The 269444-nt window shown below is 39.4% G+C and overlaps 9 protein-coding genes across 31 annotated transcripts; 5 read left to right on the top strand and 4 right to left on the bottom strand.

Annotated features, from left to right (window-relative positions):
* Positions 1-37102: 37102 nt before the first annotated feature.
* On the top strand, positions 37103-126322 carry chrm2a (cholinergic receptor, muscarinic 2a). 6 transcript variants are annotated; one of them, XR_013093711.1, is made up of 4 exons: positions 37103-37267; positions 66687-66812; positions 67101-67190; positions 67656-67962. XR_013093711.1 is itself a non-coding variant. In XM_004548394.3 (4 exons), exon 4 carries the CDS (start codon positions 118478-118480, stop codon positions 119984-119986), a length of 1509 nt encoding a protein of 502 aa, XP_004548451.1. In that variant the 5' UTR covers positions 37113-37267; positions 66687-66812; positions 67101-67190; positions 118437-118477; the 3' UTR covers positions 119987-126322. The 6 variants fall into 6 exon arrangements, 5 of the variants coding, with proteins under 5 accessions (XP_004548451.1, XP_004548450.1, XP_076731714.1 ...); XM_004548394.3 differs by lacking the exon at positions 67656-67962 and adding an exon at positions 118437-126322 and having other exon boundaries at positions 37113-37267; XM_004548393.3 differs by lacking the exons at positions 67101-67190; positions 67656-67962 and adding an exon at positions 118437-126322 and having other exon boundaries at positions 37114-37267.
* A 55-nt stretch (positions 126323-126377) lies between these two features.
* Positions 126378-179473, bottom strand: ptn (pleiotrophin). 2 transcript variants are annotated; one of them, XM_012918406.4, is made up of 6 exons: positions 179323-179450; positions 141974-142036; positions 140506-140597; positions 138951-139124; positions 134386-134547; positions 126378-127169 (listed from the first exon to the last, which is right to left on the bottom strand). In XM_012918406.4, exons 3-6 carry the CDS (start codon positions 140594-140596, stop codon positions 127102-127104), a joined length of 495 nt encoding a protein of 164 aa, XP_012773860.1. In that variant the 5' UTR covers position 140597; positions 141974-142036; positions 179323-179450; the 3' UTR covers positions 126378-127101. The 2 variants fall into 2 exon arrangements, with proteins under 2 accessions (XP_012773860.1, XP_004548452.1); XM_004548395.5 differs by lacking the exon at positions 141974-142036 and having other exon boundaries at positions 179323-179473.
* A 30101-nt stretch (positions 179474-209574) lies between these two features.
* Positions 209575-212370, top strand: LOC101464871 (E3 ubiquitin-protein ligase TRIM35). Its single transcript, XM_004548397.3, has 7 exons — positions 209575-209669; positions 209857-210310; positions 210495-210590; positions 210701-210931; positions 211023-211045; positions 211133-211251; positions 211401-212370. The coding sequence occupies exons 2-7, from the start codon at positions 209888-209890 to the stop codon at positions 211946-211948; spliced, it is 1440 nt and encodes a 479-aa protein (XP_004548454.2). The 5' UTR covers positions 209575-209669; positions 209857-209887; the 3' UTR covers positions 211949-212370.
* Positions 212371-212379: 9 nt separating this feature from the next.
* On the top strand, positions 212380-216881 carry LOC101467178 (protein mono-ADP-ribosyltransferase TIPARP). 3 transcript variants are annotated; one of them, XM_004548409.5, is made up of 6 exons: positions 212380-212463; positions 214182-215021; positions 215148-215313; positions 215424-215611; positions 215741-216010; positions 216359-216881. In XM_004548409.5, exons 2-6 carry the CDS (start codon positions 214192-214194, stop codon positions 216804-216806), a joined length of 1902 nt encoding a protein of 633 aa, XP_004548466.2. In that variant the 5' UTR covers positions 212380-212463; positions 214182-214191; the 3' UTR covers positions 216807-216881. The 3 variants fall into 3 exon arrangements, with proteins under 3 accessions (XP_004548466.2, XP_076731705.1, XP_004548465.2); XM_076875590.1 differs by lacking the exon at positions 212380-212463 and adding an exon at positions 213191-213327 and having other exon boundaries at positions 214186-215021; XM_004548408.5 differs by lacking the exon at positions 212380-212463 and adding an exon at positions 213191-213327.
* A 134-nt stretch (positions 216882-217015) lies between these two features.
* On the bottom strand, positions 217016-241363 carry tulp3 (TUB like protein 3). Of its 9 annotated transcripts, XM_076875593.1 has the most exons (15): positions 241239-241286; positions 237731-237793; positions 235393-235491; positions 235177-235271; positions 231608-231649; positions 228309-228360; positions 224312-224474; positions 223183-223395; positions 220760-220893; positions 220466-220657; positions 220230-220342; positions 219283-219400; positions 219087-219185; positions 218650-218821; positions 217016-218503 (listed from the first exon to the last, which is right to left on the bottom strand). In XM_076875593.1, exons 4-15 carry the CDS (start codon positions 235230-235232, stop codon positions 218370-218372), a joined length of 1488 nt encoding a protein of 495 aa, XP_076731708.1. In that variant the 5' UTR covers positions 235233-235271; positions 235393-235491; positions 237731-237793; positions 241239-241286; the 3' UTR covers positions 217016-218369. The 9 variants fall into 9 exon arrangements, with proteins under 9 accessions (XP_076731708.1, XP_076731706.1, XP_004548455.3 ...); XM_076875591.1 differs by lacking the exon at positions 235393-235491 and having other exon boundaries at positions 241239-241329; XM_004548398.5 differs by lacking the exons at positions 235177-235271; positions 235393-235491 and having other exon boundaries at positions 241239-241363.
* Positions 241364-242256: 893 nt separating this feature from the next.
* On the bottom strand, positions 242257-243994 carry rhno1 (RAD9-HUS1-RAD1 interacting nuclear orphan 1). Its single transcript, XM_004548411.3, has 3 exons — positions 243816-243994; positions 243489-243676; positions 242257-243329 (listed from the first exon to the last, which is right to left on the bottom strand). Exons 2-3 carry the CDS (start codon positions 243651-243653, stop codon positions 242607-242609), a joined length of 888 nt encoding a protein of 295 aa, XP_004548468.1. The 5' UTR covers positions 243654-243676; positions 243816-243994; the 3' UTR covers positions 242257-242606.
* Positions 243995-244122: 128 nt separating this feature from the next.
* On the top strand, positions 244123-249353 carry LOC101468468 (forkhead box protein M1). 3 transcript variants are annotated; one of them, XM_024805728.2, is made up of 9 exons: positions 244123-244279; positions 244631-245079; positions 245200-245348; positions 245584-245775; positions 245867-245995; positions 246255-246314; positions 246762-246810; positions 246934-247106; positions 247317-249353. In XM_024805728.2, the coding sequence occupies exons 2-9, from the start codon at positions 244671-244673 to the stop codon at positions 248136-248138; spliced, it is 1983 nt and encodes a 660-aa protein (XP_024661496.2). In that variant the 5' UTR covers positions 244123-244279; positions 244631-244670; the 3' UTR covers positions 248139-249353. The 3 variants fall into 3 exon arrangements, with proteins under 3 accessions (XP_024661496.2, XP_014263852.3, XP_076731781.1); XM_076875666.1 differs by lacking the exon at positions 244123-244279 and adding an exon at positions 244303-244459; XM_014408366.3 differs by lacking the exon at positions 246255-246314.
* Positions 249354-251004: 1651 nt separating this feature from the next.
* LOC112436273 (forkhead box protein M1) lies at positions 251005-255783 on the top strand. Of its 5 annotated transcripts, none has more exons than XM_076875669.1 (9): positions 251005-251062; positions 251684-252156; positions 252250-252380; positions 252611-252802; positions 252889-253017; positions 253277-253336; positions 253745-253793; positions 253917-254089; positions 254300-255783. In XM_076875669.1, exons 2-9 carry the CDS (start codon positions 251724-251726, stop codon positions 255113-255115), a joined length of 1983 nt encoding a protein of 660 aa, XP_076731784.1. In that variant the 5' UTR covers positions 251005-251062; positions 251684-251723; the 3' UTR covers positions 255116-255783. The 5 variants fall into 5 exon arrangements, with proteins under 5 accessions (XP_076731784.1, XP_024661498.2, XP_024661500.2 ...); XM_024805730.2 differs by lacking the exon at positions 251005-251062 and adding an exon at positions 251255-251435; XM_024805731.2 differs by lacking the exon at positions 251005-251062 and adding an exon at positions 251260-251435 and having other exon boundaries at positions 251684-252126.
* si:ch73-352p4.8 (cystine/glutamate transporter) lies at positions 255216-262250 on the bottom strand. The gene is made up of 12 exons (XM_004548412.4): positions 261953-262250; positions 258512-258638; positions 258319-258434; positions 258100-258225; positions 257929-258028; positions 257703-257747; positions 257480-257603; positions 257274-257377; positions 257095-257191; positions 256620-256769; positions 256354-256531; positions 255216-256126 (listed from the first exon to the last, which is right to left on the bottom strand). The coding sequence occupies exons 1-12, from the start codon at positions 262179-262181 to the stop codon at positions 256062-256064; spliced, it is 1461 nt and encodes a 486-aa protein (XP_004548469.2). The 5' UTR covers positions 262182-262250; the 3' UTR covers positions 255216-256061.
* Between the last annotated feature and the right edge of the window lie 7194 nt (positions 262251-269444).

The raw sequence follows: 269444 nt of genomic DNA, 5'->3' as shown, positions 1-269444 counted from the left end.
AAACTACTCACTCAGAGTCAGTACGGATTCAGATCAAGCAGATCAACATCATTGGCACTATTAGATTCAATAGAATACATCACAAATTCCATAGACAAGTGTCCAAAGTATTACAAATGGTTCTCTTTGCTGACGATACCAACATTTTTTGCTCTGGTGATGATCTGCTGAATTTATTGGAGGATATGACTAATGAAATAAGTAAAGTGAAGTTCTAGCTTGATAAAAACAAATTATCATTAAATTTGAATAAATCTAAACTTATGTTATTTGGAAATAGTAGTTTAAATACAAATGCAAAGTTTCAAATAAATGGTGTTGATATTGAAAGAGTCAGTGAAAATAAATTTCTGGGGGTAATAATAGATGAAAAACTTAACTGGAGAGCTCACGTAAGATATATTCATTCCAAAGTATCAAGTAGCACTGCAGTACTAAACAAGGCAAAACAGGTATTCGACAGAACATCACCTCATATTCTATACTGTTCACTGGTTTCACCATACTTAAGCTATTGTGCAGAGGTCTGGGGCAATAACTATAAAACCACATTACATTCACTTTTTACTCTTCAAAAAAAAAGCAGTTCAAATCATCCACAATGCAGGTTATAGTGAACATACAAACTCACTATTTTTGCAGTCTGAAATATTGAAAATTGACGATCTAGTGAAATTCCAAACAGCACAAATTCTATTCAAAGCAAAAAATAAAGAACTGCCAGGTAATATTCAGAGTATGTTTTTTTTTTTAAATAAGGAAGTTATAATTTAAGGGGTTTTTGTAACTTCAAAACAGGGAAGAAAAGGCTTTTGTGTTTCTGTTCATAGAGTGAAACTATGGAACAGTCTGAATATGGAATTAAAGCAATGTCCGAACCTAAAACTGTTCAAAAAGAGTTATAAAAATATGATCTTCTCGAACTATAAAGAAAGGGAAAATATTGAAATTAAGTGAACGTCTCTATTTAAAAAAATAAAATAAAATTCATGATGTGATATTATAGTCGTATTATAATCTGTTCACTATTTTTATTACAAATTATATCAGTAAGGAAGCTGACTAAATATTAACTGATAATTTATGGCAAAGGGGTGGGATTAAATAAGTGTTCACTTCTTCCCACTCCCTTTCAACATGTAAATTAATCAGAACGGTTTTTTGTATGTATTTTGTATAGTATTTTTCTCTCTCTCTTATTTTCTTTTCTAAATGTACCTGTATATTGTTCACATGTTGAAATAAATTACCAATCAAAACCAGGTATAGAGCATTTCCTCCACTGGAGTGCAAAGTTCACCCAGTGTGCTGCCAGCATCTAAGGCTGATCAATCTGCTTTAAGAAGCACCAAGTTTGCATCGAAAAGAAAGCGATCCAAAGTTGAGGTTGAACTTCATGGCAAAAGAAGCTTCTCCCCATCAAAGAAGCAACGCCGTATCTATGAAGAGAGAGCACTATTAAAAAGATGCTATAGTCACACTGCAATCAGCAGTAAATGTGTATCAGAGATCTGTCGCCCAGAAAACAGAGGAAAAACAAATAGAGATGACAGAGAATTAGCAGTGTCCACAAGCACATCAAGAGGTGCCTCTTCCACTGTCAAGTTAAGACCTCACAATTGTGGCAGAAAATCCAAAACCACACAGAGAAAAACAAAAGAAAGAGCAGAGGGTAATTGAAAGAGTACCTAAGATATGGATCATTGATTCAGGTTGCATAAAGCAAGGAGAATGAGCAATGCGCCAGATGTTTGAAGAAAAGTTTGAGGTTGATGCTAATGTTCACTGGTTTGGAAAAGGCGGGATGCGCCAGATTGGGTGCCTCCTCATTTTTATGCAGAAATTTCCACAGAAATTATGCACAAAGATTAGACACATCCTATCATGATGTATACATGCATGAAAATCTGTCATTACCCATATGGAAAAGAAATAGGAAAAACTTATAAAAGACTTGCATCAGCTTGCTTCATATAGTGAATCATATAAGGCTTATATATGATTTACTCATGAAAGTGGCCACTTTCTCATTACTTTCATATATTGTTTTAGCAAGCATCCAAAACATACAAGTTCCATTTATATAATTTTTCAAGGGATCTTATATCTGTTTTCACTCTTGTATGCTTTTCATACAAGTTTCACACAAGATGGAAATAAACCTTATAAGATATATCAGTGTTGGGAAGGTTACTTTTAAAATGTATTCCATTACAGAATACAGAATATATGCCCCAAAATGTATTCTGTAACGTATTCCGTTACGTTACTCAATGACAGTAACGTATTCTGAATACTTTGGATTACTTAATATATTATCATGCTTTTTACAACAACGTGAATGTACTATTGCTGTATGATTTATTACTATTACTGAAGGTCCGCGACTCCGAACTGTAGTAAAGGGACCTCTGACTAATACGGCGGGGTCGCTGTCGGCTCGTAGCCGAAAACTAGCTTTACTTTGTTGTGTGGGTCAATTTTTCTTGCGAGAGACAGAGAGAGGCGTTGAAAGACTGCTCCAACGGAACTTATTGTTTTCGGAGGAAAACACGAACACGGTGTACAGTCGAGTCTTAATAGCTTGGCTGAAGTGGTTATTATTATATTTACATGCTTCCAGCTCCCGTTTTTCCTCGATGACAACTCGTACCTTTCCACTCCCCTTTTTCTCTCTCCCTCCTCGCGCTCACAGACCCATAACGTGTATGGCAGTCCATTCTCTCTGCAACACGGACTACACTGCCCATGATGCTACATTCTTTAGAGCTATGCTTGTAGCATTCTGCCTGTTAGCTTAGCACAACAACAACAACAACAACAACGAAAAGGCGCTCTCTCACCTAGGAAACACACAGTCACAGAGAGAGAGAGAGAGAGAGCGTCGCCCTGTAACCATGGCAACCGTAGCGCTGCCGCCTGGAACAACAGAACGTAGTTGTCAAACAAAACCCAAACGGTCCTGACCCGCGACAAAATGAAACAGGAAAGTACCGCAGTGTAATCCATTTATTTCAACAAAGTAACTGTATTCTGAATACCACCTTTTTAAACGGTAACTGTAACGGAATACAGTTACTCATATTTTGTATTTTAAATACGTAACGGCGGTACATGTATTCCGTTACTCCCCAACACTGGATATATATACATCTTTTCCATATGGGTAGTTTAACCAACCAGTGAGTTTCCCCTTGAATTATTCAAAATATACTCATTCGATGTTAAAACCTCTCAATCATAGGTGTCTAAAAGATCAGAGCTGATTCCAGTACACGTGTATGACATGAAAGTGAGTTGATCACATTGTGACCAGTTCTGGACAAAATAAAATAAAATTAGGTTTAAAGTGTAAATTAAACACTAAATGTAAAAAAAAGGCTAATTTACACCATGGAGCCCTGCTGTAAAAAATATACACAGATGTAACACTGTCTGTGTAGCTGAATTTAAGTAATAAGTGCTTAACGTCACAGCTTTTTTCATGTCACTTCTGACACACCTTGCCAGATTTACTATCATATTTAATATCATATTTAATATCAGACAGTTTCAAAGATCCCTTGAAATAACAACACAGGCAAACGAGAGCTGTTCCACCCACTGCTTTAGAGATATTGAGGAGTGGGTATTTTTGTATTGCAGATATGAGCTTACAGATCCAGCAATTTTCAAACCTGAGACACTCCATAAGAAATACAAAAAGTGTAGCATATATCTACTTAACTCCTCATTCAGATAAACTTTACTGGGGTGGGGTTTAGAGAGCGTTCTGGGAGCGGCAAACAGCTTTCTGTTTGCCGCTCACCTGCTGTACTGAAGCAACAGTACAGCAGGTGATAAGAGGAAGGACGAAAGATGCTTTATCAGTGTTTTTGAAAGGGAAGTACATACTGTGTTTGGAGATGAACATATAGATACATTTCTAATTGGTCCACCAAAGACACCAGGGTTGTCTGCGGGTAGTGCAGATCTACTCAGTGGGAGCGACACTGAAATGACGGATGCCTAGGCTGGCAGAGATGATAAAAAGCACACAGAAAGATGTAGGTGAGAAAGAGATAGGCAGACTCAGGAGAGGGAAGGCAATGAATGACGCTGCTGGAATCTAAGAGAAGTCAAGGTGCGAATATCAGTAGGAACACATGTAACAGTGAGTAATAACCAGGTTCTCAACACTGCTTTGATTGCAGTGTTTTTTGTACATATTAATTAAAACTTATATAAGAGCTTTTTCACATCAACTTAGTAGTAGAAAAAGCCTGACAATTCAATTCACTTCATTTTTATTTATATAGCACCAAATCACAAAAACAGTCGCCTCAAGGCGCTAAAGCTCGTACAAATAAAAAAGACAAATAATTACTGGCAAAAGTAAAAGCAAGGGCACAGCACAAGCTAAAAAGTAGCACATCATCTCCTTCAAATAATGCACATATGGACCCCTTTGATAAATGCAAAACAAACAGCATCTTCTTTTCAAGGTACATCTAAAGCAGTGAAGCAGTAAGGGGTCTTTTAAAATTAAAATCAGCATTTCACTGAGGCAAATCAAGTTTTCAAAGATTTTTTTTTTATCTTTGTCTCCTGCTTGTTAAAAAAAAGTTTAGGATGTATGTGTGTTTTGTAGAAGTTTTTACTCCTATATTACAACACACTTTTGAAAACTAAGGGTGTGTTGTAATACAATGAAAAAAAGATAAGATGATATTGCAATATTTAGTTGGAAATGTTTCCTGATTCACTAAGTTTCAGGTGTAGGAGGAAAACTATGCCAGTCATTGCCACCTACATTGAAAACGATGGGTAAAAGTCAATTGCTGTTTGAGAGCAAGAAACTCCTCTGTACATGATCTGACGAAGATGATGACGTTATGGCCATGTCCAGTAGAAGTCAAGTTAGTAACTTTTATAAGCCATAAAATATTTATCAAATTATTGCACCCAAAAAGCAAAACAGTCCAGGAAGGAGAGTCCAGGTAAATTCATAGACCTCAAGACAGCTTAGTCGTGATTGTCAACTAATATTCTTTGAATGTTCAAATGTTTGGGGTAAATTTGCTACATAATCAGATCTGGGGTAGATTTTCTTTTAACTCTAACTCAAGAAATTATTTTGATGGCTTCTTAAACATCTCACTGCTGCTGCTCTCTGGCAGCAGCACCATGCTCTCCCGTGTTTTAAATGCACCTTAGAACAACACACAGCAACACTACACATGAGTGAGAGGAGGGAGGTTTGGGGTCTTCACACACCCCTGTTCTCTGCTGGCCATCAGGGCGGGGGGGCTGGGAGGAGGTGTTGGCCGTCCGATTGGGATCTGGGATGCGGGGCCTCCCTGCTGCTGCGGAGCCTGGGGCGGTCTGCTTGCCTCCACTCCGGGGGAAAGGGTAACATCTCCTGGGTCTAGGTGCCGTTTCCCCCTCCAGGGGTGAGGGTACCTGGACCTGGGGTATAGAGTTTTTTTGGGGAGTGTGATTCTGTGTACAGTGTCCATGTATGTCTATCCCTACGTTGGGTGAGTGCTGAGTATTTGTATATGTGTGCATGAGGGTGGGAATGCATGTTTGTGTCTGTGTGTGCCTGTTTGTCTGTGTTTATATGTCAGGTCGGGTCTTACACTCCACCTCTCTGGGAACTCCCAGGCCCTCCAAAGGCCTATCTCCCCTCACCACACTCCCTGCCGGTAACTGATGCCCTCAGGGGTCGGTGCGTTGGTGGTTCTTGGTGTCCGGGGCTGGGCGCTCAGGTATGTACCAGCTCACTCCCGGTGACTACTTGGCGGGGCCTGGTGCCTGTTGCTCGGTCAGGCCTCTTCCAGGGCAAAGGGGGCCCTCGGGCCTCCGGCCTCTGGGCCTGCGGCTCGGTTCACTCTGGCACAGCTGGCTACTGGCAGAGCCGGCGGGCACGCCACTGCAGCCCCCTCTGGCTTCTGTTCCGTGGCTACTGGGTGACCCCTCATCTGGGGCTCTCCTCAGCTCTTCCCAGGAGGGTGGCACGGATGCCCCTCCGGTGGTCCTCCTTGGGCTCTCGCACTCTGGGGCTTCTGGATGTCTGGAGGCTGGATCTCCTCCATGCCTGCTTCATGCCCTGGGGACAGGGCTATGGCTCTCTACATCCTCAAGCAGACCATTACATGGGGAAACCTTTTGAATACAAGCGCGCTGATCCACACAGGTGTGCACACGGGTGTTCACTGTTCATAGACATAAACTACACCTTTATTGGCTGCTATTTCCAATCACATTATGCGCTGTCGGTCCTGCTTGCTACACAACAACATTCAATATTTAGTATTTACTGCTGTTTACACTTAGCTAGATTAACGTGATGGTGTTGTGTTTAGTATGTTGCTCTGTTTTTTTTTTTTTGCTTGTTTTCTCTTCTTTTTCTCTCAACAGGTGATCCAGGAGATTTTTTTTCTCTTTCTCTTTTTAAGTGCCCTTTCTCACTGTCCCTCTTCCCTTCATCTTTCTTTCTCCCTTTCCTATCCCTCAGTCATGTCTGTCCCGTCTGTAACAACTGAAAATAAAATAAAATAAACAATAACAACAAAGGTTGATCAAATGGACCAATACGGCAAGGCTGTGATGATCCATTTGACAAAGTAAATCCATTGGGTCTCCTTGTTGGTCTTCAGACAACAATTCTGACGGCTAAAGAACCAAATGGGACAGGCAAAAAAACCCATCTCACTCCCACCTTCATACAGACATGCATGTGTAATTGTCATTTTACGCCTTGCAAGTCAGTTCTGATATTCAAACAACACTTTCTTGTGCTTTTTATAGATGTGGTAATAGAGAAATTACAGGAAATTAGGAAGCAAAAAGGGAAACATTTAGGCTACGTCCACACATACACGGGTATTTTTGAAAACAGAGATTTTTTTTTTTTTTTTTAAATTCCCATCCACACGTAAACGCAAAAACGAAGGAAAATGCTGCTAGGAACATGCCAAAGCAACAGGTGGCGATATATTCCTAACCGTGTAGAAATGTTGGCCAATCAGAAGTCTAGAAGCCTGGGTGGGAAAGAGTAAACAAAGATGGCGCATAGAAGCAGAACTGAGTCCTATGTGTGGAGGGACAGAAACTGTGTGTCTATATGTAAGCATGTAAACACAGCAGAGAGTAAAATGAACAGTAACAGAATTCTGTCTAAGTCCGCCATTGTAGAAATCCATTTCACCGAAACAATAACGTCCACACGTAAATGCAAAAACGGAGTTTGCGAAAATCTCCACCCTGGCAGGGGTTCTTAAAAATCTGTTTTTAGTGACCGAAAACGACTTTTACGTGTGAACAAAAGGTGCAAACGCATAGAAAAATATGCGTTTTCAAAAATACCCAGGTACGTGTGGACGTAGCCTTAAAGTTTTGATTTCAGCCAAGGGCAGGCCAGCACTGACATTATGAGAATTTTAACTCCCCAATATATGATTTACCAAATAAAAAATAAGCCATTTTACAGGACATAAACAGGAAGCAATCTGTGAGTATTTTTGTAACAGAAATGGGATCACGAGCAGCTGCACACTAGTGAGAGAGGTTGATCTAACCTTGTGTCCCGTAATAAGACAAAAACAAGAAAGCAACCACGCTTTCAGACTAAATCCTCCCAGCATTTTTTGAACAATACGGGAGCAGACGAAAAACTGTGAATGCATGCTCAGAGAATTGGATTGCATTCCTAAAATCCCTTTGAGCCTCTTCGCTTGCCCATACACACAGTTTTAAAAGAAAACAGAATAAAGCCCAGGGCATTACAGAGAAATACTTCTGTATTGACAGCAAGTGGAGATAAAAGAGGCAAGCGAGAGGAAAAAAAACAAAAAGTAAAAAAAACAAGGTATTCTGCCTGTCATTTCGCTTAACTGTTCAACTCAGAAGCCACTGATCTCAGGGACACATGGTGCTCTGGCCAAAGTGTCAATACTGAGTATGCTTATAGTTCATAGACACTGTGGTTCAGAAGTAGCAAGAGTCGCTTTAGCTGACATTGAGCAACAGATGTGTATGGGAGTTTTAAAGACTCCAATGCACCTTTTGTTTTTCAATGAAATTCACAGAAGACAACCTTTGCTGAAATACTGATGTGGAGAAATTTAAGCATTAGCAAGTGGTCCAAAAACAATCAGTCTACTGTCAGCTTTGCCCAATTTGTGCCCAATGAATAGCCTTATGTTCATGCACCTCTCGGCGGTCGTTGTTTTAGCTGTGCACAGTTTATAGTTATAAAGCAGTCAGCTCGACTGGGTGCAGGATTACAGGATCCTTTAGCGTATACTCCCTAGGAAAAAGTAGAGGGTGGGGAAAATTAAAATGTAAGAGACTGTGGATAAAACAGCATATTCAATCAAAGACCCCAAATATTCTAATTCAAAGAGGGAACAGATGGGCTACAAAATAAACCCAATCCAGCGTATCGCCAAATGTTTTTGCATCCCCTTTATAATTTACACTGTGATAAAGAGATAAAAACAGCTCAGTGAGGAAACCAGACTATTATATATGGTGTAAGACAGGTGTGGCACTGAGTGTGACTTGAGAGCCGGCTTACTCCCTTTAAATTCCATCCAATGGGCCTCCTCACCACTGCCCTCTCAATATTAAGTCATGACTGGGGCTTTTATTTATTGTCTATTACTTTCAAATGAGACGAATGGAACCGCAATCAGTGTTGGGAGCTCGAGACAGTTCCATCATACCAGAAGTGTTTTCCCTTTCTTTGCCTTTGCCATGATTTCCCTTAGTGCCAGGTATGCCTCGTGCTTGCGTTGCGTTCATTTGTCACATCTGAGCAGCAGTGTCATCTTTCAAAACTCTCCTTCATTTCCATTGGCTTTATCACTTTACATGACATTATTTGTCATCCCTATCTGGTGCAGACAGACATAAATCCATCGTCATATATCTGTAGTGTGTAAACAAGTCCTCCTGTTTACAACTTTGATTCTACAACGGGGTGTTATCATCCTGGACAAATGAAGCTCTGAGTAGGTTCAAACAGGAAGACACTCCCTTTAGCTGCATCTAGATAACCATTTCAGTTAATGACCGCTGTGCTTTATATGTTTGACACTATTGATCGCATGTTTGTTATAGCAGATTTATTGCTGTTTAACACGTTGTACACTCCATTACCGTCTTAAAGGCCATTTGCTAGAAGGCAGACCAGCTCTCTAACCTGCTTGTGGTCCTGCTACTTTTTCTACTCCCTGTCATTTTCTGTCTCTGGCGTTTTGTCTGAATTTTAAGTTATAAATATTTCCTTTAAGTTTATTGGTTTACATAAACAATCAAGTAATTAAATTATGCCCTATTAAGATCCTGCTTTATTAGCTCTCATGAATATTTTATTGCCGTTTTCCATTAATGAGCACTAGAGAGATCGAAGTAATTTGAAACAGCTGGTTGAGAGAAAAGTTAAGGTGTTTAACACTCACGAGGGTCCCCGGCATCCTGTGTGATTGTTTCTGCGGTAATAACTCAATTAAATTAGAGTGAGGCTGGTGGTCTATTTCCAGGGAGCACAGCTCTTACAACAGGAACAAACTTTGCATATTCTTTGATTATGTCAAAGACACCTAGATTAAAAAACATAACTATAGCAGCAAATCTGAAGCAGCCATTAGCTCGAGTTATTTTGTCAATAAAACAAATGTAGGATATAGTTTGCACAGAAATTAAGTTGTCATTCATATTTCAGTAAAGGTTTATAACATCTCCTTTACAATGAAATGTGTCCATTATCACTGATTCCACTCAGGTGCATGCAAAACAAAACAGGCGCTGCATTTGCTGCCTCAAAGCTTTTTATTAGTGTTTGCAAATCTATCTGAAGTCTACTGCTGCTAGTGCCATCTCAATCCTGGCTGCACTGGAAGCCTGAAAAAATTGTGGCTCCTGCATGTGGAAGCTAAATGAGCAGATTGGCCAGGCGGGTTCCAGACTGCAATGCAACAGGAAACGTTTAAAGAGCATGCAAAGATCAGACCTTATGACCTAAATAAAGAGAATGTGATTGCAGTTATTAAAAATTAGTAGTTCATCCAACATGAGACTTTTAAAGAGAGCTAAGAAAAGATCCTTGTCCTTGCAGTGGCTTCCAGCTGAATCCAAGGGCATCAAAATCAAAAGAATCTGCTAAAACTCACCTTCTATTCCACAGCTCAACTATTATATAATGTATTAAAGTATGCTCAATCCATGTCCACTTAACCCACACGGTTTTCACAGTATTTAATTTTTCCTGCAAAACTGAGCCTTCTTCTTCAAGCCTTTTGTAAGTAACGCAGCACAGCCTGAGTAACAGTCAGTAAGTCCAATTCAATAAGCAAAAGCACATTAAAAATGTGCATTCATTTAAACAAATACAATCCAAATAAATGCAACCTTTTGAATACTCGATTGCACAAGCACATTACAAACAAAGACAATGGTTACTCCTCATCGAAGCCCTCAAGACATTCCCTTCTCAAATGATGTATCAAATAAGTTTCTTTATGCCCATCTTTTTATCACCTTCCTTCCCTCAGTGGTGTAACTGCTTCCATAAACATAAAACACAGCTTACATACCTCATGGTGTGTGACATTAGAACGTCTAGCTGCTTTAATGTGCTATTCAGACTTTTAAATTCTCTGGAAAAACAAACCCACGGGGATATTTGTAGCAGACATACCACAAATTATGTGTGATTCTAGCTTTCACTTCGATTTTGTACTTACTTTATGTGTGGGTGAAAAAACTGATTACTCTTAATCATTGCACTGCAGTGCCTATGCATTTCCTATTCCCCCTAGAGACTAATCACGCATGATTAGCTGATGGTTTCTGGTACTGGCTTCTGAATGAATACCTTTCTAAATTTAACTCCAAAAGCGCAATCTGAAATGCCACTGTACCCTGTGCTTGCATCATTATGGGGCTTTCTTTACTTTTATTATGAGTCGACACTTTGGAAAAACAACAAGGACAATTACTGGAAGTTTTCAGTTCCCACAGCAGTGCAATCTGAGCTAGACACAGTTAAAGGCTAATCAGTGACAGTGCTTTTTAAGATGTCCCTTGAAAATCCTAACAGAGAGGGTGAATAGTTTGGGGGAATGGTGGAAGTTCTACAATTTGAGCAGATATGGAGAATGCCCTGTTCTCGTAACATTTAGTCCTGTCACAAGACGGAAAGAAATCCGCCCAGGACATCTCAAGCTTTGACTGTGCAAAGGACACTGTGACCCTTCTTGAGGTTTTATGAGATATGGTCACATTTTATGGCCTGCAACTATCTGTAATATAATTATTTGAAGGTCATTTTGATTTAAAAGCTCAAAGAAAAAAAACAGTTACATTATAAGAACAGTTAATTCCTCTTGGAAAACAGACTGGGTACTATTTCCGTAAAGAGAAATTGACCCGAATATGAGCTTTTATACATATTATTTCTTAAATGACAGCATTGTACCTACTGCATGTATTCCTGCTCCAGTGTTGGTCCTACTCAAGCGGTACCTGTATAATTTGATCACTTGTAACGCGGTCTGGCGAGGAAGGAGCGGCTAGCAGGTCCAGCATGCATGTGGTGTGGTGGTTAGCCGGACAACTCGGAGGCCAGTCAGTTAAATAGAACAACAGACTTTTATTTGGGGTTAAACGAACAAGACCATACGAGCCAGGTCTCCACGGTTCTACCCTATTCATACATACATGTGCCGGGGTTAGGTAGTCGCCAGCGCCAGCCCGTTACAATGGTAAGGTCTCTCTAAACAGATGCACGGAGAGCAGCATGCTCGGTTGTATTGGCTGCTGCTGTACTCACCCTAGGAGACTCTCCAACTGCTACAATAATAGGATGACACCCACTAGCGGTGCTATACCATAATAAGGGTTCTTACATACTGAGCTCACAAGCCCTATTGAGTGGACACAGCAAAGTAAGTAACCCTGACGGAAAACCTCAGATCAAATAGGCTGCTTCCAGTTCTTGTTGCTTCATAATTTGCCAACCAAGTGATCAAGAGAAGTGATCCAAAACTTTAACACATTTTTAGATCTTTCAAAGCAAAATTCAATATCTAGTCTATGTATATGGCTGTCTTTTATGGGCTGTCCTTACAGTCCTTGCATCCCCACATGGCCACTTCACAGTGACATCACTCTTTTTAATTGAGTTCCAACATTCTGGTTGTTTGTATTGATGTACAGAGAATACAAAAAGGGACATCTGCAGTGGGCTATTAAAGATTGCCCTTTGGTTTAACTCAATGCCATTTAACCATAAATCCATGAATACAGTTACTCTCTCTGTCTCCACATCTCCCACTTTCATACACACATGTTCCCAAAGTGCTAAGTGCACATTTGGGAGCAACACATTCATGACACAAGAGAAAGAAATGCACAGTTTTACAGAGATATACTATTCTATACAAAACCCTTCAAGGCAATGCTTTTAGTTCCCTTCTTTTGGACACTGCTCTTATAAATATTAGTTAAATGATGCCTACTTTTTTGACACCGCAGCAATATATACAGTTTACAAAAGTACATTTATACAGGAAAGCAAATAGCGACCAGAAGCGGTGGTTAAACTTTGGTTGACAGCACACATTAATCATTTGCGGTTGGGCACTTGAGGTGAAATTGAAAGTACAAAGATACAGAAAGAATATCTGTGAGTATGGGATAATGAGACACAACGCTCCTCTGCAAAGACATGTAAAAACCCCACAACCCATCGTTTTATTTTTTTTCTGTGAATGTATCAAATCTTTTTCTCTCTCCTTGTGGTTTATATCTTTTGTCTCTTTGTGGTCATTTTGCTTCTCGTGATGGTCATTATTCATCACTTTGTGGTTCCGTTGTGTCTTCTCATACTCATGCTTTCTGTCTGTAGTCATTTTGGATTTTTTTTATGGTGATTTTTTTATTACATGTCTTCCCGTGAGCCCTGTGCCTGGCAGGCATATATAGAAATGGGTATGAGTACTAATAAAGCCCTTGTGGCCATTATTTGTTTAGACAATCAATATGCCAATGGAAACACATTTGTTATTATTGTACTATTTTTTATGAAGTAAGAATGTGTTAAAAACATGAATGCTTGCCACAGTAACATTTGAATTTACAATTCTTTACTGAAGCTTTACAGAAATCATTTTTAATGTATAACATGATATCGCAAATATCTGTAGCTCTCTGCCATATGTTGCATGTGTATTCCTTTAGAGGAGACATGGCGTCTGTAATTGTAATAGGTTCGCTGCTGCTCTGTTTTCATTATTCTTAAATAACACTATATATATATATATATATATATTTGCAACCAAAGAACAAAAAGGACATCCATTTGATCATGTAAAACTTTGAACTTTAATCACTGCCTCGGCTATATGCCTGTGGCTGACTGTGACTGCTTTTGATAACAGCTGTCACATCAGAACAGTGGGCATGAGTGGATTCCCATCAGGCCTTAGTAGATCCTTGCTGCTGAACAGGAACAACAATCAGTGTCCACGACTTTATTAAAAGAAGACAGACCAAACCCGTGCTTACATTTACTCACTATGTTGTGCAGTTTTCAAAGGAAAACCACTGAAGATAGGAAAAGGAAAAACACTAAAGTAATGTACACAAACTAAGCATGAGGCAAACTACTCTTACAACATTTAATGTAAAAAGTGATATTATTTAGTCTTATATGTGCTGAGGCGGCATTTCACTGTAGACCTCAGAAAAACTGGTAGATGGAAATATGAATTCTAAACACTGACTGGGATCAATGAGAATAAATGTGAGTTAAAGTGCTTAAATTATTCTCTCCTTTAAGGATCGGTCATTCGTGCTTGATATGGACATGCGTTTCCCCTCATTTATCTATTTATTTATATTAAGAACATTATAGCATATACATTAGGTGAATGTGCAGTAGTAGCAGCAAGCAGGTGAATTCTGTACATTAATAGGAATAGACAATCTGACTATTTTACAGAATAGACAATATAAACATGTTTAAAATTAAAGGAATTTGAAATGTACATTGTGCCTGGGTTTTGAGTGTCTGGAAGAGAGTCCTGTCTCAGTCAATTATAGATGATGTGAGAGGGCGGGTGTGTGTGTGTGTGTGTTTAGGGTCCGGATGGCTTGGGGATAGAAGCTCCTCTTGAGTCTCTCTGTCCTTGCCCGGATGATGCGGAACCTTCTGCCTGATTGCAGAAGTTGGATCAGTTTGTTGCCAGGATGGGACGGGTCCTTCAGTATCTGCGCTGCTCTAGTCCAGCATCTCCTGGTGTAGGTGTCCTGAAGCAGGGGGAGAGCAATCCAGCAGCAGCGTTCTGCTGTACGGATCACTCTCTGGAGAGCTTTTTGGTCCTTAACACAGCTGTTCCCAAACCACGATGTGATATTATGCCCTGTTATGCCCTGTTCACAGTGTTTCCTTGTAGATTTATGGTATCACTGCTGTTTTCAGTCTCGTTGTCACAAGTGCATAAAATCAAGCACCTTACTATCCAGTCTGGCTTTACAAACATTTGTGATTAAATGAGTCATCTATAGTAATGCCACCATTATGAAAATCATGAAATGATGTTCATGAAATGTCTTTCCTCCTAGATATTCCACAAGCAACTTTAATGGTGTTATTGCAAAATAGAATTCAGAAACTACAGCATGTAAGCCACAAACTGTCAGACCACATGATGTTACGACATGATGAATGCCACAATAATTAGTGTATATACCAAAGTCACTAACGCTCTGCTGGCTACCTACAGAGTTCAGGACCTTCCAGAATGAACATCAGCAAAAAAAAAACGTATACGTGAAACTTCATGGCATTTGTTTTCATGTCCAGGCAGCTCCTGTATGTGTAAGTGACCCTGTTTCATGTCCATATTCAAAGCAAGAACTTGTTGGTTAGTTGGGATAGGAAGAATATGAATGAATCCTCTGCCTAAGTAGACAGCTATCTTTGCCCATTATGTCTCAGCAAGGAGCTAATCACGAGCAAGCTGGTCTGCCACATCAGTTATGGCGGGGTATCTGCAGATTCCATTTAGCATTCGCACCAAGAGTACATCAGACTTTCAAGTCAGTTGCTCAAGTGACAGAATACAATGGCGTAACAGTGCATTTCATCACAATGCTTGGATAAGTAGTATACATGGACATATAGCGATTGCAGATTTAATATTCAATGCAGAAACTTTTTTCAGTATTTCCAGGAGTCAATTTATGAAAAAAAAGACACATGAGATGAAACTGTTAAATGTTTTTAACTGTCCGCTCAGCTCATCCAATGATGTCTTATTTCCTTATTCACAAATAGGAAAACTACCACAGGTCAGAATAATACATTTTTACTACAGCTACAACCATTACTACTTGATAAAAACGATTAAATACATATATGCAACTGAATTACAAATTCTAATAGTTCATTTACCAGCTGCTGTAACAGTGGACTTTAATTCAGACAATCAGTCCCCGATTTTAAGAGGCTTACTGGAATTCTCAATATGAACTGAAATGAATATGAACGTAAGGAGGCCTTCATTAGGCGGAGAAAAAAAACTGTCAGGAATGTAAGAGATTGTTGGCGACTCATATAAAGAAGAAATGCACTGGCTAGCTCAGCAATATCAAAGGTGTAGGAAAGCAGTTTTTTTTTAAATGGTTGATAAAAATAAATAAATAGATTTAAAAAAAAAAAGCACAACACAGAAAATCTTCACAATGCAAAAGGATCATGACCAATGAAGTCACTGAATGCAAAAGATTTTCATCCAATTATTAAAAACGATCCATAGGTTTAAAGAAAGTTTCCCCAATTGCTTTCGAACCTCTCAGAATGGAGGACTTTATATAAAAATGGCTGTAGTCCCTAAAACTTTTATTAAATCCCTTAAATCAAAACTGAAAATCTGCACTTCAATCACATTTTGATCGATTGATTTTAAATCCACTGTAATGGTGCACAGAGGCAAAATTAGCAAAGAAAGCATGATTTTTCAAAAGGTTATGGACCTAGCTGTATATATCACATAATAATGCTGTATCTTTAATTTTCCTGACAGTCTAAATACCATTCACGACAAGAATTATATATTTCTTTAAAACACATTTGGAAGGTTGCCCCATTTTTGCGTAAGAAAGAGTAATCTGTGGAACGGATGCATTAGAAGTCTGAAAAGTGAGAATCAAAGAAATTTTAATCAGCAGAAAACATGCTGCTGTTTAGCTTTTATGCAACCCAGCAGAGCTATTGATGTAAAAACTAAATCTTCCTTATAATTACACCCTGCGTTCTTATCGCCACAAACTACAAGGGGAATAAGGAAAGCAAAGAACAAGGGAAAAACAGGAACAGATGTGCAAGGCTCAATTCTCTTTTCATTCAGCTAGGAGTAGTAGCATTATATTCAGCTCTGTCTCAAACAGCCTGGGACTGATCAATCAGAAGTACTGACAGTTACTGGCTGTGCCACTTGTTAAGCTGGGAAAACTGTAATACTAAGCTGTACCAGTGTCTCTTAATAGACCGTAATTATCCTTACATTCATCCATTTTCTTCAGCTTTTCCGGGCCAGGTCACGGGGGCAGTAACTTAAGCAAAGAAGGCCAGACCTCCCTCTCCACAGCCACCTCCTCTAGCTTGTTCGGGGCAACACGGGGGTGTTCCCAGACCAACCGGGAGAGATAATCTCTCCAGCGTGTCCTGGGTCTGCCCCGGGCCCTCCTCCTGGTGGAACAGGGCCCACCCAGGTAGCGCCCAAGAGGAATCCTTGTCCAATGCACGAAACACCTCAGCTGGCTCCTTTCAATGTTAAGGTGTAGCAGCTTTACTCTGAGCCCTTCCTAGTTGGCCAAGCTCCTCCCTCTATCTCTAGGGGAGGGGTCAGCCACCCTTCAAAGAAAGCTCATTTTCACAGCTTGTATTCACAATCTCCTTCCTTCATTCACTATCCAGAGCTCATAACCTTCAATGAGGGTAGGGACGTAGATCATCCAGTAAATCTAAATTTTGTTTTTATGCTCAGCTCTCTTTTCACCATAAAGAACCAGTACAGTGTGGAGGGAATTGCAATCAGCACCTCCATGTCTGAGGCCATGGTCCTCAGCTGAAAAAGGGTGGAGTGCCCACTCCAGGTCAGGGAGGTGTTACTGCCCCACGTGAAGGAGTTGGAGTATCTCAGGGACTGTAGTCATATATATATACCGTATATATATATATATATAAAAATTTTAAACTTACTAGAAGTTTGAGTGTGTCCTGTAAATCATGCAAACTCCACAAGCATAAATGTCAGTCTACATTAGAGGTGAGCAACCAAGTGAAAAACTGTACTCGGTTAGAATCATGTCAGAAAAAGTTAATGTGAAGAGTTACTGGATGAGGCAGGCCTCACAACAGTCCGCTATCCTTGATAAAGTGCTGTGATGGGGCAGAGAAAGGTTGGAAGTGGGACATGAGCAGAGATGGGGTAACAGTAAAATTAAATCACATTAATAAGTAACTATTGTGAATCAAATTTACCTGGTCAGAGTCATGTCTACCTTACTTTTTACTAACCATTGCTCAAGTACTCTCCGTAGACTACGATCTACACAGTGACCTCCATTTTTACAGAATCTAGAAGTTTTAAAGTATCATACAATATATGTGTAAATATAATCTTAGATGTAATCCACAATAGTTCAATGTCTAAAAGCTATACTGTGATATACTGACTTCACATCACCTCATGTACAACTGGAGCTCCCTGCTCTCTGCTTTGTGGTCGATTACCTGTTAGCACTTGTTCAATAACAAATGGCAACAATGGGAAAGTAAAATAATCATGCTAAATCTCCCCCTGTAGCACTGAACAGAAGCATGGCTGCATTATGATAATACGGTGTGAACAGACCTGCAATCAGCACACTAATCCTATGATTGTACAGAAATGCCATGAAATAATAATGGTTTCATTGTGATATTCTTCAAATATCTGCTCTACTAAGAGTTGAATATATGTAGCAGTAAACTAAAAAGCTACTTACATGTCACAGAGCAAAAGGAGCTCATTACTGTCAAACTCTGCTCTTCGCTTAATAAAAACTCCTCTCTGGCTTCCTAACTTCCTCTCCTCCGTCGTGTCACTTTTTCTTTGAGCTTCCCTGCAAATTATTATGTTGATTGCAAGAACATTTTGGCCACAAGTGCTTGAAGTTAAACAATGTGGCTTCCTAAACTTTTTTTTCTCATTTTCATCACAAATCTGTCTTGCATTCCCATGGATCCCCCAAAGATGATTAAAAGCAAACCCTCCATCATGCTGGGCTGTGTTCAATGCATCTTTTGTGGCGGACCACCAGGGGACTCCACTCACACCCAGCGAGAAGGGAAGTGAGAGGGGTAATGTTTCTGGGTCGTAGGAGGTGTTTGCCACCTTTTGAGTTCAGTTGTGTGAAGCCGAGATTAAAGTTGGAGTAAAACGCGATGAGCTCTCGCGTCGTCCTTACGTACCTCCACACTTTAACCCAAAGTGACCTAAAGAGGTTTCAGGGTTAGCTTGCTAGGGGTTCTTTTAATTAAGATTTGCAGCTTTGTTTGGTTGAACACTAGGCCAGACCAGTTAAAATGACAAGTTTGCCTCATCTGATGAAATTTCTATTATCTGCTAAATCTTTGGCTGAATGCTTTTTATAAACCAAAAACACTGCTTGGGAATGTCACAGCCCCAGTTTATTCTATCACCAGCAATGTGATGGCCTCACGTTTATGTTGTAAATCCAATATGTGCACTATTTCTTTATGACACTGTTGAAAAGTCAGTGTTGTTTACTTAAAGTGTGGAAAGTCCTTAAAGGTCAAATCGAATGTTGTTTCTTTTAGATTATTAAAACTCAGCCTGTGTAGGAGCTCAGTTTCACAAACTGCTTTGATGGCAGTATGTATGTTTCAGCGAGACTACAATGCATTTTTAATTGCTGTGTAGGTTTCTGCTTTGGGAAGCAAGGTGTGTCTAAGTATAGAGGCGTGTGATTGCAGGTGGGACCGCAGCACTGCCAAAAGGCTCTGCAGAGCAACTAATATCCTCTGTGGATCTCAAAAATGTTCCTTTCTAACTTGTTAAATGAGACCTGAGAGGTATGATGAGTGGGTGTGCAGAAGAAAGCGAGAGTTCCACTCTGAAATTATTAGATAAGAGAATTAGCTCCACAAAGTGACTGCTGCTCTTTAGTTGTGATGGTTTGGAAGGAAAACGAACTAAATAAAGGCACAAAAAATGTAAGCGTGAAGTATAAAAATGGTATTTGGAAACCTTTTGCTGGAAATCAGTATTTATTAACAAAATATGGAATGAGATGAGCTTTCACACCTCACCACCTTCTCTCACATACCCACTGGTTGGACAAAATGTGTTAGATTATCATACAATAGAATTTATCTAACCAAATTTAATGTAAATTGTGATTCTGATCATAATATGTGTCTCTTTTAGGACTTAGGTACAGCTAAGATGATTGAAAAGCAAATGAAAGGCAGATTTTAAATATTCCTACGCTATACATTGAACATCACAAGTGTTTCTCTTTTAAGATGATTAATTTGAGAAGCATGCTACAGAGATGATATTAACACTCAGGTGGAAACAGTCCAGGTTAAATGGACTGAAGTTATTTAAGAGGCTTCCTGAGCTGAATACCAATAAAAGACAGTATTACCCACAACGTGTGAGGATGAAAAAAAAACCCACTCGGCTCAATGAACCAGCTGGAGTGTAAAGTAAGGTGGCAGAGGATCTGTGAATTGATGTGCTGTTTTATAAACCACATAAACTCAATAAATCAGTGACTGTGAATTCTTTCTAACAGTTTTAAACTAAGAGGTAACAGCTGCATATTTCACAATTCTTATTTTCTCAAACAAAAGAGAGGCTATTTTCAAACCTGTCAGTTAAGTTGGCATTTGGTCAACTGTTGAGAAGCTGAGTGGTTTATTTGAAATTGGATGATCTACAGTAAACAAACTTGGACACACAGCATACGCACGCCTAGAGGGACACAGCATGCAAACAGACCCAGCATGCAAACAGACGCAATAATGACCCAGTTGCCCTTTTTTGACACCGTTACAAAAATATTGAGGTGATAGTAGGACAGGTCACAAATGCAAGTTGGTTGAAAACTATTTCAAAGTGCTGAGAAACAAAGAAAACCCAGAGACTATGATGCTTAGTCTCATAAAGTTTCCAGCCAGGAATGTTTATTTATTTCTAACATTAACTCTGACAGGAGATCGTCCTCAGATATGAACTGGGACTTTCTCTTTGTCACTCGTTGTTTTTCAAGTGACTTTGAGACTGGCATGGTTGTTGGTGCCAAATAGCATTTTAGCAATTGCTGATCTCCTGGGATTTTCCCACACAATCATTTCTATGTTTCGCAGTGAACGGTTCAAAAAACAGAAAATGTCCATTGAGCGGGCGAAAATGCCTTGTCGGTGGCAGAGGTCAGAAAAGAATGGTAAGAGTGCTTCAAGCTAGTAACTCAAACAACCACATATGACACCCAAGGTGTGCATAAAAACATCTCTGAATGCACATCACGTCGACCCATGAAGCTGATGGGCTACAGCAGGAGAAGATCCCTTTGTGTGCTACTGCTTCAGCTAAGAACAGCAAAAGAAAAGGCTCATGTAAAAGAAAAAGTGAAAAACATGTGTGGTCTGAACGTTTCTGCTCCCTCCTTTGAATGGGAATGTCAGAATTTGATGCAAATGACATGAAAGGATGGATCCATCCTGACTTATAATAACAGATCAGACTGTTGGTGGTGGTGCAATGATGTAGGGGATTTTTTTGGGACTTTATACCAACAGAGCTTCATTTAAGTACCACAGCCACAAAGTATTGTTGCTGACCATGTCCTTCTCTTTTTGACCACTGTATACAAATCTTCCACTGGCTGCTTTTAGCAGCATAACGCACCCACGTCACAAAACTCCGATCATCTCAAGCTGATTTCTTCAACAGAACCACAATGTTTTGACCATATTGTGTAGACAACTGTTGTTTGGCACAGGCCACTGGAAATGACGTGCTTAGCACAGCAGTGCCATTGTCTCATCCACTCTGAATGACCTATTATTCAGATAAAAATCAATATTTTCAAATTGTATATAGATCACAACAATTAATACTAATAGCAAAATAAAACATTATACTGTAAAAATTGTAAAAAATGTGTTTATATTAGAGCTATATCTTATTTTTGTAACTTTGCAATATATTGTATTATTTAATTTAGTTCAACCTGTTGCTGTTATTATTATTATCGTCTTGGAGCAACTGTAACCACATAATTTTATTAGGAAATAATAAAGTATTCTGATTCTGATCCCAACGTTCTGTAAAATTATAACGAGTTCCTCCCTTATCAAAGCATTTTAGCATCTTTCTTTTATCTTTCTTTTTTAATTGGTTTGATTTCACAACTTTGGTTGATTAAAGTAATTGGTTCTGTTTCCATCCAGCCCAGCAATAAATGTCAGACAGAAAAAAGTTAGCAACAATTTAGTGAACCATTTAGCAGCTAAAGATTCAGATTTTTTCCTCTGGAGTTGATTGGACAAGAGTTCAAGGACAGTTAATGCTGGACTCACATTCAACCAGTGCATTACGGAATCCAAAATGATGGAATGCACCTAGCAAACAGTGCACACCTTTCAGACAATAATGCAACAGTAGAAAACAAGCATTCAAGGTATTATCGACTGGCTCAGAGAAGCACCCAAGCTTGTCCAGTCTTTTGTGGCACCAACCGAACTGTGAACCCGATCAATCTGTGTTATCTGCCTCAGGTATTGGCTCGCTTGATTCTTTTCTGTGAGCAGTTTGCAGTGCAGCCTCAAAGTCGGCGTGTCTCGTTATCTCCCTCGTTGGTCCCAGAACAATCAAAACTCTTGTATAACTTTACAGCCATTTTAAACAGTGATATATGGGAGGCTTCTATTTCCAGCTTTAAGAGACACTACACATCCTCATTAAGAGCCGTTCCTGTTTTTATGACAGAAGAATAGCTACTGTTTCCTGGTATTTAACTGCACTGTGTACTTCAATAGAAACCACACTGATTATAGGCTAGCATAAAGTGAAGAAGAGGGAGAACAGAAAACATGCGTGAAACAAAGAAGAAGAAACAAAAGGGAGATATAAAAAGGCAGGAAAACAAAAGAAAAGGAAAACACTGATAATGGAAAGCAGAAAGTGAGTGTGGAATCATAAGTCCTGGAAATGTACCAAGAGACAACAGGCACTACCAATTAACTTGCTACACGAGTTAGGATTTTCTCTTGAGCTCTCGCATTGGCTTCAACCTTTTGACCGCTCATCTATAACTTAGAAACCATTAAGTGTCTCAAAAAAGTATGCCTCTCATTATAATTGCTTTAAATATTCATAACGTCTTCACAATCAACAGTAACCTTCGCGGAACAGTGAGGCAGATGTGCAGCTGGTGTCAACTAGATACAACTCAGCAACCCGAGTTCCAGAAAGCGGTTTAGTAATATGACAAATGAGCTTGAAAGGTGCCTTTTAAAATATACATGCATGGCAGCAGTTTCTTACAGTATAATATAATGGATTATTGATACTATTATTTTTTTTATAGACTGTACATTAAAGAGGAATGTCAAGTGGAGGTGTCGAAATATTTTAAGCCTGCATTCTTTTTAGAGACCAGCAGGGGGTGACTCCCCTTACTAGAAAAATAACTCACATTACTGAAGCTTAAGGGAAAACAATGCAACCACTTCCTTGATCTAGGACCTGGGCAAAGATTTGGGTTCATGCTTTAACTCAAATGGGCTCATGGAGAGAAAATTTGAAAGTGCTGATAGTTTATGCCTCCAAATGTATAAGAGTGCATTACGTTTCTTAGTTTTGTTCTGATATTCTCTGTTTCCATCTTAACTGTGATAAGCTAATTGGCTAGCGGTTGTGATGGCTTGTGGGTTGGGCCAGTAGACGCTAGCCTATTGTGCAGCTTTCATTCTTGGTCACCAGCCTGCTGCAGCAGCACTTTTTAGATGTTTGATTTATCCTTTTCATTTATTTAATGTTTAATCTTTTACTTACAATAAACAGCTGCGTAACTCATGATATCTAGTTTAAAATCGAACATCTAAGTCCTTTTTTACACTGCCACACTAAACCTTTCTAGATAATACCCGGAAGAGGTGAATGTGATAACCAACATACCCAACACAGTCTGGTCTTGAATCTGACAACTCCCTCAGTACAACTGTGCCCATGTAAGAATTGTGCAAATAAAAGTACAGTGAATTCACAGTGCCCTTCCTCCTGCACGATCTATTGTGGTAGCACCTATTGCCAGTACTGAGAAGACATCACATGAAAACTGTAACTGTAAGAGCATGCAACATACAAGAATGGGCAACTATGGGCATAATCCTGATCTGATTCTTTTAATGTTATCCATAATTCATGTGAAAAATAGTTAAAGGTTGGATTGACTGATGTGCCAAACGGCTCATGTGATGAGGCACACGCTCTTAACGGACAACTCCCACTAGGGCTTAAATACCTGGGACTCTCCAGCGTTTGCTCTTAGAACTGAAGAAGCTTCATGATGAGCTGAAACTTAAAGAAATCTAGTTGCTTTTCTTTCCAAGCTCCTTAGATTGCTATTGCCTGATAGGTGTAAAGTTTCTTTAAAATGCTACAGCTTGTTTTGATCTCCTGACGATCTTATACGGCCATTTTTTTTGTGTGTTTATCAGTATGACATCTTGTTCAGTGAGCATTATGTACTACAACCTGGATGAGATCCTTCACAGACAAAGACATAATTACAGCAATAATGCCTTTAAGGAAGAGTAAAAATTAATTACTTTTCTCTGCATCTTTTATGCATAACAGCTTGCCTCAGTGACATCTCTTTTTTAGCTGATTAACTCCCTTTAGAGCTTTGCAAAAGCACCAGGTATGTTTTCCATCTGCAGTGTCTAATTTATTGATGTGCATTGCCAAAGTGTGGTGACTCACAGCGGATCTACTGTGGATCCCGGATTAGGTCTTGAACAACCAGCACCAGGCTGTAATATAACCTCATATAACTCCTGTATTCGTATTGTTAGGGGGTGCCTCCCTCGTTTATGCAGAGATTGATGTGCACTGTCAGAGGTTTGTGAGACGATGACTTTCCGAGGACAAAACTTTACTATTCTTTTTTATTTCACAGAAAACCCACCAGGACTGTAGAATTGCACCGCTCTATTCAAATGCACATTTTTTTTGTCTGATAAAAAGTACCACAGCGTCACATTTAAATTGTAATAAATATTTATTATTGAGGACATGGTTTAGTCCTGCTGACTTAAGTGGAATAAAGATAATGTCCCAGTTCCACAGAGGCTTAAAAATTAGATGACATTTTAAAGTGATGAATATATTTATTAAAATCATGTCTAAACTCTAAAACCAAAAAACTAAATGTCTACAATCCTAGTGGGAAATGGCTGGAGCTTTATGGGTTTTTTTTTTTTTTTTTGATATTTTGTACATTTTATATTAACACATGAATTAAACATATTCACATCATTACTTCTTCAGAGTTACAGCACTTTTAGCAGCTTGCAGTCATTGACAGAGCCATCCGACTGTTACATCCATCCTGGCTGCCAAAAATACAAGTTGATTTATTTATTTATTAATTTTTCTCCACAACCACAGTTGGTGCTTGGGCTGTTTGCCAGTCAGCACTCCACACTGCTGCCTCCTTTTTTCCTTTCCCAGGAACTTCTGTTAAGCTGTGAAAGCACCTAGATGGACTCCAACAGTCTACTTTTCCGCAACTCAGAGAGCTTGGAATAACTAAAAAAATATTTTAACTTTTTTCTCACACCCAAGGCTAACTGCTTCACTTGCATAACAAATATGTTCCATCCTCTGTGGCCTAATGAGAAATCGGAATCATCCACGTGAGTGAAACTCTCTGTGGGGTGAATTTAAATTTGTCTCACTTTTTATTAATAGAAAAGTACTACTCTTTTCAAGGAAATATACATTGTGTCAAGCTTGTAGTGTGGTGATTTATCTCACTGTAAGCAGTCAGTATTTGCTGTTGTAAAAGAATCCTGTTTCAGTTACTGAATCTTTGCAATTTTGTGTTTTCCTTAATATTTTGTAAACAATTAGTAATCCAGGAAAGAAACCAAGGTTAGCTATTAAACCTCCTGACAGCAATACCCCAGTTACATAGAACTCTTCTGACCTACCTATAAATATACAACACAGAGCTTGACCATCTTCCAGATTCCTAATTAATTGTGCTGCATAATTTCCCTTTAGATTTGGTCACAATAGTTAATGATCCCACTCAAGTATACAACGTAATTACTGTTAAATAAAAGGCATCGTCATCTGTCATTTTTCCTCTGGTGGTTTCTTCTTAGTCTCATCACACCAAGTGCTCGAAAATCAGTGCCAGGCTCCAGTACTTCTCAGCAGCCATTTTTCAGTCACACTGCCACAGACCATATTGCTAAACTTCATTTTGGTCATAAAAACAGAGCGACGTTTCAAGAAGCACACAGTGAGGACAGGGATCCAGTGCTGGGGCTACCACAGTAAAAACTACTGTTTCCGCTGACAATATTAGACGTCAATGTTCTGTTAAATATACTGTGGTAGTGATGTGTGGTTTTCTGGCTCAGCTGTGGGAGGGAGCGGTGGATCAGAGCGATTTAGGAAACGGTGCCAGCTGAGGACAGAGGCACACATGGCATGCTCCTGCTAATCAACCTCTCTCCTTATACAGTAGGTGTGAGACGGAGGAGACACACACACACACACACACACACACACACACTTGGAGCTCGGCAGACAGCTGTGATGATCTCTGAAAACTGTTAAAGCAAGGCAGCAGTGTGAAGCCAGCATTATTAATATGTGTGTGGAATAAGTCGATAAAGAACTGTGAGCACAACCTAGCTGAACTGTTGCGAAAGTCATTGTTGACTTTTTGGTCTATAACGTGTGTGTCCAATCCCAAAAAAAAAGTGTTCAACAGTAACCGAACAAAGAAAGCACATTTTGAAACTCAGCTCTTAAAACTGTGTTTTGTTCGCTGTTGTCGCTGGGTAAGAGTGAAAAAAAAAAAGTGATTTATCTCTGATAATATTTAATGTTATGATCAGTCAGTCACAACGTTAAAATCAGCCAGTGACGTAATGATTACAACTCCCTCTCCAAAAAGCTGTGACACAGTAAAATGCAGATAAAAACCAAACGTGATTCACAGTGAACAACACATCGTGAAGCTTTAACCGGAAGCAAAACCAAGACTGTACAATGCAATCCTATCTGATTTCAGAATCCCCTTTTCTATTTGGAGCAACCACGTCCGAGACCTCAACGAATCCTATAGCTAAAATTTGTTCAGATTACTTTTTATTATTAAACTCTAAAGAAAGTCTTTTGAATCTTTGTGGCATCAAGAACAAGAAAATTATCAAGCAGGTATGCACGGATAAGCACAGCTGTGATTAATGGCAAGCATTCTGCATGGCTGCGCTTGTGCATGACTCATATTTAATTTACATAAGACCACACTCCAAATAAAGTATAGATGGTAACCCATTTCCATGTAGAATCCTTTGGTAGCATACGTGTTGCTGAAACTTCTGAAAACAAGGCCCCGATGAACAAAGCAGAGCTAAATAAAACAGCTGTATGTGGCACAGTTTTGTGCTGGACTATCAAAATAAATGAATCATAAATAATAAATCCCTGATAGCTGGGCTGAAGAATGTTTAAAGACCTTAAGGAGACTGAACCACTACAAAAAAAACCCAAAAAAAAACAAACCAGGTTTTATTGCAAGTGCTCTTTTTATCCAGGCGATCGTTTTACCGCTGTGTATACAAATTAGTTCATTTAGCCCCCAGATGACATTCTGGTTAATCCTCCTGTAAGACAAGCACAGTAACTCTTTGCTTTATTTTTAGCAACCTCTGAAACCACATTCTTTATCTGATCTTTTTCAGGGTGATTTGGGTACTAAGCGCAAGCATTGGGGAGGTTTCAGGATCAAAGATATCAAAGTCTTAAATTTTATAGAGCAACCAGCTACTACAACGACCTCCCTTGATTCTTATGCGGCAGTGTTAATGTAACACCTCTCATGCTGGATTCTGACTACACTGTACACTCACATGTTAATCTGTCAACTGCACATCCATGATGCAAATCTCTTGTTTCACCACATCCCAAATGCGCTCTGCTGGATTAACAATCTGGTGACTTTAGTACAGAGAACTCATTGCCATGCATAAGAAACCCGTTTGAGATCATTTGACCTTTGTGATATCGTCGTGCTGGAGGCAGCCTTCACACCTGACAACTGAGTAAAGACTATTGCAAAAGTTGAGGCAAGATAAAACAAAGGCATGGATAGCTCTCTCCAACTCTCTGAAACAGAAGAGTGGCTTCACCTTTGCAATAAAAATGACCTGAGATAGATGGGGACAAAACAGAGCCAAATGTTTACTTGGCTAACAGTTACACCAGTGCAAATATCACATGTGGAATCAGACCTGATGTGTTAATCTGTGCCAGATGCTCTCTCCAAACACAAGGAATCGTGGACGTACCATACCACAGGGTTTGCAGTGAGTATCTAAAAACAATGCCGACTAAGTACATCCTTTCTCTTCTGAGTTTCTCCTCCATTCACCAGCAATAATTTCCAATTTCCTTTGTACTGTCTTGCTCCACTTGACATAATCAATTTCAATTTCTTATTATTTAGAGACAAAGGGAGCCACGCTTGACTGAGAATGTTTGATCTAGCACCAGTTTACTCCACAGTCCTTCATAATTTGCACCACTAAAGTAGACCACCTTCTCATCCTCCTCCACCCTCCCTCAGTCTCCTCTTCATTTTGTTAGCTCAGCTGATGGAGCTCATTGAGGGTCACATTTGATTACAAGAATGAGACGAACCGTGCCAAGTAAAATCTCCTTTTTTGCAAACACAGCCATACACACACCAGACATTTGACAATATTCTCTCCCAGACCAATTTCCAGCTTGTTGTTGTCCACACAATATAAAAGTACAGTGAAGATGCATTTGCATTTTTATGACTTGCATTATCTGTCTGTCATTTTCCATGAAATCACTCTGAATTTGGCATTGTAACTTAATGATACAACAGAAGCAAACACAAACATTTGTGCTCAGCTGCTCAGACAAAAATACAACTTATTTATTTCCCCTCACAAAATCTGAAAAGTTTCTATAAGATTTAGCCTCGGTTCTAATTTCAGTCCAATGAGGATCAAGCTGCTTGCACACATTTTTCTTCAATACAAACTCTATGCATAAAGTTTTGGAGGAATTTTCCAATCCAGTGGCTTCACAGCATTGTCACACAGTGTTTATTTTTTGCTCTAATCATCTTTAAATGATAATTAGACAAGGCTCTTTTCACCACTGCACGCACAGCTTGTAGTGGGCTCTGATTTTTCTTCAGTACTTTTCAGTTTTCTCGTTGTGAAACAGCAACACTTTATCCGAGCAGAAGACAATTTAAAAGTTAAAGACTTGGAGGGCGGGGGGGCTTGGAAGAACAAAGGACAAAGCTCAAAGAAGAACCACACTAAGATTTAACTTTTAAATTGCATCTGTCTGCTCACAAAGACAGTTTTCATTACTAGAACAACACTTGCCAGAATCAGACAGATTCAAAACATAATCTGAGTGTTTGTCTCTCAGCTCAGAGTAGCAAAAGGCCAAATTGCCTCTTATGTTACATTTTTTTTATATCAAAGCAACTGTCTCAGTGAGTCATTGCAGCACAAAGCTTTTGCTGTTGGTGAGGTATTTAGAGACTACAACAGCCTCTGTGCACAGAAAAGCAGTCTCCTCACATTCACTTCATTGCAGTCACAGGTGGAAGCACCTTTAAAAAGGACTTGAGTATCTTCAACAGGACAGACCTGAAGTACAGCCAAAACAACAGTCTGTTTGGCTAAGACAATTGTTGTTTTTGCTTCTCCCTTTTAATTCCAATGGCAAGATGAAGGTTGGAGAAAGTCCAAGTGAAGGATGACTGACCACATCCATTCATATGGTGCCTTCTTTTGAGCTTAAAGGTTACAAATCAAAGTACCGTAAACTTTGAGGATCATTGCCCATAATTTCATCTCATTTTTATTCTCTTTAAAAAATGCTTACCACTACAGTGCAAGTCATTTATCTTTGCAAGAATAGATACAGTAGTAGGTCACTTTATCCTTTTGGCAAGCAATAGTTTTAATGCCGTTTCACACCACAGACCATTAGAGCAGTTTGTCTGTGCCTTTGAAAAACAATGCACTAATCAGTGGTAATTTCACTGACCAATAATGTTTTAATCAAACATCAAATAAAAGCTAACGGTGAAGCTAATAAAATTATGATGAAATGTACTGACACTTTTGTCAATGAACAAAAAACACGAAGAAAGTCATCCGGACAGTGGAGATCCAATCGGGACTGAGTTGTGTAGAAAGGCGGGAAGGTTTGGAAGTTATCCAATCAGAAGTAATCTCCTGATACAGTAAGATTACATGCACATATAGTAGAAGTATGAACATTTCACATTTGAAGTCGAGGAAAATAACATGCTTGTAAACCACATGATAAAAACTTTAGTCTACTAAATCGACTTTAGATTTAGGCTACTAAAGCACCAGTGTACTGCAGGTTTTAGATATCACCCAGCGTCAACACACCTGAATCAAATGATTAGTTCATTAGTAGGCCTCTGGAGAACTTCAAGACATGTTGAGGAGCTAATTCAGCTGTGTTGGATCAAGGACACATCTAAAGCCTGAAAGAGACCGGTCTGGAGTTGGACACCCCTGATTTAGACTATGACTAAGGCTAAATCAATATTTGCTGTCAAAATTATGACTGGTAACAATAGTTTTGTTGTTTGTAGCCACCCAAATCAACTGAATAGGTCAATATTGAGGTATCAGTTACGATAAAAGATCAATCAAGGTTAAGATTAGAAATAAGAGGAGTGGTAAGCTAACAAAATGCCCCAAACCTTTTCATCTGTGAGGAACAAAAATCAAAAGTCCTCCTGCCAGCCATTGTCACTTAAACTTACATTTTGAATCTAAGGTGACTGAGCTAGCAACCAGCTGCTGAATTCACAGCTGAGTAGGAAAAAATTCTCATTAGAGCCAACCCGTAGAACACACCTTAAAATCAAAATACCGTATTTTCCGCACTATAAGGCGCACTTAAAATCCTGTAAATTTCTCAAAAATGGACAGTGCACTTTATAATCTGATGCGCCTTATGTATGAATTCTGGTTGTGCTTACTGACTTCAAACCGATTTTTTGCGGTATACAGCGCTCAAAAATCTGTCAAAAAATGTTTTAGTACGTCTTCGGTAAGCTACGAAGCTGCACCGCTTGATGGATTGTCGGAACATTACGTCTTCTGTAATCTGGGTAATCTGAAAACTCCGTCCGCTTCAGGTCCCAAAGTCAAACGAACACTGCGGCATCACTGAGAGTTAACAACTGTCTAAATTATTTCAGCTTTAATAAAATGATCAGCATTGCTGCTTTACCAGGTGTAACAATCAAGTTTAACATCCAGGCATCCTTGAAAACAGAATTTATTAAATTTAAAGGAGGTAGAAGTTAGCAGGAAGTTAGCTCGCTAGTTTCCACCTAAACATGACATAGCATGTTCTGACTGAGAGATTTCTGAAAAAATTAAAACGTACAGCTCTGCTGTCACTTCCAACATAAATGAAGACAGAAAACTAAACAGCAGTGACTTTTGTAGGGTTACTGAAGTTGGACTAGATGGTATGATGTGCTATGTGATCGCTAGCATCACAGCTATGTTAGCATAACATAAACACAGTGAAGCTGGAGGAAGAATACTAACTTTTTTTCCATTTGATGAAAGTTAACGTGAGGTTTTCCGATGGTTAGGGACAAATGCAATTGCATGTCAGGATGCTGTAAACGGACCAAACTTCAGCCAGGAGAACAACTGACATCATCCACAATACGAGGTTAGGCATTAATATACTGCAGGAACATGGGAATAGAGCAGCTGCGAGAGAATTCAACATTAATGAATCAATGGTATGGAAGTGGAGGAAGCTAGAAGAATGAGTTGAATAAAACTTGACTTATCTGACTGTTTTGTTTCGCTTAATGCGCCTAAAAATACAGTACAACAAATTCCACCTACAGGGTAGATAGGTTTGGTGGTGATATAGTGGAAAATAGTACATGTCTTTTTTTTTTTTTTTTAAATTACATTTGAGTTTTTATTTTTATTTTTTTAGTTAAAATGTGGTTAGAATCACACATTACACTGAAAAAGATCATAGACTTTAAATTAAGTTAAATTATTTTCACAATCTACATGGTAGAAATGGTTGATCTAACAGCGTTGTCTCACCTAAAGGAAAATGAGTGATGGCAACAGCAAAGGATTTACATATACTTGTTCACAAGCTATGTAAATATCGATTACCATGATCAACCACCTGCAAAGGCCTTTTTGAAAGGGCGGACAGGTCAGTAGGTTAAAGTTGCATATAGAAAACACACGGAGAGACTAAAAATAAATGAGCAAACATCACAAGTCGCATTCAATTTATCACTGATCAGACGAGCACCGGGACGACACTTCTTTTTCTTCTCAACACACATAAACAGACTGGAAAATGAAGGCGTGACACAAAGTGCTAATCCTGCTGGTCTGCACAGTTTCAACACAGCTTTATTGCACATCTGCACTCTGGTGCACCATTCATCCCCCTCCAATTATCCCACTTATCTAAATAACAAAAAATGTTTCAGGCAAATGCACATTGGCCATTCTAAAGCTTTACCACAATTAGAGATTGTGGGGTTTATTCTTGAGTGTCACCATTAATGACATATTCATGTATGCTGCACCCCTAGCAGAGGTTTTGATGCTTTGTCCACCACTCCACTAATGCCATCACTTCACTTAATTACCCTCAATTAAGACACTATAGAAGAATTGCAAAGAATTGCTAATGAACTAATTTGGAGACGTGGAAACATTCAAAAGCAGTTCCTGGATTGAGGGCAATTAACCCCAGGCATTTTAGATAAGCCACTTCACTCCCTTAGCCCTTCTCTTTATACAAAAAGAAAATGTGAGCTTAAAGTGAAAGTCCACCCCCAAAAATGAGACAGTTTAATCAATATTTTGAGATAAATATCTGCTGACCATGAATAGGTACCTGAACTTGAATGCTTGTGCTTCTATGTGTTGCTAAGGGGACTGAGATATCATCTGGAAAAGATCCCATTTACTCATAAAACTCTACTTTATTCTTTCCACCCCATCTGCACTCCTCCACTGATTTTGTCTTGCGTTTAATACAAGTGACATGACTCAGTGTGAGCTGAATATGAGCCATCAGAAGAGTGGTGCTCATGACGACAATACTGAACACAGAAGCAAAGTAATTAAAGCTGAAATATAAGTAAAATAAAGATGTCGTTTTGAGACTGAGACTTAAAAAGACATTTGACAGGGGGCGATACCACGTTCAGTCATTTACTGTTTAGGTCAATTCACTATTGCTAAAGAAAACTATGAGTTGATTTGATGCAACTGCTTTGGATAAAAATAATTTCTTTTACTAGCAATTATTTCTACATCAGCTGACTTAATGGGTGCTTTTCCATACTGTTTGCTTAGATTTAGGAAACAGAAGGCAGCAAAAATGACAGGTTTGGGAAAAGGTTTTGGTTTGGTTTAAAAAGTCCATGTTCACACCATGACACTACAGCAAAATGGCACCCAGTGCAGTTAAAAAACATGCCAAGGAGTCCTGCACAAGCATCGGAAGTGGGCCGTTTTCACCATTGCCATGACCCAGGGCCATGTCCAAGCAATATCTTGCACGCACTTCTTTGATGTCAACAGCTTTGACAAAATTAACAATAATAACAATACATTTTTACATATCTGACTTAATACTGTATGTCTGTTTAAATATGTATGCATATAGATATCCCAGCATATACTTTCAAGCTGTATGATTTGATATACATGCAGAGGAACTTTGTAAATGAGTGCTGGTTAGTTCTATAAAGACCTTGGACAACGGAGAAAGTGGTTCATCTTTTTACATAATCCAGTACAGATGGTCCTTATTTGCTTTAACATGTTTATGCTCAAATTGGGCAGCAAGTTACATTGTGTACTGCCAATCATCACACAGCTTTGGGCTGTTGTTTGGGGCTTAATGCACAGTGCCCACATAAAGTGTTCACACAGGGATGAATCAAATTTGAGAACTATTTTTAAAGAATGCTGGCATTCCTACTTAGTGTTATATATACAAAGTTTAGCGTATGGGAAGAAAGACTAATAGAAAGAAATACGATTTGCTTTTTGAAAATAAAGCCCAATGACATGCAAACTTAAGATAGTTTTGTTTTTTCTATAATGATAGAAAATTAATTAGCAAGCACATTAAATTGTTGTGACAGTTGTTTGGCCTGCTCCTTAAATTACAGGTGAATCCCATTCCCCATCCCATCTATCGAATCATGTGTATTGTATTTCTTCTACTCCCTCCTTTCTCCCTCGCTTCTGTCTTTTGTTCTGCTGGTCCTGGGAGGACTGTGGGAACAGCTTGTCACTGACTTGTTAAACCCGATCAAGACAAAATAGTCCTACTACATACAGCACATTTGCCTGCAATGACAACTCATCCCAACAGAATTGTTAACTGTTGAAAAGTTTCCAACACCAACCTCTGCTTCCCCTTTTGTTTTTTGTTTTTTTAAAGAAGTGATCACAGGATCAGCCTTACTTCATCCACTCAAATTCTCTGCAGCTTGGAGCGTTACAAAATACTTTCTATAGAGAACTATGGTGAGAGACTTGGTTTAAGACACCAAGGGGATTATTTCATCGTTCTGTTTAGCCGAGTGGTACTTCAGGTTTTTCAACAGCAAGTTAAAGTCTCTTGACAGCTGCTCACATTGATGGACAGCCTGCTGATCAATAAGCATTCTCAAGCACACTCAGTGGCTGACTGTAGTATTTAACTACCCTTCAAGTGGTTAAACACGAATAATGGTGACGTTCATGCATTTTTTAGGCATATTGATTTCAGAATACTCACATTAACGTCCTATTTCCAATAAGAAAGCCACCTAATATAAATCAGTGGAAGCGTTTCAAGTGTTGGATCCAGATTTATTGCCTTTACATTAGTGGCTATGTATTACAGCACCATGTAACTTCAGTAGATAAATATATACATATAAGAAACTACATTTTTTTTTTCAACTTTTCTTTGCTGTCTTATTTTATTCTTCAATTTAAAAAATCTCATTTAAGAATATTAAAAGTATTGTTTACATAAATTGTGGTAAGCATACATGAGCAGAAAAATAGTATTAGTATTTTTTTTATACTTTGCAAACACACATTGCCTATCACAAGTGCAAATTTGTTATTCAGATTTGGCCTCATAAACCCAAATAAATGCATGACATCCCCAAAACAGAACAACAAAATGTGATTTGTTCTATCAGTTGCTGGGTTTGAAATGACAGCATTTGGTTTTCTTAATGAGATTGTATTATTTTCAAATGAAAACAATGTGCCTTAATGTCTGAGAGCCGGAAAAACAATTATACAGCTGCTTCCAATGCGCAAGGAAGAGGCATGCCAGCCAGCATCTCTCAATACAGATTAAGCATGTAAGATACTTTAAGAAACTCATGTTTTTAAATGTATCCATCGTGCTTTTCATCATCCTTCTAATGTCTTCCAGAATAGGTTATGCTAAGCATTGTGAAATCCTTCATGGCTTTGCTTTTCTTGGCCGTGTGATTTGACTATATGGGTCCAGATGTTCAGTGGCGTCAGTCAAAATCAGTACATTGGAAATCTTTGTCGAGCAGGTGTACAAAGCTTTGGATCAGAGGTGATGAGAGACAGAGCCGAGACGAAGACAAGATTTCTATATTTCAGTAAAGTTAAAGCACACCACGGCCACACAGCTGCCATAAAAGTACATTACCGCTGAATTTTATATATGCACTTTGATGTGTTTGCTATTTTCCGGATAGTGCATTAGATGACTCTTTGTTCATCGTGTTTCTGTTAATTGGGCAATAGCGAGTCCATTAAAACTGCGATTCTCTATAACTAATTGCAGTGCACTCGAGCCACCCTTTGAGGCTCTCCTGTTCATCAGCATAACACAGGTGTGAATGCAACACGTGACGCATCTGTGGCCATTTAGGTGACTGCTCGCGGCACTAACACACACACGCACTCACATGAGTAATGAGCAGCGTATGTGCATATACTGTGAGTCGTGCATGTCAGAAGCAATGCGAATAGGAATAATTAACGCATGTAGTGGATGTTTTTGTTGTCACCCTACTTGTTTTTGGCACATGCAATCAGATGGGATTTAAGGATTTATCACGTTCCTGGAGCATTTACATGAGTCACTGATGTATTATTCTCTCATAGCCGTGCAAAACCATGTCTGATAGCTGTCACTAGATGACAACAGCCTCTCTTCCGTCTCTTACTTAGTTTTTTCATTTCTCTGCAGAGCCTTCCCCACTTTATATGAAACCTCTCTGCATTTTAGCATTTTTTTTTTCAGTTGCTACATGAGCCACATTGTTAAATAATCCAAATATAGTATGTTTCCCAAACCTAAACTAGTACCACTTGATACATTTTAATTGGCAGGTAGGGTTCAGGGTGGCATCATTCACTCGTGTGTAGTCTCTTTGTCTCTGAATCAGAAAACACTAAAAAATCTTCATGGTGATTCGATCAAATTCAACATAGAGGAAGAAGAAAGAGTTACCTGTGTTACCTGCATGTTGGATGATCTTGGGAAGGGTGCTGGTTGGTTTAGGTCTATGAAACTGACTTCAGCTTTACGGGCAGATGACCTGTTAATAGGCAAACACATAAACACAGAACCAGAGTGACTTTAAAAACTACTTCCCCAGTAGATGTCAGTAAAACATTCTCATCCTCTGTGTGTTTTTCCAAAAATCTTGGCTGTGTGGCAGATTTTTTTTTTTTTTTTGAGAAATACTGAATAACATCAAATCACTCCAAGACTTTAATAGCAGCAGTCCAGTTCAGAAAATGTAATGTTGTAATAAATCAGGCAGAAATTCAGCTTTCAAACAAGTGCTAAGCGGTTAAATCTGATAAGCGCCAGTCAGTTATGATAAAAGGAGTCATTCCGCTGTGAGAGCCGTCTTCAGAGAGAGAAGGGGGGAAACTAAGTCCTTACAATGTATACAACTTGACACAAAGCAGGTCCTGTTGGCCACGTGTTTAGATAATCAACAGGTTTCCTGCAAAGACACGTATGCATAGACAGAAATACATGATACAGGTCTGAGAGCTATTCAGTTCTTCTTTTGTTTGAATTTAGATTTCTTTTCAAAAAGTACTTGAATAATTAAAGATTGTTTCTTAATTAAAAGTACACTAAAATCCACGTCGATGAAAATATTGAATTTTGCAGACGCAAGGTGAGCAAGCTTTGCTTTTTTTAATTTAGCATCGTTTATATTCGCTCTCCTTGGTGCTGAATCTAAAAGTCTACGCGAAGCTCTCACTAAGGCTTTTTTTTTTTTTAAATGGGAAGAACTATATATAAGAGAAAAGCCACGAGCAAAATTCTGTCTTTTCAATCAAAATGACAGTGATTAATACACCCCAGCCAATTAAAATATAATCTGAAGAAAAAATCCAATGTCGTTAAAAATATACTAACGGGCTAAATGAGCTGATTTGCCGCGGAAAATCTGTGGCAAGCGTGTGTGATTCTCCTGGCATGGGGTTTAATTAGTGTACCGACGAACAGCACTCTTTCAAGCTGCGGGTGATTTCTGTTTTAAATCACGTGTTGCTGCACTAAACTCAGGCTGGTTTCCCTGAATCTGAAAGGCAAATAACGACTGTCGTTACCGTCAAAGAGAAGCCAGCCTACTTCTTACGGCTCTCTCTCCCTTTCTCTCGCCGTCTTGCTCACGCACCCCCACCCCCTCTCCACTTTCTCCTGTGCAGCGCGTTTTGTCTCCAAAGCCCGTCTTCAGAAGCATGTCCTCAGACATGCAACAGCGATGCGATGAAGCGGACCAAAAAGAAGCCACCGGCGTGACAACATAAAAGCAGGTAAGCTGCTGACTGAATATTGGCCCCTTTATGATCAATAGTCTGTGATTTCTGAGAGGAACCAAAGGATTCGATATTTTATCTGAAGCTGTCAGACAAGAAGCGCTTGTTCTTTCAGTAAAAGGGGTTTATTAAGCTGTCTTGCTCAAGGACAGTCCGAAAGGAGGAACTAGTTGTGGTCAGGAGTTGAACCTTGGACTTTCTTTCTTTCTTTCTTTTAGTATGGGACTATATCTATATCCGCCAGGTTGCTCACACAGCCACATCAACACCTGCATATACATTCAATATGTGGAAACTCGATTGTCACGGTGCTACTCCGAGTGGGGTTTATTCTGATTTCAAACATTTCAGCGCTGTTTTGGTTTCATGGAGTGGCAAAAGTACATAACTCCTGTTTCACGTAATTCAGCTCAGAGAAAACATCCCGATCCTCGGTGACTATTGAAAAATATTTTTACACCTTATATTCGAACTAGAAAGAGCCCGTCTAATATCTACTGCTTTGGAAGCTATGCGCAATGAACACAAAGACATTTCAACAGCTCCCTGTGCCAACATCGGTGTCTTTGCGCATCTTAGATGGAGCAAAGGGAACTTTGTGGTTCTGATATACTTTTTTTGACAACCCCAGAAGCGGAAACAATTTCAGAGTCATGGACCGCTATACCTTATTAATTTTGTCAGTATTAAACGATCACGCGACCATTGCGCGCATTTTTTTTGATCAAGTATTCAAGACGTTAAAGCCTCATTTCACCGGACATTACTAATTCCAGCAATCTGTTTGTGGATCGTTTCTAAAAGGAAGAGCCAATTGACTTACTGGAACCATAACGTGTGCTTAAAGGACTCCAGTGTGACTTGGATAAAAGCGCTCCGCATCGTTTCTTTCAAGTCTGGATAAAATTGCTGGTCTAATTTCTGCAGTAGGACGCAAATAATTCCCAATGGTGAGAAAACTCGCCTTTTGACAATTCCAACGTGCTGAAAGCTTATGTATACAGATCTGTGAAAGTCTATAATTGTCCAAAAGCGGTTTTCTCTCGTCTCATTAATTCGATAAAACCATTCTTGATTTCAGCAAGCTTTTTCGCCACATGTTCACATTCCCCGTGTTTTCAACAGCCATCGCAATAAAAAAAAATCATATTTTTTTTTCATATTTGCACTGAGATCTACCGCCACCTTTTACAATGAGATTAAGAGACGATTTGGCGTCGAAGCCGCACCAGAGGTGCGTAAAAGCGCAACGCAACAGAACAGATTTGAGACTGCGTGTTTCTGTCGGATTTTATAACCACGGGTCTTATAGTTGAGATGTTTTACTTCTAGATTGGATCTTCCAGTCATGTTTAACGACAGATAGAGAGGCTTTTGCCACTAAATCGAACGGGGGGCTCAAAGGTAAACCTGTTTCTGTTTCAAGTATTTAGATTTTTTTTTATTTGTTTATATCAAACAGCGTTTGGCTACAAAATCTATTGTTTTTTCTAATCTGCACGACAGCAAAATTAACCGCAGTCACAGTCGTGTGACTGGAAAGGAGACCAAAAACCCCAACAAAAACTAACAAACAACAACAACAAAATGCACTCTACTCCTACTGTATCGTTCGGCTAGATTAATCATCGCAGTTGGACGAGCCCTGTGGTTCGCTGTGATGATTGGAGATTAGGTTGTAGTTTAGGGTCATTTAACTTCACTGAAAAGTTACAGCCAGAGAAGAGGGAGAAGAGGTTTTCTTGGAATTGGGGCAGGTGTGTGTGTGTGTGTGGGGGGGGGGGGTCCCTCAGTTGTTACAGTGGGGAGAAAATCAGGTTTCGCCAAGACTGGCGGCTAATTCTGACTAAGAGAAGAGGAAACATATGGTCTCTCTGTGTTCCTCTTACCTTGATTTTAAGGACTTTATAATAAGGCTAAGTACATTTTGCTTGTGCGTATTCGTTTCTTTTTTTCTTAAATATTTAGTCTGATGCAGTTCACCAACATCTGTGCTGATATCTGATATTTTCAGCATTGTGTTGTACAGTTAACTGCTGTGGCTTGACCTTGATTACGTTTTGATTCCTGACTGTAACTGGCTTTGTTTAAAGAGCTGACGAGTAAACAACAAAGACGTGGTGTTGCCTTAGTACCTCCTATCCACGCGGAACGTTAACACGATGCTGGTTTTGTTCTTGTAAAATCATTATTAATTAATGTGACATTTGATTTAGTTTCTTGCCAGAAAAAAAGGATTTCCATTTGGTGTGGAATCCGTTTCGCGCCGTTTTCATCTTTGGAATTGCACTACAGGGGAACTAGCCCAGTTTTCAGTGTGACGAATAGTGTTCATTTGGCAAAAGTCTTAAAACATGATGAAGTCAAAAGGAAACCAATATCAAAAACGTCAACAGGTTTGTGCTTGAGACAAAAACATGATTTTTTTTCCTGAAAATGTTTAATATTGCTGTATGTGAATGTGCAGATAAAGTTGTTGTCTACTTATTATGTTTTTATGGGGAAAAAGCAACTAAAGGCAAAAAATAAATTCCATTAGGTGTAGAAAAATCACTCAACAGATTCACAGGACCTCTAAAAACACAAATGCAAAAGATAATAATCACTGAAAATCAAATCCAAACCTGGATCAGTCATATTTATTACATAATAGCATTATAAAAGGTGATATTTGTGTACACTTGGTAAAGTGTAGCTTAACTGTTGTAGCTGTATAAAGTGCGACTGTTTCACTGTGCTACCCACGTCTTTTTCACAACTCCAACCACTTTTAAGTTCCCAAGGCTTTTATTGTGTCCCTTTGTTCCTTCCGTTCTGTAGCAATGAAAATTTTTTCTCTAAGCAAGTATTCGTTGTGACTTTCAGCAACTAGTTGCTGTCCATTTCCACTTAAGACCATGTCTGATACCATGATGCTGATAGGTGAGATTTACATGAACTGTGAGTTATTCATTTTTGATCTATTAGATTTTTTTTAAGTTATTTATAATTTCATGAAGCTTGCTGAGGTCTACTAAGATCAGATGTGTAGCTTGCCTTAATTTAAACCCTTTTCTTTAACCCTACTGCTATTCCATGAAATATGCAGATGACAGAGTGTCAGCATCTGGTGTCCATGAGCTTGACTGATGTAGTAAATGATGACATGCATTGATTTACATATCACCCTGCAGTTCTGCATGAATATTGGTGTCTTTGTTGTTGATGCAGATGAGAGTAAAGTGACAAATATTTAATAGATTAAGTGTATTTCTGGGATTTAAGAATCATCACCTTTTGCTTTGCTTTTGTGTTTAAAAGTGATCTTTATTCCTGATGTGTACAAAACATGCTAATGAAAGCTCTCATTCTTGTTTGATGTCTTTCACGTTGAAATCATGACGATTTTAACCAAAACCGTGCTTCATAACAGTGAGACATGCATGCACGTACACTCAAATGAAATGGAATGAATCAGTCTTTCTCGGTCACATTCACACGAAGGACGGAGAGCGAAGCGATTGAAGGAGGAGGCTCATGTCAACGCTGCTACCTTCAGTGAAGGCACATTGCACACATATTGCTAAATCTGTGCTTTTGGCAGTGTTGGAAACAGTGTTACAGACAAGGTTGCTTTTGTAAATAGTTAAATTTAGCCAGTGGGGTGCCTCTTTGCATGGACATAAGCTTCTCAGTTGTAGAGAGGCTGCACAGTGCACATTAGTGAATCTGTGTATCTGGCACACACAGAAAGGAATGTCTAATTATCACGCTTTCAGCCGCAGTAGGGTCCTCTATTTGCACTGAGCTCCTGCTCTAATCGCTGTCTTTTTGTTGTCATTACACACTTATTTATTTTATTTTTTATGCAGTTAGAATGTTATTTTTGCTCCATGTGGATGAGCCGGAAAGTCCGTGTGGCATCGGCTTGGTGTTGAAGGAAGCAATTGAGCAGAAGCAAAAGAATGGGCTCAACTGATCTGTGGAATTTTTCTGAAAGAGATGAAAAGAGATGAAGGGGTTTTACATAACAGTGAGCATGTTGTATACAAGTACAGATATATATGCAGGGATATGAGGTTATGCGAATGAAAAGAGTGACGGATGAGGATGTCATTGACTCATACATATATAAACGTCGTTTCACAAGCCTAAATATGCATATATCCTCAGTCAGAGCGTGCAGATTTTCATACGTTGAAGCTGATTCGGCCAGTGGAACAAATGACCAATGTACCATTTAGTTGGACTGCTTCTCAGATGATGAGCGACTGCAGAGCTTTGCAATATGAAGTGGCTCTAAACCACTGCACGAAGTGGCATTGATTGGACAGCATGAGAGGAGGGAGATTCCTCCTTAAGGTCATTATCAAGCAGACAGAGAGAGTTAGACGAAACAAACCAGTGTAATTGCATTTGTAACAAAAGACTTGGAATCAATGGACTAAGCACTACGTACAGCAGTTGGTCATCGTATTTCATCAACATTCAAATGGATCCAGTCTCACTGTAATTGCTTATAAAATCTATGCTACGAAATTAGTTCAGCAGTTCTCTATGATGTAGTCTGTTCTCTTATGTCGCAATTCAGAATGTGTCTGACAAACCAGAAACTTTTTAACACTTTATAACATTTAATGAATTTTGACAGATAATTATTTATACATAATATTGCTACACACATACACATTGACATTTGATGATGTAATAACAGGGACTATTAAGCTTCATGCTCTTCCAGACATCTACATGTACAGTCTAAGTGCACAAAAAACTAAGTACACCCTTACTGCATCGATAGAAATCAAGAGGGGAATTAGCAACCAGGTGTAAGAAAAGTGTAAGACTTCAATTCAATTCAATTCAATTTTATTTATATAGCGCCAAATCACAACAAAAGTCGCCTCAAGGCGCTTCATAGATACAGAGAAAAACCCAACAATCATATGACCCCCTATGAGCAAGCACTTTGGCAACAGTGGGAAGGAAAAACTCCCTTTTAACAGGAAGAAACCTCCGGCAGAACCAGGCTCAGGGAGGGGCGGCCATCTGCTGCGACCGGTTGGGGTGAGAGAAGGAAGACAGGATAAAAGACAAAAGACTTCTTGGACAAACTTCTTTCGACAGATGAGACAAAAGTGGAGATATTTATCCATAACAGACAGTGCATCAGCACAAACACCTCATACTGCCGGGCATGGTGGTGGAGGGGTAATGGTTTTGGCTTGCTTTTTAGCCACAGGACCTGGAAAACTTGCAGCCAATGAGTCAACGATGATCACCTCCGTATATTAAATTACTCTAAGTATTCTAGAGTTGAATGTGAGGCTTTCTGTCCCACATCTAAAGACTGGCTGAAAATGGGTCATGCAACAGGATCATGATCTCAAGCATACCAGAAAATCTATAAAAGAAAGACTGTAAAAGAAAAGAATCAAGGTGCTGTGATGGCTCATTCAAAATCCAGCCTTTTTTGAAATACTGTGGTGGGACCTAAAGAGAGCTGTGCAAGAATGAATGCCTGCAAGCATCAATGAACTGAAACAACACTGTAAATATTGGGACAATTCCAGAGAGACTGCTAAAAGAAAACAAAGGCATTGCTGCTAAAGGTTTTTCTACAATATACTGAATCATTGGGTTTAGTAAGTTTTTCGTAGGACTGCATAGAGTTCTTTTTACATTACTATTGCAATGCTGTCTGGTTTGGTTTATCTAGTTCCTCAGGAAGTTGCAGCTCAAGGCCTGATCAAGATCAAACAGCAATGTCTACAACCTGATTTCTCAAAAGAGCTGGATTATACTTTAGGGTTGTATTTCAAAGGCGTTGCATGGTTTTTCTTTTAGTCTAAAATTGATTTGAAGTTTCTTATTGGCTTGACATGTCAGATATACTTTTTAGATTTTTAAATAATACATCTCACAGATCCTCTGTAGCTGGCATCCAACTTACCAGCTCAATGCCTAGTCTCTGGGAATTTTGTTTTTATGGCCATTTCTTAAGAATACTTAGGACAGATCATTTTAGCTTGGCCTTTAATTTAGCTGACTCATCATTATGTTCTTTTTTTCCCTTTTTGAACTTCAGGTTCTATTTTCTTTTTTTAATAAAGAACTTTTTTCCTTCTAAATTTTATTATATCCACTTTTGTTTTACCATTTTCAAACCCGAAGCCACAGAGCTAAGCTGTGAAAGGTTGAATTGCTTCCTGGACTGGAAAACTTCAAGCGCCTCATGGTTTTGTTAACGAGTGGAGAAACTCCCTGACAAATCGGTGCAGGACGCCACAGCACATATCTGTCGTAAGAAAGGGCTTAAGACTCTCAGCTAACGTGGGAAGACCTCGGTATCCCTCTTAGAAGTGCTTTAGCTGGTGGCTGGTAAGAGGAAAGCATGGACATATCTGTCTAGAATACCTCACCCACTATGAGCCCAACCCTTGTTTTGTAAAGCACATGTTCGTGGACATGGCATGTGAAAACAATTTAGTTCATTCATTAATTTTCATTTATAAAGCGTTATTTTACTCTTCTATTGTTGGACATTTTTTTTTTAACTCTTTCGACTGAAGTTTGTGTACACAACTTTTTTTAAATGAAAATAGCTGCCTGTTTTTACTCTTGGGTAGCAAAACCAAAAAAATGAAAGATGTTCAATTTCATGATAGATTTCAGTAGAGTTCAGTTCTAATATAATTTTCTTTTAGCTTATTTTGTTATGTATTTTACTATGTTATAACTGATACCATGACACATTAACTGGAGCCATATGGAAATAATAAATCACTCTCCTGATGAAATATACTAATATATACAACAAAAAAAACTCTTCAGGTGGACTTTTGACCAAAACAGGTCACCATTGGTAGTACTGAATTTTGGGCAGAAAATAGAAATAAGATACGGCCACACTTTAGAGGACTAAATAGTAAAGTACACTTTTCAAACATTGTAAAATGTCTTTACTCTTTTTTTCAAAAATTAACATTATCAACATCTTATCTTAAATCAAACTGGATGCAAAATGTCCCGGTGGTGCATCTTCATAACTGTCATGAATCGCTGTGCGGCAGGCAGGAGTTGGACCCAAAGTGCAGGACTCACAGACTCAGGGAGGTGAACTCAAAACTCAGCTTTATTTGCTGGCAGGGAAAAAACATACAAACTAATCTAAACTGGGAACTTGGAAAACTCACAGAGAGACACACAGGGAGATCCACACAGCAAGAGGGACGACGCGACACTGACTCAGAGAAACACAGGGTTTAGATACACTGGGAAGTAACGAGGGGAATGAGACACAGAAGGAGGGCACAGCTGGGAGAAATCAGGACTGACGAGACAAGCAAAGCAGGACGCATTCACATGAGACACGGACCATCAAAGTAAAACAGGAAGTATCACACAGAGACGCGAACTTGACACAGTGGAGACAGCAACTAAGAAATACAGAGACATAAACCATAAGGCAGAGGTCTAAGAACCAAAATACACAGGGAAATACTCAGCTGGGAACACAAGAGACTAGACTAGAGAGAGTAACAAAAAACCAACCATGAGAACATAATGCACAATGCAGAGTGACAGAAAACAAGAAACTCAAACATGCAAAGACACACAATTACACAGAACAGAGGGGACACAGAGAGACATGAAGGGCAAGGGATCAAAACTAGAAGCCATAGAATAAATCACACACAAGTACAATAATACAAAAATCACAAAGAACTAAAAACGCTGGGTCAGGAGACCCAGGACCGTGACAATAACGTTAGCCCTTTTACCCTAGCAGCATTGGTCTGTGTTGCATTCCTGAATAACAGAACCTGAACAGCAGTTGAAATGCGACAGCAGCAGTCGTAAGTACTACCCTCTAAACCTCTGGAGATTCCTTTGAATGTGGTGCACTTCCAAAAGCCTCAGGTGTTCTCCAGTCTTGCCACTCACCCAGCAATAATGCAAGGCAGCCATTCTTTGCTCTTAATTACTCTGAGCCTCAGTACCAGATAATTCCAACCAGCTTTATTATCTGGCTCAGCCATTGTCATTTCCTCCATAAAACATTCAGATTTGGTATTCCTGTCTGCTCACATCTGACCTTGGCAGGGAGGCGTTATTGTAATTGCCCACAGGCCAAATTCCTCTATGACTGGAGATTGTAAGACACATTAGACTAAAAAGGTGGAATCTAGCTTTCCCTCTGACCTATAGCATATGCTTTTACACACAATTAGGGCCTATTCACAGAATGGCATTACCAAGAGAGCTCTGTGATGTGGACAAAAACAAAGAAAGAAGGTAGGAGTGAATTTAGATTGCTTTCTTGTTTTTTCTTTTTGCAGTGCAACTTTAGCAGCAGGGGGAACAGCTTCAGCTGGTGTCACAAGTTCTTGTAAATGGCGCCAACATGACAGGGCGCCTTAATATCTCACTGTGCTGCTGCAGATGTTTTTGAAGTAGCCCTGCGTGACTTTTTCTTCTTGTTGGCGAGGAGCACTAACAAGCAATTAGCCAACAGGAGGAGTGCTTGGTATTTCGTGGGACGAAAGCTGAGCTTACAGTCTAAGAAAGCTCTTTGTTTTGCCTTTGAAGGTTTGGTCATAGGAAGGAAAATTCGCAGCAGACATAAATGCAGGTTAAAATCATTTAGGGACATGAGGCAGAGGAGCGATGCTCCTAGTGTTTGAAAGATGTAAAATGACCAAACAGAAGATACAGATGCACATAACCTTCATTATACCATTGGGAGTTTTGTAGATTTATACAGCAGATTATATAACAGTATGTGTGATCCATTAGAAGTAGCTGAGCATTAATTCATGCTAAGTGCGAGTCAATGAGCTGCTGGCGGTTGATTTCTATTTGAATAGGCAATAAAAGTCAAACTGTCTTCCTGGAGGAATTGCTGTCCTAATTACTGGCCTGCCTGAAGCTGATAAACAGGAATGATCATCAGTTGGAGACGCCATGTACTCAACGTCAATAATGAATCACAGTCATTTCTTCCCTGCCATTCTCTTGTTCTTACTACAGACAGATTATGCCATCTGTTAGCTTCTTGACCACTTTGGTGCAAGTTGAATGGTTAGTGGATAGACTGCCATGAAATTGGATAGGTATTCATGTCTAGGTAACCGTTAGAAGACATAATGATGTTTAGCATCGCTGTTTGTCATGATGTTGTGATAGTTTTTGATAAAATTTGCTAATTGGTTTATTATAATGGAAAACAACACAGCAGTTGTTATACCTGTGAACACTGATGTTGTAAGCATGTCTAGCTAGCATTAGCATGCACGACTATAAGCTTCATTTCAGTTTGCAATTCTAAAATATGATCATATATTTTCTTATTGGAGTTTTGAGAATGTTTTGTAACAACACTGCGACTAAAAATTTAGCTAGAAAACTCAAAATGTGGCTTTTGCTACAAATTTGCTTTTTTAGAATCAAATTCAATTTTTTTAAGGTAGGTATTTAAACTCAGAATGGCTCTTTATTGTAATTAAAACAACAAACCTAAAATACTTTAATGGGGTACTTTGAATTGCAATCAGTAATGACACAAAAAGCAATGAGCAGTCTTCTCTTTGAATATTCTTTATTGCATTTTGGATCTACAAACTATCAATAAACTGGGCTTTTTTTAGGAACAGGTCTGTTCATTTTAAATCCCTAACAAAAATAGAAACTACATCCAGCATACATACACGCATAGATCTTATTTCACAATTAAATATAACTGTCTACAATGAAAAAAAATTTACTTCGAAAGCCAGACATATTGCATTCAGAGCTTTGAAAATCACTAATTTTAGAAAGCATTAGTTGAAATAGCTTAAAGGATTTGAAGTGTTACAATTCAGTGTCTATAGAAAAAAAAATAGATTTCGTTTCCAGACAGTTTACAAATTGTCAGAAAGAGTATGAAACAATTACATTCTGTCTTCAAATTCCCTGTGAGAAAAAGACCATGTGTGAAATCAAAGCTGAATTAGAGCTGCCTCTGAGACAGATGACTTCACACGAGACGCAATACTGTGTACACACACAGCAGATGAACATGGCCGTGGCCCTGGATACTGTGGATCAAATCAAAAGGTAAACATTCTTCTCTCCACACTGGAAAAGAGGCTAGCGTAGTGGCTGGCACAGCAAGAAGGGAGCATCGTTTAACCAGGTCAATATTATTAAGTCCAGTCATAAAAGTAGTCTGTTAATGTTATTGCATCCGGTGTCACCTCTTGTTTTATTCCTGTGATTTGGCAAGTGAAGACTTGTTTATTGCCTGAGGTGTAACCTGGTTCTTCCTGTGTTTCTTTTAATGCCCGGAGGCTTTGCAAACTGTAGTTCCCCTTTATGTGGTCAGTCGGTTCAATTTATTGACTCTGTCAACACTGTCTTTTTAAACGAAAACGTGAGATGAAGCCCAGATAATGGTAGTAAATACCACAGAGTTTGATGACATTTGGCAGATGTTGACTTTTTTTCCTCTCAGAAAAGATTTCTGTTTTTGAGGTGCCTCCAGGGAAACTGGAGTATGGACACTTTCACTTTTATTCCAATATACACAAACACGGAAATTAGGGGCATGTGATATTTCCACAGGATAAACATGCTTGGTTTATTTAAAAGACAAAGCACAGGCTAAGATTATATGTACATTTATGAAGTACAGTGTGACTGTCATCCGAGACCTGGATGGTTCACTTCCCCTCAGGCTTGGCTATAAGAAGTCAGTGGACGTTGTACTTTATCCAAAGCTTTGTACAGATTCGTGGTTTAGTTTGACATTCTCAAAGAGGATCCCTGAAGGTCTGTGTAACTTGTTCCAGGTGAACGATTTGACATTTGGAAGAAATGCCAGCGAGGAGGAAAGTGGGCACTTCTTGTGTTTTCCAAGCTCGTGCGTGCTTGTGTGTTGTGGAATTTTGGGGGGTTTCTTGTTTGCATTCATCAGTGGATGTATGGTGAAGTTCAGCACATTTTCCAACCAATTTTTAACCTCTCTGGCATATTATTCAGTGGGCTCACTATGTCAGAGTGAGAAGCCCATCTGAAATGCTGTTATTTGACTTGACAGGAACAGGGCTGCTGACAGAGTCCAGAGACTACGCTGTGTCAGAGGAACACAAACAGACTGTAGGATAGATTCACTGTGTGAGGCACCCGTCGCCCCTATGTTCACACTCTCTGATGGCCCTTTTTGACAGCCCTCTCAAAAACAAACCAGTCATAGCAGAAAAAAAGAAATGCCTCATCATAAAACAACTTAGGGTCACACGAAATGGATTTCCCAAGTTGTTATCTTTCGTTGCCATCCACGCTAATTGTTTGGCTAGCATTGTTAATAATATTATACTATGCAAATTCCTACCTTTTTCTAAAAAGCAGTCATAGTTTTGACCTCTAGCGCTTTTTTTTTTCTTAATTGGCTGCAGTGAAGTAGGTCATGTCAATAAACTTGCCACTCACCAATGGGTGTGGTTTGTTACATAACCGCAGTGAAGTGCAAAATTGAGCCACTGGATGTCTCTAAAAGCATGTTTTTTGGATGACTCATCCTGCATTAGTGGTTCATCCTTTAATTTGTCCAATCATCTGTGAGTCATCATTCATCACTAACATTATTAGCTTGGCCATATTAGGTAGTTGGGAAATGTTTGGGCTTGAAGATGTTATTGGAAATGCAGGTCAGTTAGGGTCCTTTACCTCCACAAATTTCTGTGGCTCTCCAAAGACCTCGTGCCAATTAAGTCTTTGTTTCTTTTTTCGTATTCAAATTCACGTATTTTGCAAAAGTTAAAGATGGTGTTAATGCATTCACTGTGTTAATCACACTGCACAGCTGAACAAATTGAAGGAGAGCATTGCTATGCAGGTACATCTCCGCAGCTGTCTCTACTTTGTCTGTCGATCAGGAGAGAAATACAAGAGACAAGGTCATCCCACTTCTCTACAATTTTACACAGTTTCCTTGTCCGATCAATACTCTCCAACATGGCTAAAAAAGAGAGGTCTCATTCCCCAGTCACCTAATAATTGAAAGCAGTTAGCATAGAAGATGGGACACGAGTAACAGCGGCGTCTGCTTCTTGTTTTTTCATTGAATAAAATCAAGCTTTGTAGTAAAAGCTCAAACTCAATGCTTGGAATGTTTTAGGTAAAAACCTTTTCCACTTCAGTTTGGGACATATTAACTTTTTTATTTTTATAAACAAGGGCAAAATACACAGAGTATCCAAATCCAATAAAGCATGCATTAATAGAAAAGTTTTAATGCAGGAACTTTCATGTTTTTCATTATCTTAGAGAATTTCTTTCAACTTGTATCAGTAAAAGTTGATTGTTTTTAATAAGCTGAAAAATATGGGTTTTAAGTTTTTATTTGACTGGGAATGACGAAAGAAATGTCCCGGGTCTCTTTATCTCTGTACCTGTTAAACGTTTTCTTTTCTGTTCTTTCACATTTCTCATTTGATGTTCAGATTTTATTTGATCAAAAATGTTCCCAGTTTCCAGATCACTCTTAAAACTGCGAGCCTCAATACTCAGAAGTACTTTAAACTTTTTTTCCATACGTCTTTTTTTATGCAAGGCAGCTTTTCAGTCTTTTTTTATTTTGTGGGCCGACACATGTCTCCGGTGATTAGTGCTGACTGTCTGACTTTGCATTGGGGGACTGAGGACTTGTTGCGGTCTTCTAAAAACCTAATGAGATTAGTGGTTTATTGGTGGGGGAAGTACAGGAAAGGTCATCCACTTTGCTAAAAGCACAGATGGCCATAGCATTGATTTGAGGAAAGCACCATTCTCCAGGTGCCTAATTAGAATTATTAACATATAGTCAGTTTTAAATTAGATCTAGGTAATATTGAATCAGGTACAGTATGAATAAAAGGTCAAATAAGTGAGTTACAATAAAGGCCTAAGTGTCTTGATTCTTATCAACATAACAGAAAACATAGGTTGCTTTGGTGATATTTAACATAGCAAGCACATTGACGTCAAGAATGGGAGAACTACTGAGGATTCTTGTGATGGGTCATCCCCTCTGCTTTCATGCTTCCTGTAATGTCCCATTGTTGGCACTTGCATTCAAAGCTGGATATGCACGTTTATGCTTTGATTATTATCATCTACATAATAGATAACTGATCTGACCTTGACATTCTTTCTCAGCACAGCACCTCAGCAGTACTGTTTTATGTTTTCAAACAAACCTCCTTATTGGGAAATACATTTATTTTGGTAGATAAGTGAACACCAAACCTTGTATCAGAGCGATTCTATCTTTAAATTACACTTTTGTGAGAATGTGAGTGCGTGTTCTGCATAATTATGCCCTTAAACAACTTCTGTTCAGAAGTGCAAATGTTGATACTGAGTCTGACTCAATCTTCTTGTCCTTGAAACCACTTAACTTTGTATATTCTAATTCTCAACTGCAAAGACGCACTTTGCACGTGATAAAAACTGCTCACCTGACAAACATTGAAAGTGCTCAGCTTCCAAGGACAGTCCTGTTGTGGTCATACAGGGGTAATTTCAAATGTTTTTAGCCTCTCAGTTGGGGGCCTCTACTCACTGGAGAGCTGTGCCATAATATGAGTTAAATTAGGATAATAATTCCTACTCCCCAAAAGATTCATTATGGCAGCCATTCCTGGAATTATACCAGAAGGAACTAAATCCCTCGGAGTTAATTTCAAACTGTGGTGTCACTTTTCACAGTGATGCAACAGAGGAGTGCAGCTCGTCCAATTACCTGTTGGCTGGTGATTTATTTGGTCACTTCTTTTCTCCTTCCATCCTCATGCTAGCATCCTTCACTCACACTCCGTCATTCCCCTCTCCCTACTTTATAATTCTGCTTATCCTATATCCCGGCTTCTCTCGTCTTTCCATCTCCCCTCTGCTCTCCATGTTTGGCCTCTATATCTCCAGAGCAGTAATGGTGCGGTTCACCATGCCGGGACTCAATAATGAAGCTGTTGCCCCAGAAAAGCCATGTTAATGTTGACTCTGGGATCAGATTCTGCTCCAAGACACACAGCGGTGACAAATGAATGTGCCATATTGAGCCAACCAAGCTCAGTAAACAGCACATATAGATTTGGGGCTTTGACTGAGAACTGGGAGATGAGATATTTTGCCAAGAGATTATGGATATGAGAAAACAGAAATTCAAATTTATCACCAGGGGATATTTGAATGAGCTGTTAACATAACTTTAACTTGCAGTAAATAGCTGAAAACTTGTAGCTTTTTGGGGCATGTCCAACTGGAGTAGTACATTGTGTTAATAAATGGGAAAGTGGAACTGCAGCTCCCTTAAGTATTGGCTCATCCATCTGGTTGTCAGCAGCATTGACGAGCTGTCTGACTGCTCTGGCTTTGCTACTGTGACCTCCCTTGACCCCCTCGATCCGGTCTGACAGGCAGCGATGCGCTCTGTTAGTAGAAAGGTGTGTGCATCTGTCTGTCTTCTTCTGTGCTTAGCTGCATTTACATCTGAGGATTGGTGTGCCAGTGACCCCGGCTGATGTACATAGGCAGGCACAAGGAGTTTCCTATGTTTGCCATTCCCATGTTTCTCCTGTCAGACTCTGTCTGGAGCCTGCAGAGCAGCCATGCATGCCTTTCCTCCATCACCAACAATACTCTGTCTGTTATGCCCACCCATGTTCCTGTAGCCTGATGTATAATCCATTTAAGTACCTTCAAACTATATTAGGCCCATTTCAAAGGTTTGTCCCCAGGGACATCCTAATGTAAAGCCCCACTGTGATGCTTTTAAGTAAAACTAAACCGGGTTTGGCTGCAAGTTACAATACTATTTAGCCAAGCATAATATGTATTGCTGTTAAAGTCAGATTTTTGGATTTTATCCTGTCTACGGTGTATTTTTAAACCAGGGGTTTCTCAAACATCACTGAAATGAATGTTCAATTTGGTTGTAGAACTCGACAAGCAACAAGCAGAGTGACCTTAAGGTGGTTTAAGCAAGTGTGGTGAAGAAATGATAAATTTTGAATGTAAACTTTCTAATTTAGTGGCACATTAGCAGAGCAGCTTCAGTGTTTTGTGTCTACATGAGCACAGTAATGTGATGTTGAGTCAGAGCCCAGCACACAATCACTGCAGATTCACTTAAAACAGAGGTAAAAGGACTTTAGTTATAATAGAAAAGAAAAGAAAAAACGCTACACTGCCTGTGTAAAAATCTGAATTGATCAGTTTTGTCAGACTAACTCAGGGGTGACGGGAAAAAAATGCAGCTGCAACACTTGTTAGATAAATACAGCTTTGCAAGTAAGGAAAACAAATTGCCATTGCTGAGAAAACTGTTATTTCACAACAGCAGTTTCTAAGCGCACTCTACATGCAGCTTGCAAATGTACCCAAATGACAAAGAAAAAAAGATCCTCTCTCACAAATAAATTAAAAAAAAAGTGTCATTTATTTGTGTGACTGTGTGTGTGTGGGTGTATTAAGTCACACTTGGTGTGGGTAAGCACTTCTCCCAACTACTGATTGCTTGAATGTCAGGAATTTAGGGGTGAGAAATTTGGTGGTTGCTGTGCTACACACAATCCCATGTAAATTCTCACTCTGTGGGAAACACTGCAGTGGAAATTGCGCACAATGATAAAAAGAAATGCTCTCACCTCATACGGCTTTGTAAAAGCAGGCACGCTTCCATTAGATTATTTAGCAATGGCTGCAGTGATTTATTTGAGTTCTGCTCCTCGGGGCTCACCTTTGGCATCTTGTGTTTAATACCCTGAACGTGAGGTGTTTAGGGCACATAAACTGTACTGACCTGCATTACATGCTCCCATTGTAAACTGATGGACTTTTTGCATGCAAATCACCCACATTTGGCAGCACATGTAAATTAAAAGCCTGTTTTAAACAGTGGAGTAAAATTTAGAATCCAATCATGAAAAAAAATGGCAGTTTTGTAGTTTGCTGGTGACTATATGTACATTTCCTATTGTTTTATAAACTCAGACTGTATTTTTAATGTGTTTAATAAGCACTAGTATAGTACATTTAAATGCAAGTAGAACATTTAGTGATGTGCAGTCAGAGCAAATCAGAGCATTTCTAAATTGGCAATTTAAACACCCTGGAATCTAATAGTTTATAGGTATGGGGATAATTAGCTTATTTTTGGTCCTCATTTTCTGGTTTACCAGACCCAGTGTCTGCCCACAAAATGACACTGGGTCTGGTAAACCAGAAAATGATAATAACAACACCAAGTATCCATCTTGGAAAAGGAGGAGTTACTTTCAGTTAGTTTTTTTGTTTGTAGCAGTTGCAGGGCAATGGAACTTGAAACCCAGATATGAGACGCTGCTCGTTCTGCAGCACCCACAGCTAGGAAAGCTGCATCCGTCATGCAAAGATCATCCCCACCCTGTCTCTTTGAAGTAATGGCTTGGATCTGTGGAGGCAACATGGTTTCATCCAAACAATTTTTCCCTACAGAGAAACACAAGTATGAAAAGGTTGTGCTGCCACGGAGCTACTTATTGAAAAATGCATCAAACTCACTGTGCATGAAGGATGTGAAATGCTACGAGACCAGGTGTAACACGGCTAACTCGATCAATTTTCAATCAGGCCATGCTCCTCAGTCATTCATAATTCTTTTTAGCATGTAAGTGACTTTTGAATCTTTCCACACTGGGGGTGTGCTTAACTCATACACCCTTTACAAAGAATGTCAACAAGTGCAGCGGTAGTTAATTAAAGGAGGCAACGTGTCATGCGTATAACGCTGATTTTCCCTGTGAAAAATAAAGTTAATTCATTTTGAATTTAATCTCCAATATGTGTTCAAATCAGGGTGTCAGTTCCACTGATATTTGACCGACTCAATTACATTTCTAAAAAACTCCAGAGATTTATAGTGTCCTTTAACCTGACCATATGAATAATTTATTACTTTCAAGCAAAACCCAAGGAACTCTTATTAGTACAAAACTCTCATGTAGATCTGTTTTTAGTCTTCAGTTTTTAAGAAAAAAGCTGGTTTTTATTCTGGGGCCAAAAAACACCTGTCCAGGCTGTCACTTACTAAAGTTATGACATCATAAGGCCCCTCCATTGTTTTGAAGTGAAGGCACATCAGTTTTATGGGCTCCGGTGCCCAGCGGATGATTTGTGAGTGCTATTATCCCCTGAAATCGCTCTGGAAAATGGTTCCAGTGTGAAGATAGGAATTGGTGACAGACGGAGTGGGGGTGGGCGGAGGGGCTTGCTTAGTAGTATAGAAGTAGTCAAGTGGTTGTGTTTGTATCCAGTAAAAGCAAGATCTTGTTCCCTTTTTTTAATAGAGAAAAACTCTACCAACACATTATTTGGGTTAAAAATAGCCTTCTTAAAAAAATAAATGTCATCCAGTAATTAGTAACAAACGATTGGCTGAGAAGTTGAGGAGGAAATGGAAGAAGAGAGACAGGGTGAGTAAGCAAAAGGGGAGGGGGGTGAGTGACCAATAACCTAGTTACAAAATCAGCATGCAAGCATTTCATCTTTTTCTTCACATAGAAGCGGTGCAAACAGGTTTGCCCGCCATCCAGCTGACAGGGGAAGTTTTCATTTCCAAGCTTGACTAATTCATTATAAAGCCATCTGAGTGCCAGAACTCTCTGTTGTTATAACTTGAATCTTAGAAATATAAACTGCTGAGTATTTAAAATATTAATTTCAAACTCCCCCACCTTGGAGGTATGCAAAATGTATCTCTTGAGAAATTCACTTCACTGACCATTTACAACGAGCGGTTCAATTTGTCTGAAGCTTCCTCCGTCCTAGCAACAAAATAAGGAGATCGCTGATAAGAAATGCTCATTAATCAGGTCTGTGCAGCAATTGAAGCTGTGCGCCATCTATTTCCCTTTCAAGAGTTTGCTCTTCTTTTCAAAACTCAAAGTCGTGCGAGAACAAAAAAAAAACGCGAATCTGTTTGGAGGAAAGCATCGCCACAAGCTTTCATAGAACCAGCTGCCTGCACACAATACGTGGTCAAATGTTAAGGTTATCAGCGGAGTCCAGAAGTGAAGGAGCCCCTTCACCACTCTGCTTTCCACACCTGCACTGAGGATTTCAGTTCACTGGCAAAGCCCTCTATGACAGCGCAAAGCCATTCTGCTGGATGGAGATAAAACGTAATACTAAAGAAAGTTAAATAATCAATTCCAAAGAAATCCCTGAGTATTAATCTAGAGCAGACCGCAGGATGGTACCTCCCGGGGGATTGCAAGATGATTTGCAGAGGGATTTAGGAGATGATTCACAGCCTATGAAAAAGTTATATACTAATATTTTCTAAAATACAAACATTTTATCAAGTTTTGATTCATTCTTAAATTTGCACGATGATATGTTCAATTTCTCTCTGCAAAAAGAGGAATTGTTCTTCTCTACAGTGACCCTATTGTCACACTGAGGCACATACTTAAGGCAATATTATCAAAACGTGTAGACTACATTCAAGATAATGTAAAGCTGAACTGTCTGTCATTTTGTCTTTCAGTAAGTTGGATGTGTCACACCTTTCCATTCACTATTTTCTGCACAGCTTAACATTGCACTCACAGATGTGCTCAATTTAGTATAGTTCTTCTGACCAGAGGATTATACTGGGTTCACTGGATGGGAAATAAAATTGCACATCATTACACCACTAACGATGTGCAATTCATTTGCAGATATACACTTAATATAGTGAAAAATTCTAGTTCTGTTATTCTCTTATCTGTTGTTGGCTGAAACTTTAGCGCATTAAATGCATTGACACAGTTTGCACCTTATAGTAAAGTTGCATGTGGGGCACGGATTTGCATGAATCAGTGGGATCAACTACATCTGCCAGAAGTTATATGTTAGTTACACTGTACACTAATGAGCATTGTGCAGTAATAATAATAATATGATTTTATGCTACATTTAACGAACCACCAATCTCACTAGGAAGTATTTTGGTCTTCCAAGATTCTTTTTCAACTTCATCTACTTTATCTTTAAATTTGAACTCATTTCTGTATTTTTTTGTTTTTGCACTCTGAGGTCCTTCCCTCTCCTCTCTTGCCCTAATGCTGTGGGTGTACATGTACCTACATGTAGAAATAATTTAGGAGCACTTTATGGCTCACAATGAATTACTGTGATCTTGCGTTTCACAGGTTACCACTTGAGTAAGATGTCACATGCCTTTTGTCCATGTCCTTCATTCCACGCCGTTCCCCATGAAAGCGGCTCCATGGGGAATAGTGAATTGTGACATTATCACCAAGTGCTGGTAAGGATGGTTAGGGAGGAGTATAGCACAAATGCTGATACCTAGTAATAAGCAGCCTGGAGCCAGCCTCAAGTGGCCCTCAAGAAGAGCATTTGTTTTAAACCACATGCGGGGTGGTTGTTATTCAGTTGATGTTACAGTCCCATTCAATCAAACCGAGTGAAGAATCATATTTTTAGTATGCAAGTATGCATGGCATAAATGCTGGCGGAGAACTACATCAATACTACTTCAGAGTGTGAGAGGTAGGTTATTGGCATTCCCATGTGTTTCTGTTTAGCTTTCACTATAGCCTCGGTTTTGCTCTGTGAGAGATAGTGACCCTTGATGATTCACTGTGTATTAGCAAAAGTTCTATCAGCTGTCATTGAATGCTGATTTGGAAAAGCACGAAAAAAATATCTGCAACACCTAATATAAATGTATGATAAGGGATTTAAAGGCTTGATTTGAAAAGCTGCTGATACCACATGAAGGTAATACTTCTTTAAAATTGTTACTCGTAATCCACCAAAAGGATTATGGTCTTGAAGAGTAGTATAAATGTATCTTTCAGCTTTCTTAAACCAGCAAAAGGATGAAAAAGGACGTCAAATATTTTAAAAAAGCAATGGAATATTTAATCCACATGCACAAGCCATTAACATAATTTCGCAAGATAGCAAATAATTTCTGTCTGCTATATCTGCTTAAACTCGGATTGTTAAAGAAATATTCCCAGATTCTGGACTTCTTTAAAGGGAATATATAATCTAAATGACCCTGCACACGAACATGCACGCCTTTGATCCTGCATCATGTGCTGCAGTCAAATATCTCAGGTGTAGGGATACACGATTAAAACCCCAGTGACACTGTATACAGGGTTTATTCAGTTACCTTGCAGATTATTTTTAAATAAAAGCAAAGTGAAGTTTCGTCTTATCTCTTTGGATGTGATCTCCACCTCCTGTTTATTCAAATCTTATTCTCTCTGTAGTTGGATAACTCTTGCTCCGGTCCCTATGAAAGCTCACCCTGAACTTTTAAGTCCAAATCTTTTTCATCCTTTTGTAAAATTCTGAGCCTGACCAAGGAAGTGGATTCAACTGAAAAGAAGATGAATAAAGGCACAGTTTTCAATTGCAAGGATTTGTAAAAGCTGATAGAATGGATTTCTGTTTATTGCAAACCTTTAGGATTTTTTTTAAATCAAAGGAGCAAAGACTAATTTAGATTTAGATCATTTATGTTGAGTAAATGAAGTTGAATAAACCTAAATATTTAATGTTTCTGTTTTTTAACTGTCATCTTAAATCTCTGTACAATAGTGTTTAAACCATAGGCGGTGTTCACAAACTAATCTCAGGCAGACTTTTCCATCTGCAGATTTTGATCTAATCTTTCCCTTTTGCTCGCAGCCTCAGAGCTAAAACGAGCAAATTGTTGTTATTTGCTACACTTGCTCTTTCTTTTCACTCAGTGAAAACCTAACACAGTGAAAAGTACTTTTTTTGTTTTTGTTTTTTGTTTTTTTAACTCAGACAAGAAGGATAGCACTTGGAAGGAAAGAGAAATCCAACCTCTTATTGGGAGGTTATTGGCAGCAACATCAAAGACTCGTCTCTGTCTGGTCTTTTTAAAATCAGCAGCAGTTCCAAGTGCAGGTAGCTCTTAAACTCCTTAATAGAATATCAGTACCTGCACATGCAGTCGATCATCATCACAATATGAAAAACACTACAATTTGTGCTAAGAATGCATAGAAATGTGATTATTTCTACCAGTTGTCTGAGGTATTTTTTCACCCTTCAGTTAATGTCAGTTTTAAAGTGCCGTGAAAATGTAGTGACACGCTTTTGTCTTGACTTTGAATCACCGTGACAGTTAGATGGAGTTTCTGAGTGGACTCAAAGTGACAAGTTTGTCCAATGATGTGGCGCTCAATGTTTTGATGTCTCAAAATGTGATGGTACCAGTTCAGCCTTTAAGCACAAACCTCAATTCCTATCGGGTTCCAGTGAAGAGTAGTGCAAACACCAAGTGATGGAGACGACACAGTCAGAGATCTAGAGAACCAGAATTTCTTAAGGTTAAACAACACTGGGCAACATGACCAAAGAGATAGCATCAGCAAGAGCTGCAGGTATTACCTTGTAAAGTAGCTAGGAAAGCAAAAAAATATGGATCTAAACTCCAAGAAAAAAGACAAGCTGGAATACCCGATTTGCAACAGTAGAAACCTGTGAAGGCTCCTTGCTTATTTAAGAATTACGACAAAATTTGTACTGTGCAGGACTATACAGTTAACAATTAAACATCAAAACATATGTTTTAACCTCTACAATTTCATTGTATTTTCTGTTACTTATTTGCTACCATATACACAAGTGTCACTACGTCTGCAAAACAGACTGGTGGTTGCACTGGCCCACACATTTAGCTTGTGTAATCATGAGGCAGAGGCATTAAGTGGAAGAGAAAATGGAAATTAAGGTAAAGATGTTATCTTTGCTAGGACAGTTTCTCCTAGACGCACTCAAGCTTGTTTTGACAACAGTTAGGTTTTGAACATGTTCTGATACCTCTGAAATATCGCTCCCATGGAAAAAAAATGGCTTCTTGTCTCACACTGATCCTATTCTGAGCTCTTAAAATGTTCCAGATTGTTTCTCCCACACCTTCATGAAAGAATTCTTTTTTTCCCCTTAAATGTTCTTCCTGTACTTGTGTCAGTGTGCTAAAGTTTATATCATAATTTGTTGAATAGTTTTTATTACTTGGATGTCAGACTAGTTGGGGATGATGCAGAAAGCAGAAGTGAAAGCTGCACATGTATATATATTTTGTGGGTTAAAGGATGCGGTGCCTATTAAGACACCAGCATAGTCATGTATTTATATTTATGTATTTATTCTTTTTATTTTATTTTTGATAGAAACTTTGTTACATCGTAGGAAACACTTCACAATACAGCAATTGACTTGTAATAAACTCCATATTTTACAGTATATCAAACATTTTTGGTCATTTTTTCATGGCTTTACTGGCTTCAGCTAGACAAAAGTGGTTAAATCCCAAGCTCTTCTTGTTCACGTTTCCTTAGGCAAGACACAAGTTACCCAGCAGTGCTCTGTTTCCATAGATTCCATATAAAAATGGAAAAATCCTTGAAGCCCAAAAGTAGTGCTTTAAATCTGAAAAAGGACCTGCACATGTATTGAAGTCTATTGGGGGGCAGTAAAAACATGTCCTGATCAGTTTGTGATTGTTAGTTTCAAGTCTCATTGACCACAACATGACTGTTTGTAAATTGTGGTCCCCACTGAAGACAAAAAAGAAGGATAAAGCAGTGTGTGCTTTACACCTGCCCTGTTGTGTGACTAAGAAGTCACAACGAGTATAAAAGTCAGTTTCTTAGTCAGATCCACCTCTCACTCTTCACACTGGTCTGAAAACACCAAGATGGTAACAATGAAAAACACTTAGAGTGTCACGACGAGTGTGATCATGCGTCTTGAACGCATCACAATTTTTAATAATTCGTTTCTACAACAGTCCCTCATACTTTCAAACCAAATTTAACCTGAGCACATCTTTAATAAAATCCTCTTCATTTCGCTTGCTTCTCCAGTTCTTGAGTTAATTTAATCTTATATCCATTTTAGTTATTACTTCATATTTGAGCTGAGACAAAACATATCTTTAATACGTCTCTATAGACAAAGAACACATTATCGTCATGAGCAGTAGCACAATATTAAGTAAAGTTGCAGTTCTTGACTAAATGCTTGATTAAATTAACTACAGATCACATATATAACTGGGTGATTGGCACACATTACGCCAAAGCAAGACAGGCACTGATTCCAAAATCCCACGTGCAAGTAATGGAAATGAAAAAGAAAAAAAAAAGATCCTTCAGTGGTTTATCTAATTAGTGCCGTTAGCTCCGAGTTGCACTGTCGAGACATATTATAGAGGGAGAGCACACGGCAAGGCAAACGGCAGTGCAAACAGCTAAGCAAACTCCACGGTCTAATACCGTATCCTTCTGCCCCGAGGTTAAACAGATCCACTAATCTTTCTCCTTGTTTGGTCTGGGCTTTGCACTCATCCAGGCAGCACCCACAGCAATTGACGGCAGCACAGTCAATGCTCCACTGTCTTTCAAGCTGAATGATTTGGCTCAACATGTAGGTGCAAAAACATCCACCTACTGATAATATGATTGATGTCTGCATTAGTCAGGATACAGTAAGATCCTTGTTACTCCAATTTCTTAATCAACCAGAGGAAAACATTCACCAGATGGGCATGCCTATCGATCTATAATGTATGCTGGAAGCATATGACTCTCTATTCTAAAGATGAAAAAGCACTGGGAGACTGATGCATTGGCGTGTAAACAAGCTGACAGGCAGCTTTTCAGACAGTTACATAATAAAGACTTTTTATCCAGACACATCGCCCCCCAACTGGGATGTTAGCTGAGAGCAGATAATGAAGAGCCAGAGTAGATGTCCACTGAGATCTATGACCGCGCTTAGACTTATAGAAGCTGCCGCTCATTCCTCTCTAACATAATGCTGATGTTGCAGGAAAGCAAGAGCCCACACTTGAAGGAGGACCCTGGCAGTTTCAGTCAAGGGACACCAAGTACTAGGAAACTGCATTATAGACCTTCCCTTCTGAGTATTTAAAAATGGAAACACTGGGAGGCTTGTTTTATTGCTTATGCTTTCGATGAGATCTCTCCAAAGCACTTCCGACAGTTCGTAGCAGTGTGAACATGTTTTTGTTAGAAAATGCCCTCTTAAGGTGAGTCTTGTGGAGATGCAGATGTCACTGGACATAAAACAGCAATTTCAGGATGGGGTATTCTGAGGTGATGCTGTGATAAGTGAAAATGTGATAAGAAGGGTTTAATCTCTGTGGATATAAAATGTAGCTTGGTATCCACCTGTCCTCATTTCATTTAATGTGCATGCATTTCCTTCTATGTGCATTTCTCTATGTCGGCACATTCTATTATTTTTTGTGACCTGTAGTGAGCTATATTCTTACTAATGCACAACCAGGTCTGTGGTCAACCCTAATCATGGTCAGATCTCTTCCTTGTGATGGTTGCTGTGTTAAAAGATAGAAAACTGTCTAAGTCACAGCCATAATAAGATGTGGCTGAGGTCTGACTGCTGAGAAAAAAAAGGTGCTTGAATGCTTCCTTTCTTATCTCCCTTAGCAGAGAGTACACAGGACTATCCATAAGAAAAGGAAAGGTGATAATGCCACCTCACAATCCAGAGCAATGCAACATCTGACGGTTCACAAACACAAACGATCAACTCGACCTGTCAAAGGATGCAGATCTTCATGTAAATTACTGATGTGTTTCCATCTCCTGGTATAACTTGCTAAGATGCTTATACAACTGAGCTTTTAATAATATCTTTACTTTACAGGTTAACTGTGAGCTTTAAGCTTTAAGTTGTTACTTTTGTCAGACAGCTCTAGAAGTTTTCTATATCTGTATAAAGACTGCTATATCAAAATGATCAAAGTAAAGTTGAGATTATTTTGCGTGTCTACTCTGCATTAGTTAGGTCCTCATTTTAAGCCTTCCTTTATTGCCAGCCTTTAGGATTATCATTAATTAGTTTGACTTCAGTCACAGATACTAAAAGTCTTAATGAATGCAAAAGTTTAATTACATCATCTCTTCACCGAGAAGACACAATATGAGTGGCAAGAATGAAAGCAAACACTCTTATTTCGCCGTTACATTTGGTAACTTCCCTTTTTTTTTGTCTATTTTAACATGTGGCAAAGCATCTAAGATGTGCTTTTTGTAGTCCATCTTCAAAACATGGTTTGTACTACATTTCAAATCCCCATCAACATCTGCCATTATATAATTAAATCCTTAAAATCTTTTCTTGACCTCATGAAGTTTTATACTGCGGTTAAAAAAAAATAAAATAAAATAAAATGTCATCCATACATCTCCATCCAATTCAGGGTCATGGGGGCTGGAGTCCAAGCTGACATGAGGTGAGATGCATTCAAATTCACACCTATGGCCAACTGAGAATCATTAGTTGTACCCTGAGAGAACATGTAGCCTGAGAGAACACAGAAAAGGCCAACAGGTTGAGACCCAGACCCACCTTGCTGTTGAGGTAACAGTAATTACCACTATACTATCAGCTGCCCAGGAAACCACAACCCACAAACACAAAGAACTTTGAAGTGACTCTACTATACTACTCTCTTAGTCTCAGTGTCGTATTTTTTTATTTTATTCATCACATGTTTCTTATTATTGCAATTTTTTGCTTTTCGTGATGCTTAGAAAACCGCATGTACAGAATATTCAGTCGGCATATCCTGAGTGCCATGCCTGTCTTTTACCATGTCAGGACCCAACCTAGCAGTGACCATGGATACCACAGTTTGCCCTGCACCACTGCAACAGTCCATCACTGTAATCTATATGGTAATACTGCAAACAGTATAGCCTGCACCTACTGTATTAATTGAATAAAATAAAATAATAAAATAAAATAATTAAAAACAGCTTCTCTATATGAAATAATGAAATAATGAGAATCACTGCAATTAAAAAAATAATAGCATGAAAAAAAACCTAACAATACGACATTCAAGTTTCCAAGTTTAGTTGTGTTAAGATTGCAAAGAAAGCTACATTTGTTATTTCTTAATTGTCTGACTGATTTCTAAATTAGGTCGCTGACTGATCTGTACAAAAAAATCAGTGCTTGTACCTAAAGGTGTTTCATTTTCAAATGGTTTGATTTATTAAACCAGCAATACAACACTCAAAGATATTCAGTTCAGTGCCTCATAAAACAAAGAAAAGACAAAGCTCAACTGGGATTAGAGGAATTAGGCACATTGTGTTTCAAAATTACTTTATTAATATAATTATTAAAATAATTACTTAGAAAGAAAGAAACAAAATAGACTGGGTAACATCTAATTCACATTCAGAGATGGAAAGGAAATGTTTGTTTGGGTTTTTTTTTCCAGGAGTTTGTGTTCTTGAGCATTTCTTAAGAACATAAACTCCTGGGATATATATATATATAAATTTTTTTTAGATATTTTCTTTTAGGTTTTAAAGGTTAAAGTGCAACAGATTAATGCTGTTATGTTTGGATCCCCAAGAGGTTTGTCAGTCTCAAAGAAAACGGCATCTGCTGCCTGTCACATGCTATTCTACTGACAACTGCTGGCAGCAACACACAAAGAAAGCTAGTGTAAATAATGTACGATGTAAAAATAACAATGTGCTTCAGTAAGTTAATGCTGTGGATATAAAATGCTGCATGAAGAAAAATGGCAAAACTGAGGCAAGCTTCTGTAAGTAGCACTTGGTAGTTGCAGACCCATCTCACTACTGCCAAGGCACTGACACCAAATGAACATCTAATGCATATCTGGCAATAAAATCCTTTCACAATTCCCAAAGGATCCGCTGCAGGTGTCACAGTTGCAGGAAATGACACCCTTGCACAGTCCTGTACAGACTGTAATTGGCCAGGTACTTATGCAATGGGTGGTTTTGATGTGATTGACTGGTGCATTTCAAGAATAGACACCACCATCTGAAATCTTTTGTTGCGTAATCAGATGTAAATGTGATTAGTAGACAGCCTTGCCTTCTTGCCTTACATAAAGACTAAAATTAGATCATCCACACAATGACACAAATAAAATTACGTTTGAAGCTTCCAACCATAAAATGTAGAGTTTGCGATATTCGTGCAGCTACCCGAACATACTCGCTAACCAGACAACAACATTTTTTCCTACATCTTTGCAGGGCTTAGACAAGTGTCAGGATGTTACAGTCCACCCAGTGTAGAAGCAAGTCAGGAAGTGTGCTCTTCACCAAATGTTTAGTTCTCCTCAGTGATGACAGTCTGCTAGACAGGTTGGTCACTCTATTAAATCAGAGTTCCTCCTCCCCAGAGGCTGAAGTAGTTCTTGGGAGATTAAGGTGATAGAGTGTGGATAAAGACAGCTGCCTGGGTCATATGCCAGGGGAGAACCTAGACTGCATTTTTATAACCTTGATGGCCCTTTTTACTGACATATACACTAAGCCCACAACTTGCAGCAGAAAAGAACTTAGGTCATGCCAGACTATCGTGAGCCAGTCTCAGCTATGCATGTTCAGCCTTACAGAGCATTTATTCAGAATTCTCAGATTTGTTGATGAAGGATTAAAATGGCCGCTGGCCAGGAAGATTGCAATCCCCGTCCAAAGCTGCCTATTAGATATTTAAAACCCTTATCATCTGACAATTTTGTGAATAATTTCCATCATGTTATAATGCAGCAGAATTGCTAGGAGCCTTCAAATCATTTTCCTACATGATTAGAGAACACTGAAGCGCACTTAAGTTTATGCAATGTCTGATCAGACTAAAGGCTTTTCCTATTAGCATAATAAATGAATTAGAGCACCAGAGACAAGAATCGCTAGGCAGTTTTTCACCACAGGGAAATAATTTGGCCAATGTATTGTCTAACTGTTTGAGACAACAGTGGTGTGTCACCCAGCCTCAGCATGTTTCACCCTCCAGCGTTCCCGAAATCTTTCCATCCAACGAAAAGCCCTGCTGGTGCCCGGATTCTGCTGAACGTGGGGGTCCTATGATTTCTCTGCCATCTTCTGTTTTGTGATTAGTCAAAACATGACTGACACGGCGCGGACAGTAATGCGTCACTGCGGCGACGTTCCATAAACACAAGTTGTTATCATGACGCTACATCTTTTCAGCAACACAGACTTAGTGTATTAAACACTGTGGCCTCAGGGCTCAGGGTTTATCCTATTATCACCTGCTCGTGTCTTCCCCTCCCCTTGTGTCTTAAACTAAGGTTATTGCTCATCCACAGTTCAAAAGAAGGTATTTTCTTTATCTATTTTTTACATGCTTGCCCTTCATATACTAAAGACACAAGCAGCAGCTGTTATTTCCATGAAGTGTACAAGTCTTTGTTAGAGAGATTTTGAAACTGCCTGGGTTCCTGTGAAGAGTTCTGTGTAAAATTTACACACATGACATGTGCCTGTTAGTGTCCATATGGGTGAGAGTGCTTCAGCACTCTGAGATAATGGTCTCAGAGGGCTGTGGCTGAGGGTGCGAACATATAATTAACTCAGGCCACAGTCATTTACATCAGAAGCAGTCAGAACCATCGTCATTTTCTTTGGTTCTCATGCTGGATGTATACATTATGGATAATGAGGATTATAGGTCTCCTGGGACTGAGTACTGTATAATTTACAAAGTGGTCTATGACACTTTTCTGCCCTTGAAACAGCACCACTGTCTTAGGACAGAGACTCGAAGAAGTGCTGGGTTGTGAGCTAAAGCTTGTTTAAGTCCTAGCAGAAACTTTAGTTTGATTTTTGGATTCATAGTTACAATTAACCAGCTGTACATTACGCCATCACCAGCCTCCACTCCAAAACAATGACAAAATGAAGACAAAGAAATGCCTGCATCAGTCCCATCCCCAAATGTGTGTGCATGTGTTCAGATGAGAGGTAGTGTCCTGCCAAGAAGCAAGCAGAGTGCTTGATTGCACAGACGGGACATTCTCATTAGAATGGCTATTTTAGAAAAGACGGGTGCAGCAATATGATGATTGTGCTCCTGAAAGCATTAAGTCCACTGAAATCGCTGCATTTTTTAGGCACGACTTATCTCCAAGATTCCTTGTGAACATTCACAGGAAAAAATGCACTGCAACACTATATTCGCCCATAATAAAGACCATATCAGAATAGTTGTTGATTTCTGTAGTTCACTTCTTCCTTTGTTAATATTTTTTAACGTTTGCTTATTTTTTTTATTTATTTGTGCTATTAAAATGATAAAATGGTCTTTACAATTATAAACAGGGAGTGACAGTAATTTATTGAAAATAGAGGTTTAATATGATTTAAAAAGAAATGTCAGAAATGGAACTGAGGATGGATTTAGGAATTTATGTGAAGATACTGTACATGCACTTTCACTTTATTTAGGTTTTGTGTTCTATAATAGCTTGAGTTGGGAGGCCTTCTATTGCTCATTCTGTGTCATCTTTCTTTTTGTGCAGTGGCCATGGCTATTAACCATCAAGCTGGAGCCTGATCAACCAAGCTTCTCTGGTGCTACACTAAATGGACACTCAGAATATGTCAACCGAGCACGAGAAAGCCCAACGGACTGCTTAACACTTGCTGTAAGTACGGATGCGCTCTGACTCTGCAGTGATAGAAAGTTCACTTATTAGTCAGACCAAGTCAAACCCCACGAGAGATTAACTCATCCTAAGTTCTGATTTTCAAAACGAATCATTTCCAAATTATGACCTATTGTAGTGAAATATCTCTCCCGCTCTCTAAACTCATGCCTGTTTTTTTTAATAACCTACATTTTTGTGCGCTGAATTTCTGAGCTAGCTTAATGCACAGACTACCCTTGAAGCATTATTAAAGTGTATATGTGACATTTTTCCTTACTTTCCAAGAGTACTACCAGAGTTACATATGAGCACTTGAGCTAAAGAGGAGAGCTCACCCTGTCTGTGTACAGACCCTCAAAATTCAGAGAATCACAGGTAAGTTTTCAATAATGGTTCCACGTACTAAACTGACACTGTTTTTGGTAGTATTTATGAATTTAAAAGCAGTCCAGTTGAGCTAAAGTTTTTTTTGTTTGTTTTTTAAGATACTAGCTCTATATTCTACCATTTATATATATCTGTAATCTAATTAAGGTTTAAACCTGATCAGTTCACTTTTTTGGTTTTATGACATTTGACTTTACTGGTTTTGTTTAGTTTTGTGCTCTTATCAGCTTCATTTCCAGCAGCAAATGATATTTTTTTAGAAATAACATGATAAATCACACATTAACACTGAACAGCTGACAGAAATGTTTAGCAATGGTTAATATAAAGTTCCCTCGAGAGTTTGAAAGAACACTGCTGATTTGTTCATTGTTTGCTCTGTAAACATCTGTTTACTTATAACAACATAAGGCATTACTATGTCTTTTTTGTGTTGTTCCCTTGCCTTTTCAGATAAGTGACTGTTACTTAACGCAGATTCACATGAAGAGCTTTGACACCTCTGGTCGTGTTAAGACTGCTGCTTCATCGCTTCAGCCAGTTTATTTGTTTTACAGCTGCTAAACCGCAAACTTTCAGCTTTGTTGACTTCTCGCAATGCAGTTCACACCTGCTTTTCCTGTGATCAGAGGCCGTAGCTATGGCTTCATCAGTGACACTCATTTAATGCCCTGTGTTTGAAGACCTTTTATAATTGTGTAGCGTGTTTTCCCTGTCAGTCTCCCTTAATAAAATATTTGCATATGTGACTAGACAAGAACATGTTTCCGAGGCTGTGCGTCATGTTCAGAAGTTTCAAAAGCCATCAGATCAGATGTCAGTCTGCCGTGCCAGATGAGCTCTTCAGACAAAAAGGACACCATGTATAGCTATGTGCAAGTACTTGATATCAACAAGCTCACTTCTCATTCGAGGGCCGCGTGCGGACATTATCAGCAGATGTGGCATCGGCACGCACTCACACATACTCACGCCACTGTTTGATGCCGTTCCCCTAACAACACTGTCAAGAGCTCTCCCTCTACATCATAGTGATGCTGTCCAGAAACATATCTCAAATGGAGTTGCGGCTCTTTGAACTGTGATTTTGCGTTGATGTGTGCGTGCACTTGTCTGAGTGACTGCATATCTGTGTCTCTCATTTCCATGAGAGTTTGTCTCTTTGTGCAGGAGCACTTGTAGTTAAGTGTCTGTACAGTCATCCATTTCATTTTTTTGTGTGTATATTTGTTTGCAACAGACACCCAAAGGACTGTCAGGTCAGGTGAGTGTCAAGTGAGCCAAATCCTTGGCACAGATTAACAGAGAAGGGTAGTGCCAGCCTGTGAGGGCAAGAGTAGTGGGAGCAGTCATAGCAATTAGGAACCAGCAGCCAGCCCTGCACTTACCCTGCCCGGCTCAGGATAACAGAAGCGACACACTCACACAGACACATAGGCATGCATGGGGATGTGCTCACTACATGCCCACTTATAAGTTGGTAGCTAATACATATGCAACACTGCGCCAAACACCATCCATTAGGTGCAACGGGGGCTTGAGAGCGCTGCTAGAAGTGTCAAATATGCATGAGAGTGGAGGTCTGTGTCTCATAATCCCCGAGGCAATTAATACAATCGTTTCCAGGGCCAAGCACCTATGTGCACACATCTAACCGCTCTATGGGCTTGTTGAATTTTTTAGGTAGACTAATTTACAGATACGTTGGCCAGAGGCTAGCTTTTATTGATTGGACCCATCTGGAAGCCGACGGCAAGCCATACATTGAGAATTCTCTACAGTGATGTATGAGGCTGTGGGGACAACACATTCACACTGTAAAGCACTGCTGGAAAACTGTGTTTAAAGATAAAAAGCATCCTCTCCACATACTTATGCTGTAGCAGTGATTGAGCTGTGATGCAGTGTTTGATTTGCTAAATTGAGTTGAAGTTAAATAGCAGTTTAATTGTTTAATTATGACAGGCTGTGAAATCGTTTTCCGCTGAGACTTATACCATGTAAAAATCCACACAACACAAACATGACGTTTGTAGACACAACAGCGTTCAGTTGGTGGGGAAGCATTATTGATTGCACTTAAAATGACAAGATGGAGGAGGCCCACTTTGACACATTATCCCTATTGCTGCCAACAGACAAAGTGCGGGCCAGAGGAGCAGTGCCGATTGATTTGTGTGATCATGAACGCCCTGAGACCCATGAATCAGTTGTCCAACCTATGCTGCTTAAAAAGAAGTCAACAATTTTTCATGACAACATTGTAACGTAAAGACTGGCACCCTATTTGATTTAAGAAGGCAAGCAAATACCGGCGTAATGGATGATCTTCATGCACATGAAGGCGAAAAGTCGAAAAGTCGAAAAGGCGAAAAGTCCTCACACCTCTGGCAATAATACCTAGTGTGTAAAGCTGGTTTGAGAAGGCAGGTATTGTGGGCAGCTGGTTCAGGCATCTATGGGATTTTGTTGTGCATAATTCACTGGTGAGGCATGAAGCTGATATAGCCTCTCCCAGTCTTATGATCATCCATCAGGTAAAATTGCTTTCTTCTAACATTAGGCTGTCAACGAGAAATAACAAATGTAGCCATGCAGAGCAACACATGATTACAGGGTAATAATGCCCCGAGGTCAGAGAAGTGTGACCTCATTCAGAGTAGTTTGTTGAAGGAAGCAAGAGAAATACTAGTCAAATTAGATGAAAAGTCACCAGGGAATGGCTCATCTTGCTTTGAGGTAACTGCTGTCAGGAGGCCCACTAGCTTTTTTAAAATTACTGTAACAGCTTGTTTCATATAATTAAAAAAAAAAAAAATCCATTTTTGACTATGTGCTTAAAGAAAGTAGTCGAGCAAATATGAGCTTTGACCACCGCTCCAAAACATCTCTTGCCAGTAGCAGAGGGCTATTTTGAGCCACATCTTTGCTCTGATTGCTATTGTGTAAATCCATCACTATAATCTTCCAGGAAATTGCACAGGCATTTCCAGAGGTCTAATCGAGATATGGGTTCGCTGTCAGATTGAGTAGGAGTAAGAATAAAGAGGAAAATTAAGGAGAGTCAAGACAGATGGAATGAAGGCGTATATATTCAAGTTGCACATTTTTAAAAGTAAAATATAAAGAGATGCTTGGGAGGGTTGTGATGGGTTTGCGGAGAAGGGGAAATTAATAGGTAAAGAAGATATAGCAATTTAAAGGAGGGAAAAAGGGGGGAAAAATGTTTGACACGCTTCAGTGATCGCAGATTCTTCCATCCCAATGTGCCTCTTCCTCTGTGTCGCCTGCAGGTCTCTGGTTTCCATGTACTGCATAACCAATTACCCATGACAATAAGATAAGGATAGCCAGCTGCAAATGATTAACATGCACTAAACAAACACCTCCTGGATTTATAAGACAAAATTTGGATGCATGTAAAAAAAAACAAAAAAAAAAACATGCAAATATAAGAGCCACAATGAACTGCAGGACAAGCATAATGCACGTAATTTTTCTGTACTCACAACACAGTGTAATGACAGGAGGCTCTGCAAAAGCAAACACCATGGCTTTACATCACAGCAAGCACGGTCATGTGTGAGCTTAAACTGTGAGGTCTAAATGGTGTTCTTCTTTGCAGAGAAGAGCTTAAAGGGCATTTTAATGAACTAAGCATATTGCAGTGGCATTCGATGTCACAGCAAAGTGAAGAATATGCTGTGTTCCCTACAAAGAAATTCAATGACATGGAAGTAATGGAAGCGAATCTGTGCACTGATAATATTGTTAACTTGAAACCAAAGTGAGATTTTCCTTGCGCTGGTTTCCAATCAAGTACAACTGTGGTGCAATTCACAGACTTTGCATAAAAAAGTCCTTCACCCTGAAGAACTAGAGTTCAGTTCATGTCCTCTATTACCATAGAAAAACTGAAACAAGTGGCTGAGAGGCACGTTCCTACTTGATAAGTTAGATGTGACAGCAGGCTCTGCTCCGCCCCGGGTAGTTTAGTGTGCGCTTGTGAACAAATACCGCAATGATGTGCAAATGTATTCTTATAACAACTTTACGCTGTTTAAAATTCCACCTTTGATTCATTTTATTTGTTACCTACAGTTTTTTCTCTCATCTGCTAATCAAAACGCAGGGGGGCTTTGGGGAATTTATGTGCATATATACATCTTTAATATTACCAGTATGAATTTCTGTGACATGGTAATATATTTTAATCATCTTAGGATTTTAGTGATTCAAATGAGCAGGTTTTCCAGCTGGGTGGGATTAGCAAATGTGCAGGGTGCTTAAACTGTGTGCAGGATTGTACCATTGTCTGTGCAAGTGCTAGTATACTTTATTTTGTGTGTAAATACTTGTGTGAATAAGCATCTGACCCTGTGTGGTTCATTTCCCCTGCTGGTTTTAATTAGGTTGTAAATGTCAACATATAAACTATTCTCTTCCGCCATGTGAAGCACGTGTGCAGTGCTCGCGGTTTGCTTTGCTGGACGAAGGGCTGCTGTTCATCTTTTGTCACACGTTAACTTGAGCAATTAGAGAATGTGAATGACTCGAAGCTAAGGCCAAGAATAGCTACCTGAGGCGTCTCTCGCTTCCTGACCTCCATTCCTCTCAACGTGCATTACAACAGAAGCGGGGGATACGTGTCCTGGCAACCACCAATTATTAAAGCCACATGTCATTCACATGAGGGTTATTACTTGATCGAGTCCCTGAGAATAATGAGATACAGAAATCAGTAACTATAGCAGCAGAAAAAGAAAAATGATAAGATTCCAATAAGAGTTCCAAGAATTCAGACTATTTTTAAGCAGATTTAATTGAGCTCTTGTAAATGAACCACATCTATGAATAGCTACATTATTGACAATGTGGTCTTGGCCACCTGGGAATTTGATCCCAAGCCCAGTGTGTGGCTTAATGAGCCACGGTGAAAAAAAATAGCTTCAAACGTACCTTTACACATATGAAGGAAATTACATCACAGGTAAAACGCTTGCAGTTAAAATTGTTTTTTTTCAGACACTAAAAACTTTTACAATGTAATTAACTTTTAAAGTGACCTTTGGGAATTTCTTGCACAAAGTGTTATTTTTTTTATTATTTTTATAACGTTTAATTTAATTTGGTAGTCACTGATTAAAGAGGAATGGCTTATTGCAGCAAAGGTTAGATATCAGCTTGCAATAGACTTATGCAGCTTACTGCAACATCTGCATGCGTGTACATTTTTACACTTTGGAGAGAAAAGGCGTGAAATGGACCGGCATGTCTACACAGTTTGCTGTGATATTGTCATGTTAAATGCTGGCAGTGGTGTCAGCCAATTGCATAGGCTGTAGAGCCTACATGGATTCAACACAGAAGTCTAAGCTAATCTTAAATTACGACACTAAATCATGGAAACAGAACTGTGTCTAATCCATGCTGCCAGTATATGGATTTTGTACGTTTGCGGAATCCCACAGTGGTGAAAGACGGTGTGCTTTATTATTTAAGCTCAGTCAACACTTCCTGAATTTCAAGCTGATATCTCACAGTTAGAGTTATTATAAATTTTTGAAAGTGACATTTTTTTAATAAAAAGGAATTGGCTCATAAAATGGGACAGACTGAAATTTCCCCATCAAGTTAAGATCAGCAAAATCCAGAAATCAAATCAAATCAAAATTTATTTATTTAGCACATATTAAAAACAACAGTGTTGACCATAGTGCTTCACAGTCAATAAAAACATGAGACAGTTAAAACAAACAATAGAAGAGGACAACAAACAATAGGTAACAACGCAACAAGCTAAAACAGCCAACTAGACAGAATCAAAAGCCAAAGTAAAAAAATAAGTTTTAAGACGTAATTTAAAAGACTGGATAGACTCGGCAGTGCGAATATGAACGGGGAGGTTATTCCAGAGTCTGGGTGCCACGGATGCAAAGGCCCGGTCGCCTCTCGACTTCATTCGAGTCCTAGGTTGTGCTAGGAGCCTATGGTTGGATGATCTAAGTGCCCTGTTGGGATTGTATGAATGGAGTAAATCAGAAAGATAACTGGGCGCTAAATTATTCAAAATATTAAAAGTGAACAAAAGAATTTTAAAATCTATACGATATTTAACAGGGAGCCAATGTAATTTGGCTAAAATTGGAGTTATGTGTTCATGAATTCTCGTACCTGTTAAAAGACGCGCAGCTGCATTTTGAATTAACTGGAGCCGGCAAAGAGAGGAGTGTTGGAGGCCCGAGTAGAGGGAGTTACAGTAGTCCAATCTGGATGTAATAAATGCGTGGATAAGCTTTTCAAGATCTTTTAAAGGAAGGAACGGCTTTGCTTTGGAAATCTGACGCAACTGGTAAAAGCTGTTTTTTACCACAGTGGACACCTGTTTCTCGAGTTTAAAAGAGCCATCCAGGAACACTCCGAGGTTTCTTACAGTGGACGAAAGATGGCTAGCGAGAGGGCCTAGGGCATCAGCTAACTGGTCTAGCGGAGTGTGACTACCAAAGACTATGATTTCGGTCTTATTCTCGTTCAATGTAAGAAAATTATGTGATAACCAAATTTTAACTTCATGCAAACAGTTGAACAGAGGTTGCAAAGAAGCAGTCACATCGGATTTCAAAGGTAAATAAATCTGGATATCATCGGCATAACAGTGAAAGGAGATGTTATGTTTTCTAAAAATTAATCCCAACGGCAACATGTACAAAGAGAAAAGAGCAGGACCGAGCACGGACCCTTGAGGCACACCACAATAAATAGGGGCAGAAGCCGAGGAGTGTTGCCCCATAGCAACAGAGAATGACCTCTCTGAGAGATAGGATTTAAACCAAGATAAAACCGTACCTTTGAGACCAACAACATGTTCCAATCTTGATAGAAGAATGTTGTGATTAACCGTGTCAAAAGCAGCAGACAAGTCAAGTAAAACTAAGACCACAGAATATCCAGAATCTACAGTTAAAAGAAGATCATTAAAAACTCTAAGTAAGGCTGTCTCTGTGCTGTGGCGAGGTTTAAAACCAGACTGAAACTTTTCATTAATACCATTTGCATCTAAAAAGGCCTGAAGTTGTTTTAGAACTACCTTTTCCAATATTTTGGAAATAAAAGGGAGTTTAGAGATCGGCCTGTAGTTAGTGAGAGCATTAGGGTCAAGATTTTTCTTTTTCATAATAGGTTGCACAACAGCATGCTTAAAGACAGACGGTACACAACCTGATGACAATGATGCATTCAGCAGAGATAAGATACAAGGACCAATAACATGTAAAGCTTCCTTAAAGAAACGAGAAGGAAGAATATCATGCGGGGAACCAGAGATTTTGAGATGATCAATTATATCTTTTAAAGCAGAATAAGACACTGGCTCAAACTGTTGAAAGACAGTCAAGCATTCAGAAGCTGGAACTGGGTCTAAAACTGATGATGGGTGAGATGGATGAGAAGCCCTTAGAGCTGAGATTTTATCAGAGAAATACTTTAAGAATTTATCACAAAGAGCAGGGGAGGCATCCCTATAAGAAATAAGCCTCAGTTTTAGGATAGCTGTTCCAGTGATTTCTGATGAGATGCTGAAATTAGATTATTAGAAATAATGACTTGACCGCCATTTTCATGTCTTATCTTAAATATTACAGTATCATCTATGTGCTCAGTAACTAAAGTGTCGGGGGGCAAAGTCACAGAGAGGAATTTAAGGCCGTGTTATAAAGTTTCAGGTTTCCAGGTGTTGCTGTTCTTGCTTCACAAATTCTTCACAGAAGAAAAAGGGGGAAAAAAAGAAATAAGATGTATGGTTGCCAAAGCTTTACTGCTTGAAATTATATATGTATTATTCATCAGTGATCATAAATCAATTCATGGGGCTTGTTTTGGGAGTATGAATAATGCATTCTATATAGATTTTGTCTTAGTATGCTGAAGATCACATCAGGAGAGATATCAGTATGGACATGAGAATGGCTGATTAGTCGAAGTTATTCCAATCTGGGACACAATCGAAATCTAGGAGCAAGAGGTTAATCGCATAGAAAAGAATTGTATTCTTTGGAATGATCACGGGTTGTATAAGGCAAGTGATGAAAACTATCTGTGCTCTATGCCCCCTGGGTTATGCAAATGGACCTCCTCTTTCAGTAGTAAATTGATGTGTAATGTTGGTCTACTGGACTCAATATGCCGAAAATACAAACTACCTGTGAGTGTATGTCTTTTTGTCACAGCTTCTTCACTGATTTAAGGCCAGTCAATTAGGCACGTAAAATAAATGTGACTATTAAACTGTTTTTTAAAACCTTGGCTTACATTTAGCAATAATTTCTACACGCTGACCATGCATTAAAATTAACATGTTTGAGTCCATCCATCGATGTCTGGGTGTCCTTGACAGGTCACCAGTCTCTCTGAAGGCCAATTATACATCCATGACCAGATATGAATCCCACTACTACAGTCCTTCCTACTTAACTGACTAAATGATGATATGAAATACCATACCATATAGAAGTACTGGAACACTAAGTGGTATTATCTCAAAACTTTGCATATCCCCCATTGACTTTGAATGTAACTGAATGCTATTTTTATTTTATTTTGTTTTCAAATGTGCTTAGCTGTACAGTACATACCTACCGGTCATTTTCATTTCTAAAATGTCCTGGTAATAACTGACACACACCTCAGAAAAAGCTGTGTGAACTTTCAAATATTCACAGAAAAGTAGTCGTGCCGTTGCCAGATAGCAGACAGGGAAAGACATTAGCATTGTGTCAGTCTATGCAGTGTTCTTCTAGTACTTTAATGACAAAAGAAATTATGGTTATACAGCATCTTTCTGCAGGAGCTATCATAAAAGGCGGGTTATAATCTGAACATTAGCAGTGGGAACACATTAGGAGCTGCTTTCTCAGACCATTATCATCCATCATGGCCATTATTAAAACAGATGATCTCATAAAAGACAAAGATGTACCTCTCAGTGCACGTATATTACACTGTATGCTGTATGTATCTTAAAGAATCATACACTATTTTATTTTAAGCCATTTCGAATATGCTCCAAATCAGTGACAGGAATGTTCTGAGGCAGCGGAATTTGCATACATGTTACAGCCACTCAGTGTGAGGGCAACATAAAAAATGCAGTTTTCTGCATGAATTCTCACTCTTCAAGATGTCAGCTGTGCAAAGGAGAGGGTGCATAGCACCTGTAATTGCATTGCTGCTGACATTTCTCATGATTTCAACTCCCAGTGCAAAAGGTTTAAATTTGTTATTGAAAAGGGTCAAACTTCAGTTAAAGAAATACTTCACACTGAACTTTTTCAGTCATCCCTAACGGCCAATAAAACGCCCTTTCACTGTTATAAAATAGAAAAAAATAGCCTCCAAAAGAGCCTGAAAGACAGTGACATTTTATGACTGTGTTAAATGTAAACAAGGGAGGAAAAAAATTAAAAAGGCATTAGGACTGTTGCCTCACAACAACCTTCTGGTTAACTGAGGCATTAAGTATGTGTGGTATTTGTGGCTTTGTCCCACACTCAAAACAGATAACAGTTCGGTAAAGATCATCTAAAGTGACCATAGGTATGGATCGTCTATCTGACTGTGTTAGCCTTGTGATGGAGGGGTGGCTGTAGCTCAGGAGGTAGAGCAGGTCAGCTGCTGATTGGAAGGTTGGTGGTGTGATCCCTGGTTCCAGTTTGCATGCCAAATATCCTTGGGCAACCCCGACTTGCTCTCCGATGCATCCATCGGATTATGAGTGATAGTTAGAAAGCACTCACCGTATAGATAATAGTGCTTGTGTGAATGGGGTGAATGCGGCGTGTTGTATAGAGCGCTTCGAGTACTCCAGGAGAGTAGAAAAGTGCTATATAAGAACCAGTCCATTTACCATGGACTGGTCACCCATCTAGGATATCCAGATGAGATAGACTGCAGGCCCCATGACCTTACTGTTAAGAAGATGGATGGATGAACGTCAAAAAAGCCATAAAACCTTCTTTTAAACACATCTACATTCACTGTAAGACCTCTGGTACCACCAAATGGCAGTCTGTCACAGTAAAAGAGTGTAAAAATGGGAAAACAGAACTTGATAGAAGAATGTGCATACAAGAACTTTGCACAGTGTATTTCAATTATAAGCTATGATAACATGTGAATCATCCAGTGCTACCGTGGTACTACTGACAGATGAAATCCCGTGAACTCATTTCATGTAAAATAAGTTTTAAAAAAGTAAATCTCTTATGTAAAATCCATACACATCTCCTCTTTATAAAATGTTCTGCTCCAATAACAAAATAATAAAAGGGAAGAATGGAGTTCAACCAAGAGCAGCCACAAAACATCCGTTATATTTGATGGCAGAGAGAAAATGAAGGGAATTGTTCCAGGGTCACATCTGGCTCCCTTCTATTTTGTATCCAGATATTCATCCATCTGAAAAATTTAAGTCCTCTAAAGGGTTTTATGATCGACTGCAGGGGTTACTCTCCGAGGTTGAATTAAGGTCTTACATCACTGACAGATTTTTCTTAAAATCTTGCTCTACATATCAGACCTTTGGCTGTCCACGTTAGATCGATGCTTTGACATGAATATAGACTGGAGAGATTGAGCAGCCAGTGTCCAAAATGCTCAATGTATGGCAGCCTTGGCTCCTGTGATAGTTTCGATTCAGTACATCAGTAACACTCAGTAATTTCTAAAACAGAATGAATGAGTGGTCAGTAGGGAGTCTAGCAAGAGTGAAAACGAACTCAGCCACAAGAAGCTCTCTCCCCTTGATCTGCAGCATTGTCTGTGATGAGATTATTCTTGACACAGACACACAGTAAATGTAACTTTCTATCCTCCTCATCTTTGCTCTTTTCAACAGGGCGAGTTCTAAGAGCACTTCAGCGATACATTTAGCACAATAAAACTGTAATGACGATGCTGAAGTACAAGACTTTTAATGTGTTGCTTTTTTGATTTTCATTGCACAGTCGCTGCAATTTTCATATGCCCTTTTAACATGACAGGGCCCTCTAGCAGTCTGATGTTGGCACCCAGCACCGCCTGGATTTAAATCTGCAGCCAGAGAACCCAAGCAGGACAATGACCAGATTTGGGCAGGAAGAAAGGGTGCATGTCTCAGTCCTGAATGTGAGGTGTCAGGATTTGATTAATGTCCAACATCATTGCACATTTCTACTCGGGCAGACTGATAAACTGAGATAAATTGCTGATGGATGGCCACCTTCCTCAAAGATAAGGCTCATTTCTTTCCCTGGGATATAGGAAATGCAGAAAGTATAGGTTCCTATTTTGACATTAAAGACCTTTTTTGTATCACACTGGTGATCTTATTACCCATTGGTCACTGCAGCAGGATGGCCTTTACTCAGTGTACACTTTCAATAAATACTTGATGGCTGGTCGGGTTGGCGTGTTGCTGTTTTGAGAAACAGAATTAGAATTTTTTGGGACATGAGCCAAATGGTGAGTTTTAAAATATTAAAGCACAATAGATAGGTCAGCTAAGTGCCAGCCTAGTTTGCATAAATGCCTCAAACGTGCCACGAGGGCACATAAATGAGTAATTAGTTTGTTTGTGTCATTTAAAACATTCATTTAACATTTAGCTGTTGGAATTCATTCTTCTTCTTTATAACATTGTCAGAGTATAGCCTCCCCTCCCACAAATTTAGCAGCGAGGCAAGGATGTGAATGTGTATCACGGCTCAGTTTGATGACCCAAGATGGAAATCTTTCTCAGGACTGAAAGCTTAGACATATGTCATCTAAATCAGGCATCAACGGCATCATACTCATAACATAATCAGTACTTTAGATGGATGATGATTAGGACAGCCCGATTATATCGACATGTGATCAGTGACATGTGCACAGGGTTCATGTAGTTGAGGGATGCAGAAACATAAATTGTTTATGGTGACACAGTAATTTCTAGACTTTCCAATCACATGGCCCCTGGGAAAAATATGTCGCAATAGAAGAATTATCAACTTCTGCTATTAAGCAACAGAAACAACAATAATACCATATTATAGGTGTCACTTTCATGTGCCCAGTCTCAAATCATAGTCACTGCAAATTTCTCTCAAGATAACATAATGTCGTTTTCATTAACTTTAAAGGCATGCCCCTTAAGAAGATTTAGCATGTTTTCCAGGTGTCTGGGGTGAAACTGAAAATGAAATTTTAACAGGCTGGATGTTTGGGGTGAAGGGAGAAAGATAGGACAAAAGATTTAAATTTATTTAATGGTTCTCAGACAAATTGTAGAATTAAAAAAATGATAAAGAGACACCATCTTTAGTATTAAGAGCTTTAAAAATATTATACATTTCTTAAGTGGACACAACTAATTGTAAATGAAAGTATAAGATAGGATAGAGCATCTGTTTAGTCTGTCTAAAGAACAGTCTTCATTAGGAAGATTTGCTATCAAATTAAGTAACACTCCTGTTGTAAAGCCCAGTATGTATATTTTTACCTGGGTGGGAGGGTATGGCTCACTGGAGTTCACCTTTGCTAATCTCTGTTGTACACCTTCCTCGGCTCTTCACTGTAAATTATGAGCTACATTCACCACGGTTGATTTGGCGACTCTGCTAATTGCATTAGGTAATCCCACTACTGCATGGCAGCAACAGGACATTGTTCAAAAACTTTTTCTAAGATGCTTAGGCTGGCAGTGAGCCAGATATTATCCAACCATTCTAGTATGCAGCTTTTCTGCTACTAAATGTCAGTTCACCTTGATCTGGTATGAGGGCGTTGTCAGCAAGATTCACAACGTGAAGCCATTTTCTGACAATTTTTCAAAAATATTTTTTCCTTTATTTATTATTAGTAATATATATTATTAATAAGATTCTAAATGGTATAAAAACAAGTGATGGGGACTAATTATGAAGGGAATAACTCGAGAACAACTACTTATGCACAATGGCAAATCTGGTGTCATGACTTCTATAAACACTCTTGCTGACAGGCCAAAAGTTCAGCATATTTTTATCCTCCTTTTCTAGCAGTGGTTTCGACACTGTATGTTTGTCTGTATCAACTGCATTTCCTCAGTTTTAGTGTTTTCTTTTTTCTCCCTTCAGGACAAATTTGTAGTATCAGAACTCAGAAACTAGTACTGTGTTCTTCCATTTTATTTTTACCAACTAGGTTTCAGGCTTCAAGTATAACATGATATAACGTAATTTATAAATCTTCTAAATAAACCCCAAGGTGTTGTCAAACCACCTGAGACACCGGGTGTGCCACGGTGCCTCCTATCAGTTAGAAATAACAGAAAAACCTTAACTGACTCCTTTCGATGTAGAGGTGTAGCAGCTCTGTTCTGAGCTTCCCCCAAATGACTGAGGACTTGTATCCACAATCTCTTTCTTTCTGTCATGAAGTTTGAGAATATAGGGGAGTGTGGGAAATGGACAACTTTTCTTTTGCATTTAATGGTCTCTTTGCCACAACAGACCAGTTCAGCGTTTTTAGTACTGCAGAAGCTCTGCCAATACCCTGGGATATTTCTAGGGCCCAGGAGCAGACACTTCACCCGTTTCAACCTGCGGTGGAGGTCTTTGCTCGATGAAAATAACAGGACTACATCATATGCAAAAGGAAGAGTGTTGTTATCCGGAGAAAATTGAACCCAGAAGACTTGGCCACTTTTTTTCTGCCATTTTCCATCCATAAAATTTCTGAACAGAGTCAGTGACAAAGGGAAGCTCTGTCCAACACTTATGAGTCTAAGCTGTTGTTGGCTGTGCTCTCACTATGGTTGTACAGTGACTGAGAGACTCAGTTAACTGTTTCAAAAGGTCAGCATAGTTGCTGCGGAGCTGTACAGTGAATGCAGGCTTTTCATCACGTATACCTCGGACTCCTTAAACAGTCTTCTGATAAGCCAGAGGAGCATACAGGGAGTGCAGAATTATTGGGCAAGTTGTATTTTTGAGGAATAATTTAATTATTGAACAACAACCATGTTCTCAATGAACCCAGAAAACTCATTAATATCAAAGCTGAATGTTTTTGGAAGTAGTTTGTAGTTTGTTTTTCGTTTGAGCTATTTTAGGGGGATATCTGTGTGTGCAGGTGACTATTACTGTGCATAATTATTAGGCAACTTAACAAAAAACAAATATATACCCATTTCAATTATTTATTTTTACCAGTGAAACCAATATAACATCTCCACATTCACAAATATACATTTCTGACATTCAAAAACAAAACAAAAACAAATCAGCGACCAATATAGCCACCTTTCTTTGCAAGGACACTCAAAAGCCTGCCATCCATGGATTCTGTCAGTGTTTTGATCTGTTCACCATCAACATTGCGTGCAGCAGCAACCACAGCCTCCCAGACACTGTTCAGAGAGGTGTACTGTTTTCCCTCCTTGTAAATATCACATTTGATGATGGACCACAGGTTCTCAATGGGGTTCAGATCAGGTGAACAAGGAGGCCATGTCATTAGTTTTTCTTCTTTTATACCCTTTCTTGCCAGCCATGCTGTGGAGTACTTGGACATGTGTGATGGAGCATTGTCCTGCATGAAAATCATGTTTTTCTTGAAGGATGCAGACTTCTTCCTGTACCACTGCTTGAAGAAGGTGTCTTCCAGAAACTGGCAGTAGGACTGGGAGTTGAGCTTGACTCCATCCTCAACCCGAAAAGGCCCCACAAGCTCATCTTTGATGATACCAGCCCAAACCAGTACTCCACCTCCACCTTGCTGGCGTCTGAGTCGGACTGGAGCTCTCTGCCCTTTACCAATCCAGCCACGGGCCCATCCATCTGGCCCATCAAGACTCACTCTCATTTCATCAGTCCATAAAACCTTAGAAAAACCAGTCTTGAGATATTTCTTGGCCCAGTCTTGACGTTTCAGCTTGTGTGTCTTGTTCAGTGGTGGTCGTCTTTCAGCCTTTCTTACCTTGGCCATGTCTCTGAGTATTGCACACCTTGTGCTTTTGGGCACTCCAGTGATGTTGCAGCTCTGAAATATGGCCAAACTGGTGGCAAGTGGCATCTTGGCAGCTGCACGCTTGACTTTTCTCAGTTCATGGGCAGTTATTTTGCGCCTTGGTTTTTCCACACGCCTCTTGCGACCCTGTTGACTATTTTGAATGAAACGCTTGATTGTTCGATGATCACGCTTCAGAAGCTTTGCAATTTTGAGACTGCTGCATCCCTCTGCAAGATATCTCACTATTTTTGACTTTTCTGAGCCTGTCAAGTCCTTCTTTTGACCCATTTTGCCAAAGGAAAGGACGTTGCCTAATAATTATGCACACCTGATATAGGGTGTTGATGTCATTAGACCACACCCCTTCTCATTACAGAGATGCACATCACCTAATATGCTTAATTGGTAGTAGGCTTTCGAGCCTATACAGCTTGGAGTAAGACAACATGCATGAAGAGGATGATGTGGACAAAATACTCATTTGCCTAATAATTCTGCACTCCCTGTATTGAGCCAGAAAATAGGAATAAATGACTGCTGCACCAAATGTCACTGGACGTCCTTCCTTTCTGTGGTCATTATATAATTCCTCGTCTTTCTGCAGAAGTTGTATAATTTTATAGTTTACACAGTCTTGGGCAACTATTAAAAAGCAATTTCCCTGAAGGATTAATATGCTTGTTCTGATTCTGATTTTGATACTATAGCTGTCTATGTGGTGAATAATTCAAATGACAGACTGATGGGTGACTTTAATCATTCTTTGGCTGTCAAATGAGTATCAGAGGCCACAGACAGAATCATAACACCATAACCACCACATAATTACAAATTATAGTCCTGAATGGAACTGTAAAATTGCCTTCTGTCTGTGACAAAATGGTGCCAAAGGGAGTGAAATGTTATTAGAAGTAATATATCATTTTACATGTTTTTTTCCTTCTTTTTTTTTGACCTAGCAGTTGAGATGGAACATTCAGTAAAGGACTTAACACTGTTATATTTTAATTATGTTTATTTATATATATATATATATATATATATATATATATATATATATATATATATATATATATATATATATATATATTAGGGGTGCAACGATACACAAAATTCACGGTTCGGTTCGATACTTTGGTGTCACGGTTCGATATTTTTTCGATACAAAAAAAAAATGTTCATGCCTTTTTAATTTGTCATTTATTAAAATTATAAATATATATTTTAACACAAAAGTACAGTTTTTAAATTTAATTTTTTAGCTCGTCATATTGCAGCCACAAAAATTCTTTTGTCCATGAAACCATAAAGCTGCACTTTCTTTTTGCCTTATAGTCTGATTTGTCATAACTTCTCCGTTTTGTGGTAAGCTTTTCTTTGGCTGTCACTTCTTCACCCTGACCTGTCTTATTTGGCTCAGCAGAACTAAAATATATATCTGTCTGTGAAGGTTCTCAATCATCCAGGTCATCGTAGTGAAATATATATCCTGCCGCACTCACATAAGCTCAGCGATTCTCTGCGCGATCAACCTCTCACATGTTTAAGCTGCGGGAGATTTCACTTGTCATGTTTGCATAGTAAGCTAACGATTAATAAGACGATGTCAGAGGAATTGGTGCACAAATTATCATCACTCACAGATCAGTGCTGTCGCTCTCTATACACAGTTCGCGCGATTGCAAAGTGAAAGCAAAAAAACAAGCGCAAATTCAAACACGATTTCAATATGTCACATATTGACAGTGGCTCACCCAATGACATAATTACCCAGCTACATTTCTGAAAGAATGCAAAAGCATTGACATATATTTTTCCTTCCTACAATAGCCCGACAGGCAGGGCAGAGATAGCCCCGGGACATCGGGCTAGCGATATTGCGAGCCCTGTATCTGATTGAGGAATCACTCATCTTTGGAAAAGAGAGTTTATTACAGAGAAATGTCTCTTTCCAAAATAAAAGCTATACTATCCGCTTCTTCTGGGCTATATTCTCAGCAGCATATTAAACATATCAGGTCTCCATAAGGAGAATCCTGTGCTAACAGCTGTCTAAATGACTCGGCTAAAGTTTGTAGCATGCATGCTTGTTGTTTTTGTCTTTGCACTAGGATGATGTCGGTGTAAATGTGCAGTCATATTCGTTGTGTTCCCACTAGTGCTTTCAGGTTAATCTCGTTGAAATAACCTTAACGCCACAACACGGCAAATCTCCGTTAACGAGCTACCCTATACAGAGGGGCTAGACGGCCAACACGTTAACGAGCTAACTGCGCTAACACACTAGCTCCCACCCATGTAATTGAGCATTGCATGGCACATCCAACATACTGTTTTACTTTAGTCCATGACTCGCTTACCTTCAGGGTCATACGTCACATGAAAACCAAAATAATTCCAAACGCCAGATCTGAATGAGGGTGGGGAGGTCCACTTCTGTCTCGCTAGCTTGCCCTGCGCTCTTCCTTGAGTGCTCAGTGAATCTGCGTTCGACTACTCCGCCTAGGCTGCACTCTCGAGCCTAGGCGGAGTAGTCAAATGCAGATTCACTGAGCGCTCAACACAGACAGCATCGTCAGAAGGAAAGTTGATAAAATAAATTACAAATTTTGTATTGTTCTTTTTTTTTCTCCCCTTTGGTTTTCTTTCTTTCTCTCCCCCTCTTTCTTTCATTCTTTCCCCCTGTCCTATCCCACAGTCATGTCTGTCCCGTTTGCAACTGAAAATAAAATAAATTCATAATTATAATAAAGGTCAATCAAATGGACCAATATGCTGATCCACTTAAAATAAATCCTCTTGGCATCTTTCTTGGCCTCAAGACAACAATTCTGATGGCTATAGATCCAAACGGGACACAAAAAAAAAATTGAAAAAAAAAAAATTGAAAAAAAATTGTATTGTTCGATACATATGCGTACCGAACCGAAAGCACTGTATCGAACGGTTCAATATCGATACGAATATCGTTGCACCATTATATATATATATATATATATATATATATATATATATATATATATATATATATATATATATAATAAATCAAAGACTTCCAGGTCATAGTTTTAGAATACTTTATGACCTGTTTATTTTTAGTTATCCTCACACTTTTCTGGTCAGTTTCCCTTCTCTGTGATTGTCTCTCCCATCTTTATTCTTGTTTCCCTTTTTCCTATTCATATGTATTTATTTGTTATCTGTTGGGTCATGCACTGCCCCATTGTTTTTCACTTTTCATTTGACCCCCAGCTATCTGCTGTACCTTTTTGTGGTTATGGTTCTATAAGTTCAACTAAAGAAGGACAGGTTTTACCTCACCTCCAAAATCTGAATCCTAATCTGAAAAAAAAAAAAAAAAAAAAAAAAAAAAAAAAAAAATCTACCCCTCGTGTATTTATATTTTGCTTCCAAAGAGTCAGACTTTCTTTTACTTTTTACTAGTCCTGACTTTTTGATGATCTTTGGACATTGGCTGCTTTTTCACTGATTTTCAGAAGATGTATTATTTTTTTAATTAAGCCACTTTACTCTGTGTTTACTACAATTCAAACACAAATAAGACACTAAATTCAAGATATGGACCAGTTTGACAGGAATAGTTTAAACAAACCTCATTTGAGCAGTTTGGACATATCAGTGAAGAACCTAGGGTAATCAGGGATTTCAGCTTTTTGATCTTCAGCCACCCTGACCTGGGTGACCCACATAGGTTTGATCAGGCCCTGACTTCTGTCTAAGCCTCAGCTGTTTCCTCCAGGTCCACCTGTAGTTGCCAATCGTGAGCTGGAGTTAGTGAGTCTATAGAGTTCTTCAGCTAGTTTGGAGGCTTTGAACCTGTCTGGATGATGACGTGAGCTATTGAATGCGCAACAGTGTATTCCCCCTCTACCGGGGCTTTGGGGTAGCAGCTCAAAATATGTTCCAAAGACCTGGTAGCCTGAAACAGATATGAAAGTTGAAAGAGCTTGGGAGAAGATTTGTATATGGACTGGATCAAAAATTAGACTGTTGCCTTTTCCCAATTCCACATCATTGTCTAGGTAATCTTCCAATGTCCCTTACATTCTCCTTTAGAAGCCAAGCAACTGTTTGGGAAATAAAATCCAGCAAAGACCTAACACAGGACCTAAGAGATGTATCTAGTCCTTCAGTTGATCTGTCTACTGTTCACTGAAGGCTCATCAGAAATGGTCCCAAAGGAAGGATGGCAGTCGAGCCAGAAAAATCAATGGCAACAGTTCACGAGGGATACAATTTTGTGTTCAAATCCTTGTCAATATGAGATCAGGAGTGTCTACAACATCTGTAAAATTCAGTTTTTTGTCTTTTAAGTGTATTTCCTTTTGTTTTTGCACAATTCAGTATATTGCTGCCACTATTTTCCATTTTCCTAGCAAAATGTAAAGAAACAAGTGGCGGTTTGAGAGTTGCACAGTGTTGTACAAAAGTGATTATCTAGTTAATATCCATTCAAGTCTATTGGAAAGAAATCCCACATGGCTCAAAGTATTAACTGTCTCAACAATTTAACTTTCCTAAAACTTTATTTCAGACAGTCAGCAGATATTGTTAATACCATACTGGCAAACCAATTAGTTTCAATGCTTAGCAGTTAAATATGCACTTCTGAACTGTTGGCAGTTACATCACTGAAATCTGTAGTAAGGAAAACTGCTTTGAGGAGCGCTCTGCTTAGAGTGTGCAGTGACCCATTACTGAAGTCTGGCCTCTCTGCCTGCTCAATACAGCCTCCCAGTCTTTCATGCACAATGCTTTTGCTTATATTACTGAAGGGGTCATTGATAATGTTCTTGACCGTTTCTGCGAGCTGCCTAGCGCCCACAGACCATGTGGTTGTTCATTTCAATACTCATACTAACACACAGAAGAGGGATTTGATGTGCATAATGGACCATCTACACATACTCTGGCTCATATCAAGATGGTTCTTGTTCTCTAAGAACATCTCTCCATATACACAAGAGGATGACAACCTCCAGCCTTCGATGCAGCTGCTAATCTCAGACCATAAATCAAAATTGGCAAAGCCACTCCTTCGCAGCCTCTGCTCCATAAAGGCAGCATAGCCGAGTGTAGCATATTGATGCCAGCCCCTGGAGTCTAGCTGCAGTGATCCAGCTGGACTGATGCCTGGCAGTGCCTCTGCTTGCTTCCTGCCATAGCAGCCACACAGTGCTTTGCAGTGGTTTATCAAACCCAGTGTGTCATGAAAGCATGACAGCGTGAGGCCTGAAGATTAAAACCACTCAGCGCTTCGTCATTTGAAAATGAAACACACAACACCCTATAAAAATAGATTTGACAAAAGTCACAAGTCTGGGTCACAGCCAGATGGAATTATCATTTCCCTTCCATTTGTATTTGTAGGGGAAAAAACTGGACCCTAATCCAAATTTTTTGAGTTTGGCCCCATTTGTGAACTTCCTATTTCAACAATGATACTCGAATCCTGAATGTAGTACATTCAGACAGTTATCCCCATGCACTTAAGTGAACCGTTTCAACAGAACATTACTTTTCTAAACCAGAAAGAAGCAGCAGAAGTGAAGTTATTATGCAACTAACCAGCAATTTGTTCAGCGAACACTACCCTTTTAGCTTCTGTGTGGTGGCAAACTCCTACAAGTCCTGCTAGCTCATATGGGAGTAAACAGATCAATATGTTCACCTGAGAGATGGATGCTCACCTCCTCTAAGCAGAGGTTATCAGGCAAATTCTACAAATCCCTTCTTTCAGCAGCAGCCTAATGACACTAATGGGCGGCAATGCTCTCAGAGACCCTTTATTACACTGGTTAAGCCAACAACCTCAAATATAATGTCCTAATCTGATTAGGAGATGGACACAGCTGAGCAGAAGAGAGACAGACTAGACAGCAAGAGGGAGCAGACTAATCGAGATGGGTTTTTATTGTTCATGAATATAAAAAGGCGAAATTACACAGAACTGGATGTCTGCTAATTTTTATATATGTGCTAAAATATAATCTGTATAGTCATGCAAAGTGTTCCTGAAAAGTCTGCCCTTTTGAAGTGCTATGTTGACACTAACTAACCAAATGCCCAGATGCTTGGACATCTTATAGAGCTTAATTGAGCATGCAGAACTACTAAAGCGGCTGAAACCTCGCTTTAGCTTGAAATTTGAAAGCAAGCAACAACATAGAATCTCATCTTTGTGTTTTAAATTATATGCTAACCTCCTAGGACCTGGCGTCCCCATACGTGGACATCACATTTTGGGCCATTTAGACCAAAATACTTAATTTTGCTCCACAAGGGCCTGATATCCACTTATGAGGACATTATACTGCTACTGTTCTATCGCAATTTTAAACAAATATCCTCATATGTGGCTCTAACTTTTCTTAGAAACAAAAAAAATCAGTTTAAAAAAAAAAAAAAAAAAATCTGGTAATTCTTTGTTTTTACATTCATCGGGTCCCAATCAGCCAAAATATCAAAGAGAAATTAAAAATGCATGCCACGGAAGAGTTCGGGTCTTAAGTTATTCCCATCCATTATCCATTTGGCCACAAAAAAGTATTATTTTATGTGAAAATCTGTTCCCAGGCTGGATGTTTTGCTCTGACTTGCTAGTTAGGTTTGAAATAAAATGTTTCAGAAAAAGATTCAGCTTTGGGTAATATATGCCCCTTTACAACATCATCCCTGTGCGCTGAAAAAAAACTGATGCATCTTCACGCTTAACAAAAATAGACATTATGTCTTCAGAGTCTTTCAAATGAGAAAATAATGCACCTTAAGCTGAATTGATCATGTGATCCAGGCCAACCAAAATCAATCACTTCCTTCGAGATGGAACCTGCAGTGATGGATACCACCCCACGGCTCGTTGCAAGACAAGAGTGCCACTTTGGGAGAGCATGTGTGTATGTGTAGACCTCACTTCATTTAGCACCGCACCACAGGGGAGCCAGGGGAAATCACACAGAGACACGAGAGAGAATAAACAAACAAATCAAAAGCATTAAACCAAGCAAACACAACATAGGAGGCTTTTTTAAGGACTGTTAAACCGCCATTATCCAAAATTCAATGACTTCTTTGATACTCCTATCACCATAGGGAGGTATGCAAAGCACAGGTTTCAGACCAGAGTAACCGTACCTAAAAATACCAGCCCTAATCTTCATTCTTTTCTCCTTCAACCTCTGAACATATTTATAGTGAAAGAAGAAAATGTGTTGCTGTCTTTTGTTACCCAAAATAGAATTCGATTTATTCTCCAGGTGCTGTTGACATTTTTACTATCAAATGGGAATTAAAGGAGCACAAATGTTTACACTTAAAGCTTTCTTCGGTGTGCAAATACATGCCTCATTCCCTGCAAATGTTACACACCCACCATCGTACATCTGCAGGCATTCTGTCGTTAGGTACAGGCTACCTACAGAGCTTGGAGGAGGTTCAAATCCATAAGTTCAGATCTATAATAGTGACTCGCTTAATTACAGATTTGCAAAGAGAGATCACGTTGCCAAGCCTACATGTATGCCAATATAAAAATATACAGGGATGGATATATATATATATATATATATATATATATATATATATATATAGCTGTTTACTTTAGTGTTAGGCTGTCTGAATGTCAAGAACTTGGGTTATGGAAAGCCAGTAGTTAAATCCAAAAATACTGCCTTTTAAATAAGGTCGATACTGACTTTATTTCTGTATATAATAATTGGAGCTCTCTATCTACAGTTTAACTTTGGTTTGTTTCTCTAACACGTTCATAGCCAATGTGGATGCTGTTTAAGGCTTCAAATGACCGAAGTTAGCTCTTAAACGTTTCAGTGCGTCTGCCATTCCTTCAACATTAACATTATTTCATGGCAATCTAAGGACATGGCTTGGAAAAAAAGCCGACTGGACTTACCTGGATGACCGAGAACCTACACAGAAATTATGTAGAAGTCGTTAGTGTTCAATCCAGTTTGCAAATATTTTTGCACTTTTGCCATATATTGGTCTGTTAAGATACACCATTTTTCAAGCCCGACACAGGCTCTAAAAAAACCATTTAGGGCTTCGCTGCATCAGTCATGACCAATTTTTAAATCTGATGCTCACAAGTCCCATAACTTTGTGGAGGTGGAATACCATATTGCTTAAGTACTCCTTTGAAGTTTAATTTTAGGCTGCATGAGCGGAATAGCCAATTGAGTTAATTAACAGACAGCATGAATATAAAATGACTGGCTACTACAGAGGGTATCTGTCATGTTTTTGGCCTACATTGTCTCTTATAAAAAGCAAACCAAACGCTGACCAAACAGATACTATTTTTATCTAAACATATTCTGTCTAATAATATACAAACAGAATATCAAGAAATTGAGTTTAGAGTTTGATCTGATAATGGGCTATGCCAATACTTCAAGTAATGGACTGTAAAGTTTTGTGACTCATCAAAAGGTCAGAGAGTTTGTAGATTGCTTCCATATATAGTGGTTCATAGCTAAAAATTGCTTCTGCCACTAAAAATGACCTTTTTAGGTTTATAAATGCACAATTTAGCAAGCTGTCCCTCTAAATTTTTGTAAATGTCTTCAGCTTTTAGCTGTGTTTAAGTGACTGGTAAATATTTTATTAAGTGTGCTGGATTCCAAACTGCAGACAGAACAGTATTAGTCCAATAAGTGTATACGTATTTTGTTTCAATATTGTGAATGCAGTGTTGCATTACTCACAATCTGTATGTTCATTAAAAAATAAATAAATAAAAAATCATCACCAAACCTTACCTAATGTACTTTAACATGCCTAAAAACATAATGTATGTTTGTGGATTTATACTGGGCATCTTTTTTAAAAATAAGCTCATGATTGATCAGGTGCGTTTCTGATGTCTGGAGCTTTTTATCTTTAAATTGGATCACCTCATGACTGAGTGCTTGCAGCTGTGAAGTGGTGGGTGGGGGTCAGAGTTGGTATGTTTTGCACACTGAAGAAACCTCAAGGCTTAGCTGAGTAACATGTGGAACACTTTTTGGGAGAGCAGTTTTTGTAGCCTCTCTTTTGGTTAGTGGGCTATGATGTAAAAATAGATTTGTTTTGTTTTAAGAGTCAAGTAGTAAATCTCCATAGGAACCCACAGTGTTTTTACCTTTTCTTATGTGTCTTCCAATCTTCTCTTTTTTTCCCCTTTTGCTAATAGGGTTGATAGAAGCCCAGACATTTGATATTAGTATTTGACCTGTTAACTACCATTAGTGTCTTGGTTAAAAAGATGACATCAAGAATAACAGATGCAGATTTTTCGTCCTGCGTCAGATTGGCTACCTGTCAGAGGCGTACCCTGCCTCTCGCTCTGTGGTAGCTGGGAAAGGCTCTAGCCTCCCCACAACCCTAATAAGGATAAGACGAACAGGATGGATGGATGGATGGATGGATGGATGGACGGACGGACATGCAGATTTTTCAGTATTCAGCCCATCACCATCAATGCATCCTTTATGTTTTAATTCATTTTCAGTGCCCTCCAGCAAATTCACTTTGAAAATTACTTTTTCACCTGTAACAGTAAAGAAAATGTGCTTGAATGCTCAATGAACCATCTACTTAAAATGTTTAGCATTTTAGATTTGCATTAATTCAGGTCAGCAGTAGGTCTCTTTCATGCCTTTGTAACTGTAAAAACTGCTGTTTTCTGAGAACGTGTACATATGTATATATACACAAAGGATGACCTTTTCTGCTTGCTGACTGCAATGGTGCCATGCAGTGAACATAGTTATAGTTGACTGAAGAAACTCATCACCTGGAACTAAAAACTGAGTTCAACCTGTTTTCTGGAATAGACCTCAGGGCTTGTGCATTGTGAGCTTCAACTGAAAATATGAGTGCAGAGGAGATACAATATTTTTGGCTGACATTTCAATTGAATAGATGGAAAATAGCTATAGAAATACTGAAGGTTAGTCTAAAAATACGCCAGAAAAGAACCCAAAGCTTTTTAGATGGTGTACAGGAAAGATGTTATAAAAAGCAAGGTCATGCCTAAAGCTAGTCAGTCTTCATGAAAACCTGTGTGTGAGAAATTTCCAGTTTATCCAAAGGGTTTCAAAGAAAGCGAGGAATTACTAAAATCATCAAAATCCTTTGATGAGATAGCTAATAGGGTAAGATATAGACCAAACTAAATGCCATGCATCCATAGTGCATGCACTATGTGGACCACAATCCTTGCCACTGAGCAAAGTGACATCAGAGTGAAGTCTTTCATATGTCATTTTTGCATGTCAAATTATGGTCCATTGAAGGGGTTGTTTTGTAGAGCAAACTAAACCTAAACTGGGGACACTATGATTAAACTGTGATTACTATTAAAACAGATATGAGCATGATTCAGACCAGGAACGTGCAAATGGCTATGAAAATCAAAAACATGAACACAACCTGGGCAGAATCATACGTAGAACTTGACGAGACAAGAAGGAAAGAACACAGATGATCTGACAAAGTCTGAATGAAACACACAGACTAAATACACACAGGAGGTGATCAGTGGAAGTGGAAACACATGAGGAAACAGCTGACAAAAAAGAACATAACGACGTCACAGGAGAAGAGAAACTAAACACAATAAAGAAAGAAACACAAGACTTTCAAAATAAAACAGGAAACATGGAGAGACGTAGACATGACAACACAGGCTTGACAACATACATAACAACTAGCACAGAAGGCCTGGGTGAAACAGACTAAACTTAAATTCATGGCCAATTAATAATAATCCAAAACTCCACATTATCTTCAAAATATAACAAAAGAGATCAAAATCAATTGAAAGCGCTGGGTCACAGACCCAGCCCCTGGCACATTCATTAATCATGGGAATTGCCTGCACCTGTTATGGACGACCACGTGACGTCCATCAAAATCACCCATTCCAAAGTTCAACTGTTGAACTTCATATCTATGTCCAGGTTGGATCATCCAGTTGGACATACAAATTGTGGACCTAGATTTGTCCCAGTCCAGCCCCGGACACGACACGCAGTGAATTAATCTGAGAGGGTGCACATCCCAAATTAGCTTGCATAGACACATTAGTTGTACCGCTTCTTAATGATGGTATCTTAGCTAACAACCCCAACTACCAGATACAACTTGTAATTGGCTAAAAATCACTACTGGTGAGAGGGACGTTGCTAGCTGTCAGTTTTTTCAGGTGATGTTGAAATCCCCATATTCCGACACTTCAAATGCTTCAGGAGCTCTCTCCGCTCAGTACAGCAACTGTTAATATAGAGCGTTATTAAATTTATTACTAATGCAATTATATGGCACATTGACTTCTGAGGAAATTTTAGATGGCACTCGTCATCAAAAAGGTTGCCTACCCCTGGTTTAAAAGAACGAGTTCCACTAAAACGGGAGATGCATGTGTATTTATTTTGCTCATCAAGGAGGAAATGGCTCACTAATGTAAACAAGTGCAGGAAAAAGAATTCCTCTCAGTTATGGTTATGTAGAAAACCGCACATGTTCCTTTTCATAATGGACCTTTTTTTTTTTTTTTTCCTGAAGCTCCTTCTGCTCTGCTCTCACCTTTTCAGTCTGGCTGATGCAATGATTGCAGCAAAGAAAGAACACAGCTGAGGCAGATTTGAATCTTTTCTCCAACGACAAGGATATTCTTGCCCTTTCACTCTGGTCAATTATCCTTTTTTATGTAACTGGTAGTCATCTGAATCAAATTACAACAAAGGGGATCAAAATGAGTCTCTTCCCTGCAAATTACAGAGCATGACAAAATTTGAGCAGAAATGTGGGATGAACTCGCTGGAATTAATCAGAATTTATCATTGTCACTGTCACACTTGCGTAGGCACTCTAACACTCAGAAGCTGAGCTCAGTCTCTGTCAGAAGTTTGAAAAGGGCCCCTTTGGATATTTGAGGACAGATTTAAACCATTAGACTGGGAATCGGAAAAGCTGTATCCCATTTGTAAAAAGAATCACTTAGAACAAAAACACTTTAGCATTTATTATTAATGCAGACGTTTCTGTATCTTATATCAAATATCCACCAAACGTCCTTTCAGCCCAATGCCTTATATTTAATGATGTTTTCCAATGTGGCTACAAAAAGGCCAAAAAAATATATCATATGTATTTCACAATATCTATAAGGCCCTCTGATAATTTGACATCAATTTAATCAGGATTAAAAGATAAAGCAGTGTATGCAGTGACCGTGATTAGTGAGTGGCATGGATGAGCTGAATGTCCTTGTTCATCCATTATAAAATCTCATTTAGTGTCTCTGCGTGTGGTCAGTGTCTAGTTAAATGCTTCATATACAATAATGATTAGGGTAGCTTAGGATGAGCTGTGTCTTGCATAGAAAGTGGGTAAGAGCAGGCGGCAGCAGCAGGGGGAGGAAGACAAAAAGCTACAGTCAATATAAACAGTTTGCAGCAGGCCTCACAGTCTGCACAGGAAGCTACAGAAACGCACTTTGTCAGTTGTTTCCAGCCTAATGTTTTCAGACTAAATCACTATGTGTGTAGTCTCCTATAATTACTGTTGCTCTGTGGTAGCTTTACAGTGCTACATGTCAGTAGGACTTTTGAAGTTCATTAAACCAAAGGCACCTACGCACTGTGAAATTGAGCACAAGCTCAATTGTGACATGGATCTAATAAGCCTTGTTGAGACATGATGTCTGGTGCATGTAGATTGTACACTTAATAATACTTACTAAATCATGGGCTACAGTGCACACCTGCAGTTCCTCCTTGTGCACATTGTGAGACAGTCATCTTAATATTTTGACTTTTCACTTGATTTGACTTTGCAAGATAAGTCCAACATTTTGGAGCCACATTCGTCTTGCAGGATATGACAAGCTAATTCATGGCCAGAATAGAAAAAAGACAAGACAGATTAGATGAGGATGCTAAACAAACGTCTGTGAAGGTTCTCGGCCATCCAGATCATGCCAGTCTCAAGAGCTTAAAGAAGCCCAGTCGCCTTATTTCAAGTTATTTGCAGGCGTTTCATTGCTCATCCATGAGACTTTTCTATTTCTAAACCAAAAGGTGGAGACTCCCAGGCATTTAAAACCTACTGGAGCTTTTCTTGTAGGAGGTAACCCACTATTACTCATGTGGGTCATTACATGAGCCAAGTTGTGAAAAAAGGCGTGGGTAATTACCGCCTAGAGTTTTGGATAAACCCACTGCGAGGCTTTGTCTCACCTTTATAGGTCGCCCTATCATGTGACCTATAAAGGTCATCTGATGCAATTTATGAATGGGGGAGGCGGTGCCTGGGAAGGGATCTCAAGAGTGCATTGTATGGGACTGACAACAGGTGTTTCTAGCTGTTAGGATGCTAATCATAAGTTTAATTGCAAAAATGAAGACAACAATGATAAACATGAGGGGTAAGAAGAAAGTAAGGTCAGTGGTGGCTGCAACGCAAATGACAACATGAACCAGCATCTGGAGGGGTGTACACAGAATGGTTAAACGATGCTTATTTCAGCGCTGTGTGACGGTCTTAACATATGTACCCTCATTAGCTTTCTTGTTGTCCCTGCCAACAAACTTACAGGTAGAAACTCTGCATGAAAAAAAGAAAGTGGGGGGTCCATAACAGAGAGTAGCAATGTGGTCATCAATTAATTAATTTTTTTACAGCAAAAATTGTGCTAATTCTTTGGATCTGAGGTTTTGCGGTCTGTGAAGATCAACTGTGTTGCTTGCATAGCTCTCTCTTAATGTTTCCTGTTTTTATATGACAGAGTTTGTCCCGATAGAGTTAAAAACCAATCTGTATGTATTGTAAGGCAAGCACCGATGATCGATTTTGCATAGGTATAGCTCATCTTGTTACCTGTTGGCTGATTACAGCAATGTTTATTTCCCTGGTTGTTGGCAAATAATCCCCTCTAATATATCCTCTCTAGCTTCATTAACTTGCTCATTTCCAATTAAGATAAGGGAAATTACACTGAGAGAACAAAACAATACAAACAAAGAGCCACTGAAAAGCATTGTCCTTGGTCTTGTGGTTTAGTTATCAGTGTGTAAAACTTAAAATATACCAGTTATGTGTGTATGTATGACTTTTTGAAGCATCAAGATTAATTCAGTGTATATTATATCTTCTTCACAGTGGAGCAGATGTACCATACCTTTACTGATATTACCAAACAAAAGCATTTAGTATTAATTACTAATTTGTTTGGCTGTGATTCCCTAAATTTCTTAGTTTGAGTGAAAAAAAAGTAAGTGAAGAATGTCTGCTGGTTTTTAATGTGTTGCTATAAGAGCAATGGTCCAAACTGAGTGCCAAGTAAAGTAAACAGAGCAGTAATGCTAAATCTGGCCCAGGGTCTAAATGGACTGTTTTTAGAGACCATTTAGCTTTTATCTCGGTATGTTTCTCCACTGTAGATGATGTCATTTTAGCTATGGACTGAATAATGTCTAAACACTGTGTTCAAGTTTGACAGTCCGTAAAAAAAATGAGGTGCTAAGTCAATAAGTTGATCAACACAAGTGTTAAAGTGGGTTAACAGCCGGTCTTTGCTAACTTAAATTGAAAAGCTGCAGACTGACTGTGGCTCTAATAGCTCTTATTGAGTGCATAGAACTTCTGCATACCAATGAAATGATTCTCGGTACTGCTACATTTTGCTAAAATTTTGGTTGTATGTATTAACAGTTTGTGTATTATGTCTAGTAATGTTCTATAATCTTGTTTGGAGCAGAACTGCCACAAAATTAATCAGTGAGGGCTGAAAGGCACTGAAATACTCAGTGACACATTATCTTGGCCTCTTTGGGTGACTGTGGGCACACCACTTGGGGTGTATGTGTGTATGTGCGCTTGTAATTCAGGTATTACAAATGTTATGGGGACAAATCTGTTTACACAATCATTTTATAGGAACGTGTCTTCCTAAACACATGTAAATTGTTAGATTTTATGTTAAAAGCATGTTTTACAGTTGTGTTAAGGGTTATTAATGGGCACATGTCTAATGTAATGTCAATTTGCTTGAAATGAGGTATAAATTGTGCTTAACTAGTACAAACTCTTAGATGTAAAAGCTAGTGTCAAACTATAGTGGGCTGTCCACAATTTACAAATCAAGATGATGCCCAGAAACGTCTTAATATCTTCATCCTTTGAATTCATTATAGCTTTAAATTTTTATATGGTGGGTTCTGTTCTATTCAGCAGCAGTTCACCATATCTCGGGTATCTTTCTGTTATCTGGTTTCACTTACACTGACCATCAGGATAAATGGTCATAAGAAGCTGGTTATCAACTCACTACGTTAACCTTCAGTGTGCATTTCCATGGATAGGATGTTGCTGGCAACATCTAACCAATCTAAAAGGAGCATTTTGTGGGTCATATGCCTCTTCTTCGACAGAAAATGCTCCCTGTGAGTGCCAGCTACTCCACAGACTTTGTCAAATGCTGATTAAAATTCTTTAGTGAACATAAAAATGCAACAGTAAGATGCAAATGTAAAAAGGAGAAGAGGAGCGTGCTGCAGCAAGTCATTAAGTGCCTGAGTAGTAAAATAAACATTTTAATTCCAGTTAATTCTTTTATCACTGAGTGTGCGCTCACTGCTGCTGCTTATTTCTAAGGTTATGGCTGCACATTAGAGCTCTCAAACTTTAAACTGGATACATTTAAACATGTAATGTTACTGTCCTACAGTCTAATAAAGAACGTGTGGGGATCGCTTTCGTTTTTCAGCATATCGATACAAAATGAATTTGATTGAGCAGGTATTATTGGTGTGTGCATTGTGTCCTTTTAGCTGCGATAACCAGCAGTGTGAAAGAGACTCAGCAGCAGATTAGATTCAAGTATTTTAGTTTATTTTTCCTTAAATCACCAAATTAATATATCGGTATTCCCATGACAATGTGACACAGTTTGCGCTTTAGTGATGTTGGTAAGGTACGGCTGCACATATAACGCATTCCTCTACCATAGAATCGATATCACACCGAAAACATGCTGTAAATAAGAGATTCCATGAAAATGCGCTGCTTTGAGACGATTTAAACTGAAATCCCCAGCAGTTGTATTTTTAGCCTCTCACCTGCATTTTAGGGTTTGAGAGCAAATATTAAATATGGGATTTAAACAAAGCCTTGAAGCCTTTACACACCAGATGCATTCAATCTGTCTGAATATTTTGTGCATTCAAAATATTTTTTAGACTAACCCATTTTTCCATGCAGCCGTTCAGAATCAGAATCAGAATACTTTATTGATCCCTGGGGGAAATTATTTTTTGTTACAGTGCTCCATTTTAAACCAACATTAAGACAAGACAGACAATACGCTAACTAAGAATAGTACAATATATACATATATATACACACATACATACATACATACATACATACATACATACATACATACATACATACATACATACATACATACATACATACATACATAAGTCACTCATAAATAAATAGTTGGAAAAGAAACATGTGTAGCTGTAGCAGCAAACAGTGTGTTAAGTGGATGCGTTGTACAGGGAGATGGCCACAGGCAGGAATGATTTCCTGTGTCGTTCAGTGGTGCTTTTCGGTAATCTCAGTCTCTCACTGAACGTGCTCCTGTGACTGACCAACATGTCATGGAGTGGGTGGGAGGTGTTATCCAACATTGTCTTTATCTTGGACAGCATCCGCCTCTCCGACACCACCTTGAGGGAGTCCAGCTCCATCCCCACAACATTGCTGGCCTTACGGATCAGTTTATTAAGTCTGTTGGCATCTGCGACCCTCAGCCTGCTCCCCCAGCATGCAACAGCATAGAGGATCGCACTGGCCACAACAGACTCATAGAAAATCCTCAGCATTTTCTGGCAGATGTTGAAGGACCTCAGTCGCCTCAAAAAATAGAGACGACTCTGGCCCTTCCTGTAAAGTGCTGTGGTGTTTTTAGCCCAGTCCAGTTTGTTGTCAATGTGTACTCCAAGGTATTTATAGTCCTCCACAATGTCAACACTGACCCCCTGAATTGAAACAGGGCTCAAGTGTTTCCTGGTCTTCCTGAAGTCCACGATCAGTTCCTTGGTCTTTGCCACGTTGAGCTGCAGATGATTCTGCTCACACCACGTGACAAAGGAGTCGACCACAGCCCGGTACTCTGTCTCATCATCCCTGCTGATGCATCCAACCACCGCAGAGTCATCAGAAAACTTCTGAAGATGGCAGGTCTCTGTGCAGTGGCTGAAGTCTGTGGTGTAGAGGGTGAAGAGGAAGGGGGAGAGGACAGTCCCCTGTGGTGCCCCTGTGTTGCTGATCACCTTGTCAGACACACACTGTGGGAGACGTACATATTGTGGTCTTCCTGTCAGGTAATCAACAATCCAGGACACCAGAGAAGCATCCACCTGCATCGCTGCTAACTTATCACCCAGGAGGGTCGGCCTGATGGTGTTGAAAGCACTGGAAAAGTCAAAAAACATGACCCTCACAGTGCTCGCCGGCTGGTCCAGATGGGTGTAGACACGATTGAGCAGGTAGATGATGGCGTCCTCAGTTCCGAGACGAGGCTGATAAGCGAACTGAAGGGGATCCAGGTGTGGTCTTACTATGGGTCGCAGCTGGTCCAGGATGAGCCTTTCCAGGGTCTTCATGATGTGGGAGGTCAATGCCACGGGCCTGTAATCCTGGGGGCCACTGGGACGTGGCGTCTTTGGTACAGGGACGAGGCATGATGTCTTCCACATCACCGGGACCCTCTGCAGACTCAGACTCAGCATAAACAGTTTATGAAAGACTCCACACAGCTGGGGGGCACAGGCCTTGAGGACAAGGGGACTCACTCCGTCTGGTCCAGTAGACTTGCTGAGTGAAGTCTCCTCATTTGCATCTCAACCTGGTATTGAGTGAAGGTGATGGGTGGGGGAGGGGTGTCAGGAATCTCACAGGAGGCAACATGTGAAGAGAGAGGCTGGCACAGTGGTGTGGCTCTGGATTCCAGGCTGACTACAGGTGAGGTTGTGGGGGTAGGAGCAGACACTGTGGTGTCGAATCTATTGAAAAACAGATTCAGCTCATTGGCTCTATTCTCACCTCCCTCAGCTCCCCTGCTGTTGGTTGGCCTGAATCCAGTGATGGTCTTCATGCCCCTCCACACCTCTCTCATGCTGTTCTGCTGGAGTTTCCACTCCAGCTTCCTCCTGTAATTGTCCTTAGCCTCTCTGATCTTGTCCTTTAGTAACACCTGGACCTTCCTCACCTCCTCTTTGTTGCCCCCTCTGAAAGCCCACACCAACCAGGTACATTTTTGGATCCAAATAAAAAGGTTTGACCAATCAGACCAGTGCATTTTCCAACAAGTGCGCTCGTAGCTCAAAACGTGCACCAGTACTGAATATACAAATAGTAAAATAATACTATTTTCCTCAGACACACAGCTAGATGCAACTTCATGTCAACTGGCTCTCTGAACTTATTTCCCTGCTTACTTAGATGTGGTCCCAACTCTGCCAACTGAGCTCAAACTGCCCCACTGACATCCTGAAATATGTATGAAAGTGGTCGTGATGCCGCTAGATCAAACCACAGAATTCTCCCTGCTGCTGCTGCTTTCTCGTGAGAACGTCCTCCTCTTCCTTTCTTTGTTTAGAAACATCAGGATCAGCTCATCCTGGCTTGATGTGAACTTCAGTTTTTACACAGTGTTTTGTTTAAAGAGAAATCCTCTGCAAAAACACATTTGATGAGTATTTATGTTAAATGGAAGTTCAGATCCAGAACATTGGTAATCTCCTCTTGTTTTATTGCGACACAAGCAACAAGTTCTGTTGACTAATGAAATTTGTAAATAATAACTACAGGATCATTCACCAAGCCCAGAAACTCATTGTTGTCAGATAAAAGAGTAGAATAACCCTTTGTCATTGTACATGTACAACAAAATTATGTAAAACATTTTTGTCAAAGAGGAATTTGAATCCATGCCTCCAGGGCAGACTGCAACCTGCACACAGCTCCTTGGACCACTTGGCCACCCTGACTAACATCTTGTGTTGACCTAACTTAAGATTAAAAAGACTCAAATGCAGACATAGCATGCAGACTGATTAATGGGATTGGGAGCCGTTTATTAAGGCTGATTCTGAGTTCAAACCAGACACACAACAAAAGAGCTCAGGGGGATCCACACACTTACCAGACACTGTGACAAAGACAGAGTGGAAGACGAGACTGTTTATATACAAAGCACTAATTAGGGGAACAGGACAAAGGTGAGGGCAGAGTATTAAAATTACCACAGGTGAAGATAATCAGGGAGGAGAAGGCAATCACAAAGGAGGAAAAAGGCAGGAAGTAAAATTAGAAGTAGATACAACAGAAACTAACAGTCAAACAGGAAATGAAGGAATGAAAACAGGAACACAGAGGGAGGCATAAACGGGAACAAGGGGAAGACTACTACTGGCACTACAACTACTATCACTACGGCTACTGCTAATAATAAGAAGAATATACATGAACCAAAAACTAAGACCTCTCACTCGAATGCAGTAAACACAGGAACCAAAGACTTCATTTTACAAAGGGTCAGTCTCACTATAAAATAATAAAGGCCTCGAGCAAGTATCCAAACCTCCATGAGCATGAAACAGTAACTGGGACTCTAAACACCATAAATAAATGCTCAGGATTATATAATGGAAACAAAACAGGAGTCGAGCACTCAAAGCAACAGTAGAATAACAACAGTAGAATAACAAAAGCAATTAAATGTCTGGAACAAATGATATCTCCAAAACAACTCAAACCCTGAAAAAACAGTTGCCCACAGAAGCTAAATGATGTGTGCTCAGACCACCGAGTCACTAATTTGTGTAAATTAGATTGAGTAAAGTGATTCATGATCTGGACATGTTGAAAGCACAGACATCAGTACACATGACATTATTAATGTTAATCCATTAATAAAATATTTTTACCTTGAAAAATATTTACTTTTTTGCAGTTCAGAGTATTTTTCTTAATAAAATCAAATTATGATTCAGGGTTAAGACACTGCATGATATTTAACATACTAATGTCAACAAATTAGCCATCCTTGGTGTCAGATCTGCTAATGACTGCTTAGTTGAAAGAATCTGATTGGCTTGAGGCACAGTGTTTTGATGAAATGTTGGGTTAGGTGCGCTGTTGTTGCTACAGCAAATCTGAAACGCCAATTAATCACATTTAAATGGTGGAGAGAGTGGGGTTTTTTAAGCACAAAAGTCCAGTAGCGTGCTTTCTCCAAAATATAAAACTGTCAATCAGAGCAGAAGGGAATGATATACTAAAAGCAAGGGGAGGACAGACTAAGGAGGACTAAGTACATGGCTGATTCTTGCTTTCTTTACTTTTTTCTCTTTTACACAGTGTTTTCACAACAGTGGTATTGTTTGGGTGTGCATCTTGTGTTTTGTCCATTATTTTTAGGCCATTGCGGTATTAGATGTGACATGTTCTTTGAGCATTACACAGTTTGGCAATTTATGTTATTTCTTTTGAAATATTGAGAGCATCGCTTGTCAGTTGGTTCAATCCAGTGCCAAGACCTACTTGAAAGACAGATGCCTGAAATAAATCAAATGTAACTCAGGAGCATCTTGTCTTTCAGAATCCTTCATGCATTCCCTCTTTGCAAAATCTAAATGCCTCTGACAGCATGCCAGCAGCTCTCCCTGTGATGCCTTCTTTTCAGAACATTAAACTCTGATATTTATTTTTCTTTTGATACTCCATAAAGATTATTTCACTATGCAGCTACTAGGAATTCCTATTCCGAGAATTGCAAGGCAATGTAAGTAAACAAGCCACTCTCACTTCCAAGTTCCAGCTTCCTTTTGTCAGGACTTGTACAGCTGCTGCAGTGCAAAGCACACCCTGAAGTATAATTTCATATTGTGCAGAAATTTCAGTAGAAATCGCCTAACATCTGAAACTGATGCTTTGAGACAAGAGACAAAAGTATTCTGGAGCTTTACTCCGCACACCAGACAATAAAGGGGCACGCTTTAAAACAGCATAACAAGAAGGGGGTTTCCCAAACAAATGTCAATATGAGACCAGTTGGAAATGAGAAATGTTGGAAGGGAATCAATAGTGAAGCAAAAGTATTTAACTGACTTTTATAATAGTTGACAGCTGTGAAATATAGTGAAGATAAAGGCTGGATGCTTTTATGCAATAGCAGAAATTTTATTCATAATATCCAAAACATTTCAGATCCACTTTGGAGAGGTCATTGAGGTAAAATGTAAAAAAAAAGAAAAAAAGAAAGAAAGAAAGAAGGAAAGAAAAAAAGATGAAAAAATGCTTTTAGGTATCGCTTTACTCCACTACTAATCTCTTTTGATCAGCAGTTATATTAGAAGGAGTGACGTGGTAATCTAATCGAGAGGGTCACATAAGTGGATTCTGTCAAAATCGTCTGCCTGTAACAACATGGTTTGACAGCCCGTCAGGTTTGAACACTTTGAGTTTTGGTCATGACGCATCTGTTATTCAGATCAAGGTTGACTTCCTTGGATTAGCGTCTGTCAGCTTTATTTTCAGCGACACCAAGAGGCTTCAGAGCACAGATTACTGCCAAGATGCTGATGGCCACTTGTGACTGGCTCTGGCATATTGCGTTCCTGTCTTATCTGACATAGCCGAAGCTGCTTCTTTACAAGCGCGAGACAGATCTTTCTGCAAGTGAACAATCACAGAGAGCCTTCATACATCAGTAGTTTTTGGACCACAAGTCCCATAACACTCCACTGAAACAGTTTGTTGTAGTCTCTTGAGTTTTCATTTGGGTGCAGCATTTTAAAAAATAGATTAAAGTATAACAGTACTTTACTCCCATTAAAGCTTCACAGTGCTGTAGTGTAAATCATCTTCTGGCTTAGGGCAAAAAAACATAACAGGTACTGTAAATAGAACAACCTATACAAGGGCAGCATAACTCTGTGTTTTATCATTAAACTCTGAATAACAGGAGAAAGACAGAGTAGGGGGATGGGAAGCATAATACAGAAACAATGAAGTGGAACAAATCCAACAGGCACAAGCTTTATCTCGTTCCCTTCGCCTTCCCCGCCTTTTTTCCATTTTTGCTATCTTTCTTTATCTTAATGAGCACCACAGCTTTCTATCGAGGGATGGTGCCAGTGTGATACATCACAGGCAGGACACATACAGGGGAATGAGGACAGGACAGTAGCAGGGTGAGAGTGATGCTGGCAGAGCGATTAAGAGTGCTTAAACAGGCATGCTGATTCAGAGTGTGAGCAAAAGAGCACCATCATGCTCAGAGAAATGGCAGCGGTCCTCATTCACTCCTTGATAGAAAAAAATAAATAAAGAGGACTGAGAACACTCAGTGTGTGTCTGTGTGTGTGTGTGTGTGTCTGTGTGTGTGTGTGTGTGTGTGTGTGTGTGTGTGTGTGTGTGTGTGTGTGTGTGTAGCTATTTAGCCATGACTAAGTCAATTCCAAGACTGAATGCTCTGAGTGTAGGTAAAGGTGGTCACACAAAGACTAAATTAACACCTATGTGTTCACTTCAAAGACAAAAAGCATTAAACTTACACACTCACAAATACAGTTACAGAAATATATGGCAGATACTCTTGTCCATGAGCATCTGACCTGTAAAAACTGAGACCAGTGGAGTGAAAGTAACGGATTGCTGCATCGGTGTAATTTGAACAGACATACAAATCATAAATACATTTTGCATATACTGGCTTTAAATGGATGTGTAATATATTTTGTACAGTGCTTAACGCATTTACTAGATCGCACCTACTCTAAGGTTTATGCCCCAGCTGCGTTAAATGAAACAATCACTACAGCCACTGAGGAGGTTATGGTTTTCTGAGCGTTTGTGTGCATGCATGCATTTATGCATGGGTGTGTTGCATTTGGTTTTTAAACACGATATCTTCAAAAGCTTTGAATGAATTCTGGTACTATTAGCAATCTATTAAAACCTGGCTTACATCCACCATGGTTTTCAAGGTCAACTTAATGATTTATTGGTTGAAAATCGACAACACGTTGTACACGTGTACCGTCAATGTTCCCTCTAATTTTTCATGTGTCTGAGCGAACACACAAACTCCCTGAGCGATCCCTTGGACCACTGTGAGCAACATTAGACGTGTGCACTGTGGTCACGCCGGCATTGAATCCATCCAAGTTACATGGTTTATTAAAATAATCAAATTACAGCATTTACGTTTATGTTAGACTACTTTTAATTAACTGCTTTAGCCCACTTACAGTGAAAATTTAAAAAAAAAATGTTCGTGACCTGTGTAGTATGTTAACACTATTAGAAGTAAAAATAACTAGAACTCCAATTTTGAAAACACAACTTACTTTTTTTTTCTTTTTTTATATAAAGCTCTGACTTGTATCATGAGTCTGAGTCTGTGGTCTGGGAGAGAGTCCTGTAACTCTGCAAAATACAGTATATAATGACCAATGCTGGGCAATTAATTATATAGTTACTTCTTAAAAAAAGTAACTGAGTTATGCAAACAACAAAGTTTTTTCCAGCTGTTTACCTAAAAATGCAGCCAAGGCGTTTTTTTAAACAAACATTTCAAACTATTTACAGAACAATCAGCTGTTCTAGGTCAAATTTGATGCCACACAAATCATTTGTGCCACTCCAAAAAATGATTTCTGTCGACTATGAGATGAAGGAGAACAACAGCCTGACAGGCCTGACAACAGGAGATGTATCACTGCTGTAACACCTGTAACATTCAGCAGTCGCCTCATTGTTCTGACACACACAACAAAACTATTGACTACACTACACACTAACTACACAAGATTTGCGCTAAACGTGGCAAATCTCTCACATCTCAAAACACCGCCGTCACTCCTAAAACTTCCCCCTTCCTAAACAACTAAATGCCATGTTACCATATCATTTTTTGATTGGTCGACATGGTACATTTTTCCACCAATAGGAAAGGGTGGGGTTTTTTTTGTTTTGTGTTTCCTCACAGAGAGTGCTTTCGAGTTTTCCTTATAAAACGCAGTTTTTACCGTTTCTTCCCACAGTAAATATAAACAACAATAGTATTCAGGAAGAAAACCAAACATTGCATATATTTTTATCACAACTCTGGTTTTACGTGGCCTATCAACACAATTTAAAAACTGGTATAAAGTTCACACTTTTTCGGTTAATTGTTCCGTCTGTCCTGCTCACATCTCCAATGGTTGTACATGTTGCCATTAACGTGGCTTTGCTAGCTAAAACACTGGTGTCGGCACATAAGGATGCTGTCATAGCTGCGTATATACGAATGTGAATCGCATTATTGGCTGGACTATGGGATAAGGTGGCATCGTTCTAATCCCATACAGGAGCAGCCAGTCACTCACTGACTAACACTGCAAAACAGAATCGTTAAAGTTTTCATTTTCATTTCAATTCAGGTTCGATTGTTTTTTCTGTGCGCAACGCAGATTTTCTGTGCACAGAGACCTGCCAGCAGTGTGCAATTGCGCACGCGCGCAGCTTAGTGGGAACATTGTGTACCGTGTATTGTCAACATATCGGTGAAAGGATTTAAAATATCACATCAACTTTTACCTTTAACCTCCTATTATTTTATTATGGCACATGTGCAATATAGTAACAGATTATAAATGTTTAAATACATAACAATTTCAATACATGTACAAGTTTCCTGAATAAGCATATTTTTTTACTATGTGATTTTTTTACTGATGTGCGTATATTAAGTATATTAAAATGGGTTTCAAAAGGGCAAATAACAAAATATAAAAAATACAGCACCATTCCCCTAAACATACAATAGTGCCCAGAGAGTGAGCTGCCTTGCTGGGTTTGCCGTCTCTGACTGCTTCTTGTTTTTCTGTTCTTCTTTTGGTTTCTGTAACGGTGTGCACAAGGAGTATGCACAAGCTCTTTAATTGAAATTATATTTCCAAGGCGAAAACATAATTACTGTTGTTATTCATGAATTTTCTAATTTTGTGTTTTACAAAAAAGCTGAAAAAAATTAAAAAAAACACATTATTATTGGTTGATTAAGATGACAAATTAAAATGAATGACTGTTATACTTGATTGATGTTTAACTTCTCAGAGAAGTCCAATTTATTTTGACAGAATTTTAAGTTTTTGTGTTTTCTGGTCTAAAAACATTTTAAGAACAGTAGTTATCATGACATCATCCATTGTTTTCTGAAGTCCTAATTTGAAGCCTCGCAGTGTCGGCTGCAGAAAAAGAAAAACAGATATGACAGTGAGGATCAGAGTGACTTGTTAAACTGTATGTTCATTACACACACTTGTCAATCATAAATTGTTAGACAACAAGTGTGTGTTTTCATACCAGAGATAATTCTCCATTTTGAAACACAGTATGATCAAAATTTACAAAAAAGGCTTATTTTTTTTATTCATCATGAACTTAAATGACTGACTGAGCCCACAAACCTAGCAGCAAAGTGTTTACAGAGGTAAAGTCAGAGAGCTGTTTTGCCATAGGATCACACACCTCCATAGGACTGCAACCCGTTCAGAGTTTTTTGTGCAGCCAACCAACTATGGTGGCTGCACAATGCTGAATGCTGATTCGCTTCTTCAGTGGCTTCATTTTTCTGACTCAGGCACGTTAACGTTTTCTATTTAACAGGGAAAAACTGTAAAATCATCTTCTCTAATACTACAGCCTGAGTCTATTTAATATCACACAGCTTCTCTTGAATTTGTTCTCAGTAGCTCAATAAAACCTTATGTGCTTGACACCCTTTGAGAAACGGTCAAACCTTTTGAGAGTGACACTTGGAAACTGACATTAACAGGTTCCTGTTCTTCCAGCTCAGCTTACTTCAGTCAAAGAGTTAGCTATAATTGCTCATTGGCCTAAATTAAAATGTCAGGTCTAAAGTCAGTCTACGCTGACCCCCATGGAACAATCAGAAGTACTCACCATACAAAGTCTGAGAGCTTAGTTGCGTAACGCGGTCTCATTATTCAGAGGCAACATTGCAGCAAGTTAATAGGAGGTGACCTTTCCATTTGTTTACAGCAGACACTGTCTTATATTTTATTTTTATTCTTCATAGTCGTGCAAGCTCAAGCTCTTCAGTAGATAAAAATTGAATTATGTCTGCAACACCTACCCTTAAAATTACAATAATAGGAAATGTGGCACTATTTGCTTTTTCAATGCTGGCACCCATGAGCAGGATTTAATTGAACAATGCCTGTGAAAAGAAGGCCCGGTGCTTCACCTGCGTGAGATGATTATTGCATCCATGTCCGTGCTCTATGTGAACTCGGTAATGAGCCAGAAATTACCAGGAGACAGTAGCAGGTTGGTTCATTATCATGCATTCTATGAAGAATCAGTGACGGGGGTTGGGGGGTCCCAGAGGCGATCTAAGAATGGAAACAGGCTTTTCTATGTTGCTTCTGTCATCCTTATGGGGAAAACCAAACTCTGAAGATGTTCTTGGCTAATAGCGACAATGAGAAAAGAAACAGCATTGCCACATATAAAATACATGACAGTGCTCCTACCTAAGCAAAGCTTAGCAGTGGCCTTTTCCTTAGGATCACATCTGAATCTGAGTCATAGCTTCAGCTGCAGCAGGTCTGCATGAGAGGAGCCGTGGTAAAAGGAATGTGCGTGTATTGTGCAAGAACATTCATTGATGTGCTATTTTTGCCCACATGAGGCACAGATTAGATAATGAAAAGTGGGCATATTCTGTATGGGAGAAGCATACAGCTCAATACACTTTTTCAAATTCAAAGGATTTCTGCATGCACAGTGTGGAAAGAATAATGTCTATTGTGATCATTGTACATTATTCTTTACATTATTGCATTATTACTTCCATGGCTTTAGCCTCACACAAACACGCAGGCTGTTGTGGGCTGCCAGTGTTGTGAAGCATCTCACCAGAGAAATGGCTCGCCTGCCAGATGTTGGTTAATATGTTTGTCTGTTGATTATAGCTTGTTTGAGAGCTGCTGCAAATGTCCTTGGTGCCGGGTAAAAAAATGTTTGTCATGTATTAGCTAACACCTGGGACAATTTCCAAAAGGAAAAAGCAAAAGAGGTAATGTCTTACAAGCCCCGTTTTTTTTTTTTTGTTGTTGTTGTTGTTTTTTGTTTTTCTGCCTGCCCTGGATTTTTTAGGAAAGATAATGATGATGGTATTTTTAGGTGGGGATAAGAGAGGATATTTGCGCTGACATTGGAAACACATCTGATGTTACTTACACTAAAATAAGTCCCTAAAATTCCCCACTGAGAATCCGACTAATGAAATTGTACTAGGTGGGGTAGAAGCTCACAGCTCTACTCTTGAGAAGCAATTATGATTAGAAATATGGAAATCTGCTAATTAAAACCAAATCAGCAGAGTATACATGGTGCGGGGGTTTTCAGTCGAGGGTGAATTATTTGTATGAAATAAAATGTTTAATGTGAAGCGAGAGGCAAGATAGCGAGCGTTTGAGTAGGTAGCGTGACGGTGTTTATCAAGTCGTAGCTGTTGCAGGGTTTCTTTTGTATGACAGGAGGAAAATTGACTCGTCCCCCTTACTTTCCTAGCTTGCTTGAGGACATTGTTCGTTCATTACTGGCTGAGCTCCAGTGTTTTTGAATCCTAGAAGGCTTGTGATATTTACCAGACAGGACGGCTTTGAAACTGTCATGTGCAGCGAGAACTGTAAAAGCTCTTTCCATTGACCTGTATTTGTTCAAAATAAGTTCACTTGGTTCTTCGAGGCTGGTTTAATATACACGCAGGAGAAGCCTAAAACATGCTTCAAAATGTGTTGATTTTCTTATTTTGGCTTTAACGCGTCAGGTTAATTCCGAACACAACAGCAGAGGTCAAACGTCATTTTTCACAGATGGCGTCGAGGCTGCTATAGCAAAGTAGCTGGAATATCTATGGACAGATCTCTTGAGCATTCACCGAAGAGGCAGGGGGGGCGGGGTAGCAGAATAAAGGACACCTTAAAATGACATTCCCGCAGTGCTGAAGATAATTTGCACTGAATCAGTATGAACATAATTTATATGAAGTGCACATCAAAAGGTCACAGTAAAATAATTGTGAGCCTTTCGCTGTCAAGCCTCGGGACAATTCATCAGGACACATCAAACAGGAGTGCTGCAGCCACTTGATTTAAACTTGGACGACCGTAAAACAGAAGACAGGGAGGAGTGTGACCAATGTCTGTATTCTTGCTCTCCTAATATGTGCATTGAAAGACAAGTAAATTCTCCTGTGTACATTCTGAACTCGTTCCCAGCACTTTGTGCACAGTGACACATGGCCACCTACAGGTTCCACGGGGAATTTGTGAGTAGTTGACTGTTTGCAGATTATTACAGCTTGTTTTTCCACCTGCTTGGATGTCATTTCCTGCTTGTTAACCCTCCATTAGTACCCCTTGCTTCGTGTCCACTTAACACAAGCACTGCTAGAGAGGTCTGGGTTTGAGAGGCTGTGTCACACCTGCAAAAGAGAGGTTGTCCCAGTAATTACATCCTCTCATGCAGAATGCTATTGTCTAACTTTTAATAAGAAGCCACTACCATTTTTTTGTAAAGATTTAATACTCCCATTAGTGAATCATAATCTTATCACGTTAAAGAGGCTACATGCTGCTATGACCCTGGAAGTTGTGATGTTTAGCTTCAATAGGATCTTATGATCTGTTGTGAAGATCAAGATGGCGAGGGATTCTAAGATCCCCCCTTTTATCTTTTATTGTAGAGATTAACCTTATCCAGAATAGGGAAACTGGGAAATACCCTAATGCATTTTCACATATCACATGCTCTGAAAACAATATCATTAGTGTAGAGTTCGTCAGAGCTGCCCAAGATGGGAGGTACCAGTCAAGTATTGAGGTAATCATAAGACACTTACATAAGTCCTCTATAACACAGGACTTAGTGCATGTGCTATTGTCACCGCAGGGGGTGAGTTCTGGATCTCATTGATGCTTTTTGCGATTGTAATTGATAGATGTAAACACTATCTTTACACAAAAAAAAACAAGAATCTGACATTTACAACATATTACAGTAACTGGCCAGGTTTACATAGCTGAAAATGCAATCTGGGATAGCTTCTTTCCCAGAGCTATCACCGTAGTAAATAAGCACAAAAACAATTGAACCTATTCCATACCGTCACTGTCATTATATTAATGCTGCTATCCTGTATATATTGTACATACTATTGTTTGAGTACTTACGATTGTTTTTTTTGTACTTTTTATATTTTACATTTATATTTATTATTGAAACTTGCACCAAGGGAGTGGCACTCCAATTTCGTTGTACTCTGTACAATGACAATAAAGGCTATTCTATTCTATTCTATTCTATTCTATTCTAAATGCCTTATTCAAGTTACGTTTTGGTCTTAATGCACTGCACAACTCTATCATTTAAATTTTATACAGCTGAGTACAGCTTGCATGTCTGGGGACCATATAAAAATAAGCACCAAGTTATCCACTAATGTAGCTCAATTATCTCTCCACTCTCTGAGATACTGTAATGCCCAGTATTTCCTTTCAAAGCCTAAGTGTGAAGCCTCAGTCACACAGGAAGTGTCTAGCAGCAGTGTGACGTCCACAGAAAGTCAGTGATATTCAAGCAGAGACTGGTGAAACTGCTGGCGACATCAAATGGGCACATTCTAAGGTCAGCTTTGTTCATTTTCAGAGATTAAAGCGACGTTGAATGACAGTGCAGGACACCGCTGATTGACATTACTGGGTAGTAAACATAGTACTGTGCAAAAGTCTCGAGCCAGCACACTTTTATTTGTATTTCGCTTCCACGGAGGCAGTAGTTTATTAAAATGGCCTTGAATAATAGTTCAAGGCTTTTTAAAGGTGTTTCAAAGGTTTTTGTTGTACTTTTTGGACTTTTTTCTATCTAAGCCACTTAACACGGATCTGTGAATCATTCAAGCAGAGAAAAGACAGCTAACTCAAGGTATCAAAGGTATAAGTCTACACATATCAAAAAGAATCATTGTTACAAAATCTTACAAACAACTGTATCTTTAAGCACTTACTTAATTACTAGTAGCCTGTTGTAAAAACATTTTTTTTTAGTTTCTTTAGTCGAATCTATGTGAAATACCAAATTTAACAAATGAAAAGGCATAAAATTCTATTTGGCATTCTCAAATCTTGGCATTGTATGTAATGACATGTAGTGTGTCCTTAAAATAATTGAGAAAACCAGACAAGTGGAGGACAAAAGCTGTCAAACATGGTGGAGCATCTGTTATAGTTTGGGGCTGCATTTCAGCCAGTGATGTTGGGGTTCTTGTCTAAATCTATGTTATTATGAATGCAGAAAAGTACCGTCACTTTTAGAGCCATCATGCAGTACCATCTGGAAAGCATCTGATTGGCAGTGGCTTCATTTTCAGCATGACAATGATCCCAAACACACTGCCAACGGCAGTAAAAGCACACCTGGATAGAAAAACACACAATCACACAGTGGAACACCATCAATCATGAACTGGCCTTCCCGCAACCCAGACCTTAACTTTATTGAAGGAGTGTGGGATCATGTTGACAGAGAGCAGAATGAAAGGCAACCAACAGCAACAGAGAGCTTTGGAATATCATTCAAGAGGAAATAAAAAAAATTGCAAAAACAATTAAGAGTTGAAGAACTCTATTTATGCCTTAAATAGAATGAAAGAAAGTGCTGGACTAGAGCCTGTAATGGCTACTAGCACCCAACCATCAGTGACAAAGCAATACACAATGAGCAAATCACTTCCAGAGGGGACACGGCTTAAGGCAGAGCCTGAGTCTGACAAGCAGATACAGGTATTGTACTGAATTTGTGTTGGTCAGAAGAAAGTTTGTCTCTCAGTTTCACGGGTGATGCCATCCATTAGCCATGGTCATGATATCTGGGTAGAGACTTCAAGAATAACACTGGAAAGGAGCCAAAGAGTACTTTCTCAAGAGTTTGCCTGCACTCACCCGTTAAGTATAACCACTGTTCTTTTGAAAATAGTGAGTTGTTTTGACAGGGTGCTTCCTGTTGAGAAATCTGCTGGGTCTCTTTCCATGACAACATCCAGGAAGATTTTGCCATGGTATTACCTATCAGGATTACCACAGAGATCCAATATCCAATAAATCACAGAAAATGGATTAGCAAAGAGCTTTGATCATTCACAGTATAAATATTTACTCTGAATCTCTACAGGCATCTGTCAAGCTCTATAACTCACAGTCTGATATCCCTGAGACAGTCGAAGGGGCCTGAGGAAATGAATGCAAATTTGTAATTACACTCCAGCTCAAGATTTGGATCGTTTGGTAGCCATCAGAACACTGGGATGCTGTGTTGTTTTGATGGTTATCAGAACAGTTTTCATTTCCTGCTGGACTTTTTTTTCCCCAAAAAAATATTTGTATGCATTTCTGTGTCTCTGTGTATCTCCCATCTTGGTCAGTATCCCTGTCTGAATCACAACTCAACTGAAGATTAGTTTACAAAAAGGCAAAAAAACAAAAATGTTTAATCCCAACTAAACCTGCTTAGCTTAACCTAAAATCTGATTCCAAAAAGATAAGAGCCCGTTTAACCTGCTCACATATTACCTATTATTAAAGCTGTATTTATAACACTTCTCTTTGGTTTTTGTTTCTTTTTTTTTAAGGCGTCTGCTCATTTTGCCCAAAATAAAGAATCCTCAAACTTAGATGAGCAAAAAAAGCAGTGATTTTTCTTTTTGAAAACTGTCTTTTTCAGTAAACTGGTATAACCCCTGACAATAGGGCTAAATAAATCTGTACCCCCGTGGATGAGCTGGACTGTAGCAATGCGGGGTTTTTACATTCCAGTCATGCTTCTGTGCAAACAGCAACTAAACGAAGGCCTAACCTTGCACGCTCCCATGGAGAGGGCCTGCAATGAAATTGCATATAATCACAGAAAGCAGGGTGCAAGTGCCCTGGGATTTGCTTGGGATCAGTGCTCAGAGATGGGGGCTGGAAATCTGGACGCTAGGAGCAGTCAAATGCATCAGTTTAAGTTCAGCTACAATGGTGGAACATTTGGAAGCAATCTTTTATATATTTTTGGTTGAAACCATGCGGACAGAAAGCCACATTTGTTGTCTGTCTCTGGCAAAACTATTGTGTAAGTGATTAGTTATTTTCTGATTAATTTTAAATCACAAACTTTAACTTGGGGTTAAATGCACCGAGTGTTTCTGGCTTCACTTTGGGCTTTTTTTTTGTTATATCTGGCTAGCCTGGAGTCCCCCAGAAGAGACAGAGTGAGGACATAAGACGTGAAAGGGAGAGGTTGGCCCTCTCTGTTTCCCAGAGGGCATACGCAATTTTCAGCTCTAGTGAGCCAGCTCTAGGAATACCAGCATCTGAACGCAGAACAATACTGAAGCTCATTTAGTCATGTCTTCCCATGGTAGCAACTGACTTGTCACCTTTTTTTAAATAAAAACAATTTAAACAAAAATAGCAAATTTAGGATTACTGGACCCACTGACACACATTTAATTCTCTGAGTTGCAGAGCACAAATTACAACAAACAACAAACTTATTTTTTATTACATCATCTGTGACTGATTATGTTAATCCTTTAAAAAACTTTACAGAATAAGTGAAAAATATCTGAATATTCATCTGTCTGAGGTGCCACTCATGCTCTGATTGGGCTCTGTCGGATGCAGTGGTACCTGACTACTGTAGTACTGAGAGTTGCAGGTAAGCTCCATGATTGATAGCTATGCTAAGAGTGCCACTGCTGCTCTCCCCAGGTGACGACAATTGAACTGCTGCTCAGCAGGCTGCAGTGCCAGTATGTCTACCAGTCACACTACAGCAAAAACATCTTGCTTCTGTTCAGTAATGGCTTATTAATGTTCCTCAATTCTTCTTAAGGAGCTAAGATAAAGATGTTTAATGAGGTTTTCAGCTAAAAGCACAACAGTAAAGCTAAAGTAAATAAATGGGTTTCCTTGGAAGGGGTGTCTAATGGCTTCCTTTAAATAAAGTGATGCTTTTAAACCAAGTCTGGGCCCCTAAGTCTGCTTTTGGAAAACCATGGCTGCCCACATTGAGCTTAAAAAGGATTTGTGCATTTTTAGTTGACTCTAGCAGGGGCCCAGCTTTCGCCCTGTTGTGGAAGAGATTTCAGGTGGGGGACATAGCTTATGGCAGCTAGAGGTGGACAAAGAGCAGCTAGGGGAGTTAACTGTCTCAACAGTGCTATGACCATCTATACTGATCCCCTTTACTTCTCTAATCCACTTGGCTGAAGCAAGTCACAAGTGTGTCCCATTTGTATTGTTAGTGTTTTTGAATGTAAATCGGTGGACTTAAACATTTTATGCGGATTAGACAAGCTTAGCTCCATGCCTAATGCAATGATTAGGGATTTCTGGCACAGCAGATAAGTGAATGTTCACTAGTTACTCACTGGGCTCAACGGTTAAAGACCTTAGACCAAAATGGCAAAGTCTTGAACAAGACAGCTTTCAAGCTGGAGAAGCGTCACAGAGAAATGATCCGATTGGTCACTAACCTTTTGTTACATTAAACTGTATTCAAGCAAAAAACTTGGATGTAAAGACTGCTTAAATGTAGACTGAAGAAAGCTGAATGAAAGGAAATTTGGAAGAGAGCTACACTACTTTATATGATAGAGGATAGTAGGTGTGTGTTCTTAAACAAATGAGTGAGACAGATTTTCCAGTTTGTCTACACTTTTCAGATTTGGCATTTATCCCCGAAGAACAAACAATTTGATTTTCTGTCTTGTGTAATTAAATTCAAGGTGTTGTATGGACAGGGGTATGTGTTGGTGATTTATCTAGCAGTTTTCAGTCAAATATGCTTTGATTTATATTTACTGCAATGTCAAGAAACGTATTGGGTAACATTAAGGTTGGTTTTTAAATCACAGCAAAAGAGTACCACTAATACCTGAACCTTCAGTTCAGAGGCTGAACAAAGTTTGAGTACGTTAAGGTGTTTGCGTAAAAACACTAAACAGGTCACCAAGTGCCATAAAACCTGCAAAAAAGCAACTGAAATGACTCAAAGAATTTTGACGCACCTTATTAAGACACATCACTCATAATTTCAAAAGACTCTAGCACAGTATGCGCAGAACTGAGCAGTGCTTTTAAAATCAAAGCAAGGTCTACAACACCGATGAGTGTTTAAGATTAAAAGGGAGAACTAGTGGGTGACTTGGGAATCCAAAGAAGTTTATAGTGCTGTATGAAAAGAATTTTTAAATGCAAGTTGGAAAATGTCTTTGAAGTTAAAACGCTAGCTCAAATTGTCAATAATTCCTTTTAAAGTTTTCATTGAACTCTTGGTAACATGATGTGTGTAGTGTATAATCACACAGTTCCTTGCTCTTTTTAAGAATGTATGCAGCAACCCTGCCTTGGTTTAAAGGAATAGTAATTTTAAATAAAACATCATTAGCTAATATATGGGTTTAGAAACACATGAAGAAGACATGAAAGGACAATAATTCAAGCCCCAAACTAGTCATTAGGTTTTACGGTATTAGTTTGAAAGTGTATCCATCAAGTGTTAACACCTAGTAAGCTTTAATCACTGGGGATTAATAAATAAATACATTTTTATATGTACATGGTTTTAAAAAATAGCAAAGAAAACATTACAGGTATGTTGTTGCATGTTTAACCAAATTCAGTCCAGTTGGGACCACAACAGTGGCATAAAAATGGCTATCAATCATCTGCAGCAATTAAGATTTAGAGGTATGGCTTTGTCCTGAGGCCTCCCCTCCCCCTGACATACACATACACAAAGATCTCAAAGATAAAATGGAACAAGTATCAGTGACAACAGACATGACATTAAGTGAGAAATTGTATTGTAAGGGGGTTGCAAAGCAGCTTGCAGAAGCAGCAGCAAAGATGAGCTAAACTCTATGTGGGCTCAGCATGTTCTATTTTACCACTAGGATGTTCAAAGATGTGTTGAGATATGCACTGAAGCTAGCAGGCACTGAGATCAGGGGGTTTCAGAGTGAGTTTGACTCTTGACTGAAGTAAAATTATGTTGTACTAGACATTGGTTTAAAAGGAATAATTTATGAAAGTTATTTATCCTTTGTTTATATGTGCATTAAAAAGGATTTGCTTATTAAACAAACAGTCCTATATGTGAACATTTCTATTACCATGACCATGTCGTCATCCATCTGTCCATCCAGCCATCTTCTTCTTTCCGCTAATTGACTAAAGACATGGTGGAGCTGGAGCGTGTTTTGAGCTATCACAGGGGGGAGAGGCAGGGTGCGTCCTGGACAGGTCGCCAGTCTGGCACAGGGTGATCTGTCATCATGATATCCTCATTTCATATCCTACCTCGATTTATTTTTACATATCTTATTATTCAGCAGTCACTGATGTGCATTAGGTTTTTGCCTCTCAGGGACCTTTTGGGGTTTTTTTCTCTATAATGAGGCAGGTGTCTAATGGGTAGATGTTATTCATGCAGTGATTATGAAAAATATAAGTGCCTGATACCTGTGCTTCCAATTATCAAGCTAATTAGTGTGTGGCCAAAATTGCCACTGTTATCTGATGAATTGCTTTTAGGAGGGCTAAAAGCTAGTTTGAAACAGAAAGGGTCATATTGCCCATACTGATGGTTTAGAGAAACATATTTTCACATTTTTGTAATGAATCTCGATTATCATCTGCTCTACTTGTACCATTACAGGTTGGAAGATGGCATCGCATCTTTTGTAGCATTCTGAAAGTATATTGTGTGCTGATAAGTGCTGCTGTCATTTGCTGTTTTAATTTTAATTTAGTGCCAATCAGCACATATTAATGTATTTTGGATTAGGTACCTTGACTATATGTGAGAAAATACTTGGCTTGCTAAGTTAAGTTAAAAATAAGTTACTGTGGGTTTCTCAGCTTTCACAGTTGAAAAGAAAAAAATAAAGTGCATACAATGTATATGCATCTAAAATAGTCTTTAGCTAGCTAACTAAAATGCTGAAGCTATCACCGTCATCCTTTGCACCTTATTACAAATCTTCTCTCTTTTGTTCTCTTGTAGGTTCCATCTGAGTAGGAGGTGGCAACAAAAGACCAAATGCCATGGATGCATTCAATTTCACATATTGGAATGCCTCTGAAGGCAATGACACAGAAGTTGTGGAAGAGAGCGAAAGCGCCTACAAGACTGTGGAGGTGGTGTTCATCGTGTTGGTGGCTGGTTCCCTCAGTTTGGTTACAGTTATTGGAAATATCCTAGTCATGCTTTCCATCAAAGTTAATAGGAACTTACAAACTGTCAACAACTACTTTTTATTCAGCCTTGCATGTGCTGATCTCATTATTGGACTGTGCTCGATGAACTTGTACACAGTCTACATAGTGATTGGCTACTGGCCCCTGGGGCCAGTGGTGTGTGACTTGTGGTTAGCATTGGACTATGTTGTCAGCAATGCATCTGTCATGAATCTTCTCATCATAAGCTTTGATAGATACTTCTGTGTCACCAAGCCCCTCACCTACCCTGTCAAAAGGACCACCAAAATGGCAGGAATGATGATTGCGGCTGCCTGGGTCCTGTCTTTCATCCTATGGGCGCCTGCTATTCTCTTCTGGCAGTTCATTGTGGGTGGGCGGACAGTGCCTGAGAAGGAGTGCTATATCCAGTTCTTTTCCAATGCTGCCGTTACTTTTGGCACAGCCATTGCCGCCTTTTACCTACCTGTCATCATCATGATTCAGCTCTACTGGCAGATCTCAAGAGCAAGCAAGAGCCGTGTGAAGAAGGACAACCGGAAGCCATCCGGAGCAATCCCTGAATCTATCTCACCAGGCCAGAGGAGAAACAACACTCCAAAATCTAACAACAACAATGTACCAGGGGAAGATGCGGGGCATTCGCAAAGCCAGAATGCTGCTGATGGGGCAAACCAGCATGACGGAAAACTCCAGAATGGCAAAGGGCCTTCCTCAACCACTGCTGAGGGAGAAACTGAAGGTGATGATGCAGCAAGGGAGAACTGTACTCCTGGAGAGGAAAAGGAAAGCTCCAATGACTCAACATCTGGCAGTGTGGCTGCTTCCAATCAGAAGGATGAGGAACCAGCACCATCCACAGCCAACTCCAGTCTTGAGACAAACCAGCCAATCACACGTCAGCGAGCCAAAGCAGGGGGCTCCAAGCTGACATGCATTAAGATCAAGACTAAATCGCCCAAAGATGACTGCTACACACCATCTAATGCCACTGTTGAGATTGTCCCAACCTCAGAGCGGCAGAACCATGTGGCTCGGAAGATTGTGAAGATGACTAAGCAACCTCCAAACAAGAAGAAGAAAGCAGCACCGTCACGGGAGAAAAAAGTTACCCGCACCATAATGGCCATCCTGGTAGCGTTTGTTGCCACTTGGACTCCTTACAACGTGATGGTGCTTATTAACACGTTTTGCTCTAGCTGTATCCCCAACACAGTATGGACTATTGGTTACTGGCTATGCTATATCAACAGCACCATTAATCCGGCCTGCTACGCCCTGTGCAATGTCACATTTAAAAAGACATTCAAACATCTTCTTCTCTGCCAATATAAGAATATTAGGTCAGCCAGATAAACACAGATCGCTTGGCAGGAACCACAGATGGATGAGTCGTGTGTCTATGATTGTGTGTTTGTGTGTGTCATCCATGAACATGTGTATCTGTGCCTATGAAAGAGGTTTGTAAGCATCATAAAGACTGCAAGAGTACCTTTGCCATCATTCAGCCATTAGTTTTCCAAATTCTCTCAATAACCGGTTGTAGCACTTTACACAAATTCAACTGAAGCCAGTTGCATTGAGATATGTTTGCAGAAACAGTGTAGATAAGAAAGGTTAAAAAAGGGTTACTGAATGCCTAAAAAAGAAAAGGGGGTGTAAAGCAGGGAAGAGGAAGTGAGACTGATCCAATGAAAAATGAACAAAGGTAAAGAGCAGAGGAATATCTCTGCTGTAAGAAAACACAAGAAATCTTCAAAATGGGAAAATAGGGCTGACTGAATTTACAAACATCAGAAGTTTGAAGTTCAGAAAAGATACCTGTAGATAACTGTAAATATCACTATGTAATTATGTGTGTGAGTGCAGAAGTAGGTGCGTGCTGGCTCTGCATTTGTGTGCACACGTGTGGCCCTCTGCCTGCCTTCTTTCTGTGATCATCATCATGACACCTCCAATCACTCACAAAATTTGTACATTAAAAAAAAAAAGCAATTAAAATCCACTGAAGCAGCTGATAAAGATTGAAAATACTCAACAGCAAAACTTAATTTGAACCAGTCAGATAAATCCATTATTCTGCTAATTGAGGATGGATCCCCATTGAGGATGTAAATATGCTCGTTCACATCAGTGATGGATGGGAAGACTATTAGCGCTCATGTTTGTTGAGATGAAAATGGGACCAGGAGACAGTTGCTGTAGCTTAGTGTAGCACAAATAATGGAAACAAGGGGGAAATGGCTGATTAACGTGCTCTGTCATTTAATCTGCACATGTAAATGCAAACAGCAACGAGGAGGAGGATCTTAGAGTAGAGCGCTTGCTTCTTCAAATTGAAAGAAATCACTTGAGCTGGTTGGGAATGCCCTGCAGACCCCCAGAAAGGTTCAAGGTAATCACCAAGGCGAGCAAGATCTGCACAATTTTGAGTTGACTGCCACTCGGTCCTGGATCCAGATAAGAGGTAGAAAATGGATCGGACTGGATGTAAAGAACAACATGATGTTTTCTGAGGGTCTATGTATGATACTACCTTTTTTTGTTGTTGTTGTTTGTTTGTTTTTATCTCGGGGCAGTGCTTTTTGTCTTGCTGTCAGTGTGAGGAAGTCACTGCACACAGCCAAAGAGTAGTCTCAAAGAGTAGTCTGTCATATACCATTAGAAGGGATAACTAAATGGCTGTAGCTGAAAGGCAAACAAACAGACCCAACTGCAGTAGCTATAAAAAATAAATTTAAAATGTGGCATAGCTTGCTCAGTCGCTCTTTTGTCGCTCATGACAGCTATGAAGAAATGTGTTTTTGCTGTCAAGATATTCACCGCTGAAATGAAACTTCCTTCTCAGTGAGTGAAACAGGTGGTTGGAGCTCAGAGCTGTTTTTTCTTACCGTCTGTGGGAAGGCACTTTGAGTGGGAGACGTCATCTGATCATGCTGATTAGTGGATTGATGTCACAGCGTGCTCTGTACTGTACTGATGATGATTGCGATTGCGAAGACCTAGGTGTGTGTGTGGGGTACGCTTGTGTGTGGCTGTATACATGCGGAGTTTGTCTGTGCACTCCATGAGTGGAGTTTACTTCTGATCACAAGTCATAGACTTGTGATTTTTCTGTTTTAAAAAAAAGGGCTATTTACACCTTTTGTGTTTTGTGACTTTTTTTATTTTACTACTGTTCAATTATTATAAACACACACACTCATATACACACACACACACGTACACTTGTGTTAATGAAATGAAAAATGGAGAAAAATATATTTTTCCAGCACAACATGTTCTGTGTGCTCATACATGTCATCCATCACTTAAGCCTCGAGATCCTCGTTTATACTAATGTGCGCTCACCAGTTGATCTGATTAATACGCAGGAGAAATTGCCACGAGGATGTTGCCACATTGGCTGGTAGGTGGGCTTTTTTTTGCAAAGAATTACGCCTGCACCAAATAGCTACTCAAGGCTGTCTCCTTAAAGAGAAATCTGGGACAGATCCTATAATGAAAACTCACCATGAGGCTGATCAGATTATGGGACGATGTGGAACACCTACATTTGAGATTAAAGATTGCCCATTATACGCTCAGCTTGCTACAAGCCCATGCCCCACTTAGTGCTCCACTCAACCCTGATCCTGTTATAGTCTCTTACTCTTTTAAGGCCATGAATGTACATATAAATGTATATTTATATAGTCATTTTCATATATTATTTCATTGTATCTTTCTTTTTTCTCAATGTATCACCTTATTTCCAGCTACTACACCACTGATGTATGCTCTGTTCATTTCAAATCAGTCCATATATATATTGAGACTTCGAGCAGCAGTATGTATTCTGCCACGATCGGGTGGGGATAGGGGGAAGAGATTAAACAAGAAGGTCAAAGCACAAAATTACAGTGCAGAGGAGAGTAGTGAAAGTTTGGAGTTACAGTCTTTTATGGATATTTTTATTCAAATGACTTTCAGAGACATTAGAAGGTTAGAAATAATGATATTTAGTTCAAATTAAAATTTGCCTTTCATCAAAGAATCATCAATTTTCACATTCTCGCAGCCATTTGACAATCTAGTGGCCAATTTGCCTAGATAATCTGGAAATATGTTACACCCCATGTTCCTTGAAGCAACCCTCATAAGTTAGATTGACTTGATGGCACTGTTTAGGTGTCATACAGTCAAAACTGTTCCCGCAGCTGCTCAGCAGGTCTGGGATCCAGTGGTTTTGCTGGACTCTGCATCGTAGACAGAACACCCGCTGACTGCCTCTATTCGCAATGAAGTGATTGCCTGCCTTGCCCCGAAAATCCTCACATTTCTTTCAGCATCCATGAAAGATGGCATCAAGGGCTCCCACAGCATCTTTCCACTTGTTCTGCATCTTCTAAATCTTCTTTTTCACCAAGACACCTCAACTATAATGCTCTGATATAGGTCATTGTGTCTTAGTGGTGCGTTCATATGTATTTATCTTTTAATATTGGCACAAAATGTTTTGTCATTCTTTTAAAGTTCTCAGTAGAAATGCAAAGTAGTGTAAAACAGAAAAAAAATAAACCACCTCAGAATTTTGCTTTTGAGGTTTGAGCAACAGAAGGGAAAAAAACCCAACTGTTCCATATTTATCTAAACACCTCCAGCAGGAACTCAGACGTCCATCAGAGCAGCCATCCTTTTCGATGATAAGTGGAGCCATGTCTGTCTGACATCTGTCACACATCTTAGAAGTGAGTAAAGACCCTTCCAGAATAACTAATCTTTGCTAAGCTGTCATTTGAGTGATACCAGCAGGAGACTAAGTGGCTCACAGCTCAAGTGGTGGTCTAGGGGTCTCAGCTTGAGCAGCTGTGTAGGTGTTTGATGGAAGGCGATGGCAGTTTATCACCTCCCGGAGCGGGAAAAGGGCAAAATGCATCCAACAAAATAAACGTGTGTACTTTGAACATTAGGGCCATTAAGCCATTTCACTCATCCTGGTCTTGTTGCCACGTTGTCAAACACTTGAGAACTAAAAGACGTTCTTGTATTAGGGCTTGACTGGAAATGGTCAAAGTGGGTGGGGGTTAGGTGAGGAATGTACCCTTATGACAGAGAGAAAGTGCAACACATAGTGACAGTGAAAGAGTACAGCTGTCGTCCATATAACGGAGAAAGCAAGCTGATGGCTCCAAGGTGTTCGTTGTACATGTGAAACAGCAGATAATCGTGGTTACGAGAGTGAGACATAGAAAGGGCGGAGACAGTAGGGTCTGTTCAGTGACAAAATCCAAAGCTAGAGGATCACACCGCAGGTGGACCATGTTTGGAGAAGTCCCAGCCATTCTCAGCAGGTCAGCCAAAGGTTTTCCTGCAAGAATTTTAGTGTCCCGGTCCCAAACCTGCCACTGTATGTAAACAGAGTGACACGGCACCGTTTACTGTCGCTCCTATGCTTTTATTTCATCTCATTCTCATGCCGTGCAAACGCAATTCATAGTTTCTCACTGTTTTCAAGCATTTTAGCATTTTATCAGTGATTTCAAATGCATTTATACATACCTTGATGTCCATGACCAAAATAAACATAGTCTCTCTCTATATTGTAATAGTCATCATATCGTGTTGTGCCGTCAGAGCTAGCTGGGCTCCTGTCCATACGGCTTATGTCAAAGGGCTACATTCCTTTTTTAAGGAGTACATGTGACACGCAACGTTTATCAGAGACAACTTTAAATTTGAGGTTTCTCTGGCTTCACTCTTGGGGCCGTTGCTGAGAATAATCTCAACAGTCTTGTGCAACCAAGCAGATACGAAGACGCAGCAGCTTGTGCATGCTGTGAGATTTTATTCAGAGACTGAAAGTTTATATCGCCGGATTGTACAGAGCAATTTGAAGTGCCTTATCCAGAATGACATAAACAAATTGCTCTTTTATCCTAAAATCCCTGTTGCTTCTTCAGAGTGTCTGGCCTGAAAGTTGTGGATCGTGCTGCTGTGTGATGCACGTTAAAGAGCGTGTTTGTCAGCCTTCCTGATTTTATTTATTTATTGATATTATTTTGCCAGCTCTGGGCTACCATCACTATAAGTTTTAGGTTAACAGGAGTCCCCTGTTTCGACTGAACGAGCTAAAGAATTGAAATGATGTAGAAATGTCCACAGCTAAATCAGTTTGCAGGCACAGTGGGCTTTTTTAGTGGACTGCCAATCCTTTATGTATGTATTCTAAATTGTCTTCAAAGGCATTGTACTTTTACATGCAAAACCTATGTGTGTGTCTTTACGTTGAGATCAGGGGTCATCATTCATTCGTGTGTGTCTGTGTGTGTGTGCATGCACCTTGCTGTGTGGTGGTTTATTTTTTTTCTAACTGGCATCCTCAGCATGAACTCGTCAGACTGGATAAAATATCATAACGCACATCAGGACAGATTCAGGCAGAGTGATTACCTATTTCTTTGTCATCACTTCTTTCTCTTTCAACAGCAAAAAGCTTCCAAAGACTCACTGAGACACAGAATTCCATGGAAGAGACATGATATACATACATTTTCTATCACATTTTGTAAATCTGAACCTTTTATCATTGTACAAAGTACAAATGTAGTATTACAAATTAGAATTTGACCAGTGTACAGCCAGGGTTTTTGGTTTTTTGGGGTTAAAAAATGATTAATAAAAAATCTATAAAGATGTGAATATTATAAACTGTGTTTCTAAGATTATATAACTGCAAAGGTAGAAGGTATAAATATGTGCATTTCTGGAGTGCGTCATTTGAAGAAATGGATTCTTGCCTTGGGAACTGAGTGACTGAATCCAAACTTTTACACAATGGAAAAACGTTCCAGGGGATTTGAAGAATGACTTGTGCAGCCAGAAAGAGGAAAAAAAAAAAAAAGAGCAATCCCCAAGAAGGGAAACCGAGGATGGGGACAAAAGCTAAAACTAGTTTCAGTGTGGCCGAAAGCTCCGAGGCAAGGGTTTCATTTTGATTTCACCTGTAAATTTATAAGGCTTCACACTTACCTTGAGAAAAAGGTGGTTCACCTGCTCTCTTGCTAGACACACTTTACAACTTTTTGCAATTTTAACATCACGGGAAAAATGTGTTCTGTAAAAAAAAAAAAAAACTAATGTGCTGAGGGTTTGAGTTCTATGACCTGGTCTGAACTTCATGGGTCAGAAAACGTGTATTTAAAATGGAAACCAACTTTAAAAAAAAAGCAATCAGTAGCCTGCTGCAAGTGTTAAATGTACATTCAGGTGTTAATTTTTCATTTGCTTGTATATGTAGGTGCTCACTGTGTACTCACTCACTGTGGCTTGTGGCTTCTCTTGTAATAGGAAAAATAAATTTATTGTTTGCATTGTATATATCTATATGATATTACATTATATGTAATTCAGATGCAGTATATTTGAAATGTACATACACGATTAATAGCTATTCTCTGAATGTTTCCCCTCGACAATCCCTCGTTTATTCTCCCTCCCCTCCCCCCACTATGAAACTCCCTGTACAGTAACAATGGTAATATTTTTTGCTTTGATGCATTCTTGATCGATTATCTGTTCTGGACAATGAATCTGAGTGTTCTTATCACTGGCTACCTATGACACTGTAAGATGAACTGCATTAAGTGGTTACATTGTGCCATATCCTCTCGGAATGAAATTCGAATAAAAATATACGAAACGTGTTTGAAATTTGGAGGTTTTTGATTAACGGGAAGCACAGGATGAAACACAAACACTGTTGGCGTGTTTTCTAACTTTGAATTTTATTTTATGCATTTTTAACTTTTGGAAATGTACCAGGAAACAGAGAGGATGTTAACTCGAAGGGCTACCACAGTGGGGACTCGTTTTTGTTTGTTTTTTTCGTTCTTTTTTTACAACCGAGAGATGGAGAGTTACAACCAGTGAGTATAATAAAGTGAGTACAACAGGGCAGCAGGAGAAAAAAAAAAACTATCTTATGTTTATTCGGTGCTATTTGACAGGAAGAAAAAGAATTATAATTAAAGTGAGCCACAAATTGCAAATTCATGACTTTTTTTTTTTTTGCTCAAATTAATTGAGTAAACATTTTCATAGCTTCAGTTTTAACAAACCGACTTATTAAGTCTGGGCATGGATCAAAGAGTTTTCCAAATTAGGGTTATGCTATGTGAAACTGTAAGACAAATCCTAAGCAATTTGCCCTTGAGAAAATAATTCTAGACATAACATCATTAAGTGGGAATGCGACTAATTAAATCTGATTATTTATCTCTATTGTATTACATCCTCTATTGCAACATACAAGTCTTTCTCCTCAGGTGCTAGAAAGAAGAAAAAAGTAAAACGTGGTCACTAAGAGTCATCTTCTGACTGATTTTTGTCAAAGCTATACGGGCTCCTACAGTCAACCTACAGGACACGTAAAGAGGAACCATGTTGAAATAGGGCCGTCTGTTCCGCTGTCTTCTTCCTTCTTCACCGGCTCAAACAAGCTCATCAGCCATTTGGGTGCGCTCTCGCTTCTTGCCTTCCTTCTTTTGCTTCTTTGCATCTGCAAGGATAAAAAGGTTAAAATTTGATAGTTTCTCTAAAAGTTTTTGTGAAAAGTTAAGATAACCTGTGCTCGGTAACAAAATGTATTAACTGTATGAGTTTTAATCTTTTTTTCGCCAGAGTTCACATTTTGTGCTGTGACGATTGTAGTTCTGTGCTCTCTTGGGGATTGATTTGGCAGCCTGGGTTGTACCCCATGAAAAACCACCTTATCAACTTGCCGCAACAGTGGCTTGGTACCTGGCTGCCATGACAGGAGCCACAGTGCATGGCTCTCCTTTCTGCTTTATGGCCTCTCCACTCTGGTAAACAGAAATAGAGCACAACCCTCAGAGGTTTGGACAGCTAGCTTCTGCCTAGCTGTGTGTTGGTCATTCAGCTGTGCTGTTTATTTTTGTTTGTGTCTGCGTGGCTCCATGTATGTCTATCTCTTAGCCAAATTGTCGGTGTCTTATCATTTTACATCTTTGATGTTTCGCATTTTAGCGCGCAGATGTTATATGTCTAAAAGTACCACATCTAACATCTGTGCAAATGGTTGTTTGGCAGGAAAATGGCTCATTTCATTAGAACATATTCTGCCAAGTCATACTGGGAACATTACAGGTGGAAATAAAACAAATCATGACTGAAATTCACTGGACAATAAATACAGCCATTTTTTTTAATCATGTGCATATAGAGACAGGAAAACAATTCATGGCTCTCAACTGACTTTGCTCTATATGAAGACTGCTTTTGCAAAAAAATAGAAAAAAGGGAAGAAAATGCCTAAAAGCTACAGTGTGGTGTGGTGCACTACCACAAGGGTAAAGAACCCAGAACTAAGTTTTGCAAGCTGCTGAACCGAAAAACTGAGCCTTAAGGAGACAAAGTGGATACAGGCAATAAAACAAGAGACCTCAGAAGGACAAATGACAATTCTGTGGAATCCCAATATTCGCTCTGTTTTGCAGCAAGCATTCTGTCAGTGAGAAGTAAAATGTATAAATGCCAATTTAGGACTACTATATTTACTTCAGGCTAAGCCAAAGCATTTTGAAAGTGTGCAGCAGCAGTGAGCTCCAGAGTTTTTCCTGGCTCAGAACAGGGCTTTGGGTGGTGACTATGTATGTTAGCAAAACCGGCCTGTGCAAATTCATCTATTTCCTTAGCCATTTATCCAATCCAGGGTCACGGGAGAGCTGGAGCCAATCCCAACAGCTATAGGGCAAGTACTCATCAAATGTAATGTCTTCACTATGAGTATTACATAATACTATATTGTGTCCAAAGACATGCAGTTAGGTTAATAGGTGATTCTAAACGTGTGTGGTTATCTGTCTCTCTGTGTAAACCCTGCGACAGACTGGCGACCTGTCCAGGGTGTACCCTCCCTCTCACCCTATGATCGCTGGGATAGGCTCTGCGACCCTTATAAGGATAAGCAGAAGAGAATGGATGGATGCATCTTAACAAATCACAGCTCTTAAAGAGCAACATATGTCTAGTTAGCAATTTGGAAGCAAATGTTACTTATGTGGAGAATTCAGAGAGCTATGAATATTGTGCTTGGAAGCGTCTCAGCAAACTGACTTAGCACAATAACAGGGCCTTAAAGCCTTATTTAAAAAAAAGATTCAGTCTTTAATTGTGCGCATATCAAAGCTTGTTTTAGAATACAGACAGTGCAGTGGCATCTGCACTCCCTCTCAGCAAGAAAGTGGTTTTTGAAAATGCTACAACCTAACCATGAGTCTGTCAAGGTAGCCGCACTGCCGTGACTCATCTGGACACTTCAAAGGAACAAAGCCATGCTTAATATTGTTAGTAACACCTGTGCTTTCCCCACGATGACAAGTTAAAATGGCTGGTGTGAAAAATGCACATGGATAATGTTGAATAAAAATAATACATTTTGCTCCTTCTGCACTTTTCATCATCCTCTACATGTTTGAAGTTCTTAGGTGTTTGGCATGTCTAATCTCTGACTATAAATCGTGTTTCAAAGTAAGATTTGTCCAGCTTAGGACACGTTGAACGGCGATGTCAGCCATCTGCATCCAAAGCACATGCTCTAAACAAAAGAAGTGACTTGGCAAAGTAGAAAGTGATGGTGTGTGATGAAAATGACTGTCATTATAAGATGTCTGGAAATCCAGCAGGGACAGTAACATACAGAAAAGCTACATTGTGATTCTGTATGCATTCACTTTGTGCACTTTTGTTTGGAGAGATTGCCTTAAGAAATTATCTTAGCCTAATAACGTGCTGGCAAGCAGTTCTAAACGCCTTTCAGCCTTTTAACATTCTCAACGTGCACTACCAGGAAAAAGCCGAAAATCTCTTCTTGTCATCTCAGTTGCAAACTTCCACTGGCATAAGAATCTTGACATGCAAAGCGCTCTCGCCCCTGCAAATACAGAAATTACTCTTCCATGCCATTTGTTTACTTGTTTTTTTATTTGTTTCAATGTTTTCTCTCTCTTCATCTCCCTGCTGTTTTGTGTCAGCATATTTTGCTCCCTGGAGAGAGAGAGAGATGGAAGAAAAGGATTTATTGTCACGCTGTTCTCTCAGCTCCATATATGAGATGTGGACTCTCATGCCAGGTTGGAGTACTTTCTGCTGCATTTGCACATTGCATGACTCTGCTCCTTTTTGCCTCTGACACAGACTCATAATCAGACCCTTGCTGCCTTCTCCAGCTCGAATCTGCCCTGAGCCAAAACACAGTGGCTACATATTTGCACAAATTTCAGGCTTTTTGCATTCACTTAATAAAAATGCACATATTAAAGTAAAACTTGCATATTAAGTTAATGATATAGGATAACTGTAAACTATTTATCTACTTTATACTTCTGCTTCACAGGAAGAAAATGATACTGCTCCACATTATTGAATCACAAAGTAAAAATTAGCTCCGCCTCAATGAAATGCAATGTTACTATTTGACATCCACCTTTTCACCCTCATTTGATCAAACTTTCTGTGTTATTTTCTAATTAAAACATTATTCCAACAGTAGCTAAGGACACAGTATTATCAAGTTTTTTGTTTTATAATTTATTCTAATTGTTTTGCTTCTCAGACTTTCATTGAGGTGGAGCTGCTTAGACAGCTAAAGCAAGAGAGCTGGAGTATGACACTGATGCACATGCCATCGGTGTCATAAAAAAGAATAAAAAGGCATTTTATTACTTATTACAACTTTATCAATTATAAAGTTTGACCACTCTCAACCTCAGTTTTCGCAGCTATGCCTCTTCGCCTTTGGGAGGCAGTAATCCTGAGTGCAGTAACACAACCATATGTGGCTGTGAATGCATGTCTTTGACTTAAAAATGAGGACACCACCTGTCTGTTCAAGACGAATGGCAGAAGCAAATTCACTCCAAGAAGATCCAGAGATGCCAGATTTCTCCTAACAAAGCCTTTTGTTTTACCTGAAATCAACTTTGGCATGCAAAGACTCCTTCACGCACTGCTCTGTGTGTTGTGCTGAAAGAGAAGGTGGGGACCTTGAGATTTCTACAGGTATTCATAATGTTTCTGTCAGTCTTTGTTCTCTCTTTCGCTCCAGAGGGTCCGTGTTTCACCTGGACTAGACAGCAAAGACACGCAACTCTGGATCTCAGATTGCTCCCAAGGTGCCTCTTACCATTGTCTCCTTCAAAATCTGCAAATGACAGATGCTGCCGCCACAGCAGCAACCCTGCTGCCCTCAGGGAAAACCCGGCTGCATCTCCTAAACCTAAAGTGGCTGGTCCGGATTACATATTTGGCTGGGCAGACATGTTCTCCCAGCTGGGGGTTAGATGGTCGCTTCTTTCTCTCACTTTGTCTCTCTAAGGCAAACATTTCTGTGTTGGTTTGTTTTTCAGGGTCTTTTTTCCCCTTTTCATAAGCCCTCTGATTCTGCTGCTGTGGACTGTATCTCTGCCATCCCCTGACTCACAGAGTAGAGCATGCACAATTCCCCCTACCATGTGAACCTTATTGTGCACAGCACCCCCTCTCTGTTTCCTAGTAGCTCCCCTGTTTCCCAAGGCTTATCTTCCAACTGGCAGACATGGGATATCACACCTCGCACAGATATCGAGTCTCTCTTCCCAACTGCCTCCCTTCATGTCTGCCCCTGTCATCCTTGCTCTGCATCTCTTTTGCCCTCAGCTCTCACACCTCTTAGGTTGTCACACCGCATCCGTGCATCTGGCTTTAATTGATGTGCAGGTATGCGGTGCTGCACACATGACTGCTAAACAAATAGATTTTGACACAGTCACAGACTATATTTAAATACATGCTGCACTTTTTTACTTGCGCTGCGCCTTGAACTGATGTGCAGTGATATTGTCTACATGTTTAATGTGGATATAATCAAGCATCTCTAAACGATTGATAAGAATTTAATGAGGAAGTCATATTTGATTTTGTTTAATTATGTAAATTAATCATTTGGTTCCTTATGAAACACTCAAACTGAAAAAAACCTGCATGTCCATAGTTGCACAGATAGATGAAGGTCTGAGAAGTATAAATGAGCACACATTCAATTTCACATTAAGTAAAATATTATTTTGAACAAAATGGATTCAATTACTTTCTATACCTTCTAAACATAAATCCACATACACCTTTAAGTGTTTAAAAGTATCATATACTTGCTGCAAAGTGTGAGAGATGGTAAGTAGAGTGCATCTCTTCAAGATGTTCCTACTGTCACAATGTATTAACAATGTGCTACCAAGAGAAATGCTCAACTGATCCCTCTTTTGAAAGTCAAATAGTGTGTGGCACAAAATCTTAAGACAAACAGTGTTGCAGACAGATGTGCAACATTTCACAGCACTGCAGCGGCAGACGTGTTGCACTGAGAGGGTCTCTCAGAAGTGCTCACATTGTCTTATCTTTGCAGAGCGGGACTTCGCCTGACTGTGGTTGTTTGATAAAGCGATGGTAAGGTTAAGTAAACTGTATGTGCAAACTTCATGTGCACGTGTGGCATCTGGGGAGTGTGATAAGGTTGCCGTTTATGGCCACTGGCAACATTTTGTACTCATTATAATCCTGTTTGGACAATGGAACATCCTTGTTTACAAAACTGACAAAAAGCACCAACTCATTTGGAATGAATCGAGTGCTTCTCATCAACAGTTTTGCCTCAATTTTTCAAGCAGGCAGGGATATATTGTAGATATTCCATGTTTCTTTCAGATTTTCTAATTACCTTGTATCTTATAGCTCCTTAAATGTTCTATAAACTGATTAATTCTCACATTCTCTGTGAAATGGAGGCCAAAAGTATTCCTCAGTTTAGTGTCTTATACATGACTGAAGAAAGCTAAAAGCTTGTACTTATAGCTGAATAATGAGTTAACCTATTCACCCTTGCTTTAACACTGTCTTTCACAGCTCCAACTTAGCACTTAAGTAGGAGGGTTTCCATCATACTGATGGCAGATTGAATATAAATTTGAATCACAGCTGGCTTTGCCTCGATTAAATCATTTGCAAGGGTTTGCTGGATTTAGTGGAGATGCAATCAGTCTGAGATGTGCCGGAGACAAGATAAATATCTCCTGAATTTACACAGTTATTATCACAACGAGGATAGAATTAGTTCATTCTCCCAAATACCTTGATACATACTTTGTACTACTCTACTGACGCCAATCCGTCCTACTTAAAATGAAGCCCAAGTAATTTTGCCTTTGATTTTGACCCATGTGTCGTGACAAACAAAAGAGGCAAATGTGCGGACGTGTCAGGATACAGCGAAGCACTTTGGCAGAAGAAACAAAGAGGTCTGAGCGGTAAACATCCCTTCAGCTACGATTAATTACAAAAACGAAGTGATCTGACATTGCCCGTAACTATTTACAGTGATCTAACAGTGAAAGTCCCGGAATGATTTTTCATATAGACCACGTGTCTGCGTGGGTCTGGCTTTTGATCTAAACCAACCTAATATCATGTGAGTTTCCTGGAAAGTAAACAGTTTTCAAACGAGCCCAAAAAAGGCCAGTGTTGTACGTAGGGTGGTTTTCAACAGATCTGTCTTACATTACAAATATTGAAGGAAGTTTATGAATGTGGCTTGTAAAAAAGGCTTTGTCCTGCTTTAATTTCACCCCAGATTTATATTTTACGATGATATTTTGATTCCTTCTGTAAATATTTTGAATTGGCGTTTTCTTTTAGGTACAAGTTATATAATAGGAAGCAGACAGTTCCTATATTAGCACGCTAAATTCTAACCAATAAGCGGTGCACTTTTCTGTACACCCCTATTTCCTACACATACCAAATAAGGCTGTCAGATGAAACTAAAACAGCAAACCAGTAGATCCTATAATAGCCGGACTAATTGAGCCTCACTGGAATTTGTAGAATTTTTTTGATGTACTTGGCACCAGCCTTACACATACTTGGCAGGTGTAGGGCTGGTGGTCAAAGTGAGTGCACGTTGTGGTCTGAAGTTGTTTAAAAGAGCAGTTGTCGAGGGAAAAAAGGCCAAGAAATACAAACACAGATTCCTTCATTTATTAGTGAGATGTTCCACAGACTGAGTAAATATTCACGGGTAGGTAGCCAACAGAATTGTGACTGCTTTGAGGAAAAGAGATTACAATTTGAAATTTCCACTAAGGCTCCATTACTCAGACTATTTTGGGATCTGCATGTATTCTGTCTTACTGGGAATTTAATGGAGGGTTTACAACACGCTCGTCTCTCTGCTTTCATTAGCCACCCACAAGGTGTAGTCTTGGAACTGGAGGTGTACTTAGCCAGCGAAGGAATTTCATTTCCAGCAACTTGAAAGATGCAATATGGGCTGTACAATGTGAGTCATCAGAAGCTGCTGAGCTTAGCTGCTAATCAACAACCTTGTTTTTTAAAAAATACAAAAGGTAGGATTCATTTTTAGAGTAGAGCACGCTCTCGGATCAGTAACGAAACCTTTCTTTTAAAACGTCCCTCTCTATATAACTAATAATAATGATATACGAGACACTAGATATGACATTATAACTAACTATCAAGGAACGATTTTTACCAAAAAGCTAATCTCTTTAAAAGTAATAGCAACAAAATGAGTAGTACAAGATATCACATTTTTGGACATGGTGATTCAGCATAACAACTTTAGCGCATCCCACCTTTCGTGACCAGCTCAACATGGGAGAGTTGCATTTTATGCAGCAAATGTTTTATTTCTGTCATCTTACCTTGCAGCTTGGTTTTAGGGGTTTTCCCACAAGGCTTGGTGGCTGTGACGGTGGCAGCGCAGGTCGCGTCCATGAGCGCTCGCTTTAGCACTCCCGTTCTGTTCTTCTTGCCCGTTGCCAGATCGCACTCCCCCCAGGCCTGGAAGTCGTACTTGCATTCACCTATCAAGTAAAAAAGACATCAGACTTTAAATCACCTGCTTTTTGTTAGTGAAGTCGCTCGAAGAAAGAATGGTATGGACGGGTTCAGAAAGGAAACCTGCACATCTTACATTTGTTTTTAAAAGGAGTTCATTGTAATCAGTGACTGTAACAAGCCTCTGAGCCTGGGGAGTGCTGAGTCATTGACTTTGAATGGGTGTTTGATGAGCAGTTGCCTACCCTCTTCCATCAAGAGAAACTGTCCACCGCTCACAAAGTGCCTTCATGAGACCATTTTCTTAACAACAAAGTAAAGTGTGTTTATGTTTTTTCCTGCTGGAGTCGGTGATGCTTCACAGTTTGAGTCTCATATTCTTGATATGATGAAACCTTCTAAAAGATGAATGTAATCAAGCAGAGCCTGGCTCCCGGATAGATGTCATTTTAGAGGAGGACAATTTTATATATTTACATATTCGTGATGTTTGGGGCGAGGTCTTGCTGGTGCTTTCATTTCATCATACATTTTAAACAACTTAAATTCAACCAAAAGAAGTGCAAGATTTCTCTAGACGGATGGCAACAGTCGCTAATGCACTGTATGTTACGGATATTGGTTTGAAAAGCATGCAGGCGTGTGTACGTTAGTGTTTGTTTATGTACTGTATGTCCATGTCCCACTTATCTCTCTCCATTAATTTTTTTTCCCCAGTCTAGCCGGGTTCCCTCGAGGATGTGACACTCATTCTTCTGCCTCCTCTCTCATCAAAGCATCAGCGCCCTTGTCACTGCTTCTGAGATCCCAAGGTGCTCATCAGAGGAGGGGAGAGGTGGGAGAAGGGGCGAGGAAAAGAGGGGCGAAGAGCGAAGAGGGGGAGTGACAGGGCCATTGTTGCAAGAATCCTACAGGGACTTCCTGAGCAACCAACTTTAAAAACCCTATGCCTCCACAGCTGTAAATTGTCTTGGAGAGAGAGCTCCCTTGCTGACTACCAGGAATTTGTCAGGCAGCTCATGTATTCTGTAAGGTGTTTCATACAGTGTAACATACAGTGTTTGTGCTGGCAAAAATGATGGTTGCAAAAGTGTGAAAACACCCCCTCATGACTATTCATTAAACCAAAGTCACAAATCACTGAATATAATTTGTTAAGCAGTGAAAAAGACCTCAGTCATAACTCATTTCTACAGAGCCTAAAGAAACTGGAGTGCCATCAGATAGAAACAGCATATATGCAAAATGAAATATCTTCGTGAAACAGCCAACATTTTGCTTTTGATGTTGTTTCATACATTTCACCATCACTAAGATCATCCCCACCATCTATTCTTCATATCACATACTCTTTATTTCTGGAATGATTTCTAGTTTAAGTCCTTCTTGCTTTCAAAATCTTAAAAAATATGCACATAAATTTTATGTACCGTACCGTGTTCATGAGTCATCCTAATTTCCTTATATTTTGCTTCCAACAAGATTTTTTCCCATTTTTAAAGTGGTCTTAAGGATTTTTTTTTTTGGTTTTTCAAGCTATTTAATACTGATCTATAAATATTTCAAGGATAAAAAAAGTCACCTTTCTTTTTCAAAGAACCACATCATTTGCTCTCTTCTCTTTTTTTAGTTGAATGTATATAAAATGCCAAAGATAATACACAGTGTGACGGATAAAAATAAGCAATTTTGCACCAACAAGGTGATTCCTAAAAGCTATTAACTGAAAACTTGCTATAGCTCAAAAAAACATGAATGGTATGTGAAAGTCGTGTCTTTTGCTGGAAAAGAAATGCAGCAAAGACCTGACACAGGACCTGAGAGACACGGCCATTTCTGATGACTACCTGATCCATCTACTCATCAGAAATGGTCTCAGAGGAAGTGTGCCTGTCAGTCATTTAAAGGAAGGGAAAAGGCTGAGATATGCTAAATTACATAAGAATTGGACTGACTGCGACAACATGTCTTGGGGAGTGATAGATCTCAATTTTAAATGTGTGTTTCTAATCATCACGAGTATGTATGGAGGACAGGAGGTCAGGAGAGAGGTACAACAGTACAGTACAGTAAAAACATGGTGGAGGCTCTGTCATAGTTTAGGGCTCCATTTCAGACAGTGTTGTTTGCTAGAATTGATCGAATTATGAGTATAGAAAAGCATGCTTGGATAGAAAAACATACAATGGAGCACTGTCAGTCATGGATTGGTCTGCCCAGAGCTTAAATAACATTATCGAAGCAATGTAAGATCGTGCTGACAGAGAACAGAGAAAAAGGCAGCCAACATTCAAAGAAGGATGGTATAAACTAGTGTTTTTCCCTTATATACTGTATATTCTTGTATGTGCACGTCTACATTTCATCACTGCAACATTTTCCCATTTTCTGAGCAATATAGAATAGAATAGCCTTTATTGTCATTGTACAGAGTACAACGAAATTGGAGTGCCACTCCTTTGGTGCAAGTTTCAATAATAAATATAAATGTAAAATATAAAAAGTACAAAAAAAACAATCGTAAGTACTCAAACAATAGTATGTACAATATATATAAAGAAACAAGTGATGTCTTGAGACTTTTGCAAAAATATTGCATGCTTGTGTTGGTTGTATGACATATGAGTATATGGGGATGGTCATATATTATATGGAGTGGGCAGAATTTGTTCTATGACTAACCATTAATCCCCTTTCCTGGCAATAAGAGATCCAGTTATTTATTAATTTTAATTCCTTTCCTGCATTTTCATTTCCACCTAATAAAGAAGCAATGTGCTTGTGTTTTTGTGCTATGAAAAACCTGCATATGCTAACAGTTTTATAGAAATGCACCATGGAACCAAATATTTCTACTTCCTAGTAATTCTTCTCCATTCAGCTCTCACATAGCTGCTTTCTGTGGATTCATATTGTATCAGCCACTTCAGCACTCCATATGACTTATCTCTTTCGGTTTATTATAATGAGACCCATTAGCTGCTGTGTTTGTTACCTTGGTCACCAGTCCCATAGGTACTCGTCTTTTTTGTGTCATGCTGCTGGAAACCCCAGTTTTACAATATTGTGCCCACCTCTTATATTAATATTTATTCTCCTCGCATCACTGTGTTATACTTTGGCAAGAGGCAAAGAACAGTTTGGGCTGTGTGCTGCAAACTGGAAAACCAACGTTAACCTAGTTTTCACTAGTTGGTTTTTAAGGGTCTTTTGGGTCTTAGTATTCTAATTAGATGTAAGAGTTTTGCCAGATGGGATGTCAAATCTTTTATGCTCAGGACTCTTAGAACTATACTAAAAAAAAAAATCCCAGTTTTTCATGTCTCTTTTAAGACTTCATAGCTAAAGGCATATAATACAGCTCCTTATTTGAGTACGCTACCTACTAGAGCTTAGATAATAAGTGTACTAGTAACATAGTATATTAATTAATGGCAAACAGACAATTTACTTAGGTCTATATTTGGATATGCTGCAGCTAACAGCCAGGGTTGAAGTAGAGGGTCTTTTCACACCTATTCTTACAGGTTCTGTTATCCATTTTTTTCAAGTACAAAAGTATCCACACTTAAAACGACACTGCTCTCATTTTGCAGGATTCCCAGCCAAGAGGGCCAATTCACACTTTTAATTTTTTTTATTTTCTAAACTAACTTTCCACAGTTTCAAACACGCAGATGTGAAACTTAACGCCACTCCTCCAAAACTTTTCTTGCAGTCAGAGGGCCCGGTGGCGCCAGTGTCCGGCAGCCTCGCCTCTGTCAGTGCGCCCCAGGGTGGCTGTGGCTACAATGTAGCTTGCCATCACCAGTGTGTGAATGTGTGTGTGAATGGGTGGATGACTGGATATGTAAAGCGCTTTGGGGTCCTTAGGGACTAGTAAAGCGCTATATAAATACAGGCCATTTACCATAATCTATGTAGCCAGTTAGCACCATTATTTCCTGCAGTGTGTTCATCATTCGTGACAGGCTCATTGCAGAGCAGCAGGCTCTTGCCTGACAGGCCTTACTGTGGGAACAAATGTCCTACAGGCTCGTCACTGCAAGACATTTCGGCTGTAAAAGCCTCACCGTCTCAAGCCCAAAAAAGAAAATGACAATGCCGGGCAATTATTCCTATGTTTTCCATGACAATATATTATATACTGCATAGATGTTTTTGTTGTACCTCTAATTAGCTAGCTTACTCATTCCTATTCTGAAAATGGGACCATTGTTTGTGTAAATGACGGGCCACAATAAATCATCGGGAGACGTGGTGGGAGATGGATGGCATCCATGTATTTGTACAGAAGGAGGGGAGTCCTGGGTCATTTAGAAGGCATAAATTATTTAAAAACCTAAAACAGTAGGTATTCTAAATTCTACTGGGAAAAGTAGATCCTTCTTTTCCTACTTCAACAAAGCAACATGTGAACATTTATCACCTCCAAACTTCTTTTTCCAGTTGCACGGGATCTTGCAGCGCTGGGTCTTGATGGTCTGCTTGCAGTCAGTGCCGGCGCGCGTTCCCTCCCTGGTGCCAAGTCCACAGTCCCCTTCGTTGGCTACGCACACACTCCACTGCCAATCCCCACAGTCTGACTTGCGTTCCTTCTTTCCTGTAGAATCACATCCATATTATAACACAACATCAAAATAGATAGCGCTGAGCAGGAATCCCCATGAACGTCTGTTTACAGATCTTGTAAAGAGCTGCTCACAATACCTGACAAAAGACAACAAATGTCACTACTTTTAGGCTTAAAACAACATAATTTGGGTCCCAAGGCAACACAGAAGGAATCAAATCTCGAGGCATGAATTTAGCGAGATGTGAACTTATCAGGTCATCTCTACTAAGGCTAGTAGCTACAGGTTGTATTACTTCTATCAGTATAAAACAACTGAAACTTAATGAAGTGAGAGGGCCAGAGCTCCACTGAGGGTAATCTAAAACATAGACTAAACCGATGATAGTGCTTGTTCTATTACACTGATTTTTGTACTTGCTGCCAAAAGTTAATGAGAGCTCACAGTGCACTCATACACTGCTGACCTAAACTGGTGAAGAACTGTCTGAAAAAGCAAGGCTGTTTTTAATTCTTCTTTTAAGCTGAGTTTAGTAGCAAGTATTCCAAAAAAGGGGAAAGTTTAAATTGTTAATTAAATGAAATAGTGTTTCAAACACCCCTTGATTGTTGTTCATTGTGTATTTTAGGACAAACAAGGTGTGTTTTCCTTTTGTTTTGTTTGTAATTTCTTAAAATAAATGAATATAGAACAAATAATATAGTATTCCAATAACATGGTTCTCCATTACTCATGTCAACTCCTGAAATGGTGCGTGTTCAGCCAGACACCCGCGTGATTCTGTTATCTTGTATTCTAGAGGGTCAAAACTTGAGATTTTAACATCAGCTGTGAAGTTATTTCCCACAGTGAAATATGATTTAGGTCTTACATCAATCTTGCTCGTGATTTTTATTTATTAAATCTTCTGTTTATGAATTCCTCGCTTAGCCTTCTGCAATTGCAGACCAACTTCTGTTAGATGGTAGAAACTGGAAGGATAGATGGATGGTTGGATGTTCGTCTGTTAAAGTACCCCCTTTAGGACTGTATCACATTATTTTAAGGCGGCTGTAATGAGTTTAGGTGTTTGCACTAATTTCCAATGCAAATTAACTTTTTTCCCCTGAATTTAAATTAGGTTAAATGTGTTTTCTTTACCCAAGCGGGATTACTCCACTTTTTTTTTGTTCCTTATTGCAAATTATTCCTATTTGTCTCTTGTTAATTCTCATAGGAGACCAATTATTTTATCCTCAAAGTTGTATTTTAAAAATTATATTTGTATTTTTTGAAGAGTTTTGTATGACTAAATTAGTTGTTCAACAGGACAGTGAAATGTGACAGCATGCACACTGCTTAATTTAAGGTTAACTAACACTTTTCCTCTTTATCTTCTGACTTATATACTTAACAGTTTGAAGGAATCACCTTGTTTTTCTGCTTTGCCTCCTTCAGCTGCAATCACTGTAAGCACCAGGAGTGCTATTGCCACCCGTGTCCACTGCTTCTGTCCATTCATTCTGAAAGTCCCAAAAAGACAGCTGTTAGCAGGAGAATCCTACTTCTTCACGGTTTAAATGTTACAGATCAAGATCAAGCAGTTATTCTGTGTTCCTTAAAATACCTTTTCTATAAGCAACTATAGTCAGCTAATCCACTCCCTTAGTTCACACCAGACACAAAACCCCAATCCCAGCAGGTAATCTGATATCATTGCCACTCCACATCAGTTAAAGCTCAGATCATTTTATTCTTTGAATCCTATAGGCAGTTGGCATATCTGCAAGCCACTTTGCAACCATCATTTCCTCAGCTTCTCCATTCCATGCTGTCTGGCTTCATTAGCATTATGGATGTTGCCACTGATATGTGATTTTAGGTTTTTTCTACCAACCTGCCTGTGCTCTGAATACCCTTAGGTTTCCATGTATGCATGTGGGAGGGGATGTTCTAACATTTCAAAGCTCTGATTTAAAAGAAAATACACCTGAAAAGCAATCGTCATGCAGCCATCCATCACACGGATCAACAAGAACATCCTGCAAAATCTCGTTTCATGTTAGCCCCACAGTGCTGGGGTCTGAAATCAACATTTTGTTTGTCTGCACTCAAAGTAATTTGGTCTCGGTGTTGGTGAAATGTTCACTATACGGATTTCATTTATGTCAAATTTAATGTCAAAATTCTCTTTTTCTACACCCAAAAGAAAGAATCCTGAATGTTATTGAGTTTCTCACTTAATCTGTTTTTGGATTGTCAGTCAAGTTAAGTTGATCCTTCTGGTCACTTTACTGATGGATGCAAATATACTGTAAATAGCCCATAATTTATAATTATCTGACCCACACTAACTGAATGATAGAGTTCATTGTTGTACTGCCTAATTAGATATAAGATGCCCAAATTACTCAGCCAACACATGTACAACATATAGCACAACATATTTGTTCTTTTTCTTTTAATATAGATACAATCATTGTTGAAATTCACAGGTATTCTTATTTTTTGCCATCATAAAATGCAATATTCCCAGAGGCTCGAGAGACTTGAGATGCTTTGAGTCCAGGCTTACTGAGGTGCAAAACATTTGCTCAAGAAAAGATTATACCTGCAGCAAGAAAAGAGCAAGGAAGCAGAGGTGACCTCCATCATGTAGCCACTGTACAATTATTGAAACTGTTGAGAAATGTAGCCATCTGCCTCATTTTTGTCCAGTGCAGCTGACATTAGAGATTCAAAATCTAGCTGATTTATGATTTCATAAATCAAACTAAAGCCATGTTTCATATTTCCCGACCTTATTTAGTCCTCCTGCTGGTTTTGGATTGGCAGAAAGCTGTTACTGTCACTACCACTAGCCTAATGCACTAAGATGAAATTGCTGCAAAAAGCTTACTTTTTTTTGCTCTACTGCCCTCTCCTTTTTTTCTGAGTGAGATCCTCTAGCCGACAGCACTCTCTGAGGAGGAAACAGCATGAGACTGAAGCAATTACAAAGTGTCTGACGCCAGAAACACTCCTCTGGGCTCGAATTCTTGTAGAACAGTTCAGCCTGGCAGGGAAATAATATACATTTGTCATTTTTAATTAATCACGAGCTGGATCTGAGCCGTCCATCCTATTGTGCGTTCTCAGCTTTTCATTTCACTCACTTAAGATTCCACATAAGTTGAGTCTATGGCAGTGAGCGCCTCTGAAATGTAAAGGCATTCAAATGTTATATTTAATTATTTGCTGCTATTGAAGTAAGTTTTATCCCGGAGTTAATGTCTTCCAGCACTTCTCTGAAATTCATAATGGACCTTATGCCAGCGCCTGTAGTTTGCCTAGCAGATTGTTTTTATACTTTACTGAGTGCTCAGCTCACAGAGAAGCCCCGTTTTGATTAAATACTTCAGACTCCGTCTCCCAGTTTTTAAGAGGTCCACAACTATTCATCTCCATAACCCAAAGTATGAAAGGGGGGAAAAAATTTGAATCCCAACTGTAAGAAGTATGTACAATGATTTCTAAAAGATTCATAGAGAAAGCCCAATGAAAGCACACTGATAAAGATCATTTTCCAAGAAAAAGGCATTGTGGCCTTTCAAAAGATAAGAAAGCCGTTCCCTGAGTTAGTCACACAAAGAATGATAGGCTTTTGGTGCAGTGCAGGCATAATAATAGGGGACATGGCAGATGACTTTGAATGAGCACTACATACAGCAAGTTAAAGTAAAAATATGTCCTGGAATTGAGCTGACTTAACCATTTCCTCTGTAGAAAGTGGATCCTGGGAGACAAGTTCTTCCTCTTCGAGAAGTTAATAATTTAAATGAAAGTCACTGTACCTGTTTTCAGAGCATGACAGCACCTATAATGGATGGATGGGTCTGAGCATTTGACTATACTTCAGTAGGCATGTGTGCTGCCAGTGTTCGACTTTGATAAGAAGCCTTCCAAAGTGCCGTCTTAAAGGACAAGCGCATATGCTTTCCATAAATGCTTTCTCTCACTTTCTTTACGCTCAGAGGCACCTACAGCTCTACACATTGACAGAAAGGTAAAGACTCGGCTCCTGCTACAACCTGAGCACAAACCAGCCTTCTTTCATGACTCACACCCCTATAGTTTGACTGAACCAATGGGGGGTTTGTAAAAAACATAATTCTCCAAGGTCCCTCAAGTCACCTCTTCCCTCCGTGTAGCCAAAAGGAAATTGGTGTATTCAGATAAATACATACAGACTCCAAATAAAGGAAGGATATAGCTACTGTGATGTAAGTCGATTGGTTTATAAAGTTCTGTTTTGAATTCTCATCTTAAGCAATTCAATTTTTTGCTAATTTTTTTAAACTGGTCAACATGAAAGGTGCATCTAACGAGAAAAATAGGACACTGCATGCTTAACTTCGTTTATTGCCCATTTTACTAAAATGGGAACTTTTTTTTCCAAGTAAGACATGAAACTTGCAATTAGGATTACACTCATCGACTACTTTCTTAGATAAGCCTGTTCAACTGCAGGGCAAGTATTTAATCAGCCAATCACATGACAGTAGCTCAATACAATTAGGCAGGTCGACATATTCGAGACGAACCAGGTGAAGTCAAATCAAATATCAGAAGACGAAGAAAAGTGATCTAACTTGATCTGAGTATTTCAGGACTTGCTCATCCTGAAACGATCTCTAAGGTTTACAGAGAATTACCCCAAAAAGACAAAATATCCATTGTGAGGTAGTTTTCTGACTGAAAATGCCCTGTTGATACCAGGCTGCTTCCGGAAGTAATGAAGCTAACACGAAGCAAGGTATGCAGAAGAGTACCTCTGAATACAGAGCATAGCAAACTTTGAAATAGATGGGCTACAGCAGCAGAAGATGATACCGTGTGCTGCTTCTGTCAGCTAAGAACAGGAAACAGAGTTACAGTTCACACTGATTCACCAGAATTGCACAAAAAAAACTTCCCCTGGTCTCACGTGACTCCTTTCTGGCATTTTCTTTCATTTTTTGGCATGAACAACATGAAAGCCTGGATCCTTGTATGGCTGCGTCAATGGCTGTGCCATGCCGCAAGGCTCAAATCATCTCAAACCGGTGTTTGAACATGACATGTCATGTTATGTGTGAGTGTGTGTGACTGTGTGCGTCTGTATTTTAAACTGTAAGGTGTACCTAATAAAATGTCCATTGGGTGTAGAAGCCTATTAGAAAAATGTTGATGAAGTGAAAGTGAAGTGAGCAGGCCATGTTTTTTTTCTCTACATTCAGATGTGTTTGAAGAAGAAAAGAAAAGTCACTTCTGTTTGTCATTAGAAAAATGCAGGAAGCCTTTTTGATTGGTTTCATATTTCAGACTTTAATATTACATCCATCTTTTATGTCTAGTCTATAAAAGATTATCATAAAATTCTTAGACATTTTAATGTTCAGCTAAAGTTGATACCTAAGTAGCCTGACACAAGAGAGCAAGAGTCATTAATCATCGCCGAACTTATTATTGCCAGATTCCAAACTAGATATTGAAGGCAGGAAATTGCTGTAAGTAAAGGTTTAGTGAAGTGGTGCTTTTCAAATAAGAGATTTTTTTTTGCCCTCAAGGTTGTCTTTGGACAATACCCCTCACTGCCCGTCTTTCCCCAGTGCAGGAACAGGAGAAGTGAATGTTTGCAAACCTCAACAAAAGGGGTTACTTTAGCTGGAACATCAGAAACATCCTGTGGTTGATGTGGCTCATGAGCCACTAAGAATGAGCCCTATCAAACCCTACCATTTGCCCCATTGATCCAAACAAATCTGTGAGTTTGCTGGTGAAAGAAGAGGAGGAGGAAAGCCAGTACCGGGCACAGATCGATGGATCTTCAGTGACTCCTCACATGCTTCAATAAATACGAACAAGATGCTCCTCCACTCCACAATAACCCCGCATTCAAAACACATCCCATCTCTTTCCCCTCTCTCGCGGACTGACGTAATCCCTGCTGAGAACATAAAGGAGAATCTATTTATACGATCGGATCCTTTGGTTGCGTTTGATATGAAGGCAGGAGGCGATGGAGTCAACAGTGAAGGAATAAAGGAGAGAGCAGTTTAATGAATCAATTATATGGCCCAAGAAAAGGGGAATTGCTCGGGTTATTAGCTGTACCGGCTGAGCAAAAAATATTTCCACCATTACCCTTCTGTGAAGAATAGATTTTGGTTTCTTTAATTAAAGCTGTTAACCTCTCACAATCCAGTTCCTAATCAGAGAACTTGTATAAATACATTTGGGGAGCATGCAATTAGGCAACAGCTCCTCTGTGTGTTTATAATGAACACAAATATTACCATAAGACATATGTATACATTTAATATCACTTAGCTGCATATGAATTATACATTTTTAAACAACTCCTGGCTCCCAGAAGTAAATCAAAGGATGCGCTTTCCAAATGGGAGACACTTTTGGCTATCTCTAATTTCATCACTCAATATTTAGACTTGCTCAAGAGGAAATCTTTTTTCATTTGTGATATAAGGAGTTTAGTCCAAATGTGCAGTAATGACAATTAGTAAAGTGGGTCACATGGGTTGGTTGTTTTTGTGAACATAAAGAGAATAATTACCCCAATCTAGAGTTCCAATCAGTTGTACTTCGGATCGTAACAAGGGTTAAGCAACAGGTCAGACAAGAACAAGTCACAACTCTCTCTTCTATTTCATTTGCTAAATAAAAGGAGGGATGACAACCAAAAGTGTTCCATATCATAAAGCTGACTGACGGAACAACACTGATCAGAACAGAAGAAAAAAAATGAAAAACTCACTCCTCATGTGTCCCCATGTGGAAAACTAAATGTGCAGTGAAGGAAAAAAATGGTCCTGTAAGCTTTTTGCTCCCCGATATCCTTCTAGCCTCTCTAGCTTCTCTATTTTCAGTTTTAACATTTCACATGATAGAAAAGGTAACACTAAGTCAGCACTCACAGTTTTCTACCAAGTGATTAAAAATATGTTACTCAGGTCATTTGGAGGTCTGTACAGATGAACTGAGAGAAGACAAACCTTTAAATCTTTACTGCGATGTGCATTTACCTGTATCTGTGTTCCCTAAGCACATCTGCACATCTGTGACTGCAACTTTACCTGCCGCCAGTTTTAAATCTTTCTGTTTAGTCTGAAAATGTCAGGGAACGTATTACACTGCTATAAGATGTAATGGATCACCTACTGTACAGAGAAAAGCACGTAGGGTTATCAACCAGTTCTGCAGAAGTGGTATAAAAATATTCTTCTTTAGGTTTGTGGAAAAATATAAATCAACTCTCAAAATAAAAAAAGAAAGAAAAGAAAAATAAATGAATATGTATTATAACAGGTAGAATTTTGAGCAGCACCGTCTTTGTTGATTATTGATTCACGTCACTGGTGCAAATGGAAATTTGGAACCTGACAGAGACTCAACTTTGAGCATCTTAGCAAACAGAAACTGTAGAATCACGCTTCTGTAAAAGTGCTCCAACCTCAAATCTGCCCAACATCATAGGCGCAATAATACAGGCATTTTTGCAGCAAAGTGCCAAACCCATACCAATTTTCTTCCCTCATTCTTTTCATAAATGCCTAGATTGGATCATGCTCCCCACTGCCAACAAATTAATGTTGCTGGCAGTGGGGGGCATGATACACTTCTTGATACAATGTTGCCATTGAAATGCACCTGAAGCAAGATCCTCCACAAAATTTTCTTTCTTTTTTTTAACTTTTTTGTGTGGCACGTTTGTCATGGTTGGTGTTATTGCTCTTCTTTGTGTTTCTAGTTTGCTCAGCCTTCTCTATCATCATGTTTATTATTAGCTTTCATGTCTATTTTTTCCTTTTGTACTTTAAAGGTTACTTTTTCTGTCTCTAGTATAAAATTTACTTCCTGCTGTTGCACCTTTCCCAGCTTTGTGACTGTCTGCACCATCCTCTTTACAGTCGCCTGTATTTGATTGTTTCCACCTGTGCTTCCTTCCCACATCATCAATCACCCTCTCTGTTTTTGGATTTCTGTTTTGTTTTTTTGTTTACTTTGCCTTTTTATGTGACCTGTGTTTAGGTTCTCCCTCCAATACATCCTGACAGATTTGACACTAGCTATTTGTCTCATAAGATGACTGTATTTATTCATGTTTCTAAAACATAAGAAAAAATGCTAAATGAAACACATTCTCACTTGAAAAAAGAAGTATTATGAGATTGAACATAGGATTATGGTAGTCTTAACACTATAAAGTGATACAACTGATGCTGGCTAAGATCTGCAAGATAAATCTCCATATGAACCCCTTTATAATTGCCTCAGAACCAATATGGAAGTCACCATCTAGAGCAGGGGTCTCAAACTCCAGTCCTTAAAGGCCGGTGTCCTGAAACTTTTCCATGTGTCCCTGTTGCAAAACACCTGAATAAAATTAGTAGGTCATTAGCAAGAGTATAGAACTTGACTGCATGTTGAAGTAGCAGCCCCTAACCCTACTCAAGTAAAGTCAAGTAAATATAAGTGTTTGAAAAAATGTACTTCTAAAAGTAAAAATGGTAAATAAATACTTTTATTTCTAAAAGTACTTTTATTGCACCATGTTCATTCACTCATGAACTGCTGTAACATGAATCAAATCTGTAGAGTCTTGCTAATGACCTACAGTGGCTTGCAAAACTATTCGGCCCCCTTGAACAAACACCGTCCATCTAACCTGACTGAGCTGGAGCTGTTTTGCAAAGAAGAATGGGCAAGGATTTCAGTCTGTAGATGTGCAAAGCTGGTAGAGACAGACCCTAAAAGACTGGCAGCTGTAATTGCAGCAAAAGGTGGTTCCACAAAGTATTGACTCAGGGGGCTGAATAATTACGCACACCCCACTTTTCAGTTATTTATTTGTAAAAAAGGTTTGGAATCATGTATGATTTTCATCCCACTTCTCACGTATACACCACTTTGTATTGGTCTTTCACGTGGAATTCCAATAAAATCGATTCATGTTTGTGGCTGTAATGTGACAAAATGTGGAAAAGTTCAAGGGGCCGAATACTTTTGCAAGCCACTGTACTAATTGTATTCAGGTGTGTTGCAACAGGGACACATAGAAAAGTTTCAGGACACCGGCCCTTGAAGACTGGAGTTTGAGACTCCTGATCTAGAGGAACTTGAGCTTTTGACATACCCAAGAGCACATTAGACTTGTAGTCAAGACCACCTAAACCAAGCCCAAGACAATACCAAGACCAGAGGGTATCGAGACCAAGACAAGACCAAGACAGACCGAGTCAAGACCAAGACAAAGTCGAGACGAGACCGAACCAAAAAAAGTCTTTAAAACTGAAGCCAGATGCTGCTTCGTTTAGGCATATTTATGTGTTTTTGCGATGCACTTGCACAGCCCTCCTCACTGCTGTCTACTGTCTCACTCACTTACTGAGAGGACAGACGCACGCTCCACTTGACTGTTGCGTCTCTCACACTCTCTGTTTTTCACATAATGATATTATCCTGTATCGTCACAGGTGATTGGCCACAATATGGAGGGATTGGAGCACAGCTGAGCCACTGTGTGAGAGCTGAGCAGCGAAAGGAAATTAAAATAGGAGCCAGCTCTCGCTCAATGGGAGTCGACTCTTCTGATTCACTACAAAGCACTCTCTAAGCACGGCTCTTAGAGCTGATGCTTTTGCACGTGACACATTATCGAACGTTACATTGTGTGTCATGGATACTGTTTACTCCAAATCTCCCGACCACTATGTCGATCTGACACAGCTAGACCAAGACAGCGAGAGCAAGACAAGACCGAGGGATCCGAGACCAAGACAAGACCCAAGACCAAAGTCCGTCGCGACCGAGACAAGCCCAAGACCAGGTCTCGAGACATCCAACTCTAGAGCACATCACCCATGACTGCACCTGTTCCATGTCCAGCTCGATTTCTGTATATCCCCTTGACCTCCTTTCATGTCACCCATGCATTGCTTTGATTTGGACTACATTTTTTTTGTATCTAATTTCATTTCGTCATCAAGCCTTGAAAAAAAAATCATGTCCCATTGTTACGGTTTGCTGACACAGTTAAAACATAAATGGGGCAGGAAGTGTGGTTTTCTTAAGAACGCACATTTCCTCTATACACGTAACATTTATCAAGTAAAATTTGTTCAAATGTTTGTATTTCACCTGGAACGCTTACATGAGAAAACTTTGTGGATTTACTAACGAAAATATTCTCTCAGGACACTTGATAGGATATGAGTTGAACTTACTCTGGTAACCGTTTGAGATTTGCTTTGTTGGTTTGGAAATCTCCCTCATGAAAAAAATTCAGCTGAACTGACATCGGTTCTCCAAACAAAAAAATAATATATAAAATGTGGCAAAAACAAATGTCTCCTTGGATATTGATTTGTGTTCCAAAGTCACATCTGATATTTAGAGAGAGATGGAGGAAAAAACAAAAGAAAAGCCACTGTACTGACAGATTTCCATTGTGTGGTTCATTGTTTTTTTTGTTTATCTTCAGTAGACAGACAACACAACACTGTGTCCTTGGGAAAAGTCAGGCAGAAAAATCCACTTCTGAGTGGCTTTCCCATCCCAGTAGTTGTGATTCAGGAGAGGAGTGAATGCCTCACCTAGACACAGGGGATATTGAAAGGATTTATTTAGGAGTCTCTCTGTTTGTGTGTGTTCCTTGAGCTGAGCTTTTGAGAGATTCTAGCACGGATGAAATGAAAAGTATATTGACTAGAAAACAAAGGAAGGCCTTTGAAAGGAACTGAAAGGCAGAAAGCCACGGACAGTCGAGCATATAGCTCCAATATGCAGCCACTGTCACGGCTGAGGGTCCTGTCTTTGGCTTGTAAGATCACCTCCCTCGTGTACCTTAGTGTTTACTTTTTCTGCCTCTTAGTTGTGAGTGTCTATGCCTTCCTTCCTGCCTTTTTAACAACTTCTCTACAGGTCTGCCCGTGCCTCTGTGTGGTTTGCCTTTATTCTCTTACTCCTCTGGTTTTCCTTTTGTTCTGTTGGACTTCAGTTGTGATTCACTCTACCTAGACTTTTCTGTCTTCCCTATAAGGAGCAACCTTTTTCTGCCTAAGAGTTTGAGATCCCTTCGTCTGAACAAAAACAGAACACCCACAGAGCAAAAATGTATCTACAAAATGTAGATACCTACACAGTAAATAATGTGAGTGAAAGCTTGATAAAATGCTGCTAGGTGCAGTAATCCCTCCAGGTTCGGTGTTGAAGGAAAGTGAATCGTTTTCCCGTGGGACTGTAGAATGCCTTAAATGTGGCACGGCACCGTTTCTTGCGTGTTTAGGTGCAGATGATTAAAGGAAAATGCCACTTGTGTTTTGTAAAGGTCAGACAATGGGGGAGAGGGTATGTGAAGATGGTCCTTACTACAGTATCTCTCAGAACAGCCTGAGCGAAGCCTCCAGGGAGCCATGCTCCAGAACAAAAGCAGCATGTGTGGCATCCTCTGTGTGTGTTTCAGCTTGTGTGTATTGTGTGCTGAGTCTTCAAAATGAAACTAAGTCTGAAGAGCAGTGTAAAATAGGCTTGTTTACTGATTAACAAAAACCAACAACCCCCCCCCCCCCCCCCCCCCCCCCAAAAAAAAAAATATAATAACAAGGATGGCAGGCAAAGGCTGTGTGAGAGCATTAGAGCTGAAACAGACGAAATTGAAGACTTCGGTTTATGCATGAATGCCTCCATCACGACGATCGTATTATATTATACCCCCAAACACTCATTCATTTGCTTATCCTCACTCTCATCTCCCCAATATATTATTAGCTGCATGAGAACATTATGAGCCCCATACTATCGCTGTGACAAATTCCAGTCATCCCAATTTTTAGGGTTATGAAACTGCAATATAGAAAAATTACAGTTGTATTAAAATTTATTGACAAATTAAAGTTTCTAATATTCTAACTATGTTTTTTTTTTGTTTTACAAAGGTTGCACAAAGAAAGCTGGCAGCTGGAGCACTGCAGCAGTCAAGCGAACTTTCAATAAAGTTTTCTTTTTTAGTGAAGTAGAGATAAGTTGGCAAAATGCTGAAAAAAAACCATGTTCTGCCTCCGAGGGTAAACATTTAAAACAAATATCAGAGAATGTTAAAATATAAGATGCTGTGCACGAACATTTGAGTGAGGACAAAGTTATTTTGGAGCAGCACTGAGACTCACTCTAAGTGAATCGGAATTTTATATATAATTTGCATAATTTACAATAAAAATATTCCATATTTATCGTACACCACTCCGCTGCAGCCATTTAATTAGGCCTTTCTCTCGAATCAGGCATTTTAGCTGCTGCAGCTCCTGATCACCCGAATGTCTTTTGATTGGTCGGCTTCCGTAAACAGATTAACATCCCCTGTAACAAGCATGGGCATGAGATTATAAAGGCACCTGAGCTGCCATTTCACTGAGCGTGGGGAACAGTGCACTACTTCGTAATACTGCATTCTGGTTCGCTTGGAGTTCACTGGGATTTTTCTCCATCTTTATGTGTTGTGTTGTGGACAGAGATCTCAGATGTCATTACTGGAATCTGCTGGAAGCACTCTCCCATTCTCACCATGGTGATGTTACCTTCAACATCTTCCCTTACTCCTCTCTCAGCCTTTGGTATTTTTCCAGCATCTTGTTTTCCTTCTACTTGATGTTGCTATCGCTTGTAGTGATGTGTCGGTCGTGAACGAAATGGCTCTTAGAGCCGGGTCTTTGACGTGAACGACGCGAGCCGTGTTTTTTTTTTTTCTCTGTCTCTCGCCCTCTCTCTCACACTTTTTTTCCACTTCACTCCGCACGCGAGCCTTGTGCTTTACGACAGAACAGAGCGGGAGGGAGAGACAGAGAAAGAGAGCCAGGGACAACAACGTCACATTAGAAAGGTATAGTAATCATCCACAACTATTTTCAGTTGCGGATGATAAAGGATTCAGAAAGTTTATTCATGCAGGCCCATATAACAGAGAATATGCATTTTCTTTTGGACGTTATTTGGAGTTGTGGTTGCTCGTTTTCCTTTTGTTTGCTTTGTTCATTTGTCTCTTTTAATTCTATTTTTTTTTTTATACTTTTTCAACATGTTCAAAATAAAGATTCAATCAATCAATCAATCAATTTATATTTAATTGTGTTGTGGTTTGTGGTATTTTGTGTTGTTTCACTTTAAATTTGTTTAAAAGGAAAAAGCTGGAAATTTAAATATTTAAAAGTTGAAATGTGAATAGTTGGTTTTTGTATTATATGATTTATTTATTACATTTTATGTGGAGTGAATAAATAAAAGTATATTTACGGTGGCCCCTAGAGACAAAGAATGTACAAACTTCAAAATACCTACGAACTCTGAAGCACATACAAACTCCAAAACACGTAAAAACTCCACAGCACGTACAAACTCCAAAGCACGTAAAAACTCAAAACACGTACAAAAGACAACAGAAGTGCTCCAGGATGCTAGGGGCAGTGTTGAGCTTTTGTTACCTAGTGGCTACACAAGCCAGCAAGTACCAACGACCGGATTTGGTGTGTGGTAGTAACAGGTAAACGAACATTTTTTTTAAATTATTTGAATATATATGAATGCTTGTGTATAAATACACAAACAATACACATATGCTTTCAACTGTGTAATTTAAGTGATCTAGGTAGCTCTGTTTTGGAAGTTCAGTTAACGCTAGAAATGTGTTTTGGAGTTTGTACGTGCTTTGTCTCTAGGGGCCACTGCATATATTTACATATAAACATATATAAATAGAACCACTTTTTTTTACATTAGTAATTCCTTTTGTGCATAATTTTATATTATTGTTAATAATAAATTCATTAAAGCAACAAAACAACCGTAAGAGCCAGCTCTTTTTAGTGAGCTGAGCCGAAAGATCCGGTTCTCTAAAAAGAGCCGGAAATCCCATCACTAATCACTTGGTGTAGCTACATCTGTTACCATGGATTCTTTCTCTGCTTGTCCACTGTTACTATGTCCAGTTGGTTAGCCATCACCAATTTGGACTTCCTCAGCACAGATGAACGTTAACATCACCAATGAAACATTAAGGATTAATGATTCATTCAGTTGTTTATTGTTCAATAAGTGATTTTCTAAATTACTCTTCAAAATTGTTGTTCAAAATTTGTTGTAGTAGACTGGTCAAAAGGCATAAAATGTGAAGAGTATCTAAGGGCCAACGGGTTAGCATGAGAAATTGTTGTTTCAAATGAGAAAAATGGTTTTTTTTTAAGCTACTATGAATATGTGATGAAGGCAGTAAAAGAATAATATCACTAGATGAAAATTAAGAGCGAATGAAGTCAGATGTCTTTGGCATAGATAGCAGAGATGCACACAAGACACTGGTGCCTTGGCACACTCGGGGCAGCAATACAGGACACCAAGAGATATAAATTTTTATGACACCATTAAAGTTCACATTTTGATGTTATGGGTTGGACACCAAGACTGTAGTTTGAGTCCAGTTGGGACCTTTGTGCTAGCCATTTTTTTTTTTTTTCAGATTTGTCTAGTGCTTTCTATTTTCACTTTAAGGAATGAAAAAAAGTAGTTTAATAACGACTTTCATTTTCATTGTTGTTATGTGACAGGTTGAGAGGGAGACCCTTCACTCTATTTCCATAAATCAAGTGTGTCTAGCACCAACAACAAACTTAATGCTAGATGTATCTGTGAGGCAAAAGTGGTCATATTAGATGGCCTGAGAATGAGAATGGCATCTTGAACCTTAGAAAAATCGGCTCAGTGAGTCTTTGAAATTACCTCCGTAATTACTTGCTTTTGATAAAGATTAGATTAGATTAGATTATATAGAACTTTATTAATCCCTCGGGTGGGTTCCTCTGGGAAACTCGATTTCCAAAAAGCACAGCACCGACAGAAGTTCCAGAGTTACAGAATATTATATATATATATATATATATACACACACACACACACACATATAAATACAGAGACAATATAAATAAAATATACGAAGGGGATAAATAGAATAAATAGGAATAAAAAATAAAAATACAAGTGAATGAATCAAAACTCTGTTTTATCCCTTTTCCATTTATGGAATATTTGTAGATTTTCTGTATATTGCATTCTAAATATAGGCCTTTTTGTTTTGTGTTGCACAAACAGAGAAAACCAAATAACTGTTATTCTCTAATGGATTCTGAAATAGTAAAATTGGAAACCTTTTTTCAGGAACATTGTTCAAATTACACAACCACAAAACTGCAGACACTTTTGAGAGTTTTTCTGAAAAGAACAGATTGCACAAGGTCATATCCAAACAGCGAAAATATTCATAAATATTACTTCTGCATCTATTCCATTTTATAAGGGTCTCACGATAAGATCTAACACATTTTGATAGTAGGCTGAAAAGAAGGCTACTTTGAGTCAGCAGGTTTTGCTCATTGTAGAACACTCTGAAATAGATGTGCCGTATTCATACATGGGGCTATTTTTACCCTGTCCTTTAATCTCCATTCCTTTCTGTGAAGCTACAGTAGAAACACCTGTGTGCCTGGCTGCAGGGGACACCTTATCACCCACTACTTGTCCTTTTGCTTTTCTCTCCATTTGGGTACCTTTTGATTGCTTGAAATAGCTAGTCTTGTTCCCTTCACATGCTGGCTGTCCTGGTGCTGGACCCTTGCAGGCTGATCCCCCTGGCAGCCACTGACGGCACAGAAACAGCTCAAAGCTGCTCCATCCCTCAAGCCCCACACAGTAACATCAGCAGTCACCGCCCGCCTCCCTCTCTCCGTTCTCAAATGCTTTCTCCTGCCTACTCTCCAAAGGCGCCAATTTAGAGGTGTCTGTCTAATTGAGTAGGCAACATTTATCTGTATGTGTGTGTGTGTGTGTGTGTGTGTGTGTGTGTGTGTGTGTGTGGCTAAAGTGAGTATGTGTGTGTCTTTGTTTCTCTTAGGAACCTGCTGAAAGCACCTTGAGTCACTTGTTCATTAAAGTATGCTGGATGAGAAAGCCTTTGCAGAGAGCGTGGGTAGTTTTGTCTGGCTTTTGATAAAGCCATGCTCCCTCCCTCCCTTTCTCTTTTTTCCTATCCTCCCTGCCTCCTAAAATGACTTCTCTCTTTCTTTCTCTGCTTCTTATTCTGTGTATTTAGCAGAGAGTTATGCAAAGAATTTTTTTTTGTCCACTTGAGCAGTGCTTTGCATATCTCTGTGTATTTAATTTGTGCTTGTAAACAGACTGTTGAATTTCTTAATAGCAGTCGAAAGTCGGTGACAGCTTATTAAAGAGCCAAGAAATCACTCTTCCTGAAAGTGAGAATGGACTTCATCTGCAGCTGAATAAGGTACATAATGCTGTAGAAGATCTAGTTATCAGTCACACCTCAGCTACGAACACTACAATAAATTTGCACAATGGATGTGGAAGATTTTAATTTAAAAAATATCTACTGCTTTGGTTAGTACATTTATTTTAACTGTTTCAGTGTATATTGTAAATATCAGGGTCTTTACACTGTGTTCATCTGTATGTAATGGGCACTGCATGAATGCCATTCAGTATATTATATATACAATTCAGTATATTACATATACTGACTTTTGCTACAGATCCTTCCATGTACTTCAGAACTCAATGCCATTGTCATGTGGTTGTTTTTTCTCTTAGAAATCACATAAATATGCAACAACTGAGCAGTAAGCAGTTATAAACAAAAGATAAGCCATGCCTTGCCAGTAAACTGTTGATTTCTTATTTTAAGCTGTCACAAATTAGTTCATCTTGAGGTATTTAGTTATATAAATAAAAATCATGTACACTACAGGAAACAGGAGGCTGTGTTTCAAACACTAGTCAGCATTTTCATTTTCTTCCTAATATATATCCCTCCTAAGCTTTCAAGTAGTGATGGCTTCCTGATACCTCTCAAGTCACTCCCATTCACTCGCTAGTGCCAACCTACACAATAGTTACCCTTCTCATCCATTTAACCCTCTCAGGCTCAAATTAAACTTTTTGTTGCTAATGCACAACCAAGTCCTGCAGTGGTACTTCTGAGTAAAAAAAACTCATAAAATATGTATGTAGGGTAATCAGGTTGTTAGTTTTTAACTGTTGCAAATCGGCAACGCCTGCCTTGAGAGGGTTAAGCCATTGCAGGCTCTGAACGTCTGTAGTTTGATAACATTCACAAATGATAGGCTACGACTTTCAACTTACATGTTTTAAAAGAAAAGGTTCACTCACAGAGTTACTAGAGTCCAACAAACCAAAGATGTTGCACTCAGCATCTTAAGCTACCTGTCATTTTGTTACATTTTGCAAAGAAAATGATAGAATAGGTCTAACAGTTTGTTTAAAATGTAACCTAACCTAAACATAAATAAAATTACAGTATATAAGGTTAAAACAGATTTTCTTGAAAGTCAATGCCAAATTTGGTATTTATTCTTGTAATTCCTCTAAGTAGTTAGGAATAGTTCTCCAGGCTTCTTGGGGAAAATTCCAAAAGTCTTCTTTGGTTGTTAGCTGCCTTTTGTTCTAGAACCTGTGTCTTATAGATGGCTGTAGACACTCACTGTATAAAAGCTACTGATTGCCACTGATTTGTGTGATCAGTTCTTGTGCAATATTATCTGTTTCCCCTCTTTAAGAACGGCTTCTTGACAGCCACCCTGCTTCTGATGAGGCTTTGGTAACAGTAGAAAGATCATCTGAAGAAACTGTCATTATGATATTTTTCATACATTCAACTAAAGAAACATGAAAAACATTGTGTCTTTCCAACAGGCTGCTAATAACAAATTCTTAGCACTCATTCATCCTTTTTAGGTACCCCTTTCATGCTTAAGGGGCTCATAGAGCCACGTTAAATGGCTTAACAAACAAAATTTCTCTGAAAATGGTCAGGTACAAGGACTGGACTGAAAATGAGTAAAAGAGCAGCCAATGTCCAAATTGACACTTTGAAATATCTCCAGAAAGCCTGGAGAATTTTTACTTAAAACACTAGGAAAGTTTGGATTCTTGGAAGCAAAATATAAAGAAATCAAAGACGGCAAAACAGTCTGTTTACAAACAAACCCAGACCCAACTGTAAATACAGTCCCAATCAAAAGATTAAGACGACTTGAAAATGGCAAAAAAAATCATATTTTGCATGGTTGGATCTTACCAAGGTTCCAAGTAGAGCTTAAACATGCAACAAGAAGAAATGGGAGTGAGACAAAACCCATAACCATCAGACAGCAGCTGAGACTGAAGCGTTTCAAAAACAAAAAACATCTTCCAAAGCCTCGTCTCCTTGAATGCCACAGAACTGACCATGTGGACTTGGCAATACATCACCAACCATGCAGCATTGAAAGGTGGAAGAAAGATTTATTCTCTGATGAGAAAAATTTAACCTTGATGGTCCTGATGGTTTTCAACGTTACTGGCATGAAAAGCACATCCCACCTGAGATGTTTTCCACGCACCACAGTGGAGAGGGCACCATAATGGGGTGCTTTTTCCTTCAGTGGAACAATGGATCTTCAGGAGGTGCAGGGGCGTTAAATGGCCGCTGGCTATGTCCAGATGTTGCCGAGAGCAACCCTCATCTGTGTGGTAACGACTGGGTTTTTCAACAGGACAACGCTACGGTACACAGTGCTCGCAGGACAAGGGCTTTCTTCCAGGAGAATAGCATCACTTTTTTGGACTATCCTGTTCAGGTTGCTTATATATATATATATATATTTATTTATTTATTTATTTATTTATTTATTTTTCTTTCTTTTTTTGCCTGTCCCGTTTGGCCCTTTTGCCATCAGAATTGTTGTCTAAAGGCAAAGAAAGATGCCCAACGGATTTACTTTACCAAATTGACCATCCCAGCCTTGCCGTAATGGTCCATTTGATTCACCTTTTATTGTTTATTTTATTTTCACTTACTGAATACGGGACAGACTTGACTGGGGGAAAGAAGGGGAGAAAGAAAGAGGGAAAGAGAAACAGCTGAGAAGAGGGACGGGGGAGAAGGGCAAAAGACAAAAACCAACAGAATGAGCAGGAAAAAAAAGAAAAAAAATGCATATATCAATCACCTGGATCACCTGCTTATATATTTATATGCAGCATTGCACATAAGAGGTTTTAACGTTCGGAGAAGGAAGCAGAACAGAAATCTGATAATATAGTACGGCAATATGGTATTATGGTATATGGCAGAGACATGGACTTATAAATAAAGTTTTCAATGTGTGTCCTTCAGTGGTTTTTTAAGGGTTTTTTGAGTAAGCTTCAAATATTCAGTTTTCTGTTTTGAAACCCTTACATCCATATACCTCACAGATGTCAATATTTCTACGTAGTAAAGGGGGAGGATGGAGCAGGCTATCGGGAAGGGCCATTATATTCTTTTGCAACCATGGCATCATATAACTTATATAGAAACCTTGAAAGTTATCTTTGCTGCAGCAGCATGACTGGTTCAATCCATGGAAAAGGTAGCAGTTACCATCACCACTGAAAGCATGCTCTCAGACTGTTTGCATCTAATACTTAAAAACCTGCTTAAACATGGATAGAAAGAAAAACATGATCAGTGCTGCAGAGAAAGTGCACCAAAACAAAGAAAACTGCTTTCTTTTTCTTTTTTCCTGACCTTGCAAAGTGTGCTGAAATAATGGATTTATTGATGTAATCTGCAAGTGATGATGAGAAAAGTGGTGAATAGCGAAATAAACATCAGAAGGAGAGAGCAGGTTCTTTTTTGTGCTTAGCTATTATGTGCTATCTAGGAACAGAATGTTTTAACCTTGGAATTGTAGTGGGGTAATAAGCAGGTCTGGCCATTTTCAACAGTTAACTACATTCAATGCATCATAATTTGTAGAACTTTATTTATTTTACTTGACAGTAAATGGCTTTTTTTGTTGTTTTTCACACTATAGTCTAAAATTGGCTCTAAAACTGACTGCTGAAATGTTCATGTAAGTCTGCACCTAAACAGAAAGCAATAACTTTGAAATCTAATTAAACTTGTCATGGTTGTTTTTTGTACATACACTAGAAAGTTCACGAATACTTTATTTTACTGCTGATACACCATGATACTAGATCAGCATTTACTTTTTTGCTATGAAGTAATCCCCATAAAAAACAAACATACAAAACTGCAATAAAAAACATATATAACTTTAATGTCTTGCCCCAAAATACTAGCTAAGTTTCACAAGCAGGTCAACCTATATGAAAGCACAGCCAATGCAAATATGACATTCTCATCATCAACAAAACACAACAAATATATTTTAAAAACCCTTTAAGAGAGTTTTTGCTCTCTTAAAGATCTGATTCACATTCACCAAGCTACACTGTCAGCTGGACTGGATAAGGCTATACATACAAGCAGTGAACGCAATCCATTTATTCTACAAGGCCTCTGTGGGTAGAACGAATCACCTCAGTGAGCTGACAGAGGTCCTAACCAACAAAGGCATAACCAGTCTGAAACCACGATGGCTGGTTTGTTGTCTGTCCACCTTGCAGAATGAAGTAAAAAGCTTTTAAACAACAGTAATGGAAAAGTCAAAAGTGAAATATCTAAAACAGGCTCATAAGTACTCCAATGTGCAGAAGAACTCTTTGATCACCCACACAGTGGCTAACTTTAATCCGTTTGAATTTGGTCTTTCAATACTGCAAGAAACAATCTCAGGTCTTAAAAGATTTAGAAAGTTTATCATAGCAATACCAAACTCCTTTATTTTGCATAGCCACCATAGAAACTGTTACATATAAAATCCCATTTTCTATGATAAAAAGTTTCATTTTATTCCAAAACCTCGTACAGCAACACCAAATCTATTTTATCTAATCCTACTGATCCTAACTAGCACAACCTAATGTGTTTTTTTATATTGCTATTTTATTAGTTACTTATTATAATCCCATCGTACACTTCCATCCCACTGTCTCAAAAATGGCTACAAAAAAATGCTATTTCTTGACTTTGTGTTGCCAGTTAAATTTTTTCCCCATAATTGTTAAATCTGTCCTTTCTATAAAAATAAACATAGACCCCTTCAGACCGTTGGGAATCTCACATATATAATCAGTATATTCAGAGGCATCTTTGAATGCACAGATAATCACGAATCGGAACAGATGTATCATCTCCTTTGAGAACCTCCTGTTGGCTGTGTGATGCCAAGAAGTGACGTGTTTCCCTTGTGCAGTCTGGCTCTTGAGGTAATTTGAATAATAATGACCGTAGGCTGAAAGCTTGGCACATACAGTAGGACTCCGAATTCAGCACACGGTTATGTACTATTTGCCACATGCCAAAGAAGGAGGTATTGCTCATCTCTGGATCTAACCATGATTCTAGTCTCAGATAACCTACATCTTCCACCTACACACACACCAACCTTTCCCCTCAGAGGTTTCCCACCCACTTTCCCCAAACCAGCCATCACACTGTGAGGCTGAGAGGGAGCAGGTTTACAGCCGTTGGTGGAGAGATAAAGCCCGCTGTTACCTTTATTTCTACACCGGCTGCTCCTGCACCGCATTATGGTCAAAACAACATGCTCAACGACTAAGAGTTACTGGGATTAAAACCAGACTGAGAGCCACAAATAGTAAAACAGTCAATATAGTTGAGTGCTGAAACGTCTTTTCTTGCCATACTTCTGCTGTCAAGCACGGAAGTGCTTCTGTAATTGCATTCAATTCTCATCAATGTGTGGAGAGAATTTCTTCAAATTTGGCCAAACACTTACTTTGGCTCAAGGATGAAATTATTTGATTTTTAAGGCCACAAGTCAAGATCACTGTGATCTCATTCATAAGCTATCTGAGGATCACCTTTGATGAATGGCTTCAAATTTGGAATGAATATGTCTTTGGAGTCAAGGATGAGCTGATGTAGCATTCAAAGGTAAAAGTCACCATGATTTTGCAAATATTTTTTAGCCATAATTCAAGAAGTCACATGATTATGATTAAAATTGGATGCAAACACTCAGTATGGTAACATGCCCAGACTATCTTGGTTTTATAGAGTCAGATGTGACAATATTTAAAGAAAAGCGGACTTAGATATTAGCTAACACTAGCAAGCGTGGTAAGCAAAGTTCATCTGTTGACTATATAGGTGCCTGCTAATTAGTGCTATGTAAGGCTCTAGTCACACAGGCATAGAGACCTGTCTGTGACACCCTAGCAACAACAGGCTACTGGGAAAGAATGTGTATTCCCTAACTGCTTGTTGTAGCTACAGGTAAAATCTGTGATTGCTTTGGTTGCTAGCTGATGGTTAGCTAATTGTTGCACTCGCCTACAGTTTGTATAAAAGATGCAAACTTGTCTGAAAACACTCGTCAACTATTCACTGGAGGTTTGTGAAATCCAAGAAAGTGTGACGCAAACCGGAAATGAAGAATGTTCAAAGTCAAAGTCATGCTTCCAGTCTCCAGCAACCTGACGTTGGCAGGGTGTCACAGATTGGTCTCTTGCCCTGTGTGACTTAAGTAAGGCATACGAATAAAATTATTTCATGAAACTTACCAAAAAGTCTTCTTGAACACCCAATTAATACAGTTAGTGATGCACCAAGCAATATTATCTGTCAGGTGATTGCAAAAAATAACACGCACACACACACGCATAAACAAATTAAGCATAATTTTAAGATATAACTAAAAAAAAGTTTTGATGAAGCAAAAAATCGGAAAGGAAATTATAGAATTTTTGGGGGGTCTAAGACTGTAAACATGTTTATTTCTGCTGCATTTATTCATTCTTATTTCTTTATTATAGTACCAGTTCAAAACAACAACACTCATCTCAAGGTGTAATTTTATTAACTTTTTTGCGACTGTTATTGTATTATATGCACGTTGTATTATATTTTATATAGGTCCAGTATGGACAGAGAGTTATATAAACTTCAAACTGACTACCGGAGCAGCCGTCTAATTTCATATGTTCTTTTGCTGATGCTTCTCTTTCACTTAGAACTTATTCCATTTTTATCAAACAAGCCAGAAACCTAAAACCTGATTGGATTGTTTTCAAACATCCAGGAAAATTTACCTCAACAGGTGAGAGCTGTTGAGAGCATTAAATCAACGCTTTTCACAAGTTGAAGCGGATGAAGGGGGAAATCAAATTTATTTATATGAAAATGTCACAGATTATTACTTCATAGCTGCACTGCACACAGTTTTTTTTCGTTTCATTTAGTGAGTTTGACACTTAACATTGGTACAAATTTGCATATTCCCAGGAGTAAGGCTGAGTTGGGTAAATATGTTTTGGTGCCATAAAACATGACAGTGTTCACTGTTTTACCTTCTAGTAATTCAGATTACTTTGTTGCTTATGAGTTAGGATAGGTATGAAATATAAATATGCAGCCTTAATATAATAAATAAGCAATTTAATAGCATTGCAATAGAGATAATAGTATATTAGCATATGTGTCATGTTCGTTGAAAAAAACTCACAAGTTAGATATTACTGCCAATCTGTAAAATCTTCTATATTGTGATGCTACCAACTATCCTTGTAATACAACAGAGCATCAAGATCAGCTGTTAGAAAGAAAAAAATGAGTGGCAAGAGCACTGGATATGTACTGTTGTCTGCCAGCAGAACATAACATAACGCGCATTATTTGGTGGCTATGTTTATCCAAAACATATTGCAGCACAGTGCTGGCGAGATTTTGGCAAACAGGCTGATTAAACAAGTTTTTGAATCAGTTTTGTTGAGTGTGCGTCACAGGATGCAGGAGAAGGCTATCTTCTGTTGTCGCTAGCTGTGTTATTAGCTGTGGCAAAGTCCAAGACAGAATAATCTACTTTTACACTATTGATTTAATTTGGCATTTTCTATTTTATTTTCTGGATGGCATTACTTTTTGTTGTGAGTAAGTTAGGGGTGAAGATGTGAGCAAAACTGTCAAGGGATTCATTATTGCTCTCCTCTTTACTACTCTTGCATTTTTGCAGCTCTCATCTTGCCTCTGGAGGGAAACTGTAGTGACAATGGTGCAACATTAGCTTGAAAGTCATTTTAAAGTGTGCTGTCACTGAGACTTGCTCAAGATGAAGAGGTTTTGACTGTCTGACATCGACGCGAGACAATAACAGGGAAAGTGTGGGTGGATTGTGTTTATTCACTTTAGCAAAACAAATTGTGGTGGACAGCTCTGACAGCTCTTCCCACCATTTTTTGAATATGTACTGTTGCGTTTACAATCTCAGTGTCACACTTCTGCCATAGACATGGGAGAATATATACAGTCTGTGCTATATATACGAGAAGCTAGAAAAGTACCAAGGGCTCAGAGAAGAGCTCGAGAAGATATGGAGGGTGAAGTTAACAGTGGTCCCAGTGGTAATCGGAGCACTAGGTGCAGGGATTCCCAAGCTAGGTGAGTGGCTCCAGCAGATCCCGGGAACAACATCGGAGAGCTCTGTCCAGAAGAGCGGAGTCCTAGGAACAGCTAAGATAGTGTGCAGGACCCTCAAGCTACCAGGCCTCTGGTAGAGGGCCCGAGCTTGAAGGATAGACCGCCCGCAGTTGAAATGGTACTCTCATTGAGCCCACATAGTGTGAATCAGCAGCGTTTTATGTGTATTCCTTTTGCCTTCTTGAAATAGATATTAAAAGTGCAGGTGAACAACAAAGATACAATATGGTTTCTTTGTTTTCCTGAAGCCCCGATGATTCCCTTTCTGTGTGGCAATGGAAGAAAGCCTGACTGCACATTACGAAAGCCTCACAAAGGCATACTTTTGTAAATTTCCCCCCAGGCTGAGTCTCACCTCTGATCACACAGCAGCAGCGGGCCAGGAATAGTTGCAGTCCAACATCTACGAGATGTACGTCACACATCCACAACCAGCCAAACCCCCACAAGTGGTGCATAAAAAAATAGCCTATTGATTTTTAAAATAACAGTAATAGTCGGTCTCTACAGCCCTTTACGTCGCACCATTACTTCAATATCTGTCTAATTTCAGGGATGACTGCAAGCAAGTAAGTTTAGGTCTTTTAACCACTAACCTGTATGCTTTAGCAGAAGCCAATCAGTTGTTATTTTCAACCACTTTCTTCCAAAGACAATCTATCAGTGACCCTTTGACCCTCCATACAATGGAGATTTCACTGTTAATTAGCCCACATGCATGCAAACAGTCTGCCTGATCTCATCTCAAGTTTAGAATATTTGCTTGGTTAATATTCAGTAACAGGTTGCTCCCAGGAGATTTTAAGGCGCAGCGTTGAATAACGGTGTTCCTCTGCTGCTTTGGTGGGGGATTTGTTTCTCCCTGCAGTGTGTTCTTAATGTTTGTTTGTTTGTTAGTTTTAAAAATTTTTCCTTACTCAAATACCCCTTGTGGCTGGACCGAAGCTGAAAGATGGACAGTTGGAGTTGAGATAAACCTTGACTCAACTTTACTCTCCTCTCCGAGTTTATATGGGATTCAAATGTGTTGAAAAAGTAATGAACAATTGCGTTAAACTGATTTAAATGTCTAAATGCCTCACTTACTCTAATGAGTACCTCTGCAACAGAGATATGATTTCACTACAATCTAATTGCAAAATCTGTCACATTTGGTGCAACAGAAAATATATTATGTAAGATTTTATCTCATAGAGTTAGAAAAATATAATTGTTTACAATGCAGCACATCTGTAAAAAGCCCTTGCAAAATTACACTTCCGTCTTAAAGGCTCCAGCATCAATCAGGGGTCACTTCTCTTGGCTATTAAAATTTTTAGCATATTCCCACTGTTATCTTTATCTCTTTCACGCCTCCCTTCAGATCACTAAATCTTTACAACATTTCTCTCCGAACAGCAGGTGGGCGTTTGAATTAGGATTTTTAGAGCTAAATGATGATCGTAATTTCTGAGTTCTCCACATGATGAGAAGAACATAACTAATTTCAGATGGTTCAGCCACAGAAAATAATCATGCATATTCAATAAAGTCTATTTTCCTTCTTAATGCACAGGAGGGGGAAAAAACTGGAGATTCTGCTGTGATGGTGATACTGGTCTCTTTTGATTTAACTGTCAGTAGAGGGCTCTCATGATCTATCTATAATGGGTCTGACCTCTCTTGCAGTAACTGTATTTAATGACACCCACTATCAATGCCCTTTCATGGCAATACTGAACAGCGCTTTTGTTCTCCAGCTCACTCTGTTTCTGACTCAAACAATGGTGGGGATGGCCTTATCATTTACCTTAACTCACCATCAGACAGTATGTGCATCTTTGTTTCCTGCTGCTCGGTGTTCCATTGATTTCCTCACTGTGCTTCTGGACTAAATTATATCCACGGCTCTGTCTCTTTACTTTGACCTCCATGTGAAGGTGTTTAAAAACCTTTTTTGTGTGTGTACAGTATTTCTCATATTGAGTGGATGACCTCATCAACTACACACTGGCCTCTTCTGGGTAAAATAAGTTATTGCCTGAAGAAAAGCAAGGGAAGGGTAGAGATGCTTTTTGAGGGAGATAGGATCATTTTTTTGTAGATGGAAGATGTCAGCCGTATTAGGGGTTCATTTAAGAATATCCTCCACGTTGATGGGTAGTTTTGGAGCATGCAGCGGCGCAGAAACGAGAAAACAGATCTTCGCTGCTCTTTGTGAACCCGTGTGTCTTCTCATCTCCCCATAACACTCTTATGGCAGGCTTTGAATTACCTGCCCTCATCCCTGCCTAAATTGTTCAAATATGTTAGAAGTTGATCAAACAGAAAGGTTTGCAGCGCACAGCCGACAGAGCTTCCCCTGTGGGCTGTTGGGGATCAGACATGAAAACAGGAAAAGAACAAAGGCTTGTCGGGACAGTTAAAAGATGTCTGGACCACAGCAGCCCATCAAAATTTATTCAGTGAAACAAGCATGAAATACCCGCCATCTGCAAGAAGCTCTCAAACATGTCAAACTCCCCTCCGGTCTTTGAGAAAATGTGCTGTCAAAGCAAGGAGATTCTTACATATGAAAACTTTACCTAATCTTTGTTTTCTCACTGGCGTAAATAAATAAATACTCCCTGCAAGTCATGTTTATATCAATGAGTACATCACAAACATTTAGTTATAACCATAATCTTAAAATTATCTCTGTATTGTTTGTGTATAATGGACATAAATATCTGAAACAGGGAAAGACTATACAAACATTTTCTCACATTAACATATAGAAACCAAGATTATAAAGACTGTTTTGATTCACACCGTCTCTTTCAAACTAACCAGAAAGTTGGGGACAAGCCGGTGAAAATACTTAAGTATTTAGTTTATGTGTGTAAGACTGACAGAAGATATGTCACCCATTGGTTTTTGAAGTCTCAGCAGAAGCATTATAGCAACTACCAACTTAGGACCAAGAAATTACTGTATTTGGACGTAAGTGTGAGTTATCAAGCTGCAGCTATACAGAGATAACGATATCTGCTAATTAATCTTAAATAACAGCAACTTTTATAGTGCCAACCTGTAAACATGTTTATTTCTGCTGGCATTTTAATACAAGCCTTTGGGGATGAACTCGATTTCGTGCAAGCTGAAGTGAACATTCAAGGAACTGTAGTAGTATTTTGATACGTCCATACTGACTTCATTTTTCATCCCTATATGCTGCCACTTGGCATTCAAAAACAACTCCTGATAAGGACTATCTGTTCAGCACTACCCATATGGAAAAGATATATATAAATCTTATAAAGTTTGTATCTGTCTTGTGTGAAACTTGTATGAAAAGCATATAAGTGTGAAAACAGATATAAGATCCCTTGAAAAATTATATAATGAAACTTGTATGTTTTGGATACTTACTAAAACAATGTATGAAAGTAATGCGAAAGTGGCCACTTTCATGAGTAAATCATGTAAGCCTTATATGATTTACTCATGAAAGTGGCCACTTTCATGAGTAATCACATATAAGTTTTTACTATTTCTTTTCCGTATGGGTATGCAGTACACAGAACACTTCAACAAGAAGTTACTTGACGTAAACAGTCCGTTTATCTTTTCTGAGGCTGAAAACAAAGTGAACTTTTAAAGTTCTGCCTCGTGTCACTGGTATGTTCACCGCTTATTTGGCTTTGAAAACGATCAGTATACAGTGCTTTGCATTTGGCTTGCTGCTACAGTAAGACATTTCTGTGCTAATTTATAAACTCTTTTAAGAAGGCATTTCATATTAATTTTCTTTCATCTTGTCTTGCTTTTATTGCAAGAATGAATGATGAAAGTTAAGTGTGGCAGGAGATATAAATGTGATGGAAGAGACTACATAATTCAACAGCAGTTCTGTGCATTCAGTGTCATGTTTTTGTGGTTGCCATATTATAAAACTTGTCTGTTTCTTTCACCATGAAAAGAACCCAAAGATTTTGTAGAAACATGCAGCAAAGAAATAGAGCCGTTTTATCTTGTTCACTCCAGTTTGTAATGATAGTGTCATCCAGTTCCTATGCCGCCAGGCTCCACATGACCTGAAACGAATCACACGTAGAACCCAGTGACAGTCTTATTTCCAGCCATCGATGAAGCAGAGGTAATGTTATTTACTGAGAATGCACGATGGACACAGATTGGACATCCCTGATCTGTCAAGGACATGACTTTTGGCCAAAGCAAATCCTTCACTTTGATTGCATTGTCTTTTGGGCCATTTGGCACAAAGCGATCAAGTTGGTAATGGTGGTGGTGGTGGACGGGGGTTGCTGGCTAATGTGTAGCACTTCTTTGATCAAACATTGTTTCCCAAAGCTAAGTTTCTAGGAGAAAAAGGAAATCCATTCTTCAGAGTTTCTGAAGCCTTGTCATTAGTCTGACATAAGCAGAACAGTCTTGTTTTAAATAAAGAAATACATGAATTAAAATAAAATTACTAATCTAAATTTAAACACACACACACAGGCATGCACGGACGTATGCACACGCACGCACACACACTTTAAAACATCTCTGATACCAGATGGATGAAACCCCAGTTTTTCAAATAGGTACTTAAAAGACCCATCACCAACCCTAATAACCATGTAAATAACGTAAACTTCTATGTGTAAATATAATAAATACAATAAATAGTAATTCAAAGCCAAATAAGTGATGAGCATAACAGTGACACATGAGGCACTACGTTCAGTAACCTGCTGTTTAGATTTTCTGTGAGCTGCATGTTGATGAACAGCTAGCCCTAGTCTTAGAACTAGGACTATTTTTGAATGTCAAGTAGCAGCATAAAGGGATGCAAAATGAAGTTAACACGGACGTATCAAAAACGACACTTCCTTGAATGGTCAGTTGTACTTGCACGCAAAGCGAGTTAGTTCCCAAAGACCATCATATTAAAATGGCAGCAGAAATAATCATGTTTACAGGTTAAATGCCACCACTTGGGATAGGCATCAAGGGGGGCACGTGCAGCATCACAGATATCCACCGCCTGAGGTACTGGAGAGGATGATAGGAATTCAATACGCAGCATCCACACCGCCTAATATATTCCACAATAAAATCGGTGGGAGCTTGTTTGTGTACCACTCCATTGATGGTTCAGCCAACTGAATGTCACTAAAGTTCATCACAAAGTCTTTAACTAAACAGGTTTCTATGTGACAGAATATTCTTGAAAAGAAAAGCATTCAGTTCAGGTCATTTACTGTCTTAGTGTTGTTTACAACACTATCCAACCCAGTGTACTAATAGTCCACATATATTAAAGAAAGTTCATACATCTATAGTCATAGTAATGGCATGGACTTTATGATAATAAGGAATGAAAATGTATACAATTTCTACTCCTTTAAAAATGCTATCCATTTTCCTGCCAAAGTCATTTAGTCTTTTTGCTCACACATACAATGCAGTGTTTACTAAAGTTCAGCTCACAGATCCATCCTATTCACCATCAACCCGCTTCTGCAGTAAGCTATTTCCATCCATCAGGAATGCAATGCGCCAGATTTTCTGTGTGCCCACCAGTGTCATTGTCTACATTCATCTGCACAAAATAGTATTTGCTACAGCTTTATTTACCAAACCATAAATGCAGCAATGCTATATGTGACACAATTTACAAATAAATAAGGGAGCCCATTTTGCTGCATGGACAGATCCAATCATTCCTATTCAAAGTGAAAACACAACTCAGAGCTGCTGTGCAAATACCAGCAGCCCTTCTGTGACACAGGCTCTGTTTGGCTGTGGGATGGGTGTAGGGTTAAGAGGTGAGCAGGGGAGTCAGAGGAGTTTGCATGGTGGGAGAGAGCGGCTCTTGCCTTCAGTCACAGCCCAGAGCATTAAACATAACCTTTCAACTTGCCACCAAGCATTGCAGCAGTCAGAAAAGACATCAAGTCCTTGTGTATGAATGGAGTGTGGTGGGACTACTGCTAGGACTCTTTTTCTTTAACATCTGCTAAGTAAGCCATTGCAGTCGAGGTGGTTTGACCCTGTCTAAAACGAGTGGCCAAAACTGACATGCAGATTAATCAGTAAGAGGTTGTTGTCTCTGCAGAGCTTATACAGCGAAATAATACATAAATGACAAGTTTCTATAATAAAAATAGAAATATTTGGCAAGTAGTTAGTTTATTTATTTCTATTTTTTGAGAAACACAACATTATCAAATAAATAAATGTAGAAACGGGAAAGTTAAATGAGAATTTCATGCACCAGCAAATTTTCATCTAATTCTCTTATCTTTGTATATAAAAAAAGTCACCAAAAGTGTAATTTCATACAAAAGAACAAAACAAATGTATACTAATTCATTTTGGTTTGCAATGGCAGATTAAACATCACTGTTTTCAGAGGCATTTTAAGTAATGACTTTAAGTAATTAAGGAATGCAAATATGGAGTTCGGGGTTGAGGTGGGGGGTTCATTCACGCTGCAGACACACCCGGTTGAATTCCCGCTAGTGTGGCTGTTAGGTTGTTTGTAGCCAGTGAAGGTTCATGTCCTTGTCATGGCAGTGACTTGCTCCTCTGTTTGATTGCCTGTAGCATCCCCAAGCCAAGCATGAGCGATAACTGCAGTGTATGGAAAATTGGCCTTTCAAATTAAGGCAGTAGTCTAATTTTCTCCATATTCTCTGATGATTATGTTTAAAGGTCACTCGGGTACATAACTGAACTTTTCAAAGTACAAATGGCAAATGCCAGAGGTTCAGAAATTGACTTGCAAAAAAGGGTGCTGTAATGTAATTCTTAGGGTCAAGTTCTCGGGCTCTGCAGTACAACTCTACATGTTTCTTGATTATGCACAAGTGGCCAGCTAGGGTCCAGTGACAACTAAGCTCAATTCTGTGGATTTGTTTAACAATCTTTACTTTAAAAATCTCAATCAAGTATGAAGCTCAGTTAGTGGATATCCATTGTTCAAGGCAAATTTAAAATGCAAGTCTAATAACAAAAGAAGTTCACATTCAATATAACATGTACACATATCAGATTTACATTAAACCAAAGCTTTATAGCTTAATATATAAAAAAATGAATTAGCATTGAATGAAAGAGCATTAAGCATCTGATATACAACTCCATGTCGCAATTCCAACTTTGACTGTTAAACCACATCGTAACCCTCAAACTGCTTTTTTTTTAAGCAAATTGGAAAAATTAGGTCCTCTATTTTCAAAAATGTCCTCATTTCATTGGCAATAAATGCATGCTGGTCCTCACTGAGATAGGTTTATGAGTACACACAAACACAGAGAGAAAGGGGGAGAATTAACCCTAAAGCCAGGTGCTTCTTTATAAACATCTCTGGATCTCTAACGTGCAGGTTTATTTTTATTTATAGTCTGGTTTGCTGCACTTGGCCACCATCAATCTTGCTGCCAAGCACAAGAGAAGAGGTGTTCTGAGTGAGATATACCTTATTCTCAAAAAAAAAAATTAAATCACTGTTCATGGTGACTGAACTGGTAACACTGACATACCCTGTTGTAGAAATTTTAAAAATTAATGTCACTCCTCTAAAATGTTTTTTTAAATAATTTTTTTAAATTTTGTAATCGTGATAATTGCTACAGTTCTTGATAAGTGATTGATGATTAATGATTCACTGGTAAACATACAATTACCAGCAACAACTAGAATTATGTACCAAAATTATGTACATTCCCTCACACTGCCAAAACAGCTCCGATGTCAGACCTCCAAATGTGTCCAGTGATGTCTGGAACAGGGATATTTGCAGCTGATGATTTAGATTATGCTGTTGCAGAGCTGGCATTCATCTTGTTCCAGCATCCCATCGATGCTTTCAGAGTATTTGTGGACTGGTGAGAGCTTTTAATTTTTAAATCTTCACATTTACAGTTCCATTGAGGGCTACTGTTGTCTATGTTTTATATGTATGCATAAGTCGGGTTGCCTCTCCCCTCACCCCTTTTGAGTTATTTCATGAGAAAAGTTGTTAAAAGAACATTTGCTCTTTCATTTTTGTTTCTGTAAAGTGAAGAAACAGTGGTCAACTCTTAGTTAATGTATAATGATGATCCACTGCAAAATAGGGATGTTCTCCCACTCGACTTACTTAAGTTTGTTTGTTAATTGTTTTTACACTGAATAACTGGGGGGATTTCCATGAATATTTTTATACCTATTTAAATGGATTTGTGGCTGACTCAAGTTCTATATGAAATTCCAGTGTGGACACAAATGGGTTAAAAACAAAAATGCCATCTGTTGGGTAATTATATTCCCCTGCCATATGGCTCTGAATGTTTTACGTAGGTATTGTATTTGATTTTTTTGTTTGCAGGTATTTGCAGCAATTCTGTCTTCTGCAAATATCCTCTCAGTGCCCCTGTACATCAAGCACAAGAGGTTTACATGCCCCTTGAGAGTCAGGGCTCCCTTTGGGACCTGTGAAGTCTAGATACAGTACTGGGAAAGATAGGTGAAAGGAGTAGATGTCTCAAGATATCCTTTCCATAAATGCATCAGGCTGTAGAGGCCGCTAAGCTAAATTGCTCCAGAGGTAAAGAACAGGAATTCAGACTGTGTTTTTGCTTTCTTCTTACAGGATGCAGCCTTGTACTGTACTGTCATCATCATGTACTGAACAGCATGTGAATTGTTGCTTTACTAGCCCCACTAACATCTCTAAACTCCAGTGGAGAAAGAGGGCAAGGTCACAGCCCTGGCCTAGTGTTTATGGTCAGATGGAATGTGAACTCCGGGTGAGAAGAAAGGGGGGAAGTTATAATGAGGCATCCCCCCTCTGCCGGTTGTTTGTTTGGACAGACCGGCTGTCTCACAGCACAAGCTGTGGATGGAATACTAATGGATATGACTAATGATTCTCTCGCCTCTCTCGATTTCTCCAGATTCCATCCCACTCTACTCTTTCCTCTCACTCCTCCATCTCCCATTGCCTCTTTGTGGAAAGAAACTCCTGAGAAAAGTATTCAAGATGCTTAATTCTGTTCAAATTAACAACGATGTAAGAAACTAACATAGAGCAAGTAACAACACCTCCACCCCTACTGATCCTGCTATCTAATCACTTATTGGTAGGTGGACATAAAGCCATCCTCAGTGTTTGTAACCATGGGCCTATCTAATCCCCTCCCCTTCCATCACAGGCATTTAACTTTCCAAAACATACTTTCTCTAGAATGTGGCACCCTGAGGTAAGAATACAAAGACATCCCAGAGCTGCAGAAACTCTCCACTGGGCCTGATTAAAACCTGCTGAGATTTAGCCAAGGATTAGAAACCCCCTTTGGCATGAGAAGACTATATAAACAGTTTAAAATTATTTTTATGTTAAGTATTGACAATTTTGCCCTTCAAGCAGCCAAGTAACCACTATTTGGCCTAATAAAAAAAATCCACATAAAAAAGAACACATAATTTTATTGAGTCAGTTCAAGAGAATTATATATTTTACAAAACTGGCTCCCTTTCATGTGATCACAGCACTGGTAATGTGGTTAGATTTCACAATAAACAATGCAAACCATTCTAATCATAGAGGAGTCTAACCTCTGTGCATCATTGCCATTAGCAATCCAATTAGCAGTGCGACTGGGATAGAGAAACTAAGTGGCAGACGGTGTTCCACAGTGATGCTCACAATCAATTTAACTTTCCATTCAACATCACTGGTCACATGATGTTGAACAACAAATTCCTGCATCCCTGCGCATAAGAGCAACCTGCTCCCATCCATATCAGATTTTTGTTTTCTTCATTTTATACCCTTTCATAGTTTATGGCTTGCAAGGATCAAATTCTCACTATAGGAGCGATTATAATATCGCTAATAACTCTCTTGGCAAATCTACTTCTGGCTTCAAAGCAGCTAAAAAATCATTCTAAATAAAATGAGATTCCATTGATTGAGCCTTTACATTATAGCATTTAGGTGGAACTTTGCCAACGTATTGGCTCTATGTTATTTAATAGCCCCCTTAGGGTTTTGTGAGCCATTAAGCAAGGTTCTGTACTGGAGAGAAAGTTAGTGATGCGGCTTACTTTTATTTCTGCCGTACCTATTATCAACAGAGAAAGATTTGCAGAATAACCAGATTTTAATTATTAAAAAATGACACAGTCTCCAAGGAATTACTACTAAACTGGTGCTATTATCTAGATGTTATAAATGTGCTTTTGACATTAGCTTTGTGGTAACTACAACTAAAGTATTGCTGTTTATTGTAAAATCCTGAGTTTCAAGCTTTCCCTTCGTGCTGAGAGACAAGATCATCCTTCAGTTTATTAGAGGAATACAAACACTACCCATTCCCCTGTGCTTCACACTCTAAGGCCTGTACACAAAAAAACCTTGAGTGAGGGAGCACCCTCAGGAACTGTATTCCCTACATGACATTTGCTAAACATATAGTACATCTGTTCAAGGTTTCAATCTTGCACACTGCTTGAAATATTTAACCTGTTTGAGTCATTACTTAATTGCTAAAATGAAGATATAGTTTAGTTTCTTACTTTTGCATTGTTTTATGAATTACAGTTGGGTCAAAACACATGTAAGGGCACATGTATGTAAATTGTCAGGGGCCACCTTATAGTGCCTCAAGGGGCTTGTCTGAGTAAGGCAAGAAAACCCCAAAAAAGATAGAGAACCCACGTACACGCTCTGGTGTGTGTGTTTGTGTGGCGCCGAGAAGTAGCTGTCTCCCACGTCTCACGGTTTGACTGAGACAAAAAAGGAGATCCGAGAGGTCAGTCAAAAAAGAAGTTGCGACTGCAGCAAGTTTAGATGGAGTTTCGCTCCATGCGGGAAGCTTGGCTTGTGTAGCCACAACGTTTGGTGCTGCAGGCCATCGTGGAAGGAGACAGCGTGGTGATGGGGAGTTGGAGTGAGACCCAAGCTTAGCTGTGCTTTTCTGGCTAGCTGCCTCGCTAACATGGAAGCTAACATGTCTCTTGGAGGGCTTTAGCGACTTCACTTAATGTTGCCCATTGCTGGTCTGAGTTTGAGCACATTCTTCGGACTCGACGGCGAGAACAAAGTGAGTCAGCGGTGAACGGGTTACCCTGCCATCCAGATGACATCCTGGTTGTTCATCCGCCTTCATTCAGCTGTATGTGAAAGCGCTGCCTTCTCATAGCCCAGTATTTTTCCCGCGCACTTTCACCTAGACACAAAGGCATGGTTTCTATTTTCTTTGCTTTTGTGAACCCAAGACTTGATTCCTCACTCCAGCTCCTGTACCTCTGGTCAGCTTAACCCCGCAGTTATCTCCTTCTCACTACAGTTACACCTTCAAAGAAGAGACTGTATATGGTTTCATATTCAAAGGCCATTTTGGGGGGTCTGACTAGTAGAAACTGGGACTATTTCCTTGTGAACATTGTAAATTGTGTTATGTTTGTGATACAGTGTTAATAATTCTAGAGGGGAGAGTGAATTCATGTAATCTGGAGACCCTTGGCCTTTAAAAGAGGGTTTCATACAGTTCTATCCTCATTTTTTTAGCGCTCTGAGAAGAATTTCTTCCTTTTATTTTTATTATTTTGTTGGTGTTGTGTGTTTTGTTTGTATTTTTGGACCCTTTCAGAGGCTAATGCAAACCAGGGGTTTTAAAACAGCGGGGAAGTGGCTGTTTCATGTTTACGTTGAACCCAAGTTGCCTTGGAGTAGGGGCACTCTAACAATCTGGTTGGGCACAGAAAATCAGAGGGAAATGATGCTAGGCTATGTTATTGTCTGACAGTACAGCGCACTCCCGGTAGTCGTCGTTTCTCGAGCTTGAATTCTGGAGCTCCTTGTCTTTACCTGCAGCAGCCACACACGTAAAAACATTCTTACAGTTGTAAGTACCAGATTTGGGGTTTATTCCCTAGCAAGGTGTGAATTGGTGTGAAGGCTGTGAATTTGCATTTTCTCCCAGAGCTTTGGTTTTTCCCGCCAACCAAACATAACTAAGAGTGCTATTTGGCTTAGGACTTCACAAGATTGTGACAAAGCTGGGTTACACAATTTGTTGTCAGACAGTCAGGGAAGTGAAAAAACACCTTCCAAAGCACTTCAAATTACATTTGTATTGTGTTTTATGACAGTGCATGCCATGATTTGCTATGAGGATAAATACATGGCTCACAAGGTAAAAACAATACCAGCAATGCTAGCACAGCTGCACAAATGCATCCAATTAAGTCTTACATCACAGCTGCATGTTTACTTCCTCAGCAAGTACAGAATTTCACACCCAGCCATATGACCTTTGCCCTATTTTCCTTTAGTCATTGACTGAGGGGCCTGGGGAGAGATTGTATTTGTGCATGTGTGTAAGTGTGCGTGGGTGGCTCTGTGACTGAGTGGAACACTAATGAGCCAACTGATTATAGTGGAAAGCCTCAGGTTTTCATTAGCTCTCAGAGGATCAAATACTAGATCAAACCAACAGCATGCCAGAGAAAGAGGCTGGCCACAAAGGTTCACTGAAAAACTTCAAAATCTGTACAAATAGCAAGATGGAAAGTTTTACCTTTTTAAATCAGATGATAAAACTTGCTTGTGATCAAAAAGAAACCAAGAAATTCATAATATGCCTCTATACTATGGACAAACACAAACACTGGCTTGTGTAATTGAATTCTTCCACAAAAAGCATTCATAGCGCTTTCATTGAGCTTCCTTAGACAACAGGGACCAACCCCCCTACAAACCTAGAGGTTTTGTACACAGCTTTGATTGTCTCACCCTTCCCTATATTGAAAGAGGTGCTGGCTTGACATCTCTGTGAGAACATCAGCATTTCCACTCTTGATTATTAACCCGACAGACCAAAAAGGTGGGCTCTTTGCAGTAACTTTGTATTGCCACAACTGCAGAAAAAAAGCTATAACAACCAACAAACTCAGGAAATGTGATAGCAAGAGCTCTCTACTCAGTGTCACTTTGACCCAGCATTTTCAGTTTCTTATGTTTTTGGTATTCTTCTGTATTCTGATTTATGTCTTATTCTTTAGTTATCCTGTTTTAATTATTATAAATCTACATTTCAGTTTATTCTGGTTTAGGGTTTAGTTCTTAGGTTTTGTTCTTATGCCCTCATGTTTAGTTTAGGTTTAGTTCTGTGCTTAGTCTTCTCTGCCCGTGTGTTCCCTCTGTGTAAAGTCCATGTTTCTTAGTCTGTGTCTTTGTGAATTGTTTCCTGTTTTATTTTGAAGGGTTATGTCTTATGTCAGTGTTTCTAGCTTCGCTCCCCCTGTCTCGTTAGGTCTAATTCCTCCCAGCTGTGTTCCCCTTCTGTCTCTAATTCCTTGATGACTTCTTCAGTGTATTTTAGCCCCGTGTTGTGTCAGTGACGTGTTGTACCCTCAGATTGTGCCTGTTTGTTTCCGTTCTCAGCGTTCATTGTTCAGTTAATGTTTTGTTCATCACCAGCAATAAAGCTCTGGTTTTCAGTTACAATTCAGTCTCCACGAGTCCTGCATTTGGATCCTCACCTCTGCCTGCCCGCACACAGAGCCCCAACAGTCAGTTTATCAAATATTTAAATGTTTAAATGCACTAAATTGCAACTATCAAGGATTAAAGAATGAGTGGTCAGCAGCAAGATTGATAGTGAGCAAACCAATACTTTTGCCTGAGAACCCAAAGTACAGGATGAGGTAAAAAATTAATCTTGAGGCTAAGTTGATAATATCTCATCCCTGCTACAGGGGCAGGGAGAATTTAACAGAGTAATGGGTTGCTTTGCGTCAACTGTAGGGTCCAGTGGTTCTAGAGTGCTACCCATATAAGGCAGTGTGAATCAAATATGCCTCAGTTCTGCTGCTTTTATTTATTTTGTTGCCACTTGTAATAACCAAACCTTTGGAAATATTTAATAGTTCGTGTTTAACTTTTTAAAACACGAAGGATTTTTTAACCAGATTTATTTACTTCCAAGAGGTGGGCACCAGAATAATCATTTAAGGGTCACATGATTGCTTTTTCCAGCTCTGCTTTACTGCAGATTTTACTTCTAGCCTATTGTCTTTAGAGATTGATGGTTAGGACAGTTCCTTGACAGGCCTCTCTACTGGCATCCTTCCTTTCCTCTTTTCTTCTAGTCCCTTTCTTTCTTTTCCTCCCTTTCTCCGTAGGGCCCCTGGACCCCATCAAGTCTCATTCTGTACATCCCACATGTTAGGGGTCAGTGCATACCCCACAAAAATAAACCAGTCACTCAATGTGAGGATCTTTGTGTATGTCCTTACCCCCCTAGCCTCTTTCTCCATCTCTCTCTCACTCATTTACTTGCGCCCTATAGACGAGAACTGGCTCCATTCACAGTGTTCCCTCCCCCCTGGAGCGAACTTCTCTGGCCCTAACAGAGTAATTCTATGCCTTATTGCTCCAGCTCCTTCACGGAAAACTTTCTCGTCAAAGCATTTGTAAGGATACTGAAAGAAATGAACTGGCTTTGTGCTTAAACACATTGACATATAGGTGACATCATGTGGTGAAGTCTGGGGGTCAAACGTTTAAAAAAGAAAAAAGGGCAGAATGTGTGAAATGTCTCTTAAAGGCCTCCAAGTGGCCATCTTGGAGAAAAAATGCCAGGACTCTTTTAGAAATGAAGCAGTTTTATGAGTTTGCCCCTGCTGGCTATCATCCAGCTTAATCCACATTGTGTTCTGACTTCCTACAGACCAAAGCAGGTTTCTCAAGCTCATCTCCACTTCATGTTTAATCTCCCCCTGCTCTTTCATTAGGACCACACCATGTGTTGATTCTGAAGAAATGAAGCGGACACCTCATTTCGAGCAAGAATGAGCCAGAGAAAGCTTTTGTCCACAGTAGGAATGCCCATAAGACAGAGAGGAACACTGTTTGGTCTGACTCGGGTTGCTATACCGGAGCTGAAGAAAGCCATGGCAACGCAAGCAGAAGGTCTTCTGGATCACTTAGTGCTGATACAATACAGCAGCTCTGGGTTTGTCATTCCAGTCAGGCCTGACCCAAATTACGACATCCTGGGAAAAAGTAGCCCACTTCAATCAGTGCCCACGCACAGGCAGACTTAATTTGGGCCAACACATATTTGGCTGATAGCAGTAATAAACAAAACATATGGATGTTTGAAGTATAATCACTGAGAAAGAGGGCCTGTTAATGATTTAACAGCAAAGTCTGTAGCCCATGGCTGTTGGATTACTGGGTCTTTCCAATTGTTTACACAGTATGTCTACAAGCCACTTTTCCATCTGCTGTTATAATTCTCAGCATTTTAAGCTTAATAGTCTTTTATATTTTCATATGTTTATTATCTCCTATCAACAGCCTCAAGACAAAATCTGCTTAAAATGGGAAGAACAACAAAGAATCAATTAGGACCATGTCTACAGAAGTTTGTTTTTTTTATTGTTTGTTTGGGGTTTTTTTGTTTTTTTTTACCAAAAGGCGAAATATCAGAAAAATGCACAATTGCAAAAGTGTTGTGCTTGGAGCAGAAACTTTTGCTGAGTTTTTTTTTTTTGCAACTTTACAAAAACTTTACTTATTCCAAGTTTTAAAGCCATATGAAAACAAGCTGGATGGATACTAGCAGTCCTTGAATCCATATAAATCCCATCCCAAACATACAGAGTGAGCAGAAAGACCAAAAATCATACAAATGATAACGTCAAGTTACTGCTCTGTTAATCAGTTCAACATTGTATCACCCCCCAAAAGCTACATATCAATAAGTGTAGACCCCGAAAAGGAATCCACTTACTTTGTTTTGGAGGTCTGGTAGTTGTATTTCAGAGCTTAAAGCAATAGTTTCTCCAGGCTCTTTTCATCTGCACCTCTGCCCTGCTGCCCTGCCTCTCCAATACTATTTGTCTTTGTGGGCTGAGCATTCGATAGCAGTGTAGACTTTTTTCTTTTTTTGTGTGTCTGTTACATGGGGTGAGGGGAGGGTGATGGGTTGGGTGTTGAATGCCGGGATTCCTGACTCGTGATCAGGAGCTCATTACCCCCCAAGGTCACTCCAGGGACGCTACGGCCTGGCACTTATGGAGACACCAGAGAGAAGACGTAAGATGGTGGATGAGTGTGTGGGAGAAAGAGATAGGGGGAGAGAGCAGTTAAGAGCCAAAGTGTTTGGGAGATCTATGGGGACCAGGAGACAAAGCTGTGAGGAAAAAGAGACGGACAGATATGTATAAGCAAGAGAAATGAGACGCTGATACAAATGCCAACAGAGAGGCAGATATTCAGGAGGAGCGAGCTAACGCTACAATAAAATACGTCTGCGTGTGACTCCCACAGAGTGAGCAAGCTGAGAACAGCAGTCCCATCAAACCACACAGTTACATAAAATATCGTGTTCATCTATGGAAAAGTCAGTCATAAGCAATCAATGGAATATTGGCAAACACCAGTAGGGCTCTGGGTTTGTCTCTGAGTGCTTTATATAGGCCAGTGTTTCCAAATAAACAAAAAACTTTTGTTTCAGGTAAATAACATATTTTCTGAAACAATAGTACCTTTAATCACTTGACTGTTGTTTATGTGGAATTTTCCAGTGTGTTCATTTTATTTTATTTTACTTATGCTAGGATTGTGGTTGCCTGACTTTTAAATGATAATTGCTAAGTCTAAACTTTACACTAAACCGGATACAACTTTTAAGGTTTAACTCTGTTGACAACTAAGTATTTTTTTGAATTATTATATTTAATCAAGTTGCAGTTTGCATATAAAACATTAAAAAGTAGCAGTGCTGTGCCTGACATAGACTTGTTCACATAATATACTTCTTGTATTTGATATTCTGCGCTCACGTGGAAAAGCATGATCAGCATCCAGATAGTGTACTCATAATGAGGCTTGTGCTGATGCAGTGTTTGCATCAGATATCGGCATAATCCTGACTCAAAAAGCTGGCTCAGATAGGAGTAATTCTTTATTTTACCACATATTAGCGGGGGGAAAGGCCAAAAAGAAGCTAACGTGCTAATTCAGAAAATGTACATTATTAGATGTGTTTATTTATCAGGTTAGTGAAGTTGTGTTAAGTGTAGTCTGACTAGCTCCCAGCAGGGATATTGTGGAGATTCTTAACAGATGCAACATCTGTGGGGTTTACCATCATTGTTTACTATCAACTAGAACGTTTTAACAAATTGCTTGAGCCACATTGCACCAGACCTCTATGGCCCATCCTAAGAGTGCTGGGTCATCTACAGGAGGTCTTGCCAGTGCGGCTGATTTGAGTGGGTCCAGCCACCAGGCACTCGTCAATGAGCCCCTCCTCCAAGCCTGACTCTAGGGTGGGGCCCTGGCAAACCCCATCTATGGTTACAGGCAAAATGTAGTCATCTGTATCCATCGTAGAGAACTTCTGAATCGCACTTAGTCTGGCCCATCACGCAGGACCAGCTTGATTTCTGAGACCCTGCCAGGGGCAAATTATCCCTGACAGCATTGCTCTGTTATCACTGGAATACACAAAACCAACAAATATAATAAAGTGGCCATTCACAGAGGGAATTGTTCAAAAATGGGGGAGGAAAGAACTGGAAAGTTGACAGATTTGGTGCAGAAAGTGCAGTAATGCTGGACCTGTCATGGTGTTGAAAGCACTGAACGTGAAAGCGAATCCTTCTATTTAATGTCATCAGCTTTTCAAATATTTAATCATAAACTTGCAATAGTACTAGCAGTAAGTAATGGAAAAATCAAAGACAGTGGGGAGCCAGTCTTGTTGTGCAGAAGTGTATGGGAAAATGACCCTTTAGGGTCCTTTAATTTATGACCTCAGTTAACACTTTCCTGACAAGATTTTGGTCTCAATGTCTAGTGTCACATGTTATTGACTAAAACATGAAGCTCATTTTGTAAATTATGGTGCCCATTAAGGGCGTAATTAACAAGTCATTACTGTATCAGTCAGTCAAATCCACGCTTCCTTTGTCACATCCATTTTTAAAACACCAAGATGGTGACGGTGGAAACATTCAACTAGAGCGCAGCAACAGGACTTCACTAACCAGTAGGTGATCTTTTATATACACTCTACAGAAAAATGGGAAATTTACAATTTAAGACTACACTTAACACATTTAAATTCAATCAATAGATCAATTTTGTTTGTTTTTGTTCTAGAACACCAGAGTGAGGAGCCTAATGTTATCAGTAATATAGTGAATGAAATTTTTTAGTCAGTAATTAGTAATTGATTATGTGTTACAGGTAACTTGACTAATAGGCTAATCCATTCATTCCCAAACATAAAATTACCAATCCTATTAAGAATTTGTATTAACAGAGTTTCTTGGCACTGTCAAGAGGTAAGGGCATCAGCGTAACTTTGTGCTGAACATTGGGGGGGGGGGTCAAGATCTCTATCTAAATAAATAAATAAATAAATCTGGGTAAATTCCCAGATGATTAAACATGCAACTATTTTGCTGGTAATAACGGAAATGAGTAAAGAAAATCAACAGCCGATTTATGCAAGATAAATCATAATTTTATTTGGGGGTTATTTGGTTGGGTCTGATTATTGGGGGGCTCATAACCCCCTGGAAATTACGTCCCTGGGTAAAAGGTGTCTTGTTCACTGGTCTTTGCATATTGTCTATGCAGTAAAGAGAGCTCAAGAGAAACTTCAGTGTGAAAACAAATCTAATGAGTTCACCACTCAATCTACATTTCTACCCTTAGGTGTTTTCACAAGCGCTGGGTAGTGACCAGAAATACACCATGAATACGAGGGATGGAAGTGAGTTTCCTCCAGCGTGTGGTCGGGTTCTCCTTTGGAGACAGAGTGAGGAGCTCAGCAATTCAGGAGGGACTCAGTGTGAGGTGGCTACTCCACATCAAAAGCAGTAGTCAGTAGTCAGACAGTAGTTTGGGATCCATCCTGGGTGAGGTACTTTGGGTATTTGGAGGAGACCCTGGAGAAAACTTAGACCATGCTGGAGAGATTGCATATCTTGGGTGGCTGGGAAGGCCTTGGTGTAACCCAGGAAGAGCTGAAGGAGGGAGGTGCACAGGCAAAGGGAAATCTGGGTATCTCTGCTTTGACTGCCACATAAGAAGCAACAAATGGCTAAATGGATGGCTGAAAATAAATCATCACCTGACCAACAAATCAGCAAAGTGTACAATTTTGCAGTCTAATCTAGATAGAATAAAAAGTGACTTTTAATGGTCAACTTGAATTAGGTTTAAATCTGAGAATTGCCTTTAGAGCTACAGTGTCTGACAGCTGATATGTAGTCACTTGATTTCTATCTTTTCCTCTCTTCCTCTCGTATTTCCAGTTAAATCAATTTCAGCTCTCATTTGTAGCAATATATCCTTTTGGAAGGGGTTGTGGTAAAAAGATGTGAATACAGTGAGTGTGTTTCGAAGAGCAGATGGCTGCAGATGACCCTATAGAGCAAACCCGGCACCCTGCCACAGCTGGACAAGTCTGGATTGACAGATTACAGCACACACAATCAATAAAGTCTCCCATTAGTTCTGTCCACAATGCCCTGTGTACAATACTGATGTCAGACTGCCTCTATACTCGCTAAAGTCCCCGCAAAGAGGAATGGCCTTATATATCACATTATAAGGCTTTTTTTCCAGGCTTGAGTTATTGATTGAGTACCTGGCACAGGCACTTTCTGTGCTAGATTAAAATGCCTCTTAGCTCGAAATGAAAGCATCTCTCCAGGTCATAATTATTAGATAACCCATTTTAGTGACAGGGACTGCTGTCAAGGTGCTATTCAGTCATTGGCAATGTGATTATAATGCACAATTACAACTTTAATCGTCTTTATGCACATTCAAGAACCATTAGTTACTATGGTGAGGCTCAACATTATGAATTAAAAATAGGTGGAAAAATAACCTTAGTGACTAAAATATGCCCCAAAGCCTTTTCACCAGAGTTCTTTACATCAAGAATGAATAAAGGAGTCAGAGTTAAATATTACTTCAGTCTCTGAATAAAAATCATTAAACTCACAGTCTTTGAACATTTTCCTTTCAAAGTTGGGTTGTCATTCTGCAGCATCAATTTAATAGCTTTAAATTTAAATCAATTTCAATTTACCCTACCGTCCTTCGTCATTCTGTTAAATAGTTTGGTTTTTATAGCTTTCAAACTTTACTGCTATATTTTTAACAGCTGATTTAATTCTGACCAGTTGCCATCATTGTAAAGCCGTTTTGAATAAAAAATTTGGTAGTATGTTTCATAAATTAAACTGAAACATGACAACACATCTGTTAGATACGTAGTGCACATACCTACAAGAGCTACCTCTCCATGTTTTATTTATTTTCACAGATTTTTATCATCCTAAAATTGGCAGCTTTCACGTAAGGTCTTCAGGGAGCCTCATAGCTCTCAATTTCAAGACTATAACAGATTTTTTTTTCTGATGCAAGTCTCGCTCAAGTCAAGTCTCAAGTCTTGAAATCTGCTTTCACTTGGACCAAGCAGCTTCTTTCAGGGTGATATGAAAAGTGAAAAGGTGAGGGCTAAAATTTTCATGCCGCTCGATCGCAAGCATTTAGACTTAGAGTTTTAACACCTTTCGCCTAGCAACTGAAGGCTTGTTTCGAAAGTCTTTAGAGTGTTGCTGTGTTAAAAAAAAATGCTGAAATTGGAAAGCAATAGGCCAGGCGCAAAAATATGGATTAGTTAGTAAGAAACTTTTAGAATCCTTGGTGCATCTGCCCAAGATAGATGTGTCCTCATCTATAGCCTAAATTTAGGTAAAAACTTGTAATGTAGGAATTGATTTTTTATTTTTATTTTTACAATAATACACAGATTAAACACTTGAGTGTACACATGGCCAAATGGCATCAAGATGCAAGTTGTGTTCCCCGATTGTATCACATAGTTTTATTATTACCGAGTATTTTACTCCACCGTTCATTTGTGCTGACAAAGAGAGAAGAAACAGAGGAATTTATTATGTCTTTTAAGACTCACATCACTCATATCACTCATTTACCATAGCTTATAAAGTCCAATTTTTGAAGCCTCAATTTCAGCATCAAGGCTCTCATCAATTTGGTTTTCCACAAATTAAGAGAGCAGGTCACTAAGCTCCAGCTAATGCTAAAAGCCTTTTAGCAAGCTATATACAAACACTTGCTATATATGAATATTTGATGAGGCAATCACATGACAGGGACTCAGTACATTTCAGAAGGTAAACGTGGTCAAGAAAACATGAAGTTCAGTATCACAGCGGTGAAGACAGTTGATTAGAAACTGCTGATCTGCTGAGATTTTTACTACACAGCTATTTCTAGGGCCTACAAAGGATGGCCCATAAAGAGAAACTATCCAGTGAGTTGTATTGCTCTTTGGGATAATAAGTTGTTGATGTTACAGATCTGAGGAGGATGGCCAGACTGCAACAGTAACCCCAAAAAAACCCAACTAATTACAACCAAGGTCTCTGAAGACACAACACATGGAGCTTTGAATGGGATGCAGCAGCAGAAGACCACATCGGATGCCACTCCTGTCAGCTGAAGTAAAGACAAGCAGACAGAAATTGGCTACACCCACATGTGTTGGCATACCAGTATCAAATTAGCCTTTTTACAAGCAATGCACCATTTAAGCAACCACATGTAACATTTAAATGAATGAGTTGCTTAAATGTGGGAGTCTATGGGGCTTCACTCACTTTTGGAGTTTGCTTCAAGTGACCATTTAAGTGACTGCTATGTTTGGTACTTTATATTTGACTCACTTTTTCAGCCACTGAGGATGCTGATAGTAATTTACCAATACAAATTGCTGCTTTCACACTTGTTTCAGGCGACATATTCATTTAAATTTAATCATTTAAATTTAATCATAATGTATCCATAAAATAAGAAAACTGCTACTTTTTTTAAGTGAATCATACGCTTAGAGGACTTACATGAAACATAAACCTTTAACTCTGGCTTTCTTTTTCTGTCAGGGTCACATGTTTAGCTTCGTGTTGCACTATTGGGGATTTCTGCATCAGCCCCAAGCCCCAGCTCTACTGATCGTCCGTAATTAGCATGACTCATACCCCCCCATTCCCCACTGATAAAGATATATAATTCCACTCCTGCCGTCTCATATTCAGCTCATTAATAATACATTTGATCCATTTGCTTTCCCTTCAGTCCACCACTTAGTGTGTGCTGCTCTTTAGTGTCACCCACAAGGAGCTTCACAAATGATATCATTTCCCTTGTTTGATTAAATGAGATCTGGCAATCAAGGAAAAAATTATGAAAAAGAAGATTGTCTTTAGAATGCTCCAAGAGTAGATTTTCTGTTTTTATTCTCTCAAAAGTATGAAGGGAACTCCACAAAAGAGTTTAGCAACATCTAAACGGTAGGGGTGCAACGATACACAAAATTCACGTTCGGTTCGGTTCGATACTTTGGTGTCACGGTTCGATGTTTTTTCGATACAAAAAAATGTTCATGCATTTTTAATTTGTCATTTATTAAAATTATAAATATATATTTTAACTCAAAAGTACAGTTTTTAAATTTAACCCTAACCCTTGTGCGTGTTTTTTATTTTGACAGCGAATGCGCACCTGCGGACCACTTATGTGCAGCCCTGGTTATTTAGCTCATCATATTGCAGCCACAGAAATTCTTTTGTCCATGAAACCATAAAGCTGCACTTTCTTTTTGCCTTATAGTCTGATTTGTCATAACTTCTCCGTTTTGTGGTAAGCTTTTCTTTGGCTGTCACTTCTTCACCCTGACCTGTCTTATTTGGCTCAGCAGAACTGAAATGCTTTTACACACGGACTCACATAAGCTCAGCGATTCTCTGCGCGATCAACCTCTCACATGTTTAAGCTGCAGGAGATTTCACTTGTCATGTTTGCATAGTAAACTAACGATTAATAAGACGATGTCAGAGGAATTGGTGCACAAATTATCATCACTCACAGATCAGTGCTGTCGCTCTCTATACACAGTTCGCACGATTGCAAAGTGAAAGCAAAAAAACAAGCGCAAATTCAAACACGACTTCAATATGTCACATATTGACAGTGGCTCACCGATGCCAATGACATAATTACCCAGCTACATTTCTGAAAGAATGCAAAAGCATTGACATATATTTTTCCTACAATAGCCCGACGGGCAGGGAAGAGATAGATTTTTGTAGCCCGACTGAAAAAATCGCTAGCTCCGGGACGTCGGGCTAGCGATATTGCAAGCCCTGTATCTGATTGAGGAATCACTCATCTTTGGAAAAGAGAGTTTATTACAGAGAAATGGCTCTTTCCAAAATAAAAGCTATACTATCCGCTTCTTCTGGGCTATATTCTCAGCAGCATAAGGAGAATCATGTGCTAACAGCTGTCTAAATGACTCGGCTAAAGTTAGTAGCATGCTTGCTTTTTTTTGTCTGCTTCCACTTGTCTTTGCACTAGGATGATGTCAGCGTAAATGTGCAGTCATATTCGTTGTGTTCCCACTAGTGCTTTCAGGTTAATCTCGTTGAAATGACCTTAACGCCACAACACGGCAAATCTCCGTTAACGAGCTACCGCCGATCGCCCCGTGCATGGGGCTAGACGGCCAACACGTTAACGAGCTAACTGCGCTAACACACTAGTTCACACCAATGTAATTGAGCATTGCATGGCACATCCAACATACTGTTTTACTTTAGTCCATGACTCGCTTACCTTCAGGGTCATACGTCACATGAAAACCAAAATAATTCCAAACGCCAGATCTGAATGAGGTTCAATTTGCCTGTTGCAAGGAGAGCTTAACTTCTGTCTCGCTAGCTTGCCCTGCGCTCTTCCTTCTGACTATGCTGTCTGTGTTGAGCGCTCAGTGGATCTGCGCTCGACAGTGCAGCCTAGGCGGAGTAGTCGAACACAGATTCACTGAGCGCTCAACACAGACAGCATCGTCAGAAGGAAAGTTGATAAAATAAATTACAAATGTTGTATTGTTCGATACATATGCGTACCGAACCGAAAGCACTGTATCGAACGGTTCAATATCGATACGAATATCGTTGCACCCCTACTAAACGGGTTTGAGTGAAAAATGACCTTAATGTTAAACCCAACAGCTTCCTCATTATTTTTTACACTGTTTAAACTGGCTGCTGTCATTGTGAGCCAGGGATGAAGTCACTGTTAAGCTCCACTGGCTTTGTTCATTGAGTACATGTCCACCGGCAGCCCAATCAGAGATGGCAGTGACTCGGCCTTTCCGTGGCGAGAGCCTGATGAAACCAAATGAAATAAGCCTGTCAAAGTCAGCCACATGATTTCTTTCTTCTTCTTTTTTTAAGTCACAGCTCCACCCGTTCTGCCTCTTCATCCCATCATTCCTTGACACAAACATGGCACAGATGAGAGCGACAGGAACTGGCAGAGAAGTCATTTTTCCACAGTTTTTTTTTTTCTTTTTTTCAGAGCAAGTATTCAGTGTGTCTAGAAGGAAATGGAGATTCATTTTATGGATGTAAGAGATGCAGATAAAATAGCTGTGCCTGTGAACATCTTCTCAAATCACTCAAAAAATTGTTTAGGTATAATATTATCATCAGAACATATTGAGCCCTTCATGGTAATATATATCCCTTCAGGGACAGATTTGTACTTTTCTCATTTCAATCGATTTCATTCATCATATAGTAACGGTAAATGAGGAGAAAATGGAGGCCCAACATGTCTTGGCAATGTTATTCACATAATGTGCCCTGCAAGGCTTCAAGTCACATCACGCGCAGGACATATCTCACACGCACTGACGCACACTGAACATCTGCAGGCCACAACCACCATTTAAACTGAAATCCAGCCACATACCATATCCAGCTGTCCGCAGTACATCTAAACAAAACAAGTTCATTTGTATCAAACTTACTTGCATTTGTCTGAAATGTAGAGCATAGAGAAATCACCCTAAAACCTTAATACAAGCAAGGTGGATTTCATGCTTTCATGTCCTTTATACCAAATTCTGACACTACAGTCCAAACATAACAGCCTCATCAGGCCAGGCCACATTTTTTCAATCTCCTGTTGTCTAGTTTTGGTGAGCCCGTGTGAACTGTTCTCTGTTTTCAGCTGAGTGCCGCCCAGTGTGGACCTCTGCTGCAGTAGCCCATCAGGTTGGGAATGTTATACATGCAGAGATGCCGTTCTGCATACTTTTGTTGTGATGAGTGTTTTGTTTTTTCAGTTACTTCCTGCCAGCTCATTACAGTCTGCCCATTCTCTTTTGCCCTCTGATATCAACAAGGCACTTTCACCAAGAGAGCTGTCTCTCATTGGATACTCTCTCCTATTGAAATCCTGCTATCTAAACCTTAGAGATCATCAGTTTCTGAAATGCCCAGAACTGTTTGCCTGGCATCAACAACCATGCCACGTTCAAGGTCACTTAAATCACCTTTCTTCTCAATTCTGATAATCCGTTTTGAACTTCAACAGGTTGTCATCTTACATATTATAAAAAAAATCGCTTAACCAGTGATGTTCAAGCTCTGCTAGTTATTCCAGCATGTTTAGCACCCAGTTGATAATTTTGTGCTCAAAGTAGCTGCCTGATGAGGCAGCGATTGTGAAAGCAGCATTAAAGTTGAAGATTCAAGTTGAGCAACTCTCTGGCAAAAGGTCGAGACTAGATGAGAAGCACAGAGCTGATCAGTGAAGTTTCTTGGATTTGTCACCACCAACATCTTTCTCATTTTATGCAGCGTATGGCACCCATTATTACTGTAATATTAATTCCATTTGATTTTGATCATTTTTCAGAAGCACAAACTCTTGTACAACTTTAATTGGACACAAACACAACATGAAAACTTCAGTAAAGTCAATTTCCATCGCAATCTATTCCTTCTGAAAACACAAAGGTTTATGGCTCTAATTAATTCAGCACAAGGTAATGAACAGTATTGCATTATACCCATTTAATTTCACAAGAAGCTCATGTTCATTAATACAACATAAGCTCTCAGTTGAATATTAATATTCATATGCCTGTGCCAAAGCTAATAAAAGTAAAGAGATTTTCACTTTTCCAAAGACCATCTTCAGCATTCACTGTGCTAAATGATTGGAATCTTTGAAACTTCAGGAATGATTTTTTCACATTTTTACTGTAGATAAAGGAATGTAAAAAGCAAAGGTATACCTCTTATACTTCCAGTACTGCAGCTGCATTTCTAATTCAGGCCTTAATGCAGTATTTAATCTCCATTTAAAATCCATTTGATGGTAATTAGTCATCATACACTTTTAGCATCAGCAATGTAATGGTGAAAATCTATTGATTAGCAAGATAATCAGAATTCAAATGAAATAATGCTGATTTATTAGCTTGATGCTTTTGTATGATAATGTGGTTTCCCTGCACTGGGATCCCCAAAGGATCTTAGCGGATGTGAAGTTCTCAGTTTCTCTTGAATGTCAGACTGTGGAAACTTCTACCAGTCAAACAAATGGAAATCTGATACTGTGTTCGCTTTGCTGTGCACAATGCCTTTTGAAATTTCTCTGCTGAATTTTAATGGAACTCCAGCCAGATAAATCAAACATGTTCTCTCCTGTACTCATGTATAACCATGTCAGTGAAAGCCCCCTGTCTTGGCAGTCCTGTTATAACACTGCAGAACTTAAGTTATGACTGACAATTAATCTGAAGGAGCAAAAACACTGCAGCATGGCTGGTGAAGCGTGACAGCGTTGGCAAAAACAGCTTTCGCCCGATTCGTCTCTCAGCCGACAGTCTGGCCCTGTCGCCCAGCATTTATCTGCCTCCATACGCTTCCCCCCCAAAACTCATTAATCTCTAATGACTTAATTCTGTGTTTCCAGTATGGCCTGCATATGTTCTCATTAATGGCTTTTCAATCTTATGCTATAGAGTAGAAACAAGATTATGAAATGCCTTTCTTCCAAAAAAAGGGAAAAAAATGAAAGAAAAAGGGAGGCTTAGATTAGAAATAGGAAATGTACGTGATCCTTCTTGTAGCTATTTGATGTCGAGTGCTGCAGATAATCAAGTATGAGATCTAGGGGTGATGACAGAAAATGAAAATGTATAAAAGCTTCAAGCAAGTTATAGTTCAAACGAAAATTAAGAACTTGCGAAAGACATTGAAAGACACGGGGTAAACTAAGTTTATAGAGGCCAAGTTATTCAGCGTGGTGGTTTGAGAGTAAAACATCAACGTCCTTGATGCTGAATGAAACATTTTAAGATTCATATTTGTTAAATTGAGGAGATTGGAAACCTAAAAAAACGGATGGAACAAAAGTTTGCCTGCCTTAACAACTTTGTAAACAAGACGCTGTTCTGCAGTCTTGTTCTTAAGTATTGTTGGGATTACGGGTTCTCACACTCCCCTTTGGGTATTTGCTCTGTGGTGAAATAAACACAGTCTCCCATATTTCATGTCACTCTTTTCAATTCGACTTTAAGTTGTCAAAACAACCCAGAGCTTGACAAAGAAAGAATGTGTGCACTTGAATAGATCAATAGCTTTGAGGCCAATTAACGAGGGAATTGCAGTGGGGGGGGAGGCCTGCACAGAATGATGACGAGGTGAAGAAAAACTTAAATGACATGTCATCTGCTCGGTTCTGTAAGAGTAACTTTGTGTTATCCAAAAAACACAGAGCTCTGTACTTGAGCTCAAAGCATCGCGGTGTTCCCAGCCGTCACCTTTAACAATAGGATTAGTGCCAAGCTGGGCAGCAAAAAATGGCAGGGGGGGAAGGAAGATAAAAACTGCCTGGGATCACTGCTATCACTGATGGAGCCTCAAACCCTGAGGGAGCACTTGTCTTCCTGTTTGATTTGTTCTCTGTCATCTAGTCTGTAGCCAGTGGGCAGGGGTCTGTTTGCTTGGCACTGGCACAGGCCTTTTATCTGCTGATTGAGAGAAAGAAGTGAAGGAAATAGCTCTGCGACCAACTGCTGAACCTTCGTCGTCCTTCCCCTTAAAGGCTCACTAACCTGAAAACCTGTTCCTCAAACCTGTTTGATGATGGGAGACCTGTGCTGCACAAAGGTAACCATCCGGGTCTGTTTAATACAACATGCTCTGGCCGGCACCTCGCCTCAGAAAACTTTATGAAGATGACTTACCTGTGCAACTGAAGTGAGTTTAGATGGAAGTCAATATCCTCATAATAAAACACCTCTGTCTCACTTCTTCAGCTGATTGCCAGTTGTCAGTGGTTGGAAAGACCTGCAGCGCTAATCGATGAGGAAATAAATTACCACTGGCAGTCTGGGCATAGACCTGAGGAGAGAAGGTGAGCCACAGCGCCAATTAGTGTACAACTGACCTGATCTTTCAAAGAAGGTGATACAAGACATATACAAAATATATGCTTTTGTCTCAATTTTTGACTCTCGTTTTTAAAATCTCTTCGTCTCTTGTCATCAGCGAGGTTTAGCAAGACAGTTAAAATGTTGATGATTGGCACTGAGCCCTGAGCCTATTTCTCAGGTTGTGGATACTTTGACAAGCAATCCAAGCGTGTAAAGACACATCAGTTTAGTGGGCATTGGTTCAGCTCTTTGCAGGTGTACACTGTCAGTCCAGAACGTGGAAAAGTAAAAGAGCACCCAGTGCTCCTTTGGACAAAAAGAGAGGTTTTTTTTTTTGTAGTTTTTGTTTTGTTTTTTTTAATTAAATTAATTTACATTAATTTCATTGCAAATACTGTACTTCAGAGAAAAACATCATGCTAGAATAGGGCAAGGGTAAGTCATTCAGGGTTTTGGGGGGATTTGCTGGTGTACTTGCAATTGTTTTCCTGTTGTGTAACCCAGTTTTGGATAACCCATAGCTGTAGTTCAAATTATAGTTCATTGTTAACTCAGTGACTCCAAAGTGGCCAGGTCTTGTGGCTCTAAAACAGTCCAAGATCATGACGCCTCCATCACCATGCTTGACTGTTGCTATGAGGGATTTGTGCTGATACGCCATGTCTGCTTTTTGCAAACACAACGTATCATTACATAGCATTGTGCAACATTTCGACTTTGGTCCCGTATCTTCAAAGGACATTTTTGTTGTGGTTTCTTCAGATACAACTTAGTCATACTTGTCCAGCCTTTCTAATTGTACTGCCATGAACTTTTAACGTGCTAACCGAGGCCTGTCGAATCAGAGATGTAGCTGTTAGGTTCATTCTCTGAGCACTGGACAGTTTGACCTTGAGGTAAAATTTCCATCCCGGGAAGTCTCTGGCATTGTGTTATCACACACCTGAATGCTCACAATCGAGTGTATTTGATTAACAGCAGCTGGCTGCTCCTTACTCTATTAATTCCTCTGGGAGCAGTAAGGATATGCTTAGCACTCTATAAAGCCCTTTGAAAACAGACATGAGACTGTAAATATAAAATGATGCAGAAATTGCAACGTTTAAAATAAGGAAAAGTACAGCAATAGTGCAAGGATGTTTTAATGGTTGTGGCACTAAAGAGATTGCTGATTCTAAAAACTAGAGGGAGTAAAGAATCATCTGAGTATTTCCTTTCCTGTGGGTATTTGATCAAAAGTCAATTTATTATCCATGTTTAAGACTTGATCGTGATGCTGAGAGAAAGCTACAGCTAGCGATAAACATGATAACCAAATGAAATTACAAAGAAAGCAGAATCATTTTATTTACATAGAGCTTTAAGACTCGCCACATTTTGATCCCCATCCATTTTTAATGAAACCGCATGCAGCCCCCTCTGTTGAAACATGTTTGAGCAGAGAGCCATTTGTCATGGTTGGAAAAGGACATTCTTGCAAAGATAGAATGTAAGGATTATCCACTGCATTGCAGTCTCCCATGCTTAATGCTTGCTGATGAGTTTTCATGTATAATTGAAGTATGCAAATGCTGTTTTCTCTTTAGCAAGCGTTAAAAGTGGTGCATTACAATCCATGCTCCCAAATGGTCTCCTTCATTGTACTGGGATGAGTTTGTAACTTTTTTAACTACAAGAGCAAAATGCTTTTACTGTTCCTAAAACGTCTCGGAATTTTTTTGTTTATTTTTTGTTCCATAGATGATGCTTAACTTAATTCTGGCTTGCATCAGGTTTATGAATATTGATCACAGCATTCAAAATGAGCTTTCTGCATTCACTGCTTAGATTTTATGACTGGCACCATGAGAAAACGAATCCAAACAAAGCAGCTGCAGTGATATGTGTTTCATTTGTGTTTTATTTGGGTCAATTTTGGCCAAGCAGATGGAGCAAAGCACCAGCCGCATTGATGTCTGTGTTAGTGTCTCCTGGCATACAGATGAGAATGCGTCTGGTCCAAGAGGACTTCAGTGATTTCTTCTTAATGAGGTTGAGAATATCCACAGTCTAAGCAGTGTAGGCTAGACTGCGCTGACCTTTAACACCCCATAGCCATCATTCACAAGAGCCTGACGGATTACAAACAGCAGACCAAAGCGCCAGCCAAGGAAGGGGGTTCAATTGTCAGCATAGCAAGGAAGGCAGTTCCTAGTTAACTTATAGCCAGCCAGCATGCCTATATCAGCTGAAATCTATACATTAGTAAATCATTATCATTCTTCTGCCAATTACGGCACAAAATATACGGGTCAATTTAACAAGAATGAAGAAATAAAGACTGGTATAAGTGTATCCTGTTTTCAGTGTAGCACCATGACCAGTGCATTGTAAATAAGTAGGAGGAGACAAATAGGAAGTCTAATCAAATGAGGCAGAGCAAATCAAATTGTTGGTATTTTGGTCAAAAGAGATTTAGACATTGCACTCAAACAGAATTATCTGTTTTCATGGTGCATAATCTGTTCTGTTGCAATGTTAATTAGTCTGAGGCCAATCCGGTCATCCCATTAAAAAGAGAAATTTAGAGAAGCAGGACCCAACAATAATAGAATTGTGCTTAAAATATAATATTATATTACCTTCTAGCTTTTAGATGGTTTTGATATAAGCATTCGAATTTTAGCATTGAACAGGAACATCACTGAAGCAGTCTGCACAGAAATATAAGTGTCTACTGCATCATCAACACATATGTTTTCCACATATAGACACATATTGTATACTGAATCATACTCTACCTTTGCCATGCTTCTCTGTCTGTAGGGTTGACTGAGAGATATAATATTCATTCCAGTATTTGTTTATTGTTTTTAAGTTACTTCTTGTTTTACTTAATTTTAGATATATATTGTTTTTGTGTTTCTTCTTAGTAATATAAAGACTCGCCTTTTCTGTTGCCTCCAGCTGCCTCTGTGTACTGTGTTTGGTGTCTTTGCACTTTTCAGAGTTCCATTCTGAGAGTATGAAAAGATTGTCCTTCACTCATTCAAATTCATTAAATCCCAGGATGAATGCTTCTTTATTTATGTGGTAAATATTGGATTCCAGCAGTTTATAAATCCTGTGTGTCACTGCCTCATTTAAAAAGTTTGTTTAGCCAAAGTCAGGTGGCCCTGAGAGCTTGATGCACTATTTAAAAGGAAACAGGTCAATAGGCAAAACACCAGCGAAAAAAGAAAATATTTGTGAATATTCTACTAAAGTTCTAGACAAGAACTAAAGTGTTTTGCAAATACTGTCAGGTAGTAGAGACTTTAATATAGGTGCTACTAGGGAATTTGAACAAGTGATGAGCAAAGCTGGGAGATATTTGTTGCTTTGGTGACTCATGAAGTAACTGAAGTTTATTAGGCCACAGTAATGTTGAAAAGTTTTATTTATCACCTTTAATAGACTGGCAGTGTTTCCATGGTGTATTCAGTTTTTCAGCGTATGACAGCTGGGATAGTCTCCTGCAACCCTTAGTTGGAGTACTGTTTACAAAAATGGATGGATGGACTTTTTTGTTGTTTTTTTTATATTCTGGTACATTTTATGTGTTGCTAATGTTTAACCATTGCGGGGTGACCGTGGTTCAGGGGGTTGGGAAGCTCATTTGTAACCAGAAGGTTGCCGGTTCAATCCCCCAGCTGCCTACTGGTGATGGCCAGATGGGCCGATGGTATGATATGGCAGCCTTCTGTCAGTCAGTCAGGCAGCTGTGGCTACAACTGTGGTTTGCCTGCACCAGTGTGTGAATGTGAGAGTGAACGAATAGTCGAGTTGTAAAGCGCTTTGGGTGCCTAGAAAAGCACTATATAAATGCAATCAGAGTTTTTGAAATGAAATTTCGCATTTACCTTTAGCATTTGGATAATTTGCATGTGTAAAATACCTAAATAAAAGTAAAATACCATTGTGATGCTCTCTTGTCACGTTGTGCAAGTCTGCATCAATATAGTTATATCAATATAATTTTGTGCGTGCGTGTGTGTGTGTGGGGGGGGGTTTCCTCTGTTGCCACAGATAAACCAGGTGGGGTGAGGCAGGTGCTCTTCGACCTTGATATCTTTGGGTTTCATTTTAATAAAAATGAGCAACAACATTTAGAAACATGTTCAAGATGAACAGCTGCCAGTGATAAATCCAAGCTAACGTAAGTTTGGGGCCATGAACTGAAGGAACTAAAGGAAAATGGATCATCAGGCTTTTAGAATATTATTTTTTAAGTTTACTTGAAAATAACTATGATGGTAATTGAGTACATCATATGTAGATATGCCCACAGCAAGATTTATAAAGATTTCAGTCAGAATCAGTCTGAAAGGATTTTTTCTATCAGCAGTAATTCATACCATGGAATGGCTCTGTTGTGGGATCTCCCAGCCCTTCCATGCACACATATCTGGAGATCCATAATCAGCAAGATGCCTTGTACAGTTGTCTATTGATGACAACAGATGTTATCATTTCAGGGTGGAAGTGGGTTGCAAATTGGCTTGCAGACACGCAGAAGCATCTTAAATTAGCACCCATAAGCCATCAGTTAGTATGAAGTCATGTTTACATTAATCTCAATGTGGTCTCTACACTTAATATTTATTCCCCTCTGGTGATACATAACCCTTTGTTTATATATGTATACTTATGGACCATTTCTGAATGTTAAATGTAACATATGATGTTGGAAAGCCACAGGCAGCTTTGAGCAATGACACCATTCTATATAACTGCGTGGTTATGGTTGCAAGTGCAGCCAAACACTTAGTAAGGCATTACCTTCACTAAGGGCATGGTGGGGTCAAGGAGGGAACACCAACACAATAATTATCCTAGCTCATTTCCCCTACAGTACACCCACTATACATCACTTTTTTATCAAAATTGATAAGGCCCAACCGAATACAGCGACCAAGACCTGGTCTCTCCATGGATCGATGGCTAGTTATAGCACTTGCTGTGGTTTAAGCACCTCTCATCACAAGCCAAGTCCAGTCCTAGCAGTATGAGTCAATACAGATGGTCGACACATTAGAGGCCACACTGAGGCTAGCACTGAGGGTTAAAGTTGAATTATTGTCTCTCTTTCAAAAAACAAACCCAAAAGAAAAAGGCTGTTGTTTAGAGACAGTCGTGTTTTTCTTCTGTGAGTGCCAGTACTAAGGAAGCTAACGTGGCTCACAACAGGATTCAACAAGATGTGACATTCAACAGATTTGGGTCATTCCAAAGTTGTTAATATTTTAAAAGAAAAAACAGAAGGACCACAACAAAGACTTCAAAAATGGCATTGTTCTGTCTCGCCCACGGTAAACCTGTGCCTTTTCTTTTTTTCCAAGTCGAGAATTAGCCGAGCTTCAGGATAGTCTCATTATGCAACTGCTATCATCAAATGCACTCAGTCAGGGCTCCACTTGAAGAGTTTGCTGCGTCTCCTCTTCTTCTTGAAAAGAACCGCAGTGATAAAAAGGTCTCTTATCAGCTTCTCTGCTCAGCCCGCCGTCCTGCAGTTTTCTAGACCCCCCACCCCCCCCTTCTTTCATAAGCATATTAAAACATGTCAAGACCTAAAAATCACTAGTCCTTGTTGTCTGACATTTAATTGCAGCCAATTCTCTGAGTCGTCTCAGGGCACTGTCCTCTTCTTGTTTAAAATGTCACACTAATAAGATACAAACAGTCACCATAATCCGATTTGGTGTACGTCCTTAAGCATAAGATGTAATCAATGCATTCGTGTCTGTGGTATCCCAGCAACATGGGCAAGTCTCCGAAAGTTTTCGGCTACACCACACTTAAGAGAGTAAGAGGGGACAAGCCGGTTACTGGAAGGAGTGTTTGTTAATTTCCCACCAGTACACAGGTTGTTGACATTAAAAAAAAAAAAAAAAAAAAAGCTAGCACATTTATAGATGTCAATCATGTTACAGGTCACAACCTGAGAATATGTCAGTGCACCCTCCCACAGTCATGAAGGCTGGTATCTCAGCAGGTAATTGCTCGACATGTAAGTGTTATTTGTTGATTTATTTCACCTGGGCATTCCACACAATATTAACTGGCCCGTGACCTCAAGCTGTATTTAAACAGCTGCCTTTGCACCTGCAAGCAGGGATTACTGTCGTTTTGACTGACTTTCACTGGCTTTTTTATGTTTTGTTTCTGCCAACTTTACGTTATACTTGGTTTGAGTCTAAATTTACAAAAGACATTTTTTAAGCTGGTTTGTCAAACACAGCAATCAGTATGCTGATATAACCCAGGCCTCAGTTAAAAGTCTTATCATAGTGTCTGTTTATCTAAATGATTCTCTGCAAAGTGTATTTATGAATAATTTCTTTTCTTGCAAAGATTTTCACTCCATTTTCTGCCACCTGTTGATTTCAGCTGAGGACAAAGGGTTGCTTGGATGAAGCAAAGGAATACAAGTTGGGATCTGAGGACAGACAAGAGGTGGGTGGTAGTGTTGCTGGTTATTCTGGTGGCAGCTGTGGCCTTTGTGGCTAGGTGGTGTTTCTGTATCAGACTGTGTTTGCCTGTGCAGTACATCCTGTAGTAAGGACCTTTGCAGTGCTGCTGACTGGCCAGATTACAGGATTAGTGCCGTCTCGGACTGTTTGACACCTTTAAGTCAGGCGAAAGCTCCAATCCTTTTTCTGGCAATGGGGATTTATATCATTCAAATCCTCCCTGTAGCTAAGATAGGAAATAAAATAATAATTTAATCTCATTGGCTGATGTCATCCTGATGTGTGGAGCCACAGGAATGTTAATTAGTGCTGAGGTCTCCAAAAGTCGTATCAGGAAAAAAATTGGCAGATATTTGAACCTGAAGAAATGCTTCTGATTTATCTACGAAGACACACAAAGCCACAAAAAAGACAACCCAAGCACCTCTCATGTGTGTTAAAGTGGGCTCTGTATTCTCCCGCTGTTTTGTCCAGATCGTGACTATCTGAGCATTTTATCAAGCGAATCATGTGCATCACACTTCAGTGGTTGTTTGCACCTTTATCTCTCCCAGTAAACACATACCAACAAACACATGTGCACACAAATGCAGTGACCACTACAATGAAGATGTTGGAGAAAATTCTTTTATTCTTGACTTGTTGCAGTTTGCTTATCAGCTCAGTGCAGGTGTCAATGATGCAAAAGCCCTTTTAAAATAAAGGGTGTCACCAAAAGACGATACTCTAGGGAAGAATCAAATTTGGCCAACTGAAGCTGCTTAGAGGAGTTATAACTACTTTGTAAAAGGAAAAAAACAGTGAATGAATATTAAAATAGTAACAGAGTGAGACAAACAAGTCACATGAGATTATTGAAAAAGAGAAATGACTTCCAGCCTTATTCGAGCCTTCCAGAAATGAAAGTCCAGATGGGAAAACAACAGGGGAAGGAAGGGAGAAAACTTTCTCCGTGTGCCAGCAAGGCTTCTCCTACAGGTACTCCAACTTCCTCCTACAGCCTAAACTCATGCTTGTCTGGTTAATTTGTGAATATAAATGATGTGTGAATAGTTTGAGGTCCTAGTGTGAAAAAGAAAAAAACATAGGTTAAAAAAATATAGAAAGAAAGAAAGAAAGAAAGAAAGAAAGAAAGAAAGAAAGAAAGAGAAAGAAAGAAAGAAAGAAAGAAAGAAAGAAAGAAAGAAAGAAAGAGAAAGAAAGAAATTATACTCATGATAACAGTAATATTATACGATATGGGCTCCATTATGAGTCCAATGATGCCTTAAGGAGAGAGTTACAAAAGAAGACTCTGGATCATTTATGGAACTGTTAAATTATTTAAAAAGATGTCCTTAAGAGGAGTCATTCGCTTCCAAATATATACATGGATCAACAGGGGTCAGTGGGATTATGTAGCCTCCCTCCTGCAATCCATATCATACATTCGGTCTGATGTAGACCCATTTGGGGTGGTATCTATCTCACAGACCAGCTCATAATGTACACTACCACGTGACAGAGGGGCTTTGGGTGCCATAACAGAAGAGCAGGCACATCCATCTCAGCGCTAAAGAGAACCAGGCCTGCCTGAAGTCGATGAAATGAAGGGAGGCCTGGGTCTAATTTATTCCTGTGGATCAAAACCACATACATGTGTACGTTTTCTCTCAGGTCCTTTAACTGTATTTTTGAAAGGCCTGATAAGGTTAGCCATGATGTCCCTGATGATCACATTTAGCATTTTGTAGGCTTTGAGAGGAATAATGTTGCTCTGTCTCGTTACCCTGAGATCCCTGGCTTCAGCCCCACAGCCGATCATGTCATGCCACAGCTGATTTGACACATCGATGGTGACAGCCGGCTATAGCCTAAGCTGAGCCAAATGACCCACATAGATGGTTACTGCGTGGTCCTCCTCGTGCTGCAACAGCCCCACGGAGCCATTAAAAGATTTCACTCGCGTGTTTACAGTTTGATCCGCTTCATCTAGTTGACATTCATTTTTACGACTACTGAAGGGACCAGAGGTACGCCATCGCTATTCTGCTTTACCTATTCGAGATGGCATGAAATGGCGAGAAGATCACTTCCCCCCCCACCAAAAAAAAAGTGATATAAAGAAAGAAATACCTCAATTTCAACAGAAAATGATTGTAGGCAATTCTCTGACACGGACACAATTTCCTGACTCTCTCTACATCATTTACGATAGCAGGGAAGTGACAAAAAAAAGAAAAACTTAATAAAGATTTGGGTCATCACAGGCAGAAGATTCATCCGGCTATAACAAAATTGTCATCATGCTTCTTTGCTGAGCTAGGGTTTAAAGGGAAGGGAGGAAGCCAGGAGGGGAAATGGGTTAGCAAAAAGATGGAGAGAGCAGCTGTGTTATGGTGTATTGCTCTGTCCCTGTCAGGCTGAGCTTATTGAATTGATGTCACTCCTTTAAATTTCAGTGGTTTCGGTGCAGGTGTGAGGGAGTGAGCGAGAGAGGGAGGGAAATAACCAAGGTTTTCCTGGGAATTTGGAGAGCCTGGCGACCTTCCAGAGATTCAGGGAGGTTTCTGAGCCCAAGGCTTTCCAGCAGGCTCTCCAATAAGATCAAATTTACCTCCAATTCAGTACACATTTGCATGTGTGAAAATGTCAATGTGTTTATGTGTCAGCGTGGCTGCATTACACATTCAGGTGCGGGTATGTGTGTGGGTCTTCTCAGTCAACCCTTCCCTCACACACTTCCATATACACACTGAAAATTGCTAGCAGGGAAAAGACCTAAACTTTACCACGTCACACATGCTTTACAGTGTCTGTGAAGTTTCTCAACCACTACCAGGAGGGGCATTCAAAATGTGACCCCCCCCCCCCCCCCCCCCCCCCCCCCAAAGAAAAGCACCTGGTCTTTGAGAGTGCCTTGCAAGCTGTGATGAAATTGGGCATTTAATCCAATTTACATGGAGCGGTCAATTCATGTGTTAAAATAGAGACAAAATAAAAGCATCCTCAGATGAAATGAATGCGCAAAAGCGTTTTCCTTTGACGACGAAGCTCCCTCCCTCCCATTCACAATGTGAAGAGCATGGAAATGGTTCGTCAGTGCATCACATTTTAATTTGAAAAGATCAAATGGTACTGATATGGCACAAAGTATAATTCAGCTCTGGTGCCTATGTCCCTCTGCCTCTCTGTCTTCTCTCTGGTAGCATTTACAATTATGAATAAACCAGGAGATTAATTTTACAGTCTTCCCCACACTGTGCACTGACTGAGCCGACTGTAATCTTTTGCACTGCAGGAATTTCAATATTTAGAGGAATGTTATTATCTATCGGATACAACTAGGCTTATATGCAAAAAGCACAGTAGGGCGCTTGTGTAGTAAATTAAGATTTTTCAGACTTGAACATACTGACACATGACAGAGCTTAATGCAGAAAGGCAGCTTGATATAAATGCTGGCAACTGGTCTGAACGTGAAATGAATCTTAGAGGCAGCACTCTTGCTCAGAAAGACAAGTGGACAGAAATTCACAGGAGGCGCGGACTGAGGTGAAGACATCTGAGTGATCTGGTACAAAGATGTTTTCCTTTGCCTGTGTGGGTCTCCTCTGGGTGCTCAGGCTCCTTCTCATAGTCCAAAGACACACATGTTAGGTTAGCTGGTGACACTGTAGGTGTGCATGTGCTCTGTCTGTCTGTTGGGATGGCAATCTGTCCAGGGTGCACCCAGCCTCTTAGTCTATGTCAGCTGGGATGGGCTCCAACAACCCTGCAACCCTGTGCTGCATAAGCTTTATTCTTTGTTACCGAAAATCATGCATGTATCAGCTGTTTGTATGAGAGCAGCTTTGTAAATTCATGCACATGCACAAAATAAGAGGGGTCTAGAGGTATGTGAAGTCATGATGTTGATGAGCAGGAAGATGGAGTAGATAGAACTATCCCAACCAGCACACCCCTCACACACAGTCGGTGTGTGTGTGTACTGTGCTATGGCTAACATAATCCCTCAAAAAAAGGGAAACCCGGTCCATCCCAGCAGCTGGTGGGAGTTAAGAGAGTGTGACACATCAGAAGCCATGATTGACAGTGAGCAGGATTACAAAGGGGGAAAAGTGACATTCTTGCACCCTCTTTGCTCCAGATACCACAGATGGGCTGTCTAAAAAAAATTGATGACGTGTCAGATGGAATAGAGGCTATTTTGTGCATATGTGAAATTTTGGCTTGCCCTTTGCTGGTCTAAACAAGGGGTGAGAAACTCATTTTCATTCATGGTCCATAAACAACCCTTTTTTTAAGTGAAGTCAAGCATTCACATTTAGTCGGCCATGTCTTAAGGAAAATATGTACAATTTCAGCAGCAGGTCTAACTCTTTCACATCAAGCGCGTCTATGTGTCTGCTGTTGTTACAAAGAAATGCTACGCCCATAAATCAAAGAAACACGTCAGCACGGATTCTTGACTCAACACCTTACTTCTGGGAACGACCACAGGGAATGTCACTGACTTGCATCACAGTTTCCTGGTGGAAAACAGAGTAAAAAAAAGTCCAAATGTTCTCTTTTTCTGCTAATTTAACACTGTGCAAAGCTATTTACTGGGCCACACTGCACCTTTTTTGGCACACCACCCATATGTGTGATGCCTCGGTCTGAAAATCTTCAAACATAAGGTGAATAATTTTTGTTTTGTGAGAAAGTGTTACCTTAAAACAGAATTTATATACTGTCAGAAAAACACATTGTGATGCATATGCATGGTGAAATTAGGAGAGCTAAGAGGATAACTACCAGGTATGGGATGTATTTGCAAACACGCTTGCACGGGGGTAATATAAATATGAAACCGCTATGCTTCGCTGATAATGTTTTTGAAGCACCTCTTGAGCTGTTCTCATCAATACTTCCGTTGACCTACAAAGGAGTAGTTCATCTCCCGCTTCTTGGTGTGAAGTGTCAGGTGGTGAGACAGGTCTGACTGAGGTTGTCTCTCTGGTTTGTTACCCTGCCTGTCCTCATTAGATGCTCAGGGACGGACACAGCCCCCCCCCCCCCCCCCCCCCCCCCATCCCAACCCCTTTCCCCTCAGCCCAGATGAAGTTCTCTGTGAACACTGGCTGGGTGTGGGCAATAATGAATCACTATTAGCCCGGGTCACACTGGCTGACAACCAATTTACAGAGTAGCAGAGGCCACAAAGGGTGACATCCAGGTAGATGTGAGCGTTTAACTGCTTTATCCTGAGGTAAAGCAGTTTTTCTTCTCTAAAGTAATATCCAGGTCAGATAAGACTAGAAGATTATATCTTATCTTTTGAATCTTCTAGTCTGCCTCAAGTCATTTTAATGCAATGCTATTATGAACTTTTCTGCATTGATACTGCAGCATTTGTTCAGTATTTTTAAGCAGTCAGCGCGGTATTTGATGTCATAGGTGAGTATATTCTGACATCTAGTGGTGCTTATTGGTTACAGCAATATAAATTAAAATGGTTACTGGTGAGAGGTTGCCAGATTTTACTGCCGATTATGATGTGAATATAAAGAAGTTAGCTTCCTCATAAATAAACCAGAAGCAAACATGCAAATGCATCCGAAATGCCAAAATGAAACATATCCTGTTAAACAGCATATGGCATGTAAAGAGGTATGGAGAAGCAAAATAACAGGGATATAATTTCATTTTATAATACATGGAGCCACATAAGTCCGCAGAGCACTAAAACCTTTCCCTGAACCCACAGTATAATTTAGAGAGCAGCCCATGCTAATAAAGACAAAGTGTTTTGCAATGTTCTGTAATAAACTGCAACACTGTAAACGTTTTAGTGGCCAAATGAAGCTCAGTGGGCTCAGCTTCGCTTAAAACATTCCGTCATTTGGAAATGAAGAAAATAACAGAAACATCTGCTGGAAACTTATGGCTGGCACACAGACCATCTGTGTTCCCAGTCTTATTACAAAAGCATAGTGCTAAAAGAAAATTTTCACAATTTATTGTAACTTTTGCAAAGCTGATTTCATACTGAGTGACAGCTCAGTCGTGTACTCCATCAGTCGGGGGTCCCTCAGACAAACAGCAGGTTGTTGATCTAATCAGCAAAATCCCCTTCTCCATATCTGGGTCAAAATTTGAAAAAAGGACTCTCGAGTGTACAAAAAAATCAAAGCGCTGTAGCGGCTTAGTTCACACTCAAATATCTCAACAACTGTCAGGTGGATTGCCTTTAATTTTGTACAGACATTCGAGCACCCTGAGGATAAATAGGCCCTTTTCACAGCACTCAGGTTTGACATGTCACTGCAAGCCAAATGCGGATGTAATTAACACATTAACTATGGCACCGTTCCATTAAATTGGCCGGGCCCCTGGTATTGTGCACGGTGGCTCGCAGGAATGATGGTGACATTCCAAATAGAAGGGGCTATAATACATTTTTATCAATTACACCTATGTTTACCCTGCTATGACATGTCCAAATGGCTGCTGTGAACTGGGTTTATTGCCACACAAGTAGGCTGGCAGTTGATGCTAAGGGGGGGAAAATACCTGAACAAATATGGATGTATCACCTACTGTAACAACTTGGTGATCCTTTTGACAATTGACTCAAACTTCCTTCAGTACTTAGATTCTGATCTGATACTTGGCACATATTAGCATGTTACATATTATCCATGAAATACAGGTCTACATAACATATCGACACAGTCACCATGACAGCACCCAAGGAGCGTATAAATATTCCATATACTTCTGCTTTCATACTGTAGGTGCAAACGGCAAAATGATCCTGAATCAATGACATGCTATGGACCTGTAGCCTAAAAATTGTATTTATTTATTATGTTTTTTTGGGGATATAGATATATTTCAACATTTGGGATTTTTATACATACACACACATAAAAAAATATTCCCCTCTCACCTCTGCCGGCAGTCTGTCCTTCAGGCTCAGGTCCTCTACAATTACCAATTGACAATTACCACTGGGACCACTGTTACCTTCACCCTCGACATCTTCTTGAGCTCTTTTCTGAGCCCTTGTTATTTCTCGAGTTTCTCTTGTTCCTTATTTCTGATGTCGCTGTCATTCGGAAACGGCTACGGCCGTCTTCTTCTGTTTGTCTACTACCACTGTGGCTGGTAAGCCACCACCATTTTATCTGTCTGTATCTGGAAGTCCCACAGGATCTTAGCTCAGTCATTCTCCACCACCCTTGGGGGCGTCTCCCATTTTGACCTCAGGACTTCCAGGCCATATTCCACACAGATGTTGATGTATACTATGCCGGCTACTTGGTTACGGCATTCCATGTATGCCTTGCCTGCTAGCATCTTGCACCCTGCTGTTATGTGCTGGATTGTCTCAGGGGCATCTTTACATAGCCTGCACCTGGGACCTTGCCTGGTGTGATAGACCCCAGCCTCTATGGATCTTGTGCTTAGAGCTTGTTCATGTGCTGCCATGATTAGTGCCTCTGTGCTGTCTTTCAGTCCAGCTTTGTCCAGCCACTGGTATGATTTCTGGATGTCAGCCACCTCCTCTATCTGCCAGTGCAGGAACCTGTCCTTCCATGACGGTGCCTCCTCTTTCTTGGGTTTCTGCTGCCTGAGGAATTCACTGAGCACGCGGTCAGTTGGGGCCATCTTACTGATGTATTCATCCTGGACCGTAGTGCTGATGCTCACTAGTCCCAGGCCTCCTTCCTTCTGCTTGGCATACAGCCTCAGGGTGCTGGACTTGGGGTGAAACGTGTGTGTGTGTGTGTGTGTGTGTGTGTGTGTGTGTGTGTGTGTGTGTGTGTGTGTGTGTGTGTGTGTGTGTGTGTGTGTGTGTGTGTGTGTGTGTGTGACACTGACTCAAGATGAGTGTTTTTAAGCTTTCATGTAAGGCTCCAGCACCAAAAAAAAGTCAAGATGTCAAGTATCTCAAATTAGCACAGGTGAGACCTAACAAACCTGCCAGGACTTAGCAAAATCCAAAAGGGTGTTATGCCCGTTATAACAAATTATCACCCACAACACAGTTGTTATCAAGGTGGGGGGAAGAGGAAATTATTCATGGAGACAGAAGCTGTTTTTGTACCAGGCTGTAAATATGCTTTGAAATGTGTTTAAATTGGGCATGTCACCATGGGAGTCTGTAGAGGTTGATTCGCTTTCAGACGGAGCCTCTAGTGGCCACTACAGCAACTGCAGCATTTGAAACTTTTTAGCATGTTTATAGTTTCTTAGAGTGGCACGTATGGCTATAGACACCTTATTTTGTTTCACTATCCATCAGTGTTATTTTAACCACACATTAATCTGTTCATTGGTTTTGCAAATGGCTGAAATATAAATGTAATGAATTATCAATAATAGCCTGTCATAAATATCATGTATGACATTTCTAAATTGAATATAAAGGCAAAAAGCGCGTAAAGTCTTAGGATTGGTGCAAAACCTTTGAATTACAAAGTTAGTTTTTATCTGTCCTAGAGGCTGTGTTTCCACTAAATACCAATTTCAAGAAAAATATTAACTTAATTGTTTTCTGGCAAACATTAGTAGCCACTTGGGTTTGTTCCTACATTTCTAAAAACAGTTCTTTCTATTCTACTTTAAAATGCAGACCAAAGCCAAATGCAATGACTCACTGAAGTGCTTTCTTTCCAAAGCATTCACAATAACTCAAGTGATTATAGTACTGACCTGGTGAGGAGTCCAGACCGCTAATCACACACCAGAGTGGGGTAACAGGATCACTTCACAGCAGGCGATTGGGCTGCAACTCTCTCATGGAAACAACGAAAAGTTTCGGCTATTTTTAGTCCCTCAAATTACAGTCACAGAAGTCACGTTGTGATTGGAGATGCATTCAAGTGGACTAGAAGTGGAGAGAATGGGAAAATGAGCTAAAGGCATGCTGCACATTGATGCCCTAAAGTTTTTCGGCACATTTATCAAGCAACAAGAACCCCAGTGATCAGTTTATTTGTCTCTGTGTGTTTGATTTTGTTTATTCGATTTGAAAAATTTATTCCAAATTAAGGAAAAGCTTTCAGAACTGTTATGCATTTTAATAAGAGCGTGACTAAACATTACCATCACAGTTTTCCTATTAGCATGCAAAGAAAATCTAATGAGATTATCTTAAATTGAAAGCCAGTGTGGTACAAACTGCTTTATTTTTGTTGATAAATGAAAGGCAGGAAAGAAATGACCTCCTTGGCCGCTCACTTTATAATGAACCTTTTGTAACAAGCAGAAAATGAATCTGCAGTGAGTAAAATTCCCATTCTACTCTATAATTTGCATAGAAGCTGACATTAGCTATTACATATAAAGATCAAACTTTTAATGTAGTTTTTCATTAGTTGGCATCTTATCTGAGTTGAAACTGATGAAACCCAGTTACAGTTGTTTGATCAGATCTTACCAGCATTGCTATATGGGTCAGGTGTAGATACATGAAGACATTTTGTTTATTGCACCCTTTCATGTTAAATTTCTGAAGAGGCCACTTAAGTTAAATAAAATGCTGCAAATATTGCTGTATATGGAGAAGTGGGTAGGTTTAAATTGAAGATAAATTAAAGATCGTTTGATGTAGATTGTTTGGTTTTTGGCATACAACATTGAATAGTACCCGCCACACACACACACACACACACACACACACACACACACACACACACACACACACACACACACACACACATATACAAACACGCTTATAAATTATACAATATTTACGCACAAGTTTCAACTGGAAAATTACGTGCGTAGATTAGATGATTTTATCTGATGTTATTTGGCAAGGCTTAGATGTGGGGCTGGCGGTATTACAATAGTTACGGGTCGATTTTCTGATGTTGAATATGTCAGTCATTTATTTGTACTCTGTAGCCTTGGAAAGGTTGGACATAAGTATCATTATTCATTTGAATACAGTTATTTTAAGTAGCAAAGACAGAAATATGTGCCTGTATATTTTAGGTTGAGACCAAATGTACATATGATGGAGATGCTGTTTAACTCTAAAGACATTAATTTTGTAAGGAAATTATATCTGCAGTTGTAATTAAGCAAATGCTTCAGCCAATACCTTTTGATTAGCCTTGTCTCATGCTTTCTTTCTTTATGGTAGATTTTTGTTCTGTTTTCACTGTTTTTTTTTTCACTGTTTTCACTGAGATTTGAATTTGAATGCTAATCAATAAAATCAATAATCAATCAATCAATTAATTTGTATATATATGTATTTCTTTCTTTGGGAAAACTGAGATTGCATGTTTTGATGTTGGTGTAATTTTTGCAGCCTTAAGAGGTAAAACTGAACCTGAGGGTAGATTTATCAAAGAAATCATTTCTCATTCATTGACTTTAAGAATAATGATGAGTAAGAATGGATCGAATTAAAGGAAATAAGTAAAGGCAAAGGAAAATACAGTTCTCTGAAAAGCCAATGTGGCAAATCTTAAGTTTGAAAAGGAACACCTGGATTTTCCACAGCACTTCAAGGACCGTAATCTATGGACAGATAAATTCATTAATAATTAAACAGCCACAAAGTAACTGACAGTGACATTGAAACAGCCAAAACAACCTAATTATGCCCACAGTTAGTAATGGCAGAACAAACCTAGATAAAGAAGGGCTAACTGTTATAACTAGAGGTCCTAAATATCAACCCAGTAAAATAATTAATTGTTTCATTTCTGTATAAAATCAGACTGTACATTAAGCAATCAATTCAGAAATACAAGTGGGGACCTTTTGTTGCAACTTGTCTGTGAAGGTTCTCAGTCATCCAGGTCATCGTAGTCAAAGGAGCTTGCAAAGAAAAGCGTCTGGACTTCTTTAAGTTGCTTGAAGACGTTTCACCTCTCATCCGAGAAGCTTCTTCAGTTCTGAAGAAGAAGTGAAACTGAAGAAGTTTCTCGGATGAGAGGTGAAACAAATTCAAGCAACTTAAAGAAGTCCAGATGCCTTTCTTTGCAAGCTCCTTTGACTTTTGTTGCAACTCTGATTTCTCTCTAAATCATATAATTTAACCCAAAAAAAAGAAACACATGGAAAACCTAACTGTAATGTTATGTCACCGTTTTTCTTGTCCCTTTATTGGTCCAGAAAACACCTCATATTCGTCTTCCTCGCCTGTAAACTGTTGATTCTGACTGAGCTGCAGCGTTAGTGAAGGGTTAAAAATGCTTGCTGTCTTTGAGACTCCGCCTCCTTTCAGTGACTCAGCATAACAGGAAGCAGGAAGTGTTCACCATTACGCATATACAGCTGTTACAAGACTGTAGCTTTGAGGTATGTTTCACTCTAACTTTTCTTCTTTTTTAAACAGAACACTATTTCATTTGCATTTAAAGGCTGTTTTTCATGCATAGATTTCACAGGATGCAGTAAACAGACAACAGAACAACTGACTAGGGTATTAAAAGGGAGTGACTTCCCCTGTGTTTGCTTAGTTTCTTGAACTCTCCCTTACTTTCAGTTTCAGGGTAAAACAGGAGCAAAGCCTCGGGATGGCAGGGAAGCTCTATCTCCCTGAGTTGGACCTCACTTGTGCCGTGTGCTGCGAAATCTTCAAAGACCCAGTGGTCCTCAAGTGCAGCCACAGTTTCTGTGCATCCTGCCTGCAGCGGTACTGGAGTCGACAGAGACGAAACCGTGACTGTCCTCTGTGCAGAACCCAGAGTGTGGATGATCCCGTTCCTAGTCTCACCCTGAAGAACCTGTGCGAGTCTTATACACATGAGAGCGAGGAACCGGAGGAGACAGCGGAAGAGCTGCCCGGTGAACCAGGGGAGTTGTGCCCTCATCATGGGGAGAGGCTCAAGCTGTATTGCCTGTCAGATAAGGTGCCTATCTGTGTTGTCTGCCATACCTCAAGAAAACACAAGCAGCACGAATGTTGTCCTGTCAGCGAGGCGATTGTGGATGTGAAGGTAAATATTTCACTTTCCTGATCAAATAAGGACTTGAGATTGAATAATGATGCCTTTTTTCTTGGGGCTCCTTTACTAAGTTTATACAGAATTTCTGTCACAAGTCATTATGCTGAAGGATGTTACAAGCCTAAAGCGAGATTAACAAACCTTCTAATGAATTTACTTTGAATTATTTACTCAGGAGAAAATGAAGTCCACTCTCAGCTCACTGCAGGAGAAGAGGGAGGCGTTTGACAAAATGAAGAAGAACTATGAAGACACTGTGACCTACATTCAGGTGTGGTGATAATCTGTCAAACTATGGGTTAAAATTCCTAGTAAGTCACTTTATTTAGTGGCTGTCAGTAAACTCATTTCCAAGCCATGCTTAAGCAGATTATTTTACAGGTCCAGGCTCGATTTGTGGAAAGACGAACCCATGAGGAGTTTGAAAAACTTCACGACTTCCTTCACGCTGAAGAGAATGCCAGGATGGAAGCGCTGAAGCGGGAGGAAGAGCAGAAGAGCGAAGAGATGAAGCAGAAGGTTGAAGAAATAGAAAGAAAAATGGCATCTGTGTCCGAATCCATCAGAGTTTTGGAGGAGGAGATAGCTTTGGAGGGCATCTCAGTCCTTCATGTAAGTTTGAAATGAGACTAAAGAAGGAACACTTTATATTTTTTCCCCCTTAAATGCTAAAGTGAATTTGCCTTTTAATTTTGTCTTTTAGAACAGTAAGAGGACTCTGTTAAGGTAACGAACAGTTTAATATTTGTTTTATTCTTTGCTTAACTTTCATAATGTGTTATGTAACCTGCTTTTTTTGTGTGTTTTCTGCAGTGCTGATTGTCCTGTTGAAGATCCCGTTATGCCTCCAGGAGCACTCATAGACGTGGCCAAACATGTTGGCTCTATGATGTTTTATGTGTGGGAGAAGATGCATAAAATTGCCAAATACAGTGAGTTTAACCATAATGTGCTGCTTGATTTAAACTCTGAGCTGGAGTTTGAGTTTGTCATGAATTCCCAAGGTGGAGGAAAGGTTGAAATGTTTGACTGAACTACAGCCACAGTAACTACAGCTGACAATCTGCCATGTTTCCTTCAGCCCCAGTAACTCTGGATCCCAACACTGCTGCCCCATGGCTCATTCTGTCAGATGACCTCACCAGCGTCTGTGACAGCGATGAGAAACAGAAGCTCCCAGACAACCCGGAGAGGTTCGACCCCGACACCGGTGTGCTGGGCTCGGAGGGCTTCACCTCAGGAAGGCGTACCTGGGATGTGAATGTGGGAGATAATACTGCGTGGGTTGTCGGCGTGGCTAAAGAATCTGTCCAGAGGAAAGAGAAAGTGTCCTCGGTCCAGAAAAACGGCTACCTGTGTGTGTACTTCTACCACAAGATGTACTTTGCGGGTACCTCCCCTTTAACGCGACTAAACCTGAAAAGGAACCCGCAGAAGATCAGAGTGCAGCTGGACTGTGACAAGGGCAAGGTTTCTTTCTATGACGCGCACAACAACACCCATATCTACACCTTCAAACAGGCAATCACTGAGAAAGTCTTTCCTTACTTCTGGGTCGGTTGTCAGCAATGTCCTTTGACGGTTGAACCAATGGAAGTTGCCCTGAGTGTAATTGAAAGTGCAACTTAGTTACTCTGTGACTTTGAGAAACTCATCAAATTAAATGTCAGATTATTTGCCACTTTTCTTTCCTGGTTCAATGCAGTGTTCTTTGGCTCTTCTTAATTTAAAACTCAATGAACACACTGATCAAGGTACTTAAGATTCAGTGATTGGTAACTTGAATTAGAGCATTTTTTTTTTTGCATTAATAATCTATGAATTATTCATTTGTTTATTATCAGCATATAAATTGTGAGGTTAAAAAATAGTACAGATTAATTACTTGTATGTAAGTTTTAAAAATGATTATGCATGTCATTGTCTACACATTCCTCTCTTATTTTGCTGTATTACTAACTACTAATGTATGGAAAACATCAAATGTGCTTTATGTGCACATACTACTCATGTTTTACAGTGCTAATTTACAAATAAAATATTTGCAAGTATTGTGGCCTCCCTTGATGATGTGTCACCAGCCAGTCCTTACTGGACATAGACCTGGAGTCGGAGAGCAGCCAGAGTTTTCTTTAGCGTCTGAGGTGAGCCTATATGTTTGGTCAGATGTGACGTCTGAGATTTTATTACCTGCTTCCTAAGGGCATGATTTTCAGATACAGTTCATCTCCTGTATATAGTTTTCAGGTCTGACACGTCTCTCGTCATCCACTTTTCAAGTTTCCATTTTTTTTCTCTTAACTACACGCTGCGCACCATGCTAACATGTGCCAAGGATTTGCCTAATAGCTCTCTGGAAATCACCAATTTGATCCAAAATACTACTTTATGGCTGTCAAACTGTTTTATTTTGTGTTTTTTGTAGATTCAAATAAATAAAATAGAACACAATGTGTGTTTTTGGAACAGGCTACTGGTAACAGAGTCCCCAAAGATACAATTTAAAGTTGACCGCGATGAGTACAAAACACAGTATTATTCTTTGAGTTGGGTGGCTATTTAATGCCTGAATGATTCATAGGCCAGTATTGTGTGCCTTAATAGGGTGAAGGACTGGACTGAAAATGAGTAAAATGTCCAAAGAAAAACTTTGAAAGAGTTTCAGAAAACCTGTCTTTGAATTAAAAATCACAAAGACAGAATATGCTGGGCTTCAAAATCAGCTTTTATGTAGCAGCTGTTTGTAGTTCTGTTCAAAATGCAGTGAAAGTATCCATTTTTTAAAAAAAAAATTCCTCTCATTTTTAGTGGGGTTTTTTTCTTGGTATATGAACAGCCTTTGCACACCGTTCACTTTCACCTCCCTCTGAACTCTACAGCCTGGCGCATTGAAGCTGACCGTCTTTTGTATAAAGAAGGGTTTTAAAGCCATATACATAAAAGCTTCTTTTTTTCCTGCAACTTTGACTCAGCAAAGTTTAGAGGCCTGAGGCGGACTCACGGTTAATGTAAGCCAAACTCGTTAAAAGTCTAATTAGCTAGTCATAGTGCCTTGCTACGGGTGTATGTAGCTAGCAGGTTGAGTCGTGTGTTGTAAAGGCTCAGTTAAGTTCTTTAGAGGTTATGTTGTGGAAAGCTGTTTTGCCTTCAGACCTGCCGGGCCTTTAAATAATTGTTTAACTGGTACTAATGAGTCCAAAGTGTGCCGAGAAAATATCTCCCACATCTTTACATCACCTCCACCTGAGGGTATTGTCTCCATCTTGCCTTGATGTTTTTTTTATGCCAAATTCTGACTGTACCATCTGAATTCACAACATAAATTCAGGACAATCTTTTATTGTACACCTTTGGTGAGCCCATGTAAATTGTAGCCTCAGTCTCTCATTTTTAGCTGGATGTGACGCTGTGTGGTCTTCTGCAAGGTTCAGTGTGTTGTGAATTCAAAGATCCTCATGTTTGTTCTTAAAAGTGTTTATTTGTTTGCCTTTCTTACATCAGAAGTTTCAGAAATTCTCAGATTGGCCTGTCTGGCAGTAAACTATGGTTGTTGCATGAATGCTACTGTGTGACTGGCTGAGTAGATATTTGTGGGGAGCAGCAGTTGAGTGGGTCTAGGTATTAAAGTGGCTGGAGAAAGGTTTTACAGAGCTGGCTTTAGTTCTGTTCAAAATTATGAAAAATAGTGCATTTATTCAATTATTTTCAAACTTAACCATCAAATCTCAAAAGTTGGGGAGTTTCGTGGCAGTAACTGCTAGTTAAAATTCCTGTTCTCTTCATTTGTAGTGTCTCTACGTCACTATAACCTTGTGTTTGTTCCAGTTTGCAAAAAATAATTGTTAAAATTGTTCTTGGTTAGGAAGTCCAACATGGCTGGAATTTCATGCACAAGGGCAACAAAGAGAAAGTTGTCTGGTAGTGCTAAAGCTGCAGAACCTGCATCCAGGTCCTCCAAAGTCACCTTTCTGAGCCCGTCTCTCCTCCTCTTTGAAATCCCTGCTGACGCCGACACCAGCCTCCCAGTGTGGAAGGCCATGAGAACCGAGCAAGCTGACATCACCTGGACCGTCAAGCCCTATGGCCTCAGCATTAATATAACACCTCCGACCTCTAAGAAAGGAAAGCATTCTGCTGCCAGCAAGAGTGAAAGCTCTTCCAGCATGGTGCAGACTGCAGGGCTGTCTTCTAGCATCCTGCAACCTCAGATCTGCATTCAGCCCACCACTCAGCAGCAATCGCAGAGCAGCTCCTGTGTGCTGCTTACCTTCCCCCAAAACACACAGTCTGTGTCACACCCCCCAAGTCCTATTCCAGTCACTTCACTTATTGTCTCCTTGCCGGTCATTATTGCCCAGGCCCAGCATACCAGTCAGCCTACTGCTCCTGCCAACAAAGGGTCCATATCTTCCACCCAAACGCCAAGTGGAACCCCTACCAAGCAAACCACCAAAACCCCATCTAAAGTGCCTGTCTCATTTCACACAAAAGGCTGCTCTACCATCCAAATCTGTGACGACTTCCTCCTTGGTTTGTGTTCTGCAGAGGAGAAGTGTAAGATGCACCACACTCCCTATCCCTTTCACTGGCAGCTGTGGTGTGTTGCCAACCGCCAGTGGGTGGACATTTCTCCTCGCTCTCAGGTCTTGCTGGAGAGGATGTACTGTGACGTCAATAAGGATGCCATTTGCCTCAAAAATGGGTGAGTAACAGGGTAGATCTTTTGCTAAAGTCTGCAAATTAAAAAAAGAAAAAGATGGGCTTTTTTGAGACAAAAATCACAGTTTGTTTGTGGATTCTTTGTGTAACTTCAGAACACTTTCTTTAGGAATGAACGCTACACTTTGAAATTTGACTCAATGAAACTGGATGGCTCTTCCGTGTATGATGGAGTCAGGCGACTATCTAACACTAACAGTAAGATCAAGAACCCTCATTTTGCCAGCCAATCGAAAATCTACTGGTGGAACATCAGTTGGCAAGAGTACAACACGGTGATCTTCTTTACCTCTTTTTTCTAGTTTCTTTATCCTTTCTGCCATTTTCAACACATCAAAAGCCTCCACCAGCTTTGTTATTTTTTAACTGGTTCATTTCTTCATAGAGCGTGTCTGCCACATTGCTAAAAAAGATGAGCGAGAAGGAGTCAGAGTGTTTCTTCAGTGTCGGCTCACAGAAGTACAAGGTGGACTTCACTACCATGATCCAGACCAACGTCGCCACAGGGTTCCAGAGAGGCGTTCGCTGCAGACCCGCCTACCGCTCTCTGGATTCTATGAAACCTTACTTGCAGTTGGTGTCCTGAGATGCGTTTTTTTTTTGCATTTGTTTACATCTTCTTTTAAAATCAAGAGATTCTGTTCTTTTAAAATTATTTCATGATGTTCTCCCATCCCTTTCCCATTTACTCCCCACACCCAGGACAGGAGTCCTGCCTGACTCAGCAGAACCTGACAGTAATCCTCCTGAGGCCAACTTTAGTGTAGATCCTCTGGACGAGTTCAGTTCCTGGTACCCTCCGGCGTGGTGTTGGGCTTCAGAGCAGGATTACAGTCTAGTGGATGTTCCTACAGGCACTCTGGCCTATAAACGGGTTCAAGAATTCTTCAATGAGAGCATGCCTGAGACAAAGGTGGACATCATCAGCATCCAGCAGGTCCAGAACCTATTCCACTGGGACAAGTACCAAAGGTCCAGCTAAGTTTGAGTTCAATTTTTAATCATGACTAAAACTAAGAAAAATTGGAGGGAAATTTGATGTCCTTATTAACTGTTTGGATATTCGGAAAGTCCTTTTTCTAAACGTCATTTATTGGATGAAATACATTTGTAACATGGATAAGCATTGGTTCGGCTAGTAGTAGGATCTGGGCTCGTTTCCTCCTGTTTTCATCCATTGTTTACTTTACTAGACAGTTCTATGGGTTCCTTACAGCGGATTCAAATAATTATTTTGTTGGAAGTTAAAGCGTAAAATATCACAAAATCTTGTTCTTGTTCATGGTGATATGCATGCCACACTTACACAACTCGTTCCAGGCAAAAGCTATACATGCAGAAGCAGCGTGGAAAGGCCACCGGGAGTTTAGAGCGACATCTCTTCCATGGGACCACCAAAGAGGCCTCAGAGGAGATCTGCACCAGCAACTTTGACCCTCGAGTGGCCGGGGTTAACGGAGTTTCCCACGGTCATGGCACATACTTTGCCACCGCTGCCTCCCACTCCCACATGTTCTCAGCCCAGTTCGGGCCAGATGAAGTTTGCCACATGTTCCTTGCCAAAGTCCTGGTGGGAAAGGTAACTGTGGGTAGGAGCCACTACCGCCGTCCACCTAAGCTCACCTCCAGGAAGAAGCAGCATCGTCTGTATGATGCCTGTGTTGACAACGTGAACCTTCCCACCATGTTTGTTGTTTTTGACAGCTGTCAGTGCTACCCCTACTACCTAATCAAATATAAAAACCTACCCAAAGAGATAGACATTTAATGAGGATGAGGACAGGGGCCTCAGCCGCTAATTGTTCAACAGAAATCATGTTCCAGTTGCAAGAAAACCTAAAATGTTAACAAATCCAGTATATATTGTTATCAAATGCTCCGTTTAGTTTGATAAAATATGCCATATTCAGTTTGTTTGCAATGAAGTTCTTGACAATAGTGAAGACAGTGTTAAAATGACAACATATTCTGTATCACTTAATTTTTCAAAATGCCTTTATTTTTGTTATTTGAAGATTTTACAATAAACACTTTTTTCCTTTTTTTCTCTCAAATCTGTTCAATGAAATTCATTTCTGTAATGTTTATGAAATTAAACACTAAATGCATTCACCTCAGTATAAGAAAAGAAAAGCATGTTTGATCAACTGCTGGTATGTTTTCATACAGCCAAATGAGCTGACTGTTTGTTCCAAAGGTCAGACTGGAACGTGTTTCATCAAAGACTTCTTTAGTAAAAGTATATACAGAATATTTTTCTTCAGAACTTAATTGCACACTTCCTTGAACAGGAAACAACAGGGAAATTCTAATAATTTAGCTTATGCATGAAAAATCATGGCTCTTTGAAGGATCCAGATCAAATTGTTTTAAAAGTATCTGACACTGCTGGCCATAAAAAAAAATCCCAGTTCAGTCCATCTAAGAACAAACTCTGCATTGAACAGATAACACGTTCGGGACAGTGATGAACCAAAACACCACATTAAATCCCTGCCAATGAAAATAATAACCCCCCCTTATCAAATTTGTTTAAAAAGGGAGAAAAATAAGAGTTGAAGTGATGTTTAACTTCCAAATAGTATTGTAAAATTCCATATCTTGAAATGTCATTGAATAATTTAAGACTGTAAGAACGGCTCAAATAAGATGATAATCCAACTAGCCAAGACAAAATCACAGTCACAAGATAAAAAAAAAAAATTCACAAAACCCCCACCTTTCACACAAGGATGTTAGAGTGATAACCACAATGAAAAAATATCAGAATTAGCTATTGATAAAAGGCAGATTAAAACATACGTTATATGATTTAAGATGTAAACAAGGATTAAAAAAAGTTAAACTAGTGTTGAGGCTGTGATGCCAGTTCCTTAAATAAAGTACAGCAACTGTGCGTTTCTGTTCTGGCAACATCTAAAGTTGGGCCTGCAGGTGGTGCCAGAGGAAAGGCCATCATGTTACATAGTTCAAAATGGTTTACAGTATGAATTGTAGATGACAGTTATTTTTTAAGCTAAAAAACTTAGTGGAATGAAAATATAAAAGGCAACAAAAATATGTGAAGAATAAACATTTCACATATCTTCAAACAGGTTCATAAATATCAGATCAGTTCTTTTTGCACTTGGTGTCTAATAAGAGCACCTGTCTCCAGCACAGATTATTCATTTGCATTTCCCTTTTAGTCTCTACACACGTGTACATATACACATAAACTGTACACAGGTTAGCAGACGTTTAACCAACCCTGATACGACAGACATGACATGTGGGTGGGGGGGACACGCAAAAACTGAGTTCCTGGAATTTACCGGCAGAGCACCAGCACCTATTCACAGGCCAGCTTGCTGTCGAAGCTCGACAGGCCAATGGCAAACGCCTGAAGAGCGCACATGGGATAGTTGTAGTCCAGAGTGAAGACGTCTTCAGCAACTCTACCAAACTGCATAACAATGTAGTCGGCTAGAGATAGAGGGGGGTAAAAATAAAAAAGGTCGATCAGTGTGTTTATGGTGTATGTTTTAAATATTTCAAGACATTCTGCAACATCCTATAAGCAGCCAAATTATTTAAACTACTTAAACATAACTGAGATTAAAGATACTCACGGTCATTATCGTGAACTATCTGGAAGTTTTTGACTGATGCCTGAGTCACACGGCCATGGAAATTTAGCACATAAGACTGGGTGTCATCGTTCCACACGGGTGCCTTGTTGTGCAGCTCGATCAGATTTTCAAGCGAATGGTTTTGCCACCTGCTCAGGAGACTCTCCTGCTCCTATCATACAAATACATCCGATTTCAGTCTTTAATCTTATTAGGAATGAATCAAACTACACATTAAACTCACACACCAGGACTTTTGGACTTTTGCATTCTAACAGCATTTGTGAAATGTTAGACTGCTAAAGCTAAACAGCTTTGGATTCAAATTAATCTTTTAGTCATTTTATACATGAAGCATTCGGACAACACGTTGCACATTTAAGGGCAAATTCTTTGAGTTGTTAAGCTTTGCATAATTCTGTTACTGACAGACTCACATTTTGGGGCCTTACAGGGAGCCTCTCAAAGTTCATGTTCATGCCAGGGATGATTACAGTCATTTTGCGTGGTCCTTTGAATCCCAGCACATTGGTTTCCTGCCAAAAAACACAGAGAGTGTGACAATTTTACTAAATATATTTAATGAACAGGCAACACACTAAACACACTGCTAGCCTTTTGTCATTCACTCACATAGCAGATGGCAGCCAGTTCCTGTCGTGTGTTGCTTTCTTCCAGCAGAGCCCCGGGGTTTTTACACGGATTGGTCCCGTTGTCGTACACTGTGAATTTAGTGCCCATGAGGTTGGATCTGATAGAAAACAAACCGGTCATGAAATGTTTACACCTTTTCATATTTTTCAGATGCTGGCAGCATTTTGTTTCACATTTGAGTCATGTGGATTGGCAGAAAGCAACACACTGTTTATTTTCTAAATATCAAGAAAACAGCAACTATTGGATGCTGCAGTTTATTCTAACTGTTAGCAAGCAGAAAATCTTTGGAATCACATTGAATGTTATATTGAAAAAAAGAGGCAAAAGTGAGAGGCTACAATGTAATCCCACAGGTCAACTGTCCAGACCAAAGTGAATGTCGTTGTCTTTGCCACTGATGGGCTCAGACTGTCAACATTATGAAAAGGATCCCTACAGAGATGTGTATCTCACGTCAAGAAGAAGTCTCGCTCTGAAATCTCACCGGAGGTGAGGTGTTGCTGGAAGAAAAAAGTGTGAATGTGAGTGAGAGTTGGAGGAAGCCAGGCACGGAAGAGAAGAGAAGCTTCCTGTTCAGTAGTTCACGGTTTGTGATTGAATTTCTGAAATCAGGCAATGGTCTGCTACACTTTACTTTATTTTTGCCAGGCACACACTGGTGACCAGTTGAGCTACAAATGGATGGACAGATGAAATGTTTTCACTGCCTATTTTGACTGGAATCAATATTACCAATCAAATAGAAAAATGAATCACTTATAAGAGCTGCCGGATACAGAATGCAGGTAATGCTATTAATTAAAGGTATTTTGTTCACATGGTATCAGTTGACATTAAAACAATAAATATAATTAAAGGTGTGCAATCAGCAAATAATACCTTATTAATGCAGGTCTCTGTGGACACAGGGAGGGTGGATTTACCTGAGTTTACCTATAAAGCTCTCTCCCTCTCGTGACAGGTCGGTAGCATCCACTGAAATAAGGTAGTTGGATGTCTTACTCTTCTTCCTCTTTCTTCCTGCCAGCAGAAACACCTGGAACGACACAATAAAGCAGACACATGTATCTAATGAAGGCTTTTGTTTATAAATGTTACATTGTACAACAAAAATGATGATTCTTATTCACAACTTTAATGGCCCACGCATGTATCGCACCTTCTTGCAATCCTCTTTCTCCATGTGCATGTAGTAAGTGGGGTAGAGGCCGCGGTCCATACCCTTCTTGTCACGGGTGATTCGGCATTTGACTGTGACGCCACGTGGTGCTGGGCGTAAGACAAACTCCTCCAGATTCGCCACATCGGCTAGTAAGTTTTCCGCTGTGGGTGATCCTGGGGTAACCAGATCCTGGGACAAATTAATATAGTCAGCTACTTTTAAAAGAAAAAAGAAAAAAAAGAAGCATTTTAGATAATAGTGAGTATATGAACTAGTGTGCGTAGGCTTTACAGGAATGTCCTTGCCACTAGTAGCTGAGGCAGGCCTGTTGCTGTCTGTGTGAGAGGACCGAGAACGGGTCCGTTCTTCCTCCAAGTCTTCCTCGTGCTCACTGGCTTCATCAAAGTTCATGCTTTCGCAGAGACCTGGTGAGAGACGTGGGAGTGTGGTGTGAGGGAGCTTTAATTACACACGAAGGTCTTTACAAATTCTCCAGCTGAGAAACCCATTCATACAAAAACAAAAGAGGAAAATGAAACCCAGATGCTCTGCGTACATTCTCCACAACAAAAGAACCTCAGTCATTATTTCGTTCCAGGGGTTCCTTCAGTTTTGGTTCAAAACGCTCCACAGAAGATTTTACCAGTTTTTTGGGTTCATCTGCGGTCTTTGATATATGAGAAAAAATTCCCAAGAAGTGATGCAATACTAGCTGAAAGCACATCCTTTCATATTTATCTGAAACATTCAGGGGGAGGGGGATTTCTTTTACATCAGCTGTTGAAACCATGACAAATGAAATGAAAGGATGAAGACTTGTGAAAGTGAATATCAAAAAGAATGTGATTATTTAGCATTGATTCTTATTTATTCAACCAAAAGGCCACTTCTCTGGCCTAAAGAGTACTTTTCCATGTCAGTTACTGGAAGGCTCATATTTATGACAATAAATGAAGCTGATGTGCAGCTACTTGTGCAGAGACAGCTCCATGCAGTCATGCAGACATAAACTGGGGCTTGCACAGTGCAGACAGTCGGGACTGTCTATCTGTCTCCTCACTGATAATTGGATTTATCAGCCAGGATGCAGCTCTTGGCTGCAGCTATATCCCACTGTAATGTGTTATCAAAGTGTAAACTCATATGAAAGCTGTGTGTTTTCACTACATTGAAGTATTATTTTTTATTAAAATCTAATTAAAATTGGACTTGTAAAAGAAATGCTTGACCAGAAATGGCAATAATGATACCAAGATTACTCTAAATTGTTATACTATACAGCTGGAGTCCTAAATACTGCAATCCAATCTACAGTTTGAAGTAAATGAAGAACTTTAGATTTTAAATCACAGCAATCAAACTGACTACTGTGAGGATATACTGCTGCAGGAAAATGTGGGTGAACAAGTGTGGTTCTGACCGACAAACCAAGGAACGCTGCTCATAGGTAGAGATCTGTCGAACACAAGTAGGCTTGCTTAAAATCGTACCCTGCTTTATACTCATTTTTTTTGCATCTTAGCTGTTCCTTCATTCACAAAATGAACATCGTGTTATATTCAGTGAGACTTGGCGATTCAGAACATAAACCCATCAGTGATGTGTTTACAAATGCAACAGATGGAGGAGGTCAAGGCCAGTTTTCCCTATCAGACTTCAGGGAGTGACCAGACGAGTTCCTCCCTGCTGCCCATTAAAAGGAATGCAGAACCTTATTAAACAAATCCAATTTCACGTTAATAATATTCCTGCTTTTAAATACATGGGGGTTTCTTCTTTTGCATACAAAAAGCATTCTGTCCTCAAATATTTGTGCCTCCTCCTGACACTGATCAGTTAGACTAACATATCCTGGGCAAGTTCCAGCATAAGAGAAAACATTAAGCTATGCAGCACTAAACCAGATGGATAATGTGACAGTAAAAACAGCAAAACACAACCCCTATTGTGCAGTATTTACAAGTGATGCGCCCCAAATATGCTACTAATCCTGTGAAAAAGCAGGAAGCATCATGGAATACAGAATGCAAATGTTAGCTGCCCTCTAACAGTGACTCCAGGGCTCCAATTAAAAAACCCACACAAAGTTGTGTCAGCTACTGGCTTATGAAATCAACCATCTGGAAATGTCAAAGAGGCCTAACATTTGACTGAGCAAATCCAAAAAAGACATACAGCATTTCCAGATAATTATTATCACACGGCCAAGAAGGATATTAAATTCTATGTACAATTCCTGAAATTGTACATATTCCCATCAGCTGGTTGGCAGGTGTGGGTGGTAGTAGTTCTAATGATGCCACAAACAAACACTGCAGTGTGAACAATGCCCTTATCTATTATTTAGTGAACCAGTTCTCACTGCATTACCATCAATCATACCACTCACTCCACATGCAGCAGCAGAGTGCTATCAATTTGGTAGATGTCAAAAAGTCTGACTTTGTTTAACAGCAACTTCTTACCTGCAGTGTCATAAATACACATTTTTTCCTTTATAGGTAAAAACTGTAAAGCTGAGAAACGTAAGAAAACCCTGAGAGTAACCACAAGTAAATATCTGATGCTACTCTCTTCTAATAAAAAAATCACCAGGGGACTCAACACACACACTAACAAAGTAAATAAGTAAGCAGGCGAACAATAGTTGTTCCATTTGACTTTACTGCAGGGTTCAGAATAATGATTTAAATCCAGGATCCAGTACAAATCACCTTGCTTCTGCAGCAGTTCGTGGATATCTGTCTTGGGCTCCAGCAGCGTCTCAGTGTCTCCGTCCCTCTCAGGCTCTTCAGCAGCAGGGGACTGGGACTGAGACTGAGACTCAGGCTGGGACTGAGACTGGGACTGGCTCACTGACAGGATTTGAATTTTCATTCCTATATCAGGAGGTTCTGAGCTCAGGAAGGCTGCTGGGCCATCAATACCTACAACACAGGAGAAGGTGGCAGACAAGCATGAGCTGTTAATTTTCCCTTAACTGGGTCCAACCAAGCATATCTAATGAATCTACTAAGTGAATCTATTATACACATTTCCAAATCCATATTTTTATCTTGGATTCCAGTGTAGGTTTGCGTGATTTGCACTTTAGACTACGGTAATTCTTCTTTTTCTCATACTGGGCCTTGTTGCAAACAACTTAATTCTGTGAGTGGATATTAGTGAATGTGGTTTTTCTACTGTTTTCGACCATAAAAATGGTCTAAAACATGCCATTTAACAAAGAAAACATTTAAATGCATAGCAAGACCTCTTCTATTCATATAACTGCAATTAGTTTGAAGTTGGTACAGAAGCAACAAAAGGCTGTAAAAGTAAGTGGCACTAAAAATAACATGTGGAGGTCAACATGTCAGTAACATGACATAGTATAAAAGAGCATCTTAGAGAAGCAGCTTGTCAGAAGTAAAAATGGGAAGAGGTACACCATGTTCTTTAAAATATAATATAAAATTGTAAAGGCCCCAAATATCTCCTCTCATAATCAGATTTAAAGAATCCAGGGAAACATCTGTGTGCAAGAAACAAGGCAGAAAATCAATACTAGATTGCCTAGAACACTAGAAAATCCTGAAAATGAAATAGGATTTATTGTGAACTGAACTAAAAAAATAGGGGGAAAAAACCCTTGACTGAAGTGTGGTTTGGTAGTTTAACCGTGCTGCTCTATGATGTGCCTAGCCTAAATTAAAAACAGTCAAATGCTGAACATTGTATACTTCCAACTGAAGTTACTTTTATGTAAAGAGGAAACAGTGTGTGACAATGCCTAGACTATGGGGATTTGATTAACATGCCTTTATGAATGACGTAAAAAATGCTGCACATGTTTTTTCTCACCATCTATTATGACATCATTGGTGACATTGAGTTGAGATTCGACTAGTGGGGCTTGCTCTTCACCACGCCGTGCCCTGGAACGCCGGGGGCGAACCTCTGTGTTGGGCTGGACCATCAAATGTTGCTGACGTTTTTGCCGCTGCTTCTGCTCCAGCAGTGCCCTCTGTGGACCAAACGGGGGAACAGAAATGCTGTGTAACCTAATTCTAGGTACAAATATACGTGACTTTCAGGACATGCAACTGGAAAACTCACTTCATGCATAATTAGCTGGCATGTATTAAATGATGGAGGTTGGGAAGATTAAGCCAAGCTGGAAAACATCAACACAACAAGCTATAGGTAATTACATTAGTATGGATGATGAGTTACAACCTGTGTCTCTCAGTAGGTGCTGCAAATGACCAGGACAATAACAGAAAAAGAAAAGAAAAGAAAGGAGCACTGGTCGTTGCATTGCATAATGCTATTCTAATACTACAGGTTAGAAAAATTGGATTTCTACATGTGAGATTTTGTGCCATAAACAAGTATTGGACAAACAAAAGCTTTGATTTTCTAAAGGCTTATCTGGGAACCGTGGTTACCTGTACCAAAATGCACAGAAGTCCATCCAAGAACTCATTAAAGTATTTTAGTTATTTTTACTTTATCTTTGAAGAAAATATTCCAGTGGAGAGATAAAGCCATACAAGGTCAGCTTAGTGAGTCACACCATAATACAATACGCAGTCTTCAAAAGAAAGATAGCTACACACAGTCCAGACCTGTAAGGCAGCAGAACACATTTTGCTGAGCTACTAATCAGAACAGGAGGACATTTGACATGCAATAACAGATAAAGCAATTGTGCAAACCATTTCAAGGTATAGAAAGCTGTATGCACTACAAAAACTATATGTAATGCAGTACACAACTCAGTTTCAGTAAGGGTAGAAAACTGACGTTCATGTTGTATTCACCCGCCCCACTGTGACCTGACTTAATACTGATGCCAAAAGGCAGACTAAATAAAAAATAAGCCCATAATAAAACACAACAACCAAAATAAAAAAAAATAAAATAATGGGGGCTGTGAAAGCTTACAGTAATGTTCTGTAGTTTGGTGAACTGAAGAATGCCCAACGTAAGAACATAACAAGGGTCTGATAAAGTAATTAGCTGCTTCGAACATCATCACTGAGATGAGGTTTCTTTCGACTGATTACTCAGCACAGGTGTAACCTCTAGGTAGTGAAATTAGTCCACAATCATTTGCACTGTAGTTTCAGTAAGGATAGAAAACTGACTATGTTCATGTTGTATCCACTTGCCCTAAAACCCACTGTGGCCAGAGCAGGCGATGGATTATGCAAGCACATTAATTAGCGCACCAAATGCACAACAACAATTCCTGTTTAGTGTTCAGTCAGCTGGGAGAGACCGAGAAGCCTTGTCTCATATTTGGCAGACCAAACAGCTTTTTAGACTTCAGTCATTCTAACACTCGAGGAAATCATTTTCACTAGCCGTAATGTTTTTCTTTTTTTGTTTTTTGTTTTTAAAAAGAGAAAATTGAATCTTCTTATCCTACAGTGAACATGAAAAACATCCAAAAAGCAAACTTTAAGAAAGAATTGGTACTGGAAGCATTTGTTTTTTTACTCTTTCGCATATGAAAAATCCAAGAGCTGGACCCAGTCGTTATCATTTCAAAGAAAGAGCAGATCTGTGTTCTCCCTTTATTGCTATACATAAAAGGAGACAAATGAATAAAACATAATGCAACATTATCATAATGAACATAATTAGGTCTAGTGTAATGAATGAAAGTGGGAATGCTACCAGATTTCACATTGCACAATAATTCCTCTTCATTAAGATACTGACTACCGATTTGAGGCAAACCACAGCTTTAACTTCAAAAGTTGCTGCACATGTACTCCCAGCCTAAGATTAGTCTGAGCAGTTTGTTTTGTCTTCCATCGAGCTATTTTAAGCCAACCCATTGTAATATTCAATTCTTTTGTATAGCGTGAGTACTTGGCATTTTCAACACAGGATGTGACTTCATTCAGGTTTTCACAATCCTTCCTATGTGACCCAAAACACCGGAAAGAACCGAGCAAAGAACGTGGGTTAAAAGACAGTGATTTAGATATAATGTACATTTATATTTACATGATGAAAAGAGGCCATGCAAACCCTCTACTGAAAAGAGAAGTTGAAGTACTGTTAGGGAGAGATAACTAGATTTTTTTTCTCTCACTGGCAGTACTGATTAAAAAACTTTGAGTCTACGTAAGCAACAGCCTCACACCTGCGTCTCACAAACAAGTCCTGATCTAAAAGACAAATAAACTAGAAAATGCATCAGAAAAAGAAGAAGTTACAAACCCGTTCCATTGATATTAAAAGTTAACAAGTTTTCTAAAGAATAAAGAAGATTCCACTTCTCTTTAAGTCAGATGACGATGTGTTCTCCCCCTAAAAGAAGCACTCCTGGTGGGCATGACTCTGTCGCCATGTCCTTATTTCCTCTTCTGGAGCTCAGTTTAAGAGTCAGTAAACTGTCAACCTGTTCCACTGCACTATGTGCTCCTCTAACACAAGCCAAATACCAAGCTTGTGTGTGTCTGTACGCGGGTGTGTGTATGTGTGTCTGTATGTACAGGCAGTCACCGTTGCTAACTGAATCAGCAATCATTAGCGCTCGAGCAGGAGAGAGATAGGGTGAGCAAGAGAGCACAGAAAGAAAGGAAAGAGAGAGCGAGAGAGAGAGAGAAAAGAGAGAGAGAGAGGGGGGGGCTGGGAGGTGTACAGCTCCTTCAGTGCGTTTCACTTTCATCATATAAATACATATAAAATGTAATTATGATTTAATTTTTCAAAGCTGATCTCTTCTGTGTATGTTTGTTTGTTCTTGTGAGTTATCTAAGAGCATAGAGAGAGAGAGAGAGAGAGAGAGAGAGTGTGTGTGTTTGAACTCAGCTGAAAGCGTGCAGCACAAGTCAGCCACAATGAGACCTTGAAACACACACACACACACACAAACACGCACACAGCCAGGCGCCTCACAATAAATCCGCCTCTCTCTTTGAAGTCACCAATCTGAGCCCCCTACCCTTCTCCCTTGTTTTCCTTCTGCCTAATGTGAGATACTGGAGTAAGGCTTCCAGCTTAAAGCGCTACACCACAGCTCTACAGCAAGGTTTCAGAAGATCACTCTGCATGCAGGAACATTAACTTTTAACTGTCTTACCATGTAACCCATAATGACTCCCCCCTCCACCCACCCACCACCATTACCACACACACACAATTTGACTAACTGTCTGCTAATATAAGTCTGTGCATTGGGAGTAAATGCTTGTCGGTCTCTCATTTTAGTCATTGCATACACAAATTAAATGTCAATTGAATACTACATTTAGAAAAACAATTTGCATCTTCAAAACAATATCTAGTTGTATTATAGATGTCTATTAAAATCTCTCATTCAAACTGTGCTTTTTTTTTTTAAACGTGAAAACTATGCATTTCAAAGCAATTTAGACATAAATTTGAACATCCGTGAATCTGTGGTTTAGTGGTTCATTAGGGAAGGATAGAGGTGTCACAGTTTCATGACCCAGCATTATAACAGTAAAGCCAAAAAACAGAGGAGGTTTTCAATCCAACAACATTATTTAATAAAATGTATTTTGCTTTAACCATTCTTGCCAACCATAAGGAGCCCGTGGTGACCAGAGCAGAACACAAGCCAGGCCCCTTAATTACCCTGCAAAATCTTACCAGATGTTTAGAAAAGCACCAGAGGTTAACCCTCAAACTAAAATCTATGTGTGAGTTGAACTTCTGCATTAGACTCATTTGAGGACATGATCTTCAACAGATGCTCTTTGAAAGTGCAATTACAAAAGAGCAGAAATGCCACAAATTTTGAGAAATAGAACATCAAAAGCAGGATCTTTGAAAACCTGTGCTGTTCAGTTGTAGAAAATGTTTTGTTTCCCACCTGTTTTTCCAGCTTCTGTTGCATAAGACTGCTGCTGTCATTTTCAACACCACTGCAGAGAAAAGGAGAAGCAATATAAAGACACATTTTTTCAACAAAAATTGCATTTTCTTATCTAGCCAGTAGAGGGCATTACTACAGCTGGACTGATAGCTTTCTCTAATGAATTACAGATACTTTAGTAATTTTAGTGAAAGACAGCACATCTAAAATCTTAAGCACCCATCTTGAAAAGAGTAGCGTTGAAAACTAACTCCAAGGGAGAGGGACAAAGGGAAAAACACTGATCTTCTACTTACTGTTGAAACATGACATGACTCACTCTCTAATTATGCATGTGTCTTGTTTAGTTTGTTTTTTTTTTTTTTTTTAAGAAACAGAGAGGGAAGAAGAAAAAGAAACAACACAATGCTCTAGCTGAGAGAAGCCCTTACAGTGTGGGGCCTGTGGGCATTTACCTTGGACACCTATCTGAAGGGACCAGGCAAATGTTGCTAAGCTACAGTGAAGAGGGAGCAGCAGTTGGCTTTCTCAAGTCGGAGTCAGAGACCTACGACAGCACCACTATCTCACCATCAAACACACACCCAAAACCAATAATGTGATGTAATGTGTGACTCCCATCCTCATGAACTTGAATGTTTCCTGTCGAGTAAATCTTTAAATATCTCATGCTCTGCTTGGCAGAAATGAGCCACGTAAGCTCATCAGATATCCAAAAAGCTTATCCTGACTCTCTGTTACACCTCTTTTAGTCACTCTCACATCCTTTACACATTTATGAGTTGATTGTAAATGAGGACACATGCTGCTTATGAATCTCAAGCCCAATGTTGGCTGACATCATAGTGCATGAAATCCATTTAGGAGACTTTAATACGTCTTACTACTAACACATCATATGTTCCCAAACAGCCAGCAAGAATAGTACCTTGCTACATAGTGTCAAAATTAGTCATCTTGCCCAAGTGTGTCATATTATCACGAATGAATCAAAGGGCTCCACAGCAGGTTATTATGGCAACTGAGCACAGGTTGTGGTGATAGAGAGGAGAGCTGGAGAATGGGAGATGATTTTAGTTTTTAATTTCCCAAGTCATTTCTTCAAATGAACTAACAGTGGGACCTGGGACACGTTGTTAATTAGTCATCCTAAAGAGGCTTTTACCAAAGAGCCTCAGATTTACAAATTCTCCACCTAATGTAACCGTACCCAAGGATCAAAGTATGGCATAAACAGCTCTAATTAAAATGTTTACCGTTCACTGAACTTTTCCATTAATAATGTTGTTTCCATGCTACAAGGCACTATCTGGTTAATTGCTAAAGACACTCTCTACAGCAGCTCAGTTTTCCTAATAGTTCCTTAAAACACATTTTTTTCCATTGGTACAGTGTAATACCCCTAAAGTAATTTGGCAGAATAGTGTGTGCCTAAGAGCCTAATGCACTGCTTGAACACATTAGAACATGACTGCTCTGATAAAGGCAGTAGCAAGAGATTAAAACATTTTTTGTAGCCAAGAGAGAAATCATAAGTAGTAAAGAGAGTTAATTCAGTTTTACAATAGACACCTCAAGGCACTTTATCCATTAAGGTAAAGACTGAACCTACAACCTAACAATCAGATGAACCCCTATGAGCTGGCATATCAGTGGAAAGAAAAAAATTATTTTTAAAAGAGACAGATCTCCAGCAGAACTAGAGTCAGGAAAGGGTAGCTATCTCCCCTTCTAGTGCCTGTTAGTTCTCTCGCTGTGGTGTTTTAAGAACAGCTGAAGGCTTTCACAGAGCTTTTTGAATTATATAAAATAAATGAAATTCAATTTAATTTATACAGCGCCAAATCACAACAACAGTCGCCTCAAGGTGCTTTATATTGTAAGGTAGACCCTACTATAATACATACAGAGAAAATAATCATATGACCCCCTATGAGCAAGCACTTTGGCGACAGTGGGAAGGAAAAACTCCCTTTTAACAGGAAGAAACCTCCGGCAGAACCAGGCTCAGGGAGGGGCGGCCATCTGCTGCGACCGGTTGGGGTGAGAGCAGGAACCCAGGCTAAAAGACATGCTATGGAAGAGATATAGAGATAATAACAATAATCCAACAAGTCCAGAGAGGTCCATTAACACATTGAGTGAGAAAGGTGACTGAAGAAGAAACACTCAATGCATCATGGGAACCCCCCAGCAGCCTACACCTATTGCAGCATAACTAAGGGAGGATTCAGGGTCACCTGATCCAGCCCTAACTAAGTGCTTTAGCAAAAAGGAAAGTTTTAAGCCTAATCTTAGCAACTTAAATCAGAATTCAGTTTGTGTATCTAGAAGGTGACCCATCGGAAATGGTAATTCTATGAATGAATGTGTTTGTCTGGCAAGGTGACCCCTCCAGTCAATCAGTGAGGACCTGTGGACTCTTGTTTGCTCCATGCTTATAGACATTACAGCTGTCTTTATGTCTAAATCTGTTTGGGGCTTATGGTAGCCTAGTGGATGAAAGCAGTGTGAGTTTATAGCATAAGCTTAGATAAACGTGTCCATCCTTCAACTTCTGACTGTGTTGTTGACCAGGGTGATATTAATGATATCACTGATTACTGTTATATGTTATTATTTTTGCACTTACAGTCTCTATGTATGCCTATTGGAGACGGGGAGGGAGAGAATGTTGAGAAGCTGAGTTTGCTCTAGTACAAAGCAACGGGTATCTTGGGGCCTGTCACAGAGTAGATACACCTGTGATCACAGTGGCTACTGTATTTTACTATTAGTGTCTGTCTCCCAAATCCAAACTGAGAGCTGGTTCCATAGAAGAGGGGCCTGAAAACTTAAGGCTCTGCCTCCCATTCTCGTTTTAAATTCTCTAAGAACAACAAGTACGCCTGCATATAAAGAGTTTTAATATTCTAGCCCCTAAATAACAAATATAGCAAAAAACAAACATAACAAATATACCCTTTAAATCACATTTATGATTCACTTTAAGAAATGCAAACCAAGTGAAAGACTTCCATATTTTTTAATATTTTGGGGGCATTTCCTTAGTCTATATTGGACAGGGACAGGTAAGCATACAGATGAAAGTAGGAAGAGTGCAAAAGGGAATGACACACAGGAAAGGGTCCACACCGGAATCAAACCTAGGCCCCTCACACAAGAAGATCATTCTTTAATTGATGGCTGTCTGAAATATAACAGTTCTGCACTAAGGTTTTAAGTGCATTATTCAGTTTGTCATTTTCAGGTACTGCAACTGGAGTTAAAATTTTTTGGAGTGTGTAGGTGCATACCTGGCTGTTGTGTTAGACGAGAAGCTGGCAGAACTGGAAGGTCTTTGGGAAAAAAACCATACCGCCAGACGCATGGGGCATATGGAAAATAAACAAAAGAGTGAAACAAGTTTAGAGACAACACCAAATAGGAAAACCATAATGTCAATGTCATAACGATGTAGTGGCTCATCTGGCTCACGATTCATCACGATTCAGGGGTTCATATAATGTGTGAAGAACAGAAAGAAAGTAAAATGTTTCCTTGTCACTGGTTGGCTGTTTGAGAATAAATATTCACTGAGAAGCCAAGGACACTCGCAAACAGTCAAATCCAGGACGAAATCTCGCTCACACTGAAATGAATGAATTCTTTTTTAGAAACTGTAAGAAATGTACTTAAAAGTTATGCTATGAAAACAGGAAAAAGCAAAAGTGCTCATATAATGACAAATGTGACTTTGACCTTGAGGACAGTTTGGATGAAAATCCATCACTGTGTGCAACTTCGATTAAATTCTGACTGATATTGTAGGAGGAACAATGATTCTTGAATTGTGGATAGACACTTGGATGGAAGGGCATACAAGCCTATTATTTTAGGGCAGGGGTATCAAATATAAGGCCCAGGGGAGCAAATCAGCTCATCAAAGACCAATCCAGCCCTCCGGACTACTTTGGAAAATGTGAAGGAGGCACTTGATGTTAAATGCGACTGTTGTTGTGATTTGGCACTATATAAATAAAATTGAATTGAATTGAAATGAGTTTGACATCCCTGTTTTCGGGTCTATACTTTACAATTTATAGTGCCTTGAGGTGACCGTTGTTGTGACTTGGTACTATATAAATAAAACTGAATTGAAATTCAATTGAACTGAATTTGATGTTAAGTGGGCCAAACCAAAAATACTCCCTTTTGTGTCAGTAGAAAGAAATTAAGCTGTCCATCTAATCCCAATTAATAGAAGAAAAAGAAGTGCAACTTCAAAGGTATGTCTCAGTTTTTCAATATGATAATGAGATGCTACTGCTAAAGATAATAACATCAAATAAATCTTCCAGAATGAATAAATACAGTTGTAAAATGACAGAAAAGGTTCTGCTGGCTCAAAAATACCCAAACTCTCCTGTCTCTTTATGTTCTTGGTAAATATGGACATGTGCATACACACAAACACAGTTACATGGTGCCTCATCACAGCAGTAAGCGATCGCCTCTTCATTAGTCCGTCACAGCTTTGGTGACAAGAGAAGGACGCGCCACTGTTGTCCCTTCCTTGTGTGTCAGTCCAAGGTAACCATGGAGATTCTTGCTCTGTCAACAGCACACTTCCACCAGCATTGATTAAAAACCTGCAGTGTGTTCTTGAGCCTCACTGTAATTGGAGGACTTTAGCACTCTGCTGTAAAGATTCACAGACTGACAAAGGGAGGAGCCTACCAAAGCACGTAATTGCAGCTGAGCTGTGCAAAATTTAAGTACTTATGCCTCTGATAAATTCTTTGTAGGAAATATATAAATAAGTTGCACAATGTTGATGTTTTAAATAATTGAAAGCTATTAATTTAACTGTGATAACTGTCCATAACTCTGCTGCTGGTTCAGGATATAAAAAAAAGGAAAAGCTGACCAGAAATGTTTGGTATTAAACCCACAAGAGTATTATCAGACCATGATCTGTTTTGTGTGTTGTTCATTTTAATTAAAAGCTTTCCACTCTGCCACTTTAAATGTTAATTTGAAAGTTGGATGAGTGTGACTTAATTCAGGCAATTCAGCTTTGAACTTAAGAGAGGGTACTCCATAAAATGAGGGCTGATAATGGTTTAATGCTTAATTCTAGTAAAACATACCCCAAAAATATCCATCCATCCATTCATCCACTTGCTCTTGCACCAGTTTATAATCAGGAAGAACTAAAATTGATACATGCATAGAAGCAGGTGCCTCAGACATTAGCACTATTACCTCACAGCAAGGTTGTCCTGGGTTATCGAGAGCTACGGTTTCTCTGGCCATGCAAAACATATTAGGTTCATACAACTTTTTGTTCATACATTTTACAAGATTGTCAAACTAGACTCTCTGATCGATAAAGCATAATAAACATATTAAGGTTAAATATAATTTACCCGTGTCCTTCTTGTTTTTCACTAAAAACACGACTGATTGTATTTAACATTAATATCTGAGCAACAGAAAAAGCACCTGCAGAAATGCAGCAACTAAATACTAAATCATACTAAATACTAAAATCAATGCTAATAATTAGAGCTGACTCATTTTAAGACTGATATCAATACCAATATTTGGTGACCGAAAAATCCAATATTCTAATATATATTTTTCTTTGAGACACACAAAGCAGTTCCCAAATATTTGTAAGTTTGGTTGTTTATTTATTTTTTATTTATTTAGTTTATGCTCTGAATGAGTCTTCCAGGATCAGCTGTTTCCAAAAGCATTTATTGCCAAAAGGGAAGTTGTACAGTGCCTTCTGGTGGACAAACTCTGGAACATCAACACTTATACCATGGTTCAAACGTGTTTTTTCCCTCTCTCTTCTTTACGTTTTTAATTTTCATTTATCGGACATTTTAAATGCAGATACCGACAGATCAGCAAATAGCTAATATTGAATAATATTATCAGCCCTGGTTGGGCTCTAACAATAATAATGGCTTTTTGAAAATTTCTAACTATAGTTATTTTTGCCAGCGACTATTTTGGATATCAGTGAGTGATTACCTGTCATAGAGCAAAACTTTTTCTATATATATTATGAGCATCTCTGAATACTATCAGGGAGGAATCCCCTTCAATTGGTTTTCAGGACTCGAATTTGAAATGGAATAATGATAACTCAAAGCTACAGAATCTTGGAATGATAACTAAACAAGAAGCAAAGAGTAGATGTTCAGATGTATTATGATTACAGCCTTCTCAGATCAATTTCAAAATCAAAGGAATTAAAGATTAGTAAATTCAAATTAAATCTCTAATCTCAATCACCACAGCCTCAAAACTGAGAATATGGTTTATGTAGACTCCTTAAAACAGACTAGAAACTGATGAGTATTTATAAAATAAAATGCTAAGAGGAAACATTTAACTGGATGAATACCCCAAGCACATCCTTACTTACATGGATGTGCTTGAATTAACCTACCAAGAGCAGACACTAACACACACACACTCAAAACGGGCTGGACACACACGCAAGTTACCAACTCTGGTTACAGCACACAGTCACAGCCTGATGCTCTGAATAAGTAACGACATGGTGGCAGAAACATGAGCGAGAAGAACATTGAGTCATTCAGCGACCTGAAGAAAGATAGTAATGCTGACCTCAATCCTAACACGGGCAACTCTGTAATTCCTTATTTCTAAAAAGACTATCCTGCTAGGAGAATTAAAGCAAAAGTTTCTTTAACTGCATCTGTTTTAATGCAGGAGGCAGCTGTCTTGCTTAAAGAAAGAAACCACAAGTCTTAAAGAGCACACAAGAATGTATATTCTGAAAAAAACTCTACTACTGAGATCAAAACATACTGCATGTACGCGTGCCATTATGTGCAACTACCTGTATGACCAGCGACTGTAGGCAGGCTGAGATCCCTCGGTCTTTACAGTGTCCATGGATGCAGCTTCAGGAATGCCAGTCCAAATGTCTCTTATCTATAACAAAAATCTTCATTTACACTCGGGGTCTTACTTACTGCTCAGTTCTACCCATTTGTAAGCCTACAGAGTCCAAGATCTCTGCTAGTGTGTCACTGAGAAAGAGTAGATGTCCCACCCATGGGAGTGACAGCTACCACTGCTGAGGTACTCTGAGGTTGTGAGGCTTAGTGCTGTTACCATGACTTCACACTTGAGGCAATGCGCAAGGATCCAGCTAGGGATAGGTATGGAAGTGACAGTTTTGAATGTCAGAGTACTGCAAAAGATCAGGCAGAGACAGAACTGAAAACATATAGTCTGAAAGAGCACTAGGGTAAGTTGTTTTAGCCTGATTATATTTTAGATATAAAGTCACTCTTTAAAGGTTGCTATCACTAAGTTCCCATAATACCATCCACTAACTACTGAGAAAGTCAGCACTTGCATTTGGCTCATTTTCTCTGACTCATAGGGGGGCCACTGCACGTATAGTATGAAACCAGACTGCAATTCTGAGCTATGCAACAGTGAGACTGTGTTGAGCCTTAAATAGTCCAAATCTTGTCAAAACTAATTCCCAAACTACCTTCCTGGATCACTCTAAGATTACATTTTTCATTGTGGAACTGAGAAGCATACACAATTTTAAGAAAGTTATCTGAATAAAATTAAACCTGTAGATTACAACATCTAAAAACAGATACAGTGGGAGGACCTTTGTGTGGTTGCTAGGCGACCAGAAGCTGACATTTGTTTTTCCTGAGGCTATTTGGAAGAGAGAGACAAAATAAAAATCAGACAGAAAATGAGGCATGTATTGTGTATGTTTGTTCTTAGAGAGAGAGCAGTAAACTCGCAAATACGTTAACTCATGATAAGCAGGGGAATCATTCACCCGTGGGAGTAATTATTGAAGTCAAAACAAATAATGGAAATAAGCTACCCTTGGGATGCCAAGTGACACAGTCCCCTTTTGACTCTTTCACAATTATGTTTTACTTTATTTAGGCAACAAACAAAAAAAAGCAAACTCATGTCCATTAGCGCTAATTCTTCATAATTAACAAAGAATGACGAATACAGATATATTTATTAATTTAGTTGACTGCTTGCAGTGCTGTACTATTCAACAACAAAAAAGCGTATAGCTTACAAAAACCAGAAATGCTACTTTAGTCTCTAAATGCATGAGAAACCGAGTGGAGCTGGGCCATTTGGAATTCACTGGACAGCCACAGTAAATCACAACTGGACCACAAGTCGTTCTTGCAGTTGCAGAGGTTAACCGCTATCCTTGTAGAGAATTTTTTTAATTGATTGATTTATAACAATGTTCAACTAAGATGGCGTACTAACTTCAATATCACCCCAACTGCTCGTGCAGAACTGCACACATTATATGATGCAGGCAGCAGGTTGGAAAGGAAATGTTTCAAAGGAATTTATGCATTCCTGGGAGCATTACTGGAAGCAGTAATATTGTAATTGTATATAGCATGTTGCGTGCTCAGTTACAGTAGAAAAGTATTATATAAGAACACATCCATAATAATCATCAGCAAGTTTGACTATAAAAGCAGAGGTTTTAGCAGTTTGCTGGTCTGGAGCATTCAGGTGTGTGTTAACACAATATTGCAATTTTTCCAGGAGTGGATATCCTACCAATTTCACCATATGCTCAGAGAAACTGCAAAGATCCCAAGTTCCAATATAATTAGAAAAAGACTAAACAACTCTGGGTTGTTTGGACAGATTACACAGAAGAAAGCCTCTTTTCTCTAAAATGAAGATGGCAACATGGTTAAGGTTTGCAAAGTGGCATCTGAACAAACCACAAAACTTCTGGAACAATGAATAGACGAGACCGAAGCACAGATGTCTGGCCATAACGCAGTGAAAGCCAAACACAAAACACCTCATACCAACTGTCATACCAACTGACAGTGATGATTTGGGCTTGTTTTGTTGCCACCTGGACACCTTAGAGTCACTGAATCAACCATGAGCTCCTCTATATTTTAGAGTGAAATCTGAGGCCATCTGCCTGATAGTTAACCATGTCTAAAACTGAGTATTGCAACAGAACAATGGTCTTAAGCACAGCAACAAAAACTACAACAGAATCACTGACAAAGAAAAGAATCAAGGTGTTGCAATGGCCTAGTCAAAGTCCAAACCTCATCCCAAGACATTCCTCCTCAATGATTCCACATTTTCACAAGCTACTGAATGTTACTGAATCATACAAAGAAAATTTAGACACAATAGGTATAAAAGAGTCTTTGTAGGACTAACTTTAGTTTCCAACAGGAAATATTCAGAAAAAAAGTTAGCTATAATTAACTTTAGGCTGAAGATTCCATGCTAACACTTGTGGTCCTCAAATGTCATCTAAGAAAAGGGGTTTCATTTTACCTCAGGTTATACATAACACTCTACCCCACAGTGCACTGAGTGTAAACACAGGGGCTCACCTGCTATTCTCAAATGATGTGTGGAAGCCCACTGTGTGTGCTGTGGGGCTAGTTCCAGTGTTCCTGTAGGATTTTACATAGAGCACAAATTATTATTGCAATATATTTCACACACAGTTATGAATTAACTGTTAGATTACTGCATCAGTACTTTGTACTAATTTGTACTCATTTTTCCTTAAAAAAAAAACTTTAGTAATTATAAAGGCTGATCAATTTCTTGTGTGAATTAACCCACAATTAAAAACAGTGCAGGTGACCCACCACTAGAGAGAGAAAAGGGAGAAAAAAGTACAGCAAAGGCTACCTGGGAAGTAAACAGACTTCATCCTGAGTAAGTCATCTGATCTGCTGGGAGACTCTGGTTAATGCTAAACTAAGGAAGCCCTGGGAAATCTAATAATATATATAATAATAAATATTTCTCCTCTGAGAAATATTTGTTTTTTATGGGTTTTTTTTTGTTTGTTGTATGAAAGTAGTTGATGAATGGAAAAGCAGTAAAAGCTAATAGAGTATCCTGTTATGTATAGATGCTGCAAAAAGGCCATCAAATATACAATCTAAAGAAGAATGGTAAATGGCCTGTATTTGTATAGCGCTTTACTAGCACTTTACACATCCAGTCACCCACCCATTCACACACACATTCACACACTGGTGATGGCAAGCTACAAGAACTGATGACATGTCAGATTACACAGAGGCAGTTTTGCCTCTACGTACTGAAATTTTGGTTTGTGTGCACACTGGGATAGAACAACAGGGATAGAAAATTGTGAGATTTTATGAACAAGGAAAGTGTACATTTCATTCATTCATCACTCCTTAAGTTGCAGCACAAATAAATACCAAGAGAGTATTTCCAGAGATATTACAGGAGGCAGAAATGGTATTCAGACAATCCAACAATGAATAGAAATCTAAAGGAGAATTCAGTAACACCAAAGATAGTGGCTGATCAAGATCAACTTTAGTATCCCCGAGGGGCAATTTGCTTTGTAGCCAGCCAAGATGTGCCAAGAAAAACACAAATCACATCATAGAATTTTAAAAATGAATAGTGGTAGGAGCAAATTGGAATTTAAATCTATTTGTTCTGCAATTAGGCAAAGAATACCTCCTCCCTTAAGTCAACAGCTGACACTCTGAAAACACAGGATGTGTGCTATCACCCGAATTTTTTCTCCCTTCAATTCTGCTGCGCTGCCTCCAGGAGGGCAGATCATCTAGCTTTATACCTGCCACTTTACTACACAATTTAACAACATGCTCCAACCTCTTCTTGTTCTTCAAGCTAAGAGACCCAAACCAGCAGATTGAAGAAAAAGTTAAAACAGACTCAATAAAAGACAAATAGAACATTTTCCTAAAGACATTATCCAAATTAAAACCCCTAGGTTTCCGATACAAATACTCATGCTGGTTCCTAAAATATACAAATAAAGCTGGTTTTAAGAAATATTACAGCAACCTCACTACATAAATGACAATAAAGCACCATTATCTGAACACACACAGTAACTACACTAGGGTTTGATGTGTGCATTTTCTGTGCTAGCTCCCTAAGCAGGCAAGCTGTCGTCAAAACTTTGAAAATCTCTGCTAAGCACTAGCCTGGCACTGTTTGTGCAGTGCGACAAATAACAAAACTCCACCAGCCTTGCACTTATAACGCTACACTCATGTTATCAGCACTTGAAACATTACAATGGTGATACTGTTATGAAAACTGTCATTCTGCAAATGTGTCAGCTCTGCATGGAGACTGTGGGATTTGTAACTACTCCAAGCTGCCAAGTGACTCAGCAGTCACTGAAGAAATACGAAGGACACAGCATTCACTGCATCAAAGAATAATAATAATAAATAAATAAATAAATAAATAAATAAATAAATAAATAAATAAATAAATAAATATATATATATATAATTATTATTATTTTTTTTTAATTGCATGGCATTTGTGAGAAGCCCTTTATCCATTTCTTTTCAACACTGATAAAGTGTGCATTCCAAGTGGTGTGCTAATCAGGAATGTGTTCAAAGTGGTTCACATTACTAAGCTGACACAGTTAGAAAGGCCCTGAGATTTCCAAAAACACAGTACTTGTTCTACATCTGGGGAAAAAACATGAACAGGATGGGAGTTATTCCAAGTCAACAGACCAAGACTAACTGATACCATGTAGAGACCATTTCTCTGTCAATACTTGTTTGCAGCAAAATAGTCAATTTAAAAACAAAACGCAGACAAAAAAGTTCTCGTTTCAATGTCACTGTAACTAATAAAAATTATCTATCACTAAGTTTAAGCCTTAGGTGACAGAACTAATCTACAAACTGATTAAATCAAATAATGTGACTGCCTCTATAACAGGAAAGGGTGGGTGAGCTACTGTGATAATTATCTCCCAACAAAAATGAAGGACGAATCTCTGCTCCAGTTCTTAAAACCGTGTAAAGCAGCTTCCATTAACACAGCGCCGTTTTACACTCTGTGTGTGTATGGGGAGGGGGGTTACATGCAGTACATTATGCCCAGGCGAATTTTGTGTGACTGTTTGTAAATCTATGTTTTGCATTCAGTAACTGGCTTACTTATCCAGATATTTATCTATTTACTCATTTGGGAGGTGAGGATAAACACACGCTGACATGAATGCTTTTTACATAAAACCAGAGACTACGAAGAGGCATGTTCAGACATGATATACAGTGGGGTTTTTTCCAGAGCACTCACCTAAACCTAGTGAGTGCTCTGAAGTGGCTGAGTACCTCTCTTTAGATACAGGATCTAAAGCATTTTATACAGCAAAACACACTATTTGGAATCCATCTAGTCTTGCTATATCCAAATTTGAAATATCTATGGCGTTATGTATGAGGCAAATATCTAACGCAAATGCTATTTGAAATAAAGAAATGTGTTTGTGTATAACAAAAGGATTGTCTGCGGCTTTAATAAATAAATAAATAAGTGTTTATTACACTGTACGTGGGCATTTAACTAAAGACAAACGAGATGCGACAAATGATGGGTTTCCGAACTATTTTATTCATCGGAAAAGGAGGGAGTATGGCTACATTTATAAGCAAGCAAGGGTAACATTAAAACAAAACGGTTGCCCCTTTCTGCTGTGCGGTTTGTGCACAGCACAAGTCCTGAAATACAACGACCGTTATCTCGCCATTCGCCCTGTAACAGTCATCGAAACGAAAAAATAAATAAAATAAAAAGATGGGGGGGGGGACTACACCGTTAACTGCTCCTTGTGCTCACACGCCAGCTGTGGAATGTTAAAGCTAGCCTGTTACTAGCTAACGCTAGTTGCCTGAGCCCAGTCTCTATCTGTATGCAGCTCTCTCTTATAAAAGTTGTGGGCGACAGCTAAGTTTTTCGCCTCAAAGAAAGCGCTAATCCCAGCGCTTACCTCCCCATTCCCCAGTTCACCAAAGGGAAAAAGTAAGGACACAACGTACAAACTGCGTTAGGTTTAATTCTCACCTTATGCTGTAGTAACTCATGTTTGTCCACGGTTGCTAAGGAAGATCCTCAGGAGGCATAGCACTTTTGTGGTTGGGAAGAACTCAGTTGCTCAGTCCTTAGTTACCGAGCACACTAAAGACAGGGGTTGCTATTGGCTTACCAGTTACTTAGGGGGAAGTTGATTGGTGGACATTCTACAGAAAGGGGGAGTGCATGCCTTGACTGTAGGAGGGGTTTGATTTTTCATTTTATATAAATAAAAACCTGTATAAATATAAGTTTATATAAATGCAAGTAATGTATACGAATGAATTAGCAATGATTTGTCACAAATCTAAAGTTTTAGAAGAAAAACATCCAGCTAAATTTCCACCTGTCCAATCTAACCCAACTGCAATTATAGCAATATAACTTTACTGCAAACTAAATGTGGGTCAAAGTATGTTTTTGTGGAACACGTTAACACTGCTGTGAGGTAGTCTGAATTAATGGTATATCTAACTACTCACAAACCTGCAAGTTACAGGTCTGGCATCTACCATGTAACATAAATGGAAACTAGTGTTTTTCAGTGGTTTCTGGGAAAGTCTTTGAACGGTTGTGTCACTGTAACTGTTAAACACTTATTTCACCTGCTGATGCTCATCTTTCGTTTCAGAAGGGATGCATCCAGGGATCAGCACAGCTTTTTTAGGGTCAACACTTTTAGTGTGACGTCTTGACTTACCAAGAGTCAATCACAATCTGGGATGTTGTCTCAATAAATGGAATGCTAGAAGGAGGGATAAAAATGCAGAGCAATCCCAGGTGTAAGGGGTCACAGGAAGCCTGAGAGATTACTCAATAATCAAGCTTTTTCTTTCCTCTTAAACATTTATTTTATGCCTATTTTTAAATTGCACAGCAGAATCATCAAAAACAATCTTAAATGGCCCTTCAGAAGACCAGTCGTTAGATCACACAGTTAACTTGAGTACTTATTTTGTGCCTCTTAATTTTTGGATATTTCAGTTAAAGTTAATATAGATTAAACATTCTTCCAGATGTCTGCTATCAAAATCCATTAGCATATGAATAACAATCCAGATATGTTGCCACAAGTGAGGATTAAATCTACTGTATATAACATAATTTATAAAAACAGTACAGTATCATTAGAATCTGTCTGTCACAAGACAGATTTTAATATCACACCCATTAAACTAATTTACTAAAGTTATATTTTAAACTCATGCATAAAAATGTTGTTCAGAGGGGGTTCATAACAGACTTTGTCAGACGTGGCATTATGATGTTTAGAACTGCAACAATTAGTCAATTAACCAATAAACAGGAAATTAATCTGCAGCTATTATGAGAATACAGACAAATCTTACAATCTCTACATCAACTTTGAATTAAAGCATCTGCCTCAGAGAGATGGCCCCTCTGTTTTAACAACACCATCAAGTTCTTTCTTCTTCTCCATGTCACCTTCATTCCATAGTCCCTCTCTGGCGTGTCAGCCACCAAAATGTCAGGTGACTCATTACATGGAGGCGTACACGGCTGAGCCAGCAGCAAATGTCCACAGGGGGTAGACGGAGAAATGTTCCTTTCCTCCATTGCTTTCGGAGTGTCCACATCAGGAGGTGGACAGACACTGCTGACTTCAGTGGTGCTAAACTCTTCACAGGGAAGTGTTGAAGCACAGACTGCTGGAATTCTGCATCTCTCTGACACTTGCACAGATGGTCTGTCAGGTTCAGCCAAACATCTTTGGTGGGATGAAGTGTCGTCTGAGAATGTTTCAGCGCTCTTTTTTCTTACTGAGGCAAACTGTCCCTTTGGTAGGTTAGAGCACTGTGCAGCTGAAACTGTCCTTCTCTTTTCGGCAGGTTTCCTTTCCACATGAGTACTCTCTATAGCTTTCTTCTTGAAGATCCCCTTTGGTTGCTGAGTTTGGTCCTTTGACCCTGTTTTAAACAGTAATTGGGGGAATTTGCAGACACTATTTTTCCTGGACAGCTGACTGCAGCTATCCAAGATGCTTGTGGCAGACTGACACTTTCTCCTCCCTCGTCTCACTGGAGGTGCAGTTGCAACTGAAATGTCAAATTGTGGCCTAACCTGAAATATTAAAGGCAAATTAAACAAAATAATCTATGTAGTCATATGTGAAAATTATTATATGAAATTCTAGCAAATGAAGATCAGGTTTATGTTCAGAAATAATTTTTAAGCAAAACATAGCCCACGCCACTTTAAAAAGTATTCATTACAGCTTACCCAGGAATTAAGAGCTGAGCTGCTCTGTGCTTCTGCCTCTGTGAAGAAATCTCTGGCATTGAGTGCTGCTCGGATTTCGGGCACATTTTGGAGTTTGGCTCCACACAAAGGCCGCTCCAAGAATTGCAGCGAAGGCTTTGCTGTCTTTGTAACTTTTCTGGGCATTAAGATAAATCATCACAGAACACCTGGTGGAATAAAAACACGATCAACTGAGATATCAAATGTCCGCAAATAACCAGATGTTGCTACCAAACCAAAACTATATTCGGTTACTACCAAACCGAATATACTCGCTCGTGGGTGCTAAGACGACATTAAACTTACCTTAATGTGCGTATTTGCATACAATAAATACTTGTATCAAAAGTTAGTTTTTAGTGTAAATTGTCTTTTCTCTGCCTGCTTTGTTTTCATCTTTTTGTTGCTTTTTGTTTGTTATTTCCCGGGTCGTCTTCCCCTTCTTCTTTTTGGTTAGGTTGGGGCTTGACAAACCACCTCATATGTGCATTACTGCCATCTACCGTAGCCATTGTATTTTCTGATTGGTTCTAGTGACGTCGCTATCCTATCTGCTATTGGTTCAAAAATTTCACGTGATCAAAGTGACGGGAGGCCGCACCCACAGCGCCAAAATTCAAAATCGCGTGTGAATCGTATTGACGTCATGTAAATAACATTAAATAAAAGGCTGTTTTAGATGTTTTCGGTTATTTTAAACACGAATATGAACCATTACTGGTTGGACTCAAGCTAAACGGAATCTTCTGAAACTTCGCAGTAATATGAAGGTCAGGTTTTTTGCCGTTTGTTGGAGCAGTGTAGTGAACTAGGCACCTTGCTAACGTAGCTTAGCAGACTACCTCAGCGTACGCTAGCGTTAGCTTTTATCGTCAGGTGCAAGAAAACCTAACGCTGGAAAAATTGAATTTGTTTAGGTATAACGACACAAATCAGTTGCTGACTTTAATGTAAGTTATATGCTAATGTTTCAATAATTGTCAAAATGGTTAGGGGGCCAAACGTTTCTCGAGTCCCGTAGCTATTATATAATGTTACTGTTTACTCTTGTTGTAACTGTTAATCTTCGTTGTTCATTCTCATTTGTAGTTGTGTGTGTGTGTGTGTGTGTGTGTGTGCAGAATACCCCTGAACAACTTGGCACATTTCAATGATCTGACCATGAGACGGAGCCCGAGGAGACCCCTGATTCTTAAAAGAAGAAAACTGCCTTTTCATCAAAATGCGACGGATTCACAGCCTGGAGAATCAGGCTCCAAAGAACCGTCAAAACCAGCTGCCGCTCAGAGCTTTTCTGATGGTATCCGCATCATGGACCATCCATCCAAGTCTGATACTCAGGTGGTTGTCATTCCGGAAAAAGCAAATCTTCAAAGTGTTATTGGGGCCCTCACAGCTAAAGGCAAGGAATGTGGTGCCCAGGGCCCAAACAAGTTCATTCTTCTGAATGGAGGTGGGAGTGGCAACAAGTGGGACTATGGACTTGATTCTCAGTCTGCTGCTGAAGCGGCTGCTACAAGGAGTACAGAAGGACATACAGTTAAAGCTGAAACTACAAGCAATTTCCCAGGTGACAAATTTCTAACTGAAATTAAATAATAATTTAAAGTGGTTTTTTTTTATGTTTAGGATAATGCTTAATGTATAAGTGTGGAATTCAGTGCTTTTTTCCCTCTCTGTCTGATACTAGTGAATAAGGATGTAAACTGTGGTCCATTGGATGACAGCCTTACCAACATTCAGTGGTTGGGTAAGATGAGCACATGTGCCTTGGAGCCAAATTCTACAAAGCAGCTCAGCAGCAAGGAGAACCAAAAACTTTTACCACAGACCTTTCAGGTTCAGAGCTTTTTCTTGTCACTTACCTGCCTTGTTTTATTTTTTTGAGGGGGGGTGCATACTTTTCTGAAGGCAACATTGACCCCAGACATACTGCTACATGTTCCCTAAACACCCTTTCTTGACAAGTTGGTCACAGCTGGGATTTGCAATAACAGCAATAGTAGTCTGATTGCAGAAAATAGTTACACTGTCAGATTTATTGACTGTTGTTTGTTTGTTTTTTGTCATATAGGCACACAATACACATACCAGTGCAGAAGCTCCTCAGCAACCCATTTCAGAGAGGCCACCGTACTCCTACATGGCCATGATCCAGTTTGCTATCAATAGCAGAAAGAACAGGAGGATGACCCTCAAAGAGATTTACATGTGGATTGAGGACAACTTCCCTTACTATAGAGATGTGGCCAAACCAGGCTGGAAGGTACTTCAGAGCTGCTGAAAGTGTGATATGTTCACAGCTCTGCAGCAAGCAGCAGTTTTCAAATACTTTTTCTTTTCATTTATAATTGCAGAATTCCATCCGCCATAACCTTTCTCTGCATGACATGTTCATTCGTGAAACGTCTCCAGATGGTAAAATGTCTTTCTGGACTATCCGACCTGAAGCCAATCGATGCCTCACACTTGATCATGTGTACAAGGTGAGTGCAGCTGACTCGTTGCTTTTACATCGGTGATTTCTGGGAACATTTGTGGTACTTGGCCTGAATGTTTTGTTGCAAGAATGCTTGTTAAATGCTTATTGTTTTACCTTGTGTTTATATAATGATTATTCTTGGATCCTTGTCTTTCAATTGTTTGTTTGTTTTTATGGCTGACACCTTGAGAGTGTTTTGAGATTCCTCATGTTGTTTTTCATCTTATTTTCCCCCTAATCTCACTTCACATCTCTCTCTGTAGCCGGGCTGTGATCCAGTGACTGCCACTGTTCCTGTGCCAATGCTTTTACTGGCTAATCAAGTAAGACTGATTTAGCCCCTTTCTTTTTTTTTTTTTTTTTTTTTTTTTTTTTGTAGTTCTTCAGAAGCCATCTTTAAATCGCACTCAGGCAGCAGTAAGCCGAGAAGGGCCAGAAAAATCAGAACGTTTATGAATCTATTTGTCACCAGACTTTCAGACCCACAGAGTGTAGCTACACCTGTTTTTGTTGCAGGAGGAGACGAGAGCAGCAGGGAAGCAGAGAGGCTGAAGTCAGCCTGAAAGGCTAATGTGCTTTAAGAGCACTTGTTTCTCCTAATGTCTGGTATCCATACAATCATAAAGCTTTTATTCCTCTCATATCAGTAAAGATGTAGGGTCGGCTATGAAGGGCCAAATTTTGGACAGAACGCCAAGTTATTGTTGTTAGGTGGCAGCACAGTAAGGCTCCTAACTGATATAATTTCTGTCTCATCTTACTTTTCACAGCACCAAAAGAGGACACTTCCAGATGCAAGAAAAACACCAACTAGCTCTGGTGAGTTAAAAGAAATGTATGAGTTGTTTTATAAATTTGAGACTTGAGAAAAGTCAGAGGTTGGCAAACTGCTGTTTAGTTTGGAAATGTGTAGTGCAATGTTGATGTGTTTTCTGTGTTCAGAGAGAAAGATGAAACCTCTTCTGCCTCGAACCGATTCATACTTGGTGCCCATACAGCTCCCCGTCACTCCTTCTGTCTACCTGCCATCCACTTCTACCCCTTTTCCTCCGCCCTGCTCCCAGCAGAAGGGGAACAATTCACGAGGAACAAAGAGAGTCCGCATAGCACCGAAGGTAATGAATTTCTCATATATTTCAGCTTTTTAAAATGTGTTGTTGTTGTTGTTTTACTTCATAAGCTATGCAAGTTGCAAACTCCTTTTCAAAACAAGTATTTCTTGGAACTCCCTAGAGTTTACATTGACAACATTATGTGCATAGAGATGAGTATGAACTTCACCCATACCACTAAGATTTTAATGGGAATGGTTGCATGTCTGACAGGTGACACAAAGTGATTCCCCAGCTGTGATGATATCTCCTCAGAAGAATACGGACTTTAAGGTAGAAGTGAAGGAGGAGCTGGTATGTGTTCCAATTAAATGCGAGACCCCCAAAGCTCCTCCAAAGAGACAAGCCAGCAGCTCACGGCGCAAACAGCGCTTGGTTCTCTCTGTGAATGAAGAGCCTGTTCTCCTCTGCCACGAAAGTAATTTCTTTGACTCTGGCGTAGCCTCCGATGCTTCGACATTCCAGGACAATCCACATATTGAGCTGGATGAAGACAAGCATGGGCAGGAAAGCCCAGATAGGGAGTTCTCATTCAAAACCCCGATAAAAAGTAGAAGCCATTTGACCTCATCCACCCCCAGCAAGCCACCTTCTTATGTTGCACTTGAGTCTTGGAAAGTGACCCCGGTGGGCAAAGGAAGCCAAAATATTCTGGACTTCAGCCCTATTCGTACACCAGGTGGTCCCACAGATACTCCACAACACGACTACACCACCTTCAGCTTCAGCAGCACTCCCTTTAAAGACTTGCCTCTGTTTAACTCCCCAAGAGAGCTGCTCACATCTGCTCCCTCCAGAGTGACCGGACCAGCAGAGTCGCCCACCGAATGCCTCAAAAGTAGCTGCTCCAGAGAGCTTCTGCAGGGAGGCAGTTCCACAGCAGCCAATCGCTCAATCACAGAGGGCCTCGTCTTGGATACCATGAACGACAGCCTGAGCAAGATATTGGTGGATATTAGCTTCTCTGGTCTGGATGATGACGACCTTGGTATGGCGAACATCAGCTGGTCTGAGTTCATCCCTCAGTTGAAATAGCCAGAGGGCCGAAACACATTCTATGGCTAAGCAGTGTCACCTGTTTCTTTTTCCCTTTTTTTTTCTTTGTGTAAACACTACATGATTAGGCCCACACCAAAGCAGCAAGACAGAAACAAATTTAGATCTGACACTATTTAAACCATCCGAACTGTCCATATTGAAGAGGATTTCTCTCAATAGAAGGCGAGGCTGTTGATGTAGGAAGAAATTTTGTAGTGCTCTAGAGTGCTCTGATTTACTTTGGTTGTCAAATATTCAGAAGCATACCTATGATTATACCAAAACAACTTCAAATAAAGCCCACTTGATGCTGCAATTTTAAACTTCTTATTGGAGACTTATTCAGACCTCCTATTTGCAGTAGTTTAGGAGCTTTTAGCTTCAAGTTTCTTTTACATCTGCCTTGCTGCTGGAGGGTTCTGGCTACCACATGAGGGGGGAAATGTAACATTGATAAATAGATTACAGGGATGCTTCAGTCTCAATTACTGTTTGATGGTTTTACCTTTGAGTTTTTCATTCATTGGATCAGTCAATGATTGCCTCGGTGTCACTTCTTTTTCTTTGAATTTCTTCACATATTTGGGCCTCTTTGTGTTTTATGGTTTTCCTTATTTGTGTTATTTGTCTGTCTTCTTGAAGAACATGCATAAGAAGAGAAATATGTAAGTGTATATGTATGTTGATTTGCACATTTTAATATATAATTTAGCTTCTACACAAATTTTAAAGTATGTGATATTTTCTGATCAGCCAGCAGGATGCTTCACTGCAGTTTGAGTCAGCGTCTTAGAGCTGACTTAGAATAATAGATTGTGATGGAGGATTGCTAGTAATAGGCCTTGACAAATAGCACTAACAGGGATAGGACTGTTTCTGTATTTAACTGTAGAACTGTCTTTATCACATGACTTCATAAATTCTCACAGTAATTGTCCTTGTGTATGCTAATATCACTCATTTCCAGGGCACCTTTAACCTACAAAAAATGCATGCAGTGACTTCATTCACACAGTCTTGGAGTTTAATATTCACTGTAGTTTTTGCAGCCCCAACTCTGGAGGATAAATACCTGTTTTTAAAGATGCCACAAAGTGTTGCATACCTATGACTTCATTAGTCCTTTGTTGATGTGAAACTTGATGGTTTAGTGAGGTTTTGCCGTGCATTGAGGTATTTCTGTTTATATTTCATTAAAGGTGTAAACTATCATAGATTGTCTGTTCAAAAATGTTTAATTCCTTGTTAGTGACGGTACTGAATCATGCAATTTGGGTAAAATTGATTTTATTCTAAACTCACCGCATGAAAATGGTAGTTTGTAATATTTTTTTCAACAAATGACATTTATCCATTTTTGCCCAAATAAGCAATTTCATGTGATGTTCTTAGTTTCCAGTAGGACCGTATGATGGCTTACCGCATTCCAATGGACCAAAAGAATGACACGATGTTGACACAGGTTTGATCTTGAGCTTCTCAGATAATAGTTTGTTTGTGCATGATTCTGCAGCACAAATATGTATTTGCAAGACAAACTGCAATCAAACAGCAAATGCTAAAAGCACCTTTATTCTTGTATTTTTAATTAAAAAAAAGATACCATACCCAAAATATTAACTCTTGAAAAAAAACAACCCTCACAGGACATTTTGCAGAGTTCGCAGCTGCAACGCAAACAGCAACAAACACTTTGTAGTTCTGTCCTGGAGTTTATACAGGTGCAGTCAGTGCTACTGCTACAAGTAAGCCTAACACCTTCCAGATCAATTTTTTCTGGCAAGAAGGGCTGGCAACTGAGTGAAGGAAAAACCAGCTTGTCCAGTTGCAACAGGCAAAGATTTTGTTGTCTGTCTTTTTCCTTCACCAAAACTACGATGCCAAAGCAACGGAGGAATGGGCTTATTTTGACAACAACACACAGGGAACCAGCAGTCAGTGATGGGGAATAGAGGAAGCCTGAAGCAAGAAGCAATCCTGGTCTGCACAATTGAATAGTGTGGATGACCTAGACAGGATGTTGGCACCTTGAGTTGCTGAAGGAAAACTAGCTGCTGGGTGCTGGGTGCTGGCTTTTTTCTATAGTCTCCTGGATGTCTTGAAATACAATGTCTTTGTCCCTTAGAAACCACTTCACAGGAGTTGGTGGAGTCTAAAACCTAATGATCCTGGAAAAGCTGGGACGCATGCTGGTGACCTCAGCCACTGGGGGGGGGGGAATCAGAATAAAAGTTTGGTTTTTATGGCAAGGACTGATGCCAGTTTGAAAAATCAAATGGAAATTGTTTTAACATATATTCATTTTATAGCATTTTCTAAATGTAAACAGGAGGTGGCCACTTTTGGCCATGAACATGCTGAGTGGGAGTTTTTCTGCTTTTCTGTGCAAAAAAAAAAAAAGTATGATGACTATATAATCATTGATACTGTTAATTACTGATATACATCTAACTGCAATCATGGGGGAAAAAGAAATCAGATTGTATGTATTATTTGGGGAAAATAGTCATTTTATTATTTTATCTTTTTGTAGATCATTACAATTATGTGATCTAACTGGTATTGAAAGGGTTGAAATTCGGAATTTGAATGAAATTTTGGTTTTCATGACCAGAACTGATGCTAATTTAAAAAATCAAGTCGGTCAAAGTGGAAAAAATAAATAAATAAATATATATATATATATATATATATATATATATATATATATATATATATATTAATTTGATAGTATTTTATAAACCTAAACAAAAGGTGGCCATTTTGCCACGAATAAGCTGAGTGGGAGTTTTATCTGGTTTGCTTTCCATGCACAAAAATAACAATTCATAATAATCGATGTTGCTGTTAATCGATTTCATGTCCCAGACTCTACCATTAATAATACAAGAAAATCCAGTAGCATGCGAATAAATGAAATGGTGAGTTTTGAGGTTGTCTTCCAACAAGTACATTGTACAAACAAACTGTTTTCTTAAAGGTTAAAATGTAAAAGAAAAAAAGGAATGACTATTTTATATTTATGAAAAAAACTGATGTTAGTTAAAAACTTTATGCAGTAAAAATAGCAACAACCCCCCATAAAAATAATAAAAATTACACACCTAATTTATTGGTGGACACTTTTTGCAACGAACAAGCTGAAAGGATTGTGATTTTGAACAAACCCAGAAGGTTAAAAACATTAGCTAACGTCTGTTGTTCGAGAAGCTTGAAATCGTCCGGAAACATCACTAACTGAAGAAAATCAGCCGCTTAAGTGAGGAGTTCAAGATATAAAAGGAAAGAAAAAAGGTGCGGACTTGGTTTTACTTAGATGACATTTAACCCGTTTAGTGTACGATTTATTATGATCAGTATTTGAGCTAAATCGGTGAGTTTTCCGAGTTGATCTAGACTGAATTGCTGTGAACGGACTTGATGGCTAACGCCAGTAACTGACTTGATAATTTCCATCTCCCAGCTAAACGTTACCGTTACTGTTAACTCTTGTTGTAACAGTTAATCTCCGTTGTTCAGGCTCGTTTGTGTTTTTTGTGCAGAATACCTCTGAACAACTTGGCACATTTCAATGATCTGACCATGAGACGGAGCCCGACGAGACCCCGGATTCTCAAAAGAAGAAAACTGCCTTTTCATCAAAATGCGACGGATTCACAGCCTGGAGAATCAGGCTCCAAAGATCCGTCAATACCAGCTGCTGTTCAGAGCTTTCCTGGTGGTATCCGCATCATGGACCATCCATCCAAGTCTGATACTCGGTTGGTATACTTTCCCGAAACAGCAGATCTTCAAAGTGTTATTGGGGACCTCACAGCTAAAGGCAATGAGTGTGGTGCCCAGGGCCCAAACAAGTTCATTCTTCTGAGTGGGAGTGGCAACAAGTGGGACTATGGAGCTGATCCTCAGTCTGCTGCTGAAGCGGCTGCTACAAGGAGTACAGAAGGACATAAAGTCAAAGCTGAAACTACACGCAGTTTCCCAGGTGACAAACTTCTAACTGAAATTAAACCATGTACGGAAAAAAATTTCTTTTATTAATGTTTAGGATAATACTTAAAGTATAAGTGTGGAATTTAGTGCTTGTTTTTCCTCTGTCTGATACTAGGGAATAAGGATGTCAATTACAGTCCTTTAGATGACAGCCTTGGTAGGATGAGCACATGTGCCTTGGAGCCAAATTCTACAAAGCAGCTCAGCAGCAAGGAGAACCAGAACCCTTTACTACAGACTTTTCAGGTTCAGAGCTTTTTCTTGTCACCTGCTTTTTCCCCCCTTTTATGTGCCGACACAAACTTGTCTGAAGGCAACATTAACCCCAGACATGTTGCTACATGTTCCCTAAACACCCTTTCGTAACCAACTGGTCATGACTGTGATTTATAATGACAGCAATAGTAGTCTGATTACAGAAAATAGTTACACTGTCAGATTTATTGACTGTTGTTTGTTTGTTTTTTGTCATATAGGCACACAATACACATACCAGTGCAGAAGCTCCTCAGCAACCCATTTCAGAGAGGCCACCGTACTCCTACATGGTCATGATCCAGTTTGCTATCAATAGCAGAAAGAACAGGAGGATGACCCTAAACGAGATTTACATGTGGATTGAGGACAACTTCCCTTACTATAGAGATGTGGCCAAACCAGGCTGGAAGGTACTTCAGAGCTGCTGAAAGTGTGATATGTTCACAGCTCTGCAGCAAGCAGCAGTTTTCAAATACTTTTTCATTTATAATTGCAGAATTCCATCCGCCATAACCTCTCTGTGCATGACCTGTTCATTCGTGAAACGTCTCCAGATGGTAAAATGTCTTTCTGGACTATCCGACCTGAAGCCAATCGATGCCTCACACTTGATCATGTGTACAAGGTGAGTGCAGCTGACTCGTTGCTTTTACATCGGTGATATCTGGGAACATTTGTGGTACTTGGCCTGAATGTTTTGTTGCAAGAATGCTTGTTAAATGCTTATTGTTTTACCTTGTGTTTATATAATGATTTTGCTTGGATCCTTGTTTTTCAATTGTTTTGTTTTTTTCATGGCTGACACCTTGAGAGTGTTTTGAGATTCCTCATGTTGTTTTTCATCTTATTTTCCCCCTAATCTCACTTCACATCTCTCTCTGTAGCCGGGCTGTGATCCAGTGACTGCCACTGTTCCTGTGCCAATGCTTTTACTGGCTAATCAAGTAAGACTGATTTAGCCCCTTTCTTTTTCTTTTCTTTTAGTTCTTCAGGAGCCATCTTCAAGTCACAACCTCAGAAAAATCTGAACGTTCATGAATCTATTTGTCACCAGACTTTCAGACCCACAGAGTGTAGCTACACCTGTTTTTGTTGCAGGAGGAGACGAGAGCAGCAGGGAAGCAGAGAGGCTGAAGTCAGTCTGAAAGGCTAATGTGCTTTAAGAGCACTTGTTTCTCCTAATGTCTGGTATCCATACAATCATAAAGCTTTTATTCCTCTCATATCAGTAAAGATGTAGGGTCGGCTATGAAGGGCCAAATTTTGGACAGAACGCCAAGTTATTGTTGTTAGGTGGCAGCACAGTAAGGCTCCTAACTGATATAATTTCTGTCTCATCTTACTTTTCACAGCACCAAAAGAGGACACTTCCAGATGCAAGAAAAACACCAACTAGCTCTGGTGAGTTAAAAGAAATGTATGAGTTGTTTTATAAATTTGAGACTTGAGAAAAGTCAGAGGTTGGCAAACTGCTGTTTAGTTTGGAAATGTGTAGTGCAATGTTGATGTGTTTTCTGTGTTCAGAGAGAAAGATGAAACCTCTTCTGCCTCGAACCGATTCATACTTGGTGCCCATACAGCTCCCCGTCACTCCTTCTGTCTACCTGCCATCCACTTCTACCCCTTTTCCTCCGCCCTGCTCCCAGCAGAAGGGGAACAATTCACGAGGAACAAAGAGAGTCCGCATAGCACCGAAGGTAATGAATTTCTCATATATTTCAGCTTTTTAAAATGTGTTGTTGTTGTTGTTTTACTTCATAAGCTATGCAAGTTGCAAACTCCTTTTCAAAACAAGTATTTCTTGGAACTCCCTAGAGTTTACATTGACAACATTATGTGCATAGAGATGAGTATGAACTTCACCCATACCACTAAGATTTTAATGGGAATGGTTGCATGTCTGACAGGTGACACGAAGTGATTCCCCAGCTGTGATGATATCTCCTCAGAAGAATACGGACTTTAAGGTAGAAGTGAAGGAGGAGCTGGTATGTGTTCCAATTAAATGCGAGACCCCCAAAGCTCCTCCAAAGAGACAAGCCAGCAGCTCACGGCGCAAACAGCGCTTGGTTCTCTCTGTGAATGAAGAGCCTGTTCTCCTCTGCCACGAAAGTAATTTCTTTGACTCTGGCGTAGCCTCCGATGCTTCGACATTCCAGGACAATCCACATATTGAGCTGGATGAAGACAAGCATGGGCAGGAAAGCCCAGATAGGGAGTTCTCATTCAAAACCCCGATAAAAAGTAGAAGCCATTTGACCTCATCCACCCCCAGCAAGCCACCTTCTTATGTTGCGTCTTTTAAAGTGACCCCGGTAGACAAAGGAAGCCAAGATATTCTACACTTGAGCCCTATTCGTACACCAGGTGGTCCCACAGATACTCCACAACACGACTACACCACCTTCAGCTTCAGCAGCACTCCCTTTAAAGACTTGCCTCTGTTTAACTCCCCAAGAGAGCTGCTCACATCTGCTCCCTCCAGAGTGACCGGACCAGCAGAGTCGCCCACCGAATGCCTCAAAAGTAGCTGCTCCAGAGAGCTTCTGCAGGGAGGCAGTTCCACAACAGCCAATCGCTCAATCACAGAGGGCCTCGTCTTGGATACCATGAACGACAGCCTGAGCGATTTATTGTTGGATGTTAGCTTCTCTGGTCTGGATGATGACGACCTTGGTATGGCGAACATCAGCTGGTCTGAGTTCATCCCTCAGTTGAAATAGCCAGAAAGCCGAAACACATTCTATGGCTAAGCAGTGTCACCTGTTTCTTTTTCCTTTTTTTTTCTTTGTGTAAACACTACATGATTAGGCCCACACCAAATTGATTTGCACATTTTAATATATAATTTAGCTTCTACACAAATTTTAAAGGATATATTTTCAAGATGCTTCACTGCAGTTTGAGTCAGCGTCTTAGAGCTGACTTAGAATAATAGATTGTGATGGAGGATTGCTAGTAATAGGCCTTGACAAATAGCACTAACAGGAACAGGACTGTTTCTTTATTTAACTGTAGGGCTTTCTTTATCACATGACTTCATAAATTCTCACAGTAATTGTCCTTGTGTATGCAAGAGTGAAATGTTGTGGTTTCTAGCAGTTTTCAGACCTTGTACCTGACTAAACTCTGTGTTTCTAAGACAACAATCAATGTGTTGGTGCCTCATATAACATGAAGATTTTTTACTTATGTTTTTGGGTATAAGCAAACTTTGATCTTTTGTCTTGCTCAGATCAAATTTAATGTAGAGACAAGGCGTAATTTCTACACCCTGAAATATTCTTCAATACAGCAATGAACCCTTTTGCACATAGCGTATTTTATTTGAAAAACTGTGTAGCAAGACTGCTTATTTCTGTTTATATTTCAATAAAGGTTTAAACTATCATAGGTTGTCTGTTCAAAAATGTCATTTTAACTAACGTTTCAAAATGAACATTTTGAGTGCATCTTTGAAACTTTAAGTACTTTTTTTGTAAGGTCTCTGGTATAAACACTACATACTTGCATAATTGATGCAGTTAGTTTCTCTAAACACGTGGCTCTTTATATAAAAGTAGTACAAAATGAAACATTTGTTTAAACTGTTAAAAATGTCTTCTTAATGTTTTGTCCAGGTAGTATCCGTGTAGTCTGCAAGTAGAATGCAGGATGCCTCTTGGGTCTTCAGTAAGTCTGGACTTCCTGTTGAGCCACTTCTAGAAGGATCTGTAGCTGTTTGCTGCAGTAGTCTGGGAGAATTGAGGAAAGTCAGAATTAGTTTGTTCACTACAAGCAACTGAGTTTCTCGATTTCACTCATCCTCTTCCTTCTTAACAAAAACAAGCAGGCATATATGATCATTTGACACTACCAAAGATGCCTATGTTTAATATTAAAAATAGAGCCACTAAATTCAGTCCCATGACGAAAACTATCATGTTAATACATTCTGAAGAAGAATATTGGTACAACTTACCAAATATGCGCCTGCATCTACGGGGCAAACGAAAGCGGTAGACAGTAACATAGTAAACTGGGACACCAGTCAGTGTTAGAGCACAACTTTGTCCTGTGTTCCAGGGGTCAGAGTAAAGAGACAGACCCACAATGAAGAAGGAGACCATTGTGAAGGTGATTCCAATGACCAAGGGCACCTTCACATTACAACAAATAAAACAAGTTGGTCAGCGTAGTGTGCAGCAGTAAGATAAAGGGAGGTTTTTTTGAGTTCAGTATGCTAACCTTAAAAGGTCTTGGATGGAGAGGAAAACGATATCGATGTATGAGCATCCCCAAGGTTACCAAGGCGATGAAGAACCAGCGTGAAAAGGATGCAAAGTTGAGGAGCTGGTAAATCTCTCCAGTGATTAACATGAAAATTACCAAGGGGTACTAAAGGGACACAGGGACACAAGCAAGATAGTTATGAAGCCACTATTTTAAGAGTATCACATTATATCTCTTTGTCAGACCCTGTGCAACCCCTCATTCCTTTAGATCTGGATTAAGGCTTTGTGTTTCCCATTTTCAACCAGCCTCTTTATCCTGTGCCTGGATCCTATTGTTATTATTCATATGACATGGATAAACTTAATACAAATAAAATGTTATAATTGTTTTACTGCGTATTCTCAATTTTAATAATGCAACATAATAAATAGAATAAGTCATCTATTTATTTGTTTAGATTGCTTCAGCTGTTTTAAAAGTAGTTTACCAGGAACAACACAGCAGGTAAAGGTGTTTGTCTGCGGATGTGAATCATGGAAAAGATGGCTGGCCAGTGGCCTTCCCTGGCTCCCACAAACAGCATCCTGCAACACAGAGCTCTCATTAGAATTCAGGCACACACACAAAAAAAATGACAATACTAAACCTTTATGGTCCTCAGATTACCTAGGTGCCCCAAAGAAGCCACCGTGAAGTGCTCCAAGGCAAGATATGGCAACAAGAACGGGGATCACAGGAGCCAACCCCTGAAAAGCACGGTTGGCAAATGTCTGCAGAGGCACAAACAGCAGATCAGACCAACAGTGACATACCACATTTACTCTAGTTTTTCCTTTTTTTTAATGATACATAAAGCAAGAAATAGAACTGACCACAGCCACAGCATCTGACAGAAGCACCTCAGCGGGAGTCATCATGGTGTAGTAGGCCACATTAACAAGCACATAAAAGACTGTCACTGCCACAATGGACAAGATTATTGCCAGTGGCATGTTTCTGATAAAGCGGGATACACACAGAGAGATATAACAGCAGGAGGCAACTTGGTTTTCAAAAAAAACGACAGACTATAGCAGATGTTTCATGCTAAAATACCTATTAGGGTTTGTGACTTCTTCTGTGATAAAGTTCAAATTAAACCTAGAGGAAAAGAGAAAGCCAAGACTCAGACATAAAGCTTTGATTGTTAGTTACAGTACATACATTGTCATGTAATTTATGGTTCTTTTCACTATTACTGGGGGAAAGAGTTTTGAATACCGTGTGATACACAGTAAAATACATTGAATTTGCACTGATCCTCAAACCACTGTACACTTACCATCCACCATAGGCATAGAGGCCGCTATAGAAGGCCAGTGGCAACTTATCCAGTGTTAACAAATCAACCTCGAAACCATTCTGGAAATTTTCTGTCTTCCCTGCAAAGACAGAGAGAATAAATGAGCTGAATACCAACTCTGTCTTAGGTTTAACAATTAGGTGCTCTCACCTTTGGCCAGTGCAATGAACCCTGGGACGATGATGAGGGCCAGGGCAAATATCTTAATGAAAGTCAAGGCGACTTGAGTGCGAAAGGCCATGTTCACACTCCAGCAATTGACGGCTACGACAAACGCTGAAGCGACACAAAGACAAAGAACTGGTTAAAGATATGTGTTGTTCTACACATAAAGTGCTCCAGACACAGATGAGTTATAAAAGCACTCACTCACTCCAAGGATACTGACAAGTCTGATGAGCACTATGGGAGCAGCACAGGGTGTGAAGAATGGCTCCACCACATAATGACCAAAGGCAAGGGAGACATAAGACGCAACAGATGGCCTAGAGGTGGACAATATCTTTGTGAGTATTATGTTTGAGGCAGTTAAATTTTTTTTTAGAACCAGTAAAAACCATACCTGATGAATAAAAACTCATTCCAGAGTCGTAGGAAGGCAGGCAGAGGCCCCAAAGTCTCCAGCAGGTATGTGTAGTGACCCCCTGATTTTGTAAAAGTGGTGCCCAGTTCTGCATAACAGAGGGCTCCTAATAGGCCAGAGGCAGAGCAGAGTTTTGGAGAAATAAGAGTATGACTTTTACTTTATAATTATTAAATGGCAAAATTTTTAGAATGTCTTTTAAGTAGTTTTAAAAGCTACTTTCAGCTTCCCCTTATTTACAACAGTGAAAAAAAAGGTAAATGGCCTGTACAGGGAGTGCAGAATTATTACGCAAGTTGTATTTTTGAGGAATAATTTTATTATTGAACAACAACCATGTTCTCAATGAACCCAAAAAACTCATTAATATCAAAGCTGAATGTTTTTGGAAGTAGTTTTTAGTTTGTTTTTAGTTTTAGCTATTTTAGGGGGATATCTGTGTGTGCAGGTGACTATTACTGTGCAGAATTATTAGGCAACTTAACAAAAAACAAATATATACCCATTTCAATTATTTATTTTTACCAGTGACACCAATATAACATCTCCACATTCACAAATATACATTTCTGACATTCAAAAACAAAACAAAAACAAATCAGCGACCAATATAGCCACCTTTCTTTGCAAGGACACTCAAAAGCCTGCCATCCATGGATTCTGTCAGTGTTTTGATCTGTTCACCATCAACATTGCGTGCAGCAGCAACCACAGCCTCCCAGACACTGTTCAGAGAGGTGTACTGTTTTCCCTCCTTGTAAATCTCACATTTGATGATGGACCACAGGTTCTCAATGGGGTTCAGATCAGGTGAACAAGGTGGCCATGTCATTAGTTTTTCTTCTTTTATACCCTTTCTTGCCAGCCACGCTGTGGAGTACTTGGACGCGTGTGATGGAGCATTGTCCTGCATGAAAATCATGTTTTTCTTGAAGGATGCAGACTTCTTCCTGTACCACTGCTTGAAGAAGGTGTCTTCCAGAAACTGGCAGTAGGACTGGGAGTTGAGCTTGACTCCATCCTCAACCCGAAAAGGCCCCACAAGCTCATCTTTGATGATACCAGCCCAAACCAGTACTCCACCTCCACCTTGCTGGTGTCTGAGTCGGACTGGAGCTCTCTGCCCTTTACCAATCCAGCCACGGGCCCATCCATCTGGCCCATCAAGACTCACTCTCATTTCATCAGTCCATAAAACCTTAGAAAAACCAGTCTTGAGATATTTCTTGGCCCAGTCTTGACGTTTCAGCTTGTGTGTCTTGTTCAGTGGTGGTCGTCTTTCAGCCTTTCTTACCTTGGCCATGTCTCTGAGTATTGCACACCTTGTGCTCTTGGGCACTCCAGTGATGTTGCAGCTCTGAAATATGGCCAAACTGGTGGCAAGTGGCATCTTGGCAGCTGCACGCTTGACTTTTCTCAGTTCATGGGCAGTTATTTTGCGCCTTGGTTTTTCCACATGCTTCTTGCGACCCTGTTGACTATTTTGAATGAAACGCTTGATTGTTCGTTGATCACGCTTCAGAAGCTTTGCAATTTTGAGACTGCTGCATCCCTCTGCAAGATATCTCACTATTTTTGACTTTTCTGAGCCTGTCAAGTCCTTCTTTTGACCCATTTTGCCAAAGGAAAGGACGTTGCCTAATAATTATGCACACCTGATATAGGGTGTTGATGTCATTAGACCACACCCCTTCTCATTACAGAGATGCACATCACCTAATATGCTTAATTGGTGTAGGCTTTCGAGCCTATACAGCTTGGAGTAAGAACACATGCATGAAGAGGATGATGTGGACAAAATACTCATTTACCTAATAATTCTGCACTCCCTGTATTTGTATAGCGCTTTACTAGTCCCTAAGGACCCCAAAGCACTTTACACATCCAGTCATCCACCCATTCACACACACATTCACACACACATTCACACACTGGTGATGGCAAGCTACATTGTAGCCACAGCCACCCTGGGGCGCACTGACAGAGGCGAGGCTGCCGGACACTGGCGCCACCGGGCCCTCTGACCACCACCAGTAGGCAACGGGTGAAGTGTCTTGCCCAAGGACACAACGACCGAGACTGACAGTGCTGCAGGTAGCTCCACATGTTTGATTTGGCAGGTTTTTCATGCACCACATGCCATTCTTGATGCAACCCTAAATGGATTTGTGTCTCTTTCCAGGACTGAACTGGGCTGTCCATTTGTGCAATCATGACACCAACATAAATCTAGCTTTTTACTATTGTGGGATTATAATATTATTTTATGCCATGTTAGACCCTAATTAAAGATTGTGAATTATTAAGTAGTTTTAGTTTGCATTATTCTCCTGAATTAGAAGAAGGTGATAACTATTGCATTTGTTAAACTGATTTGCATTACATTAGACTGCTGATTTATTGTGAATGAATGATATTGTTTCATGATGCATTATACTGCTGAGTTATAAGAAATACTGTTCGCAGAAAGTCATCGCCTTATCTGTCTGATTAGAAGAGAACAGAACATACTGGAGAGGTTTTCTGCCCCATCGCAGCAGGAGCAGATAAACAGGGAGCCAAGGTCGTAGCTTAGGCGCTGTGTGAGAGAAAGAATGTGAATGTTTAGGCTTTTATGATTAGGTGGTCAATGGTCACTGTATTGTCCCTAACGGGAAATTGATTTGCAGTATGTCCGTACAAACAAACAAACAGACAACCAACACATCACATACACTCACCAAGATAATATAATATAAGCCTGATAAAACAACCTAGATTTTTCATCAAAAAAGTGCAATGTGCAATGGCAACAACACTTATGGTTTAGTGTTATTAACTATGATAATAGCACTAGGTACAAAAGACAGTCTATGTCTCTTTGTCTTCACTGCAGGCACTTTATAACGACGACCTGATGGAAGCAGTTGAAAATCATTAAAGAGAGGATGATCTGAACACAACAGGACAGAGCTTGCCTTCCTCAGCACCTGCCTGTTATAAAAGTCCACAAGCTGGACCTGAGACCTCCCTGAAATCTTGCCAGACACTTTAACCAGGTTGTTAAGTCTGGTCTTTTTATTCAGGGACATATTACCGTACCAAGCAATGATACAGAAGGTTAAAACAGATTCAATAAAACTTTTATAAGAAAGAGCCATCATTTCAGATGAAACATTAAAACCTCTCAACCTCCTTAAAAAGTACAGTCTTTGTTGAACCTTTTTCACTGTAGCAGCAAGATGTGACTCAAAGGACAGAGTCTTATCAAGAACAACCCCCAAATACTTATAACTGTCCACCAGTTCAATGGCTGCCCCATTTACCACTATTTACTCATAAAACACATTGTTTCTCATATTTGACACTTAAGTGCAAAGAACAATAGCAGGAAAAAGGTAGAACAAAAGCAGACATCAGCTGAAATGTCATTCATCTTACCAAAGAGAGAAAGGACACCACATAGCACCCACACCAGCAGAGATAACCCCACGCTGCCACTGTTCAGCAGGACTCCTTTCGGTGCAATGAAAATCCCACTGCCCACCACAGTCCCAATGATGAAGGACACGGCAGGCAGCAGTCCGATCTGCCTCCGAAGGAACACCACTTCATCATCTCTCTTAGCCATCTTGTTATTTCCCCTTTTCTTTATCCTGGTCCCCTCCATTTCTCTCTGTGGCTGTAGGTCACAGGGTGAATGTGCTGGACACTGTGGCAGGAAGAAACAGCACAGGCTGTAACAACACCCCCACCCCCCAATCCTGTCTGTTTTTTCACCTCTCATTGGCTCATACCCCACCCGCCCAGGCTGAGCTGGGAACAAAGCCAGCAGTCTTCCAAACTTAAGCAACAATTAACACTGTACACTGTGGATGTGCGGATGGATGTGTGTACAGCTTGGAAGAGGCCCTGTGGGTTCAGACGGAGACAGGTCAGGGTGCTGTGGAGGCAGCTGCGTAGACTGCAGGAGGGCTACTTTCAACAAAATCTACACAGACTAAAATCTGTCCTGTCAAGCTATTTTACACAGTGTACATACACGTTTTATGTAAAAACTAAAAATGATATGAGACAACAGAAAAACAAAAAAAATGACAGAGGCCACTTTATTAATATTCCTTACTTTCACTTGAGTGGCCACTGCATGGATGTCAGCTTCACTTTATCAGCAGGAGCTCTGCTTGTTAACATTCCTCTACACACAGCACACATCAAGTTCTTTCTGTCAAGATTCATGACGAGTGAATGACTGCATCTGCACTCAGAACTCCTCTCACTCAGATAATGCAAACATGGATGCATTCAAAATGCGGTCAGACTGAGAAACATTTCTAGTATATCATTTGTAAAATGTTCAGCATAATCAAAACTTTTTTTCAAATAACAATTTATGTGTAAAAGTTGTCCATGCACTAATGTATAGTTCTTTATTAATATGTCTGAACACTGTAAGGAAATCAATTTTTACAGTATAACTATTTTTTCTTTGGTGATACTAAGACTCATGGGAATGATTTCTCCTCCACTCAATTCAATTACTTAAAAGGTTTGATTGCTATAGTCAATTATTTTGCATTTTTACATTTTTATGAGAATGTGTTATGGTTTCCAGTGACTGTGTGACCAATAACAGTGGGAAGGTGTAGTTAGAATAGGGCATGATGGTTAACACTTGAGTCTTGTCATAGTTCATAAAAGACAAGAATTCAGGTTACATAAGACATGCTATTCATTTATATTTTACAGCAATTAACCATTTATTGAGATTACAGTAGGAACACCAAAATAATAGCTGCTCAGTTTTAACCAAATAGCTCATACGATTATACTTTGGAGCTTAAATTTTACTCAGTACAGAATAGCATTACTTTTTGCTGTAAGCAAGCTGTCAGCATCTTACTGTACACATTTCTTTGATTTTAAAGTGTCAACCCCTTAAAAAGAACAATGTTTATACAAGTTTTAATAAATGGTTATGGTAGAGACTGAATCAAATGTATATTTAGATATTTAAATAATGTTGTTAAACCTCAGCGTGCATACAGTCCGTTTGTGTTCGATTATGCCTGTTACTACTTGGTGTTTCTCCATCTTTGGCCAGCAGATGGAACTCATGTCTCTTTCTTGGTAAATGTTACCTCACAGATGAACGTGCTCTTATTTTCCTCTAGAAGATGGCAATCACATCTTACCTGGCTTTGAATTTTACAGGCTGCTAACCTTGATTCTATGATTATATCAACTGTGTCTTCTGCAGTTGAATGCGTACATAATTGTCTCCAAGGTAAAAAAAAAAAATAAAACCCCCAAGACATCCCGAGCATCACAGCGTGAAATTCCCAGGGTGGGTCCAAATTTAGTCCTTCTCTCTGCAGGTAAACCCATCCCAGGAGACAAGGGCTTATCTTCCCTGCTGTTTTCCACCTGACCTGCTAAGATCCCTGCTTTGTCAACTGGAGGCCAAACAAGCTTCAACTGCTCACTCCCAACTGTTTCTCCCATAGGCTCGTCTCACATGGAGCAGAATACAAAAGGAACACATCTTAATATTTCTCAGGAGCCATTCACACAAGGGACCATCTGGCTTTTCCATTTAGTGAATCAATAGAGGTGCTTCTGTTTCTAAAACATCGGATATGTATCGGATTCAGTACCACATACGAAAGTGACCCAGATCGGATGTGAAAATATCGGATTTGTGCTGTTCACACTGTCATACCATGATCGTATATGGGTCGCATAGGGTCAAAAAAATCGGATTTGATGCGCTTTCGCCTGCAGTGTGAACGTAGCCTTAGTGTTAGGCCTAATGTAATAGGCTAGTGATTCTTTTCTGATTGCTGGCACAATTGCTCTAAAGTCATGAAGCTAGTTTGATTGCAAGTGATGGTTTTAAGATTTGTATACGATTCATTTGTTTCTCACCTCTCCTCCTGACTGCAGCTAGCCTCCGCGCAGATTAAACGTATGAACTGAAAAACCAGTCCAGGTGTTTTTGGATCTCTTTCAGGGAGAAATTCCAGGAAGGGAACATTCCAAGTGTGGTATGAAGTAGGGGAAATGTTGTTTGATATTGATGGATGTGTTGATTGCAAAAAGTTAAAGAGCACAGACATTGCTGAATATATTTATGCTGCTGCTGACTATATAGTTAAAAGTTGCAGCAGCTCTTGAAGACTCTTGTGTGTCTGATGATGATTTTAGCAGATCGCAGTGACTTTATTGCCGGGAGCCCTAGCTAAAGAGGGTTTAGCCCAGGTGTTTATTTATTAGTTTGATTTAGTTTAGGATTATACACTTTAAGTTGGACATATACATTATTTTTCCTTCTTTCTCGAGAAATTATCTTTTTGTTCTGGTTTTTCTTTAATTGGGCCAGCCAATCTGTTCTGTAAATATGGCACACTAATCCACTGTTGTAAAAAGAAAGACTGCACTGTTGATCTGTTGAACAGTTTATTTCTGCCTCCACCGCTACGCTCATGGAAGCATCATCATTGGTACCCAGCTGAGGTTTTTGCATGCACAGAGCATGGAGACCCCAATTATAAAATGTATAATCGGGTAAACCCTGAGTGTTCCTGTCCTGGGAATTAATTAACTTTCACACAGAAATGCACAAATGCACCACCACACATATGCGTACTGTACATGAAAACATAAACATAATGCTTAAGGGATTTCAGTGATATGGAAAAAGCCAGATATAGAGGCTCCCGCACACATATATGCACACATCACGTGTTGTTATTACGGGTTTGGGTGTGAACAGTGTGAACAAGCTGTTTAACTTTGTGAAGAAAACTTGGCTGTCTGAAGCTTATTTACAGTAAATGGATTATATTCAGTACAATGACTGATGTTAATGTACTCTGCAGAGTTTGAAAAGTAATATTGCATGAACAAGACTGAACAACCCTTTCTAAGAGGTAAGAAAAGCAGAGAAAACATGTGGAGCTGACCCAAACCAAAATCAGATCAAAATACAAAACATGTTTTCTCAAAAATTTCAAGGCCAATTTCTTTTTTACTCTTGAGCATTTCATTGCATCACACCAAATTCAGCATATAGATTTATGTACTTGGAAGTGCAGATTTTGGAAGCGAGTACTAGCCCATCCCACAATATTGTTGGTGCCTTTAGGAAACTGATTTAGTTATTCACACTGACAAAACTTAATCAAAAATAGGAGTGATGGTTGTTTGCTAAAAATGGGTAATTTAAGCTAGTTGCCAGGTGGCTGCCAGGCAATGTCATGACATTATATTATATCATGCCTACTTCAACTCCTGTGGATATAATTAAAAGTTACTGTAAAAAATTAAAATAGCACACTTTTATGAGGTATCACAGGTGCACAATGCTAAAAATGGGTCATTTTAGTGTGTTGCTAGTTGGCTGCTTGGCAATGTCATGGTCTCATGATATCTGCTATAGATACAAACGCTCAGGGGCCTAAGATGTACCTGTGTGGCAAGTTGGTTGCTTGTCTCCTGACAGACACACAGACAGAGATTTTATGCATTGTAAGATAAAATATATGTTTTATATATGTTCAAAGTTCTTGATGATAATACTCAAACTTTAACTGCTCATGAAGCATTATTGTTCTTTTTTTAGGCATTACACTGTGTCTTTAGCTTTTATATGAATTAATTTGAGACCTTGTTGGCTGCAGTTTCTCATAATGAACAGGAGCAAGGACTAAAAAGCAGGACTCAGATCATCTATTGCAAAACAGCAAAGCGCCCAGGGCTCAGCAAAGGCAGGAATAACATACTAATGTAAATCAGGTCCTACTGCAGCTGGTCAGGGATTTCTGCAGGAGAGGAAAACATGGATTGATTAAGGTTCAGACGAGTATGACCAATTGCTCTTGATAGTTTGATATTAGTTAGATAGTTTCCATTCAGTTCTTACTTGGTTCTCTTTTGCAGTTGAAGGAGGGTGAGTATGCAGATGGCCAAGGGAGTCCTAAAAAAAGATGAAGCAGCAGCCTGACAGGTGTGCAAAAAAGGTTACCGGCTTGAGTGAAGCGGGTAAGTGTACCAGTGAAAGGAGCTTGTGATCCTTAGGTAAAGAGAAACAGAGGAGCTTTTTTCAGCTGTTGTTCAGCTTTCAACAGGAGAAATGCATAAAAGCAGGATTACTGACCAAACACACACAAGGAAACAGTGTTTACAACGGCAAGCCTGATGCCCACCGTGAGGCGACATAGCAAGAAATGACAGTACCAGCCAGTTCTTACAGTTTTTTCTGAATGCTTAAACCCTAACTGTGATTCCTGTAGCACAATCTCTAAAACTATTCAGACTTATAGCAAAACCACTCACTGAGTTTGCAAAACTAAAAGCACAAAAACTGCTTTGCACTCAGGTTGCAATTTTGTAACACACACTTTGCAAAACTTTAGGCACAATTCACTGCACAACACTCAATTACCAAATTTCCAACACACTCCTAGCAAAAGTATACACATGTATGGCTATCATTAACACTAACTTGCCAACTGTCTGGCACACTTTCACATGTGAAAACTTTTTTAGATAATTAGTTCACTTTGCAATCAGCCTAAGCACTATAATACAGGTAAGCTGTGTGTGCGGAGTACAATGGAGGGAGCAGAAAGAGTGAGAAGTAGAGGAGGCCGAGGAAGAGGACGTGGAGGTGAAGAAGTAGGATGGAGAGGACGACAAGGACAAGGAGGAGCAAGAGGAAGATGAGGAGGGGGGAGAGGAAGGGTAGGAAGAGTAAGAAATAGAATTGCTGATGACATCAGAGCTACAATAGTGGACCATGTAATCAACCGTGGAATGACCCTGAGGGTAGCTGGCCAACGGGTCCAGCCTAACTCGAGCCGCTACACTGTAGCAAGCACCATAAGGACATCTTGAAATGAGAATCGGTTAGTACAGTCACTTCGCACAAAGATTTGTAGCACTGCCATATGCCAATGAGAAACACACCAATACCATTGATGTAAAAATACTGAAATTGTTACTTTACAGAATTGCTAGATGACCAGATGCTGGGGGCAGAGGAAGCATGTTCACTGCAGACCAAGTAACCCATAGAGTCATTATGGCGATTGCAAATAATCCTATACTTGGAAATAAACACTTGTGTTTGCTTTGATGTGTTTGAATAAACACCAGTACTTGAAGTTTGGATCCCTCTATGCTTATGGATCTATGACAGAAGTATGAGCTCAAACTGACATAGCCTACCTTGTGCACAGAGAAAGCAAAAGCCAGATGTGTTTTGTATTCATACCATCGGTGTGCAGTTGGCGCATTGTGTGCTTAGTAGATGATGGCTTGTGTGTACTGTTTGATACGGAAACACCATTTTTACGAAGGTGTGAAGAGTTAATCTAGCTGTGTTTGCTTTTGCAAGAGAACTACAATGTTTTGATTATTGGGTGACAGGTTTTCTTATTTGTGTGAAGAGTTTTGCAAAATTAGCCAATAGTTACAAAAAATGTGCTTAAGCAATCAGAAAAAACTGTAAATACTGCAAGACTTAATTTCCAGGGTTACCAACATGTACGATGGCTGAAGCCCAGGAACACAAATTTTGCCAAAAAGGAGGGTGTCCAGGAAAACCTGGCCCAGTGCTCCACCTGAGAGTACAAGGACAGAAGGAAAGAAGAGGGAAAGAAAAACGAAAAAAACTCCAAACGAGAGGAGTGGGACCATAACACATTCATGTTTGTGTTTACCAGCATAATGCATGGATGTTTGTCTAAACATAAAGCCTAAAGATTGGGTAATAATCAAAGACAGTATAAAAGATGTATCTACCTTTCAGGTCTGAAAAGTGAAGCCAGTGCTTTAAAATATGCTCCTCTATTTACACACACTAGATGCAACTTTGCATGACCCCCGCCCCCCCAACTAACAAATACCTTATCTAGATTGCTCCAGTTTGAAGCAAATACTACTGAAATTTGCAGGGCACACAGTCCTGGACGTTGCTTTTAGGAATCAGGTCACACCAGGCAGTCCATCTATCAGTGCTACCTCTGGCACACAGCAGACATCCACCTTTGACTTTAGAATGTGTCTCGAATAAGAATCATGTAGCATGTGTTGCATGGGACCATCACATTAGATTTAAACATTAAGCATGATGGACAGGGTTGGCAAATGTTACATTGGTAAAGTGAAATGACAGGTTACAGCAGAGTACTCAAGCAAATGGTTTGATTAAGTAGCTTACAGTGCAGTTTCAAATTACATTTCAACCCTTGAGAGGAAGGCAGAAGGTGCCCTGTGTATGTGTGCATTTGTGTTGCTCATGGTTGGATTTAGTGGCACTTGACTGCAAAATTAATGCCATGGTTCCTTTAAGTTGTACACAAACAAGAAAGGCTAGCGTTCAAAGCCTTTCTGGGGATTTTGAGGTCTCCACAGTGTTCAAAGCGTAAATAAACACCACTGGCTCTGTAGCCTGGTGATACAGACCTCCACTGTCCAGAAGCCAGGCCACAAAGAACTGTTGAAAAAAATAAACAAAAGGCCACCACATCAATCTTCATCTTACATGCTCCCAAAAGGAAGTCCATCCATCCTTTTCTCAACCCTTTGTTTTGATCACCCTCTCCCTTTCTCTCCTTTTAGCAGCCTGATACACATCTTAGGTGTTTAGAGTCCTGCTCAGTCAATTATCTGGAGATCTGGTCCAGTAACAATACAAAGTGTGTGCAGTATGCTGTGTGACTAGGACAGATAGTTCAATAGTTCAATTAGTGTTTACATTTCAAACCCACCTTGAGTTATTTGATTTTACTTACACTATTTATAACTTTACGTAATACACAGAAAAGCCGCTTTAATTATGTTGCAGATCTGCATCATAAATCGCTCACAACAACAATCACCATGAAAAATGTGATTAAAGTACAATCAGTATTCATCATAAATAATG

Source organism: Maylandia zebra, linkage group LG17, assembly GCF_041146795.1.
Source record: "Maylandia zebra isolate NMK-2024a linkage group LG17, Mzebra_GT3a, whole genome shotgun sequence".
In the NCBI taxonomy this organism is placed as follows: Eukaryota; Metazoa; Chordata; class Actinopteri; order Cichliformes; family Cichlidae; genus Maylandia; species Maylandia zebra.
This window is presented reverse-complemented; position numbering and strand designations above follow the sequence as displayed.

What these genes read in the sequence shown, in the direction of transcription:
- LOC101467178 (XM_004548408.5), top strand. An exon ending in GTTGGCAAGAGTACAACACG is followed by an intron (nt 215,314 to 215,423) that starts GTGATCTTCTTT and finishes ATTTCTTCATAG; the next exon opens with AGCGTGTCTGCCACATTGCT. An exon ending in TCTATGAAACCTTACTTGCA is followed by an intron (nt 215,612 to 215,740) that starts GTTGGTGTCCTG and finishes CCCCACACCCAG; the next exon opens with GACAGGAGTCCTGCCTGACT.
- chrm2a (XM_004548394.3), top strand. Translation starts at nt 118,478, where the DNA reads ATGGATGCATTCAATTTCACATATTGGAATGCCTCTGAAGGCAATGAC.
- ptn (XM_004548395.5), bottom strand. Translation starts at nt 140,596, where the DNA reads ATGAATGGACAGAAGCAGTGGACACGGGTGGCAATAGCACTCCTGGTG. An exon ending in AGGCAAAGCAGAAAAACAAG is followed by an intron (nt 139,125 to 140,505) that starts GTGATTCCTTCA and finishes GTGATTCTACAG; the next exon opens with GAAAGAAGGAACGCAAGTCA. An exon ending in CTGGAAAAAGAAGTTTGGAG is followed by an intron (nt 134,548 to 138,950) that starts GTGATAAATGTT and finishes TTTACTTGATAG; the next exon opens with GTGAATGCAAGTACGACTTC.
- LOC101468468 (XM_024805728.2), top strand. Translation starts at nt 244,671, where the DNA reads ATGAGACGGAGCCCGAGGAGACCCCTGATTCTTAAAAGAAGAAAACTG. An exon ending in TGCTTTTACTGGCTAATCAA is followed by an intron (nt 246,315 to 246,761) that starts GTAAGACTGATT and finishes TACTTTTCACAG; the next exon opens with CACCAAAAGAGGACACTTCC. An exon ending in AAAAACACCAACTAGCTCTG is followed by an intron (nt 246,811 to 246,933) that starts GTGAGTTAAAAG and finishes TTCTGTGTTCAG; the next exon opens with AGAGAAAGATGAAACCTCTT.
- LOC112436273 (XM_076875669.1), top strand. Translation starts at nt 251,724, where the DNA reads ATGAGACGGAGCCCGACGAGACCCCGGATTCTCAAAAGAAGAAAACTG. An exon ending in TGGCCAAACCAGGCTGGAAG is followed by an intron (nt 252,803 to 252,888) that starts GTACTTCAGAGC and finishes TTATAATTGCAG; the next exon opens with AATTCCATCCGCCATAACCT. An exon ending in CACTTGATCATGTGTACAAG is followed by an intron (nt 253,018 to 253,276) that starts GTGAGTGCAGCT and finishes CTCTCTCTGTAG; the next exon opens with CCGGGCTGTGATCCAGTGAC.
- rhno1 (XM_004548411.3), bottom strand. Translation starts at nt 243,653, where the DNA reads ATGCCCAGAAAAGTTACAAAGACAGCAAAGCCTTCGCTGCAATTCTTG. An exon ending in GCTCAGCTCTTAATTCCTGG is followed by an intron (nt 243,330 to 243,488) that starts GTAAGCTGTAAT and finishes TTAATATTTCAG; the next exon opens with GTTAGGCCACAATTTGACAT.
- tulp3 (XM_004548398.5), bottom strand. Translation starts at nt 241,258, where the DNA reads ATGAGTTACTACAGCATAAG. An exon ending in ATGAGTTACTACAGCATAAG is followed by an intron (nt 237,794 to 241,238) that starts GTGAGAATTAAA and finishes AAAATCCTACAG; the next exon opens with GAACACTGGAACTAGCCCCA. An exon ending in AACAGAAGCTGGAAAAACAG is followed by an intron (nt 224,475 to 228,308) that starts GTGGGAAACAAA and finishes TTTGGTCCACAG; the next exon opens with AGGGCACTGCTGGAGCAGAA.
- si:ch73-352p4.8 (XM_004548412.4), bottom strand. Translation starts at nt 262,181, where the DNA reads ATGGAGGGGACCAGGATAAAGAAAAGGGGAAATAACAAGATGGCTAAG. An exon ending in CTCTATGCCTATGGTGGATG is followed by an intron (nt 257,748 to 257,928) that starts GTAAGTGTACAG and finishes CTTTTCCTCTAG; the next exon opens with GTTTAATTTGAACTTTATCA. An exon ending in TCCATCCAAGACCTTTTAAG is followed by an intron (nt 256,532 to 256,619) that starts GTTAGCATACTG and finishes TGTAATGTGAAG; the next exon opens with GTGCCCTTGGTCATTGGAAT.
- LOC101464871 (XM_004548397.3), top strand. Translation starts at nt 209,888, where the DNA reads ATGGCAGGGAAGCTCTATCTCCCTGAGTTGGACCTCACTTGTGCCGTG. An exon ending in AGTAAGAGGACTCTGTTAAG is followed by an intron (nt 211,046 to 211,132) that starts GTAACGAACAGT and finishes TGTTTTCTGCAG; the next exon opens with TGCTGATTGTCCTGTTGAAG. An exon ending in GCATAAAATTGCCAAATACA is followed by an intron (nt 211,252 to 211,400) that starts GTGAGTTTAACC and finishes TGTTTCCTTCAG; the next exon opens with CCCCAGTAACTCTGGATCCC.